The 247,749-nt window shown below is 38.1% G+C and overlaps 1 protein-coding gene, 1 non-coding gene and 2 pseudogenes across 2 annotated transcripts; 1 reads left to right on the top strand and 3 right to left on the bottom strand.

Annotated features, from left to right (window-relative positions):
- The first annotated feature begins 7,896 nt into the window (after positions 1-7,896).
- LOC143398246 (disintegrin and metalloproteinase domain-containing protein 32-like) lies at positions 7,897-142,244 on the top strand. The gene is made up of 24 exons (XM_076855276.1): positions 7,897-7,932; positions 10,747-10,926; positions 14,157-14,180; positions 14,365-14,426; positions 16,649-16,724; positions 18,089-18,165; positions 20,340-20,520; positions 41,432-41,500; positions 45,136-45,207; positions 45,552-45,718; positions 74,415-74,496; positions 85,117-85,253; positions 88,792-88,969; positions 91,222-91,314; positions 92,863-93,061; positions 114,850-114,955; positions 115,918-116,095; positions 117,584-117,667; positions 124,156-124,252; positions 125,409-125,565; positions 133,577-133,615; positions 136,613-136,651; positions 140,189-140,227; positions 142,138-142,244. The coding sequence occupies exons 1-24, from the start codon at positions 7,897-7,899 to the stop codon at positions 142,145-142,147; spliced, it is 2,382 nt and encodes a 793-aa protein (XP_076711391.1). The 3' UTR covers positions 142,148-142,244.
- On the bottom strand, positions 26,403-26,480 carry Trnap-ugg (transfer RNA proline (anticodon UGG)). Its single transcript has one exon. It is a non-coding gene; the product is annotated as a tRNA-Pro (tRNA).
- Positions 99,421-105,195, bottom strand: LOC143397297 (histone-arginine methyltransferase CARM1 pseudogene; annotated as a pseudogene).
- A 20,504-nt stretch (positions 142,245-162,748) lies between the features above and the next one.
- LOC143398245 (transcription factor GATA-6 pseudogene) lies at positions 162,749-163,604 on the bottom strand (annotated as a pseudogene).
- Between the last annotated feature and the right edge of the window lie 84,145 nt (positions 163,605-247,749).

Below are 247,749 nucleotides of genomic sequence, written 5' to 3'. Positions count from 1 at the left end.
GCGAGCGCACTACCACTTGAGCCACATCCCCAGCCCCCAATAAATCTTAAATTTGATCTTTTGATGGTATCTCATAATTCTTGGATATTCTGTTTATGGTTTCTTACTGTCTTCACTGTGAAGTCAACTTTATTTTCAAGATTGTATATTTTGTCTTCATTGTCTGAGGTCCTATCTTCCAAGTGATCTAGTCTATTGGTGATGCTATCTATTGATTTTTTAAAATTGGCTTATTGTTTCTTTCATTTCAAGGATTTGTTTGTTTTTTCCCCCTAGTATCTCTATCTCTTTCTTGAAGTAATCTGTTTTTAAAAATTATCTATTTATTTTTTTAAAAAAAATTGTAACACATTAATTTTATTTACTTATTTATTTTCTTTTGAGAGAGAGAGAGAGAGAATTTTTTAGTATTTATTTTTTAGTTTTTGGCGGACACAACATCTTTATTTGTATGTGGTGCTGAGGATCGAACCTAGTGCTGCACGCATGCCAGGCGAGCGCGCTACTGCTTGAGCCATGTCCCCAGCCCTTATTTACTTATTTTTATGTGGTGCTGAGGATCAAACCCAGGGCCTCGCATTTGCTAGGCAAGCACTCTACCGTTGAGCCACAACCCCAGCCCTTGAAGTAATCTCTTGCAACCTGAATTTGTTCTCTTATCTCTTTGTTGATGTGATTGATGGTCGCCTGAATTTGTTCTCTTATCTTTTTGTTGGAATGGTCAATTTTTGCCTGTATCTGCTTACTTAGGTCATTCTTTAATTCCCAAATCATTTTAGGTATGTATATTCTGAACTTCTTCTCTGAAATTTCACCTACTGTGCTATCTGTGGATTCTGTTGTTGTAGTATCTTGGTTTGTTTGGGGCACTTTTCCTCCCTTGCTTTTTCATGATATCTATGTGTCTTCCTTTGTTGCAGTGTATATCTGAGGTATTACAGCTTCTGCCCTATTGTCTTATAGTGTCCCTACAGGTTCCTAATACCTCACTTTTAAGGGAGAGATGAATATTACAGCACTCAATGTACCCAGTTAGCTTCTATTTTTACATTTACAGTTTTGTCATTATAATCAAAAATGATGAGTTCAGTTATCTTCTACCATATAGTCAACAGATTTGCATAATGGTTTACAGTTTCTGATGGTGGAAGGAGTGATGGGGGGTTGACTGAGATGTTTATGATGTAGGATGTGAGAGGTATTATATGGAGGTATTAGATTTTATGACTAATGAGAGGGTAATCAGAAGTTGGCTGTTGGTCAGAGAAACAAGAGATAGGAAACCCCATGCAAGACTCTGTTACCTCAGCAACAGGATTTCTGTTAGCACCCCTAGTTGGAAAACTTCTGGTGCATTCAGGCCCACAGGGACCTTGATGATGTCTTACCAGGTCCTTATTATTGTTCCTTGCTAGAAGTTATGCTATTCCAGTTTTGTGGTGGTGGCAGCCTCAAGCCTATATGTACCTTGATGTTGGGCTGTGGAGCCATGCTTTAGAATAAGGAACCCCAGTGTGGAGTGCCGCAGTCTCTCCGCTGGGCACAAATCACGAGTCTCCACACAGCTTGTAGATTCAAACAGCAATTCTTTATTCCCGAACTCACACCGGCCGTCTACAAACACGTTCTGGGGGAATCCACGTTCTTTTTCCAAATCCACACTCTGCCCTAATTCACTCTCTCCCAAATCCACTCCACATGGGCTTCTGTCTCCCAAAATATACTGTCTGACCCTAAGCACTCAAGAGGAACTCAGCAGCAGGATACGCCCTATTCCAAAAGAGGAACACCCTAATCTCCTATTATACTAAACCGCCCTATTCTAAAGGGGAAACACCCTACTCTCCTATTATGCTAAACTGCCCTATTCTAAAGGGGGAACACCCTAAACACGGATCCTGCCCTGGTCCTTGAGCAAGGTCACCTTTCAGAAGTCCTTCCACTAGACAGCATGGGAGTAAGCTGGCAAGGAATTTGTCATACCTACTTGGCTGATGGCTCCCAGCATCTCCCCCCTTCTGATTTACATAGTCCAGGCAAGTTCTGCAAGCGGTTCAAAGTGGAGGAATCTATCAATCTGTCCGTCTCCTCCCAAAGTCCGTTGCCTCCCAAAGTAAGTTGGCTCCTTGATTGAGCATACTTGTTGAGTTATATTCATTGGGATGAAGATAGGAATTCTGGCAATGATGCTAAAAAGACATTATCCTGAAAAGAATTATTAAATATAATGAAAAGGAAAGGTGAAAGTAAACAAACAGATCTGTTAACCTACTTAAAAAACAATCCTTAACAGCTGTTTACCTGATTTAAATTAGTAAACAAGCAGATCTGTTAACCACCTTTAAAAAGAATCCTTAACAACTGTTTACTTAATTTAAATTAAGCCATTTAAATCACGTGAATAAAAAAAAATAATTCGGATCCATTTTCTCATGAGCGCTTCTCATATATGAAATATGGACATACGCACACACAGACATATAACACAAAACACAAATGTGCAAACATACGTACAACACATAAGATAATAATAAAGGCCTTGTAGCTTTACCTAGGTGAAATCTCCATTGCAATGTTTAAAAACTCTATAGTCAAAAAATAAAACTGATCAGAAAAACATTAACCTAGGTTTGTATGAGCTCAAAAAATAAAAATAGAGCCTTATGATGTGGAAAAATGCAATAATAAAATAGATATTGAAAAAAGCATCCTGGTTAATCACAGTCGCAGATATAAGAATGGCCAAGCTGGAGTTCTGGATATCAGCTGTTATGGATTTGAGTCAAATCATCTTCTTTTCGATCTGTAGAAATCGTTTTAGTTAGTCTTTCTGGAATCCAAATCGGCTGCTGTTCTCCCTGTGGAAACACACAGACAGAGCCCCGACTCCAGACGATTACTGGGTCAGGACCTTTCCATTGTCCTGTTAGAATATCTTTCCAAAGAACTTTAGGCTTATGCACATTTTTTGGATACATATGCCTTTCCGCAGCACTAAGTACTGATGAATCCAAATTTAAAAAGTTTAGAGTAAAAAGGGTTATTTTAAGTTTATCTTTGGGGGATATATGCCCCTTATCAATTCCCTCCTTTTGCTTTAATAAGTACATTCACCCTTAGTTGCTTTTTTTTTTTTCTTCCTAGTTTTCTTTTGTTCCCTATTTTGTGGGTTTAAAATTCTTGTCTTCTTATCTTTTTTATCTTCCTACATCTTCTCTCTTTTTTCTTACCTTTCTGTACTTCTGTCTTAAAGTTTTCCACTTAAAATTTTTAATCTTCTTTATCTAAATCTTTTATCCTATTATCTTCCCATTATCCTGGGTTTTTTTTTTTTTTCCTCTGTCATGAAGGCATCTTAACCACCTTCAATTTAACCTTTTAAAGCCTTTTAAATATCATCTATACTGTACTTTTAAATGTACTTTTTCACTACCTACCTACAGCTTCACTATTTTAAACGAGGCTTAGATTCTGTTTAAATCGCTTTCATGTTAGTTTACATGGCTGCCCTTCAACCAAAGGCCTTTTTACTCCATTAAGAAGCTTTGTCTCAATCTGCCATGTACAAATACCTTTTTTTTCTTTCTTTTTTTCTTTCTCAAGCTTTTAAAGTAAATCTAGTTTCCTCAAAATCTTTTTAAATGGCATTTCACAACTTTTTACTTTACCACACAGATTATCTCATCTAGAAACATTTCTTTTTCTTTTAACCTTTTATATTAAAATATATTTTCACATCTTCAATCTTTTAATATTTCTTTTCTAGCCATTAACCCTTTTTATAAATTCACATTCTGAAAAAAACCCTTATAAAATTTCTGATTTAGACAAATTACTCCACTTTAATAAGATGAAAGACTTTCATGTTTTTTTTTTATGGTACTATAATAATATAATTGAAACCCAACTGAAAATTCTTATACTCTTTGTATATAAATTACACCTGATAGAATCTTAACTCTTAGTAACCTTGTTTTAGCAAAGACATAGACCAAAGCAATATTAAACTTTTTTTTCATTTACCAATTTATGAAAACACACATAATGATTAAATACATTACCTTATGGAACTTAATAAGTAAAGAGTACTTGATTTTATATTTAGTGGTTAACACTTTAGCTTTGTAAATTAATTAGATGTCTGTAAAAACCAAGATCTTAGACAAGCATAGTAAACAGAATTAGCCATCTCTTTCTTGTTGAAGAAAAATCCTTCTACAGGATACCATGATGGTCCCATTGATATATTTAATAACTCGTCTTTAAAAATCCATGGGCTACATTTTTGTATTGTATCAACATATGCCCTAGCTGTTCTTGGTCTTACTGGGGTGCCTTTTTTCTCTAACAATTTCTTTTCCTCGGAGGCGAATAACTTCAAACTTTGAGTCAACCATTTTCCCCAGTTTGCCTGAGAAAGTTCTAGGAACAGGCAACTTGAAATAAAAACAAAATAAATTAGAACAAGAACGCATTGTTTTTTGAAATGCTCACCCATTCTTTCGCTCTCCTTCAGGGGCGAGCAATTTCACTTACCCCCAAGCTTCAGGCGTTCCGCGTACGAGCCACCAGATGCCGCAGTCTCTGGCTGGGCACAAATCACGAGTCTCCACACAGCTTGTAGATTCAAACAGCAATTCTTTATTCCCGAACTCACACCGGCCGTCTACAAACACGTTCTGGGGGGAATCCACGTTCTTTTTCCAAATCCACACTCTGCCCTAATTCACTCTCTCCCAAATCCACTCCACATGGGCTTCTGTCTCCCAAAATATACTGTCTGACCCTAAGCACTCAAGAGGAACTCAGCAGCAGGATACGCCCTATTCCAAAAGAGGAACACCCTAATCTCCTATTATACTAAACCGCCCTATTCTAAAGGGGAAACACCCTACTCTCCTATTATGCTAAACTGCCCTATTCTAAAGGGGGAACACCCTAAACACGGATCCTGCCCTGGTCCTTGAGCAAGGTCACCTTTCAGAAGTCCTTCCACTAGACAGCATGGGAGTAAGCTGGCAAGGAATTTGTCATACCTACTTGGCTGATGGCTCCCAGCAGTGGAGTGGCTCTGTTCCAGACTTCGAGACACAGTGGCATGGGGCGGGCAGGCTCTCCCTCCAGAACTTCCTTCTACTGCTTTTGATGTTGATTTGTTCTTCATTTTCTTGGGCTCTGAGATGTAATGTTAGGTTATTTTTTGGTGACTTTTTATTGTTTCAGTGAATGAGCTCAATGCAACGAACTTTCCTGTTATACCTGTCTTCATAGTGTCTCAGAGATTTTGATATGTTGTATTACTGTTCTCATTTACCTCTAAGTATTTTAGTTACTTCATTCCTGGTTTCTTCTGCTATCCACTCATCATTCAATAGCATATTATTTAGTCTCAAGGTGTTAGAATAGCTTATATTTTTTATTTTATCATTGATTTCTAATTTCATTCCATTATGATCTGAAAGAATTCAAGTTATTATCTCTATTTTCTTATATTTGCTAAGATTTTCTTTGTGGCCTAATATATGGTCTATTTTAGAGAAGGATCCATGTGTTGCTGAGAAGAAAGTGTATTCAGTCATTTATGGGTGAATTATTCTATATATGTCTGTTAAGTTCAAATTATCAATTGTATTTTTTAGTTCAATAGCATTTTTATTTAGTTTTTGATTGATTGGAGAATCTATACAGTGGTGATAGAGGTGTGTTAAAGTCACCCACTATTATTGAGTTGTGGTCTATTTGATTCTTGAAATTGAGGATTTGTTTGATGTATGTAGATGCTCCATTGTTTAGAGCATAAATATTTATTATTGTTATGTATTATTGATATATAATTCCCTTAAGCAGTATGAATGTCCTTCTTTGTCCCTTATGATTATCTTTGATTTGAAGTCCACTTTATCTGATATGAAGATAAAAACCTCTGCTTGTTTACAAAATCCGTATTAATGATGTATGTTTTCTTTTCCCCATCCTTTTACCTTCAGCCTGTGAATGTGTTTGCCTAAGAGGTGAGTCTCTTGAAGACAGCATATTGTTGGGCTGTTCTTAATCCAATCTGCTATTCTATGTCTTTTGATTGATGAGTTTAGGCCATTTATATTCAATGTTATTATTGAGAAATTATTTTTATTCCCTGTCATTTTGATTTATTTATGGTTTTAATTTGAATTAAAACTGATTGGCTATTCTTCTAGTATAGTTTCTCCCTTTGCTGTTTTTCACTTTTATTTATCATTCCTTCTTTATGAAATATTTCATTGAGTATGTTTTGTAGTACAGGCTTTCTAGTTGTGATTTTTTTTTAAACTTTTGTTTATCATGAAAGTTTTTTTTTTCATCATCAGTTCTGTAGCTTAAATTTGCTGGGCACAGTATTCCTGGCTGGCATCCATTTTATTTCAGAGCCTGGTATATGTTATCCCAAGACCTCCTAGCTTTGAGGGTGTGGTTTGAGAAATCAGCTCAGATCCAGATTGACTTCCCTATGACTATTATCTGTAATTATTTTCTGGTAACCTTTAAAATTCGATCCTTTTTCTCTATGGTAGGCATTTTCAAAATAATGTGCCTTGATGTGTGTCGTAATATTGTGGTTTTGGGGTCATGTAAGCCTTCTGTATTTGATTTTCCATTTTATTCTTCAGGTTTGTGAAATTTTCTGATATTATTTCATTGAAAAAATTATGTATTTATTTGGTTTATATCTCTGCAACTTCACTTATCCCAATAAATCTTGAATTTGTTTTTTCATGTTGTCCCATATTTCTTACAAGTTCTGTTCATGGTCTCTTAGCATCTTTTTTCCATGGTCAACTTTGTTTTCAAGATTATATATTTTGTCTTCATTGCCTAAAACTGTCTTGCAAGTGACCTAGTCTGTTGTTGATGCTTTTAATTGAATTTTTAATTTTGTTTATTGATTCCTATATTTTGAGGATTCCTGCCTGATTTCTTTTCAGAATCTCTGTCTCTTGAAGTGATCTTTCACTTACTCTATATTTCTGTCTGATTTTACTCTTTATATTGTTCTTTTCCTTGAAGATCAGTTTAAATATGTACATTTTGAACTTCTTCTCTGACATTTCTTCCACTGTGGTGTTGATGGATTCTGTTATTAGAGTATCTTGTTTTGTTTGGGGCAATTTGTTACCTTGGTTTTTCATGTTGTTAGTGTGTCTACCTTCTACCAGTATGGATCTAAGGCAGAAGAGCTTCTACCATCTAGATTTATAGTTTCCCTGTTTTCAGTATCTCACCATTTGGGGGGAGACAAATAATAACAACAATCATTACAAACAATATACAGCATTAAACCAAATAGTTCCTGCTGTGACATCTACAATGTTAATTGTCACAATAAACAGAATTGAAATAAGTTATTGCCTACAATAAAAATGGTAAGTTGACAAAAGAGTTTACAATTTTGGATGGTGAACAGGGAGAGAATAGAAGTGCTGCTTATGAGAGAGGATAAGAGCATATAGAAGTAAAAAATTGAAGAATGAAAAAACAATAGAGATTGGCTCTTATTTGAAGAAAAGAGAGAAATAGAATTAAGCAATACAGAAGGGTGAGAGGAAAAATATAAATATGAAGTAAAAATTTTAAAAAAATATTAAAAATAAAAGAACACAAAACAAAACTGAAAGATACTAATCAAACATCAAAAAGTAATCCATGAAAAATAACTGGCTTCAAAAATGCTAGAAATGAGGGGGAAAACCCCCCAAATATGAGTGTGTATAAATGTCCATGAATCATTAAGGTCACAATTAAACAGAGAAAAGAAAAAAAAGTGAGAAAAAAAGTTTTATGAAAAGTTAAAAAATTGTTTTCATTGGATTTCAAAAGATTTACATCTTCTCATCATAGTTAGGTAGAGTCATCAGGAGCATGATGCTCCACCCTCCAGATGCTGGAGTGAGTGAGGTAATCTCTTAGGCAGAATTCCTGAAGTGGAGTTTAGGCTTTGATGGGCCCCAGGCTCTTTGCTGAATGTTGTTCTGGAGATTTTAAATCAGCGCTCCTCCATGGCCCAGCAGTTGCCGGGGTCCGTGATGGAAGACTGTACACCAGGGACTTCCCCTGGGTTCTACTCATAGGTTGGAGGAGTCAATTCATAGTCCACTACATCACCTGTGGACTCTACCTTTCCTGGTCTCTGGTTCAGTCTCCAAACTCAATGTTGCCTGCCCCCCACCCTTTTGAATTCCTCTCTCAGCTGGTCCTGCAAGCTTTGGAGGGGAAGGGTGAGAGCCAAGTGGGTTTCCATGACCAGTGTAAGCCTCTGTGTTAACCCTGTGTAATCCTCTCTCCAGGTTTGTTTTTCTCCTGGTCACTTAAGAACATTCTATATTGTGCTGTGTGGGTTCGCCACGTCTGTATTTCAGGCCAAACTTGGGTTTGTTAGGGATCTGCTCCCTAGTTGCCTGTCCCCATACCACAGCTACAATATAGTTCTTTCTTCTGTCCTCTCCTCATCTTCCCTGCAAAAGAATATTTTGCAGCATGCCTTTCAGTTTAGAAGGGCAGTGTCTTTGATCTCTAACTCTCCATACCCAGACACACCTCAGGCCTTCTTGACGAGAAGCTGCCTGTCTGCTTTCTTGGCTTCATTCCACAGAGCAGCTAGGAAAGCAACCTTCTCTACTCTGGCATCACAACCCCCTCCAACCTATATCTTTTGATTGAAGAGTTGAGACCATTTACATTCAATGTTATTATAGAGTGATGTACTTTATTTCAGTGCCATTTTGATGTATTTTTAATGTTTAAATTGGACTTGATGCTCCTTTAATGGACTCTCCTTCTACTGTAATGCATCCCTCTGCTGGTTTTCATTTTTATTTTTCATTTCTTCTTCATGAAATATTTCATTGAGTATGTTTTGTAATATAGGTTTTGTGATTATGAATTCTTTTAGCTTCTGTTTGTCATGGAAGGTTTTTATTTCATCTTCAATTCTGAAACTTGATTTTTCTGGGTATAGTAATCCTGGTTAAAACTGATTTTCTTTCAGAGCTTGGTATATATCATTGCATGCCCTCTGCCTTTTAGTTTCTGGGTGGAGAAATCAGTTGAAATTTGAATTGGTTTTCCTGTAAATGTGACAATCTATTTATCTCTTGAAAATTTTAAAATGCTATCCTTATTCTCTATGTTAGACATTTGCATAATAATGTGTTGGAGTGGATCTATTGTGATTTTGTATATTTGGTGTCCTATATGCCTCTTATATTTGAATGTCCTTCTTATTCTTAATGTTTGGAAAATTTTCTAATATTTCATTGAAAAGATTGTGCATACTTTTAGTTTGTATTTCAGAACTGTCATCTACCCCAGTGTTTCGTAAATTTAATATCTTGATGTTTTCCCAGTATATTCTGGTTATGGTCTCTTAACATTTCTTCCTTATGGTCAGTTTTATTTTTGAGGTTATGTTCTTTGTCTTCAAGGACTGAAAATCTATTTTCAAAATGGCCTAATCTATTGGTGGCTCTTTTTTCCACTGAATTTTTAATTGGATTTAGTAGATTTTTATTTCCAGGATTTCCATTTGGTTCTTTTACAGAATCTTCATTTCTTTATTGAAATGATCTTTACTTCCTATTTATTTTCTCTTTCACTCTTTTATCTCATGAACATTTTAACTATGAACTTTTTAAATTCTTTTTTGACATATCTTCCTCTGTGGTGTTAATGGGGTCAGTTGTTGAAGTATTCTGAGTTGTGAGGTGGTTTGTTCTCTTGCTTTTTCATATTGCTTGTATATCTCCCCATCTAATAGGATGGTTATTGCTTCTTCTTTTAAGCAGATGCCTACTTTGTTAGCTTTATTGTTTTATAAGCCCTGGTGTTGGAAGAATATCCAGGTATTAATAGTTTAGCTCAATGTGTGGCCTCTATTGACTCCAGGATCAGATCCACTTTGAGATATGTCACTGAAGCCTATTTTCTATAATGATTTCAGAGTCAAACCACATATACAACCTTATGAAAAGTGAAAAATTTGTTGATATTGTTCTACACAATTGCTCTAATTTACTATAAACTTTTCATAAGTTTATAACTGGAACAGGCTGAAGAATTAGTTACTGAATAGAGTAAAACTACCATAACATTATATTAAGGCTGAAAAGGGGAAGAAGATTGGTCAGAAGAGTGAGAAAAAGATAGAATAGAATGCTAAGACTGAATTATAAAGGTGAAAAGTGTGGATCCTAGTTGAGGTAGTGGTAGACAGTGTGAAAGGAAGAATAGGGGATAAGAGGAACAAGTATAAACTAGGGATAGGAAGAATGATTCCAAATGATGTTTTAAACTGTTAGGAAAAAATGTATTTATGTGGGTTGAAGGTACGATGTTGGCTATTAGGGTAAAAACTTACAATCAAGATAGAGTTTTATATATTATTAAGGTTGACACTAAAGTTACTTATAGAAAACCATGCCAAGATGAGTTTCATTAGGATTTGGGGCATTTTGAAGGTGTCTGTCATTCTTTGCACTTGAATCTTTCCAGAGATGCTGGGACACAGGAGCCACTCTCCTAGTTGCAATGGACCTCCCATCAACTGGTTGGTTCTGGTTTGTCAGCTCAGGGGCCTGAGGCTAAGTGCTTGGAGGGTGTGGTATTGTGTCTGTTGTGTGTTTCTATTGTGTGAAGAAGTTCTGGATGAAGGCTCTGGGCTGTGGCCGAGATTGTGGAGAGTCCCTCTACAGTGTCCTTTTCTTGGTGGTATAGATTCTGGTGGCTTCAATAAGCACAAGTCCTGTGGTTGCAGATTCTCTGCACGTGATCGTTGTTGCACACATGTTCCCCTGGCCTGTGCAGCTCATTGAGGTTACTGTCAGTACTCCTGGAGAATGGAACTCAGCCAGTTCATACTGTTCTAGTTCCACTGCCCCAGATTTTGAATGGCAGGTGCTGATTCCCTCTGCTGACTGTGAGTGAGGCAGAGTCCAGCCAGTATCTAAACCATGTCCTATCACACTCCATATTTGTGGTCAAGGTTCAAGCTGGGAGATGAATTGGGCTAGGAGAGAATTCAGACTGGGAGCTCTGGTTGCCTTGGGCCCAGACATATTGTTGCTTTGAATGACCTCCTGCTGGCTGTGGTGAAGATCTGAGCACTTCCTCTTTAAGTGTCCCAAGGACTTAGGCACCCTCTTGTTGTGGCTTTCTGCCAGCTTTAGCCACCATCTGGGGTTCCCTGCCTCTATGATGCTGGAGATTTGGAGATTATGGGCAGCTTCTCTCTGGCTTGGCCCCTCAAAGGACAGTGAACTGGAGGAAAGCCTCGCTAGTTTTCTTAGGACTCGGTAACTTACCACTAGGTGTCCCTTGCCCCCTCCAGTGTCTGTGGGCATAGGCAGAAATTCCAAGGGCTCTCCCTCCCCTGTGAACAAGGGGAACCAGGTAGATCAGCCTCTCTTGGGAAGTACTTGCCCAACTCAGCACTCAGCTGCCACCAAGGCCAGGCAGAGACTGAGCTGAGACCAGAGATTTGGGTAGGTGGAAGTCAGATCTCAAATCTGAGCAGAAGAAAGGAGAACAGGAAGCCCAACCCATTTACACTTAAGATAGTTATCAATAGGTAAGGTCTTACTAGCGTATTCTGTTATTTCATACTTTTACCATAGTTCCTTTCTTACTTTCTCCCTCTCTTAAGTCTTCCTTTGTGGCCAAGTGATTTCTCTAGTAGTGTGTTTTAATTGTTTGCTCATTATTTTTGGTATATATTACAGAATTTGCTCTAGGTTAACCACGAAGCTGACAAAAAATTATTTTGATTTTAACAGGCTGTTTCAAATGTAAACATATTAATTGGTCATAAAGATAGGAACAGAAACAAAAATGGAGGGAAAAAAACTAATAAAAATCTCTACACTTGCTTCTCATTTCTTCTCACAAGTTGAATTTTTGATGTCCTATTCTACAACAAACTATATTGTCTTTTTCATATTAATGTCATTATTTTTTGTTTTGAATTTTAGTCTTTATAGTAAAGATATAAATGGTTTATACACCAAGTTTTTGGTTTTACAGCATTCCAATTTTGTATAGTTACTTTAAAAAATTGTATAGTTACTCTTATCAGTAATTTTTATACCTTCTTATGTGTCTCTTACTCAATAATTTTTCAGTTTGATGAACCTCTTTTAGCATTTCTAGTAGGGAAGACCTGCTGTTAATTTCTAAAGACTAGCTTTTCTGGGTATAGTATTTTGGTTGGCAGTTTTAATTAAAAAAATTATTTAGCAATGTGAAAATCTCATTTTCTTCATTCTTGGTTTATAATCTTTCTGCTGAGAAGTTTGTATCAGGTGAATTGGAACACCTTTATATGTTATTTGGCCATTTCTTTCTCTTCTCTTGCTGCTTGAGAATCCTTTGTCTTTATCATTTAGCATCTAATTGATTTGTGTTTAGTTTTAAAGGATTACTTCAATCTCTCTGTTAAGTTTCTCTGACAGTGTAATGAGTTGTTTCTCTGTGTTTTCTTAAAATTTATTGAGTTCCCCTAAAATAGCCATTTTGAATTCTATGTAAGAGTTTTCACTTATCATTTGATTTATGTCAGTTTCTGACACCTTTTTTGTCATTAGGTGAGGTGATTATTCCCTGGTAGTTCTTGAGGCTTGCTGAAATATGACAACAGCAGTATATTGAAAGATTAGTTGCTTATTCCCACCTTCATAATCTGACTTTGTTTGTGCCTGTCCTTTCAGAAATTCTAAACAGATGACCTGTTTTCTCTAATCCTGTGATCTCTTCTGCTGTTTCATCCCTAGATCATGCCCTAAGTCCTGGTGTGCTGAGAGTCTCCAGTTATTCAGTATGAATGGGGGAGGGGGGTGCCTAAATAGGATAGGCTTTTCTCACAAACCTTTCTTGGGGAAGAATTGAGCTCAGATACTTTGTTAAAATGGTCAATGGCCTATGATCAGATGCTGTGGAATTCTGACTGACTCTGGGCCTTACAGTGGGTGGACCATCTCTTGGCTTCTGTACAATGACTTGGTGCCTACTTAACCTTTTCTGCTTCCAAGTGGGCACTCTCTCTTTGTGGTCCTGCTTGGTTTGGAAGAGTGTTGAGGTAGGCAGTCCTGTGTCTTGCAGACTTGTTGAGTCTTACCCAGAGTCCATAGCCCATTGAGATCAGCATAGCACAAGGGCAAGACCAGGCCTACAGTGCCATATGCTGCCTGCTGCTATGGTGTGAACATGGCCTGAGAATATTGTAATCAGCCACAGTTGATACTGTCCAGCATAGAAGTCCTACCCACAAGGGTCATGGGCCTCTGCCTGGTACTGGGTTTGGCCTGAAGACTTTGTGGACAGTCACCTGGAGGTAGGAGGTAGGAGGCATTGGCATCTCCCCAGTGTTGGGTGTCACTGACCTGGCACTGAGTTCTAAGATAAAATCCTGTGCTTACTTCCCTATCCTAACCTTTAGTAAATGGAAGCTTGCTCTTTGCTGTGCCACAGCTGGCAGTAATGCAGGCTGAATCTTGAGTCCATCTTCCTGGGCTGCAGTTTCTGCCTAATTGTTGGCATGCTTAGAGGCTCTGTTTGTAAGTACTGATCTGGGTATGGGAGCCTTTGGATTCTGCCTGATGATGAATCTCACTGTAGTGGGTCTGGCACTGAGTTTCAAGGCAAATTTCTATGCTCACTTTCCTGCTATACTAGTAAGTGGAGACCTTTTTTTTTTTCCTGTGAGTGCTTCCTGAGGTTGGTGAAACAGTCTTATGGCCACCTGGCTCATGTGAGGTCCTCAGGCTCAGTCTGAGGGTGCTGACCTGGGACCATGGGTAGCAGGGCTCTGGTTGGTTCTGGGTTTCATTGTGTTGGGCCTGATTCCCTTTCCCTCTTCCAAGCAGGAGGCATTTCCTTCCACACTGTGTTGCTTGGGGTTGGGTAAGGTATGACATAGGAAACTCCATCCTGTCTTCCTCAATGTGTCTTTTGTTTTTATTATGCTAAAATCAGGTATTTTTTTTGTAAGGGGATTAAACTCAGGGGCATTCCACCACTGAGGCACATCCCCAGGCTCTTTTGTATTTTATTTAGAGACAGGGTCTCACTGAGTTTCTTAGCACCTCACTTTCACTGAGGCTGGCTTTGAAGTCGCAATCCTTTTGCCTCAGTCTCAGGAGCTGCTGGGATTACAGGTGTGCACCATTGTACCTGGTTAAATACAAATTTTTGATGTTTTGTTACAGATTTTAAATCATATATACTCAGATATTTAATAAGTACATTTAAAGCATTGTTTGGAGGGGTTAATTGATATATAATTGTGTTTTGTTTCTTATGTTAAATTTATCTTCACTTCAGTTGTTCTGGATTTTCTAGGAACAGGTATCTTACATCATTCCAATAGATGAGAAACCGTATACTGTGCACCTTAAAAAAAGGTAATTTTTTTTTTATTCTTTAGGTTTCATTTAATCTCTATGAAACTGTTCACTTGTGTTAAAATTGAGTATGAAAAATAAATATAGTTGTTATTAAAAGTTTTAGTTGTCTTGGATGAGCAAATGCTTGCATGTGACATTTACATTTTTGATCCTAATATTTAAAGTAGTCTTTTGTGAATGGGGATTGGGAACTGAAACAAGCAGGGATTCATTTCCTGAAGACTGCTTTTTTTAGTAAGTTGGCAGAACCAGCAGCACCTGCATAATCAGAGCAGAGGGAGAAAAGGAACAGATCTGAGTCAGGGAAAATATGTGCTCACTATTGGAGAATCTGGACTTGAATTGCTAGTGGGACACCCCAGGGAAAGTGTTCAGTTGATGGTTAATTTGGTTTAGAACTTGGGAGAGAAGCATGGGATTCAAAATCCTTTCATGATTAAAAGGATTCAACAAGTTAGGTATAGAGGGAATGTATCTCCATATACAATAAAAGCAAAATTTGAAAAACCAACTGCTAATAATCATGGTCGATGGTAAATAGTTGAAGGATTTCCCTCTAAGATTAAGACAAGGATGCTCACTCTCACCAGTTCTGTTTAACATAGCACTAGAAATTCTTGTTAGAGCAATTAGGAAAAAGAAAGAGAAAGTATCCAAACTGGAGAGCAAGAGTTAAATTATTCTTGTTTGAAGGCAACATGATTTTATATATAGAAAATCCTAAGATTCCACCAAAACAAAACAATCCTATAAAACTGATACACAAATTCAGTAAGTTACAGGTTATAAAATGAACTTTCAAAAATAGGTTACATTTCTGTACAGTAATAATAAACTAGGAAAGGAAAGGAAATTGAGAAATCAGTTCTGTTTATAATAGCAAAATTCCGATGGTATTTTTTTTACAGAAATAGAAAAAAATCCTAAGATTTATGTGGAGCCACAAAAACTCCAAATAACCAAAGCAATCATGATCAAAAATGAACAAAGCTGAAGACACCACACTACACACTTAGAGAAGCTATGATAATCAAAGTCATCTTTTTAATACAAGTAGTAAACACAGTCACAGAAATGAACAAGATATACCTATAGAAGTAGAGGATGAAGTTTAAAGGTGAGAATGTCAAAAAAAAATGTAGAATTGAATGCCATGGAAATATTTAAGGGACAAAGGAAGGATCTAGATGACGTGATTTATAAGGAGATATAGACATGAGAGAAAGCATCATTAAAACCTAACAAAACTTCTGTAATCCCAGCAGCTTGGGAGGCTGAGACAGTAGGAACTCAAGTTCAAAGCCAGCCTCAGCAAAAGTGAGGCGCTAAGCAACTCAGTGAGACCCTGTCTCTAAATAAAATACAAAATAGGGCTGAGTTCAATCCCTGATACCCCAACCTAAAAAAAATGAAAACAAATCTAACAGGAGATGGTGTTAAGGGAATGTAGCCAAGCATGAGATGCTTCAGAGTTGTTTTACTTGCCTTTAGACTGCCTTTTGATTTGACAACTAGATAGTCATTAAAAAGTTTTCTCAACTAATTTATGTAGTTGAGTTACATTGGGCTGGATCGAACATGAGTTGGGGAAGAAACTAAAATGGTATAATAAGTACTGGAAATGATAATCAGAAATGATTGAATTTAGATTTGAAATTTCTAATTCTTTCTTAGTATTATTCCAAATACTAAGAATAATAAGACTTTTATGCAATACTCTTTCACTTCATTATCAAAGTAGTATATATGCATAGTGCTAAGACCTAGAGTAAAGGAACTGAAAACTCTCATAGTCCTACATCCAATACAATCTTAAAAAATTCCCCTCCTCTTCTTGCACATGTTTTTTATTTTTTAAAAAAGACTCCATTAAGGTGGAAGTAAATATATTACTTTGAATAAAATTTAAGTATTTCAACAGTAGTATTATTTCATACTACCTTTATGTTAACAGTTGACAAAGTTTTTCTCTAAAAATCCAGAAAGCAACTATTCTGAATTTTGAGAACCATATGGTCGCTGCCTAAGCTACTTAACTCTGCTGTTGCAGCATGAAAACAGCCTCAGACAGTATGTAAATGAATGGGTGTGGCTATGTTCCAATAAAACTGTAGTGAAGAGTGGGCGGGATTAGACCTGAGGATTTGTTTACAGACTGTTGCTTTGTATGTTTCACAAGGAATAACTTCTTGCATTCTTGCACTCTTTTTTATATTCAGATATTTTTTGGCAGATAATTTTATGGTCTATTTGCATAATAAAGGATCTGTGAGTTCTCATTCTTCAGATATTTTGGTAAGATTTATTTATTTATTTATTTATTTATTTTTGCTTGACTCACAGACTTTATTTACGTTTGTCTACAGCATCATTTCCTTATGAGATAAACTAGTACAGCTCAGTTAAACCAAGAAATCATAATCATCTGAATTGTCTGTAAACTCCTATTAGCTAAATTTATAACCTTGCATTTGCTTAGTACAGCCAAAGTTTTAAATACAAGAGAGCACAAGAATAAACCAATGTAACATGTGGATTCTAGATCATTATCTGGGCAATTTAGAAGGTGGACTTTCAAAAAGTCTGAGGCACAATTACAAGAGAGTAAAATTCTTATGGAACCTACAGTAAACGTAGCAAGGAAAATTAAGACATAAAAAACACGGGAAAGCTTGTAGTAAAAATATTATGAAAATATTTCTACATAAGGTATTTTGTTTTTAGATTGGTTGAAGAGAAAAACATTCACTTTAAAATAAAAAATGTAATTTTGTTTGGTCTGTCTACTAAATACCTTAAAATGTTTAAAATTTTATTTAAATTGCAGCAGATAATGTTAAGGAAAAAGAAAAAAAAAAAAAACAGAAACAAAAACAAAAGCAGTATCCCATAACAAAAAGCCCCCAGCACAATTTTTGATTTCTTCTAATACTTACCTTGCATTGTCACTGAAGACACTGTGAAGAGAAACCTTTTTATTTTTAAACCAGAAAACCAAATAGAGATCAAGTGACCAGATTTTAATTCTGAGAAATAAAACTCTAAGAGCATTTTAAGCCATAAGTTATTTCAAGTGAATAGGAAAAAAATAAATTTTTGCTTATATCATGCAGAAATAAGCATTCATTTGTTATCCAAAAGAAAATTTTATGTAATGTGCTTAAACATCAAGGAGATTTATGTTTTATAATTAAAAAAAATTTTTTTTACATTGAATAAGTGCTTTCCTAATATAGAAAGCTCTCAAGATTCACAGGAGATATATTTAAAGTGTTTACTGATTAATTGTTAATTAATTCTTTAGGTCTTGGTAAACTAAAAGCAAACTAGATTGAGTTACTACCTTTCACATTGCCTAGAACATGGACTGTATTTGCTTATTTATTCATTTATATTTTGTTTAATAAATGAATATAAAGTAAGATAAACAGGCACAAATGTTATTGGACACAGATCACAGATGAACAACTTTTTTTCGTCTGCCCATTGTATCTATCAGTAAATTCTCTTGACTCTGCCCTTGAAACAACATACCCAGAGTTCACCCTCTTCCTTGTCTCCATCCAGTAATAGGACATATAAAGTATAGAGGTAGGAAATCATTAGAAAGTTATGTTAATTCCTAAATAACCAGTTTTCTTTTTTTTTTTCTTTCCTAGACTCAATGCTACTATCAAGGATATATTGAAGGATATCCAAATTCTGTTGTCACACTCAACACATGCTTTGGACTGAGGTTATTTATTTATTTTCTGTTGTTGATTACAGAAAGTCTAGATATGATATTTGGCTGTAGTGAATTCATTCTCCTTATTTTAAATTTATAACTAGAGGAGGATTCCTGTGTTGTGGTTATTCAGTAATAGTCTATGAACACACGCTCTCTGCTTTTATTCATACTGAAAGTTCAGTCCTTGTCTCCACTGCTGATCTGATAACGAGGAAGACAGTTTAAAAGAAAAAAGGAAAAAGAAATTTTATTGGTTTACTAGCAACCGAGAAACACAGGAGACTCCTGACCTAGAGTCTGTGATTCTCTCTGCCCCAGGGGAATGCAGGACTTTTAAAAGAGGAACACAGAGCTGGGACCCAAATGTTATCAAATAAGATTATCAGATAAAATTAAGTAGTGTTCAATAAATGTCATCAAGAGAGCTGTTGCTCATGTTCTCAGGTTTGGAGTTTCTTTATTCCTCTTGGCAGTGACATTCTTCTGGGTAGTGAAGAACACTATAGCTTAGTCTAGGGTGGGAGAAATGTCCATCTATCCCCTCATCCCTTGACACCTTTAGGGAGGGGGAGAAGGAAAGGAGGAAAGGAACAAAAACAAAAAACTCAGTTTTTTTAATGTTTTATACTTTTAATTAATTTTTTATTTCTTTTGTTATACATGACAGTAGAATGCACTTATACACTTTGATATGTCATACATAGATGGAATATAATTTCTCATTTTCTGAGTATTGTAGAATCACATTGGTCATACCCTCACATACACACATACGATAATAATGTCTGTTTCATTCTACTATCTTTCTTATCCCCACATCCCCTGCCTTCCCTTCCTTTCACTTCCCTCTACCTAATCTAAGGTAACACTATTCTTTTTTTTTTTTTCTGCCTTTAAACATGTACTTTTTTTTTCCCATTACAATTCTTAATACACGTATATACCACAGTTTTATAAGCTACTTACAGCCAAGCGGCAAGGTTTGGACTCAGAGCATTAAGTAGACCTCTGTTAACATCATTTTTTTGTCATGTTCCTCAGTGACCAGAGATATTTCTAACTTCCTTGTAGGTTTGGATTCCCTAGACTCCTCACTCTCTTTTTCTTTTTTAATTTGTATTTTATTGGTGCATTGTAATTATACATTATATTGGGATTGGGTATGCCATATTTGTACATGCACATAACATAATTTGATTAATCTCATCCTCCAGCACCTTCCCTTTTCTTATTTTGTTCTTAACTAGAGAAATGACAACTCAATGTACTTGTGTATAGTAAGTTGGAGAACCAAGTTTAGGATGGCTAATTTTTTGAGAAAAGAGAATATTTATGATGCCTACTGTGTATCCTAGTGTTTGGAGTTATAAAGACAAATAAAGTTAAACAAGGATTACTTTTTCTCAAGGAAATCATCTTGAGTGTTTATATAAATAATTAATATAATGTTCATAGTCTTTTCCCTCCTAATAATACCATTCTCTCAGAATCATTTTGTTTCTTCTTTCAAGCTTAGAGAGATTTTCACTGTGTCAGGAAATTATCCACCTTCCTTTTATAGTATAGGATCCTTGTTTTCACAAATGTTTTTCAGTGCTTCTTATATGGAACATAAAATTTAAACCTAAATTTTTTCTTTTAATGGAGTAGTGATGTGAACTGTTACCTGTATTCAGGGAAGGATAGTTACACAAATTGTTTACTCTTTAGAATTTCATTTTTGATTTCTTATTCAGATTTTTATTATATAAAATTATATTATGTAAATTATGTTATTTCATAAGTATTTATTTTTTAAGAAAATTGATCATCATATAATTGTTATTAAAGTTGTATAATTATGTTTTTCAAAAGCCTTGCTAAATGAGAAATTCATCAAGATTTCTATTTATTATTGATTTAATTAGTCAGTGACATGGAAAACAGGGTTGATCACTGTAATATTGTAATTCTAGCAACTAATTAGGTAAATTCTGCTGACTTTATAACTATAAAAATAAAATGGGAATTGATTTTGTGGATTAGGGAAATCACTGTCTCTTCAGAATTATATCAAGAGTTTGGAAGAAAACACTGGACTCAAAACATTCTATATCTTTGTTATTTTTCCTTTGGGATTTTGTCGTTTCATAATACACATTTGATTAAAAACACTTAAAATCTTATCCTTGATTTTACAGAGGAATTCTGCAATTTGAAAATGTTTCCTTTGCAATTGAGCCTTTGGAATCTTCCATGGACTTTCAGCATGTTCTTTATAAATTAGGGGATGGAAACAATGAACTTCGAGTTTTTAACAAAAATGATAGAAGCACAGAAAAACAGCCAGTGGTTTATAACATTGTTACAGGTGAAAAAGAAGTGAGTTATGTATTTTTATTAGAATTTTCAAGACAGTTATTACTTCTATTTAATTTATTTTTAAAAATTAATGTTATTAACTTATTGTACAGTTGTAGCCAATATGCTTTCCTTGTGAATATCCTAATATTTAATTAAACTAAAATTTCTCTGAAATCATATCTTTTTGTATCTTCCAACTTTTTTTTCATTTAATTCATATAACCCACTTTATTTAGCTCTTCTTCTCTCTCTTTTCTTTTTAGTTGTAGACGGACACAGAACCTTTATTTATTTATTTTTTAATGTGGTGCTGGGGATTGAACCCAGTGCTTCAAGCATGCTAGGCAGGCGCTCTACCACTGAGCCACAACTTCAACCCTTTATTTAGTTTTTATATTGTTACATTATAGAAATTCCTCTTAAGTCTTCTTGGTTACTGTGTATCACTGTCATTTATGATAAATTGTGGCCTAGGTGGATGCATGGAGCAAGGTAGCTCTAATGGTACTAACCAAGGCCATGGAAACTCCACTTTTATATGGCAATAGCATAACATGGAGGGAGGCTAAATAGAGTTTGAAGCTTTCTGAACTGGGACATAAGAAGAGTGAGTAGGTAGATTTCTTTCTGAAGTGGCAGAGTGTTCCTTAATGTGCAGACCCGAGAGGACAAGGATTCATTCAAAGAACTGTGTGCGACCCAGGAAAAGAGGAGGCTAAGCCCTTTAGAGGGCCAGTTGTGGAAATGGGTGCTATTGCTTACAAAGTAGCAGAATTCTTTCTTAGTGAGGAGTACATCTAAACTTTCAAATTGAGATCTAAAAAGAAACCAAGCAAAATAAGTTAATGAAAGAAGAATCCTTTCATTCACCCTCTTTTGAATACACTAGAAGTCTTGAAAATAATTCTGTCCAAAGATAAATATATTAAAATTTAAGTTTAAATTTACTTTTTAAGCTGATGCATATAAGTAAAAATTCTACATGTTTATGGGAAACCATGTGATATTCTGATACATGCTTGTATTGTTTAATGTTCATGTCAATGCAAAGAAATCAGTCTCCTCAAACATTTATCATTCTTTATAGCAAAAATTCAAATCCTGTCTTCTAGTTTTTTGAAATATAAAGCACATTATTTTTATCTATAGTCATACTACTGCCAAGCATACCAGAACTTCTTGCTCCTATTTGTGACTCAGTACCCACTGATAACCTTTCCCCACCCCTCCCTTCTTACCACTCTCCCTAGTTTCTGCTGACCAACACTCTATTCTTAATTTCTATGACATCAACATTTTAATTCCACAGAGATAGATCAGGTTGTACTTGCTTTTCCATGCCTGACTTGTTTCTCTTAACAGTGATCTTCAGTACCATCCATGTCCCAAATGGCAGGATTTCATTCTTTTTAATGATTGAATTATAATCCATTCTGTATGTGGACCACTTTTTAAAAATCTACCCATAAGTGCATGGACACTTAAGTCATTTCCTTTTCTTGGCTTAAGGAATGTAGCCCTCAAAATGAAAGAAACATACTTTTGAAAAATACTCAATGCAGTAGGCAAGTACATTTTAGATAGTGCTGAATTCTTTATTCAATAAAATGTAAAAAACATGGATACTAGGAAATGATAAGACAATATCCTGAATTGAAAAAGAAATTAAGAAGCCCACAGAAATTAAAGGAAGCTAGATGATCTAAGGAAATTGTTAGGAAACAAAACAGAATAGCCTTTTTTGCTAGTATTCTTCCTTTTTCTGTTGGTACGAGTCTCCATACTGCTTACAGCCTTTGGACGCCAGGCCAATGAGAGTCAGCCCTAGCACTTGTGCTATAATTATTGGAAAAATTCCCCTGTTTCCCTTGGGATTGTTAAGTGTGAGAATGAAGCCTGAGGATGATTATGGTCAGATCTGAACCACACTGAGAGAATCTGCCTGATACTAAAAACAACACAGGGGACTGAGAGATGGATATATATAGTATCATTAGTGTGTGTGTGTGTGTGTGTGTGTGTGTGTGTGTGTGTGTGTTTGTATTTGCTGAAACAGGTTTAAGTTGTTTTGAGACCTTAAACTCTAGTCATGATTAATACAATTCTTTGATATATGTTTCAAAAATGCACAACAAAGTAGTGAGTAGAGTTTTCAGTTCAGTTTATATAACAAAAATGAAGGATTTTTTATATTCTCAGAGGCAATACTTGATAAGAATTTGGCTGGAAATTTTCCAAAACTGAGGAAAGACAATTTGCAGATTCAAGAAAGTGATGAATTCCAAGCAAGACTAATTTAAAGAATCATACTTCTTGATATTAAATAGTGAAACTGTAAAATATCAAGACAATGAAAAATGCTGAAAACCAACGAAGGAAAACATTAGATTGTCTTCATAAGAATGACAGAGAAAAACAGCTGACTTTAAAACAAAAGCAAAAAATTCAAGGTGGCATAACTGTGTCTTCAATAGGCTGAAAAAAATAACTGCCAACTTGGATTTTAATATATGGTCAAGGTATACTTCATGAATAAAAGCAAAATAAAGATATTCTCAACAAATAAAAAAATTGTTTTGCCACTAGCACAACTTCACTAAAAAATTCTTGAAAGATATTCAAGAATATCTTTCAGATAATTTCCATTCTGGTTGGAGTGAGATGGAATCTCAGTGTAGTTTTTTTTTTTTAAATATTTTTTTAGTTGTAGATGGACACAATACTTTTATTTTTTAAATTTATTTTTATGTGGTGCTGAGGATCAAACCCAGTGCCTCATACGTGTGAGGCAAGCACTCTGCTACTAAAGGCAGAGGAAAATAATTCTTGATGAATGGTCAGAAATTTTGGAAGGAATAAATAGCAAGATGAGTAATGTATATATATGAATTATAAATTAACACCTACTACACAGAAAAACAATGATGCTTTTTATGGTTAAAGAATTAAAATACCTGATAGCAAATTCACATAAATGATAAGGATGTAAGTGGAGTTACAGTGATCTATGTTTTCTTGAATTATCCAGGATAGAAGTAAAGATATTAACAAAATGCCTGGCTTTTCCTGGAAGCAGTATGAAGGTATTACACAATATTAGATTTATGTAAGTTAATGGTAAATGCTTTTTATCTCTAAGGAAAGAGAGTTTTTAAGTTCCAAACTACTAGAGAAAAAAGTAGAGTCACAAAAAATCAATATAAAGTAATGAAACAAGGAGAGAAAAACATTAAATAGGAAGGATAAATTAAAGATACAAACTTAATGGGAAGCTTAAACTCAAATATATTGGAGGACATATGCAAGTGGTTTAATAATTAAAAGAAAAAATAACAAAATAATGCAACTATTATTTTTTTTCAAAGAGAGACATATAAAATGAAGTTGAAAGGATGGAAAATGCAAACATTATCCCAAAGAGGTCATGCAGTTATATGAATATTGGATGATATTTTTTGCTAGGGTACAAAGCTCTACCAGAGGTAAAGAGGGCTATTTAATAATGATAAAAAGTTCATTATACCAAGATAATGGGTACTCATGTATCATATAAAAAAGATAGAACTGTAAGGAAAACCAGTTCAAAACCACAATGGGAAATTTTACCTTAGAATAACTCCTGTCATAGTATAGTTAATAAAGCAATCAGTTAAAGTCTGATTGTAAGGATGGGAAAATTATTTCTTTTATAAGTGCATTATAGTTATACATAATGATGAGGCTCATTGTGACATGTTCATAAATGCGTATAATATAGTTTTCTTTATTATAATCCCAAATACTTTCTCTTTCCCTCCTCTGCACCCTCCTCTGGATCTTTGTCTCTACTCAACCAGCTTTCCTTCTATTTATTTGTTTAAAATTATATTTATATATAAAATTTGAATGAATTGCTGTATATTCATACATGCACATAGCACAATTCCCCTTCATCCCTTTTCTCTCCTCTCCTCCCTCCCCCTTGGGCTCTGCTTTTACTCGATAGATCTCCCTTCTATTTTTCATGGGGTCCCCCCCACCCTGGCTTTTGTTTGGTACTGTGGATTGAACCCAGGGTGCTTAACCACTGAGATACATCCCCAGCCCCCTTTTTAAAAAATATTTTCTTGGAGATAAGGTCTCACTGAGTTGCTTAGGGATTTTCTAAGTTGCTGAGACTGGCTTTGAACTCGTGATCCTCCTGCCTCAGCCTCTCAAGCTGATGGGATTATAGGTGTGCACCACCATGCCTGGCCATGGGGTTTATTTTTTTTTACTCTCTAATTTTGTTATATGACAGAAAAATATTCAATCCTGACTATCTAAGTCTGGCTTATTACACTGAGCATGAAATCCTCCAGTTCTGTTTACCAGAAAATGACATAATTTCATTCTTCTTTATGACTGAGTAGAAATCCATTGTGTGTGTATGTATGTATGTATGTATGTATGTGTATATATTACCTTTTCTTTATCCATTCATCTGTTAATGAGCATCTATGCTAGTTCAATAACTTGAATATTGTGAATTGTGCTGCTATAAGCATTGTAATTCATGTATCACTAGAGTATGCTGATTTTAGTTTTTTTGGATAAATACCAAGGAGTGGGATAGCTGGGTGATATCCCACTATAGGATATGGTGGCTCTATTTCTAGTCTTTTGAGAATATTTGTACTGCTTTCCAAAGAGGTTGTACTAATTTGCAACCTCCAACAATGTCTAAGTTTATTTTTCTACCAACATCCTAAAAGCACTTATCTTTATTTGTATTCTTTTTAATTTTTAATTGTTCTTTTTATATATACAGGACAGTAGAGTCTATTTTGACATTTTTATACAAACATGTTGTATATCTTATTCTAATTATGATAATGGATATGGATGTACATGCTGTTGAGATTCACTATGGTTATTCATATATGTACATGGGAAAGTTATGTTAGATTTATTCCATTGCCTTTCCTGTTCCTTTTCCTCCTCCTTTCCCTTTATTCCCCATTTGTCTAATCCATTGAACTTCTATTCCCTACTCCTTTGTTGTGGATAAGCATCTACATATCAGAGAGAACATTCAACCTTTGTTTTTTGGGGGGATTGGCTTATTGTCACTCAGCATCGACACTCTCCCATTCTGTCCATTTACCAGTATATGCCATAATTTCATTCTTATTTTTAGCCTAGTAATATTGCATTATGTATATTTACCACATTGAGAAATGGGAATCTCAAATCTCTAAAAAGTATAATTTCAGACCCCCAGATCAAAATTCTACAGATTCTTAAACACTGGATCTACCAAAGAATTTTAGCTGGGTCATATGATGGTTCCATTCCAAGTTTTCTGAGAAATCTCCACACTGTTTTCCAGAGTGGTTATACCAATTTTCAGTCTCACCAGCAATGTATGAGTGTTCCCCTTTTCCCACATTCTCATCAAAATTTATTGTTACTTGTATTCTTGATAATTGACATTCTGGTTGGAGTGAGATGGAATCTCAGTGTAGTTGTTTTTTAAAATTTTTTTTAGTTATAGATGGAACACATACCTTCATTTTATTTATTTATTTATTTTTATGTGATGCTGAGGATCAAACCTAGTGCCTACCTCATATGTGTGAGGCAAGCACTCTGCTACTGAGCCACAATCCCAGCTCTCAGTGTAGTTTTAATTTGCATTTCTCTAATTGCTACAGATGTTGAATATTTTTTCATGTATTTGTTGACCATTTGCATTTCTTTTGAGAAGTGTCTGTTTTGTTTCTTTGCCCATTCATTTATTGGGTCATTTGGGATTTGGGGTGTTAAGCGTTTTAAGTTCTTTGTATATCCTGTAAATTAATGTCATATCCAAATTGTGGTTGGTAACAATTTTCTCCCATTCTGTAGGCTCTCTCTTTACACTCTTGCCCCCCCCCCCCCGCTTTTGTGGTGCTGGGGATTGAACCCAGGGCCTTGTGCATCCAAGGCAAACACTCTACCAACTGAGCTATATTAGCCCTGACTTTTTGCTTTGAAGAAACTTTATGGTATCAAACTAAAAAGTTTGATATTTATTGATTCTTGATCTTATTTCTTGCACTTTAAGAGTCTTGTTGAGCAAGTCAGTTACTGAGCTGATCAGCAAGCCGTTTTTATTAAGCAGCAGTGGAATGGCACATTTTCAGAGGAAAAAATGGGGACTGCTTACAAGAGAGGTCTTTTTTAAAAAAAAAATAGGTTTTAATGAGATTAAATCATAGAATATTTAGTGCGACTTACTCATTAGAGACTTGGGACTTGCCACTGAGCATTCAGGAAACCAGTTGTGCAGTTAAAACTCTAACTCAGGAAAACAGCTGTAAAACTTGAAACTCGTCCTAACTCATGCAAACAGTTGGAAAAGCTTGGAGAAAAATCCAGAGCCCAGGGCCCATTGTTTGTCTCCCCCTTCTCCCCTCTCGGATCACCCTGTCTTCCTTTTCTCCTGAGGACTGTCATTTTCCTTTTCTTGGGGGAATGTTATTTTCCATTTTCATCACCCACTTTATCAATCCCAGAATATTCTTTATTTCTGATTTTTCCATATTGGGTCACACCATGGTGCCACCTGAAATGCAGGTTCTCCTAATTTCTCTCCCTCCTTTGCCTATAGCACCTCCATTCTAGCAGTTGTGGCAGTGGGCTTTCTTCTTTTATTATTCCCAATCTTATGAGTCTGTAAGCTGTTCTGAGAGTCCAGTATTAATTTCCAGTAAAAATCCCCCTTCACCCACCTTATTGAGAAGCTGATCATTCACTTTCCTATGCTCACACCACAGAGGAGCTTGGAAAGCAGCCTGTCTTCTCAAGATTCTATTAGACTTTCAACTGAACATTTTACTTGATTTGTTGTGTCTTTCATTTCCAAGATTTCTATTTGGTTCTTCTTCAGCATTTCTATTTCTTTATTGAATTTCTCATTCATATTCTATACTGACTTCCTTAATTTATTCAGTTGTTTTTCTATGTTCTCTTGGAATTCATTGGTCGTTTTTTATAATGATTCTTTCACATTCCTTATCTGATATTTCATCCAGTTCAATGTTTTTGGTGTTCGCTGCTGGTGAATTATGAACTTCAGGTAGTGTTGTGTTGGCTTGTCTTTTCATACTTCTTGTATTTATACGTTGGATTTTATGCATCTGTTGGAAGAGATTTCTCTTCCACTTCTACATGTGGACTTTATAGGGCACAATCTTCAATTCAAATGTCCTAGAGCGATCTGGATTGAGACCCTCATTTAGATGTGGTGTCCAGAGCTTTTGTGTAATTTCTCTGCTTTTGCTGTAGTAATGGCTGTCCATAGGTAGGACCTGGAGACATATTTCTAGCTGTTTTTACTTCAGTCCTGATCATTAGTTTGGGTTTTTGTTTCTTTTATTCTTTGTATTAAAATATAACTGAAGATCAACTGTCATTCATTTGTATGTGGAGCCAGATTTACTGTCTTTTGATTGAGTTTAGTTTAGCAGCAGATTTTCTGCCTGCAAATTTGTGTCCCTGTAGGTTCCCAGAACTCAAGGACTAGGAGGAAACAAACAATAGCAATAACCAATGCAAAGATATACAACATTAAACTAAATACTTGGTTTCTACTTTGACATCCACAATATTAATTGCCACAAAAATCAGAAATGGTAGGGTCAACAACTGCCAACAGCAAAAACAATAAGTGACCATGAACTATATCTGACATTAAAGCAAGTAACAGGTGTCAACTATGTCATCCACAGCAGTAATAACTGAAACAGTATTAATGGTGGTGGCAGGAGTTACATAAACCAATTAGTGCTAAAAGATGGTAGGAATAAAGTTAATTAAGAGAAAAAGAAAATGTGATAGGAAGGTAGAAAAGAGTTTCAAATAGTGAACATAGAGAATGCAGAAGAGATGCAGCATGTGATGGTTATGAGGTAGGAGGAGAAATTGAAGTAACAAAGTAAAGGGAGAGTGAAAGAACAATAGAATTTGGATGTTAGCAAAAGAAAAAATAGCAAAAGAAATAAGAGAAATAGGCAAGTGAAAGACAATGCAAAACAAAACCAAAACGTACTAATAAAAAACCCTAATCCTCAAAAGATAGGGCAAGGAAAAATATCTACATTTAAAAAGCTAGAAATGAGAAAAAGAAAAAAAAAATGTGTAGATGTCTGTATGTCCATGAACCAAGCAGCACAGCAAAACACACACACACACACACACACACACACAAATGAAAAGAAAAACAGATCATGAAAAATTAAGGAATCCTTTGTAAGAGGAGTTCAAATAGCCAATGAGAATAGATGGACACTGTCTATGCCCAACTGTCTTTCTTTCCATTTTTTTTCTTGGGCTGAGAGTGAGATCAAGGACTGGGTGTGGTTAACCTTTTGCTGTTTTTGTGTTGGTCACAAAGTTGCCAGTTGGAGTGACCTGGGACTGAAGCTGATTCAAATTATTCTCAGTTTCTCTTCTCCCAAGTATGAGATAGGATGGGATGCGAAGTACTGCCATTGGAGTTTGCACAGACCAGATGGATGCACTCCCAGGGTCACTGCAGAATTTTATGAGTGGAGTTGAATCAGGTGGGGCTTAGGTCCAATCAGGCCTTGGGCTGTGCTAGATGGTGACTACTCTGGAGAGATTAGATCAAAACACCCCTAGGGCCTGGCAGTTGTTGATCTCTGCTAGATCTCTCAAGATCTCAGGATCTCAGGATCTCAGGAGCCTCTCAAGGATTCTGTTTATAGGGCAAGAGAGACAATCCTTCACCCTGTCTGCTCCCCATGAACACACTCTTTCCAGGATTTTCAGGCTTAGTCCCTGAGCATATTCACACTCACCTGCTCAGATTCCAGACCTGCTTTAGCTGGTCATGTGAGCCACCAGACTCAAAGGTAGAAGTGAGTTGGGATCTTGTTTACTTTTACAACTTGAATTTGCCTGGATAAAATATTCTCTCTGCCTGTTTTCACCCCATTTTGCTTGGTACATGTGGGCTATATTGAAGGTGCTTGCTAGGTCAGTGTAGCAGTGTTTGCTCAGATCTTCCAGCTCCTGCAGCAGCAGATGCAGCATGACTACCCCAAGATGGCTTCCACTTTAGCTTTCCATGGCCATTTGGGAAACACACACTTTTCAAGCACCAGTGCACAGTGCAGATGGTGGATCAGCTAAGGGGAGGTTTCTGAGTTTGGGTTTTTCTATACTCAATCTGTCCTGAACCAGCTCTGCTGCTGCTGCAGCTGCAGCTACCACAACCAGCTGCTCCAATGTAGTCTTTCTTCTTTATTTAATGTACGCAAATATTTGAGTCTCTTAAGACTTTGACTATTATTTTCTAGTCAGTTTTAGTGAAACTCCTCTCTCATCTACCTCGTGGAGAAGCAGTACTATTGCTACTTAAATCCTGAGCCACAAAGCAACTAGGAATATAGCCTTGTCATGATCTTTTAACACATTTTCTTTATTGTTGACTTTATTTTCAAGATTATATACTTTGTCTTCAAAGCCTGAGAATCTCCTCTATGTTGTCTAATATTGGTGATGCTTTCAACTGATTTTTTTTTTTGCGGGGGGTGGGGGGGATGGGGGGGTGGGGGGGTGGGTAGCGGGGATTGAATTCAGGGGCACTGAACCACTGAGCCACATCCCCAGCCCCATTTTTAATTTTATTTAGAGACAGGGTCTCACTGAGTTGCTATGCACCTTGCCGTTGCTGAGGCTGGCTTTGAACTTGCGATCCTCCTGACTCTGCCCGGCCCCCAATCAACTGATTTTTAAATTCAATCCATTGAGCTTTTTATTTTCAGAATTTCTTTTTTTATAATCTTTCTCTATTGAAATTATCTTTTACTTCCTGTATTTTCTTCGTTTATTTCTTATGTCTTCTTTTAGTTCATTGAATACTTTTTAAACTATGGACTTTCTAAATTTTCTATCTGATATTTCTTCCACTCTGATATCAATGAGATTAGTTGTTGAATTATTGTGGGCTATTTGGAGTGACTTGTTCCCTGGCTTTTTCATATTGTTTTTTATTTTTTTTATTTTTTTTATACAGGTTTCATTTCTGGCAAGTTTATTTATTTATTTATTTATTTATTTTTTATTTTTTTATTTTTTTTATTTTTTTTTAATTAATTTTTATTGTAGGTTGTTCAAAACATTACATAGTTCTTGATATATATTTCACACTTTGATTCAAGTGGGATATGAGCTCCCATTTTTACCCCATATTCATATTGTTTTTATGTCTACCCATCTATTGAGATGATTATCTCTTCTGCTTTTATATGAGCTTCTTTCTCTTAACTGCCCCAGGCTGGGTGAATATCCAAGTATCAGTACTCCCACTCAATGTGTATTCTTTACTATGTCCAATATCCAGCACTACTTTTAAAGATGTTGCTAAACCCTTTTAACTGCAATCACTTCAGAGCAAAGCTATGTAACCATAAAATTTAGGGGAAAAAACTTATTAAAAATGTTCTCTACATTTTCTCTAATCCAAGTATAAATTTATAATAACATTCTTAAGTAGGTTGAGAAATTATTATTGAGCATAATGAAATTTTATGGGGTTAAAAAGGGGATAAGAGAAAAAATAGATAAAGAAAAAAGAGAAAAGTGAAAGTAAAATAATACAAAGTAAGACAAAATGGAAAAATGTTAGGGATTTGAGGCAGAAACCAGTAGTGCAAAAGGGAGAAGTATAAACTTGAATTAGGAAAGTAAAGATAGAGTGATTACAGTTTAAAACAGAAGAAATATAATCAATAATCAAAAAATAATCAATTGGCTTGAGGGCTGCAATATCAAATAATAAGGGAATAAGTATCAGTTCAATATGAAAAGTAAGATCAAAATTGACAGAGCTATTTATGATATTCTGTGCAGAGGTGGGGAAGTGTCTCATTGCATCTTCCTGATTTGGATTTCATCAGGATTTTGGATCTTTAGAAGATGCACACCTTTTACCTCTGAGTTTCTCTGGGGATGAAGATGGTGATCACATTATTTTTCCTCTGATACAATTCCTGGAGAGCCCCTTTGACCTTTGGTGGGTTCAGGTACCTACCAGCTTTCTGTTGGGTCAGAGGAGATGGTTCCTATTTGTGATTTAGGACCTCCCTGTTGGGGGTGCAGTCTTGAACAAAAGCTCTGTGTATTCAACACTGTCAGTTCCCATGTGGGCTACACATGTATATTGCATAGAGGGTGTAGTGATCCAAAGTAGAAGTATTGTAATCTCCTTGATATGGCAATGGGTGACCTGTTGTGGGGATGGGTGCTGCTGCACCCTCTGAGGGGCACAGGTTGCAGATTCGGGGCTTGTATCTGGACACACTAAGTGGTGTATGTGGGACATTGCTCTGGAAGCCCTTTAGTGGGGGCAACTGCCACTGTGCGTGAACTGAGGTTCTCTGCTGGCTGCTTAGGGTTATTTTTAGGAAATGTTTTCCATGGTTCCATGCATCTGGATGAGAACTGAGTTAACTGGCAACATCTGTGGACTCTCCTAGAAGGGCTAGGGCACAGGAGCTACTTCCCTGGTTGCTTTGATTTTCTTGCTGATTGGTGCTTGCTAGTCAGTCCAGAGGCCCATGTCTGCATGATTTAAAGCTGCTGCATGTATTGGTGTAGTGGAATAGGACTTATGGATAGATCTTGGTGACTATCTGCAACCAGGGAGTCTGTGACTGCAGGCTCTCTGTGGATGGACTTTGGCACATAAGTCTACGCCCTTGCTGATATGGATCATGGGGTACCAACCCCACGACTTGTGTCTGTTGGCCCACTTTTGTCTCAGCTCCTATGACCAGCTGCCAGTTTTGAATATCTGAGTACCCACTTCCCTCCATGGGGGCTTCTTTGTAGCAGCACTAGTTGGTGCAGCTCACCAGTGTTTGACCTGTCACAGTGGTTGGAGGGTAGAGTGTCCGTTTGGCCCACCCTTGCCTGAGTTACTGCAGTGACTGAGGGTAGCTCTGGGTTGGGGTGAGCACACTCCAGGAATAATTTCCTTTCAGATCAGCTCCACCCCACTCCGCTTGTCCTCTGTGAAGGGGAGGGAGTTTCAGCTTGCAGTGATCCCTCTATAAGTTCCTTTTCGGTGAATTAATGAGACAACCCATTGCAAAGGCATTCTGTGTAGTTTTATTGGTTACTATCTTTAGATGGGGAGAAGCTGTACTGATTTAATTCCATCTAGGGAGGCTGGCTAACTGCAGACTCTATAAAATGGTTGTACTGCCAAGAATTTTTTTCTTCTTACACTTTGGACTGAATTGTATGATCTCATTCACTGTCTTTTCTGTTCCTGTCCCATTTTCATTTGGTTTGTTTTTCTTTCCACATGTTAAGGAAATATGCTTGTGGGCTTTCCTTCTCCTTCTTTCTCTCATTTTTACCCTTCCCTCCAACCCTACTCTGGTCAGTGTTTATAGTCAAGGACTTCTTTGCTTATTTTCTTCTCTGGTAACCAATTTCTAGGTCATTGCAAGTCTCTTTCTTTTTAATATTGAATGTTAGAGTGTTTATTCTGTCACCTGCATCACTGGTGAGCTGTGCTTTCACGGCTTTATTTCTAGATTGTGGAGGAATTGAGGATTGCTGCCTAGATCCACGCTGCCATGTTCTGAGTCTTCCCAAACTACATAACATTGGTTATTCTTTAAATGTTTAGTAGAATTCAGCAGTGAAGCTATTCAGTCCTGGGATTTTCTTTGATAAGAGATTTTTATACTGATTCAATTTCCTTTGTCATTGTTTCTTAAGAATTTTGGTTTCTTTGTGATTCAGTCTTTTTTTTAAAGAGAGAGAGAATTTTTAATATTTATTTTTTTTAGTTATTGGTGGACACAACATCTTTGTTTGTATGTGGTGCTTAGGATCGAACCCAGGCCGCACGCATGCCAAGAGAGCGCGCTACCGCTTGAACCACATCCCCAGCCCTGTGATTCAGTCTTTTTAGGTTATATGTTTCTAGGATTTTATCCAAATTTTAGGTAGGTTGCACAAATCGTTGATGTTCATATGAAGGTCTCTTATTAACTTTTATATTTCTGTGTTATCAGTTATAATGTTTCTCCTCATTCCTTTCTAATTTGGTTAGAATACTTTCCCTTTCTCCTTCATTATTCTAGCTAACAGTTTGTCAATTTTGTTTAGCCTTTCAAAAAAGCAACTTTGGTTTGTTGATATTTTATATTATCTTTCTAGTTCCTATTTCATTTTTCTGCTCTGATCTTTATTATCTTCTTTCTTCTACTAACTTTGAATTTAGTTTGTTTTCCTGTTTCTCATTCTTTTAGGAATGAGGATGTATGTTTGAGATTGATTTCTTTCTTTCTTTTTCAGGTAGATATTTAGTGCCATAAACTTCCCTCTTAGAACTGCTTTTGCTGTGTCTTTTAATTATAAAATAGTAAGTCTAAACTAAAAATAAAGGATGCTTAATTTCTTTAATATCCAGAATTGTGCAAAATAAACCAACATGGTATCCATCCTTATATTCATCATACTGGTAAAAGATGTACAGAGAAGTGAAGCAAGAGAAATTATTTTTTGGTACTTGTGGTTGTTCATATTGATAAAAATTATATGAATAGCTTGTTATTCTTTAGCAAAGCATGAGAAATGCATTCTTTATGACCCTGAAATTTCAGCATATAGAAATGTGCTCTAAATCCATTAAGATACACTAATAAGTTTGTCATAGCTTTGTAGTACCAAACACAGTGGGGGAAATCCCGATGTGCAATAGTAAAATTGGTAAATGAATTGTAGTATACTCATGTAGTAGACCATCATCAAGTTAAAAAAAATACCAAATGAGTTATAGCAACACAGATCAACATGAATGAATGTTTAAAACATGATGATGAATAACAGAAGTGAGATATAAAAGAATGTGAGCTGTATGGTTCATTTATCCAAAAATATAGAAAAAAGGAAAGGATATGGATTTGAAATGAAATCTTGTGATTTGTAATGGATTTGTCATCAATATCAGAATTCTGCTTACCTCTAGAAGTTGTGATCAGGTGAAAAGGCCTAATTGGATTCTGGGAGGAAGGATGGAAATGTTTCATTTCTTAACCTAAGTGGCTGTTGCAGAATTTTTATTTTATAAATTATTAAATTGTGCATTATATTTTACTTACTTCAATAATTAAAAAGTAAAATTTTTTTCTCTCCTTTATTTCATGTGTAAACCTCAATTCCAATATTTAGATAATACACTGTCTTCTGTTTCTTCTTTTAGTTTTTTTTATTAACCAAGTTCAGTTTATCTCTTTTTTCTCTGAAATGAAAGATAATTATAATTTACTTAAACTGTACTCTTTCTTTCCTCTTCCAACTAATTTAAAATGTTAAATTATTTTTAGTTTTATTGGTTAAATTTGTAATTTAATGTAATAGCCAGAATGGTGGGGTGCACCTGTAGCCCTGGATATTTGGGGGACTGGGGCAGGGGAGGAAATCACTTGACCTCACAAGTTTGTGACCAATTTGGCTAAAAAAGTATGACCCCACTTCAAAAAATATAATTGAGACTAAATTTCTTGATCCATTAAGTTTTGGCAATTTCAGTTTTGCACTTTGTAAGATTTACTTATCCAATTAAAATATATTTTGGGAGGGAGGTGGTAGATGGCAGAGTAAAGTAAAGCAGCATTCCAAGCTGTGCTGTTGCACAGGACCAAAACAGCAGGTGTACAGCTTCTCACCAAGGTGGCTAAGGAAGGATTTCACTAATATTTAATATTGGACATCAAAAGGAGCTTAGGGACTCAGAAATTTGGATATAATAAACAAAGAAGAAAGAAAACATCAGAACTGACATGATGGCTCTGATCTTTGGGATAGAAGAGAACATGGAGATACAAACTAAAGGCATAAAGAACATTTTCAATGAAAGAGTTACAGAAAAATTTTCCACATCAAAATGAGACAGATATCCACATATAGGAGGATTACAGGACCCCAAATAGACCTAGTCAAATAAGAAGCTCACTGGGACATATCATAATCAAAATGCCTAATATAGAAAATAGGAAAGAATATTAAAAGCTGCAAGACAGAAATATCAGATCAAAAACCTGAGGCAAACCAATAAGGTTCATTTTGGATTTCTCAGCTTGGACCCTAAAATTAAGGAGGATCTGCAATGAGATATTCCAAGCCCTAAAATAAAAAAAAAAAAACTGCCAGCCAGATTTCTACATCCAACAAAACCTAGTTTCAAATTTGAGGGGAAAATAAAAACTTTCCATGAAAAGAATAAATGAATTCACGAGAACCAAGCCAGAATTACAAAGAATACTCAAAGATAAACCGCACAAGAAGAACTAAAAAATAATTCCCAGAACTCACAGAGGAAGTTCAATAGAAGAATAATCTATTAAGTAAGAATCAAGACAGGGCAAAATATAGCAAAATGTCAGGAAACCATAAATAGTTATCCTTACTCACACTAAATGTTAATGATCTCAACTCCCCAGTTAAAAGGTACAGATTAGTCAAATGGATCAAAAACCAAGAATCATTATATACTGTTTACAAAAGACTCATCTTATAGGCAAAGACATCCACAGTCTGAAGGTAAAAGGATGGCAAAAATATTCCAGAAATATGGTCCAAGAAAATAAGCAGGAATAGCTATTCTCATATCTGACAAAGTAGATTTTAAGCAAATATAAATCAGAAGGACAAAGAAGATCACTACATCTTGTTAAGGGAATGATCCACTAAGAAGATATAATGATAGTAAATATTTATGCCCCAAATGTCAATGTGCCCAATTACATGGAAAAAGGACTCCATGACATTAAATCCTGCATAGACCTCAATACAATAATACTGGGTAATTTCCATACACTCTTATCACCAATAGACAGCCCATCAAAACATAAAATCAATAAAGATATGTCTAATCTAAATAACACTATATAAATCATGTGCCACATTTTTTTAATCCATTCATCCATGGAAAGACATCTAGGTTGGCTCCACAGTCTAGCTATTATGAATTGTGCTGCTATAAACATTGATGTGGCTGTGTCCCTGTAGTATGCTGTTTTTAAGTCTTTGGGTATAGACTGAGGAGAGGGATAGCTGGGTCAAATGGTGGTTCCATTCCCAGCTTTCCAAGGAATCTCATACTGCTTTCCAAATTGGCTGCACCAATTTGCAGTCCCACCAGCAATGTATGAGTGTACCATTTTCCCTGCATCCTCGCCAGCACTTGTTGTTTGTCTTCATCATGGCTGCCATTCTGACTGGAGTGAGATGGTATCTTAAGACTAGTTTTAATTTGCATTTCTCTGATTGCTAGAGATGATGAGCATTTTTTTGTGTGTGTATTTGTTGATTGATTGTATATCTTCTTCTGAGAAGTGTCTGATCAGGTCCTTGGCCCATTTGTTGATTGGGTTATTTGTTTTTTTGGTGTTTAGCTTTTTGAGTTCTTTGTGTACTCTAGAGGTTAGAGCTCTATTTCATGTGTGAGGGGTAGAAATTTGTTCCCAGTATGTAGGCTTCCTATTCACCTCACATATTATTTCTCTTGCTGAGAAAAAACTTTTTAGTTTGAATTCATCCCATTTGTTGATTCTTGGTTTTAATTCTTGTGCTATAAGTGTCTTATTAAGGAAATTGGGGCCTATCCCCACATGATGGAGATTAGGGCCTACTTTTTCTTCTATTAGATGCAGAATCTCTGGTTTAATTCTTAGATCCTTGATCCATTCTGAGTTAACTTTTGTGCATGGTGACAGATAGGGATTCAATTTCATTTTGTTGCCTATATACACAATGGAATATTACTTAGCACTAAAAAATAATAAGATCATGGCATTTGCAGAGAAATGGATGGCATTAGAGCAGATTATGCTAAGTTAGGCAATCTCTAAAAAACAAATGCTGAATGTCTTCCCTGTTATAAGGGGTGTGGGTGACTCATAATGAGGAAGAGAGGAAGAGCATGGGAAGAAGATTACCTCTACATAGGAAGAGAGGTGGGAGGGAAAGGGAAGGAGAAATGGAATTGCATGGATGGTGGAAGGAGACCCTCGTTGTTATACAAAATACATGAATGAAGATGTGAGAAAAAAAGGAAAAAAAGAATAGCGCTACCCTAGATTAGGTAGAGAGAAGTGATGGAAGGGGAAGGGAGGGATTGGGGAGATAGTAAGGATAGTAGAATGAAACAGACATTATTATTATTGTGTGTATATATGTGAATGCATGACCAATGTGATTCTGCAACCTGTACAATCAGAAAAATGAGATACTATATCCCATCTGATTCAAATGTATGATATGTCAAGGTCATTATACTTTCATGTGTAACTAAGTAAAACAAATAAAAATAAATAAATAACACTATATAAATAAAATGGACCTAATGGATATCTATGGAATATTCCACCCACAGTCAGCTAAATTTACCTTCTTCCTGGCTGTGCATGGAACTTTTTCCAAAGCAGATCATAATCTAGGCCACAAAGAAAATCTTAGCAAATACCAGAAATTCAGTGCAATCCCATGTATTCTATCAGATCACAATGGAATGAAGTACAAATCAACAGAAAAAAGAAAATAAACCACATAAACGTGGAAATTGAACAATAGTCTCTTAAATGAAGAATGGACTAAAAAAGAGATAAGACTAGAAAGCAAGAAATTTTTAGAAATGAACAATAATAGAGATATAGCATATCAAAATCTCTGGGACATTTGAAAGCAGTTCTAGTGGATAATTTCTAGCACTGAGTGCCTACATTAAAAATTAGAGATATCTCAAATAAATAAGCTTATGCTCCACCTCAAAGGCTTAGAAAAGAAGACAGGAAATAATTAAGATCAGCATCAAAATCAATGCAGTTGAGAAGAAGAGAAGGCCCGTGATTAAATCCAATATCCATTCATGTTAAAAATGCTGGAGAAGCTAGGGATCAAAGAACTTACCTTACCATTGTAAAGGCCATTCATGACAAACCCAAAGCCAACATAATACTAAATGGAGAAAAACTAAAAGAATCTCTTCCAAATTCAGGAACAAGATAAGGCTGTCACTCTTACCAGTCCTATTCAATATAGTCATTGAAACATTAGCTAGAGCAATCAGGCAAGAAAAGGAAATCAAATGGCTACAAATAGAAAAAGAAGTCAAAATATCTCTGTTGGCTGACAATATGATCCTATATCTGGAAGACCCAAAAACTCTACTGGAAGACTTCTAGAGCTCATAAATGAGTTTAACAACGTAGCAGGATACAAGATCAACACCCATAAATCAATAGCTTTCCTATACTCTAACAGTGATTCAGCAGAGGAAGAAATCTGGAAAATCATACCATTCACAATAACCTCAAAACAAAAATTTAATACTTGGGAATTATTCTTAACAAAAGAGGTAAAATAACTCTAAAGTGAAAATTATACAACACTGAAGAAAAATTGAGGAAGATCTTAGAAAATGAAAAGACATCACATGTTCTTTGATAGGCAGAATTAATATTGTCAAAATGGCTATACTACCAAAAGCCATTACAGAGTCAATGCAATCCACATTGAAATACTAATGACATTCTTCACAGAATTAGAAAAAAAAATTCTTAAATTCATTTGGAATAGTAAGAGACCCAGAATAATCAATGAAAGAGTAAGCAAGGAAAGTGAAGCAGGAGGCATCACAATGCCTGATCTGAAGTTATACTATAGAGCTGTAGTAACAAAAACAGCATGGTATTGACAACAAACCAGACACAAAGACCAATGGAATAGAAGATACATACCTAAAGTTGTCTAATATTTGACAAAGGTGCCAAAAATATATCATGGAGAAAAAACAGCCCTTTATATAAAAGGTACTGGGAAAACTGGATAGCTATGTGTAGAAAAATGAAATTAGACCCCTATCTCACCTGCACAAAACTCAAATCAAAATGGATCAAAGACTTAAGAATTATATCAGAAACTTTACAATGGCTACAAGAAATACAGCATCAACACTCCATCATATAGGTGCTGGCACTGACTTACTTAACATGATCCCTAAAGCACAAGCAATAAAATCAAGAGTTAATAAGGGGGATGCTATTAAACTAAAAAGCTTCTGCACAACAAAGGAAATGATTAAGAGCATGAAGAGATAGCCTACAGAATAGGAGAAAATTTTGGCCAGCTACTCCTGTTATAAGGAATTAATACCCAGAATATATAAAGAACTCAAAAAATGTAACACCCCTCCTCAATAACCCAATCAATAACTGGTCAAAAGAACTAAACAGAAATTTCTCAGAAGAAGAAACACAATGGCCAAAAATATATGAAAAAATGTTCAACATCTGTAGTAACCAGGGAAATGCAAATCACAAACTACCCTAAGATTTCATCTCACTACAATTAGAATGGAAATGATCAAGAATATGAACAACAGTAAATGCTAATGAGGCTGTAGGGGAAAAGTTCCACTTGTACATTGTTAGTAGATTGCAGAATAGTAAAACCACTCTGGAAAGCAGTATGAATATTCTTTGAGAAACTAGTGATGGAACCTCCATATGACCCAGCTCTCACTCCTTGGTATTTTCTCAAAAGATCTAAAATCAGCATACTACTGATACACAGCCATATCAAGGTTTATAGCACATCACAGCCACATCACAATAGATAAATTATGCAGTCAATCCAGATGCCCATCAATAGATAAATGGATTACAAAATTGTGACACACACACACACACACACACACACACACACACACACACGGAGTTCTAGCCATAAGAAAGAATGCAATTATGGCATTTGCCAGATGGAAATGAAGAATCATGCTAAGTGAAATGAGCCAAACTCAGAAATTTAAAGGCCAAATGTTTCCCCTCATATGTGGAAGCTAGAGTGAAATACAGGAAATGGGGAGGAAATGATAGTATAACATAAAGAATCAAATACAAATTATTAAAAGATGAGTGAAAGGCGATCTAGTAGTTAGGAGAATGAGATAGGAGAGGGAGGGCAGGATGGAAAATGGGGAGAGAAAAGGGGAGGAAGTCATGGATTGAAATAGATTTCCATGAATGTGTGTTTATTGGAATGAACCTGAGTACTATGTATAAAGCTCTAATAAAAAATAAAAAAATGTTGAGTCTTTTATATATGTCACTCACTTTTCTATATATTGCAGTGAACAAAATAAAACAACTTACTTTCCATTGTGGGAAGAGATAAGAATATTTATTCTTCCCCTTTCATGTTTTAGCTTTATTCAGCTACATTTTTTATTGTGGTAAATATATGTAAAAATTCGCCATTTTAATTATTTAGGTATATAATTCAGTAACAGTTAGTACATTTACTATGTTGTTGCTATTTAATTTTGGAACATTGTTCATCACACCAAAAGGAAACCTTTACCTATTAAACCTTTACCTATTAAACAGATGAGAACATGTCATCTCATCCTCTGGCAACCACTAATCTGCTTTCAATCTCTATGGATTTACATATTTTGGGTAAACTCAATCATACAATATGTGACTCTTTTGTCCAGCATCTTCCATTTAGCATAATGACAGCTGAGAGCATGAAAAGTATATTCCAAAGACACAAAGAGACATAGAGATTTTGTTCTGGAATTATGAATTTTATAATAATAATATTATTTTGTTATTTACTGCCCAGGGCAGTTTACCCTTAACAATCTCTTGATTCCTCAGATTTAGAAAAATCTTGGAAGACTGCTAGGTAGAAAACTAAGATGAAAGGAACACTGTCCTCTCCTTTTTAAAAGTAAAATCCCAAATATAATGTCCACCTATTGTGATAAGCAAATACCCTGCTGTGTCTTATAATTGCTGTGGTAATGTTTAATAAATAGTTCTGAATAAACAGATTGTAAAATAATTTTATATGTTGTTTTTCTTTTTTTTTCTAGTCAGAATTACTTCTTCTGGACTTACCGTCTCTTTATCTAGAGATTCATATTGTACTGGATAAAGCTTTGGTATGTGTTCTGCTTTTTCTTTGCTTTTAAATATTTGATGTGAAGGTATGATTAGCCTTAGCTAAAGGGTAATTTAAATATTCCCAGTCCTACTTGTCTGTCATAGATAGAATAGTGTAAAAATGTGCAGACTGAAAAATCATATTGTCAACATCACTCTAGTTTTATCAGCAATGCTTTATTTTAAATCTTTAAATAACAATATTGCAAAGTCAGTTTTTCCACAATTTTTAGGGCCTCCTTTAAAACACACTATTTTTTTTAATGGTGACATTTGGTCAAGGTGGGTTGAGGTCCTATTTGAGGGAAGTCTTTAAGAGCAGTATTAAGTGCAGGGAATGGTTTCGCTCTATAAAATATTTACTGAGACAAGAGTGAGGATAATCTAACTATTGATCCTTGATTACCATAAACAATTTGAGGACCTTCAAAACCAGGGAGTGTAACTTAGTTTGCAGTCAAGTAAATATGGTTTTCTTTCTTCTAATCTTTAAAGAGTTCAGAAAATAGGAATAAAAATGGGCTTTCCTGTTTTTAATTCAATGATAGCTTTTGGTTACCATGCTTGGAAGCAACATGAGTGCCAATTCCATGCTGAGGGCTGCAGGGTTTGTCAGGAAGCACTGAGGTCATGACAGGGGGTATTTGGAGAAGGATATGACAATATTTGATTTATTAGTGCTGGTAAAAGGAAAAGGAAACATTTAGAATCAAGTTATTGTGATACTTATCAGAAAATAAGATAGTTCTAATAAACATGACAAGTTTCTAGGAAATATTGTGCATTCTGGAAATTGTTTTGTTTCAGGCTTATAAAATTTTGAGAGTTACTTTAAAAGCTTCTTGATCAAATTACTAGTTTTTCAACCATACTATGCTGACTAAACATTCCCTTTTCTATGTTCTTAGGCATATTTTTAAATTCTTTAATAAAAAAAGCATTGAGTCAGCTATGAAATCTGTGTTACCAGATGTTGGCATACAGAGAATAATACTGATAATTTCTTCAGTGACTTCATAAATTGTAAATCTACAATTTTAGCATAGAGAATTCCATTTTATAACTGAGGGAAGCATATGGTGTCATAAAAACACAGGTTGGTTAATGGGAACAGATACGAAAATATACAACTTTAACTTGGGATACTGTAAGAAAGTGGGTGTTTTAAAATGTGGGATTTATTATTATGCAGTTGTGTTGAGGCCAACAGATCAGAAAATGATTGCTGTTGAAAGAAAGTTTATCAATCATAGTTCCCAAGAGAAGGGAACACTCTTTGTAATGCAAGGGCCACACCCACCAAGATCTGTCAGGAGACTGGGATCAAGGGGGGCATCTGGACAAAACCCTTTATTGTGGATTCTGCAAGAACAGACAAGGCATCCCATGCAAAGTTGATTGGCTAATTTGAATAATTTCAGTAGGCTCTGGAGTATAGTGGCTGTCCATAGTTGTCTACCTTGCCCTGGGCAGGAGAATAGTGTCTCAGAGTGTGAGGTTCTGTTAGAGAAGATGATTGGACTCTGGACTGACTATTTTGCATTCAAAAGGTGTACTGTTTGAGTCAGGTTTTTCGTTGCTGTGTCTAAAGGATCCAACCATAACAATTGTAAGGGAGGAAATGTTTATTTAAAGGCTCACAGTTTCAGAAATCTTAGTCCATAGAAGGCCGGCTTCATTCCTCAGGGGTCAAGGTGAGGCAGGACATCATGGTGGAGCGTGTGGCAGAGGGAAGCAGCTCATGTGGTGATCAGGAAGCAGAAGGGTATCCAAATACAAATATATACCCCAAAGCCACACCCACAATGACCCACTTCTTCCAGCATACCCATCTGTCTCCCTTTCCCACTCAGTTAATCCCATCAGGGATTAATTCACTGATGTGGTTTAGGCTATACCCCAATTATTTCTCCTCTGAACCTTCTTGCATTGTCTCACATGTGAACGTCTGGGGACACCTCACATCTAAACCATAACATATACTCTGAGGCAAGTCATTTGCTAGCTCGGGGAATCGGTCAGCTCAGGATCAGCAAGTCCCCAAGATGTCAAAGTGTAATAAATATGTCATCTTAGTATAGTTATATTAATACATTAATACTGTCATATTAATATAGGGGGACACATAATGAATACCACAAATAGGTAATAGGTGGAGGGTGGGGTCATGGTGGACATTGTGCTAAACCTTCCCATGCAAGTGTTAGAAAAGTTTCTATCATTAAAACACAAAATTAAGAGGCATGTGGAAATGGGTGAATTAAACAATTGATACAATATTTGGATTATATCTGAAAGGCAATGGAGAATCATTCACAATCTTTAAGCAGGGGAGTGAAAGATTCATTTTCATCTTAGAATCTTCATTTGGCATTAGCATAGAGGTAGATTGCTGGTTGGAAAATTGGAGGGGTAATCATCTAACAGATTATTCCAGTAATCAAGTTAAAAATTTATACATTGATATTAATAGGAATAGAAATAAAGGGAGACCTTTAAAATTTAAGAAGTTGAATTAGAAAAAAAAGAAGTTGAATTAGAAAGCCATGTAAGTTTTTGATGTATTAATTTATTTAACAAATTTACTGAATATCATCTAGATACCAGTTCCTTTTCTAGCTATTAAGGATACAGAAGTGAACACATCAGAAATATTTGTTCTCGTGGAGCATGTCCATAATAAATGTGAGATGTAATAGATGATAATACCACTAAAGAGGTGCAAATATAAGGTAGGAACAGATTTTTGAAGGAAGATGATGAGTTGAGTTGAGTTTTGAATTTGATGGTTTTGTAACATTCAAGGCATGGTATAGATGTACAGATGAGGTATTGATATATGGAGTTTGACATAGTCACAATCCAGAGTCAACACATATATACACACTCATTTATGTATTCATGTATATATGTGTGTGTGTGTATGGTTTTATGCAAAAGTGTCATATTGGTAGTCTTATGCAAACCACTACCACACTCAAGATACTCACAATAATATCATCATAAGACTCTTTACAGACACACTCATACCTTCTGTCTCTCCTTAACCCTTGGCAAACACTAAGCTGTGTTCTTTACAATTTCACAAATTGCATAAAGTTATCATACAGTTTGTTTTTTATTGAGATTTAATTCAGCATAATTTTCTTTAGGTTTATCTAAGTTGTCTTATATATCAACAGTTCAGTTTTCTTTTTATTGCTGAGTAATAGTTAATGGAATGAAAGTACTACTTTGTTTATACTACTTTGTTTAGCCATTTGAGCAGTGAAGAACATACTCATTATTTTCAGTTTTTGGCTATTATGAATAAAGCAGTTAGGGACATTCACATATAGGTATAAATGTGAGCATTGGGTTTCTTTTCTTTGGGATGAATGCCCAGGAATGTAATTGATGAGTTATATAGTAAGTCCATTATTTGTTTTGAAAGAACTTGGCAAACTATGTTTCAGAATGGCTGTACCATTTTACATTCCTATCAACAATATGATTGATCCCGTTTATGTTTATGTCTTATTTTGAAATTGGAGCCCCAAATCTGCCTCAGCTTTCTGTTAGTAGGAGGAGAATAAATCTCAAAAACATTATATAACGAATTGTGTTTAAATATAAAATTAATTCTATCTTTCAGTATGATTACTTGGGCTCTGATAGCACAATAGTAACAAATAAAATCTTTGAAATTATCAGCCTTGTAAATTCGGTAAGTATTTTTATTTTCATATCAAAGAATTTTTTTGTCTTGAAATTTTCATTCATGGGGGCTGGGGTTGTGGCTCAGTCAGTGGTAGAGTACTTGCCTAGCATGTGTGAGGCACTGGGTTCAATCCTCAGAACCACATAAAAATAATTAAAATAAAAGTATTGTGTTCATTTATAACTAAAAAAAATTAAAAATTTTTTTTTCATTCATGTTAACTTGATGTATTTCTGGGTAATTAAATCATCCATTTAAATTGAGTATGGATTTGTAAAAATATTGAAATAATTTCTTGTTATAAATTAACATAAAGATTAATTTTCATATATTTATTTCTTCTGCTTTAGGCATTTACTCAATTGAAAGTTACTATTGTGCTGACATCATTGGAGTTGTGGTCAGATAAAAATAAGATTTCTACAGTTGGCAAAGCAGATGAATTATTGCGTAGATTTTTAGAATGGATGCGGTCTTATCTTACCTTAAGGCCTCATGATGCTGCATATCTATTCATGTAAGGATGATGTTTCAGTATTCCTAGCAAGAAAAGGAATATCTGTGATTGTGATGTAGCTTAACTGAGGGACTTGGTATTCATTTCTGACTACTCAGACTTTCATTATTCATTATGTTATTTCTTTCTGTTTGTCAAGCAGCAAAAAAGATTACTAGCATTTATTTCTGAGCATATCAAATTAAGATAAGATTTAAAGAGGTTAAGCTATCTCAGGACTCTCACCCAGTGGGTATATCTAGGTTTTGAACTTAGTTGTAACTCCAGTGCCCAAACAGCCACTACATTAAGAGATGGGAGTTGTAAGTTTATATCTTGATATAAACTTGATCAAAACTTGGAAAAATAGGTTACAAATATTTTTTTCTAATAAATTTTTTGCATTATTTTAAAATTATTTTAAAGTTGGCACTTTAACATTTCCTTTTGCATGCATAAAATTCATCTTTCCCTCATGTATCAGTCGGCAATAAATGTTGTTACTCCTTTAATTTTTGGTCATCTGAAGAACATAAAGTAATGCCATTACATAACATCTTAGTTTCCTTTTTTTCTGATGACTAGTGGATTTCAACATCTTTCATGTGCTTCTTGATCACTTGCCTCTGTTCTTTTGTAATTGCCTTTTCATGCCATTTGAGTGTTTCTTTATAACTTGTGAGGATGTTTTGAATGTTTAGATATCAAACTTTTGTTTATGAGCATGACAGATAATTTTGTATATCTATAATAATTTTGCTCCAGTTTTACTTTTACATTTAATATGGTTAACATTGCTAATATTTTATTTTTTAAATTTGGGTTTTCTGTATGATGGAAAAGCTCTCTCCATGTTCTAGATTTTAGTCTGCTATTTTTTTTAGAATTAATAATATTGAAGTTTATAATTTAAGTCTTTAATCCAAATTCAGCTATTTTTTGAAAGTACAAAATAGAGGTGCACTTTTGTTTTCTGTCATATGACAGAAGGCATTGCCTGTGTGTGTCTATGTGTTGGAGTGTTGATCCTATGTTTTCTTCTAGCAGTTGTAAAATTTTGGGTTTGATTCCTAGGTCTTTGATCTATTTTGATGTTACTCATATTTGAATGAGTTGATTGTTCTGTGCCCATGCCAACTCTCCACAAAATGATCGTGTCAAGGGGTGAGTGTAGAGGGAACAGGGTAACTTCCCAGGTTTGTCTGTTTTAAGGCTTTGTCTTTTGTTGTTTCTGTGTTGAATGTTCTTCAACGTATGCTTCCATTGCTTGCTAGTATTTTTTTAAACTCTCTATGCCTGTACTAATATTTTCACTCATTCTCCCAGCCCATGACTAACTTCTTTCAAGTACATACCTCTTGCCTTCCAATGTGATCTTCTTCTTCTTGGAAATTTTATTTTTGTTGGAGTTGTCTGATATTTGCAATAATTGAAACTTTCTGTCTACTTTCCATGTCTTCTTTTTTTCTACTTCCTTTTTGTTGATTTGAATACTTTTATAGTTTAAGCATAATATTTGTAACATTGAAATACCATTTAATTAATCTCGTTATTAATTTAAAATTTAATTAAATTATTAATTTTAAAGTTGTGCTTTAAAAAATATTTTATGGGGCTGAGGTAAAGTTATATATTACTTGACTATGTGTGTTTTTGATTCTCAAAATTGCTAAAACTTTCTTGGTAATATTTCTCTATGTCACTTATACATAAATACCTCTTTTTATCTTTGAAGATAAATACAGATATTTATCTTTATTTTATTCTTTATTTATCTTTGAAGATAAGTAAAGAATATTTCCAAGTAAATTTAGTATGCATTTATGGGATGGTATCAAACTAAAAAGCTTCTTCACAGCAAAGGAAATAATCAAGAACGTGAACAGAGTGCCTACAGAATGGGGGAAAAATCTTTCCCAACCGCATATTAGAACATTAATCTCTAGGATATACAAAGAACTCAAAAAACTCAACACCAAAGTAAATAAATAAATAAATAAATAAATAAATAACCCAATCAACAAATGGGCTAAGGAACTGAACAGGCACTTCATAGAAGAAATACAAATGGTCAAAAAATATAGGAAAAAATGTTCAACATCTTTAGCAATTAGAGAAATGCAAATCAAAACTACATGGAGGGGTTGGGGATGTGGCTCAAGCAGTGGCGCGCTCGCCTGGCATGCGTGCGGCCCGGGTTCGATCCTCAGCACCACATACAAACAAAGATGTTGTGTCCGCCGAAAACTAAAAAATAAATATTAAAAAAAAAACTACATGGAGATTCCATCTCACCCCAGTCAGAAGGGCAACTATCAAGAATACAAGCAAGAATAAATGTTGGTGAAGATGTGGGAGGAAAAGTTTCACTCATGCATTGCTGGTGGGACTGCAAATTGGTGCAGTGACTCTGGAAAGCTGTATGGAGATTCCTCAGAAAGCTTGGAATGGAACCACCATTTGATCCAGTTATCCCACTTCTTGGAATATACCCAAAAGATTTAAAATCAGCATACTACAGTGACACAGCCATTTCAATGTTTATAGCAGTATAGTCCACATTAGCTAAGCTGTGGAACCAGCCTGGGTTCCTTGAACAGATGGATAGATAAAGAAAATGTGGTATATGTACCCAATGGAATATTACTCATCCATAGAGAAGAATGAATTTAAGGCATTTGCTAGTAAATGGCTGGAACTGGAGAATATCATGCTAAGTGAAATAAACAAGTACTAAGAAACCAAAGGTAGACTGTTCTCTCTGATATGTGGATGCTAGTCCACAAGGGAGGCGAAGATTAGAAGTTCGTTGGACTAGACAAAGGGAATGAGGTAAGGGAGTGGAGAGGGCAAAGGAAAGACAGTAGAATAAATAGCACCTATCCTTCCTATCCTTATATATGAATCCATGACCAATGTCACTCCACATCGTGTGCAAGCACAACAATGAGATCCTAACTGGAACAAGTCATACTTATTCTATGTATGTATAATATGTCAGAGTAAAATCTACTGTCATGCTTCCTTTCTTATCCCTTCAGTCTTATTCATTATAATCACATTTAGGTCTTCTAAAGTTTAATATTCTATGGTGATTTCTGAGTTCTGAAATCTTATGGTCTAACCTGTTTGCTACATTCTTTTCAGTTACATTGTCAATTATGACTTTCTCGTTGTAGCTGAGATTTTGTTAATTGTTCTTAGTTTTTTAAAAAATAAACTTGATTTCATGTAATTTGTATGATTTTTATCTCTATTTCTGTTCTGCTCTTTATTTTTCTTCTACTAAATTTGCGGTTGGTTTATTCTTGTATTTCTACTTCTGAACAGAGAACATCTTGCTATTCTCATTTGTTACTTGTTTTTCTAATGTTTTAATTTTCTAATGTTTTCTAATGTTGTAGTTCCTTTCTTCCACTTTTATTGTGTTCCTTCATGGTTAAGTGATTTTTCTCTCACAGTATGTTTTGATTCCTTGCTTGAGGCACAATGATAGGTTGTTTAATTTGAGAGCTTTCTATTTTTTTTGATATTGGCATTGATTGATGTAATCTGTTTTTGATTGATTTTATTATTTTTTAAAGTACACAACAATAGTGGAATGCATTACAATCCTTATTACACATATAGAGTACAATTCTTCGTATCTCTGTATATAAAGTATGTTCACGTCAATTTATGCCTTTAAACATGTACTTTTTTACATTACAGTTCTTAATACACATATATACCACAATTTTTCATATCTCTGTTTGTATATAAGGTATGTTGACACCCAATTCAAGCCTTCACACATGTACTTTGTATAATGATGACCATTACATTCCACCATCCTTGCTAATCCCCTTCCCCCTCCCTTTACCTCCCACTCCTCTTCCTTATCTAGAATTAATCTAATCTTCTCATGCTCTCCCTCTTTACCCCACTATGAGTAACCCCCCTTATATCAGAGAAAACATTTGGCATTTGTTTTTTTGGGATTGGTTGACTTCACTTAGCATAATCTTCTCCTATGCCATCCATTTACCTGCAAATGCCATGTCTTTCTTCTTTTTTAATGCTGAGTAATATTCCATTGTGTATAAATGCCACATTTTTAAAATCCATTCATCCACTGAAGGACATATAGGTTGGCTCCACAGTCTAGCTATTGTGAATTGTGCTGCTATAAACACTGATGTGGCTGTGTCCCCATAGTATGCTGTTTTTAGGTCCTTTGGGTATAGTCCGAGAAGAGGAATAGCTGGGTCAAATGGTAGTTCCATTCCCAGATTTCCAAGGACTCTCCGTACTGCTTTCCAAATTGGCTGCATCAATTTGCAGTCCTACCAGCAATGTATGAGTGTACCTTTTCCCCCACATCCTTGCTAACACTTGTTGTTGTTTTGTCTTTATAATAGCTGCCATTCTGACTGGAGTGAGATGGTATCTTATAGTAGTTTTGATTTGCAGTCCTCTGATTGCCGGAGATAATGGTTTTTTCGTACATTTGTTGATTGATTTTATATCCTCTTCTGAGAAGTGTCTGTTCAGATCCTGGCCCATTTGTTGATTGGGTTATTTGTTTTTTTGGTGCTTAGCTTCTTGAGTTTATATACCCTAGAGATTAGTGCTCTATCTGATGTATAAGGGGTAAAAATTTGCTCCCAGGATGTAGGCTTTCTGTTCATCTCACAGATTGTTTATTCTGCTGAGAAGAAACTTTTTAGTTTGAGTCTATGCCATTTATTGATTCTTGATTTTAATTTTTACCCCAGGGAGTCTTATTAAGGAAGTTGAGGCCTAATCCCACATGATGGATATTAGGGCCTACTTTTTTCTATTAGATGCAGGGTCTCTGGTTATATTCGTAAGTCCTTGATCCATTTTGAGTTGAGTTTTGTGCTTGGGGAGAGATAGGGTTTCAATTTCATTTTGTTGCATATGGATTTCCAGTTTTCCCAGCACCATTTGTTGAAGAAGCTATCCTTTCTCTAGTGCATGTTTTTTGGCACCTTTGTCTAATATAAGATAATTGTAATTTTGTGGGTTAATCTCTGTGTCCTCTATTCTGTCCCATTCTACCAGCCTTTTTGGTGCCAATACCATTCTGTTTTTGTTACTATTGCTCTATAGTATAGTTTAAGGTCTGGTATGGTGATACCACCTATTTTACTCTTCCTGCTTAGAATTGCTTTAGCTATTCTGGGTCTCTTATTTTTCCCAGATGAATTTCATAATTGTTTTTTCTATTTCTATGAGGAATACCATTGAGATTTTGATCAGCAGTTTATTAAATCTGTATAGTGCTTTTGGTAGTATGGTCATTTTGATAATATTAATTCTGCCTATCCAAGAGCAAGGTAGATCTTTCCATCTTCTAAGGTCTTCTTTGATTTCTCTCTTTAGGGTTCTATAGTTTTTATTCAATAGATCTTTTACCTCTTTTGTTAAGTTGATTCCCAAGTATCTTATTTTTTTTTTTTTGAGAATATTGTGAATGGGGTAGTTTTCCTCATTTCCTTCTCAGAGGTTTTGTCACGGATATACAGAAATGCCTTTGATTTATGGGTGATGATTTTATATCCTGCTACTTTGCTGAATTCACTTACTAGTTCTAGAAGTTTTCTGGAGAATTTTTTTGGGTCTTCTAGGTATAGAATCATATCATCAGCAAATAGTGCTATTTTAAGTTCTTCTTTTCCTATACTTATTTCTTTAATTTCTTTCGTCTAATTGCTCTGACCAGTATTTAAAGAACTATGTTGAATAGAAGTGGTGAGAGAGGGCATCCCTGTCTTGTTCCAGATTTTAGAGGGAATGCCTTCAATTTTTCTCCATTTAGAATGATGTTGGCCTGAGGCTTAGCATAGATAGCCTGTACAGTGTTGAGATATGTTCCTGTTTTCCCTAGTTTTTCTAGTGTTTTGAACTAAAGGGGTGCTGTATTTTGTCAAATGCTTTTTCTGCATTTATTGAGATGATCATATGATTTTTATCTTTAAGTCTATTGATGTGACGAATTACATTTATTGATTTCCATATGTTGAACCAACCTTGCATCCCTGGGATGAATCCCACTTGATCATGGTGCACAATCTTTTTGATATGTTTTTGTATTCGGTTTGCCAGAATTTTTTTTTTTTTATCTCATTAGAGATATTGGTCTAAAGTTTTCTTTCTTTGAAATGACTTTGTCTGGTTTTGGAATCAGGGTGATATTGGCCTCATAGAATGAGTTTGGAAGTACTTCCTCTTTTTCTATTTCCTGAAATAAATTGAAGAATATTGGCATTACTTCTTCTTTAAAGGTCTTGTAGAATGCAGCTGTGTATCCACCAAGTCCTGGGCTTTTCTTTGTTGGTAAGCTTTTGATGGCTTCTTCTATTTCCTCACTTGATATTGGTCTGTTTAAATTGTGTATATCTTCCTGACTCAATCTCGGCAGATCATATGACTTAAGGAATTTATCGATGCCTTCACTGTCTTTTATTTTATTAGAGTATAAGGTTTCAAAATAATTTCTAATTATCTTCTGCATTTTTGTAATGTCTGTTGTGATATTGCCTTTTTCATCCCGTATGCTAGTAATTTGGGTTCTCTCTCTTCTTCTCTTAATTAGCATGGCTAAGGGTCTGTCATTTTTATATATTTTTCAAAGAACCAACTTTCAGTTTTGTCTATTTTTTCACTTGTTCCTTTTGTTGCGATTTCATTGATTTCAGCTCTTATATTAATTATTTCTTGCCTTCTACTGCATTTGCTGCTGATTTGTTCTTCTTTTTCTAGGGTTTTGAGATGTAGTGTGAGGTCATTTATTTGTTGACTTCTTCTTCTTTTAAGGAATGAACTCCATGAAATGAATTTTCCTCTTAGTACTGCTTTAGTACTGCTTTCATAGTGCCCCAGAGATTTTGATATGTTGTGTCTGTGTTCTCATTTACCTCTAAGAATTTTTATCTCCTCCTTGATGTCTTCTGTAACCCATTGTTCATTCTCTAGTATACTGTTCAGTCTCCATTTGATGCAGAATTTTTTATCCTATTTTGTTGTTGATTTCCAATTTCATTCCATTATGATCTGATAAAATGCATGGTAGTATCTATACTCCTTTGTATTTGCTAAGAGTTGCCCTGTGGCATAGTATATGGTCTATTTTTGAGAAGGATCCATGTAATGCTGAGAAGAAAGTGTATCTGCTTGATGTTGATTGATATATTCTATATAAGACAGTTAAGTCTAAGTTATTGTGTTATTGAGTTCTATAGTTTCTTTATTCAACTTTTCTTTGGAAGATCTTTCCAGTGGTGAGAGAGGAGTGGTAAAGTCACCCAAGATTATTGTGTTGTGTTCAATTTGACTCTTGAATTTGAGAAGAGTTTGTTTGATGAACATAGCTGCACCATTGTTTGGGGAATATATATTTATGATTGTTATGTCTTATTGGAATAACATTACATACTGTTCCTTTGAGCAGTATGTAATGTCCATCTTTATCCCTTTTGATTAACTTTGGCTTGAGGTCTACTTTATTTGATATGAATATGGAGACCCCTCCTTGTTTCTGCCGTCCATGTGAGTGGTATGATTTTTCCCAACCTTTCACCTTTAGACTGTGTATGTCTTTTCCTATCAAATGAGTCTTCTGTAGGCAGCAAATTGTTGGTTTTTTTTAATCCAATATGCTAGCCTATGTCTTTTGATTGGTGAGTTTAAGCCATTAACATTTAGGGCTACTATTGAGACATGGTTTGTATTTCCAGTCATATTTGTTTATTTTTGTCATTTAACTTGACTTGGTTTTTCTCTTTGATTAGTTTTTCTTTTAGTGCACTACCTCCCTCTGCTGGTTTTTATTATTTTTCGTTTCCTCTTCATGAAATATTTTGCCAAGGATGTTTTTTAGTGCTGGTTTTCTAGCTCTAAATTGTTTAACTTTTTTTTTTATTGTGGAAAGTTTTTATTTTATCTACAAATCTGAAGCTTAGTTTTGCTGGATACAAGATTCTTGATTGGAACCCATTATCTTTCAGAGTTTGAAATATGTTGTTCCAGGATCTTCTAGCTTTCAGGGTCTGTGTTGAAAAATCTGCCATTATCCTAATTGGTTTACCCTTATGTGTAATCTGGATCCTTTCTCTTGTGGCTTTTAAAATTCTCTCCTTATTCTGTATGTCAGACATTTTCATTATAATTTGTCTTAGTGTGCATCTGTTTTGATTTTGCACATTTTGCATCCTGTAGGCTTCTTGTATTTGGATTTCCATTTCATTCTTCATGTCTGGAAAGTTTTCTGATATTATTTCATTGAACAGATTGCTCATTCCTTTGGTTTGGACCTCTATGCCTTCCTCTATCCCCATAACTCTTAAATTTGGTATTTTTATGCTATCCCATATTTTTTAGATGTTCTGCTTGTGGTTTCTTATCATTTTTGCTATGCTGTCTACATTCTTTTCAAGATGATATACTTTGTCTTCATTGTCTGATGTCCTATCTTATAAGTTGTCTACTCTGCTGGTGAAGCTCTCATTTTTGTTTTTAATTTGGCTTATTATTTCTTTCATTTCAAGGATTTCTGCTTTTTTTTTTAACCTCTGTCTCCCTGTAGAGGTGATCTTTTGGTTTTGGATTTGATTATGTAGCTTATCTTCAAAGTGATCTTTTACTGTCTGTATTTGTTGTCTAATGTCTTCTTTGAGATTCCAAAACATCTGAATCATGTGAATCCTGAAATCTTTCTCTGTCATTTTTTTCTGCTGTTTCTGTTAATTCTTCTAATGATGTGTTGTCTTGAATTATTTGTGGTACTTTCTTCCCTTCTCTTTTCATGTTGCTCACATTTCTTTCCCACTCTGTGGGACTGATGTGTTGTTGTGTTTACCCTATAGATTTGTAGTGCTCTTGTGTAGTTCCAAGATCCCTCCTTTGTGGGGAAGGACAATGTTGACATTTCCCAATATCAACAATACACCACCTATGAGTAAATTATTGTTATTAAGACATTTATAGTTAGTCTCATTGTCTAGAAATGTTGGATTCAATTATTATTTAAAATATAATAAGTTGCTTCATAAAAGGTGTACCATTTCTGGCAGCGGACAGGGGATCAGGTGTATGACATTATGTTAAGGGGGAAAGATGTGAGGGTATGGGGTTAATAAAACTTAGAAAATTTGGAGGAGAACTCTAATGAAGAGGGTTATTAGCAGGGGAATAGACAGGAAGCAATTTAGGGTAGACAAGTATGTGGGAGGACAGTAGAAGGCATTAAAACAAACACAAATGTATTTAGAAAATTACAAGAAGTAAAAATATTAGGAGATTGAAAGAGCAAGAGAGGGAGGAAGAAAAATAAAAAGGAAAGAAAGAAAGAGAAAAGAGAGAGAGAAAGAAAAAAGCGGGGCTTATGCAAGTCCTCTATATTATATTATTCTGGTGTCTCAGTTCTTAAAGTTCTATTTCATGCAAAGTTCTTGGTTTCACATATGTTGGGGTTAAGACCAGAGGAGGAAGGGTAAATGAGAAAGGAATAGGATAAAATGGAAGAGAAGGGAAAAAAAAAACCCCAAAACCAAAAAACCATAAAACAAAAAACAAAAAAACAACAACAAAAAACAAAAAACAAACAACAACAATGACAACAACAAAATACTCTTAGAGTTCTTTTCCTCTCTTTCAGTAGGTGGAGTTGTCTATTCCAAGTTTGAGTCTCTGCCCTCAGGGTGGTGTAGGTAACCAGTGTAAGAAGATGTGAGCTCTCCCTCTCTTGCCTGGAGCTTCCCTAATCTTGGCCTCTCTGTGTTGCTCCTGATTTTTAGACCCCTCCCATCTCTTGCTTATCAGGTCTCAGCCTCAGAACCTCTCTGCCCTTGGATCACACCAGGTGGGCAGTACCCTGGTTGCACTGCGTTCCTGTTCAACTGAGAGCTGTTTTTGTGCTGATGGTCACTGTGCTGAGTTATCACAGCTGGGGGGAGGGGGCGTTGGAAACCAGGTACCTATTCAGTCGCAGATCCAGATCTGCGCTGGTAGCCATGCCCACCAAAAGATGGTGAGAAAGGTTTTCCAAGATGGAGTCCGTCTGTTTCCCACCTTGGGGTGTCTGGTGAGGTGGGGTGTCTGGTCAGGTGGGACAGCTGGGATGTCCTCGTGCTGTGGCTAGAACGCAGTTTGGTGACCTGCGTGGGAGCGGAGCGTAGTCTGGAGTTCTGCTGCTCTGCCGAGGTGCTGATTTGGTGTTTCTGCTCTGGCACTTGAGAGCTGCTGTGCCTGTGCTCAAACTGAGGCCTTTGGGACCCGAGTCTGGAGTCTCATTGGAACACAGAGGCTCTGAGTTCTGCTCGGTGCTCGCAGCTCTGGTGGATTCTGCGAAAATCTGCTGTGTGGGGTCCTGTCACATGCTGTGAGATGCTGTATTCCATCAAGGCAAGACCCTGTGGAGAAGCTTTCTTGGAATCATGCACAGAGCAGCCAGAAAAGGTATCTCCTCTACTCCGCCATCTTGGATCTCTCTGATTGTTGTAATCTTATTTCTGCTTTTGCAGTACACACAGGTTTTGGTATGTCATTTCAAAATTTTCATTTACTTCAAGGAATGTTTAAATTTGCTTTTTAATTACTTCCTCATTTCACTGGTTGTTCAGGAGTATATTGTTTAAATTTTCTTGTATTTGTTTTTTTCAAAACTTGTTATTGATTTCTAGTTTTATACTATTCTATCAGAAAAGAAACTCAAAAAAACTCAAAAAATTTCAGTTTTTAAAAATTTACTAGGACTTATTTTGTTTCCCTCTGTTCTGGAGAATGTTCCATACACTAGAGAGAAGAATGTGCATTCTATAATTGTTAGATTAATTATTCTGTAGGTGTCTTTTAGGTCCTTGTTATGGTTTGCTTGTGGGGTGTACCCCAAAAGTTCATGTGTGAGACAATACAAGAAGGTTCAGAGGAGAAATGATTAGGTTATAGCCTTTATCCCAATCAGTGAATCAATCCCTGATGGAATTAACTGGGTGATGACTGGAGGCAGGGGTGTGGCTGGAGGAAGTGGCTCATTAGGGGTGTGGCTGTGGGGTGTATATTGTCTCTCTCTCTGCTTCCTGGTCATCACATGAGCTGCTTCCCTCTGCCACACTCTTGTGCCAGAGCCTTGAGGAATGGTGCTAGCCTTCTATGGACTAAGACATCTGAAACCTTGAGCCCTCAAACAAACTTTTCCTCCTTTAAAATTGTTCTGTTCAGATCTTATAGTTCTAGCAGCGAAAAAGCTGACTAAAACAGTCCATTAACTCTGTTTCTTTGTTGCTTTTCTTTCTGTTCATTACTAAGTGTGGGATGTTGAAGTCCCTTAATTTGATTGTGTTGAAAAGTATTTTTCCCTTTAAGACTATTACTAGTTTATTTATATAGTTGGGTGTTCCAATATTTAGTGCATATGTATTTAGGTTGCTATTTCCTCTTGGTGAATTACCTCTTTTATTATCATAAAATGACCTTCCTGGTCTCGTCTGACTGCTTTTGATTTGTTCCTGTCACATATCTTTCAAAAAGATGCCTTTTGATATAACTACTAATTTCTTATGGATTCACTTTGCATGGGATATCTTATTCCATCCCTTCACTTTCGGTCTGTGTCCTTAAAGATGAAGTGAGTGTCTTGTAAGCATTGTATAGATTTTGTGATATGATACAGTCACTCTATACCTTTTAACCAGGAGAATTTATTCATACTTAAGGTAATTATCTACAGAAAACACATTACTTCTCTGGTTTGTTACTTGTTTTGTAATGTTTTCAAAGTTTTTTTCTTTCTCCCTCTGTTATAGTCTTCCTATAGTGGTTAAGTAATACTCTGTAGTAGTGTGTTTTGATTCCTTGCTAATTATTTTTGGTTTATCTATTATAGATTTTTGCCTTTTGGTTACTATGAAGCTTTCAAAAGATGCCTTTTGATATAACAAGCTATTTTAAAATAATAGCTATTTAACATTAAAAATAATGATAATAAGTGAAAAAGAGAAAAAAATACTAATAGAAAATTCTACACTAAAGGATCTCCTGGGTACAGCACATTTGGTTAGAGGATAATCATACTATTTCTTGAGTTGAATCTGACAACCTTTGACAATTCTTATACCTGGGTATTTATAGTCTTCCTTAAGTTTAAGACAATTTCTGTTATTATTATTTTGAAAAAGCTTTCTATCCCTTTGGTATTCTCAAGTCTGTCTTGAAGCCCATTAACCTTAATATTTTATGTTTTAATATTGTCCCCAAATTTCCATAAGCTTTCTTTATTCCTTTCCTTTTTTTCTTGATTCTCTTTAAAGTAGCCTGTTTTGAGCTTACTGTTTGATTCTGTAATATATATATATATATATATATATATATATATATATATATATATATATATATTTTTTTTTTTTTTTTTCTGTTGTGTTTTTATTTGATTTATTGCACATTGAAATTTAAAGATTTATGTTTTATTTTTAAAAATTACTCAATTGTTAAGCTTCTCTGATAAAGTACAGAGATTTTTTTTAATGTGTATTTTCTAAGTTTGTTGTTTCCGTAGAACAGCTATTTTAAATTATTTTTTTGAGAAACCCCACATATTTGTTGCTATGTTTCTGGCTTATTACTTTGTTCCCTAGGGGACACAATAAGTATGTGCATCTTATTTTGTCTATTAGTTGAAGTTGTGGTTCCCTGAAAGTTCTCGATGTTTGTTGGAATATGATGATGTGCTTTGAAGGATTAGGTGTTTATTACAGTCCTATATTTTTGCTTTGTTTGTGCCTGTCCTTCTAGAAATTCTAAGCAGTTTTTTTCCCTGAACCTTGGTTACGGTTGGTATTTTATGATTAGGTGGTGCCCTAAGTTTGGGTTTGGTAGAAGTTTGCAATTGGTGTGTTGGCCTTTATTGGGTGGATAGTGCCTTATTACTGCCTGGTGGGTGTTGGAGTTCCTGCCCTCCACTAGGTCTCCATCAATACTATCATACCTGCAGCAGCAGGATGTCTAGTTATTGCTTCCCATTCGTCCTCCCTCCCCTTCTCCAATGTGGGATGGCCTTGTTACTGCTGGATAATGTTGAAAGTCATGACATTCCACTAGTGCTTCTCCTGCTTGTAATGAAACATATTTATTCTACCCAGTGAAACTTAAAAAACCAGATCTTTTACTGACATGAGGAGGGAAGGATAGTGGGGCTTCCATACATATTTTACTATGATACTGCCTCGGCAAGGGCAAGTTCAAATATTTTGAAGTACCTAAAGAAGATAGAAACAAAGGCCTACACTTGGACTTTTCTGCTATCAACAGAACTAGGAATTATTTTTCTGTGATGATTTTCTGGAGTACATACATTATTATCTGAAAATTTTGTCCCATTGTTTCCACTTTCCTGATTCTTAAAGTATGGATTTTATTAAGACTTTTGTTTCTGTGCTTGATGATTTTCCAGTTTTTTCAATTTTGGATCTGGGATATGTGAGTCAAAACAAAACTTTTGAAAGTCTTTATTAAAATTTCATTCCCTATCACTTTAGAGTCTTATTGCAGGAGTATGAAAAAAACTACATGGAACTTGGGGAAGAATGATTCAAGAAGAATAAGCAGAAGAATATCTTATATTCACACACAGGGTCAAGAATAATTTGAACAATTTGTTTCCTTATACCATACAAAAGTTAAAAAAAACCCCTTTAAAACAGAGCATGAATGGAAAAATACTTAGACAATTTTTTTTTTTTTTAAAATTCACCAACGTGGAATACTGGCTGTAGACTAAAGGTTGCTCTAGGCTTATATAATGAACCTTAATATAAATTATTAACGAGTCAAAACATTTTCAGATACTTTAACTGGGTCCTAAAACAAAGTTAAAAATATTTAAATAAACAATCATGTACAGTGGTCACCCCACAATATGATCCATAATCTCTTTTGTCTACTGAAAACTTACCAGACATATAAACAAGTAAAAATACCACTTATAATGAGAAGAAAAATCAATAAATTTCTAATGATAATGATAATAGGATTCTCACCGAAAACAAGGCAAGCCAGTAAACAGTAGAAGAACATCATTATCATACTCAAAAGTCTAATGACACAACATATCAATATCACTAGGACACTATGAAGGCAGGCCTAAGACAAAAGTTCATTGCATTGAGCTTATTCACTAAAAGAATAGAAATTAATCAAATAAACAAACTAACATTACATCTCAAAGCCCTATAAAAATGAAGAACAAATCAACACAAAAGCAGTACAAGACAGGAAATAATCAAAATCAGAGCTGATATCAATGAAATGAAACAAAAAAATTCCAAAATATCAATAAAACAAAAGTTTATTCTTTGAAAAAATAAGTAAATTAACAAAGCTAATGAAGAGAAAGAGAAAACTCAAAATTACTAAGATTCATGATAAGAAAGGAAATATCACAATGGACAGTACTGAAATACAGATGATATCAGAAACTATTTTGAAAATCTATACTCCAGTAAAATAGAAAATCATAAAGACATTAACAAATTTCTAGACACATATGACCTACTCAAATTGAATCAGCAAAACATAGAAAATTTAAACAGATAAATTTCAAGTATTGAAATTGATGATTACATCAAAAATCTACCAACAAAAACAATTCCAGGACCAGATGGATTTTCTGCTGATTTCAAAGAAGAAATTACACCGATACTCTTCAAATTATTCTATGAAATAGAAAAGGAGGGAACTCTTTTAAACTGATTGTATGAAACTAGTATTACCCTGACACCAAAACCAGAAAAAGACACATCAAGGAAAGAAAACTTCAGGCTAATATCCTTGATGAACATAGATGCAAAAGTTCTTAATAAAATACCAGCAAATCACATACAGAACCATATTTAAAAGATAGTGTGCCATGATCAAGTGGGGTTCATCCCAGGGATCCAAGGTTGGTTTAACATGTAGAAATTAATAAATGTAATTCACTTCATCAATAGACTTAAAGACAAGAATCACATGATAATCTCAATAGATGTTGAAAAAGCATTTGATAAAACTTAGCATCCATTCATGCTCAAAACACAAGAAAAACTAGGGATGGTAGGAATATACCTGAACATTGTAAAAGTTATATATGGTAAACCCAAAACAAACATCATTCTAAATGGAGACAAATTGAAAACATTCTCTCTAAAAACTGGAACAAGACAAGGATGCCCCCTTTCACCACTTCTATTCAACAAAGTACTTAAAACTCTAGCCAGAGGAATTGTTCAAAAGAAAGATATTAAAGGAATACAAACAGGAAAAGAAGAACTCAAACTATTCCTATTTGCTTATGGCATGATTCTATATTTAGAAGACCTTCCCCCCCAAAAAAAACCCATCAGAAAACATCTAGAATTCAGCAGATTAACAGGATATAAAATTAACACCTATATCAATAATTCAATGGCATTCCTGTACACCACAGATGAATCGGCTGAAAGAGAAATTAGGAAAACAATTCTATTCACAATAGCCTCAAAACAAACAAACAAATAAACAAACAAACAACCCCCCCCAACTTAGGAATCAGTCTAACAAAAGAGGTTGAAAAACTACAGAACATTAAGGAATGAAATAGAAGGTGACCTTAGAATATGGAAAGATCTCTCATGTTCTTGGATAGGCAGAATTAATATTGTCAAAATGACCATCCTATCAAAAGCTCTATCTATACAGATTTAATGCAATTACTATAAAATTCTAATGACTTTCTTCATAGAAGGAGAAAAGCAGTCATGAAATTCATTTGGAAAAATTAGAGGCTCAGCTTAGCCAAAGCAATACTTAGCAAGAAAGCAAAGCAGGAGGCATCACAATGCCAGACTTTAAATTATACTACAGAGGTAGAGTAACAAAAACAACATGGTATGAGCATAAAATAAGACATGCAGACCAATGGAACAGAATAGAAGACACAGAGACAAAACCACATATATACAGTTCCCTCATACTAGATAAAGGCGCCATAAACCTATATTGGAGAAAAGATAGTCTCTTCAACAAATGGTGCTGGGAAAAATGGAAATTAATACATGGCAAAATTAAATTGAACCCCTATCTCTCACCCTGTATAAAACTCAACTCAAAGTGGTTGAAGAGCTTAGGCATTAGAACAGAGACACTGTACCTACTGGAAGCAAATGTAGGCCAACTCTCCATCATGTCAGTTTAGAACTTATTTCCTCAACAAGACTCCTAAAGCACAAGAAGTAAAATCAGGAAACAATAAATGGGATGGTATCAAACTGAAAGAGGATAAAATGAAGAATGTGAAGAGAGAGCATACAGAATGGGGGAAAATCTTTGTCATCTGCACCTCAGATAGGCCATTAATCTCCAGGATATATAAAGAACTCAAAAAACTTAACATCAAAAAAACCCCCAGATAATCCAATCAATAAATGGGCAAAGGAACTGAACAGTTACTTCACAGAAGAAATATAAATGGTCAACAAATATATGAGAAATGTTCAACATCTCTAGCAATTGGAGAAATGCAAATTAGAACTACACTGAGATTCCATCTTACTCCAGTCCAAATGTTAATTATCAAGAATACAAGCAAGTGTTGGCAAGGATGTGGGGGAAAAGGTTCACTCGTGTGTTGCTGGTGGGACTGCAAATTGATGCAAAGACTCTGGAAAGCAGTATGGAGATTCCTCAGAAAATTTGGAATGGGACCACCATTTGACCCAGTTATCGCACTCCTTGTATATACCCAAAGGATTTAAAATCAGCATACTACAGTGATGCAGTCACATCAATGTTTATAACAGCTCAATTCACAATAGCTAAGCTATGGAACTAACCTAGGTGCCCTTCAACAGATGAACGAATAAACAAAATAGTATATATACCCGATGGAATATTACTCAGCTATAAAGAAAAATGGAATTATGGCATTTGCCAGTAAATGTATGGAACTGGATGCTATCATGCTAAGTGAAATAAGCCAATACCAAGAAACCAAAGGCTAAATATTTTTTCTGATATGTGGATGCTAATATACATTAATAGTGGGATGATGGAAGAATAGAAGTTCATTGCACTAGACAAAGGGGAACAGAGGGAAAGGAGTGGGAATGGGAATAGGAAAGACAGTAGAATGAATCAGACATAACTTTCCTATGTTCTTACATGAATACCTGACCAGTGAAACTCCACATCATATACAAACACAAGAATGGGACCCTAAATAGAAGAAGTTATACTCCATGTATGTATAATATGTCAAAGTACACTCTACTATCATGTATCTAAAAAGAACAAATAAAAAGGAAGGTATACTAAAAGAGAAAAAACAAAATTGTGGACTCTTAAAAAATGTCTACATGGAATTCTATATTCTACAAAACCAAATTATTCAAAAAATGCCTGGGAAAATATAGACTGCTTCATATAAGAATCTGAAAGAATTCATCATAGCTGACTTATAGTTTAAGAAACTTGTTAAAGAAATCCCCCAGGGAGAAGTAAATGTATATGAAGGAAAGAAGAACACCACAAAGAGTAAATTTTTTGATATTCGTAAAACATGTTTTATTATTTAGCATGATTTTCAAGGAGAATTTTCTTCTCAAGGCAAAAGTAATAATGATATGTTTTGGGGTTTATAACAAATATAGAAGTAAAATTTAACACAACAATATCATAAGGACTGAGAGCACGGAAACAGAAAGGTATTATCAATGTTTTTTATTCAAAATAGTAACTTGAAGTTATGTTAAAGATAAATAGTGTTAAATCTAAATCCACCATGAAAAAGTAGATATAAATAGTAAACAAATAAATCAACGAGAGTCATAAAAAGGTACTTAATCAGAAAGAGTATAAAAGAGGAGCAAAAAGAAGGAATAAATTGAAAAAATTGCAATAATCCCATCTTTTATGTGTGGCCTAAACACAATACTGAATTTAAAAAGTGAGACTTCACTATATTCTGCTGATATAAACCCCATTTTAAAAAACAAAATGATGACAAAATGTATACCATGCAAATAAAAGTAAAGTTGGAGTAATTTATTATTATCAGGTGAAGATGTCAAAGATAAGAATTTATTAAGGATACTGATGTTTATTTAGTAATAATGTTAATTCATCAAAAGGATATAAACATTGTGAAAATTTAAGGAGCTATTGTGAACAATCTAATGACAAACAATTTGGCTACTTAGTTGAAATGAACAACTTTCTTCAAAGACACATACTCTGCTCATTGAAGAAGAAATAGCTTACCCTTTTATCCATATACTTAGTAGAAAATCTTGAATTAAAAACCTTTTAAGAAGAAAATTACAGGTACAGAAAGCTAAGCATTTGAGGAGGAAATAATATCATGTTTATATAAAAAACTCTTCCAGAAAATTGAAAAGGGGAAAAACACTTCCTAATGATTGATTTTATGTTGCCAGAATTACCTTGATATGAACACTAGGCAACACTGGAAAAAAAAGAGACAAATTTTCTTTCATATACATGCAAAATAATAGATAAAACAGTAGCAAAACAAATAATATATAAAAAACATTCTATATCTTGACTGAGTGATTTATCCCAGGAATATGATTAATTAAAAATTAAAAATCAATGAATATAAGCCAACCTACTAGCACACTACAAAATACAAACCATATGATCATCTCAATATATACACTGATAATGCATTTGACACATCCTAACATTCATGTCATGTAAAAACTTTCAACAAATTAGGAATAGAGGGGCTAGGGATGTGGCTCAAGTGATAGTACCCTCACCTAGCATGCATGAGGCACTGGGTTCAATTCTCAGCACCACATAAAAATAAAATAAAGATATTGTGTCTACCTAAAACTAAAAAAATAAATATTTTTTAAAAATTAGGAATAGAGCAGAGTTTGTTTAGTCTGAGAAAGGTCATATACAAATACCCTACTATTACAACATGGTTAAATGGTAAAAAAAAAAAATCGAATGTTATGACTCAGAACAAGACAAGGATATTTGCTTTTACCATTTGTATTCAGAATTTTACTAGAGATTTTAGCCTGTTCAATAAGACAAGAAAATAAAAAGAATTAGGATTGGAAATTAAAGAACAAAAATTTCTCTTTATGTAGATTGTGATTTTCTATCTAAAAAACTCAGTCTATAAAAATCTACTATAACTAATAGGTGAGTTTAGCAAGTTTGCCTATTTTAAAGTTAACATACAAAAATTCTTGTTTTTGTATTCTAGCACTAAAACATTTCTGAATTAAAACAAACTGTATGTATTAGCACTAAAGACATGATAGAAAGCTGAAGCAAAATGGGAATGATTTGTATACAAAAACATATAAAATACTGCTGAAAGAAATCAAAGAAGACCTAAGTAAATGGAGAGATATATTGTGTTTTTCTTTTGAATTGAAGATTTTAGCAATATTAAGGGGAATGCATTCTGATGAGTTCCAATAAACAGCCCAGCAATATATTTTGTAAAGTGCCGAGAAGCTGATTCTATAATTTATTCAAAAAGTCAAAATGGATATAGTTAAAGCATATACATGCAAAATAATAGATAAAACAATAGCAAAACAAATAATATATAAAAGAACAAATCTTGGGATTGCAACACTATTTGATTTAAATAGTTTAAAAAATATTTATTTTTTAGTCGTAGTTGGACACAATACCTTTATTTCACTTATTTATTTTATGTGGTGCTGAGGATTGAACCCAGGATCTCGCAGGTGCAAGGCAAGTGCTCTACTCCTGAGCTACAACCCCATCCCATAGTTTTTATGAAGCTATAATAATTAAGGTACTGTGGTATAGGGAAGAGGACAGACTATATTTATCTATATAAGGTCAAACGATCTTTGACACAAGTTAAAAAGAAAACAATGAGATGGAGAAAGCATACTCTTTCCAATAATTGTTACTGAATAATTCATAATTTATCTGAAAAAATAAATGAACCTCCTTCATATCTCATGGCATATACAGTAATTAACTCCAAATGAATGATAGACACAAACACAATTTAAACTATGAGTCTTTTATAAAAAAGAACATGCGGGAATGTTTAAACTTTTTTTTCATGTCATGTAAAAAACTTTCAACAAATTAGGAATAGACCAAATATGTCATTCACAAAATAAGAAAAATCCTAAGTTTATCTTCATCAAGTTTTTACTTTTTGAATAATATTGCTAAGGTGTGAAATGCCAGAGTAATATTAGCCAGATGACAGAATATGTGGTTCTTCAGCTTCACCCATCTACACACAAACCCATCTAGCAACTGTTCGTATGAAGTATTACCCTGAATACCCCAAGATGTGTGTCTGAAGCTAATATACCAACTTGGGATCACAGAGCTGAGAAAAGTCACAATTAAATAGTAAGAGAAAGAGTTCTGTTGGACTTGCCACCCTTTTTCAAGATGGCAAAGCATCACTCACAGAGAATTCTCTTAGACTCACAATTCTGTAGTTGGGATAGTAAATTTTAGAGGTAAAGATTCAGTTTCTCCACCATTCCTGGGCTCACCTCAGGAAATCTTGGGGCACCTGAGAGGACTAGGTGCCAGAGGTCAGTTAGAAACAACAAGGATGGGGCTCACAATAAATAGCTTGCAAATCTTGATACTCTGCATTCTGGCCAACAGAGATGGTAGCCAACAATACCATGCTTCAGTAAATAGTTGCCTGTGGAGCCAAAGCAATGGTGGGGTCTGTGATCACTGGTGCTTTTGATCCTGCGGGAAGGATTTCAAGTGAGTCTCACATATTTTCAGGCAGGAGTATTTATTAGAAAAATGGAGAATAAAGATGTTCAGGAGAGACCAAACAGGTCATGTCAGGGGGTGGTGACATGGGCCTTACAGAGTCATGGTTTTTAAAAGACTGAACTTGGGGGCTGGGGTGGTGGCTCAGCAGTGGAGCGCTTGCCTAGCATGTGTGAGGCACTGCACCACGTATAAATAAATAAAATAAAGATTCATTGACAACTAAAAAATATTTAAGAAAAAAAAATACTGACCTTGGAAGCTCTCCCTCCTCTGAAATTGGAAGATGCAGATGATGGATGCAAATGATGGCTCCAGAACGTCCTGATCCCTTTGACTTGATAAGAAAGGCTCCCTGGACTTGGAAGAAGTTAAAACCTTTGAAATTCCTGGAAGTGAAAACAGCGTGAAACCTGTTAACTTTTGTCTTTTGTTCTAATGCATCCCTTCCCCTTTCTAAAAACTTTCTTCCTCCCAGAGGGTTTAGGGATGGCACTTTTGAAACAATGACTATATTTTTTTCATCTTTCTTCAAAGTTAATTTTGAATAAAATCCCTTTCCTACCAATTCGACTTTGAATATGTTTGGAGCAGAGAGTGTTGTGGCTTATCTTCCTTACTCCTCAGGCCCATATTTGAACTGTCTGGTAACAGTTTCTTTTGTTTCTGCCTGCTTTGATAAAATTCTCTGTTATGAACTATGAATTGTCTTTGATGCACATGTCTGACTTCCTCCCTGTAAGTTATTACCCTTTACTGTCCTTCCCCCTGCCCTCCTACTTGTGACTGACTTGCCTAACAGAAAATCCTAAAGATTTCAGAAGAAAACTATTCAATCTAATAAATGAACTCAGTAAACTTGCAAGATACAAAATCAATATAGAAAACTTAGTATCATTTTTATACACTAATAGTGAATTAGCTTAATAGGAAATTTGGAAAGCTATTCAATTTACAATAGCTTCAAGAAAAAAAATGCTTAGGAGTAAATTTAACAAGATGGTGGAAGATACCTATTCTAAAACTATAAAGCATTGTTAAAAGAAATTAAAGAAGACAAAAATAAACAGAAATTTACCCCTGTTAATTAATTAAAAGAATTACTGTTGTTAAAGTGTCATACTATCTAAAGTGATCTGCATATTCTGTGGAATCCTTAACAAAATGCCAATGACATTCTTCACAGACAAGAACAAACAGTCCTATTATTCCCACAAAATGACAAAAGACCCCAAATATCAAATATTGATCCAAAAGAACAAAACTGGAGGCATCACAAGTCAGAGGCATCACAAGTCAATATTGACCCAAAAGAACAAAGTTGGAGCCACCAGTAACCCATTTGAAAATATAATGCAAAGCTGTATAATCAAAACAGCACGCATGGCTCTATGATGATGGAATGGAGGAAACAGGTCTCTAAGAGTAAATTAAATTAGCAGTTTTGAAGTATGGAAAAAGAAAAAAAAGCAGGTAGGCAATTCAGTGTGCTAGTATCCAAAAGAAAGCAAAAAAAAAAAAAATGGTTTTTAGAATAGGAAAAAAAAAAATAAGCAACAGATGGTGACAGTGCCAGTCATGCTATGGCTCAGTAAGGGAAGGGAAGTACTGCTCACTCAAGAAGACACTTTCCCACTGGGCTTAACAATAGGACCAAATAATAAACTCAGAAAAATTAGGCTGTACTTATTGGGTAGAAAGCCTGGGAGTCCCTGGCTGGAGAGGGAACTAGTGATCCCTAACAAAGTTAGGTAAGTAGCCCTAGCACAGCTGGTTGAAACTGGCAAAACACGGTCATCTTGAAAGGACTCATTGATCAGACCTCAAATTCTTTCAGCTGGTCACTCATTATTTTTCAGAAATTACTATTTTTTCCATTGATTTTATTTGCACCTGTTTTTTTTTTTTTTTCGGTCCTGTACTTAGCATACTTGACTTGCTGAATCCCAAGGCCAACTTAGGCTATACTTTTCTATGTATCAATGAGTAACCAAACCTACCCCCAATCTGAGAATTGAAGAGAGACTGAGAGCCTGTTGTGGCTCTGCAGAGAGGAGAAGAAAGGGTGCTTTCATCTAAAATTGGTAGATGGGTCTGTGGAATAAAGAGCGGTTGACAGGACTGGGGATGTGCCTCAAGTAGTAGCGTGCTCGCCAGGCATGTGTGCGGCCGGGGTTCGATCCTCAGCACCACATACAAAGATGTTGTGTCCACCGAAAACTAAAAAATAAATATTAAAAATTCTCTCTCTCTCTTAAAAAAAAGAAGTAGTTGACAGGTGTCAGGGATTTGGGTCTGGAGAGATCAGACTGAAAGTACCAACTCCCCAGCACCCAAGCATAGCACATGGACAGGGACTCCAGGAATGAGAAGTGCAGTTCAAGACAGGTCAGTCTAAAGATAAAGCAGACAAAGGAGCTGGCTAATTTTCCCAACAAGATGCACTCTCACCTCAAAACACAACAACAAGGCCATTGTGAAAGAGGAAAGCAGTTTACCCCAACCCTCTCAAGGAGGAGCATAGGCAAGAAGAGGTTAAACTCTGCATATACACACACACTTAACAAATTCATCAGGGTGAATGGGAGCTGGAATTAAAAGACATTTACATTTTAACATCTTCCTTACATCTGTCAAACAACAGAAAAGACTGTTTTTCAAATGCTTAAGCAAAAATAAAAGTGAATCTTTGAATTATTAGTGCATGAACTGACTTATATTAACTTAGTCTTTCTTCTATACTATTATACTCCATCAATCTCATCTTCTGAAGCCAATCCAATCTAATCTTCCCATTTTACCTCTGCCTCCCTTCCTTCCCCACCCTTTTCCTTTCAAATGTCTAATTTCTTTCCTTTTCTCTATTTTCTTATATTATTAGTATATGATTACTAATAATTTCAGCCTATATTATATTACTCCTCATCCATGTTCCTCCTGGGTTAATACAATTATAGAGATCATTAGTAATTACATACATAATATGTGTTGATAATATGATTAATTTTAAATTACTACTGCTAATTTCAGCACTCTCTTCATTCAAAGAGGTATTGGGGGTTGGAAGTGACACTTGGATTATGTTGAGCCTACATGTTGAAGCAAGGTATACTGAAAGCATAGGACTTATTATGAAAAAGTTAAAAACTTACCAAAGACTTACTCATAAAAGAGGAAGAAGAGGCAAACAAGGCTCCCTCTACAATTTACAATCCTCAACCTAGGGAGTTCACATATAAGGAAAGAGATGAATTAAGAGGGAAAATACACGTACTTAACCACTGAGCCACATCCCCAGTCTATTTTTATTTTGAGATAGGTTCTTGCTAAGTTGCTGAGAGACACATTAGTTGCTGGGGCTGGCTTTGAACTAAGGAGCCTCCTGCCTAAGAGCAACTCTGATTATAGGTGTGCGCCACTGTATCCAGCTGTAAGCCTATTTCAATGAAGAGATAAGAGATCCTGAGAAGAAGTCAACCCAGAACTCTTGGAAATGAAAGATACAATAAATAAAAAAAAATTCAGTTGAAAGTATCATTGACATTAGTTTATGTAGAATACAGAACTTCAGACCTCAAAGACAGTGTATATAAACTTGAACTCATAAACTCTGTGTGTGTGTGTGTGTGTGTGTATGTGTGTGTGTGTGTGTGTGTGTGTGAGAGAGAGAGAGAGAGAGAGAGAGAGAGAGAGAGAGAGACAGTGAGAGATACCATGATTGACTATACGAGAACACTAGGACATAACAAAACAAAAAGTTATTGGAATTTAAGAGGACATGGAGATACAGGCTAATGGCATTGATTACATTTTTAATGAAATAATGAAAAATTTTAAAATTTTATTTACTTTTTAAATAAGAAAAATTTTCAAACCTTAGGAAAGAGACATCTACACACATGTGGCATATAAGAACCCAAATGGAAAAATAAAAGACAGAACCTTTTCAAGACATGTCAATAATCAAAATACCTAATAGAGAATAAGGATAGAATTTTAAAATCTACAAGAGAAAAATGTCAGGTCTGTTAGAAGTAAACCAATAAGACTCACTTCTGACTTCTCAGCTCAGAGTCTAAAATCCAGCAGGGCTTAGCATGGAATAATTCAAGCTCTGAAAGAAAACAATTGCCATCCAAGATTGTTAGATCCAGCAAAGCTATCAATCAGAATTGAAGAAGAAGTAAAAATCTTGCACAATAACTGTAAAGTAAAGGAATTCATGATCATCAGGCCAGCACTACAGAAGAACTCAAAAAGCTAACCCAAGTTCCTGAATACACAAAGCTCATTTGAAGAACCCAAACAGAGAAAGGTCACTAGAAAAACAATAAGGCAAGTGAAAATTAAGACCAAATTAAATCTGTGAAACTAACCAAATGACAGAAAGTAATAAATTCTTATCCATAATAATTCTCAACCCCCCAATTAAAAGTCATAGCCTTGCAGATTGAATTAAAAATAAGATCCAACTATGTGCTGTTTACAAGAGGTTCATCCACAAGTTGAAAATAAAAGAATGGAAGAAGATATTCCATGCAAATGAATCAAGCAGGAGTAGATAAACAATTTAATGTTATATCTCAGGCCCCTGGAAAAGTAGGAACAAACTAGTTCCAAAACTAGTAGAAGACAGAAAATAACACTAGAGCTCTCTTTATGGAGAAGATAAACAAGATCAATAAACACTTAGCCAAACTTAACAGAGAGAAGACCCCAATCAACAAAGTAAGTAGATGAAAATGGAGATATATGAAAAAGCAGATTTCAAGCAAAAATTAATCATTAGAGTCAAGAAGTTCTCTACATACTGATAAAGAGAACAATCCCAAAAAAATATGATAGTAAAGATATATACCCCAAATGTCAGAGCAGCTAATTTCATAAAACAAACACTTCATCACATAAACTCTCAGGTGGACTCCAGTAAAATAATATTGGGTGATTTCAACTTACCTATCACCAAGAGACAAGTCATCCAGACATAAAGTCAGTAAAGAATTCAGACCTAAGCATTACTATATATCAAATGGACTTAATTAAGCACAGGAACCTTCTCCAAAATAGACGATATTTTAGTTCACAAAGCAAATCTTAGCAAATACAAGGAAATCAGTATAATCCCTTTCATCTTACCAGTTCACAATGGAATGGTGTTAGAAATAGACAGCAAGAAAAAAATAATTGAGACCAAATACATAAGGAGATTGAACAATACTATTCTGGATGAGAAATGGATCATGGAAGAAATGAGAGGAGAAATCAGAATCAAAGAAGAATAGTGATACAACATACCAAAATCTCTGGGTCACTCTGAAGGCAGTTCTCAGAGGAAAGTTGATAACTTTAAGTTCCTACAATTTTTTTTTAAAAGATCCCAAATAAACAATTGGATGTTATATCACTGGCTCCTAGAAAAGCAGGATCAAACCAGTAGAAGACAGAAAATAGCACTAGAGCTGTCCTTAATGAGAAGATAAACAAGATCAATAAACATTTAGCCAAAGTTAACAAAGAGAAGACCCAGATCAACAAAATAAGAGATGAAAAGGAGAAATCACCACAGACATTTCTGAAAACCAGAGGATCATTAGAGATTATTTTGGAAAATTTATATTCTAATAAACTTGAAAATTTAAATGATATTGACAAATTTCTAGACACAAGACTCATCTAAATTAAATCAAAAGACATAGAAAACCTAAACAGATCAATATTAATTAATGGGTGCCTTGGAAAGCTGGTTCCCAGGGGTAAATGTGGGTTGATGAGGCCACATAGCTGGTTTGCAAGCCAGGCCATCTGAACTGTTGGGGGTTTCCATCCTGCTGTTTCACAGCTTCCCCCCCACCCCCCGCCCACAGGTGTGTGATGATACTGTGCAGCAGGAACCTCAGTGGGGGAGAGCACAATGTAGATAGACTGCTACATTCTTTCTGTGGTACAATGCGGGTATAGGGATTCCCCAGAAATACCCTAAAGTTGACTTGGAGACTTTGAAAGCTGTAGGTTTCTCCAGTATCAAATACTTCAGGTGTCCTTAGCATGACTGGGGACTCTTGGGGGACTTTAATTGTACTTTTTCCTGCTGAGAGTAATATCTCTTGACTCAGAATTGCCCTTGACTGGAGAGATGGAATGATAGATATTTTGCACTTAGCCACTTTTTAATGAGTCCATTGTGGGTCTCTGCTTGGCAACATCTCTGCCACATTCCCACTGTACTCTGCCAGAATATATTTGTGTTTTCTTTGTTTTGGGCTTTTTATTGTGGAGTGAAATATACCAGGTACCTGAACTTGGCCATCTGACTGACATCCTATATGCATTAATTTTTGTGAGATTTGCACAAAAGGAATTTATTCCATTAGAAATATACAAGTATAGTACAATCATTCTGTTTGAACTTAGTACCACTTTTGAGATCTCAATATTATTTTACTGTAGAAGCATTTCACAGATCTACAATTAGTATGGTCCTAGAATAGATGATATGCAAGGAGAATGATTAGCAATAGTTTATTATGATCTCTGTTCTGTAAAAGCTTACAATCTGATTTGAGTAAATCCTGCAGTAGGCATAATGGATATAGTAAAATTAATGTTGGAAGATATAATTATCTTCCTGTTTACAATTTATAGGAGAGACGGGGAGGATTATAGAAAGATCAAATTTAATGCTAAGTGAAAGTTTGAAGGCAGAGTTGGGCCTATTTAATTCAGTAGGTAGAGAAAGAAGGTGGAAAAGCATTCCAGGTTTTAAAAACAATGTGATTAGTGTCATGAAAAAAAATAATGTAGTTCTTTCAGAGTATGCAATTTATAGTTAGATATGGGGCTGAACCTCAGAAGGAGTGAAAGGAAACAAGAAACATTGAATAAGTAAAATAGTAGATCTTGATAACAGATTTGATATGGAGTGGGCACATCAAGGGATGGCAGTATGAAGTAAAAATAAATATTACTGATCTCATAATAAGTGTGTATAGTTTTAGTGGAAATCTTAAGAAGAGATGGATTTGTTAAAGTATCTTTTGGAGGAACTACTTTGGATAAGAAAATGTAATAATTATACACTAAAATGCAAAACTAATGTTGGGTCTTAGGAGTTAATACTTAGAAACAGTGTTGGGGGTGGGTGGGTAGGTATAAACAATATCAGAGAGATGGAATAGAGGTTGTAATGGGATGATAAGGCAATTGAGAAGAGAAGAATTGAGTACCAAGCTTCTTTACACACATCCTGTCATATTTAAGTGGGTGGAAACTCTAAAGATGGCAGAATATATGTGGAACATCTACATCTTAGTGGCTGAGAGAATGCCTCTGGAATTTTTAAGTTCAAATCTTTCAGTAGCACTTATTAATCATGCCACCTGTAGAGAGTTACTTTTTCCATCAGATGTTTAATGCAGATACAGATATTATCAATTTCAGTGGTTTGTTTTGAATGTTAAATGGAATAATTCATGTAAAGCACGTAGACTAATATTATGTGATCATTACATGGATTTGTCCCCAAAACTGAAAAATTATGTTTAGCTGAGAAATAATATGGTCATTCCTGTGAGAAACTGTTGAACTTTTGTACAAGAGAGTGACACATTTTTATCCATACATTAAAACTTTTTGTCATTATCATTCAAGAAATTTTTAAAATACTATTTGAACCAGAGATTTAGTAATCTTAACCAGATGTGATGAGTATAGTAAAGATCTAAAAACCTATTATCTGTTACATATGTTTTTGAAATTAAGAGTATTTAGTCCAGTATATATTCAAATTTTGAACCAGTTAAGGACATATTGAAGGACTGTACTTCACTTCACTTTAGACTAGGATTTTATAAACTACAGAGTTAAGTAAGCAGGAAGATTCACATTTAACTCACTCATTAAAATTATAAATGTATATTTATTTATTTAGCTATAGAGATTATTCAAGTTATGTGGGAGCAACATTTCCCGGAAAGATGTGTGTTACTCCTTATTCTGCGGGAATTATACTGGTATGTAATAATTTAATCTTTTAAAAAATTAACACATTAAAAATTATCCAGAATAATAGCATATTTTATATAGTTTACATTTAGAAACTGCATTTCTTTTCTATCACTATTAAAACTTTGAAGTGTGTGGAGGGAAGAATATTTTGTAGAACAAGGATCATGTTGCAATTAGCTATATTTGGAATTCAAAGTGAGAATAAAAATATCATAAATACACATGCATTCCTCAACATATAGGCAAGTGCATCATGAAAAAATATCCATCCATAAGGAGCTTTTTATAGCCCAAATAAATTTTTGCTTATAAACATAAAATTGGATAAACATTGCCATAGATAAAATAGTTTAAAAATCAAATGCAACAAATAAAAACTGAAATATAAATCATTTAAAATGTTTCAGACAGTATTTAAAAGAAACTTCTATATGTATTTTAAATATTTATAGTATATTTAAATGTGTCTTATATACAAATCACTGGTGAAATCAAATGCATTATTGAAGGTCATCTAGCTCTCTTAGCCATTTTCTTATATCACAAATTCTTTGGAAAACAAACAAATTTAAGTCCTACATATTTTTAAAAATTATACACAGTTTTTATTAGCCATGCCACATATGTTAAGTATATTTGGGAATGTATAACAAAATTTCTATAATCTGGCATTTTACTATCCTGGCAGAGGTAACCTCTATTAATATTTGAATGATATATATACCTTATTGTGTTTTCCTCTCTATATATTCTCTTTTAAAAAGGGAATTGCAGCACAAATTTCTATTTCTGATGTTTATTTTTATGGATGTAATGCATGCACATGGTAATTAAAAGCAAAAACTAAGTATAAAGAGCAAGAACTGGTAGCGAAGCTCTGTCCTTTATACCTTCCATGTAGTCCTATTTAAGAATTAAGAGGCTCCTGAAGATGGCAGATTAGAGGCACTTAGCAATGCTCCATGAGATTGAACCCCCCCCCCCAACAGGTGTGCAGCTGCATGTTGAGGTAGGGGGGCTATAGGAAGGTGCTTGAGTGCAACTATATAGAGTGTCAGTGACCAGATGAAACCCAGAAATATGAGGTTTTAGGGTGAAGAGAGAGAGAGAGAGAGAGAGAGAGAGAGAGAGAGAGAGAGAGAGAGAGATATCTATCTCACCTGGAGAGAGAGATCTCACTTGGTAGGGGAGGGAAAGATATAGAAGTCAAAGAGATGTGCATAATTGCATTTTGGTACTGATCCTGGGAGGACCACATTCATGGGCAGTGGATTATGCAAGACCTGTAGAGGGTTGGTTGCATCATTCTATGAGTGAAGTTCTCAGGGGAGCCCTGGATCCAGATGCACAGCAGAGATCTCTCTTGAGCAGATATAACTCAACAAATTCCAAAGATCTGATTGGAACTAAACCCCAGTCACTAGAACTTCCATTTAGAATTCTGTATCAGCTCCGCCGTGGTTTTTCCAGACAAAGCTTGACTGTACTTCCCATTTGATCATCCCACCTTATACTAGTGAAAAGGGAAGCTGAGAGCTATTATAACCAGCTTTGGTTCTAGGCCACTCCAGCTGGCAGCTTGGTGAACAACAAAAAAAAGAGGAAGGGTTTAACAACCCCCAGCCCTCCCTCAATCTTAGGGGTACATGGTCCAAAACCAAGCAAAAGGGCCTGAACATTTATTCTTATTAACAGTTTTGACCACCTCAGCAGATATCATTCCTTCATTATTTCTGTGTTCTTGATGTGCTGATTGGTTTGTCACACAGACATACACACACACACACACACACACACAGAAACAGAAACACACACACAGAAAACAAAAAAATTACAAATAGGTGATAAAAGTGATAAAAATGAAATGTATATGCTGATAAATACATATCATATGCATTTTCACACACACATATATGTGTATATATGCTGAAATGCTGATATTTTTTATCATTTTTCACCCATTTGTAATTTTAACTTTTTTTGTATTTGGGGGCTTAAGGCTTTTTGTTTGGTTTGGGTTTTTTTTTGTATGTCTTAATTTTCATTTATCTTCTTTCTTCTCCCTCTAATTGCCGAATTCTCTTGTTCTCCATTTTTCTCTTTATTTTGCTTCTTTTATGTTTCTCTTCTTTCTTCATAGCCATCACTTACTACCTCTCTTCTGTTTTCCCTCTGTTCACTTATTGCGTATTTTAAACTTTTTTTTGCCTAACTAATCCATTTTCTTTTTAATGAACTGTAGTTGTACCATCTTTTAGAACTATTTAGCTTATATAATTTCTGCCCCCACCATTCATGTCATTGTGACTTTTAGTATATAAATGGCATAGTTGTCATCTGATGTTTACCTTGATGCTAGATCTAATTGTTGTTGTTAACTGTAGTAGGCACTAGGCATTTATTTTAATACTGTGTATTGTTTATTGCTATTGTTGCTATTGTTTGTTTTCCCTTTTCTGGAAAATGACTGTGATACTCTGAGTTCACAAGGTAGAGACTCTGCTGTTGAGCTATACCTGAAGTCCAGCCAAGAGAGATCACACCTTTATACACACACACACACAAAACCCCACTTAAGCTTCAACAATACTTTTTTTTTAAATCAATACTTTAACATATAGAATAAGGTAGATAAAAACTTCAAAATGATAACCAGGCCCAAAGTTGGAATGGACATCTTCTCTTACAGCAAAAAGGTTTTAAAATACTTCAGAGGAACCCATAGTGTTGAAGCAATTCTCAAAAGACTGAATTAAATCAGTAAATCTACAGTGGCAATCTGAGAGACATTGGAGATTGAAATTAACACTTAAATTATGCTGAGTCTATGCATTAAAGCTAAGATAAATTGAAAACACAGGAATTATTACAAAAAAAATGACTACTTACTGAAGGACACTCTCATAAAAGAGGAACAGGAATCCAGCTCAACAGATGCACAAGTGTAAGACCCTAGAAAACATGAAGAAACAGGCAAATAACCCTTTCCTCCAAACTTACAATCCCACAACAAAATAGCCAACAGATATGAAACAGGATAATTCAAGAAGAAAACTATAAAAATTGATTATTAGAATGATTAACGAACTAAAAGAAGATCTAAAAAAATGAAAGAGAAAATACAGGGGTGAGAGACCATTTTAATACAGAGAGATTCTGAAAAGAAGCCAATCAATGAAAACTCCTGGGAATGAAAGACATAATAAATCAAATAAATATTCAGTTGAAAGTATCATCAATAGATTAGATTATGTAGAAAACAGAACTTTAGGCCTTGAAGACAACGTATGTTCTTTTATGATTAGAACATAAAAGAACACTGGGACAAAATTCAGAGTTTTTGGAATTCAAGTGGGAATGTAGACATGGGCTAATGGCATTAGGAATGTTTTCAGTGAAATAATAGCAGAAAAAAGTTCAAACTTTAGGAATAAGATGGATATCCATGCACAGGAGGCATACAGAACTTCAAAGACAAAAACTGAAAAAAACAAAGAACTCTTTAAGACACATCATGTTCAAAAGGCCCAATATAAAAGAGTATTATAAAGTATCAAGAGAAAAATGTCAGATTACATTTAGAGGTAAACCAATTAAGCCCAGTACTGACTTCTCAGACACTAAAATCCAGCCAAGCAAGATTACTATAACCAGCAAAGCTAAGAATTTCCTGGATAAGGATAAATTTAAAGAATTTATGCCCACTAAGCCAACATGATAGTAAATACTTAAAAAATAATACACACAGGCCAGGCATGGTGGTACAAACCTGTAATCTCAGCAGTTTAGGAGACTGAGGCAGGAGGATCGTGATTTCACAGCCAGCCTCAGCAAAAGCGAGGCACTGAGCAACTCAGTGAGGCCCTGTCTCTAAATAAAATAAAAAAGGGCTGAAGATGTGGCTCAGTGGTTGAGTGCCACTGAGTTCAATCCCGGGTACCTCTCCACTCTCCCCCGACCAAAAAAAAAAAAAAAAAAAAAGATAAAAAAAGACACAAACCCCAGAGCTCCTGAATGGATGAAACTCAACAGAAGAGTGTTAAGCAAATGGCAATTAAGACTGAATTAAATATATAAAACTAATCAAAAGGACACAAAATAACAAATGTCTTTCCATAATTGCTTTCATTGTAAATGGTCTTAACTGTTCAATTAAAAGATATAAACTTGGCAAAATGGATTAAAAAACAAGACCCAAGTATGTGCTGTTTATAAGAGACTCATCTTATAGGCAAAGACAACTACAGCCTGAAAGTAAAAGAATGTAAAAAAATTTTCCTTGCAAATGGAGTCTGAAAGCAAACAGAAGTAGTTAAAGAAGACCTCAAGGAAAAATAAATCAGAAGACATATGGAAGGTCATGACATATTGATAAAGGGAAAAATTCCCAAGAAAAATAGAATATTTTTGCCCAAATATTGGTTCACCTAATTGCATAAAACAAATACTTTTTGATATTAAGTCTCAGGCAGTCAATACAACAATATTGGGTGATTTCTATATAATTTTCTCACTAAGAGACAGGTCATCCAGATGTAAAATCAATAAAGACACTTATGACCTAAGTATAACTATAATTCAAAAGAACCATAATCAATAGCTAAAGAATATTTCATCTAATGACAGCTGAATTCACTTTCTCTTCAGCATTTCATGGAAATGCTGAATATGGCCTTTTCTCCAAAATAGGCCGTATTTTAGGTCATAAAGCAAGTTTCAGCAAATAAAACAATCCATATAATCCTTTGAATTTTATCAGATCACAAGGGAATGAAAACAACAGTAAGAAAACAGTTAACAACAGTTAGAAAACAACAGTAAGAAAAATGATAAAACTACATAAACATGATACCCTTTTGAATGGATTAGAGAATAAATGAGAGATAAAACTTTTTAGAATCAAATGAGATATTGATACCACTTACCACAATCTCTGAGACACTATGAAGTCAGTTCTAAAAGTTAATACCATCAAATAACTACATTTTAGAAATATCACAAACATTTTAAAGTTATATCTCAAGTCCCTAAGAAGGCAGGAACAAACTAATTCCAAAAACCAGAAGAAGACAAGAAATTATTAAGATCAGACCCAAAATTAATGAAATAAAGAGTTAAAAAAATAAAAAGGATCAATATAGTCAAGTGTTGGTTCTTTGAAAAGATAAGATAAATAAACCCGTAGCCAAACCAAATCAATAAAATTAGAAATGAAAAAAGAATATACCAACACAGGCATTTCTGAAATCCAGAGAATCATTAGGGACTTTTTTGAAAACTCATATTCCAATGAACTAGAAAATCTAGAATATATTGACAAATTTCTAGACATATATGACCTACCTGAATTGAACCAAGAGAATATAGAATACTAAACATACCATTATCATGTGTGTGTAATTCATCATATGAAGCAGTAATAAAAAGCATTCCAACTTATCTAACACAGAAGGCCTGGGATGGATTCTCAGCTGAATTCTTCTAGATCTAAAGAATAACTTATGCTAGTCCAGTCCTCCTTAAATTATTTCATGGAATAGACAGGAACACTGCCAAATTATTATAATGAAGCAGTATCACCCTGATATCAAAACCAGATAAAGATACATTGAGGAAAGAAAACCATAAGCCAATATCCCTGATGAACACAGATGCAAAAATCCTTAATAAACTATTAATAATACACATTCAAAACACACTAAAGTGATTGCACACCATGATCAAGTAGGATTCATCCTAGGGATGCAAAGTTGGTTCAGCATACATTAATCAATAAATGTGATTCATAACATGTAGAATTAAGGACAAAAATCATAGGATTATCTCAATAGATGCCGTAAAGCCTTTGAAAAAATCCATCATCTATTTATATTAAAAATACTGAAGAAACTAGAGGTAAAAGTAACTTATTTGACCATCATAAAGGTAATATATGTCAAAACCAAAGCCAGCATCATATTGAATGGAGAAAAACTGAAAGCATTTCCTCTAAAATTGGAAACAGGACAAGGATGTCCCCTCTCACCTCTCACAATTCCTACTGAAGTTTTTGAAACTCTAGCCAGGGTAATCAGGAGAGGGAAGTAAATTAAATGAATAAAAATTGAGAAAGTGCCAAATTATCTGTTTGCCGAGGAGCTGAACCTATACTGGGAAGACCCAAATATTTCTACCTGATTGACTGTAGAGCTGATAAAGAATTTCACCAAAGTAGCAGGTTACAAGATCAACATACAAAAATCAATAGTTTCCCTATACTTTAATACTGAATCTGTTGAGAAAGAAATCAGGAAAACAATTCTATTCACAATAGCTTTACACACACACACACAGACATAATTGAGAATATATCTAATTAAGGTAATGAAAAACCTCTTTAGTTAAAATTATAGAACACTGAAGGAAGAAATTAGAGAAGAACTTAGAAGATGAAAAGATTTCCTGTGTTCTTAGATAGGAAGAATTAATATTGCCAAAATGATCAAATTCCTAAAAGCAATCCACAGATTCAATGCAATCCCCATCAAAATGTCAGTGACACTCTTCACACAATTAATAAAACAGTCCTAAAATTTACATGGAAGAATAAAAGACTCATAATAGTCAAGCAATCAATCCTGAGTAACAAGAATTATGAATTAGACCCAAAATGCTGCAATTGTCAGAAGAAAGTATAAAATCAACAGTCCAACATAGTGGTTCAGGCACTGACTTTCCCAAAAAGACTCCTACAACTTAAGATCTAAAATCAAGAATCAATAAGTGGGGTGGCATCAAATAAAAAATCTCTGCACGGCAAAGAAAACAATTAGGAAGCTTTGTAGAGAGATCTGCTTGATAGGAGCCAGTCTTCAGTTGAGGGATGCAGCCATTTCACATGTAACCAAATACCCTGAACTCACTGTTCTCCTTCCTCCTTATTGCTCCTTATTGAGCGGAAACTAAAAGATAAGGAAGCCCATTGATGTAGTTCACTCAATTCAGTGCTCCACGGCACAAGCAGGGTGGAGAATGGTGGAAGCTGAACCTAGAAGGGTGAAAAGAATATCTTCAGCACAGTCCACTCATGTTGGCTTTCATCTGTTCTTTGCTTAGTTGAAAAATGATCAACCTGAACATAGTCCCATTAACTAACATTATTAATTTAGTCCTATTCCTAATGGAAACCAGAAAGTTAGCTCTATCCCCCAGTGTTGTTTATATGTGTTACTAGGAGGTAAAAAGGAAACAAACTATTGCTGTGCTGTTCCCACTTGGTCCCTGGTTGTGAATAATCAGAAGAGCTTCTTCCTTTGCCCCACATTCCACACTCCTCTTACCTGCTCCAGGACCCTTAGCTTGATTGGGTTATTTGTTCTGTGGGATATATGAATCCTGTGGTATTTGTCATGTGGGATATGAGTCCTTGCTAGTTTTTTCTTTGTTATTTTGACAACAACTATTTGGTGGCATTATATAGCACCAACAAAATTTCCTTTTAGATCTATCCTATTCAGTGATTCCTTTCTCTCTGTCTATTCAGTGTCATTAAAGAACCTAAAACGTCCATTATACTCTCTTAAGTATCTAATTCAATGGTGTCATGAGTATGTTCACCTAGTGAAAGAATTCTTCCCACAGGTACTAATACACAAATATATAGAGTTAAAGGTCCCCAAAACAGAAAATATGAATTGCTTAGTATTTTTTTGTTTGTTTTTTGGTTTTATAGTTAAAGGGGCACCCTCACCATTGCCTCCCATGTTCTCAGTCTCATGCCTATTGCTACAGGGCAGATGGCACCAAATTTTGGCTGCTGATTTAGGATAATTTTAGTAACATCTTTTCCAGCTCTCAGGATATGGTCTCTTAGCTGGTTCCACAAGTGAGTCCTGAACCAGCCATAATGCCATTCTAGTAAGGCAAGTGCTTCTGGGTTATGAGACATGTGACAAGCAAATCCTGTAGTAGTGAATCCACTTCCATAAATACCGTGTCACAAAATGTGACCCTGATCTGAACTGAGAATCAGAAGTGCTAGACATTCTGTCAATATAGGTAAATATTGGTAGAAACAGTGCAGACAGGCAATTTGTGAAAACAAATCTTTCTCTCTGGTGAAAGAATGATTCAATGTAATGAATCTATCTACAGTTGACTGGCTAATCCAACATAGTGCTATAGTGGGGGCTCATCACTGGCAGGTAGGGTGCTTCATTCTGTAGGAAGCCATGTAAAGCCAACCATCTCTCTTTTTAAGTAACATGAACAGTTACTGCTTGAACTTAGGCCTACTTGAACATTTTTTGTTTGTTTTGTTTTGTTTTGAGTCAGTGTCTTACTATTTTGCTCAAGCTAGCTTCAAACTTGAAATCCTTCTGCATCAGCCTCCCAGGCAGCTGTTATTGCAGGAATTAGCTATCATGTTCAAGTTCCACTTGGTCTTTTGAATAAGGCTTTAAATTCTACTTCTGGCTGTTGGTAGTGTATCTTGCTGACCTAGTTATAGATTAAGCCCATGATTTTGCCTTCTCTTTTAATGATGGGCATCTGCTCATTGTCATAAAGAGTTGTGAGAGAGGCAGCAAAAGAAGCACAATACATTGGCATTCTGAAACACCTGCTTGTGCAGTTTACTTGTTCTTTCTAAACCTATTCAATGAAGTATTGCTGTGAATATCCTACTTGATGGTTTGTGGATCAGATAATATCTATTTCATGATGAGACATTCAGGTCAAGGTTGCTTAATGTTTCACGGTCAAGTTTACCTTTACTAGGACAAGTTTTGAGCCAGAAGCTGTAATGGAATACCTGGCACATTGTTCAGAGAAACTTGGCATATGTTGCCTTTAATATCCAAATAAGGCCTTCAAACATATAATTCCATTTTATTATACTGGTATACATGAAATACAGAAATATGTGTCTACTTTTATAAGAGTACCTTGCTAGGATGCCAACCACTACACCCAAATGAACTTAACTGCTGTGGTAGATTACTAAGTGTAATGGATTTTGCTTCCTACTCTCCATAATGCATATATTTTACTAAAACATTTGCACATCAATTTACTGTATATCAATACAATGGAGCCATATATGCTGTGTGGGCTATAAAGACAATCTCTCTGGTATAGTATAGCAAGCAGATGGGGAGAGTTGACATAGGCATAAGGATGAGTATAGCACTTACTGATCCCCTATGATTTTCCCTTTACTGAAGGCAAACTACTTTTGGTTGTTTTTATTGCTGATGGATTAAAAAAAGGAAATTACTAGGTCAGTTTCTGCATACCAGTTTCAGAGACCATGTTGATTTTTCCCAGTAAAGATACTGTATTGCAAATATCCACCAAATTAGTTTTGCATTTATTCTCCATCTTTCACTTGGCTTTTGTATACAAGCAAGTTAAATGATGATATTATATGTATCAGTAATCCTATAATTTCAAACTTTGATGATAATACTAGTTTATATAATATTCCTAGGAAAATCATATTACTTTTGATTTATCATCTTGGGAGCATTTTGGGTCTTCCTATTGCTCTCCTCATCATAATAGTTCTCAGTTCCATTTGTTAGGGACCAATATGGGAATTGTTTCATATTTTTATTCTAGCCATAATTCTGGAATTTATGAAATAATAATAGGCTATATATTCAGCTCTTTTATAAAATATTTATTTATTTATTTATTTAGTTTTAGGGGTACACATATCTTTATTTTTATGTGGTGCTAAGGATAGAACCCAGTGCCTCATGCATGCTAGGCAAGCACACTACCACTGAGCCACAATCCCATCCCCATCTTCTTTTGTATCCACTCTTAGGTAGATTTGAAACCAGGTCCTTTGAACACCTGATCTCCATAAGCCAGTATTTTTGCAAGTTGACTTAAAAACTTTATTATCACTATTGACACATTAGCAATTAAATGCCTTTACTTACCTGACAAATTTGCTCCCACCTATATCTTATTCTATACCAACTTTGGTCTTAATTTGAGAAATCCTGATGTATTGCATACCATGTAAATTTACCAATATTCCCAGTATCTTATTTCTCCTGGGTAAGAAAATTATCTGTCCACTGATTTGATGTGATCAGCCTAATTTAGGAATGCTGTCTAGAGGGTCTATATCTATTTTATGTGGCTTCTTCTGCTAACAATCACTGTGTCAATGTGGGTCCTAGAAGGAAGCAGAAAACACACTCACATTGAGTAATTTTGTTATTTGGCCACTTCATGGGCTAGTAGGAGATCATGTAGATATCTAATCCTACATAAATATCAGAGTTGTTGTATGAAATTGAATGAATTAAAGACTATGGTTCATATAGCCAAAAGTCTAATGAAAAATTTTTCATTAAAAAAGTCCTTTTATATAGTTATGGTAGCTACTTAAGAATTTTGTTAGGTGTTCAAATGTTACATTATAGTAAAGATTAGCATTGACTCAATGTTCCTGTATCTCAGTGAAATTTCATAAGAGTTTTAGCATCTCTTCTCTCCAAGGAAACAAATCTCTCTGTCCTTAAGTATTGTATACGAAAAACAAATGTTTAGAATTATAAAAGTTTTATATTTTTCTAACCACTATTCAAAGAAATACTTTTCATTTAAATTTTTTGTTGTTACTGTAGTATCCCAAGGGCATAACTTTGGATGCGTTTTCAGTTATTTTTGCCCAAATGCTGGGACTCAGTCTGGGAATATCATATGATGATCCAAAGAAATGTCAGTGTTCAGAAGCCATCTGTGCAATGAATTTAGAAGCTATGTAAGTTTTTAAAATAGATTTATTTATTGGTTATGTTTATTCTGTTTTAAATATAGTACTTAGAGCTCAAATTAGCTATAAAGGGATAAAGTTCACTATAAAACATGAACATGTAAGAGTAGTATGGAGTAAAGTATACCATTAAAGACAATCAAGGATAGCAAATTAAGTCAAGGATAGCAATTAAAATATGTATCAGCAAGGGTATTTTTTGTAGGATATGTATTGTATGAAAGCAATGAGTAAGGATCTTTAAAAATATGTTAGAAGGCTACAACAATTTTTTTTTCCTTTTAGGTAGAACTTTTAGAATTTCAGAATTTTTAGAATTAGAAGTCTTAGTACGAGACCACTATCAAATATATGATGTTTGTGTAACTTTAAACAAATTCTTTAACCTTGTTTAGACTTACTTTTCTCATCTTTGAGAATAATTATTCCTATTCTCTTATTTTTAAGGGTGATATAAGAACAAATGAGAAAAAATTGTAGAACCTATAAGTATGTGATGGTAATTTCTAAATTTACCAGTATTCCCAAAATAATTCATTAGACAAGAGCACATGTTCTTAGTGTATTACAGTTTTTGTTTGTAAAAATGGCCTATGATAAGTTTGACCTAGTCATTACTAAAGAACTACTAAAAAATTGAAAGTTAGACTAGGTGTTAATTTTTGAACACATATTCTTTATTAAAGTTACTTCTAAGTACCATCTAAGGGTTAACTCATATGTTCTATAAATAGAACAATTAAAAACATATACTTGTATATACACATATAATTATATTACAGATTATCTCCAAAAAGTATACTAACACATACACATACAACATGTCCTTATATGGATATATTACTTATAGTATATATGTCATCCATCTGGATGGATAAATGAACTGTACATGTATATCAAAAAATATGAGAATTACTCTTCATGCTTAAATATGCTATGAATAAATGTTTTCTGTAGATCACCCAGAGTTAATGATAATAATGTTAATGATATTAAAGATAATATATATTTACATTGTACTTAATATGTGCTAGAGACCATTCCAAGAACTTTACACTTATTAATTTATTTGATTCTTACTATAACCCTATAGTTCAGGTTCTGCTATTTCTATTCTTATATTTAAGAAACTTGAGTTATAAAAAGGATAATTACATATGGTCAGATAGCTAGTTTGTGGCCAACCTGAGTTTTGAATCTATATTAATAAACCTTTATATTTGTATGGTACTTTGTGATGTTTAAAATACTTTCATATATAATCATCAATTTCTCACAAATATCTTGTGTTTATCTTGCTTTTTACGAAACCTAAAAATACTCTCTCTCTCTCTCTCTCTCTCTCTATATATATATATATATATATATATATATATATATATATATATATAGACACTTTTGTATTTCTCATACATTATTATATGTTAGCTCTTAAAAAAGGCATGGAGGTAAGACAAATATTTCCATCTAATTTGCTTTTTAAAAAAGTCCCTGGGATACAAAAAGAGTAAGTGAGAGTGCATTGGATGCATGGTTAATTAGCTGCCAAATCTCGATGTATTTTATGCAAGAAGTTAGTAAGGATCTTTAAAACTATGTTGGCAGGATATAACAATTTTTAAAAATATTTTAGGCAGAATTTTAGTTATTTTTTTAGGTTAGTTTTAGGTAGAAACTATTATGCAAAGAATGAGACATCAATATCAATAGCACCGATAATCTTCAATATGTTAATAAAACCAGAGAGTTGAATTAGGTACTTCACTTATTTGATAATATTCAATTCTCACAACAACCTTCTGAGGTAAATGACATTATTTTCCCTAATTTTTAGGTAATAAAATGAAATAGTTTTGAATTAAAATTTTTCTTAAAATTTCAATTTTGAAGATACAATCAACAAAATTTAAAGTTCATAGTAAAATAATATGTAACATTAGTATTTCAGGAAATATTTTATTGAATTATGTAATGTTAAAAAAATGAATTGTTGGGTAAAAATACCTGAACTTGAAGTCATAAATAATGGTGTGATCAATGTCTCCTCATTCCCCTCCCCAGTTCTCAGCCCTTGGTAACCACCATTCTACTTTGCTTTTTTGTATGTAGATCTGGGTCCCATGTGCAAATGTTCTAAAATCTGAAAAAATCCAAAATCTGAAATACTTCTCTAGCTTCATGGATAAGGGATACTCAACTTTTATTTGCATATAACTTATACACATCCTTCTATAAACTTCAAATCATCTCTAGATTAGTTAAAATACTGAACACAAAGTAAATGCTGCATAAAAAATTTTCATATTGTATTGTGTAGGGAATAAATACAAAACAAATTCTGTGCATGTTCAATACACACAAGCTTTTAAAAATATTTTCTACCTGAGCTTGGTTGGCTCTGAGGATGTGGAACCTACAGTTCCATATATACAGTTGGAAGGCCAACTGTATATACCACACTTGCTTTATCCATTCATCCATTGCTGGACATTCAGTCTGACTTCATTCATACCTTGGTTATTGTAAATTTGTACAGAATGGAGACAATAGTTAATAAAGTGCCAATACTTGAAAATTGCCAAGAGCGTAGATTTGAAGTGTTCTTGCTATAGCAGAATACAAGTAGGTGAAGTGAGGATCATGTTAGTTTTATTTAAGCATTCCACAATTAATGTATGTGACAAAATACCATATTTTACCACACAATTATATGTACAATTTAAAAAATTGTGAATACTTATTCTTTGATTTAAAAACTCTATGACTTTTGAAGTTTTTAGCATCTCACCTACTTCAATTTCTTGAAAATGTCGATAACACCAGCCTCCTTCGTTAGTGGTGTAGATTAAATAATCACATGTATTAAGTATGTGGCTCATAGTAGGTGTTCAATAAATGGTAGTTTCCTCCTTGTTTTATAGAATTGTACTGTGCCCATATTGATTCATCCTTTGGAAGCATTCTCTAAAGTATCCTTATTAGTGTTATATAGATAAAAGTACATAAAATTTTGATAAATGCACATTTTCTTTGAGGTCTTTGAGGAATTTCTGTACTTAGCACAGTAATAACTTGTTTAATAAAGTTTGTCATTAATTTGGTATAACTTTTTATTTGGATCAATTTCTACTCAAGTCCTCTTTTTTTTAATTGGTAGGTTAAATTTATTATTATTTTTGCTAATTGTTTGTACTTAATTTTAATAAAAATATATATTCCAGTGGAGTCACATGACCTCCTAACAAATAATTTTGAACATTTCTTTTTTTAAAAAATATTATTTTTAAGTTTTAGGTGGACACAATATCTTTATTTTACATTTGTGTGGTGCTGAGGATCAAACCCAGTGCTTCGTGCATACTAGGCGAGCACTCTACCACTGAGCCACAACTTCAGCCCAATTATGAACATTTCTTATGAACATTTGTTGTTTCCTATTAAATTTAACATTTTGAATGTAACTTATATGATATAGAATATGTTTTCTGAAGTGTACCGACCATGACATTATATGAATCACCTTTAGGCAAACCACTGGTGTGAAGAGTTTTAGCAATTGCAGTATAAGGGCTTTCAAAAATTTCATTGAAAGTGTGGGTGCCAAATGTCTTCAGAATAAACCTCTAATGCAAGTAAATCCAAGACCAGTTTGTGGCGATGGCAAAGTGGAGGGAAATGAAGCCTGCGATTGTGGTACTGAAGAAGTAAGTCTGATAACTAAAAATATTGATGAATAAATTTTTTATTTTAGTTAATATCTTGTTTTGTAAATGTTATATTTCTTAAATATGTCTGAGTATCATGTAGAACACTGATAGTAAGTGAATCGTGTTGAAGTACATAAAAGAAAATACTGTCTAGGTTTTACAGGTTGAAAATTCTTGAACAAATTTAAAATGTAATGCAAAATCTATTGCTGATGGGTAAAGAGGAATTTAGAATAAGCATTTTTATTCCAACCAAATATGTGTTTCCAAATCTTTGCTTTTCCTTCAGCTATTTTATATACATTTATTGAAGATTAATCTCTCAGCAGTATGCCATGTGTCCCTGATTACAAGGCAGAAATGACATTAGGGCTTGGCACATACATGGGTCTGAATTACTTGTATGCACCATTGTATTCTTTTAATTACTATGTTTTACCCTGTGGTAGAATGAGTCCTTCCTCTTTACTCTTATTTCTATTAAAAAGTTTTATTAAGGTACAGTCTACAAGTATTAATATGCACCCATTTTAAGTGGACAGGTTGAACTTCAACAAATGTATATAACTACTGTACAACTAAGACAGATTATTTTCTTCATTCCCAAAGTTTGCTTATGCTTCTCTAGTATTTCCCGGTTCTGCTTCTGATTTTTTCGGTTTTCTTTGATTCTGGAAATCATTAAAATTGAATGATATAGCATGTATTATAAAGCATTTTTGAGATTCATTCATGTTGTTGCATGTCACCATAGTTTTGTTTTATTTTGAGTGATATGTCATTTTATGGATATACCACAATATTTTTCCATTCACCTGCTAATGGACTTTTGAGTTGTTAAAAATATTGGTCCATTATCCTTGATTCCTAAGAGTAGAATTGCTGTGTCCTATAGTAAGTGTTTATAAGAAATTGCAAAATATTTTACAAAATTGTTATGTCATTTTATACTCCTGTCAGCAACATAAAACTGTTAGTTCTTTTATATCTCATCACCACTTGATGTTGTCAATCTTTTCAGCAGTTTTGTCATGTTTTTATTTGTATTTTCTTGATGACATTAATGAAGAAAAGCATATTCTTTTGTCGTTATTGGTTATTTATTTCTTAATTTTATTTTTAATTGAAAAATAATCTATTTATGGGATACAATGTGATGTTTTGGTATATGCTTAAATTTGGGAATTTTAATCAAACTAGTTAGCAAATCTGTCACTTCACATACTTATGTTTTTGTGGTAAGAACATTTAGAATATACTCTTTCATGTAATTTTTACAGGGCAGAATAATTAGCAAGAAATGTTCTGTTTATTTGCCTGAAAATATTTTTACTTAATATTCATATTTAAAAGGCATGTTCATTATTTGTAGAATTATGAACTAATAATTTTTTCTTTTGTTTCCTTAAAGAGGAGATTTTATATTCTTCATGCTTATTTTAGTTCTGATCAAAAGTCAGTAGTAATAATCACTATTATTTTCTTGTGCATGAATTTTTTTTCTGGCTGTTTTCAAAATATTCTTTTTAGCTTTGGTTTTAGCAGCTGAACAAGATGTACATGTGTATAGTTCTATTGATGTTTATCCTGCTTGGACTTAGATGAGTTTCCTGGATGTGTAAGATTTTAGTGTATTCGGTAACATTTGGTAAAATTTCAACAAAAACTAACTTTACCCTCTCACCTTTTCCTAGTTTTTAACTCCAATCACACACATATTAGAGTGTTGATATTGTCTTACGATTAGTGGGGATTCTGATTTTTTCCTTTTCTTTTATTTCTGTTTGAGTATTTTTATTACTGCTTCTTCAAGTTCACCTGTTTATCTGCAGTGTCTAGTATATTTTAAACCTGTGCAAAAATGTCTTCTATGTAGAAATCTAGAGCTCTTTTCTTAGGTGTCTCACTGTTAACAATAATCTGTTCCACTAATTCAGTGACTTCAGCCATCTTTGTATTTTTAAGTCACTGAGATCATCATGGTCTGATACTATTGGAAAATGCCTCCATTTATTTTCCTGGTTTTCTATTTGGATAGGAAGATAAGTGGAATATCAGATACTCTGTTATAATCTAAAGTAAAAGTAGTCTTACACTAATGTTTAAAAAATGTTTAGGAATGCTAAAATTAATAAATGTTGGTAACATTCATTTCCTTCCTCAAAATTAAGAACAAGCTCAGAGAATGTAGCTTCTATCAAAATTTTTATTATCATGTATTTTTACTTGTGAATTCCATTCATTTATAGCAATGTGGTCCTGCTAGCTGCTGCGATCCTGCAAACTGTATTCTGAAACAAGGATCGCAATGTGACACAGGACCGTGCTGCAGTAACTGTCAAGTAAGATTTAAGTTGACAAAAATTTTACAAGCACATTAAATCATGTATAGGATACATTAGGACATGTAGAGGTATAGTTAAGTCAGGATAAGTGACCTTAATAAATAAAGAGATAATAAATTCAGAATTATATTTCTGATCTCTAGTACATTTTTGTTAGGTGTTTCGATCGCTTTCTAATGCTAATTTCCCCACTAACCTGATGCAGTTGTTTTTAAGCCTTGATTTACAGTTATTATAAAATTCTTCAATATAGAAGATCTTCACTGAAAGGAACAATTATTCTTTCACTCTATCCAATATTTAGGGTTTTTTTTTAAAGAGAGAGTGAGAGAGGGAGAGAGAGAGAGAGAGAATTTTAATATTTATTTTTTAGTTATTGGCGGACACAACATCTGAGTTTGTATATGGTGCTGAGAATCGAACCCAGGCCGCACACATGCCAGGCGAGCGCACTACCGCTTGAGCCACATCCCCAGCCCCAATATTTAGGGTTTTATAAATAAAAAAATGTTACTGGTTGTGATAAGTATCTGTACATATACAGTTGAAAATTACATTAATTTTCCATACATGTTTAAGAAATAGAAGTCACTAAATGGTACAGTTTACAAATAGTGCCTAAAGAAAAAAAATTTAAACTGTGAATTTTTTATTCAAAGATCATTTGACTAAAAAAAGTCACATTTTAGCTTATGTGGTAAAGATGTTGACTGCTGTTCCATTTTGTTCTTTTCAGTTCTTCGAATACATTTGTAACAAGATTCCCATAAGAGAATGTCTCTGTTGAACTATCTACCATGGGTCCTGTCTTATTGACTGTCTTTAATTGACTGTGCTTAATTTATGTTTTTCCTAGAATGTTTTCATTCTAGGTTACATTCTTAGTCTGTAATATTCTTAGTGTTGACTTGAAATAATCAAGTATGATAGGTGCTCACTTGACTCTTTACATATGTTTTCAGAATTTTATATATGCAACAATTAATATAATTATAATAATATTATATAATTCAGGAGAAATATAATTCAGGAGAAAGACTGTAGTGCTGCTTCTTCATTAATATCCCCCAAGGTTGAAATGCTTCCATAAATCATTCTTCTGTTTCCCTTCCTTCATTCTCAGTTATTTATGTTTCATGTTTATCAAAGAATGTTTGTAAGTATTGTGGTATGTTTGTAAGTATGGAATACTTACAAATAGTGATTTCAATACATATATATAATATTTGGAAATTGACTTTTAATTAAAATATTTTTTTGCAAAAGAAATCATTTTCCAAGGCTAAATGTGATTTTTTTTGTTCCTTGTACTGAAAGCACAAATAAAATTTTGGTTTTCATTATATCCACTTTTTCTTATATGTCTCATCTCCTGTTTTAATTGATAGCATTCAATTACTTTTTAATGTTGGAATAATGATTTATACTAAAAAATGTCTTGGACAATGAATAAAAATTATAAATAATTGACACACTTTTGAAATATTGACAAATACAACAATGTTACATGAAATACTTTTCTTTTTATATTTTAATTTCTATTAGTTGTCAGCAGCAGGTACTACATGCAGACCTGTAGTACACCCTGAATGTGATATAGCTGAGGTTTGCAATGGAAGTTCACCAAGTTGTCCACAAGACATATTTGTACAAAATGGACATACTTGCAAACAAAATAAGTTTTTTTGTTATGAAGGAGACTGTCATGATCTGGATGCAAAGTGTGAAGTCTGGTTTGGAAAAGGTAATTTTTTGGTTACATCTAAATAGTTGGCCTTCACAATTGCTATTAATATTACCAAGGCTATATATACTGCATGTATATGTATATATATAAGCATATATATTTTATATATATATGTAAAATATTATCAACATATATATTAATTTTTCATCTTTATTGAAATACAGTTACAAAATTGTATATCTTTAGGTATATATGACTTGATGTTTTCATGTATGTATACATTGTGAGATATTTACCACAATCAAGTTAATTAGAATAGTCATCATTTCACAGTTACCATTTTTTATTTAAAAAACTTAAGTATACTTAGTGAATTTAAATATTGAATTACAGTATTGTTTACTGTAGTTACATGTCTGTACTTCTGATCTCTTGAACTTATCTCTTATAACTGAAACTTTGTAACTTTTTAAAATTTTTTATTTAAGAAATTATTTTTTATTAGAGCATTATATTTATACGTAATAGTTGTGTTCATCCTGGCAAAAATGTACATGCATGGAATTTAGTTTCAATACATGTTCCCCCGCTTTTTTTCCTCTCTTCTCTCCTCCCATTTTCCTTTTCATACTCTACTAATATTTCTTTGCTAATCTATTTTTTTATTTTTTATTGGCTCTTTCTACTTGTACATAAAGGTGAAATACCCTGTGGTATATTTATATATGCACATAGCATGATTAAAAAAATCATTCCATATTTTATTCCCTTTCCTATTCCTCCTTTCTCCCTCTTGATGTTTTACTGTACTCATCTTTCCCATATCTTCATGATATCTGATTCTCCCCTCCTTCTTTTTTATTATTTTGCTCTAGCTTCCACATATGAGAGAAAATGTTCAACTCTTGATTTTCTGAGACTGACCTATTTTAAATTAGCATAATGTTCTCCATTTCTATCCATTTGCCAGCAAACACCATTATTTCATTCTTCTTTAAGACTGAGTAAAACTCCATTGGGTATATATACCATAATTTCTTACTCCATTTATCTATTGATGCATCTGGGTTGATTTCATAATTGACTCTTGTGAATTGTGCTGCTATAAACATTGAAGTGGCTGTATTGATTAATTTTAGTTCTGTTAGATAAATGCCAAGAAGTGGGCTAGCTGGGTCATACACTGGTTCCATTCCTAGTTTTCTGAGGAATCTCCATACTGCTTTGTAGAGTATTTGCACAATTTGTAGTCCCACCAGGAATGTATGAGTGTACCTTTTCTCTCACATCCTTGCTAGCATTTATTATTATTTGTATTTTTGATAATTACTATTCTGATTGGAGTGAGATGAAATCTTAGTGTAGTTTTGATTTGCATTCCCATGATTGTTATATTATGGCAAAATTGCAATAAATCACCGAGTTTATCTTAAAGCAGGAGATGGAAACCTTTTTCACAAGTTGGTGATCAGAATTCACCACTAGTGGGGCAAGGCGCAGGCTGCAAGTCTGCATCCTTCGACCCCCTTTAGGGGTTTGAGTAAACCTTTTATACCATAAATAAAGCATGTCAGTACATTAATCATAAGTGGCTGTTGCTATGATTCAAGACCATAAACAAACATCAAGCTCTAAAATCATAAGCAGAAGGGGAAGTGAGTCAAAACAACCCTAGTTGAGTACAAGCTAAAGAATGGTTACTAACATCTAGACAATCATTCTCTGACTGGGTACTATGTCCAAGAAAAATGGGAACCAAAAAGAGAATAATTTTACATTGCATAAGAATTACCATTTTGTGTTGCCAAACATGCTATGCTAAGCAACTATTGATGGGTACAGAGGCAGGGTGTTCCCATGGGATAAGCATTTCTTACATGACGTGCAGTATCAAGGTAAAATGGAGTGTGTTTGGTCATTGCCCATATAGCCTGGCACATAACAGTTAAGAGGTGTTGAACATTTTTTTTTTCATATATTTGTTGGCCATTTGTGTTTTTTCTTTTGAGAAATGCCCATTTAGTTTTTTTGTCCATTTATTGATTGGGATTTTTTTTGGTGTTTTTTTTTTCAGTTTTTTATAATAATCCCCTGTCAGAGAAGTAACTGGAAAAGATTTTATCCCGTCCTGTAGACTCTCTCTTTATGCTTTTAATTGTTTCTTTTGCTGTGCAAAAGCTTTTTAATTTGATAGCATCCCGGATGTTTATTTTTGGTTTTATTTCTTGAGCTTTAGGGGTCTTGTTAAGGAAGTCAGTGCTAGCATCAATATGATAGAGTGTTTTCTCTGTTTTCTCCTAGCAATTGTAAGGTTTCTGGTCTAATTCCCAAGTCTTTGATCCATTTTGATTTGACTTTTGTGCAGGATCAGAGATAGGGATCTAGTTTCATTCATATATGATATATAGAGTAGTATTGCCATTTTGACAATGTTAATTATGCCTATCCAAGAATTTGGGAGCTCTTTCCTTTTTCTGAGGTCTTGTTGAATTTCTTTTTTCAGTGATCTATAATTTTCATTGTAGATACCTTTCATTTTCTTGGTTAGAGTAATATCTATTTTTTAAAGATTATTATAAATGAGAGGGGTTTCTTGATTTTTTTCTCAGTAAAATCACTGTTGGAGTATAGGAAAGCTATTTATTTATGGGTGTTGATCTTGTATCTTGCTACTTTGATGAATTTGTAAGCTCTACAAATCTTGTTGTAGAGTATTTTGGGTCTTCTAGATAGAAAATCATGTCATCAGCAAACAGAGATAATTTAATAACTTCTTATTATATTTTTATCCCTTTAATTTTATTCTCTTATCTGATTGCTCTGACTAGAGTTTCAAGAACTATATTGAGTGAAAGTGGTGAGAGTGGACAACCTTATCTTGTTCTTGATTTTAGATAGAATGCTGTCATCTTCTCTCCATTAATTATGATGTTGGCCTTGTCATTTGGGTTTGTCATAGATGGTCTTTATATTGCTGAGATAAGTCACATCTATCTCTGTTATCTCTAGAATTTTTTACAAAAATGGGAGCTGGATTTTATTAGAGGCCTTTTATGAATTTATTGAGATAATCATGTGATTCTTGTTCTTAATTCTATTTAGTGGTAAATTACATTTATTGATTTGCATATGTTGAATCAACTTTATATCCCTGAAATGGAATTCACTTGGTCATGGTTTATTATCCTCTTGATGTATTTTTGAATGTGGTTTGCTAATATTTTATTAAGGATTTTTGCATCTATGTGAATCAGAGATATTGATCTGTAGTTGTGTTTCCTTGATGTATCTTTGTCTAATTTTGTTACCAGGGTCATACTGGCTTTATAGAATGTACTTAGGAGTGTTTCTTTTCAAATTTTATGGAATAATTTAAGAAAGAATGGAGTTTAAAGTTATGATAGAACTTCTTTAAAGGTCTGATAGAACTCAGCTGAGACTCCATCTAGTATTGGAGTTCTCTTTGATGGAAGAGTTTTAATTAATGTTTCAATTTCATTACTTGATATGTTTAGGTTTTACATATCTTTATGGATCAGTTTGGGGAGGTCATATCCGTCTAGAAATTTGTCAGTGTCTTCTAGATTGTCCAGTTTGTTGAAGAATAAATTTTCAAAATAGTTTTAAATGATCCTCTGGATTTGGTAAGTGTCTTATGTCTAATTTTGTCCATTGTGTCTTCTCTCTCTTTATTTTGGATGGTTTGGCTAAAGGTTTATCAGTCTTATTTTTAAAAAACTAACATTTAATTGCATTGTTTTTACATATTTTTTCTCAATTTCATTAATTTTAGCTCTGATATTAATTATTTCCTGTCATCTAATGATTTTGGAATAGCTTGTGTTTCCTTTTCTAAGGACTTGATTTGGAGCATAAGCTTATTTATATGGGATCTCTCTATTTTTTAATGTAGGCATTTAATTCTTTAAGATTTCCTTTTAGAACTGCCTTTATACTGTCCAAGAGAGTTTGATATATCTGTTCTTGTTTGTTCCCAAGAATTTCTTGATTTCTTCTTTGATCTATCCTTCATTTAAAAGAGTAATGTTCAATTCCCATATGTTCATGTTGTTTCTATTATTGTTCTTGCTATTGACTTCTAGTTTTATTTCTTTGTGACCTAATTGAATGAATTGGATCATATTTATGTTTTTGTAGTTTTGGTTTACAGTGTGACCTAGAATATGGTCTATTTTGGAAAAGGTTCCATGAGCTACCGAGAAAAAGGTAAATTCAGCCTTTTTGGGAATGGAATATTCTGTAGATGTCTGTTAGGTTCATTTGATTTATAATATTATTTAGGCTGAAAATATATTTATTGATTTTATGTTTTATTACCTGTCTATTGGTGATAGGATGTGTTGGAATCATCCAGTGTTATTATATTAGGGTTTATTGAGGATTTAATATAAGGAAGTATTTTTTTAAGTAATAGTTACACTGATATTTAGGGCACATATATTTATTCTTGTTTTATCTTCTTATATTATTCTCTTTACTAGGGTGTAGTGAACTTCTTTGTTTCTTCTGATTAATTTTTGTTTGAAATATGCTTTGCTAGATATAAAATTAATAATAGCTATTCCTGCTTTTTTTTTAACTCCATGTACATGAAATATTTTATTTCATCCTTTTAACTTCAGCCTGTCAGTGTCTTTGCCTATGAAAGAAGTCTCTTGCAAACAGCATATAGTCAGCTCTTGTTTTTAGATCCATTCTGCTAATCTGTATCTTTTAATTGAGGAGTTGAGATTATTTGCTTCCAGTGTAGTAAGGATAAGTATTTGTGGTTTCCTGCCATTTTGATTTTTTTGTGATATTTAATTATGTCTTGATTCTCATTTAATATATTACTCTTCTATCAATCTTCCTCTATTTGGGAGATTTGGGATTTGTTTTTGTGTTCCTCTGAGTGCAGTTTTATCTTTGGATATTCTTTGTAGTGCTGGCTTCATGGTCATGAATTCTTTTAGCTTATTCTTGTCATGGGAAGTTTTTATTTCTTATATTTCTTTTTATATTTTTATTGTTTGATTTTTTGTTTAGTTTTGTTTTTTATTGATTTTATTATTATTTTTATTTATTTATTTATTTTTTACAAAGCAAACACTTTTATTTTCTACGCAAAGGTGATCCAGAGAATTCATATAAAGGTGGGGGAGGGGCAGCTGAGCAGGGAGCTTCCAAGGTGGCTCAGGCAACACAGCTACAGGACAGGACTGGACTCTCAAGCCCTCCAGCCTGCCAGTGGGCCTTATGCTTTCCCTGACAGCTCTGCCAAGGACAGAAGGAAGAAGGGCAGCCTGGAGGCACAGAGTGGGTGTGAGGCCTAGCCTGAGCTCCAGCTTCTGAGGTTGGGGGTGCTAGGAACAAGGGGAGCAGAAGTAGAAGAAAATTGCCTATGCTGAAACATACATTTCCTTGTTTATTTTGTTTTCTTTCTTTTTTGGAGGGAGAAGTCCCTTCAAGGTCCTTTACCAGGATGGAGAAGGACCAAAATGCCATCATGGTGGTAGGGACTGGATTATCTATGAGTCTGGAGGGGAAATACACAGGCCTAATGTTAGCTACAAGGGAAAAGGACGCCTTCTCTGACAGATCCTTGAGGTTTCTGTCTGTCCGAATGACCTTCCCTCCAGGCTGCCTATTCCAGCTTTTGGTGGAGGCTGAGGGGGGACCTGCAGGGGCTCAGGGACAGAACAGCAGCAAGAGGCAGGGGCAGAGGACGGAGGGCCTTCAGACAGCTGGGGTGGGTTGTACATTCAAGTGTGAGGTGAACCCTTTGGTGGGGAGGGGCCTGAGGCCTGGCCCAGGGTTGCCCCCACCACTGAACCTCTGAGCCTGGGGAGAGGGGCTGCTGGCTGGGCCCGGCTGGCCGGGTTTCTCAGAGGGTCTGTGGATTGACACTGGTTCTTTTCGTAAAAAAATAAAATTAAAAAAAAGCAGCATGTCACGCCCATGGTGACCATGGTGGCCTGGTAGTTGAAGGAGAGGTCCTGCCCAGCTGGGCTGCCTTCCCACTGGAGACAGGTGATGGGGGCAGGGGCTGGGAGCCTGGTTGGGCAGGGCAGCCTGGGCCATTGTGGCAGCTGATTCCGTCCTCCTGCCCAACCAGGGTGCAGCTGCTGTCCCCAACACCCCTGTTACAGCAGATGTCAAAGCCAGGTCAGAGTGAAGAGGGCTGGAGGGGGACAAAGGCTCCCCTGACATGATCTTGTGTAAAATGTGGCAGCGACACTCGCTCAGGACCAAGGTGTGGGCAGGGTCAGGTAGGGTCAGCGGCAACATCGTGTAAAAAAAGTGTCCAAGTTCCCATAGCAAAGAGGGCTGTGATGGGATGTTTGGGCTTCTCCAGTACAAGGGGACAGTCGCCCGGGCAAAGGTGCTGGGCCGGGGCTTCATTTGGTTTCCTGGTGCTGTCAGTCTGTCCGGGCAGAGTGCCTAGCTCCCGTAGTGCATGGTGTTGGTCGGGATGGACATGGGCGAGGCCATGGAGATGGCAGGACCACCCACGGTGAACTGGCTGTTGACTGCATAGTGGGCACTGGAGCCGCTGCCGCCCGCCGCCCTGGGCACCCGAGGAGCCTTGGACAATCCCCGTGCTCATTATGGAGCCCATCCAGGAGTGGGTGTGATTGACAATCCCTGTGTTGGCTAAAGGAATCAAGTTGTTGTGGCCCACACTAGAGCCGCCAGCAATAACACTGCTCAGGTCGTAGGCAGTTGGCATCCCTGCCACAGCCATCCCGCTGCTAAGGTTGTAGGTGCTGCCCGTGTTCCACATGTTTTCAGAGGGAGAGGTGTAGTGCGAGCCAGGTGGGGGTGAGGGAGTCGTTCCTGTGTATCTGAAGAAGGGGTTCTTTAGATCCAGGAGGTTACTGGATTTGGAGCCTGTCTGGTCCACCTGGGCCACAATACTGATGTCATAGCTCTGTCTTTTGTTGGCAATAAGCAGACATGTCCCTGATAGTGTGTCCCCAGCCTTGGCAAAGAGTGGTGACTGGAATAGGCACCGGACCTGGTACCAGTGGGTCAGGGGTTCCGTTGGGGCAGTGGATAGCCACATGGTCATTATAGAGCCGATGAAAGCAACGTCAAACCAGAAAGCCAGGCTGTGGACCAGCCCTGAATGCAGCATGTGGAATTTGAATGGAATTTCTATCCTGTGCAAATCTCCTTCTTTGGCTTCTAAGAAGTTCACTGTGTACTTGACAGACTTGGCCATCAGGATCCGGATGTCAAATGTGTCCACTACAGCCTGGCGGAAATATTCATCCACAGCAGCGTCTCGGAGGGCCGACAGGTCTACTCCGTGAAATGAAGTATTGTTGAGGCTTGAGAGAGGCTAGTTCATGTGTGGAATGAGGTTTGTTGTTACTTGACTGAGTTGTAAGTGTTGCTCAGCATTATGTTCTCTGCTGTATAAACTTGCAGTATCCCAATATTTTCCCAGTACCTCTTAGAGAAAGCGTGAGCAAGGAATAACAATAATGTTAGTAACTGTTGTACAGCCTTAAGATAGATGTCCAGTGTCCATTTTGACATTTGCAACACTAATTGCTGCTCAGAGAGCAATGGTTAGATCAGAATTTAACATCAGCACCAACAAAAAAGAAACATGAATTAGACATTAAATAATAAACAGGTATCTTTTATGTCATCCCCTGTATTAATAAACACAAGAATATAAATGGCCTAGGAATTACATACTATATATAATTCTATAAGATAGTATATTTATAGTTTATTATGTGAAGAGAAAGTAGAGTAGGGAGGCAAGAGATAGTCTGAAATATTTAAAAAATCAACACAAGAGAATCAAGAGAGAGGTAGCAAATAATGACTGTAAAGAAGGAGAAGTAAAAAATAACTAAGTTAAAATAAACAAGGAGAGGAAGAGGGTACAGGAAAATCTGGATATTAGTAGAGGAAGAGTGTGGGAAAGGGATAATAAAAGGAAAAAACAAGGTATGAAAAAATAAATATAAAATCAAAACAAATCAGACCTATGTAAAATTTTGCTTCACCATAATCAAAACAAGGTTAAATAATAAACAGGTGAAAAAGAAAAAAAATTAACATGAAAGAAAATTGTATGATAAATATCCTTGAACCTATCAGGACACACACACATACACACACAAACACAAAATCATGTAGATTAGAAGAAAGTAAAATAAAATAAAATAAAAATTAAAAGTTAAAATAAAAACAGGAAAAAGGGGAATAGGAAAAAAATTCTTAATGAGAAATAAAGGACTTTTTTTTTCTGCTGAGGTGGTCACAGCTGTGGGCAAGGATGGATGCTCATTCCTTATGCTTTTGTGCCTTTCTTTTTTTGTTTGTACTTTATTTATTTATTTTCTTTATTTTCTGGACTTTCTGGCCTTTGGGTGACTGAGGTTGTTCAATTTCAATTCTTTGTGTTTCTTACCAAGATGTCAATTTTGGCAGGAGCCAAAACTTGTTGTAGCTTTCAAGTTCCTGTTGCATGGTATAGGATGAGATAAACTGGGCAGTGTTGTCAAATGATGTACTCCTGTAGTGGGGCTGGTGCAGAGTTCTAAATTGGAAGTTCCAGTAGATGTGATAACTTGGTTGACCTTTGGCATTCTGTTGGTGTGTATTTGAGATTTGATCCACATGCCCTGTTTCTGGGCTGATCTCTGCTAGATGTCTGGGTTTCAGGGGCCTCCCTAACTTTCTACATAAGAGGTGAGGAGTCTGAACCTCCACAGTCTTCACATATCCACCACAGGAACAGGCCTGAACAGGAATAGAAGCACCTCTCTGGTATCATTTCAGTTTAAATGCCAGTAAAAATGGGGCTTTCTCTCCTCCCTATTCCAAACTGGATCACCATAGGCACAATCCTCTCTGTGCCTATTTCAATAATACTTGTCCAGGCACAGTCTGGACCCTATACTGGGTAGCTTCTAGGTCAGGCTGGAAACTTTCTTTATGAGTTCCCAATCTCCTGCCTCTGCTTACTGCGGTGTGGCCACTTAAAAATGGTTCTTGTCACAGTAATTTGGGTTCCTACCAGAATTTCTGCTCCTCAGCCAAGCCATTTTGGTCACTTTTTACTCAATAACCTCCTTACCATTTCTGGATTAGTTAAGATCAACCTCCCTCCTTTTTCTATAGTTTGCTGCCAATTTTATTTGCTATATTTTCCTCTCTCTCTGCTTATGGTTCCCAGCTCTTCTACAGTGGGCTGTTGGTTGCTAATACAGCCACTGCTGCCATCTAAGCTGGCAGGCCTCCAAAGTACTATTTCTTGCTTTATGTTCAAAGTTTCTGACTTTCTGTGTTTCTATAATTATTTTGCTGTCCAATTTGAATTTGAGTGAATTCCATTAGTCACCCACCTAGGCGAGGTGCAGACTTCCTGCTGTTTAAGTACTGTGCTAGGAAATGCTGCGGAGTGTGCTCTTCCCCTACTCCCAAGATATGGACATTTAATACTGTATTTCAATTGATTTTCTTAATACTATTTTGATTTTAATTGATACAAAATTATACATATTTTTAATTTTATAAAACTTTACACATTTGGAGGATACAGTGTGATATTTCCATGCATGTTTCCAATGTTCAATTATCAAATCAGGGTATTAGCATATCTGTCAAGTCAGAAATTTATAATTTATATATAAGATGCCAGGGATCTTCAAAATGCATTAGTCTTGCTATTTTAAAATATTTTATAAATTTATTTTTAACTATAGTTACTCTTTTGTGCTATAGGACACTATAACTTACTCCTTATAACTATATTTTGTACTCATTAACCAACCTCTTTATAATATCCCCTAATCCTTCCCTGACCCTGGTAACCACTATTCTATTCTTTACTTCTATGAGATAAACGTACATATGAGTAAGAACATGCAGTGTTTGTCTTTCTGTACCTCATCTCTTTCACTTATGATCATGTTATCCAGGCTTATCCATGTTAACATAAATTACAGGACTCCATTCTTTTTATGACTGCATAATATTCTACTGTACATGTACATTATATTTTCTTTATTTTTTAAGTGTACATTTTGATGGCTAAAATTAACACTTTACCTGATTAAAATCTACTTTTAGACTATAGCATACTAATTCATGAACAATATAGCCACATTATAGTAGTATTATAAGAATTATATCAATTCAATTTTCACAATCATCCCTGTTATCTCCACATTTTAATTAACTCTCAATAATTTGTTATTATTATTGCCATGCAGGGTCAATTTTTCCAGAGTATTTACTTATTCAATTTTATTTTAACTGATACATAGCAAAATAAAAAATTGTACATATTAATGGTATCATGTTATATTTTGACATGTATACACTGCATAATGATTAAATCAGGTCAGGTATACATATAGGTTGCTGCCAATTTTATTTGCTGTGCTTTCCTCTCTCTCCTCAAATATTTATAATTTCTGTCTGATTAAAAACCTTTAATTTTTATTTTATTTTTAAATTTTTTTTCTAATTAGTTATACATGACAGTAGAATGCATTTTGACACATTGAACACAAATGAAGCGCAACTTCTTCCTCTGGCTGAACATGGTGTAGAGTCACACTGGTAGGGTAATCATACTGATGAAAACTTTTAAATACCTTCTTCTAGCTTTTTGAAATGTACTCCACATCCTACTGTACAATAGCACACCAGAAATTTTTGCTTCTAACTGCAACTCAATACCCATTGATCAACATTTTCTTATTACCTCCCTCTCTATTCTCTTCTGCTTCTGGTAACCACACTGATGCTTTCAACTTCTATAAGATCAAACTTTAGATTTCACACATGATTGAAATCATGCAGTATTTGTCTTTCTGTGCCTAGCTTATTTAATGATCACCAGTTCCATCCATACTGTAGAAAATGACAATATTTCATTATTTTTTGGTGGCTATTTGGTATTCCATTTTGTCTACGTGCCATGTTTTCCTCATCAGTTTATTAGATTACAAACACTTTGGTAGCTTCTATTTCTTGGCTATTGTGAATAGTGTTACAATGAATATGGGAGTGCAGAAGTTTCTTCAACCTATTGATTTCATTTCCTTTGGATTGATACCCAGTGTGGGTTTGCTGGATCATATGGTAGTTCTAGTTTTAGTTTTCTGGGGAGACTCCATATGGTTTTCCATAGCGGCTGTACTAATTTACATTTTAATCAACAGCATGCAAGGGCTCCCATTCTCTTTATCCTCCTTAGCACTTGTTATTTTTAGTCTCTTTGATAATAGACATTCTTACTGGGTGATGTGATATCTCTTTGTGGTTTGAGTTTAATTTCCCTGGTGATTAGCAGTGTTTAGTGATTTTCATGTATTTGTTGATCATTGTGTGACTTATTTTGAGAGATGTTGAGCTTATAGTTTCTCTGTAGCTTCCTAGGACCTCAAAGAGATAAAATAAATACTTGATGCCTACTATGACATCTATAACACTAATTACCACAAAAACAGGAATGGTGGGGCCAGCAGTTGACAACAGCATGCACAATAACTGTGAACTAGATCTCACAATGAAATAAACAGCAGGAGTCAACTATGTGGTCCTCAGCACTAATAATCACAGCAATATGAATGGTGGGGAAAGAAGTTATGTAAACCAAATAGTTCCAAAATATAGTAGAAATACAGTTCATTAAGAGAAAATAAAATGTAAAAGGAAGGCAGAATAGAATTTATTTTTATTTTTTATTTTTACTTTTTGCAATTTCCTTTGACCAAGGTATTTATTATTTGGTACTATGGACTAAACTATTCTCCAATTTCTTCATACATCTTATAAAATTATGAGAACTCAAACCTAATATTTATGAAGAGAAATTTATTACAAAGTAACTTTTTTGCATTTAATTTTTTTATTTGTTTTAATTAGTTACACATGACAGTACAATGATCTTGACATATCATACATTTGAATCAGATGGGGTATAATTTCTCATTTTTCTGAGTGTACAGGTTGCAGAATCACATTGGTCATACAGTCATGTATATACCCACAGCAATAATAATGTCTATTTTATTCTGCTATCCTTCTATTCCCTCCTTCCTTTCCCCTCCCTCCCATCACTTCTCTCTACCCAATCTAATGTGGCACACTTCTTTTTTTTCTCTCACATCATCATACATGTATTCTGTGTAACAACGAGGGTCTTCTTCCATCTTCTGTGCAATTCCCCTTCTCCCTCCCTTTCCCTCCCACCTCTCTTCCCTATTTAGTGGTAATTTTCTTCTCATGCTCTTCCTCCCTACCCCATTTTGAGTTACCCCCTTATATCAGAGAAGACATTTGGCATTTGTTTTTTTGGGATTGGCTAACTTCACTTAAGTCTTTGGGTATAGTCCGAGAAGAGGAATAGCTGGGTCAAATGGTGGTTCCATTCCCAGCTTTCCAAGGAATCTCCATACTGCTTTCCAAATTGGTGGCACCAATTTTCAGTCCCATTAGCAGTGTAGGAGTGTCCCTGCATCCTCTCCAGCACTTGTTGTTTGACTTTATAATGCCTGCCATTCTTACTGGAGTGAGATGGTATCTTAGAGTAGTTTTAATTTGCATTTCTCTGATTGCTAGAGATGGTGAGCATTTTTTCGTGTATTTGTTGATTAATTGTATATCCTCCTCTGAGAAATGTCTGTTCAGGTCCTTGGCCCATTTGTTGATTGGGTTATTCGATTTTTTTTTTTTAAATTTAACTTTTTGAGTTCTTTGTGTGAGGGGTAAAAATTTGTTCCCAGGATGTAGGCTTCCTATTCACCTCACATATTATTTCTCTTGCTGAGAAAAAACTTTTAGTTTGAATTCATTTGTTGATTTTTGGTTTTAATTCTTGTGCTATAGGTGTCTTATTAAGGAATTTGGGGCCTGACCCCACGTGATGGAGATTAGGGTCAACTTTTTCTTGTATTAGACACAGAGTCTCTGATTTGATTCCTAGATTCTTGATCCATTTTGAGTTAACTTTTGTGCATGGTGAGAGAGAGGGATTCAATTTCATTTTCTTGCATATGGATTTCCAGTTTTCCCAGCACCATTTGTTGAAGATGCTATCCTTTCTCCATTGCATGCTTTTAGCACCTTTGTCTAATATAAGGTAGTTATAATTTTGTAGGTTGGTCTCTGTGTCCTCTATTCTGTACCATTGGTCTGCCAGCCTGTTTTGGTGTCATTACCATGCTGTTTTTGTTACTGTTGCTCTGTAGTATAGTTTAAGATCTGGTATAGCAATATCCTCTGTTTCATTCTTCCTGCTTAAAATTGCTTTAGCTATTCTGGGTCTCTTATTTTGCCAGATGAATTTCCTAAGTGCTTTTTCTATTTCTGTGAGGAATGCCATTGGGATTTTGCATTGAATCTGTAAAGTGCTTTTGGTAAAGTGGCCATTTTAATAATATTAATTCTGCCTATCCATGAGCAAGGTATATCTTTCCATCTTCTAAGGTCTTCTTCTATTTCTTGCTTTAATGTTCTGTAGTTTTCATCATATAGATCTGTCACCTCTTTTGATAAGTTGATTCCCAAGTATTTTATTTTTTTTTGAGGATATTGTGAATGGGGTAGTTTTTCTCATTTCCGTTTCACAGAATTTGTCACTGATATACAGGAATGCCTTTAATTTATGGGTGTTGATTTTATATACTGCCACTTTGCTGAATTCATTTACTAGTTCTAGAAGTTTCTTGGTAGAACCTTTTGGGTCTTCTAGGTATAGGATCATGTCATCCGCAAATAGTGCTAGTTTAAGTTCTTCTTTTCCTATAGTTATACATTTAATTTCTTTCATCTGTCTAATTCCTCTGGCTAGTGCTTCCAGAACTATGTTGAATAGAAGTGGTGAGAGAGGGCATCCCTGTCTTGTTCCAGATTTTAGAGGGAATGCCTTCAATTTTTCTCCATTTAGAATGATGCTTGCCTGAGGCTTAGCATAGATATCTTTTACAATGTTGAGGTCAGTTCCTGTTATCCCTAGTTTTTCTAGTGTTTTGAACAGAAAGGGATGCTACATTTTGTTGAATGCTTTTTCTGTATCTATCGAGATGATCATATGGTTCTTATCTTTAAGTCTATTGATGTGGTGAATTATATTTATTGATTTTCGTATATTGAACCAGCCTTGCATCCCGGGGATGAATCTCACTTGATCATGGTGCACAATCTTTTTGATAGGTTTTTGTATCCGACTTGCCAGAATTTTATTGAGGATTTTTCAATCTATATTCATTAGAGATATTGGTCTGAAGTTTTCTTTCTTTGAAGTGTGTTTGTCTGGTTTTGGGATCCGGGTGATGTTGGCCTCATGGAATGAATTTGGAAGTACTCCCTCTTTTTCTATTTCCTAAAAGAGATTGAAGAATATTGGTATTAGGTGTTCTTTAAAGGTCTTGTAGAACGCAGCTGTGTATCCATCTGGTCTTGGGCTTTTCTTTGTTGGTAAGCTTTTGATGGCTTCTTCTATTTCCTCACTTGATATTGGTCTGTTTAAGTTATGTATATCTTCCTGACTCAATCTGGGCAAACCATATGACTTAAGGAATTTATCGATGCCTTCACTGTCTTCTATTTTATTAGAGTTTAAGTTTTCAAAATAATTTCTAATTATCTTCTGTATTTCTGTAGTATCTGTTGTGAAATTGCCTTTTTTCATCCCGTATGCTAGTAATTTGGTTTCTCTCTCTTCTTCTCTTCATTAGCATGGCTAAGGGTCTGTCAATCTTATTTATTTTTTCAAAGAACCAACTTTTAGTTTTGTCTATTTTTTCAATTGTTTTTGTTTCGATTTCATTGATTTCAGCTCTGATTTTAATTATTTCTTGCCTTCTACTGCATTGCTGCTGATTTGTTCTTCTTTTTCTAGGGCTTTGAGATATAGTGTGAGGTCATTTATTTGTTGGCTTTTTCTTCCTTTAAGAAATGAATTCCATGAATTGAATTTTCCTCTTAGTACTGCTTTAGTACTGCTTTCATAGTGTCCCAGAAATTTCAATATCTTGTGTCTGAGTTTTCATTTACATCCAAGAATTTTTTAATTTCCTCTTTGATGTCTTCTGTAACCCATTGTTCATTCAGGAGCGAGCATATTGTTCATTCCCCATGTGATGTAGGAATTTTTCTTCCTTATTTTATCATTGATTTCCAATTTAATTCCATTATGATCAGATAAAATGCATGGTAGTATCTCTACTCCTTTGTATTTGCTAAGATTTTCCATAATATATGTGACATAATATATGGTCTATTTTTGAGAAGGATCCATGTGCTGCTGAGAAAAAAGTGTATCCACCTATGTTGGGTGGTATATTCTATTTACATCAATTAAGTGTAAGTTATTAATTGTGTTATTGAGTTCTATAATTTCTTTATTCAACTTTTGTTTGGAAGATCTGTACAGTGGTGAGAGAGGTGTGTTAAAATCACTCATGATTATGGTGTTGTGCTATATTTGACTCTTGAACTGGAGAAGATTTTTTTTTGATGAACATAGCTGCACCATTGTTTGAGGCATATATATTAATGATTGTTATGTCTTGTTGGTGTATGGTTCCTTTGAGCAGTATGTAGTGTCCTTCTTTATCCCTTTTGATTAACTTTGGCTTGAAGTCTATTTTATTTGATATGAGAATGGACATTCCTGCTTGCTTCTGAGGTCCATATGAGTGGTATGATTTTTCCCAACCTTTCACCTTCAGTCTGTGTATGTCTTTTCCTATCAGATGAGTCTCTTGTAGGCAGCATATTGTTGGATCTTTTTTTAAAATCCAGTCTACTAGCCTATGTCTTTTGATTGATGAGTTTAAGCCATTAACATTTAGGGTTACTATTGAGATATAGTTTGTACTTCCAGCCATATTTGTTTATTTTTGTTATTTAACATGATTTGTTTTTCCCCTTTGATTAGTTTTTCCTTTACTGTACTATCTCCCACTATTGGTTTTCATTGTTATTTTTAATTTCCTCTTCATGTAATGTTTTGCCAAGGATGTTTTGCAGTGCTGGTTTTCTAGCTGCAAATTCTTTTAACTTTTGTTTATTGTGGAAGGTTTTTATTTTATCTTCAATCCCGAAGCTTAATTTTGCTGGATACAAGATTCTTGGTTGGAACCCATTATCTTTCAGCATTTGAAATATGTTGTTCCAGGATCTTCTAGCTTTCAGGGTCTGTGTTGAAAGATCAGCCATTAACCTGATTGGTTTACCCCTGAATGTAATCTGCTTTCTTTCTCTTGGTGCTTTTAAAATTCTCTCCTTATTCTATATGTTGGTCATCTTCATTATAATGTGTCTTGGTGTAGATCTCTTGTGATTTTGCACATTTGGCATACTGTAGGTTTCTAGGATTTGGATTTCTGTTTCATTTTTTAAGTCTTAGAAGTTTTCTAATATTATTTCATTGAACAGATTGCTCATTCCTTTGGTTTTGACCTCTATGCCTTCCTGTATCCCAATAACTTTTAAATTTGGTCTCTTTATGCTATCCCATATTTCTTGGATGTTCTGTTGTGTTTTTTTATCAGTCTCACTGAGCCATCTACATTCTTTTCGAGATAATATACTTTGTCTTCGTTGTCTGATGTTCTATTTTCTAAGTGTTCTACTCTGCTGGTGATACTCTCATTTGAGTTTTTAATTTGGTTTATTATTTCCTTCATTTCTAGGATTTCTGTTTGTTTTTTTGTATAATCTCTATCTCCTTGTAGAGTTGATCTTTTGCTTCTTGGGTTTGTTTATGTAATTCATTATCAAAGTGATCTTTCATTGTCTGAATTTGCTGTATAATGTCTTCCTTGAGATTCCAGATCATCTGAAGCATGTATATCCTGAAATCTTTATCTGACATTCCTTCTGCTACAGATGTTACCTCTTCTAATGTTGACTTGTCCAGCATTGTTTTGGTCCTTTCTTTCCTTGTCTTTTCATACTGCTCACGTTCCTTTCCAGCTTTGTGTAACTGTTGGTTAATGATTTTTCCCCTATATATTTATATTGCTCTTGTATAGTTCCAAAATCTCTCTTTTGTGAAGAAAGACAATGTTAACAGTTTCCAATATCAATAGGACATCCTCTATGCGCAAGTTTTCATTATTAATACACTTATAGTTAGGCTCTATGTCTACAGATGTTGGCTTCAATTATTATTTAAAATATAGTCATTAGTTTCATATAAGGCATTCCATTTCTGGTGGCGTATAGAGTACTGAGGGTCAGGCATAGGATGTTATGTTCAGGGGGAAAGGAGTAAGGGTATGAGGTTAATCTAACTTAGCAACTTTGGAGGAGAGCTCTAATGAATAGACAGGGGTAATTTACAGAAGAATGTATAAATTCAAACTCCTATCTGTATTTAGAAAATTACCCTATGTATAAATAGCAAAAGTTAGGGGGTTTAAAGTGGAATATAGGGAGGAAGAAGGAAAAAAATAACAAGGAAAGAAACAAAAAAGAGAGAAGGAGAAAGAAAATAAGAAGAAAAAAAGGGGGGAGGTGGGGCATATGCAATTCTTCTATATTATTTATTCTGGTGATTCAGTTGTTAAAGTCCTATTTCATGCAAAGTTCTTGGTTTCACATATGTTAATGTTTTGAGGACCAGAGGGAGAAGGGTAAAGGAAAATGGGTAAGAAGAGAGAGAGAAGAAAAGAAAGCAAAAAAAAAAAAAAAAAGTCTCTCAGAACTCTGTTTTCTTTTCTTCCCATAGGTGGAGTTGTCTATTCCTGGCTTGAGTCTCTGTGCTCAGGGTGGAGGAGATAGCCAGTGTGAGAGGACTTAAGCTTCCACCTGGAACCTCCCTACTCTTAGTGTCTGAGATAGAAACCAGGTGCCTGTACAGTTGCTGTTCTTCGTTGATAGCTACACCCCCCAAAGGCTTGTGAGAAAAATTTTGAGTTATCACATCTGGGGGTGGGGAAGTTGGAAACCAGGTATCTAATCAGCCACAGAACTGCCCTGGTAGCCACACCCACCAATTGATGGCGAGTAAGGTTTTCCAAGATGGATTCCATCTGTTTCCCCTAGTAGGGTGTTTGGTAAGGTGGGGGGTGCTGGGGTGACCTTGTGCTTTGTCCAGAGCTCGGTCTGGTGACTCGCAAACAAATCTTCTGTGTTCTGCGTCAAGCACCGTGCAGCTCCAACTCCCATCTGTGCCCAATAATAGAATTTAGAATTTCAAAATGTGAATATAGTGAGGATGCAGAAGAGATATGGTAAGTCATGATTAGAAAGGAAGAGGAGAAAAGATAGGTAAAACAAAGTAAAGGGAGAGAGAAAGATAGAAGAGGAGAATTTGGTGTTAAGTGGACAAAGGAGAGAAAGAAAAACACAGCAAACAAACAAAAATAGAACAAAACCAAAATAAACCAACCCAAACCTGCAAACTTCAAAAATAAGGCAAGGAAAAATAACTGTCATTTAAAAAAATGCTATGAAGGAGAAAATAAAAATGTATGTAAATATATAAATATCCAGAACCAAACAACACAGGAAGAACAAACACACACACACACACACACACACACACACACACACACATGAAAAAGGGAAAGAAAAAAAATGAAAGAAAAAAGGGAAAAATTATTCCATTTTATTTTACTTTTTAGCTCATTTTAGTTATACATAATCTTAGGGGTTCATTGTGACATAATTATATAAGAATGGAATATAATTAACTCTAGTATAGTCCCCAGTACTTCTCCTTTTCCTCCCCTTTTGTCTTCTCTGTTCCCTTTCCTTTATTGATTTTTCTTGTATTTATTTATTATTATTATTATTTTAAAATTGGTGCCTTGTGGATATACATGAAGGTGAGAGTCACTGTGGTATATTCATATGTGTATATAGGAAAGTTTGGTGAAACTTATTACACTGTTCTTCCCCATTTCCATCCCACCTCTCTCTCCCTTAATCCCCTTCCTCTATTTCCTGATCTCTGTTCAGGTCTATGGTAAAAAGATTCTTAATGAAACATTGAAGAATTGTCTCCACTGAAATGTTCAAAACAGTTGATGAGAATGGAAAGTCACTGTCTATGCCCAACTGTCCTTCTTTCTATTTCTTCTTGGGCTATGGAGAGAGAGAGAGAGAGAGAGAGAGAGAGAGAGAGAGAGAGAGAGAGAGAATGATAGAGGTGGAGGGCCTGGAAGAGGGGGACAGTTTGTCTTCCAGGACTGGGGATTGTTGACTCCTTCTTCTTTTGTGTTGCTCCCTGAGCTGCCAGTTGGAGTGGTCTAAAACTGAAGCTGATTGAAATAGCTCTCAGGTTTCCTTCTCACCAGTAAAAGGTAGGATGGAATAAGAAGTACTGTCAGTTGGAGTTTTGTCTTCACAGAACAGATTGATGCACTCCTGGGTGGAACTGTTTCAGAGTTCTATGAGGGAAATTCTGTCATCTGGGTTTTAGGTAGGTATAATCAGGCCTTAGTAGATCTTTTGGGTGTTATCAACACTTTCCTAGTGCCAGGTAGATGCTGATCTCTGCTAAGAGTCTTGATCTCTGGAGCCTCCCAGGAATTTTACTCAAGGGGCAGAGGAGTCAATCTTCCACACATTCTGTTGCCCATGAATACAGCCTTCCTAGGCTTAGTCTCAGAGTGTATTCATACCCACCTGTTCAGTTTCCTGACCATCTTCAGTTGATCATGTGAGATGCCAGACTCGAAGGAGAGTAAGTCAATCTAATTTACAGTTGTTATTATTATTATTATTATTATTATTATTTGCTCCTGGCAATTGCTGACTCCATCATTTCTCATTTTATGATAATTAGTGTTGTAGCTGTCATAGTAGGCACCAGGTATTTATTTTAATGCTATATATTGATGGCATTGGTTGTTGCTATGATTTGTTTCCCCTTCATTGTTTCTGACTTAAATCACCCTTGGTACAATCTTCTTTGTGCATGTTTCACTCACATTCTACTAGGTACACCCTAGGTCACATGTTAGGCACTTGCTTGAACAGTTCATCAATGTTTGCCATGATCTTTTGGGCTCCTAAAGCATCAAGCTGCAGCATGGCCTCCTCCAGATGGCTCCACCTCACCTCTCCACTAGCCAGTTGAGAAATACAGAGCACTTTTCAAATGCCAGTTTGTTGTGCAATCTTTGGACCAGCTAAGTTCAGGCTGCTTTTCTGATCTATAGTTTTTTTTCATGAGCAATCTGTCCATTGTGTTTTTCTTTCTGTGTTATCCCTCCCCTCTGTGGTGAATCAGTGCTACTGTTGCATCCATAACTGACTTGGCTCCAATGTACTACTTGTTCTTTGTTGATTGTAGCCATATTTCTTTGTCTCTGAGACTCTGTCCAATATTGAATTTTAGTGAAATCCCTTTTTACCCACCTTGCTGAACAGCTGTATTCTCACTGCTTGAATCCCAAGCCACAGAACAAATAGAAATCTAAGTGAAAGTATTTTGAAGATGTAATTAATGTCCATAATCAATCAACTTTATACTGTATAGGTCTGGATGTATGATGTGATCCCTTAATAGATGGTAGATGTCAGAGAGATACTCCTGCTTATTTAAGGAAGTAATGACTAGGACGTGAGGGGAGTTTCAAAGAGTCAGAAGCAATCAGTGACAACTAGTAAGAAAATAGGGGCCTTAGACTTGCAACTGCAGGATTCTGAATTCTACCAACAACCAGTAAGCTCATAAGGGAACTTCAAGCTCAGATGACACCGCATTCCAAGCATATACCTTGATTTCAATCTAATGAGAACATGCACAGACCTTATACTTTGTGGATTTTTGACCCACAGAAACTGCCTGATAATAAGTGGGTATTAGACTCAATGGAATATTACTCAGAATTAAAAGAGAATACAATCATGGCATTTGCAGGTAATGGATGGAGTTGTAAAATATAATGCTAAGTGAAGTAAGCCAATCCCAAAAAACCAAATGCTGAATGTCTTCTCTGATATAAGGATGGTAATTCATAATGGGGATATGGGGGTCATGGGAGGAATAGACAAACCTTAGATAGAAGAAGAAGGAGGGTAAGGGAGGGGGCATGGGGGTAAGAAAGATGGTGGAATGAGATGGACATCATTATCCTAGTTACATGTATAAAGACATGAATGGTGTGACTCCACATTGCGTTCAACCAGAGACATGAAAAATTGTGCTCTATTTGTGTAATATGAATTGAAATGCATTCTGCTGTCATATATAACTAATTAGAATGAATAAAATAAATGAGTATTAGAGATGAGGATGTAGCTCATTAGTAAATTGCTTGCCTAACATATACAAGGCCTGGGATTCATTTCCTGGTACCACAATAAGCAAAGTAAATGGATATTTTTTTAAGCTGCTAGGTCTCTGATATTTTTTTTAATGCAGGAATAAAAAAAACCAACAAAATCATGAAGGAAAAATAGGTTAATATATAGGCTGGTATTTTGGTATCTTCAGTTTAGACTACTTGAAAATACAGTAAAGTTATTTCTAATTGAATAAACTTCATTTATTTGTTATGAACCTGACTCTTTATTACTTCTCACTAATAATGCAGAAAAAGTATAGTTTTTTTGGTATTATCTCTCTATTGTCTTTTTTTTTTAAAAAAAAACTCTTGGTAACTCTTTCTTCCCCTGTATAATGTTTTGTGATATAAATGAATAAATGAATCAAAAGGAGTAGTAACCATAAACATTGCTTTTCACTGTACTCCTTTCTCTTTCCCTGAAACCTCACTAGGAAAACTTGTGAACTAGATAATAATGGAGGAAAAAACCCAAAGAAAATATATTCTATATGAGGACATGGAGAAAGTGAAAAACAAATATGTTTCAAACCAAATATATTTCTCACTTGATAGGTTCAAAAAATGCTCCATTTGCGTGTTATGAAGAAATACAAGGTCAAACAGATAGGTTTGGGAACTGTGGTCTTCAAAACCGACAATTTAAGTTCTGTGGATGGAGGTATGCTGTACAAATATTAATGACATTTTATGTTTCCTTTTTTGTTTTTTTTTCTCCTCAACCTCATATCTCCAGGCCTGATATCATTTTTGTTCTACAGGCTAAAATTTCATGTAATTTTTAAACATTATATGTGGATGATCACTAAGCTCCTAAATATAATATAAAATCAAAATTAATTATACTCATTGTACCTTTCCTCTTCAGATTTACTCATCTTTTTTAAATAAAAATAGCATCCCCATTCACTTGTTTGCTTTCCCAAAATGAAGACTGCTAAATTAAGTTCAGTTTCTCCTGATTCTGAAGATCTATCTCTTTGATGTTTTGGTCATGAGTTTATTTTAACAAAATATTTATTAGGTGTATACTATGTGCCAGATACTGCACATAGTTGTAGTAGGTAGCAAAGCATACTCCTACAGACATAGAATTTGTAAATTAGTAAACATTAGTTTTTTGTTTCCTTGATTTGCTTATGCTGTTACTTTTGTTTAGAAATAACTTATTCATCCCAGATGGCATATTTCTTATGAATTTTTCAATAACTGCTAAGTGAGAATGATTCTTATATTAAATTTCTATATACATTTGTTTTATTTGTAGAAGTTTTAATGATATTTGTATCACATTTGATATCAGAATAAGAGGTTCTTAAACGTAGAGGTAACAAAGTTACTCACCACTCTATCCCTCTGCACAGTAATACAAAATGTTGCAGTAAATTGATTGTTTGACAGTAAATGCACATTAGACACAGTGAATTAACTACCATTGGAGCCACTGATAGATAAGTTCGGATCAATGGATTTATACTTTTTTAACTTTTTTAATACCAGCCCATTAGATTTTCTTTAAGCACATTGCCATAGCCATTTTTTTTTGATTAAAGAAAGCCAATCCAAAGAATTTCTAATTAATGGCTAATGCCTAATAAGCATATCATTTTACTATGTTTGCAGGAATCTCATATGTGGAAGATTAATTTGTACTTATCCTTTTCATACTCCTTACCATCGAGACAATGCTTCTGTGATTTATGCTTTTGTACGACAGAGTGTATGTATATCTGTGGACACTGGTGATACAGCAAATGACCCATTTGAAGTCAGAAGTGGTGCTCATTGTGATACTGAGAGGGTAAATGATTTAACATAATTTTTAAAACTACATAGTCTTATTTATTACTTTAATCAATATTTTATTGAGTTTTAAGTTTTAATTTGCTAATTAATGCTAAGTAAACTAATTATTTGGAGAAGAAAAACAAAAAGGAGTTGTTATATATACCTTCATTGCCAAGGACTAGAGAGAAGTCTCAATTAAATGTTTAAAACAAATTTCTGGCTTTGGAAGAGGTTTTGTGAAGGTATTTCTTTGTAGGGAGTTGTACTGTGACTTAATGTTTAAAAGGTAATAATTTTCACAAGTATTATCTCATTTTCACTCTGGAAACAAACTTAAATGCTACTTATGTTTTCTAAAATAACTTTGCTCTTTTTTTTTGTTTTTTTAAGAAAAAAGTATTATGTTTAGGTAAGAAAACTACAACTTAGCGAAGTTGAGATTTCTGCTAATAATTGGGTTTAGAATATATCTTTATTCCTCTGGTTATTATATCCTAAAATAATTAACTATGGATTTTTATTACATTCCATGAGAGTAATATATTTTAATTAAAATATCTATTATGTTATTAAATATTTAGGATTTTCTAATAATAGTTCATATATTATGAAAACTATAGACATGCCATAGTTATATTAAATTTATTTTCTTTTCATGAAAAATTTTGATACATGTAATAAGTACAAGGTTTTTTTTTTTAATTTGTGTACTCATGAAGAGTTTTGTTAGATTTCATGGAATTTTAATGAGATATGTTTTCTCTGATTATGATAATTTTGTTATGACCAATTTTGTTTAATTAAATCCCCTACTTTTATTACCCTGAATCATTTTTAAAATATATATGTAAATTTTATTTGTAAGTGGACACAATACCTTTATTTTATTTATTTATTTTTATGTGGTGCTGAGGATCCAACCCAGTGGCTCACATGGGCTAGGCAAGTGCTCTACCACTAAGCTACAAATCCAGCTCTGCCTTGAATCATTTAAAAAAATTATTTATTTAAAATAATCCATTTTATATTTTAGTGCAGGTTAGATTCACAGCAAAATTTAGTGGAGGCAGAGAGCGTTCCCATATTCTTTTTGTACCCTTTCCTGTCTACCCACTACCACACTAGAGCAATATATTTTTTACACTTGATAAGCCTATATTGTCTCATCATTATCATCCAAAATCCATAGACTGCATTGAAGTTACCTGGAAAATCTTCAAATACTTCAAATACTTGGTGATTAAAAAGTGCAGTTCTAAGTATTATGTAGATCAAAGAAGAATTCTCAAGAGAAATTTTAAAATACTTAAAATACTTAATACTAAATGAAAATGAAAATACAACTTATCAAAATTTGAGGAATGTTGCAAAAATAGTGTTTAGGGGGAAATTTATAGCAAAATTTAGATTTTGTTATGTAATTAATTTTAATGCAATGATGACTGGGCCCCTCCCTCAGAATTGGAAATCTCTTTGTATGTGTGTTTTTTTTTTTTTTTAGATTTGTGTAAACCGTGTATGTGTGGAATCAAGAAAGATTAAGGAAAGTGCAAAGACTTGTGCACAACGGTGCTCTGGACATGGAGTAAGTAATAAGTAAGCCCATGTTTCCTTGAATCACATCTATCTTGGAAGCTTTTCAATGTCAGTCATTAATTTATGTTTATCAGGTTCTGACTATGTGCCAGGCCCATGTGTATCTAGATTCAATTTGGAGCTAAATTGAGTAAACCCAGCAGCTATAATTAGTGTTAAAAAACACTTTGATTTGAATTGAATTGCAGATGACCTAAAAAAGTATATTATTATAGTTGTGTACTTTTCAAAAGATGTTAAATATTTCAGTAAATACACAAACTTGTTCACAAAAGGAAGATAATTCCTGTGTCTTGTGAATATAAGTGGTCATGGGAAATTTGATTTTATCTCCTTTTAAAAATATGCTTGCTTTTGTAGAGCTTTAGTTTCATAGCAAAATTTAGTAAAAATTGCAGAGATTTTTTGCATAGACCCTCTTGACTCCATTTGTATACAACCTATCACAATTTCAACATCACAAACCACTGTGTAACATTTGTACAATTGATTATGTACACTGATACGTAATTATTACCAAGAGTTCATAGCTTACATTAGAGTTGTCTCTCAGTGTTATATTGAGTTTTTGATTAATATATAATTACATGTGTCTACTCGTATGATCAGAGTACTTTTATTCCCCTAAAAGCTTCTGAGCTCCATATATTCAATCTTCTCTTTCCTCTAACCCCAGACAACCACTGATCTTTTTACTCTCTCTGTTATTTTTTTTTTTGAGTATCAAGTTATTGGAATCATAAATTATGTATGCTTTTCAGATTGATTCTTTCACTTAGTGATATGCATTTGATATGCATTCTCTACTTTTTTCTTTTCTGGAGGTCTTTTCTTTTTTTAAGTAACTTAAAAAATGAATTAATTTTAAGAGTAGTTTCAGGTTCACAGCAAAATTGGATTAAGATACATGTAGTTTTCATATAGTTCGTCCCTCAAACATGCGTAGCTCTCTTCATTTTCAGCATGCCTCACCAGAGTTGTAGAATTCTTATAATGAATGAACCTACGTGGATACACCATCATCACCCAAAGTTCGTAGTGTATATTAGGGTTCACTTTTTATTTTGTATGTCTTATGGGTTTTGACAAGTGCATAATGACACTTGTCTCTACCATTATATCATACAGAGTATTTTTACTACCTTAGAAGTCCTCTGAGTTTTCTCTAAATCCTTCCCTCACACTTAGCTCCTGGAACCCAGTGAATTCTTTTCTCCATAGCTTTTCCATAATATCATATTCCTGGAGTCATACATTATGTAGACTTTTTAGATTGACTTATTTAGTAATATGCATTTAAGATTCCTCTATATATTTTCATGCCTTGATAGCTCATTTCTTTTTAATGTGAAATAATGTTATTTAATGTGAAATAATGTTACATTGTCTTGATATACTGCAGTTATTTATTCATTTACCTGCTGAAAAACATTCTGGTTGCTTCTGAGTTTTAGCAATTGTGAATAAAGCTGTTAAAACCATTCTTGGTTTTTGCATGAAGAATATGCATTTTCAACTCCTTTGTATAAAGGATTGCAACCAGAGAATCCTATGGTGGGAAGATGCCTGATATTGGAAGAAGCTCTCAAAAGGTCTTCCAACACAACTGCATAATTTCATGTTGCCCCACAACCTAGCCAGTATTTGATGTCAATGTTTTATAATTGGTCATTCTAGTGGTGTGCAGTGATACCCTATTACTATTTGAATTTACACTTCACTGATGGCATGTGGTGTAGATCATCTTTTCATATAATTATTTGCCATCTGGATATCATTTTTTGTGAGGTATCTGGTACAGTCTTTTGCCCAATTTAAAATCAGGCTGTTTAGTTTCTTTTTATAGAGTGTTAAATGTCTTTTGTTTATTTTGAATACTAGTCCTATATCTGAATATGTCCTTTGTACATGTTTTATCCTCATTAGTGACTTATCTTCTTGTTTCACTGACAGCATTTTTCAAAGAGGAGAAAAAATAATTTTTATTAATATTAATTCTTAGATATTTCTTTCATATATTCCCTAAGATATGGAACAAGACAAAGATGTTCAGTTTTACTATTCTAATTCATTACAGTACTGAAAGTCTTATCCAGAGAAATTGGTCAGGAGAAAAATACATGATACATGAAAAATACTTAAAAGTTAGGAAGGGAGAAAGTCAAATTATCCTTGTTTTCAAATGATATGATTCTCCATATAGAAAAACTGAATATTTTACCAAAAGACTACCAGTATTGATAAATGAATTTTGTAAAGTTTCAGGATAAAGTATTAATATAAAAAAATCAGTAGTATTTTTATATACCAATAATAAACTTGCTGAGAAAGAAATTATGAAAAAAATTCCATTTACAATGGCTACAAAAAATAAAATACCTGGGGATAAATTTAATTAAGGAAGTGAAAGACCTCTACACTGAATTTTATAAAATACTCATGAAAGAAATTGAAGAAGACACACACAAATAAACACAAATGAAAAGACCTTCCATGGAACAATTAATATTGTTAAAATGTCCATATTATTCAAAGCAATTTATACAAAATACCAATAACAAATCATAAAATTTATATGGAAGCTCAAAAGATCCCAAATAGCAAAAGCAATCTTGAGCAAAAGGAGCAAAGCTGCAGGGCATTCTGATGTCTGTATTCCAGATAGACTACAGCGCTTTAGTAATCCAAAACAAAAGGGTACTGGGGTAAAAATATTCACATAGACCATTGCAACTAAATAGGATTCCCATGCAGTTATAGTCAACTGATTCTTGACAAAGGTGTGAAGAAATACACTGAAGAAAACACAACCTCTTCAATCAATGGTGGTGGGAGAACTGGATATACATAAAGCAGAAGTTTGAAACTTGGTCCCTGTCTCTCAGCCCATATGAAAGTAAACTCAAAATGGATCATAGACCTAAATGTAAGACTGCTATTTTTGTTTTGTTTTTGTTGTTGTTTTTGCCTCCATTCTCTTCTCCATAATTGCTGTACTAATTTACAATCTTATCAACAACACACAAGAGTTCCTTTTTTTCTACACTGTTGCCAGTGTGTGTGTGTGTGTGTGTGTGTGTGTGTGTGTGTGTGTGTGTCTTTTCAATAATAACCATTCTGCTTGGGATGAGATATTATGGTTCCAATTTGCATTTCTAAGATAATTAATGATATTGAGCATTTTCTTATATATTAGTTAGTTATTTGTATTTCTTCTCTTGAGAAGTATATATTAAGATCATGCAACCATTTAAAAGTTAAGTTGTTTTATATTTTGTAGTTGAATTTTTTAAGTTTCCTATATATTCTGAATATCAATCCTTTGTCAGATGAGTAGTTAACAAATATTTTCTCCATTTTTTCACTTCATTTATTAATACCTTTGTTTTAAAGATGCTACTTAGTTTTAAATAATCTCACTGGATGGTTTTTGGCTTTCCTTGCCTGTGCTTTTGGATATTGTGAAAAAATCCTTACCTACATGGATGTTATTAAATGTTTACCCTATGTTTTCTTCTAGTAGTTTCATGATTTTAGGTCTTACATTTAGGTCTATTTATAACCTATGCAATTTTTGGCATGGTGGGCTCACCATGGCTGAGGCTCGCATTCCAGACCACCTGGGGCCACCACTCTGCCTCCCTGGGACAAGGATTTAGCTTTAGAATCAACCTAAGTGCCCCTGATTAGATGAATAAAGAAAGTGTGGTATATACACACAATGGAGTATTATTTAGCCATACAAAGAATGAAATTCTGTACTTTGCAGCAAAATGGATGGAACTTTAGGACATGCTGAGAGAAATAAGGTAGGCACTAAAAGACATATAACCCATGTTCTCTCTCATGTAGCTCTTTCAAAAAGTTGATCTGAATGTAGAATATGGATTAATAGTGACGGAGCGGAGTAGGGGGAAGGGAGAAGGGAGCGGGGGAAGGGAGTAGGGTAGGGAGAATCGGATAATGGGAACAAAATCAAAATTGCATAGGTTATAAATTTTAGTGTTCCAAAGCACAGTAGGGTGAATATAATCCACAATCACCTATTATATATTTTATGAAGAACTAGAAGAAAGGAACTTGAAGTCTCCAAGCATAAAGAAGTGATAAGGATATGGAAATTCTAATTTTCTTTATTCAATCTGTAAAAACTATAAGCATTATTGAAATATCACCTCTACTCTATGAATATATATAATTGTTACATGTAAAAAGAAAAAAATTATAAAAGGGCTTCCACTGACAAAATATGAGGCAATTTGGGCATTGTTATAAATAATGATATTAATAGATTTTTGCTCCTTGAATAAAGTAAAATAAATATGATTTTGTTTTAATAAATAAGTAAAAATTTAATAAGTAAAATGTATTATGTGGTATTTACAGGAATATCAATTACTATTATTGATTATTGTTAATGACTGCATAAATGAATGGGGAGGAAGGAAAAATTTTCCTTATAGTATAAGCAAATTAGAAAGAATGAGGGGGTTAAAGAATTATCAGTGGATTCTAAAACTAGTGGGTGGAAATTTTATAAGGAGTGATGTATTTCCATAATCTTAAATTATTTCCTCATGTGTTAGTCAGCTTTTCATTGCTGTGACCAAAGTACCTGACAACAACAACTTAGAGAAGGAAAAGTTGGGCTTCATAACTTCAAAGATTCAGTCCAAGGTCATCCAACTCCATTCTTCTGGACCTGACCTAAGGCAGAACATCTTGATGGAAGGGTGGTGGAGGAGAAAAGTTGCTCAGCTTATGACAGCCAGAAAGCAGAGAGGGAGAAAAGGGGCGGGGCGAGGGGAATGAATGTGTGTGCATGAGAGAGTCAGAGAAAGAGAGAAAGTTCATGCATGAAGATATAACCCCAAGGGCAAAATAACCTCATAATTTGAAGAAACTCTTGTGTGGAAATTGTAGGCAGCCATGCCCCATCAGCCTATAGTTACTACACAATAGTTTATTCAAATGATAAATCTGACAAATGAATTAATCTCCTGATGACATTTTATTATTATTGCCCCAAAGCCCCACCTCTGAATCTTCCAATACATGAGCCTTTTAAGGTTAACTAAGTGACATGAGTGATGGTGCAATACTGGAACAAACTGACATTAGAGGAACATCAGTTTTGTAAAGAGTTTCAGGGGAAAAGATTCATGTTCTTAGCTGTAATATTTAGATTCAATGTAAGACACCCCAAATTGAGAGATGTTTTATATTATTTTGAGAGGTAGCATAGTATAATGCTCAAGACTTTCTTAGTTTAAATTCTGGCTTTCTCCATTAGTAGCAGTTTGACTTTTGGAAAGCTAAATATGTATGTCTCAGTTTCTTCATTTGTAAAGTGGGAATGATAATGTTCTTTTATGCTTTTAGGTTTGAAATGTGTCCCCAGAAACTCATGTATTAGGAAATGTAGCAAAGTTCAGAGGTGAAAGATGGAATCATGAGGGCTCTGACTTCCTAAGTGCACTAATTCTTTTGATGGATTAATAATTGGATTGCACTTAGTGGAAGGTAGTGAAAATGATAAGCCGGTGGAGCATAGTTGAAGGAAGTAGGTCACTGGGGACTTGGCCTTGGCACTGTATCTGTCCCTGACTCTTTTCTATTTCTCTCTGCTACCTTACAGGGCTATTATGAGTATTTAATGAGTAAATCTATATAAAGTGCTCAGAATAGAGACTCACAGCTAGTAAGCACAATAAATGTGTTTGCTGTTGTCATTAATTAATTAATTAATTGCATTTATTAATTACATTAATTAAATACATTTAATTATATTTCTCAGTTACAGAAAAAAAAATCACTTCCTAAAGTTATACTATTATCTAAGCATCTAGAGGCTCAGATTACAAAATGCTTTTAATTAAAAATCCAACAAATGCAGATAAAACAAAATCCTGTCCTGGTTAAGGGTAGTTTTAGACCAGTAAATATTTAGCATCCAGTCTGGGGAACAGTAAAGTACTTTATGTAGAGGCAAATACCTCAAACTGTTAACATAAATCACTGAATGTAGACATGGGAATTGAGGCATACAATCAGGTTGGAGCTGATTTTAGCTTTCTCAAGTATATCACTGTAAAGGTAGCATTTCAATTAGAATTTAAGTAGTATGTGTTTTTGAAATTGCACACTAAATTTGCAGATAAATATTTGAAGGTGCTGTATGTTCTTAGTCACTTTATAGTTCTTTTTTGTTTTTTCATTCTCCTTCTCCTCCTGCTCTTCCTCCTCTTGCTCCTCTTCCTCTTTCCTCCTCCTCTTCTTCTTCTTTGGTGTGTATGTTTGAGTGTTTAAGAAACCAAACATTTATTTTGTACAATTATCTCTCTAAATAAATCACTGTAGAAATCAAATTATGTTAGGTAAAGATGCAAAACTAAACATGATGATCTATCTCATAATTTCACTTTCAATGCAAAAATATTTTTTAAAAAACATCCAAATTTTAAATAATGATCCTAGGTGTGCAATTCCCAAGGTGTGTGCAACTGTTCTGATGGTTACCTGCCTCCAGATTGTCAAACAAGTGCCAGAAGTGCTTTTGTGACTGTAAAATCGGGCAAGTACTAGTCTCTTTAGATAAGTTATTTAATAAAAATTTTCAAATTTCTTATCCTCACTAAACTAACATTAGATTTTTATCACTTGAAGCAATACTAACATATTTAAGGTAATCTGAGTTTTCTCAAAGAATGTGATCCAAATATGCCTTCTTATTCTTTCTCTTTCTTATAATATTAAAATATCATAATTGAATCTGAATATCTTTGAAACTTTTTCCTTACTGATACCATTGACTTTCTCCTTTAGAATATTTTTCAGCTGGCCTCTGTATGATTGAGATTTCAACTGTAAACAAATAGTATTTACTATATCTGGTACTATTACTATGTTTATGTTATAGAAGAAATGAAATAGAAGACAAAATTTTATTCCAAAGGACTTTGTAGTTTAAATGAGAACAATCTGTAAATAGCAGCTTAAGAGTTTACAGAAGGGACACCAGCACAAATTTCAGTTTATTCTTTCTTTTAGTTCCTATCATTCATGCGTCCACTGAGTTAGCAAATACTTATCAAACTCTTAATATATACCAGATGTTGATCTAGGCACTGGGGATGTATAGCCAGCAAAGGAAATCCCTCACGTGGTTCTGAGACTATGCTCAGTGCTTACAAGTGTCAGAATTAGGGTTATGAATTGAAGTCCCCTAATTTTTATGCTAGCACCCTTTATTAGCACCACAATGACTTTACATATAAAATTACAGCCCTAAAATCAAAAGCCAACAATCTACTAAATAAAAATGAAATATATACAAATACAGTGAGATCGTTTGATAATCCTGTCCTTAGAAAATATTGAAATGATGCAAATTTGGATAACATTGTGATTACACCATCTCATTTATTATTGCATCCTTTGACCCACAATTAAATTTTGTTGTAGCTTCTGTACCATGTTGAAAACTCTAGAACCTTTTGGGAGTTTAGTTTACATTTTTAGAAAAACAGATTTTATATATATATATAAAAATTATGTATATATTTGTAAGATACTATGTATATATATATATGTATATCTTTAAATACTATGATTCTATAATTGTTTTTTCATGCTCCTTGAGTAACAAAAATTCAGAATATTTTAATAAATTTGTTGCAACCTGAAAGTAAAATTGGATAGCCTAATTTTTAATGTACTTTTGTTTTTAGGTTCAGTCATGGAGAAAGCTTCTGGGAATTCTATGAAGAACTGGCTTCTAGGTTTCTACATTAGTTCACCTATTCTCATCATAATAAGCATAATAGTTGTGGTGTGGAAGAGAGTGAAAAAGTGGTTTTCCAAAGAAGAGGAATTCCTAAGTAGCGAGTAAGTTGAATTTGTGTTCTGAAGTTAACCTTTAGTAGCATTTGAATCTAATAATATGTAAGGTAATATGAGCAGCAACAACAATTTGCATTTTATCAGGATTTTGAGTCAATATCTCATTTAGTTGTGTGAGGTGTTTGTGAATTTTTCTTTTTAAAGATGCAGAGATTTGGGAGTATAGTTAAATAACTTGCCAAAGTCATTGTTCTGCCCTTAACTCCCACCCAGTTAATCCCATCAGGAGATTAATCCACTGATTGAGTTAAGACTCTCATAACCCAATCAATCCAGGTTTTCTACAGGAGCATGACAAGTGTTTCTTAAAAATGTACATTTCTCATGTATCCTTCATCTATTTTTTTCCAATGACAATATCTTATATTAACATATTGCCTTTTCACAGCCAGAAAATTGGTATTGGTACAATAGTATTAATAAAACTAAATACCTTATTGACTGTTATTTACATGCATTCATTTGTGTCTGCAGAGTGTTATGAAATTTTATCATATGATTTGTTCATCAACACCACAATTATCACCATTCCTTTTTGAAATCCTACTTTTTAAATTCTAGGTTCAGTTTCTTTTCTCCACCTGGCTTTATTGAAATATGATTGACAATAAAATTATTTGTATTTAAGAGTATGACATTATGATTGGATATACATTTGCATTGTAAAATTATTACTACAATCAAGATAATTACACATCCATCACCTCATCTATTTACTCCTTTTTCTGTGTTTATGGGGGGAACACTCAAGATCTACTCTCAGTAAGTTTCAAGTATACTATACACCATAATTGTTTTTAAAAATTAAAAATAGCCACATAACATGACCATAAAATTAAGAAACACAAAAAGAAAGAAAATAAACTAATAAAGTTGTATGCTTCTATTCCATTTCTCCACATATTTGGAATTTCTGATGTCCCAGTTTATAAATTTTGATTTTGCCTATCTCACATATTTGGAATTTCTGATGTCCCAGTTTATAAATTTTGATTTTGCCTAACTCTTAAAATATTAATGTAGTTATTAATTTTAAATTTTTCATAGTTTCCATTCCAAAGTTATAAATAGTTTTATATTTTTCATTTATAATTTCACAGCATTCTGAATTTGTCTGTGTGGTTACTCTTACCAGTGTATTTTATACGTGTATACTTCTTACTCATTAACATCTTTTTCTTAAAGTTTGAAGAACTTCTCTTAGCATTTTTTTTATGGACAGGTTTAATGGAGAAACATTTTCTAAGGTCTGTCTGGGGATGTCTTTACATCTCCTTCATTTCTAAAGGATAGCTTTGATGGGTACAGTTTTAACCCTCTGGTTCTGTGAAATCTCATTCCATTTTTTTTCTGCTGGCTTGTGACATTTCTGCTAAGAAGTCTGCTAGCAGGTGAACTGGGACACCTTTATGTGTTGTGTTCTCTGTCTTGCTGCCTTTGGAATGTTTCCTCCATCTTTAACCTTTGAAAGATTGATTATAGTGTGCCTTGGGGTAGGTTTGGTTGAGAATAAAACTGGTGACTTTTGATTTTTGTATCTTGATATAAAATTTCTTCTGTGTGTGAGTTTTTTCTTATTATTTCTTCAAGTTTTGTTTTATTATTACCTCAACATTCTCAGGTACCCCTGGAATGCCAAATAGTTAAACATTTGCTATTAATGATGTCCCAAAGTTTCTGTAGCTTTCTTTATTCATCTTCTTTCTTTTTTTCTTTTCCTACTAAGTATTTTTCAAAAAGACTGATTTTTGAGCACCCTAATTCTTCCTTCTGTTTGATCTACTCTGATATCATGCTTCTATCATATTTTAAATTTTGCTTAGTTTATGTTTTTAGCTTTGTGTTTGATTTTTAAAATTGCTTCCATCTCTTGTTAAGGTTTCTCTGTTAGAGTATTGCATTGTATTAAAAATCCTTGAGTTTCCTTAAAATAATAACCTTTTTTGGTATGTGTTGTCGTTTGTACATTAAATCATTAGATATTTATTCCAGTTTTTTGTAATGTGGCTTTGTGCCTCACTTCCCCCGAAATTTATTTTCTGAGTTTGCAGATGCCTCTACTATTCATCACTAGATGGCACCATGAATCCACAGTTGCTGTGATTCTGCTATTGTTGCTGTTTCATCACTAGAGGGTGCCCCAAGTTCAGGTGTGTTCCAAATGCACAGTTGATGTGTTTATCATTAACTGGATGAGTAACTAAACAGGGCATCTTGGTTGTGAATAATATTACAGTAAACATGAGAGTATATATATCTCTTTGAGGCCATCATTTCCTTCAGAGGTATGCACAGAAGTGGGATTACCTAGGAGGACATGGTAGTCTTATGTCTAATCTTCTGATCAACCTGTGGTTTTCCATAGCAGCTGCACCAATTTACATTCTCACCAATAGCCCACATGTGTTCCATTTTCTCTATGTTCTTGCCAACAATCATGTTCTCTTTCTGATTTTTTTCTCTCTCCTCTCTTTCTTTGATAGTAGTCATCCTAAAAGATGTGAGGTGGTATCTCATTAAGCTTTGATTTTCATTTCCAAAATTTTTACTGTTATTAAGCACCTTTTAATATATCTGTTGGCCATTTGTATATCTTCTTTAGGGAAGAAGAGTCTATTTAAATACTTTGTTCCTTATATTTTTTGGAATTAACCCCTCTTCCAATATTTGAACCCTTTCCATATATTACATTTTAATTTGTTGTTTTGTTTTCTATGCAGATTTTTTAAAAGTTCCACTTTATTTTTGCCTTATTGCCCAGGCTTTTGGTGTCATATCCAACAAATTATTGTGAAGTCAAATGTCAGATAGCTTTTGGTAGTGTGGTCATTTTAACAATATTAATTATTCTAATCCATGAATACAGACTACCTTCCTGTTTATTTGTCTTTATTTTCTTTCATCAATTGTTTTATTTTTATTGATGTTGTAAATGGAATTGTTAAATTTCTTTTTCAGAGACTTCATTTCATATAGAAATAAAACTGACGTTTGGATTTTATATCCAACTTTAATTTGTTTATTATTTCTAACAGTTTTGGAGTGGAGTTTTAGGAACTTTTATATGTAAGATTATGTCATTTATAAACAGACAATTTTCCTCGTTTCTTTGCAATTGGATGCTCTTTCTTTTTTTTTTTTGCTAATTCATTAGGGTAGTCTTTCTAGTACTATTTTGAATAGCAGTGAAGACAACAATTATTTTTGTTTGCTTCTTGATCATAGAGAAAATTCTGAAAGCTTTGCAATAAGTATGATATAACTGTGGGCTTCTAATATATGGCCATTATGATGTCAAGAACTATCCTCGATGAATATTTCAGTTATTTATAGTTTTAGCTGAAAAAGAAGCCACATAGAACATTCAGGTATCAGTCTGTACGTGGACATGCACTTTCTCTCTGTTGATTGATACCCAGGAGTAGAATGGCTGGGTAATATGGAAGGTGTATGTTTAACTTCTAAAGAAAGAGCCAACAACATCATTCTAAATGGAGAAAAATTGAAGGTATTGCCTCTAAAAACTGGAACAAGACAGGGATGCTGTCACCACTTCTATTCAACGTAGTTCTTGAAACACTGGCCAGAGCAATTAGACAGATGAAAGAAATTAAAGGGATACGTATAGGAAAAGAAGAACTTAAATTAGCACTATTTTCTGACAATGTGATTCTATACCTAGACTACCCAAAAAACTCCACCAGAAAACTTCTAGGACTAGTAAATGAATCCAGCAAAGTAGCAGAATATAAAATCAACACCCGTAAATCAAAGGCATTTCTGTATATCAGTGACAAAGCCTCTGAGAAGGAAATGAGGAAAACTACCCTATTCACAATAACCTCATCTCTTTTGTTAAGCTGATACTTGGGAATCAACTTAACAAAAGAGATGAAAGACCTATACAATGAAAACTACAGAACCCTAAAGAGAGAAATCAAAGAAGACCTTAGAAGTTGGAAAGATCTACCATGCTCTTGGATAGGCAGAATTAATATTATCAAAATGACCATACTACCAGAAGCATTATACAGATTTAATGAAATTCCAATCAAAATCCCAATGGCATTCCTCATAGAATTAGAAAAAGCAATCATGAAATTCATCTGGAAAAATAAGAGACCCAGAATAGCTAAATCAGTTCTTAGCAGGAAGAGTGAAGCAGGTGGCATCACTATACCAGACCTTAAACTATACTACAGAGCAATAGTAACAAAAACAGCATGGTATTGGCACCAAAACAGACTGGTATACCAGTGGTACAAAAGAGAGGACACAGAGATTAACCCACAAATTAAAATTATCTTATATTAGATAAAGGTGCCAAAAACATGCACTGGAGAATAGATTGCATCTTCAACAAATGGTGCTGGGAAAACTGGAAATCCATATGCAACAAAATGAAATTAAACCCCTATCTCTCACCATACACAAAACTCAACTCAAAAAGGACCTAGGAATTAAAACTCTGCGTCTAATAAAAGAAAAAGTAGGCCCTAATCTTCATCATGTGGGATTAGGCCCCTACTTCCTTAATAAGATTCCTGCAGTGCAAAAATTAAAACCAAGAATCAATAAATGGAATGGACTCAAACTAAAAAGTTTCTTCTCAGCAAAAGAAACAATCTGTGAGTTGAACAGGGAGCTCATTTCCTGGGAACAAATTTTTACCCCTCACACATCAGATAGAGCACTAATCTCTAGGATATATAAAGAACTCAAAAAGCTAAGCACTGAAAAATCAAATAACCCAATCAACAAATGGGTGAAGGACCTGAACAGACACTTCTCAGAAGAGGATATACAATCAATCAACAAATATATGAAAAAATGCTTATCATCTGTAGCAATCAGAGAATTGCAAATTAAGACTACTCTAAGATATCATCTCACTCCAGTCAGAATGGCAGCTATTATGAAGAAAAACAACAATAAGTGTTGGAGAGGATGTGGGGAAAAAGGTACACTCATACATTGCTGGTGGGACTGCAAATTGGTACAGCCAATATGGGAAGCAGTGTGAAGATTCCTTGGAAATCTGGGAATGGAGCACCATTTGACCCAGCTATCCCTCTCCTCAGACTATACCCTAAGGACTTAAAAACAGCATACTCCAGGGACACAGCCACATCAATCTTTATAGCAGCACAATTCAAATAGCTAAACTGTGGAGCCAACCTAGATGTCCTTCAATGGATGAAGGATAAAAAAAATGTGGCATTTATACACAATGGGATTTTACTCAGCATTAAAAGAGAATAAAATCATGGTATTTGCGGGTAAATGGATGGCACTGGAGAAAGTAATGCTAAGTGAAGTTAGCCAATCCCCAAAAAACAAATGTTGAATGTTTTCTCTGATATAAGGAGACTGACTCAAAGTGGGGTAGGGAGAGGGAGCATGGGAGGATTAGATAAATTCTAGTTAGGGAAGAGGGGTAGAAGGGAAAGGGAGGGAGCAGAGGATTAGCAAGGGCAGTGGAATGTGATGGACATCATTATCCAAAGTACATCTATGAAAAATCGAATTGGGTGTCAACATACTTTATATATAAACCAGAGATATGAAAAATTGTGGTATATTTGTGTAATAAGAATTGTAATGCAAAAAAACAAAGTACATGTATAAAGGCATGGATTGGCATGAACATACTCTATATACAAAGATATGAAAAATTGTACTCTATATGTGTAATAAGAATTGTAATGCATTCCACTGTCATGTATTTAAAAAATAAAATCAATAAAACTAAAACAATAAATAAAAAGCAAGCCACAAAAGAAGAAAAAAAGAAAGAGCCAAAATATTTTCCAAAGCAGTTGTACCATCTTGCATTCCAACCACTAGGGTGTGAGAGTTCTAGTTCTTCATAACCTTTCAGCAAATGGTATGGTCTGATATTTTACTGGTTTTAGCAATTTTAATAGCATATGTTGTATCTGAATGTAATTTTAATTTACATGTCTAATGACTAATGTTGTTGGCAATGACTTCATGCAGTTATTTGCAATCTATATTCTTTGGAGCATTGTCTATTTAAATTCTTTGCCAATTTTTTAATTGGGCCATTTGTCTTTTTTATTATGATTTGTTTGTATCTTTTGATAATTTTTGAAATAGGTGATATGTTATATTTTGAATATTTCTTCATCTTTGCCATAGATGGAAGTGTATGCCTTTATGGCTTGTAAGTTCACTTTAACAGGTTATTTAAAATCTCTGTCTCATAAAGATTTTCTCAGATCACTTTTATTTTTATTTTTCCAAATCTTCCATCTCTACACTGTGCTAGAGTTAAGGATTCTGTTCCTACAAAGATCTCTATGGAGATTACATATGCATTTGTAGCTCCTAGTATATGAATTCATTGTTTTTCTCTGGTGTTATTAACTCCAAGTGGTATATAAATCATATAGTAGTAGGAAATTATATAGTTGTGTTATAGAAAAATAGATGTAGGTTATTTTATTTTTGCTTAAGGCAAAAATATTTAAAATAATTGCTATGGCCAGGGTTTAAGAATTTGTAAGATTTTGATCTGGGGGCCCGAAATTGTACTTTTTGGAGGTTTGAGATTCCCATTTCTCACTGTGGTATATATACACAGTGTAGTATTACTTAGCCATAAAGAAGAATGACTTTGTGATATTTGCCATCAAATGGAAGGATCCAGAGACTATCATGCTAAGTGAAGTAAGCTGGTACAAAAATACCAAAGGTAAAAGGTTTTTTTCTGATAGATGGAAGCTAACCCACAATAAGGGGGTAGAAAGGGGAGGATGAGAAGAATAGATTAAACAATGGCGAATAGAGGGAAGGGAGGGGGGATAAGCAAAGGAAAGACAGTGGAATGAATCTGACATGGTTTTCCCAATCACGTATATGAAAGCAACACAGTGAATCCCACCACCATGTACATCTATAACAATGGGACTCTAACTAGAATAAGATGTATTCCATGCTTGCATAATTATATCAAAATGGATTCTGCTATCATATATAACAAAACAAGAACCAATAAAAAAGAGCAAATTTAGGAAAAAAAAAGGAAAAAGAGATTCCCATTTCTCTTATTGGTGCATTTTTCCATTGTATGGAAAATTTACATTGTATGCACATTTTCCTGTTACATTCCCAAGGCCACTGGTCAGAATTTTTATTATTTCTATTTCATGGGTGACATGGCCTTTCCTGACTGATAGGAGAAATTAAAGGGTTTAAATAACAGCTTCTCCACCTTATAAAGGCCTGGGACCTCAACTTCTCAACAGAGCTATCAAATCTCTAGTCCTAAAATTTATAACTGGATTAGATATTTCTGCAATCATTCAGCCTTAGCTACTAGTTACTTGTAAGCTCTGTTTTATCATTTTTATTGACACAGGTGAAGTCTTGCTCTGTTGTTAATAACCTCAGTTACGTATTAAATTTGTATGTATGTGTGTGTGCGCTTTCTCAACACTTGTGTATATGAGGAATGGAAAGGGGAAATGGCTTTGCCAACCCACTCTACCAGATTGTCCAGAAATCAGTATAGGTTTTAATTTTAAAAATGTTATCGATTCTTTAAAAATGAATAAAAGGTTAAAGTTGGGACATTAAGGTGAGAATCAGACATTCAGGATCAAATGTATAGAATGTATTTAGAAGTGATAAGAAAAAGGGCCTGGGGTGTGCTTGGTTAGAATCCTCCAGGCCCTGGTTAGATTTCCTGCTCTGCTGAAAACAAAACAAAATATGAGGAAAAGCATACCTTTGGTTTCTTTGTGCATTCCTCATTGCAAGGCTTGAAATTTGCACTCTTTGTGGATGAATATATGCACAAATAAAAATGTTATTTGCATCTTGTTTTCAGTGATCTTTGGACATCATTTTATTTATTGGTAACTAGTCTTGTAAAAGACAAAATACTGATTATAAAATAGTCGGACTTTTATTCACAAAGTTGGTGAGCTTTCTTAGTACTAAGACATTATTTCCATTTTTTTTTTTTTAGATTCAAATCAGGAGGAAGCACTCATACATACCTCAGTAGGTACGTGAGTTAAAAGATACATTTGAAAACCAAGAATGAATTGGTAATTCAAAATTCCTAAATATTTTCTAACCACTTTGGTAAAGTAAGGCACTGAAAACCAGACTACTAATACATAGTAATTTAGTTTCTAATACATTAGTCTCTTAGTTAATAAATGTTCATTGAAAGTCTACTCTGTACAAACAAAGAATAAAATGGCTGATGAGCTGGGTGCAGTGGAACACACCTGTAATCCGAGCAGCTTGGTGGCTGAGGCAGAAGAATCATGAGTTCAAAGCCAGACCCAGCAAAAGAGAGGTGCTAAGCAACTCATTGAGACCCTGTCTCTAAGTAAAATACAAAATAGGGCTGGGGATGTGGTTCAGTGGTCAAGTGCCCCTGAGTTCAATTCCCAGTACAAAAAAAAAAAAAAAAAAGGCTGGTTGAACAGGAGATATGATATGTGCAATGAATAAATAAAAATAATACATAGTGTCCAGAAGTCACCCAATGTGTATGATATTAGTATAATCCTTAGGTAAATAAACCAATGCCTAAAATTCAATAGACCATGAGGGAACTCATGAATCTTGATGTATAAATATCTATGACTAATTATATTGACTTAGCCCTTTTATTCTTTTTTTAAAGTCATCAACAAATAGCATTTTATATGCCTATTGATATTTTTTAACCCTAAATTAATTTCTCATTGTTCTATGATAGCCCATGAACTGGGCTTAGTATTCTCTTTCATTGTGAAGACTCATACATTTCCTCAAATTCAAAAAAGTCTTAGATTTTTATCTCTTCAAATGCTAACTCTTCTTTTTTTCAATATCCTGCGTCTGAATTTCTTTTTCTTTTTAACTGTTTTTGTATGTGTGTGTGTGTGTGTTCGCACGCGCAACGCGTGCTCGGGGGAGGAGGGTGGAGATACTTCCCTAATTAATTTAATAATCAGGTTTTTTTTTTTTAATTTTCATCTCTGTTATTTCTTGTTTAATGGATTTTGGTTTCTTTTAAAATTTATATGGAAACCCCCAATGGGAAGTATTAATTAGTGTCTGGTATCTAAACATGGCAAAGGCCCTGAATGTTCCTTCTTCATCCAGATGTCTAAAGCAATTTCCCTGATGCATCTCAATGTTTAGTGATGACAGCTTTTAATATCCCCATTTCATGAATGATGTGACCTTCTGTGGCGCCCAGGGTTAGAGAAGGAGGTCAGCTCCAGCTTTCCAGGCAGCCTCAACTTCTGATAAGTTGATGTGGTTCACATAGCTTATAAGTGGTTCACATAAATAGTTTACATATTCTGTATAAGCAAAAATAACCAACACAGTTTTGGCACCATTATCAATGCACAAATAACTGGGTTGGATGCAGAACCCAAATGGATCAGCAAGCTTTCCTTTATTCTGCAGAAGAGTCAATCAATCAGGCACTGGAGGGGCTCATTTTCTGATAAGAAAATGGACATCGGTTATAGAGGGGCTCTGAGTTTTATAGTTTACAATGAGGTTGGTTTAATTGTTGGTGACTAAAGCTGACATGTTAGTTTGGACAGTCAGAAAGGAAGTTGTAAAAAGCCCCAAACTCATTGTCACTGGGAAAAGCTCCGAACTCTATGTTCACTGCTTGTCCTCTTTCTCCAGGATTCATTGTTTCCCAGAGCTTCACTGTTTGCTTTTCTCCTTCTAGGACTCATTGGCAATGGAAAGGGTAAAAGTGCAGAGCGCAGCATTTCAGGGTCCACCTCCTCCCTTCAGGACCCTTTGGGGTTGGGAAGGGATGAATATTTGCTTTTGGTGGAGATGTTGGGGGTGAACCTGGGAAGGGATGTGTAAGCAAAAATAACCAACAGTTTCAGCACCATTATGATTGCATAAATAACTGCTCTTTTTCCTTGGGGCCCTTTGTTACTTGGTAAGAATTTACTGACAGAGGATTAATGATTGCAATGATGGCCTTTCTCTTCCCTATTCCTCCAGGTCAGACAGTTTTTGGGGGGTTGTCATTTCTCCGTCCTGGGGGTTGTCATTTTCCATATCCTTCACTCTGAAGGCATTCAGCTTTAGTGTCTATTTGCTTTACATTTTCAATATTCTCCAACAACAACTATCATTAGAGATATCCCTTTTTAAATTTTAGTTAGAACTTTGTATGTTTTTTTAAAACGTCTTTATTTATTTATTTTTACCATTTCTCATTTGTAATATAGGAGGGGGATTTGTCTCTCCTGTGTGCTTGATTGTAAATATAGGATAAAATATTAGGTTGGAACCTGAAGGTTATAACCAGATGTTCAAAATCAAGCATATATGCTGAAAGCCATAGCCCAGTCGGAATGAGGCATGGCATTTTTGCCAGAATGGAGTGGATGAGAGGTGATGCCAGCAAGCCATTGAGATGATAATGGTTATGTTAAGCTGTGTATTCAATTGCATTTTAGACCCCTGCTGTCCTCCTGGGCCTGCTACTTTGGAGGCCTGCTACTTTGGAGTTCTCCTGGGGATTCCCAGAGAGTTCCCATGGGTTGGGGAAGTGCCGGAGGAGGGATTTCCGGAGGAGGGATTTCTGGTTGGTGTGTGTGTCCCAGGAGAAGGCCGAGTGGGTGGCATTGGCGGAAAAGCGCGCTTGCAGTGCTGGTAAGAGTTGAAATAAAGTAGTTGCTGTTTGAATCTACAAGGCTTTGTGGCAGCTCTGTTATTCATGCCCAGCCAAACTGTGGCACATATACCCTATGTTGGAAGTGACAGGATATTGTTTTTCTTGCTCTTCTCCCTAGTTGGGGATTTGAATTTATATTCTTTATGGACATGATATATGGGTAAATAAGAATTTTACTTATTTATATATCCTAATTTAATAACCCTTTAAAATTCTTCATTAATGGTGTTTAGTGGTGTCCTGTAGGTTAATGCAGGTTACAAAATGGTCTGACATTCATTCATTATGGAGGTGTTTTTTTTAAAGCATTAATTTGGAAGCATTGTTTTCTCTCTCATTTAGATCCAGAACAGAAAGCAGCAGCCAAATGGATACTAGCAAGTAAGTAAATTAAGAGATATCTCTTACAATAAGTTTGTGTTAAAAGTCAAGATGGACAAATTGATGATCAACAGTTAATTTATAGGTAATGACAATTAATTGAAGAGGCATGATTAACCAAGTACCACATCCAAAAGCAACCTTCTGGTATTTGCCTATCTGGGAACTAGAAAGTGTTTGTTTAAATAAATAAATCCCTTCTTTCTTCTGGTTTAATGTGTGTTGGAAATTTATTCTTTGGAACTAGGAGAATAAATGATTGGTGAAATGTTTAAGGAACTAACATATAATAAACAGAAATTTAAAAAGTTGTTATCTTGGAGTACAAAAAGGGGAAGATTGCTTCTTTATTTGGAGACTGTACAGCTAGAAACTCTACACGTAGGCTAATGAACAACAGGGGTGATTGCCTGTCCAGGTCATTTGCAATGAATTTGCTGAAGAGAAACATCCTAAAGCAACAAGACAACTGTTACAAAGTAGTATTAACTAGACCCCCACCATTCCCTGAAAGGTAGATTTTTTGTATAATAATGCAATAAGTGTTATGGGTTTTTGAGTCTTTCTTCATGTATAAGATGTTTTGGAATTTTCACTCCTTTCACTTGTTGTCTTTGTTTATACATACAGGATGTTGGTGTTATTCTTTCTAGTTCTTTCAAGCCTAGTACTATTCCAAAACACATCCAAGTCCACAGGGTCAACTTTCTAGGATACACAGAAAGATTGTATGATTTTGTTTATTCCAGAAGAAGTTTCCCTCTTCAATAAGAGGGAAACTTCTGCTTTTCTTATTCTTAATCTTTTGTTATTATGATCTTTTCCTTTGGAGCTATGAATTAGTCTCATCCAAATTAAAAAGTTGATTTTGTGTATGATGTCTTCTTTTGCTATTGTGACCAAGGGAGTTATCATATAGTACTCAAATACAGCAAGTCTTAATTATCTTTTCCTTACCTGAGGATATATGTCTTTTATGTTCTGTAATCTCATACAATAAAGGTCAGATTTATCTTGCTAAGTACTGCATAACCAACCTGTAGCAGAATACTTGACATATAGTAAATTATCAATAAAACAAAAACATAGAAATAAGTTTTATAAACCGATCTGTATACAGATGTGCACATACACCCATCAATATATATGTCTGCAGTGTTGTACCTTTCCCAGTTTCTCTCTTTATATTACTTCTCCTCCTGAAATCTTTTTGGGGACCAGGGATTGAACTCAGGGACATGAGACTAAGGAGCTACATCTCCATCCCTAATCGTGTATTTTATTTTGAGACAGGGTCTCGCTGAGTTGCTTAGTGCCCCTTTTGCTGAGGCTGGCTTTGAACTCGCTATCCCCTTGCCCCAGCCTCCCAAACCTCTGGGATTACAGGCATAAGTCACCACAGCCCAGCTCCTCCTGAAATCTTGTTAACATAATCTTTCTTAGAATCATCATTCATCTGTATTGAATGAGGGATGATTGCATCACCTACAGGAAAATGCATGTTTCAATTCAAATAGCTTAATTTTGTAATGTTAATCCTCTGGTTTACCCTTCTGGCATAATGTGTGCTAGGGTGACACTTTTTGGATGAGTATTCATTGAAATTTTAGGTCATTTATCTTTGGAATAATCTTCTACAGGCAGAAAGTTAGTGGGAAAGGATACTGAAGCCAAAGACAGCAGAGAGATAGGATGAATCTCATTATGAGTACCACTTTAGTATAACTAAGTTTTAAATGCCTACATTCCATCAATATATCCAGTCTTTCCCTAAACAACAGAAGGATCTTAGACTATTTAACAGCAAATTCTAATTATTAACCTTCCCATATTATTGTCATTTAGTTGCTTTCAGATTTTTAACCTATAGAATTCCACACTCCATTAGTCCCTGTTGTCATTATCATTTTTTTTTATGTTAAATGAATGTTTAGAAGAGTTTTAAAACACATTTATCGACTCTTTTGCTCAATATTCATTCTTGAATTTTCTTTCTGGCTTCAATGTCCTTTTTCTTGAAGTACTACTCTTTTAGTTTGAGCTAATCTCTGTTATAAAGCATTTTGTGTTAAATGGCTGAGCATGATTTGTTTTTATATTTATTTTTGAATGATCATTTAAGTGGTTACAGACAGCTAGTTGAGAGTCACTTTCCTGAAACTTGAAAAATATACTCTGTTGTAATATGCCACTTACTGTCATTGATTAATTTTCTGTTGTCAGTCTGATTAACTTACTCATTCCCTTATTCCCCTACTTCCTATTAATGAGTGTTTTTTCTAGGTAGTTTCTAAGGTTTCATCCATGCCTTAAATGTTTTATTTTATTATTATTATTATTATTATATACTTTGATATATTTTTTATCCACCTCTGGATTTAGTGTAGTCTTTATATGTCAGGACCCAGGTCATTAATTCTGGAAAAATTCAGTCATGATCTCCTCAGTGATTGACCTGTCCCCATCTTTCTCTTCTCTTTCTGAAATGTTTATGTTCAGGAGGTCTTCTCAACTTAGCTTCCATGTTTCTTAATTGGACTGTTCGTAACTATGCTCTTATACTTCTGTATCTGACAGTGTTTGTTTCCCACGCAGTTTCCTGATCACCCATTCTTTTAAGAGCTATTATTTTCTTGCCTTTATCTCTGGAGATATTAAACCCCTTTTTAAAAAGGTTTTTATAATATATGTTGATGTTGATATATGAAATTTTTGTTTTATTTATAATTTAGGTTTGTAAGTTCATCCTCAGGGCAATGATTATTCTGGTGGGAATTCTGCTTGCCCTGAGTTGTAGAGACCTACATTGGGAGGAAGAGGGTGGTACAGGGCCGTTTCTCCTGTGATATGACATAAATGTTAAAATATTTTCTATGATTGCAGTTCCAATTTGTGAGTGGTGGCATGGAGCAATCAAGGCCCTACCCTTTGGAGTTCTTGCATCCCTAGCTGATCCTTTCCATCCATATTGCTGAAACAGTTGGCCTGGTTCATTTTCAAGTCCAGTGGTCATAGCTTGTTATTTCCATTTAAGACTCAGGCTTTGACAAATAGCTCATTCCAGCTCTGTAACAAATTAAAAAAAAAAAGCACATATCCTCAACTCCTTCCAAACTAGGTTTATTAAAACCATATACCTTAAGGTATGTGTACTTCAGCATTAGCTCCTGTTTTTCCTATGAGTTTCTAGTTTCTTCATTTTTCACTGAGCGATGGGAAAGCCTTTTATGGCTCTCAGTCTCAGTTGTGGATTAGATTTTTGTGCTATTTTCTTTAGTTTTTTTTTTTTTAAGGTATGGGATAGGAAGGAGAGGCTTTCGTTAGTTCTCTGCTGCCTTGATACTATTCTCTACTGGAGAATTTAAATTTTGTATTATACATTGCAGTTGGTGTTTAGGTAAACAAGAACGCTTTTTATTTGCATGTCCTTTGTTTAAAGAATTAGTATTGGTGTAAAATGGCTTGTTCTTTATTCTAAAAATAGGCAATATTTTTAGTGTTAATTTTTAGACATTATTTTTTTAAATTTATATTTAGGTCCACATCGGAAGAGAGTACTCAAGCATATACCGGCAGGTAAGCAACTTAGGAAGTATTTCTTATAAATAAATATGTTGAAAACTTAAGAATGAGAAAGTTGATAATTCACAAATAATTATTCCATATTTTTTGAGTGATCACAATTGATAAAGTACTTTTCCAAACCCAATATTTGTATTTCCCATTCTACAAACAATTATTTATTATTTAAGAAAGATTACTGATCTTTATTCAGCTGACTAAATTTTTATTGATTGCTCCCTCTTATGATATGTAGGTGAATTACTAATAAAATCTATTAAGAGACAGATATTTATAATTAAATTTGCAAAACTAACATATAAGCTGAACATTTTTTGTTTCCTTTATGCTGGGGTCCACAAAGGAAAATGTCACTTTGTTTGGATTGTATTTATACACACAAACTCAACATAGACAATGCAGTGAATGATTACTCCACTTAGGAGGAGTTAACTTAAGAGACTATAATATAAATTCATTGAAAACTACTTTCGTTTTACACTCTTAACATCCCATAATTGTGTTAACAAGTTCTTTCTGAATTCTTTCTAAGTTTTAGTTTCCCAAGGTCCACAGGCATGATTTGTGATCTTTTGGAAGTTTTCAGATATTTGTATGTCTGTTTATATTCCTTTCTCCCTTGTAGAATTTTCTTTTCTTGTATTGTTTAGTATTTTTCCTTAAAGTGATGTCTTTTAGTTACATTCAGTTTACTGCTCTCCCAGAGCATTCCTTATAACTGCAGGTTAAGTTTTTAGGTTACACCTCAAACTTTACATAGTTTCTATCCTTCCTGATGGAAATCACCCCATTAGTTAGGAAAACCATAGTATTTCTATATCCTTTATTACCTTATTGTCCTCTGATGTCTCCTAACATAACCACACTTTTATATATGAAAATTAGTTACTTCCTCCAAACTAAGACAAAAAAGATCTTTATTGTCTCCAGTCTCTGTCCCTGTCACCAAGGGAATTATGATAGAGTGCTTAAACACTGCAATTCTATCAGACTTTTGTTTCCTAGAAGCATTACCCTCCCATTAGTCTGAAATTACTTGAAATTAATGGCCATATTTATTTTGCTCATCACCAATTTATAGGTAGTACCATGCAGAGAATATACTCAATAAATACTTATAAATGAGTAATTACTCTTGACCTTCACATTTCATATGGAGTTAGTATTGTAACAACTATTCTAGTTGTATCCTCACATTTTATCATAATCATCCTCTTCCAGAAATGATATATTCAAGAAAGACTTTTGGTAATTGTTAATACAAAGCATAAAATAGAATTTGAACAGATAAATTTCTTTTCCCTCACACTTTGAAATGGAAGAGAAAGAAATTACCATAAAAATAAACATAACTTTGACAGATTCTATTATAGCAATCTAAAAATATTATTTCCTTATATATTTAGATCAAAATCATAGGGAAGCACCCAAATATATAGTACTAATTAAGTAAACTAAAATGAAATTCACAATCCACAGTTAAATCCTAAGTATTGATTTGACAGATGAACTGATGAAATCTTATTATTAATCTGTTTTTTATTCAGTTTAGTAGTATTATCTTAAGTTTATTGAGCAGTTATTCTTGTTGTCAGATTGGAATTAAAGAGATGAAGCTAATAAGATGTAAGATCTATGAATTAGTTTATAAAACACACCCATATTTTATTAAAAGTGAAGAATGTTAACTTTTCTCATTTGCAAGTTCTGCTTTAGTTCCCCAGAAATAAAAAAAATCATAAAGTGAATAAGTGACTCATGGCCAAAACATCTAATAAAAATTGTGATCATTCTTTCAAGAATTCTTTCTCCCGACACATGAATTTTTCATGTGGTAGGACTCTTTTTGTGCACTTTACAGTGGAATGGAATTTGAGCATGAGTATTTTTCTTCTATTCCGCAGTGACCAGTAATCTCTTCAGAAGGCAATGAATGATATGGAGGGTCTCACTGAGAAAAGAAAACTACCGTTCCTCCTTTGGTTGAAGCTAATGCAAAGAATAAACAGAGTGTGGACCAGTTCTCATGCCAGTGTGTCTGATTTTCTTTTCCCCTTCCTCCACTTCAGAATTCGGCCCACTGGGCTATGGGTCTGCCCCTTCAGGCTTCTGAACAGAAGACAGCAACACCAACTCAGGCCTCTGGGTTCTCACCTGACTCCTGAGTTCTTCCCACTATCTTCTCTGTAGCTCTCCTACCACCTACTACCTGCCTGGGGCCCTCAGTGTACCCACTGCCCTTGCTTTGACTATCTTTGGATGTTGGACCAGGTTCCTTCTCCTGATCCTTCTCACTGGCTTTGGCTGGATGCTTACGTGTTTAGAAAATCCAGATATTTGCCTTCTCACCTTCCCTACAACCCTAACCCCGCCTTCCAAGGAGGGCTGTGAGCCTTTCATGGACTCTTTCCCTTCTGGGGACTCTCCTGTGCTCCTCCTCATCTCTAATGTGACCTATGGCTACCTGACATGAGAGGGCAGCTTGTGAAGGGCCCACAGAGCTTGAGCTTGGGTCTCAAGGTGAAAGATTAACTTCATGTTCATGTTTGCTATGAGGATTTATAAAATGAATTAAGGAAAGTTTTTTTTCCATTTTTCTGTAAAAATTTGGGTAAAACTGTTCTTCTATTAAATATTAGGCAGAATTTGCCTTTGAAGTTTTATGGGACTGGAATTTTTTTTGGAGGGGGGAGATTTGTAATTATAGATTCAATCTCTTTAACAGAGGACTATTCAAATTTTCTACTAATTTTGTAATAGTATTTTTTTCATAGATTGTGTTTTTAAAGGAGTTTATCTGTTTCACTTAGTGGTTTAATTTTTGGCATGAAATCTATAGTTACATCACCTCTTTGTTTCCTATTAACAGTGATCCTTGGTCTTTTTCTGATGAGTCTTGTTAAGAATTTATCTATTTAAGTAATTTACTATTTTCTGCAGATCTCTGGGTTTTTTCCCTATCTTCTTGAGTTGAATGTTTAGATCATTGTTTTTAAACCTTGCTTTCCAATGCATTTAAAATTATAAATTTGCTCTATGTTCTTCTTTAGCTGCATTCCTAATACATTGTATTTTCACTTTTGTTCAGCTCATGTATTTTATTTTTAATTCTACTCTGAATTATGGATCACTTACAAGCCTGTTATTTAATATCCAAGTATTTGGATATTTTCAACTTATTAAATGTAGCATTTTTGAAATATATATTATCATTATATATAGCCCACCTACTGTGCAATAGAAGACCAGAACTAATTTCTTCTAACTATCCATTGAACAATGTTTCGCTGTCTGTCCCTCTTCTCTACTATCCCATGCTTCTGGTAACCACTATTCATTCTACTATCAGCTTGTATGATATTAACTCTTTTTACATATGAGTGAAATCATGTATTTATCTTAATGTGCCTGGCTCATTTCACATAACATAGTGACATTTTTTTCCACCCATATCATCATAAATGACAGAATATTTTTGGTTTTAGGGCTGAAAAATATTTCATTGTAAATACATTTTACAATAAAATACTACATTTTATTCAACCATCCATCTATTGACACAGGTTAATTCCATAATGTGGCCATTGTAAATACTGTTGAAATAAATAGGGAACACAGGGATCGCTGGATCACATGGTAATGCTATCTTTAGTTTTTGGAGGAAACTGCATAGAGTTTTCCATAATAGCTTTATATGTAGAATATACCTTATCCTAAGTGCTTAGTAACAGAAATTTTTCAGATATATTTATTTATTTATTTATTTTTGGGGGGGATTTGGGGATATTTGCATGTACATAACAAATATCTCCCAGATAGGACCCAAGTCTACAACATGAAATTCTGTTATGCTTCATATATATCTATACACATAGCCTGAAGGCAATTTTATATATTTAAAAAATAATATTGTACTCAAATCAAAGTTAAGAAATATGGAGTTTTCACTCTGTGGTATCATAGCAGTGCTCAAAAAGATTTGGATTTTGGAGCATTTTGTAGTTTTGGATAAGGATGATCAACCTGAGCTAATTTACATTCTTACCAACAGTGTAGTCAAGTTTCCCTTTCTCCACATCCTTGCCAATACTTGTTATCTTTTATTTTTTTGATCATAACCATTCTGAGAGGTATGATATGATATCTCATGGTGGTTTAAGTAGCATTCACCTACTAATCAATGATGCTGAATATTTAAAAAAATTATCCGTTGATCATTTGTATGTCTTCTTTTGAGAAATATTTGTTCAGTTTTCTTGCCTGTTTTTAAATTGTTATTTTTTCTTGGTATTGAGTTTCTTATAATATCTCGAATATTAACTCTTTGTTGAATGTATGGCTTGAAAATTTTTCTTCGATTAATGCTGCAGTCTGGCTGGGCATAATTCAGGAGTCACTTGTCAAAAGAAACGAACTTTATTTTTAGAACACACACACCAAACCACACAGCTCCTCAGGAAAAACCTTCAGAGCCCAACTGCCACCACTGGCTTCCCACAAGCCTCTCAATCTCCCCCACTCCCCCTGCTCTTGAGGCTGATTGGCTGGGTCGCATGGGCAGAGCCAAAAAAAGTCCCCCAATGAGCAGCTCCGTGGCCTGAAAGGGTGGGGAAACAGCCCAATGAGCATCACCGCAGAGGAGCCAATCATTTGGCAGCTAGAAGTTTGCTGGGGCTGCTGTGAGCCAATCATCAGCAGGCAGCTGGAAGTTTGCTGGCAGCTGGAAGTTTGCTGGGGCCTCTTTCGGCTGTGGCTCTCAACACCAATCTGCAGGTTGTCTCTTCACATTGTTAATTGTTTCCATACTGTGCAGATACTTTTTGTTTAGTGTCATTCCATTAGTATAATTTTGTATTTGTTCTTGGCACTTTGGGGTCAAATGCAAAAATTAATTGCCCAGACCAATGTTGTAGAGTTATTTTTCCTGTGAGATTTCTTCTGACTGCCTTATGGTTTCTGATTTTTAAGTCTTTAATTGATTGCTAGTATGTTTATGTGTGTGTGTGTGTGTGTGTGTGTGTGTGTGTGTGTTTGTATTTTTTGGTAACATGGATTGAACTCCTGGCCGCTATTCAACCACTGATCCACATCTCAGACTTTTTATTTTACATTTTCATTAAGTTGCTTGGGGCCTGGATAAGTTGCTGAAGCTGGCTTTGAAGTCTTTGATCTTGAGACCTTACTGCCTCAGCCTCCCAAGCAGCCGGGATTACAGGCATGTGCCAACATGCCCAGATGCGTGTATTCTTGTATACAGTATGATGTAGTGGATTAATTTCATTCTTTTCTATGTGAATATGCATTTCCTCAATACATTTTTTTGAATAAACTACCATTTTCCCATTGTGTATTCTTGGTACCTTTATCAGAACTCCATGTGGATGGATTAATTTGTTACTGTTTTAATCACAGTAGCCTTGTAATATCATTTGAAATCAAGTAATCTGATGTCTTTATCCTTGTTCTTTTTGCTCATGATTATATTTGCTATTTTTTGTTTGTTTCACATGTATTTTATATTTCTGTGAAAATGACATTCGCATTTTGATAGGGAGTGCGTTGAATTTGTATATTGCCTTGAATAGTATGGGAATTTAACAATATTAATTCTTCTAATGAATATAGAATATATTTCCATTTATTTTGTCTTCTTCAATTTCTTTTGTCATCATTTTATAGTTTTAAACATATAGGTGTTTTATCTTCTTGGTTATATTTGTTTCTAAGTGTTTTATTTTTTGTAGCTAGCAAAAATGAGATCATTCTCTTTTTCAGGTATTTCATTTTAGCATAATTGCTCTAAATTTCTCTGCCAATGCTATGTTAAGTAGAAGTGGTGAAACTGAGCATTCTTGTCTTTTTTCAGATATATGAAGAAGTGCTTTCATTTTTTCTGAGTGTGTTAGATATGGGCTTCTCATATATGACCTTTATTGTGATGAGGTACATTCTTCCTGTAACCAGTTCATTGAGTGGTACTTTTTTTAATCATGAAAATTTGTTACATTTTGGCACATGTCTTACCGTTCGTTCTTCATTCTATTAGTGGGATATATCACATTTATTGATTTGCATTTGTTGAACTATCATTACATCTCAGGGATAAATTCTACTAGATCATGGTGGATGATACTTTTAAAGTGCTATTGAATTTGGTTTGCTAGCACTTTGAGGATTTTTGCGTATATGTTCATCAAAAATATTGGTGTGTAATTTCTTTGTCTTATAATTTCCTTATAAAGGAATTGCCTTACAAAATGAATTACATTCTCTTTGATATTTTTTGGAAGAGTTTGAGAAGTATTGGTATTAATTTTCCTGTTAATGATTGGTTGAGTTCAGCAGTGAAGCATCATGTCCTGGGCCTTTCTTTTTGGAAACATCTATTACAGACTCAATTTCCTTGTTCCTGGCCTTTTCACATTTACTATATCTTCATGATTCAATCTTGGCAGGTTGTATATCTTATAATTTACTCACTTCTTCTGGCTTATACAATTAGTTGGGGTATAATTGTTAATAATAGTCTCTTATGATCTTTCGTATTTATGTGGTATCATTTGTAACATGTCCTTTTTCTTTTCTGATTTTATTTGAATTTTCTCAATTTTCCCTACAGTTAGCTAAAGATTTGCCAATTTTGCTTATCTTATAAAAAACCTAACTCCAGTTTAATTGCTCTTTGTGTTGTTTCTCTAGCCCCTATTTCATTTCCTTCTTGCTCTTTATTAAATGTGACTTTGTTCTTTTTTTTTTCTGGTTTCCTGGGGAATAACAATGAATTGTTGAATTGAGATCTTTTTTAATGTATGCATTTATCAGTAGAAACTTTTCTCTTAGAACTTCTTCGGTTATATATCACAAAATTTGTTGTTAGTTCCATTTTCAATTGTGTCAAGATACTTTCTAATTTTCCTTTTAAATTTATTCATTGACCCATTGTTGGTTTGCAAGTGTATTTAATTTTAGAATATTTGTGAATTTTCTGAAATTCTTCCTGTTATTGGTTTCTAGTTTCATACCACTGTGATCTATCCTTGGGAATGTTCCATGTGTACTTAAGAAGAGTGAATTTTGTTTCTATTTGTTGAAAAGATCTGTATATGTCTATAAGGTTCATTTGGTCTAAAGTGTTGTTCAAGACCAATGTTCCTTATTAGTTTTCTGTCTCAATGATCTGTTAATTTTTAAATTGTATTGCAATCTCATTTCATATTATTTAATATTTGCTTTATACAATTAGGGGCTCTCATGCTGGGTGCATAAATATTTATAATTGTTATAATCTCTTAAAAATTTATCATTATTTGATGACCTACTTTGTTTCTTGTTCTCTCTCTCAAAGCTTTTAACTTCAGTTTATTTTTATGGTCTCTATTTGCACGCAATATTTTATGCCATTCATTCATTTTCAGTCTAGGTGTGTGCTTTTACAAGTGAAGTGAAAAACAGTGGAATGAATCTAACCTAACTTTCCCATGTACATAAATGAATACCTACTATGAATCTCACCATTATGTGTATCCACAGGACACTAATTTGGAAAAAATGTAAATAAATAGAAAGATCAATAGAGGAAAGGGAACGGGGGAGAGAGGATTAGGGGAAGGGTAAGAGTAAGTACTGTGAACTTAATTGAAGCAAATTATATTTAATGCATTTGTAATTAGGTTAAAATAAATCTTAATGTTATGTATAACCAATAAAAATTTTAAAAAATTAAATGTGAGTTTTTAAAACAAAAAAAGTGAAATGAGTCTATTGTAGGAAGGATAGAGCTGGATCCTATTTTCTTTTTTAATCAATTCCATTAACTGTGTCTTTTTATTGGGGAATTTAATTAATTTACATTCAAGCTCAATGTTGATAGATAAGAACTTATTACTATTGCTATCTTGTTAATTGTTTTATAGATTCTTTGTTTCATCCTCTCTTACTGTCTTCTTTCATAGTTTGGTGATTCTTTGTTGTGATATTCTTTAAACTCTTTCTATTCATGCTTCTAAAGATTTTTGCTGTCTGGTTACAGCTTATTTCAGGGTGACAATGACTTGACTTTGATTGCATAAATAACTATACTTCTACTTTCTCCTCTACATTTTATGAATATGATGTCAAAAATTACATCATTTTGTAATGCATTTCTAATGGCAATCAATTTGAAGTTTAGTTGCACTCAGTAGCTTTGTCTTTTAACTACTGTACTAGAGATAAAAGAGTTTTACACCCATCATTTAAATCCTAGAGTATGTTGAATATGACCATATTATACCACTGAACTTTCACATGTTTCATGTTACTAACAAACAGGCTTTTTGTTTCAGCTTAAAGAACTTCCCTGTAGAAATTCTTGTAGGGCAGGTCTAATGATGGTGAATTTTAACTTTGTATGAGAGTGTTTATTTCTCCCTTTTTCTGAAAGACAACTTTGTTAGGCAAAATATTCTTGACTTGGCCATATTTTTTTCTTCAGTGCTTTAGATATATCTTCCACTTTCTTCTACCTGTAGGGTTTCTGCTGAGAAATATATGGTTGTATTGCTATTCCTTCCCATGTGATGTGTTTCTTAAATCTCTTGCTGCCCTCAGAATTTGTTTGTTGTCACTGATTTTTGATAGTTTGATTACTACATGTCTTGGTAAACTCCTATTTGAGTTAATTTTATTGGAGAACTTTGCTTCCTGTACTGAAATTTTGGCATCTGTCTTCAAATTAGGGTAGTTTTCAAGTATTATTTCTTTCAATAATCTTTCTGATTCTTTCCCCCTTTTCTTTGTTTGCAATTCCTATTTTTGAAGATTTGTTGGCTTTGTGGCATTCCATTATTTCTATATACTTTCTTCATCCCTTTTTATTCTGTAATCTCTTTGCTCTCCTGTTTTTATAATTTCAAATGTTCTGTTTTTCAGCTTCATTGATTCTTCTGCTTGAATGAGTTTGCTATTAAAACTTTCTATTGAATTTTTAAATTTGGAAATAGTATTCTTCATCTCTAAGATTTCTGTTTATTACTTTTTAATTTTTATTTAAAAAACTTTTCTTTATAGTTGTAGATGGACAACATGCCTTTATTTGCTTATTTCTGTATGCAGTGCTGAGGATAGAACCCATGCCTCACACATGATAGGCAAGTGCTCTGCCACTGAACCACAGCCCCAACCCTTTGTTTGTTTCTTTATGGTCTGCATTTCTTTATCAAACTTCTCATTTTATGCATTATTTTCCAAACTTCATTTAATCTTCTATCCATATATTCCTGTAGTTCATTGGTCTTTAAGAGGATTATTCTGAATTTCTTTATGGGCATTTATAGATCTCCTTTTGTGGGTATCCATTTCTGGAGTATCATTCGTTTAGTTTGGAGCTATAATTATTTCTAGATTCTTCATAATTCTTATTTCCTTTGATTTATGTCTGTGCATTTGAAGAGACAGTCATCTATTTGGACTTTAAAAGTGTTCTTTGGTGGGAAAAGATCTCACAATTTTGTCTAGCTTGTGATTCTATAAAGACAGCTGGTGATGAACCCAAGGAGGCAGAGCTCTGTAGTTGGCTAGGTCACTGCTTTTGCTCTGATTTTGGGTGCGACTGCTGACTGGGCTTCACTCTCTAGTGAGATGACTGGCTGGGCTCTGCTATGGTTTTTCATCAGGCTGGTCTTGGGATATATTCCTGGCTAGGCAATTCTATTTGGGCTCCACAGTTTGGCAAGGCTTCAGGGTGGGCTCTGAGGTTATGGGGACTTGTTTCTCAGGATAGGTGAGAACAGAACCCATGCTCCTTTAAAATGAACCAATGCCTCTGTGTTAGAATATATTCATGGAGTGCACTTCTGGCTGAGTGAAGTTGTTGCTTATATTCCCAAGTCTAGCCCCTATGCTTCTTCAGAATGCATAGAGGTGAGTGATAGGCTCTTTCTTGGTTAGGGTTCTTCATCATCTTTTTGGCCAAGGAATATCACTAATTGACTTCCCAGTTCAAACAAGTCTTCTAAGCCTCTGAATACCTAGGGAGACCTCAGTTCTCTGGAAGCCAGTCTTGTGCTAGGAGAAGGAAACACCAGGCCCTGGACATTCCCAAGATCTTCTGTGTGGGGCACCGGTCATCTGCAGCTCCCACAGACCTGCTGCAGGAGGGCTGCCCATGGCTCAGGCTGATGCAGAGGCAGCAGTGCTGCCAGAGCCAGACCCCAGCTGCTCCTCACTTCCAGACAAGTGGGCCAAAGAGAGGCTGGAGAAACACCATCTGCCCAGCTCTCCAGGCTCCCAAGGCTCAAGCATGGAGAAAAGCATTGCTGTGGTCCATCAGAGAGCTGTTCTCAAGCCAGAACTGCAACCTGGAGGTCCAAAACAGAGAAAGAAGCCTATGCCTATGGCCCTGCCACTGTAGTGGCCATGCCGTCAAGATGGTCTGCCGCCACCTGCTAAGAGGCCCCTCCTGTGTCTGGAGAAGACACAGGCACCCTGCTGACAGAGGTTCCAGGTGCAAAGAAGAAGTTGGAGGATAATATGGAGGCCTTGGAAGCGAGAATAGAAGTTGTGGAGGCCTCTACCACCACACTGCCTGTCTATTCTTGTGCCCCACCTGGGGCCCATAGTGAGACGACTAACACACTGATCCCACACACAGACCTCTCCCACATTCCAGATATCCAGCCAGCAATCAGTGGCAACTGTAGGCTTCTGGACACCTGAACCTCTCTGTCCATCCTCCTTCCCCCCTCACTCAGTAATGATGAGTGAGGAATCCCTTCTTCTCTTCCCCTGCTTCATCCCACTAACCCTGATCTCCCATGAGGCTCAGTACCAAGAAGGGAGTTACCCTACATTGTTTCATGCACCTCCTCACCTGAGAAGAGCTCTGGCACCTCCTATTTTTCACCTTCCCACACCTCATATCCAGGTCACTTTCCCCTCCAAGTCTACCCCCTGCAGAATGGAATCCCCAACCTCCATGTGCCTTGATTCTTCTCCCCCTCTTCCTACTCACTCCCAGTCTTCCTACTCATCCATCTGTTCCACCTCCAAGTGGTCCTCACCCTGCTCCTCCTCCTGGTCCTTCTCTATTTCCTCCTCCTCCTTGTATTCCTCCACTTGCTTCTGATCACTTGCTTCTCATCTTCCTTCTCCTCCTGTTACTCCTCCTCTTCATTCCTTTCCAAGGCCCATTCTAGTCCCTTCCAACTGCATCCCAATAGCCTTGGCCAGAACTTAACTGCTACAAGCATTTCTCCCACCCACACATCCAAGTCCTCTGCTCACCTGACTCACCCTCCACTGTGCTGTCTGAGGACATGGCCATGGACACTACTCCCTCTTCTATGGCAGTAATATTTCTAATTGCACCTGCCTCCAATGACAGCTCCCACCCATGCCTCAGATCCATGGCCCTAGGCAGCACAGGCAGCCCACTGGCTCCCCAACACCTCAGGTCTCCCACCCCAACCCCCATTTGAACCAGTCCTTTGTCCCACTAACCACACCTCAGCCCTCATCTGGGAGCCCTCCTGGGTTCCATGGAGAACCTGCCTTGGCAATGCTGCCCTGCTTATAGCCATCCCAGTTAGGGACCATGCACTGCCTCCCACCTGGCATACAGCGTCTCTGTCATCATCCTCTTAGCCTTCAGCACAGAGGAACCTGTGGATACCACCCCTCCTCCCTAGGCTATCCTAGCACAATTTCTCCTGCCTCCTACTAAAATTTTGGAACATAATATGGGCTGTTTCCTGGTTCAGGGAACCTCCATCAGAGTGGCAGCATTGCCTCACTCCAGTCTCCACTAGCTGGGGTACACAGAAGGTAAAGGGAATAAGTCTCCAGATCCCCAGCATTTCTAGAGCCACTTCTCAGTCCTCATGTAGGAGCCCTGGTGGGCAGTGGTAGCATAACACATTCATTTAGGGTAACCCACCCAGGAAGCTCAGCTCAGGCTGTGGGCACCCTTCCAACAGTGAGTGGCAGAAATGGCCTGCTTGGACTTGTAGGAATGATATCAACCCAGACATCCTTGTGCACATTACTCAACAGCTGGCCAGGCTTTCCTGTAGTGCAGTGCAGGGGTTTAGAGTCTCCAGGACAGGCTTGGAGTTTGTCACAGGTGGGCTGAATATGGGACATCATATCCAGACTTCCCATTTACCACTCCCCTCTCAGGCCTGCAGTGGTCTTCAAACCTGCACTGCTGGGACTAGAGGGGAAGCTGGTTTTGAAGTACCCATTCCAGACCTGGGGTCCAGGCCTGTAGCCCAGTGTTAAACACTGTGGATCTAAAACACTCACTAGGGAGCATAGAGGAGATCTGTATGTATGCCTTACCTGATGCCATCACAAAACCCACACTCTGGTTTGATGGTAACCTGTTTGATCTGAGCTGGGCAATTTTCCTGGCCTTCGACCTGGCTAGGATATTCATTGCTAGCTAAAGGGGCTTCCTAATCCCTCACATGTTTGCCTCCATGGCCTGCTCTTGCCCCCCCCTTGTTTCTACTTTGTCTGACTCTGTTTATGCATCTACCTTGCTTTCTGATTAGGTGTCAGAGAAAGACATGGCATATGTTCATGGTAATGTGTGGAGCCTGACATTATGCAAATTTGGAGTAACAACATGTTTTGTGTGGGCAGAATGTTGATCCAAAGGTGCACTTCCATTGGGCTTTACAGAAGGCTTTTTATTTTTCATTTTAAGACAGGGTCTCACTACTTTGAGACTGAGCTATAACCTCAGGTCCTGATAATGATTTTGTGAGGTAGACAGGTTTTTGTGTCAGTGAGCCATTCCTGTGTTTTGCTGTAGAGTATTCCATTGTATGAAAGTACCTGGGGAAGCTGATCATCCAACCATTGGTGGATACCTACATTGTAGTTTTCAGTTATTAAAGGTAAAGTGAATGTTTCTTGAAAGATCTTATAAAAATATGCAAAGGAAGAGAAGGGCTATGTCATATGCTAGAAGTAGGATTTAATTTTATGTGGCTGGACTTTCTGCTCTTGGAAGTAAGGGTACCTTGCCACTAACAGTGCAGAAGTGTCCTATTCCTTACACTTTCTCACCAACATTTTGCGCAGTCAGACTTTTAAGTTTTAACTCTTTAACTGCTGTTTAGTGTTATCCTATGGTGATCTCAATTTTTATTATGATAATTATTTGATTATGACAAGTACATTTTCATGTGTTTGATGTGTTATGACTTTCTTAATGATCTCTTTTCAAAGCATTTTGCCAGTGCTTTTAATTTCATTTTAATTTTATCATATTATGGCTTGGGTTGTTTCATATGGCATAAAACAATTGTTTTTATATGATTTGCAAACATTTCTATCAATCTCTGTTCTGCTCTTTTCCTCTCACAGAGATATCTTCCAAATAACACTTTGTTATCTCAGATGTCATTTTTGCTTCTTTCTTGTTCTTGTGATGATACTGTCTGTACGTAACATTCATCTCACCCAAGAGCAAAACTTTGTCCCACATTTAATCCTATAGAAATTTCATAGATGTATGTTTTGAATTTGGGCTCTTGACCTATTTTCACATAACCTTTATGTCCTTTTAAATAGGAGACAAATTCCTATATTTTGAGAAGGGTTCTCTACATTCCATCCCCATATACTACATGTGTTCAGAAACACTTCTCAAAAACTCTCCCCTTCCTCCACTGAACTTCCTTTGTACCATTCTTTAACATCAATTGTCCTTCTGTGTTTTACTCTAAAAGTATCTATTCTCATCCACTGATCTATTATGAATGATTCTCAATTACAGTAAATTATCCCCGTGACTGCAGTTCAGTTACTCATGGACATTGGCTTTCAGCATATGGCATAAAAATTTACCACAAATGAGTACAAATATCTAAAAGGTATTCTATAAAACCATGTAGCACAGATCAAACTGGGATTATTTCCAAAAGACATTTTAAATGTTAACGTATAAAACTTGCTTATCATACAGCCTAATAATCTCAAAAATTCATATTAATATATCCTTAAAAAAACCTCTCTGCCATAGAGGGCATGCACAGGGTTGATCAGAACTGACACACACAAATGCATTAGAAATCCCCAACAACAGAGTATATGAAGCAAAACAAAAAATATCAGACCTTGAAGGCAGAGCTCTTAAGATGAAAAAGAGAAACAAAATAGAAAACATGAAGGAAGTATTTGAGCCTCTTAGAACACCATTAAATGCACAGATGTCCACACTTCAGAGCACCTGAATATGAGGAGAGTCAAGTTGAGGACATAGAAAGCCCGTTCATTGAAGTCATAGCAAAAAACTCTCCAAATCATAGGAAGATGTGGGCATCCATGTACAGGAAGCTTATGGAATCCCAAATAGGCATTGCCTGAAGAGATATTCACCATGGTATATGATCCCCAAATTGTCAAAAGTACAAGCCAGAGAAAGAAATCCAAAATCTACAGGACAAAGGCATTGAGTGGAGTTCAAGCCCTTGTCCTGGAGCAGTGGAGCAGTGGCCTGGGTGGTCTTGCAAGTTCCTGAGATGTTCCCAAGCCATATCTTCTAGTGTCTCAGAGTAAACTGTTTAGCATCTCTGTAGTGACTGTAATGCTTTAACAACCACATCTTCCTGAGACCCAGTTTTACTCTGACTTTTATTTCCAAACTTCATTCACCCTCTCATTTCTACTCATTATCACAGTAAATCTGGAGAAAAGCTGCTAGCCATATCCACACCACAGACTGAATGCTGGGCTGCCTTGAAATTTCCTCCAGCAGAGTAATGAGCACATCACCTCTAAATTCAGCCACACAAACAGTGACAGAACATGTGCAAAATGTATATAATCTCTATGCCAGAATGTAGCATGAATGGCCTCTGTTTGCATTTGCATTGGTGTCCTCCTCTGCTGCAATCTCAGGAGCACAGCCTTTCCTATGGACAATACTATCACCATTCTGGTCTTCTGAGCCTCCACCAGAGTCACACAGTAAATTCCACTTGCAATGTTCATTTTTTTTTCCACCTTGCATCTCTAAAAGTTTCAAAATTCTTACCTCAAATAACAACAGTTGCCAGAAATTTATGAACAATATGGTCTGCCTCATCACAACAAGGAATTCATCTCTTTGTACCAATTTCTGTTCTAGTCAGCTTTTTTTTTCCCATTTTTTTTTTAATCATCAAATGACCTGACAAGAACCATTAGAGGAGGAGATGTTTATTTGGCTCAGAGAGTCAGAGGTCAGTTCACAGACAGCTTACTCCATAACTCTGGAACAAAGAAGGGGCATAACATCATAAAAAAGTATGTGGTGGAAGTACCCAGGTCAGAACATGGCCACCAGGAAGCTGAGAGAGTGCAAGCACACCAATCAGAAGATATAAGCAACCAAAGTCATTCGCCAGTTACCTACTTCTTCTAACCACCTGCTACCTGCCTACAGTTACCCCCAGATAATCCATATCTGTGGAATAAGGAACAGATTAAGTTAAAGCTCTCCTACACCAATCCATTTACATAAGAACTTTCTCATATTGTCTCACAAAGGAACTTCTAGGGGACACCTCATTCCAAAATTATAAAACCTGATATTGGACTTATTCAAATGTGGATTGTCCTATGATGAGAAGATTCCATGGAACCCAGCCTGAGAGCAATGAGCATGGTCCTTGGAGTAGAACTATAGGAGGATAACCTAATGGAATGTGATTTGATAAACAGTTTCATTTTGCAGTTGATGATTTGGTGTTTGATATTTGCTGGATTCCGTGGTCCTTCCATAACCAAATACAAAAAGAGGTCAGCCTCCATGTGTTTAATAAAGAAGAAAAACTGGACAAGACACAATTCTGTCTTTGACACTCACATTGGTTACTTCCACTGTGGACCAGTAAAAGGATATGCTCTCCTAGGGGCCATACAGGGCATGGTAGTCTTGTGTCCCTAATGCCTGCTTCATCACTGCCACCACTGCCAGATTGTGACCTCTGTTGGACCCTGTGCTGCAGTGACAAATATGCTCCTTCTTCAGAGGACAAAAGCAAGGAGGCAGGCTAAGGATGGGAGGTAGGGTCACAGTGCCTGAAATACAGGGAAGAAGCCCCTGTCCCTCAGGAAAGATGGGAAAGAAACAGATGGGTATCTGTTTTGGTCACTGCAACAACATGTTCCCAACTGTTCAACAGTCAGATACAGTGGTCCACATGCTCCACTGATAGTCAACAATGACCCTATTGCACAGCCAAGTAGTCAAGTCAGCTGTTGTCACCCCTGTGGATCCCTGGTATGAATGGGTTGTGGCAATTGCTGCCACTCATGCATCCCTGATGAGACCCTTGCTCAAAAGAGACTGTTGGATCTAGGATGTTTATGGAAACCATGTCCCACCACACTGCCAACTGTTGCTTCTACTAGACCATGATTCATTCCCTGCAGGTGTCTTGGTTTACCAGAGGGCTCTGCTTGACCACTGCAATAGTCATGGGCTCTGAGGAGGTTTGCTAGGCCCCAAGTACTCCACCTGTGGCTACCCAGAGTGGAAGTACTTCTGATGTCTCCACTTTTTCTTTCAGGAATACCTGTCCCATACCCAATAGCAAAGATGGGGAACCCAATAATCCCATGCAGACTGCCATGAGAGTGCAAATGTGGTTCAGCAGGCAGGTGATGGCTACATTCAGGCACCCGCTCTTTTGTCTATATGTGAACAATTACTTTCATTCTTATTGGGCCAGTCTGATGTCTCCATCTGTTGTACTGCTCACTTTTGCAGCAGCAGAGGCCCCAATAAAGTCTCTAACAAATGTTTTCATTATCTACTCATTTATGTCTGTCTTGGATAGAGAGGGCTGAGCTACTTGCAAAATGAACTGGCTCTAGCCCTGATCTCAAATTCTGCTCCAGGCCAGCCAGCCAGCCACAGGAAGTCACACTCAGCCTGGGGACTAATTACACACAAATTACACCTTGGGTACCCATGGCAATACCCAGCTTCCCTCTGCTGCCCCTACCACCTCTGGTGATTCAGCCCACATACTTTACAGCCCAAGTTCTAACCACATTAGCCTAGACTTCCTGAAATTCCACACTACCTCCTTATTTCCTGGTTCTTCAGGACCCATGGGCTTCTTTGGACAGAGGCAGAGCCTGATCTGACTCCAGCTTTGGATCCCTGAGCATCACAGCAGACAGAAGAGAGCCCCGGTAAACTACACCTTGCTTTAAGGGATTTGTGGCCCTGAACTCTTGGGAGCCAATCACCAGAGTACCTCCATGGTGCCCAGGGGAACTAACTCTGTAAATAACCTTGTTTCAAGCCATGATCCATCTTACTTTTACCCCATGCCTGGGCCCAAAACACCCAGTCCCACTGCAGCAAGGTTGACTCCAGGGCACATCATCTGAATAAATAGCTTATTAGTAAAAAGATTCCTTGGGATGAGCCAACTGGCCTATTTCAATCTACATCACAGGAATATTATGTATGTACTCTGTTGCACCTGGAATACAAGGCAAGAATGATAAATGTATAGCGGGTCCCCCTTCCCCACAGCTTTGCTTTCCAAGGCTTCAGTTACTGTGATCAGCAGAGCTACAAAAATATTGCTTGTCTTATTCTCAGATAGAAAGTCTATATTCAGATTAATTTTATGATTGTGTATTGTTATTATTGTGTTATTTCACTATAACTTACTGCTGTTAATCTTTTCTAGTGCCTGCTTTAGAAATTGAGCTTTTTCATGTGTATACTTGTCAACATCCATGTCACAGTCACTACGGAAAGGAAATAGAGCTCAGCACACAGGGGAGATAGAAACCTATTCTAAACTTTCACTGCAAAGTCCCAAGTCAGATGATATATTCAAGAAACAAATTTCAGGCCACACTGGTGAGTCTGTAGGTACTGAAAGAGTTTCATATTAGACTCTTGGATGTCTCATCCACAAAGAAGTTCTGATTCAGTGGCTCTGTGTTTTCTTCTCAAGTGTGATCCACAGCTGCAGTATCCTGGATGAACTCAACCACTTTAGACTTTTCTCCCTACCAACCACTCCAGGCAATCTCAGCACACCAAGTGTGGAGAATCCCCTGTGAAAGCCAATACAAAGACATCAGCATTTATGGTCAAGATCACAAAGTGATATTACGTGTTATCAGAACTGAGTTCCATCAATGCCACAGCTACATCAAAATTTCAGGAGCCAGGCTACACCTAGTTTTCATATGGAATACACAGCCAAATGCACAGGTGATTTTCTTGGTCTTGTGGGGACGAGGTGGCAGGGTATACAAATGCTTCACGTTGGAAATTCTGCATTGTTGGGTTCACGTGTAGAACAACATGCACTTGTTGGAAGTTGGGCTTCCATTTCCTCCATCTTGGAAACCAGCTTTTCTAACTGCAGACTCTCAAAGACATCCTTATTCCTAGAGATCACAGGGCACAGAAGGCACCAGAATACCTCCCCACCAAAATCCTTCTGCAGGGAATCCAACAGATAGAGGCAGTAGATGCATCCACACTTCAGGCACATGGGATTTTTAAGATATTCAAGGCAGACAGGACATCTGCATGCTTTTTGGAAGAGTTTACCCAGTACTTGTTTGGGGTCAAATGCATATGGAAAGGAGTTTCCATAAGCTCATTGACCATTAGTTTAAAAAAAATCCAGGCCTTTTTGTGTACAGAGCTATTGTGTTACAATGTTGTTTTTACCAGGAAAACACCAACAGAGCATCTTCCTGTTTTCAGAGATTTAATGTTGTATTTGGAAAAAAGTCACAGATGGTCACTGTGCTTCGAGCTGAAGTGGAGGAAGTCTCCAGTCTGCTCGGGGAGACTCTCAATCTGTGCTAATACATGTGCACAGATATGACCTGGTGACATCCATGTCAGAAGCAATGAAGATATTGTAATCTCACCATGCACAAGGGACCCCTAGCAACCATCATGGATGCAAATAGGAGATAGGGCCCTCTGTAGCTCCTGAACTACATGCCACACTCTCTGCCTACCACCCTAAGTGTGTGATTCAGGATGACATTAGTGAGTAGTCTGACAGTACTTGTTGTATTAGAAACTTACCAACTTTCTGTAAAGTACATACACAGCCCTTTTCTTATTTGAGACAATATCTTGCTGATTGCTAAATTCCCAAGCCTGGCTTCAAACTTGCAAAATCCTCATCCTTGTTTCCCCAGTAGCTGGGATTAAATGCATGTAACAACATGCCCCAAATTATTTTTTACTTTTTCAAAATTGAGGATTGAGCATAGGGACATTTACCAGTATTCTTTATCCCTGGCCCTTTTTATTATTTATTTTGAGACACATTCTTACTAAATTGCCTTCAGTTGGCCTCAGACTTATTCTCCTCCTCCCTCAGCCTCACAAATAGCAGGATAATAGCTATGCACCCCACGCTGCCTGGCTCATGTAACTTATAACTAACAAAAACTTCTAAAGGCACAATTTTGGACTTGGCATGCGTATTGGCTCCTTGGCTGAGGGCCTTCTCTGGGAGGCACTTTCCAGGGTCTGCTTACTGCATGGCAATCTAGCACCCCACTGTGACCTGCATCACTGCTGCCACTGCCCAGTAACAATACAGCCACCCCTGCCTTGCAGCCACCAACACCAACACCACCTGTGTGGTCTCCCCTAGGAACCACTGCATGAGGATGTCACTGTCTTCAAGGGGCAAACCTATTCCTCAGTTCCTCACAGGTTTATGGGTGCCTCAAAGTCAGTGGACATTATTGCCAGGCAAATAATGACATCTATGTAAGTAAATGAACTGTAGAAATTCATCTCTACTCCAACAGGATGACCCATAAAAGTATTCCACCTGGGTGTGGAAGGGTCAAACTGAACCCACAGAGCATGTCACAGGAGTTCTAGCCTGGACAGGGTGAACCTCAGTGCCTGCCCCTTCTTACTATTGCCTCAGTGTCCCTGGACTGCAGAATTGCTGCTTCTTGAGAGGAGCTTCATTTCATGTCCCTTCATGCCCACCTTCGTAAGTAATCACTGAGGATCTCCAGCAGATATCATTTCTTTATTCAGTTATTATAATTTCATTGTTTGCCACTTTTAGTGCTTTTTACCTTATTTACAATGGATCTAAAAAACTGCCTTGTTCCTGTGTCTTATGAAAGAAGGAAAATGCCTTACTACACACAATCTAGCCAATGTGAGCTTGAACCAATTTACAGAGGAAGTTAAGAAGTGTGGAGTTACCCTAAGAGAAAGCACTGAGGACACTCTTCTTGTGGAGAAAGGAGGCACCTATATTCTTGATTGCACTGTTGAGGATGTTGTACCATCCTCCAGCCAGATCATTTTTGACCCATTAAGTTTAGCAATTAACTTCCATGAACCACATGGCGGTTTCATTACTGCTTGTTGCATTTGAACCTTGGGAGAGCTCCAGTGCTGGGTGCTTTAGCATTAATTGATGGTGGAGTGAAGTATGAAGATGCAGCACCATCCCTAAGACAAAGGCAGTGTGGGACTCTGAAGAGCAAGCAACTCTAATATTTGGAGAAGCATGAACTAAAAATGCAGCCATGCTTCAAAGGTTCCAGTGAGCATAGGAACAACTGCTGCATTCAGTTAGTCATGGTGCTTGATGCTACTGCTTTGGGAGTGTAACTTGGGATGAGACCTAATTGTTTTTAAATATTATCCAAAGTGGTGTTGTCCTGGATGTATCTGACAGAGCTTCTAAAGGAGTATTGGAAAGCAGTTTTACCAGGCTAAAATTGGACAGAATTTCTCCCTGTATGTTTTGGTGATGATCAACCTACTTAGATATGGAGCAAATAATTCTTACTGTTTGGCAATTAAATGTGTTATGCTTTAGGTATAAGTTTTCCAAAGCTCATGGGAGACAATGCAGTAATGCTCACAGTGAAGTAATTAGATTATGAGAGCTGTTTCCTAACAGGGCACTAATCCCGATGGCTTAATCATTTGAGATGACTAAGGTACTATGTGGTAACTGCTAGCAGTTGATGTGACTCAGGAAGACAGAGGTCACTGGGGTCATGTCCTTAGTGGCTATATTTCCTCCCTATGAGAGTCTCTCTTTCTCTCTCTCTCTCTCTCTCTCTCTCTCTCTCTCTCTCTCTGTGCTTTCCTGCTGTCATGTACTAGAGAGCTTTCCTTTGATGTATCCTTCCACCATGATCTTCTGCCTCTGCTCAGGCCCAGAGCAATGGCATCAACTGACCATGGACTGAATCTTCTGTAACTATGAAAATGACTTTTTCTGCTCTAAATTGTTCTTGTCAGGTATTTGGGTCACAGTAACAAAAAAGTGACTGCCAAGAAAATTACTCTTCATTTTTTCCAGACAGAAAAAATAATACTCATTTTATTTTAAAAACTCTTGTGAAATTATTTTCCATATGACATCCCATTTTAAAATTTAATGTAAACCAACCTGTGGGTTACTCATGCTATACAGAATTGCACAACATATTTACAGATTCTAGAAGATTTACAAGTATTATTCATCAGGTAGTAATGTTTTGCTGCAATTTTTACAGCACATATTCCACAGTAAAAGAAAGGGCATATCTTGGTGTTCTTCTATAAAAATTCCTAACAAATGGAAAATGGCAATTTTCTAGAGAGAAGATTTGTTCTTGAAATAGTTTTCTTAAACAATTGGGAATATAGAAAAAGGCTGTAGAGATAAAAGAATTATAACAATGTGTAAGTTAGCATTTTTCTTTTACATTATTGTAAGAACCATTAAGGTAAAAGGTTTATATTCACTATAAAACCACTCTTAAATCTTATGCAAATGATATAATATATGCAAAATATTTCTGCAATGAAAATTACCCTTTAAAAATATGTTGTATACATGAAAGAAAAATATCTCGTTTGCTACCTGTGTTCAAATTCCAACTGACCTCAGATCAGTCAGGCAAGATGAACTTTGAGAAACACCAGTCACAGTGTATGTTAGAGTATCTATGCAGTTTTGGAAACAGAAATATTTTTACAAAAGATCCAGGAACTCACTTATTTTCTAAGATGTGTTCCAGGTGGCCTTCAATGATCTTCTCCATGAATGCTTGTGAAATCTGCTTATGGAACAGATATGCAGAAATTCTGGAATAACCAGAATCAATCAGAAGAAACACAAGACTTGAGGTTATAACATGAAACTTGTTTTAAAGGATCTCTCTCCATCTTCCTTAGCAGGCAAGGCCTTGGTCCCAGTCCTAGTTTCTGAAAGCAGTGCAGGAGCCAACCCAGAGGCAGGCTTGCTGGAGGTGGCCCTGGGTGGATGGAGCTCCCCACGTTCCTGCTGCATGGACCCTTCTCCAGAGGAGCCTCATCTTCTTTTACTCATCAGCAAGCCTCCTGGGGAACCATTTCTCTTTCAGACTCAAAGGCACAGAAATCATACGTTTGAGCAATGTTCTGTTGGCATTCACCACTGTCAGGGCTACTGGACAAAATCAGACATAAGAGGTGCAAGGACTTCTTCAGTGGTGTTCTCCCTACCTCCTGGCAGCAGGGGCTCAGGCCAGGGCCAGAGCATACCTGAAATCCTGTTGCTCTGAGGATGTGACACCAGCAAGCAAGGCCAGATTGATGTCTATGTAGAGCCCCCTCATCTTGACTGGAATACCTGAGCTTGCTGTTCTGGGGTTGGTGCCCCTCCTGTACCAGTCATTACTGGGGCATCTGCAACTGAGGCTGTTGGACACGTTGGAGAAGAAATATTTTTTGCTGCAATCCTCTTAGAAGAGGTGGAAGTTGGAGTCACAGAAATGCAATTATTGTTATTACCAGAGCAAGTCTTTGACTTATTTATTTATTTATGTCTTTGTTTTCTGGTTTAAACTTCTTTTTTTCATATCAAGTGGTCAAAGCACCCCATGAGTTTCAAGTAGAGTACAAAAGCATTGCATACAGCTTCACCCTGAAGGTTTCTGCACCATAAGGTGGTTGTGGTGTGCCAGTTGGCACAGACAGTCTAAGCCTTCATGGTGAAGGCACATGCTTCTGGCTGATGAGGGGTCAGCTGAGGCCATTCATCTTGTTGTAAAGGCTTTTAGTATGGGATTAGCTACCACAAACTTTGCACGGGCAATGGCCAGTGTCTTCCAGATATCCACAGAAGCTACAATTCACACACTAGGGTCTCTCTGCCAGGTTCTCAGCAGGTCTGCACTGGGTTACTCAGGTACTGGAGTAGGGCTCCAGGTGGCTAGGCAGGTATCAGTGGTGCACTCATGTAGAGTGATTATGGACTCAGTATTGGTGGTGGTAATTGTGGTATGTCTGGTTCAGGAGCTATACCATAGACACTGAGCTGTACTTGTGCTCCTGGCTGCTCATGGGCGCCAGAGTGCACCTGCCACTGCCTCTCATGCTGCCAGAGCCCCTGCTTCCCACCACAGTTTAGCCTCCAGGATTGTGCCATTGGCCATGGAAGGGCTTGGCCAGTAGGGGAAGAACCAAGGTATGCACCTCGGCCTAGCCAGGGTAGTCAGGCTCTTTGGCCCAACCACTGGCTACATTGATTCTTCTGCCTTATGGGGGACTGTGGGATGAGACTTGGGGCCAATCAGGGTCCCCATTGAAGATAGGCCAGAAAGACAGCAGTGGGTGCTAGGCACATAGACCAGTTACTGGCCGTCTCTGGAGCTGCAGCTACTGTGGCTGCAAATGTAGGAAGAAGCCAGGTGCACCATTGAAAAAGGCAAGTCCCTAACTGGAGAGGGCAACAAGGATCAGGGAAATGTCCTCAGGCTGTTAGGGTACAAAGTGGCTCAGCTTGGCATCCCAACTAGACCATAACAGCTTGCTGGTGGTCTTGTTCTGGTTGAGCTCAGTGAAGAGCAATAGGTTTTCTTAGCTGGACAAGGCACTCTCAGGGAAAAAGACTCTAGCACCAAAGGTCCATGGGGAGCCCAGAAGAAATGCAAGGCTTATGGGTTGAGAAGCAAGGAGTAGGCTAGGAATCCTGCTGCTGCTTTTGTGAGGAGCTATGGTGTCCTGGTCCACTCTGGAAACAAGAGGAACTGGAGGGGGAAGGGATGGGGGAAGGCAATGTGGAGAAATCTCACCATGGAAAAACCCTGAAGTCACCTGCGTCTTCAGCCTTGGCTCTACAATAATTTTGCAAACAGCCACCATAGGCCATGGCCGTCCATGCTCTGGAGCTTCTCCAGAATAATTTCTATCTCCTTGGGCATGCACTGAACAGGGAGAAGGACAGCAGTGAGGGTTGCTCTTGGGCATTGAGAGAAGCCCAGGGCACCTGAAGGAGTATGCAAATTCCCTGAATGATGCTTACCATTTCTACAAATTGATTTTGCTTGAAATTCTACAATATTTACTTATGTTTTTAAGTCTATTTTCATTTTTAGTAGAGAATAGGAAAGGTAGCAGAATACAACAGTTACTAATATGGCATTATGTAAAAATGTGGATGTGTAACCCATGTGATTCTGCAATCTGTATTTGGGGTAAAAATGGGAGTTCATAACCCACTTGAATCTAATGTATGAAATATGATATGCCAAGAGCTTTGTAATGTTTTGAACAACCAATAAAAAAAATAAATGAAATTAAAAAAAAAAAGAAATTTAGAAAGCTCCTGTGCCAGCACAGTACTTTTATTTTTGAGTATAATGCAAAACCAAAGGTCAGGTAGTAACATTCCAGATCTTGTGTAATATATTTCTTCATTCAGGTCGTACAGCCTGTGTTGTTCTCTGCCTACTTACCTTTTGCTCACATCTCCCACATTCATACAAGTACGTCCTCAGCTTTGCTCAGCCATTGATTTTCTAGTTTTGTTGAATTTTATGGAATTTTTGTACAGGTCTCATGGTGACTTTGTCTCTCTATAAGTATTATTCTGTGCTATTATGAGAAAACTCTACTTGGAGCTTTTCCCTTTTTTCCAGCAATGTATTCATTTAATTATATAAGCCTTATTTCCCTAGGTAAAATTTGCTTTTTAAATGCTATTGGAAATGGAAATGCTCTTCTAAGTTTCTTTGTGTATTTGTCATTGCCAATATATAAACTTATTCATAGCAACTATGAAGAAATTAATTATTAATACCCTGGGTTTTCTTGAGAAATCTTGTGGGAATTTAAGTATAGGATCCTGATTTCTGAGAGTAGAGATAAAGCAATTTCTTCCCCTGTCTCTGGTATAGTTCTTGTCTAAATGCTCTACCAAGAATTTCCACATTCAATGATGAGTGGCAGTGAGAAATGTTAATATCATGATCTTGCTCCTGATTATGTCCAAAGATTTGAGGATTTAATGCAACTAACATGTGCATTTACAAATTATTAATGTGGATAACATTATGGCTATTTCAATAAATTTTTTTTTTCTTTTTTTACTGAAACTAATTTACTTTTGCATTTTTACTTTCTCTACAGCATTTAACAATTTTTACAAGTTGTTATAATACATACCCACACTTCTTTCTCATTCTATCTTTTTCTGAGTTACAATATAATCTTTCTGAGTATTCCTGAGAATCATAGAATACTCTGCCACTTCTGAGCAGTTGGGCTCTTGATCTGCGCATGATATATATAGCAACACCGTGTGATGCTTCAAACAATTCCTGCCATAAATACAAGTGCCTTGCAGAAACTCCATGCAGATTTCAATTCCATTCTCTTTATGAGTGTGACACTGTAGCTGACTTACCAGCTCAAACTCAAGGTCAAGGGAAGCCTCCTCACTTTTGTCCTGGAAGAGCTCAGTACTCAATTTATCACTGATGTCCAAATGTACTGGATTATAAATCTGTTGTCTTGGAAAATCCCTGGAATATAATCAATCCATACAATGTTTATGTAGTTGGGGCTAGTAGGAATATCACTTGAAACTGAATGTGAATGTTTTCTCTGATAAGTAGATACTGATCCATAATGGGGGAGGGGGCAAGGGAGGAATGGATGAACTTTGGATAGGGCAAAGGGGAGGGATGTAAAGGGAGGGACATGGGAGTATGAAAGATGGTGGAATGAGATGGACATCATTACCCTAGGTACATATATGAAGACAGGAATGATGTGACTCTACTTTGTGCACAACCAGAGAAATAAAAAGTTGTGCTCCATTTGTGTACTATGAATCAAAATGAATTCTGCTGTCATGTATGACTAATTAGAACAAATAAATAAATTTTTAAAAAAGTTCAGTCTGGAAGTGCCCTGTGGTTGAATGGACCACTGTCTCACTCGTGGTTTCTGGTGGAAAGCTGTCATTTGGATTGGAACTGCTTTTTCTGGAACATCAGTGGAAAGATGGGCTTCTGGTATTTGGTCCCCACAGGAATCAGGACAGACACATCATTTTCTTCTGTTGGACACGATGGATTAATTTCCAAAGGTTTTTTCACATAGATTCATGTAAACTGCTCTCATCTCCACTCTGGTCTTTAGATCTAAAATCCCCATGAAGTTATCCAGATTCTAGCAAAGTGTTTAATATTGGTCTCAAAGACTTTAGGGTTTGAGTCCCCAATCTCTTCTGATCCTGCTTTTTCATATAACAGTCTTCAATGGAGTGATCTTCTCAGAGTCTCATTTGGCATGAAAGGTCATCAGGACCAGAGGGCAGGCTGCACTGCACTGTCTGACTCAGGATCAGTGGTTTCCATTCCCACAATGTGGATTAGCTCCCACATACATAATACACTTAAAATTGTGGCATGGACAGGAAAGTCAATTGTCTCATCAATGTATCGGACAGGAAAACACAGACAAAAAGCACTAAAGTACTTGCACTATTTATTTTTGTGTAATTTTAAAGCAAGACTGGAGTTTTGGCTCAGTGGTGGAGCACTTGCCTGGCACATGTGAGGCCCTGGGTTCGATCCTCAGCACCACATAAAAATAAATGAATAAAAAAAGGTATTGTGTCCAACTACAACTGAAAAATAAAAAAATAAAATTTAAAACAATCAATTGTTCAATTTTCTTTAAAAGTAGTCCATGATTTTATATATCTTAATTTTTCAAAAATTTGTGGCTCAGTATCTTTGGATGTTCCAAGTGGCTAGTGACTTTCTGGCATTCTGCATGAACGCCAAGTTCAAATAACAGTTTTAGATAAATTCAGATACTTACACTCCAAATCTATGCCAACATATGCATTTAAGAGTACATTGAATGGGGCTGGGGTTGTGGCTTAGCCTTCGAGCGCGCACCTAGAAAGTACAAGGTCTTGGGTTCGATCCTCAGCACCACATAAAAATAAATGAAATAAAAGTATTGTGTCCAACTACAACTCAAAAATAAATAGTTTTTTAAAAAGAGTACATTTAATGAATGTTCACAACACAAAAATTGATATACTGAGTACATATATTCAAACATCTCACTATATGTAATAAATACGTAGAATTATTTTGTGTTGATTTTTAAATGTTTCCAAAAAAGAAAATAAAGGGATAAAATTGTAAAAGTACTTTCAGTACTCTCAACAAACCCTGTAAAGCAAAGTGGAAAAAATGAGTTCTCTAGCTGGGGATGCAGCTCAGTAGTAGAGTGCTTGCCTAGCATGCAAAAGCCCCTGGATTTAACACCCAGTACTACAAGGGGGTTGGCATGGCAGGGGGCTCATTGTCTCTAATTTTTTCCTCCTCAAACACAGAGTTCATGACCTTTATTCTATTTAGTAAATTGATATTCTCTTTAATATCACATATTAAGCCAAATTATGATCGTGTCCAATTTTAATTTCAGACTCCAACATCACTTGATTAAAGTTTTCAGAAGCTGTTTTACTGTCTTGCAGAATAGAACTGGGATTTCCAAATGAATGTCTCAGGTGTAAATATAAGACCACAGTAAACCAAACAGGCCAAACTTTTATCCTAGAGCAATTTGGCCATTGTTATATCAACATGACCTTAAGAGAACAGGCCTTGAAGTAATTTGATTTAGTCTTTAGCTTGAGAGCTACCTTCATCCTGTCTTTTAGCTTCTTGACACTTAATATGCCTCTTCACACAAAAAGAAAGGGTCACTCTTCCTGGTTAGCCCATTGCAAATCAGACAGTATAAACACAGACTTTAACTTTCCTTTCCCCACTATTCCTGTTCTTATCTCAGTTTCATTTTGCCCTTATCACTTCACCATTTATGCATAAGTATGTTCTCCATATGCGATATTTATCAAATAGATTATCCCTCAGTCAAACAACCACAGCCATTGCTAAAGATAGAAACCATTAAAAGATATGACCATTGTCTTTAAGAGGTTACTTCCTCATTTGAGTAGTGGTTTGGAGTTTGACTCTCTAAGCCCTGATTAAGGTTTTTGAAGGTGACTACATAGTCACTTTTGCATGGCTATAATGGAATACCTGAGGCAGTCTAACTTCTTTAAAAAAAAAGAGTTTTATTTAGTTCATAGTTTTGGAAGTTCAAAGGCATGGCTTTTGTCAGGGCCCTCTTGGCTCTGCCACAACCTGTGATTTGATGTGAGATGGTGAAGAAAAAAATCACATCATCAGACAGAAACCAGGGTTTTTCTGTGCTCAGAGTGTCCTTCTGAGGTCACTCTCCCAATGACCTTAGGCCTCCCACTTGGCCTCACCTCTTACAGGATCCATCCCTTCTCTATACTGCCCCCCTGAGGATCCCAACACATGGACCTAGGAGGACAACCACATCCCAACCTCAGAAGGGACTGCTGTGGTGGGTCTCAAACATTGACACCACCCCAAATCAGCAGGACAGTCTGTTCTCCTTGTTTGAGTCAGTTTGAGATTGCGAGTGTGACTTAGTTCTGAGGGTTGAGATGAAAGGGAAAATCTGCTGGGGAAATCTCTGGTAAAGATACAGTCAGAGGAGATGGACTAAAAGTGAAATATGGCAGACTGGGAAAATCTCCACATCCAACCAAAACTCCTTTAACATGCTAGGACAAGGAGTTTTTTTTCCTTTCTCTGTTTAAAAATTTTTTAATTTGTTCTTTTTAGCTATACATGGCAGTAGAATCTATTTTGATATATTTATACAAACACGGAGTATATCGTATTTTAATCCCAGTCTTGTGAATGTACATCATGTTGAGTCTCACTGTGATATATTCACACATGTACAAAGGAAAGTTATGTCAGATTCATTCCACTGTCTTTCCAATTCCTATCCCCTCTCCCTGCCTTTCATTCTCCTTTGTCTAATCCACTGAACTTTTACCTACCAGGTCCACCTACCCATTGTGTTAGCATCCACATATTAGAGAGAACATTCAACCTCTATTTTTGGGGGATTGGCTTTTTTCACTTAGTATGATAGTCTCCAGATCCACTCATTTACCAGCATATGTCATAAAGTCATTCTTCTTTGTGGCTGAGTAATATTCCATTGTGTATAGATACCACATTTTCTTTATCCATTCATCTGTTGATGGGTACCTAGGTTGGTTCCATAGCTTAGCTATTGTGAATTGAGCTTCTGTGTCTTCTATTGTGATGTGGCTGTGTCACTGTAGTATACTGATTTTATCTTGTGGATATATAGTAAGGAGTGGGATAACTGGGTCAAAAGGTGTTTCCATTCCTAGTTTTTTAAGGAATCTTCAATTGGTGCAGTGTAGTTGCACCAATTTGCAGTCCCATCAGCAGTGTATGAGTGTACCCTTTCCCCCATTTCCTTACCAACAATTATTGTCACTTTATTCTTTTTTTAAAGCAATTTTTCTTTTCCTAGTCTTTAAAAAAAAACACCTTTATTTTACTTATTTATTGTTTTATGTGGTGCTGAGGACGGAAGCCAGGGTATCGTACATGCTAGGCAAACACTCTACCACTGAGCCCCTACCCCAGCCCCTATATTCTTGATAATTGCCATTCTGACTCCAGTGAGGTGAAATCTCAGTGCAGTTTTAATTTGCATTAGGAAAAGAAATTTGAAGAATTAGAAATTCACGAGGGCATTGATAATAGAAGAGAAGAACACAACTTTCGATGCCAGGAGAGACAGTTGATAACTGACTTCATGAACCCTCAAAAAACTGAAACCTAAGCTGGCAGTAGAGAAAGCCCTAAATGAAGTCAATTGACATTGCACAATATTTTTTTCCTTTGCACAATATTTCTTTTTTTATGTGTGATCTTCCTTATGTGATCATTATTCTTCTTTCAGAGGTTTTTTGTTGTTGTTGTTGCTTTTTTTTTTTTTTTTTAGAAATTATCATAGTGAGGGTCTCTTAGTTAACTCCTGAGTTGTTTTGTCATAAAATGTCTTTATTTCATCCTTTTTGTTTGTTTATTTTCTTGGTACTCGGGATTGAAAGGTGCAGGAATTGAAAATACTTGAGTATTTATAAAAAGCATCCCATGTCAGGATAAAAGCAGGAAATTTTCTGGGTGTCTGCATAACAACAAATGCTAGACTCAGATCTCCTGTCTTCCTCCAAGAAAAAGCCTAGAAGTTAATTATCTCAAAATATTAAGCCAAATTCTGGATAGCTAAGGATGGAGATAGGAGGTGGGGGGACCATATTGAATATAGGGTAATGTGAAATTATTCACATTGAATGGTGAGACACTTCCTCAAGTTATGGTAAAGTGAACATGCCTTGGGTACAAAATTTAAGAAAGCACTAAAAAACCCTCAGTAATCAAGATAAATAATGTTTGTTTTCATCAGTCCATATTTATATCCTTTTTCCTTTGCACACTATTTCTTCTTCCATCTGTGATCTTATGTGATCACTATTCTTTCTGAGATATATTTTTTATATAAGTTATCATACTGAGAGTCACTTAGTTAACTCCTGGGCTCTGTTTTGTCTTTAAAATTTCTTTATTTCTTATGTTTGTTGTTGTTGTTATAGTTTTTTGGTACTGGGGATTGAACCCAGGGGCACATAACTATAAGTACTGAGCTATAACCCCACCCCTTTTTACTTTTGCTTTTGAGAGGGTCTCACTAAGTTGCTTAGGGCCTCAATAAGTTGCTGAGTCTAGCTTTGAACTTGTGATCCTCCTGCCTCAGTCTCCCACATCTCTGGGATTACAGGTATGTATACCACCCTGCCTGGATTATAAAATTTATAACTTATAAAAACTTCCCCAAACACAATTTTGGACTTGGTGTTAATATTGGCTCCTTTGGCTGAGGGTCTTTTCTGGGATGGACTCTCCAGGGAGCTGCTCACTGCATGGAGGTCTATTGCTCCACTATGGCACTGCTGCCTCCACCCAGCAACAAACACTGCAATACCCTGCCTTGTGGCCACCACCATCAATGAAAGGCCTCCCCTAGGAACCACTGCAAGATGACATCACTGTCTTCAAGGGTAAATATATTTCTCAGATCCAGGGTGCCCTTGGCCATGCATTTATGAATATATGAATGGCAGTGGACATTTCTGCAAGAAAAATCATGACAAATGTGCAGATAAGTGAATGGTGGAATTCAATTTGACTCCACCAGGATGCCCCCATAAGAGAATTACACTGGAATGCAGAAGAGCTAATTGAAACCTAGAGGTCTGGGCAGGGTGAAGTCAGTGTACTTCTTTTCTGTAATCTCAGTATTGCTTGATTGAAGAACCACTGCTCCTTGTGAGCAGGTTCCTTTCATGTAGCACACTCTAAACTTCAAACACAAAGCACTGAGAGTATCAAGTGGAGGCATCTGATGGAGCCTAGTATGTGCACTTGTGGCTCTCTGCAAGTCCTCAGGCAGGTCTGTGCTGGGTCCCTAGGCACTGCTAACAGGGCTCAGGCTTGGCTCTGCAAGCTGTGCAGCACCTTCGTCTGGAAGGGCCCCAGTAAGCCAGGCAGGCGTCAGTGGCACCCATGAGGGCAACTAAAGACTCAGGTGGTGATGGTGATGATGGTATTCTGCGCTTGGGGCTACAGACATCTACCTGTATTGGCGCTCTTGGCCGCCAATGGGTGCCAGGCTGCTCCAGCCACCTTTGCTCACTCCGTTGTCGCCCGGATGCCCCCCGTATGGTGTGCCCTCCGGGCATCTGCGCTGCATGATTGGACGTGGGAGGGCTCAGCCAGTAGGGAATGTCAGGTGCTCAGTGAGTAGGCTAAGCCAGGCTCTGGGGCCCTCCTCTGGCAGCACCACCTCAGCTGCCTTGTGGGGGGTCTGTCCTCTGAGGCTTGGGGCAAACCAGTGAGGGTTGATGTGCCGCCTGCGTCGTGGGAGGGCCGCCATCCATCCCTTGCAGGTAAGGGGGGCGAGGCAGCATGGAACCCATGCGGGTGGTGGGCACCTAGAGCAGGGACCTGGGCTCGGTAGTGGCTGCAGCTGCTGTGGCTGCAGGTTGTAAGACGCTGCAGGACGCGGCCATCTTAAGCAGCTGGTTCCTAGCTGGAGAGGGCGGAGTTGGTCTGGTTACCAGATCTTGGCCTGCTGAGGTGCACAGGGGCTCAGCTTGCATCACGCCTGGACCCCAGAGCGTCCTGGTGGAAGTCAGTGAAGAGCTTAGGTCTTCCTAGCTCGATGGGGACAGCGACCGTGGAACTTAAGGTCTATAGGGGGCCCCGAAGGTTGCCAGCCTCAGAAGCTGAGCAGCAAGAAGTGGACCAGGAGACCATCACTGCAGCATGTCCAGCTGTAGCCCCTGCAGTTGATCGCACTACTGGTGCCATGCTCTCTATCCTGAAAGCAGAAGAACAAGGATGAGGAAGAGATGGGGAAGGCCTTGGAGAGTTTCAGCAATGGAAGGGCCCCAGAGACACCCAGCTGCAGCTCTGGGCTCAAAGCACTTGGGCAGACACCAGCCCACCACAGTCAAGGCCATCCATGCTCAGGTGCTGCTCTGAGCTAACTACTGGCTCCTGGGGTGAGAACTGAGCATGGAGACTGGCCAGAGAGGAAGGTGATCCTGGACGCTGAGAGAGGCCAAGGGTGCCTGCAGGAGAGTATAGATCTGCCTCATCATTTTTGTCCAATGACTTTGAATAAAATTATACAATATTTAGCTATGTCTTTAAATCTGATTTCATGCTGAATCCTACCAATACATTAGGAGTTTACAAAGATTGAATGCCAAACAACCCAGCGCAGTACTTGTTTGGTGTGAGTACACAGTACTTTGAGTATGATGCTATAATGCAAAACCTAGAGAACAAGTATAAGAACAATCTAAACCATGTGTGATATACTCCTTTAGTCAGGGAAACACCTGTGTGACTATCTGCCTGCTCACTTTCTGTTCACATCTCTTATATGTCTCAGCATTGCTTAGCCATTGTTTTTCTGGTTTTGCTGAGTTTATTGAATTTTTTCCTAGCCTTATGGTGATTATTTTACATCTATTATGATATGGTTTCCACTGCATCCATTACCCTTTTACAGTTGCCTTCTCTAACTGCAGGCCCACCCCGAGAAAGCAGAGTGGCCACAACAGGTTGGTTCTTAGTGACCAACACCTGGAAACTCTGGCCCTCCTTCCAGTCCATTCTTTCAATGCTGCCAGACTAAATCCTTCACCTTCTGAGATCTTTACATGCTTGATTTGGAAAACAAACATTTCTGGCACTCTGGCAAGTAGCTCAGGTATTGTTGTTCATGTGATTTTAACTGGCAAAGAAGAGCTAAAAAAGAAAAATAGATGTTTTGCAATCCAGTTTGGAGCAAAAATAACATCTGTTCATTTTAAATGGCAAGAGATGACACAGCTTGGTGACTAGGTAGTGCCGTTTATAAAGAAGCTGCCTGGTTTCAGCACATTTTTTGTGGAAATCTGGGCACTTTCTGGATCTGCAGGAGGACATGATGTGTCCTCAGAGCAAATGGTTCAGGGGACCTCATGAATCGCTTCATGTCTCAGTAGCCAATTCACTTGAACATTGCATATGTCACCGAGAGGAAAACAATACTCCATGTGGGGACAAAAAGCAACTCAGATTCTATGTGGGGAGCAGCTCAGAACAGTCTCTTTTCTGTCTGAAAACAAATGAAAAAATAAAGACAATCTTTACAAAAGCATGAGAAATTGGACTTTGTGATCTGTTGGGGAGCACCAATTTTTTTTTCTAAGCCAAATATTAAAAAGAAATGCTGTGATTTTTTTTTGTGATGAAGTAATCTCATTTATTAGTAAATAACAAAATAACCCTCAGTCCCAGACCTCCCACCCATATCAGTCCATCAATGTGACATCTCAAATTGAAACCCAAACCATATTAAACAATTTTCCTTTGGTGCCTGACAGAAATGTTTAAAGTATGGTATTTTTGAAAATGTTGCAATTCTAGGCCATATTGTATTAGCCTCTATTGTTTTTCCATTTTCATAACTTGTAACAATGCCAGCAGGAAATCTATAACCCTGAATGTTACCACCTCTTATTCAGATGCTCTAAGATTGCAAAATCACAGAGAAAACGTACAAATGAGATGAAATAATGCTGCAAGATCTAATGTCTCCTTGTGGTGTATTTCTTCCAAGCTTGGAGCTACTGTGCCAAGACAAAGGCCAATCAAGTCTCTGTGTTTTGTAACAGAACCACATTGAGTTCTATAGCTTAGGAACCATGTTCTTGTTTATGGTCTCCCCAGGCAAGAGGTGGGACTGCAGAATGATCCCATGTCTGCAAAGAGTTGGGAACTGATGTTTCCTTGGAGACTTCAAGAATTATATGCCCAAGTCTACCAAGCCCTCACCTACTGAAACTTAAGTTTTGGTTATTCTTGAAAGACTCCCTGAGCTCATGTGAAGCAAAGAAATGAAATATATTTCCTAGAATTAGGTAGCACAGATGTGGAGAATGCTTGATAATAAAAGTACGTACAGGGCAGGGAATGTAGCTCAGTGACAGAGTGCTTGCCTAGCCTGCACGAGGAATTGGGTTCCATCCCCAGCCCTGGAAAAAAAAAAAGTCTATACACATGACACAGTCCACACTTGAAGAATGGGCACAGTTGAAGAATGAAGTTGGGGTGGGCAGGGGTGAGTGATTGGCCCTGATCAGACTTCAATCTACTCTTTGAAAATCTGTTTTCAAGTTCTTAGTCTACTATAAGCATAACATTCTATTTTATAGGGCTGGGAACTGAAACCTGGGCCTTGTGCAAGGCAGGCAGGTGCTCTACCACTGAGCTGCACCCCAGGGCATTAACAGTCTCATTGTTTCCCTTTCTGCAGCACCAGATATATTGTTCAAGAACAGATATGCCTAAGACACTGCAGGTGAAAGCCACATACTATGCATATGAGGTGTATCATCACAAGGAATATAGGGATAGTAGCAGCTACCAAAGGATTCTTTTCTATATCATTAGTTTCGTGAGATCCTTGATCAAAAGTAAACAAGGTGGTCAGACAATTTGGCAAGGTAATGTATTCATTTAGAGAATGACAATACAAAATGACAATGAGGGTCTCCTTTCATTTCCATGCAATTTCCCTCCTTTCTCCCTTTCCCTCCCCCCCTCATCCCTATTTAATGGTGATCTTCTTCTCATGCTCTTCCTCCCTGTTCTGTTCTTTGTTGCCCTCCTTATATCAAAGAAGACATTTGGCATATATATCTGGCTTGTTTAGTTCTTGATGTCAGATGGAGAGACATTTCTCTTTCACAACAGTCAGCCACTGCAGGACTTGGGTGGTCTCCATATGGAACAAGTCTCCACCTTGAATCCTATGTTCCTTTGGGGAAGTTTGAGTTCCCTGATGGGCCAGTCCAGGTGGTGAGTTCATTCCTGTGGCAAAGGAGGTGGGGCCTGCAAATGAGAAGGAGTAGAAAAATCAGAGTAAGACACTTCCAGGAAAAAGAACATTGGTTCATATTATTCTCTGTTGGGTGCTTCCATCTTGCCTTCTGTCATAGCTAGCTGCTCAGGTATATTTATTCATAGTTCAAAGCTAGTTGAGGGCAAGTATCAACAAAATTCAACAAACCTTTGCCTAATTAAAAATGATTAGCTGAGTTAAGATTCTTCAAGGAAATGATGAGAGGAACAGAAACCAAGGTCGGCATCTCATTAAACTCTTGTTTCTTTCAGACCTTTAAAAAAAATTGAATTTCATAAATTTCAGTAATTTGGGGGGGAATTGAACTTCACTGAATTTCCTTTAAATGAAGGGACAGGGTTAATGCTGAAGATGAAATCAGAAAAGGAAGGCACAGGGTTAGTGTTTAAGAGGAAATCAGGGACCCAACATGGCTGCCGGCAAGGAGGCAGCACTTTCAATGCCTCCGCAGTAATGCGAGCAGAGAGGCCCATTAATTCACCTGCATGCGGCCTGCTGAGGGACTTCTAGCAAAATTCCCCTGAAAAGAGACCTACCGGGAATTAGTAAGTCTATTAGAGGGGTCACTTTGTCCCAGAGGAGTGAATCTCAGCGAGTGAATCTCAGCAGCGAGGATCCCGCCGGCCAAAGCCGAACTCACGGCCAAAGCCGAACTCCCGCTGCCCACACTTTGCAGCGTACTTACAAACGGCCACAGCCTGCTTGGGCCCCAGCCGGACTTGTGCAGAGGCGGTTCATTGGGCGCTGCAAACGACCACCCCCTCCCCTCCCCCGCTGGCTCGGCGCTGTGAACAACGACCCCCACCCCCTGCGCTCGTGTGAACAGCTCCTGCGGGGGCGCAGTCCTGCCGGCCCAGCCAAAAAACTGCTGCTCACACATTGCAGCGAGCATACGGAAGGCGGGGCCCTGCCTTCCCAGCTCTGTGAGCCGCCTTTGGAGGTTTGGCACTGCAAACAACCACCCCAACCCCCAACCCCGCGCTCGTGTGGACAGTCCCCGCCTGCCCGGCGCTGCTAAAGGCCCCGCCCGCCCGGCTCTTGCACGGGGAATCAGGAGTGTCGCGGGACCCGCGGCGCGGAATTCTGGCTACCGCTATCACCAGTGCTGACAACTGAGGTCTCTTGCAGCAGCTTCCAGGGGCGTGGCTACCAGAGGACAAGCAAATTCGCTGGGGGTTCTCAGCCCCAAGCTCTACAAACTTAGGGTCCAAGGGAATGGCAAACAGGGAGAATGTGCCCAGGCGTTCTTGAAAACAGGGCTCACAGGAGCAGCAGACTTGGTGTGTAGCCAATATTGTGGTGAGCATCACCGGTGCACTCAGGATTAGAGACCCGCCCAGTCCAGGAGGAAGAGCTGCTGCACAGTGACTGGCTTCCACCTACTGAGAGGAGAAGCGTGGCCCGGTGGGCACAGCTCCACCTACTGGAAGAATAGTGAATCGAACTCTAAGACTGCATGTATTAAAAATTTTTTTTTTCTTTTTTTATTGGTTTTGTTTTGTTTTTGTTGTTGTTGTTTTCCCCCAGTTTTTTAAAATTCATTTTATTTTATTTTTTAATACTAATTTTCATTTTTATTATTGCAATTATGATTTCTTTTTAATTCTTTTTAATTTTCTGTTTCCTTTCTCTCTCTCTTCTTTTCTTCTGTCTTTGCATTTCTTTTCAATTCTCATATTCCCCCTTCCTTGAATTCTGCCTGCTTACTTTCATTCTCTTTGGTGACTTATTCCCTCCCCCTATAATACCTTTCCTCCCAAGCAGCAAATAAATTTATAGGAGTAATCAGCAACTCAGTAGTCAAACAGAACAAGAAGCAATATGAAAAAGCAAGGAAGGAAAGGAGTACAAACAATGCAGGACAGCCTAAATATCCAAGAGGATATAGATTCATCAGAAAAATGGTCATATAAAGAACTCAAGGAACACCTTAGACAGATGGAATGGAACCTTAAAGAGGATACGAGACAGCAAATTCAAGCAGCGAAAGAACACATTGAGAACAAATTACAAAAACAGATAAAAGAAGAAGTTAAGCATCTCTATCAGGAGATAGAGATTATAAAAAAGAATCAGACAATAATCTTAGAAATGAAGGAACTTATAAGCCAAATTAGAAACTCAAACGAGAGCATCACTAATAGAGTGGAGCAAGTAGAAGCCAGAACGTCAGATAATGAAGACAAAATATATCATCTTGAAAAGAGTCTAGCCAACTCTGATAGGCTGGTTAAAAATCACGAGAGAAGCATCCAAGAGATATGTGATAACATTAAAAAACCAAATTTAAGAGTGATCGGGATAGAGGAAGGCACAGAGATTCAAACCAAGGGAATGTGTAATCTACTACATGAAATAATTACAGAAAACTTTCCATAAATAAAAAAGGAAACAGATATACAAATTGTAGATGCATACAGAACACCGAGCATACAAAATCAAAGTAGACCAACGCCAAGACACATTGTTATGAAGATATCCAATATACAGAACAAAGAGAAAATATTAAAAGCTACAAGAGAAAGGAGGCAGATTACATTCAGGGGTAAACCAATAAGGTTAACAGCGGATTTTTCATCACAGACACTGAAAGCGAGAAGATCCTGGAACAACGTATTTCAAACACTGAAAGACAATGGATGCCAACCAAGAATTCTGTATCCAGCAAAATTAAGCTTCAGGTACGACAACGAAATAAAAATCTTTCATGATAAACAAAAGCTAAAAGAATTTGCAGCCAGAAAACCAGCATTGCAAAGCATCTTGAGTAAAACACTACACGAGGAAGAAATGAGAAACAATAACCAAAGCCAACAATGGGAAGTGCCCCAGTAAAGACTGACGGAGGGGGGAAAGCTAATCGTGGAGAAATAAACTAAATTAAAAAAAAAAAAGAGAGAGAGACAAATAATCAAACATGGCTGGAAGTACAAACCATATAGCAATAGTAACTCTAAACATTAATGGTTTAAACTCTCCAATAAAGCGACATAGACTGGTAACATGGATTAAAAAAACAAATCCAACAATATGCTGCCTCCAGGAGACACATCTGACTGGAAAAGACATACACAGGCTGAAGGTGAAAGGTTGGGAAAAAATATACCACGCACACGGTCCTCGCAAACAAGTAGGTGTGGCCATCCTCATATCGAACAAAATCGACTTCAAGACTAAGTTAATCCAAAGGGATAAGGAAGGGCATTATATACTGTTAAAAGGAACCATTCACCAACAAGACACAACAATAATCAATATTTATGCACCAAATAATGGTGCTGCGACGTTCATAAAACAAATTCTCCTCAAGTTCAAGAATCAAATAGACCACAACACAATAATTATGGGTGACTTCAACACACCTCTCTCACCATTGGACAGATCCTCCAAACAAAAGTTGAATAAAGAAACTATAGATCTAAATAACACAATCAATAACCTAGACTTAACTGACGTATATAGAATATATCAACCATCATCAAGTGGATATACTTTTTTCTCAGCAGCACATGGATCCTTCTCAAAAATAGACCATATATTATGCCATAGGGCAACCCTCAGTAAATATAAAGGGGTGGAGATAATACCATGCATTTTATCTGATCATAATGGAATGAAACTGGAAATCAATGATAAAAGAAGGATGGGAAAATCCTATATCACATGGAAAATGAACAATATGTTACTGAATGATCAAGGGGTCACAGAAGACATAAAGGAGGAAATCAAAAAATTCTTAGAGATAAATGAAAATACAGACACAACTTATCGGAATCTATGGGACACAATGAAAGCAGTTTTAAGAGGGAAATTCATCGCCTGGAGGTCATTCCTCAAAAAAAAGAAAAACCAACAAATAAATGAGCTCACACTTCATCTCAAAGCCCTAGAAAAGGAAGAACAAAACAACAGCAAATGCAGCAGAAGGCAAGAAATAATTAAAATCAGAGCGGAAATCAACGAAATTGAAACAAAAGAAACTATTGAAAAAATCAACAAAACTAAAAGACGGTTCTTCGAAAAAATAAACAAGATTGACAGACCCTTAGCCATGCTAACGAAGAGAAGAAGAGAGAGAACTCAAATTACTAACATACAGGATGAAAAAGGCAATATCACAACAGATGCTACAGAAATACAGAAGACAATTAGAAATTATTTTGAAAACCTATATTCCAATAAAATAGAAGATAGTGAAGACATCGATAAATTTCTTAAGACATATGATTTGCCCAGACTGAGTCAGGAGGATACACACAATTTGAACAGACCAATATCAATGGATGAAATTGAAGAAGCAATCAAGAGACTACCCACCAAGAAAAGCCTGGGACCGGATGGGTATACAGCGGAGTTTTACAAAACTTTTAAAGAAGAATTAATACCAATACTTTTCAAGTTATTTCAGGAAATAGAAAAAGAGGGAGCTCTTCCAAATTCATTCTATGAGGCCAACATCACATTGATTCCGAAACCAGACAAACACACCTCAAAGAAAGAAAACTACAGACCAATATCCCTGATGAACCTAGATGCAAAAATCCTCAATAAAATTCTGGCGAATCGGATACAAAGGCACATCAAAAAAATTGTGCACCATGATCAAGTAGGATTCATCCCTGGGATGCAAGGATGGTTCAATATACGGAAATCAATAAATGTTATTCACCACATCAATAGACTTAAAGATAAGAACCATATGATCATCTCGATAGACGCAGAAAAAGCATTCGACAAAGTACAGCATCCCTTTATGTTCAAAACATTAGAAAAACTAGGGATAACAGGAAATTACCTTGACCTTGTAAAAGCTATCTATGCTAAGCCTCAGGCTAGCATCATTCTGAATGGAGAAAAATTGAAGGCATTCCCTCTAAAATCTGGAACAAGACAGGGATGCCCTCTATCACCACTTCTATTCAATATAGTTCTCGAAACACTGGCCAGAGCAATTAGACAGACGAAAGAAATTAAAGGCATAAAAATTGGAAAAGAAGAACTTAAATTATCATTATTTGCGGATGACATGATTTTATACCTAGAAGACCCAAAAGGGTCTACAAAAAAACTACTAGAACTAATAAATGAATTCAGCAAAGTAGCAGGATATAAAATCAACACGCATAAATCAAAGGCATTCTTGTATATCAGCAACAAAACTTCTGAAATGGAAATGAGGAAAACCACTCCATTCACAATATCCTCAAAAAAAATAAAATACTTGGGAATCAACCTAACAAAAGAAGTGAAAGATTTATACAATGAAAACTACAGAACCCTAAAGAGAGAAGTAGAAGAAGATCTTAGAAGATGGAAAAATATACCCTGTTCATGGATAGGCAGAACTAACATCATCAAAATGGCGATATTACCAAAAGTTCTATATAGGTTTAATGCAATGCCAATCAAAATCCCAAAGGCATTGCTTGTAGAAATAGATAAAGCAATCATGAAATTCATATGGAAAAATAAAAGACCCAGAATAGCAAAAGCAATTCTAAGCAGGAAGTGCGAATCAGGCGGTATAGCAAGACCGGATTTCAAACTATATTACAGAGCAATAGTAACAAAGACAGCATGGTACTGGTACCAAAACAGGTGGGTGGACCAATGGTACAGAATAGAGGACACAGAGACCAATCCACAAAGTTACAACTATCTTATATTTGATAAAGGGGCTAAAAACATGCAATGGAGGAAGGATAGCATCTTCAACAAATGGTGTTGGGAAAACTGGAAATCCATATGCAACAAAATGAAACTGAACCCCCTCCTCTCACCATGCACAAAAGTTAACTCAAAATGGATCAAAGACCTTGATATCAAATCAGAGACTCGGCGTCTGATAGAAGAAAAAGTTGGCTACGATCTACATATAGTGGGGTCGGGCTCCAAATTCCTTAATAGGACACCCATAGCACAAGAGTTAATAGCAAGAATCAACAAATGGGACTTACTTAAACTAAAAAGTTTTTTCACAGCAAGAGAAACAATAAGAGAAGTAAATAGGGAGCCTACATCATGGGAACAAATATTTACTCCTCACACGTCAGATAGAGCCCTAATATCCAGAATATACAAAGAACTCAAAAAATTAGACAATAAGATAACAAATAACCCAATCAACAAATGGGCCAAGGACCTGAACAGAAACTTCTCAGAGGAGGACATACAATCAATCAACAAGTACATGAAAAAATGCTCATCATCTCTAGCAGTCAGAGAAATGCAAATCAAAACCACCCTAAGATACCATCTCACTCCAGTAAGATTGGCAGCCATTAGGAAGTCAAACAACAACAAGTGCTGGCGAGGATGTGGGGAAAAGGGTTCTCTTGTGCATTGCTGGTGGGGCTGCAAATTGGTGCGGCCAATTTGGAAAGCAGTATGGAGATTCCAGGGAAAGCTGGGAATGGAACCACCATTTGACCCAGCTATTGCCCTTCTCGGACTATTCCCTGAAGATCTTAAAAGAGCGTATTACAGGGATACTGCCACATCGATGTTCATAGCAGCACAATTTACAATATCTAGATTGTGGAACCAGCCCAGATGCCCTTCAATGGATGAATGGATTAAAAAAATGTGGCATCTATACACCATGGAGTATTACGCAGCACTAAAAAATGACAAAATCTTGGAATTTGCAGGGAAATGGATGGCACTAGAGCAGATTATGCTTAGTGAAGCTAGCCAATCCCTAAAAAACAAATACCAAATGTCTTCTTTGATATAATGAGAGCAACTTAGAATAAAGCAGGGAGGAAGAGCAGGAAGAAATGATTAACATTAAACAGAGACATGAGGTGGGAGGGAAAGGGAGAGAAAAGGGGAATTGCATGGAAACGGAGGGAGACCCTCATTGTTATACTAAATTACATATAAGAGGTTGTAAGTGGAATGGGAAAACAAACAAGGTGAGAAATGAATTACAGTAGAAGGGGTAGAGAGAGAAGATGGGAGGGGAGGGGAGGGAGGATAGTAGAGGATAGGAAAGGCAGCAGAATACAACAGTTACTAGTATGGTATTATGTAAAAATGTGGATGTGTAACCCATGTGATTCTGCAATCTCTACTTGGGGTAAAAAAGGGAGTTCATAACTCACTTGAAGCTAATGTATGCTAATGTATGAAATATGATATGTCAAGAGCTTTGTAGGGTTTTGAACAACCAATAAAAATAAAAATAAAAAAAAAATAAAAAAGAGGAAATCAGATATTTTGAAATATCCGAGGCCTAATGGAGCTATGGTTTGAATAACATTCACAATAATAAATTTGAATTTATCCTCAGAGAAGTCATAGGATTTGGAAACAAAGTGTTGATATAGTTTTTTGATAAGCACAAATAGGACTCAAATATTGCATTTGGCACACATGGTTACCGAATGGATGGTAGCATATTTTGAATGCCTAATTACAAACTCTTCATGGGGAGCAGTTTATAAGCCTCTTTTCAGCAAGTCCATGTTGTAAAGTTTGTCGAGTATACAGGTTAATCATTATGAATTTGGAATCAGATTTGAAATCACCTCTGCTCTTTCTTACCACTGAGTGTCTTTGGAAGAAAAGTAATGAAGCTTCCCTCCATAAAGCTCATTTTATGAACCTGTAAAATGGGACTCATAATATCTAGTTCAGAGAATTGTGAAATTTACTTGAAATGATGTGATGTTTTGCACAGAGTGTATGACACTATAAAGGCTCAATGTAATAGAAAAATATTTCTAAGCAAAATATTTTATGCTACAATTGGTACGCATTGCTCTTGAGAGAACAAAGAACTGGACATTACCATTGGAAGAACAATCAATCCTACTTAAGTACTCTGATTGAAAATGAAAACTGTTGGAGAGTGGATGTAAAAAATATTCCCTTGGTGCTGCAGTGCTCTACTTTCAACCTGTGATGGGCTGAGTTCTCTGCTGCTTGGTACTGACCCTGAATACTGATTCCCTCCAAGGACAACTGCTATATTTGATAACAAACACCCCACCTGAGGATCAGAAGGCCAAACCCAATGTGACTACTCATGTCCCACATGTTAGAAAGGTCTTCCTCCAATTGAAATTAAATGGAATGTTTTTGAGAAATAGAAAGCTGCTCTACTCCAGGTTCTTCAATCTAGAGAATGTGAAGCAAAGCAAAGCATAGTGTACAGAGTCATGGAAACGGGCACCTCAGCGTTCTCATTAGGGCACGCATCATGGAACAGTTTCATGGTCAAAGTCATGGTGCTATCAAACTCTTGACAACTTACATAACTTCATTGCTGCCCTGTTTCTGGACTGGTCACATTGCCTCCTGTAAAGCCCAAATTCTACTTTCATTCATGCTTACATTAGTTCGAATCCACAGTTATTTACTCTTTATACTAAACTTAGATGTTTCTTATTCTGCAGGATTTTTAAACTTTAGAAATGATATAAGACTGCTAAGAGAATCCCGATATGGCCTTTCTAATTGATCTAACAAATCTTGTTGACCAATCTTGTTGAGCAAACAGCTTTTAAAGATTTTAACGTGTCATTAACGAGGGAGAGAGAGATCTCTACTTTAATAGTTGAAATATTCATATACACGTGTGAAATATTGAAGTCAGTGTATTTGCAAATGAATGCAAAACTTTTCTTCCTAGTGGGGGAGGGAAGACGACTGAAATTGCCTGGACAAACTTTATTTCCTGCCTCTCCATGAGAGTTATGTGGAATGTCTAGGAGGAGTCACAGACTTTTTACATTTTGCCACATGTACTTTATCTTGCCTCTTTCCCTAATTCAATCTTTCTGAACAGTTTGAGAAGAGTATTTGTGTCTCACACCCCTGGACACTTAATGCCTTTACTCTGCTGTGAATTGTCCAGGACAGCACATTCTCTCCCATAACCCTGAAAAATTCCTACATTCAGGAATCTAACATTGACACAATACATTCCTCCAGTCTATAGCCCAATTTGTTAGTTGTCCTGCTGTCATCCTCCATGCTTGATTTAAATCCAGGCTCCCACAGTTCATACACTTATCACTTCTCTTTAGTCTCCTTTATAGTTTTAGAAAATTTTCAAATTTGCCTACTTCTGAAATTTAGAGACAAAGACTATGGCATTTCTGGTGTGTGTGTGTGTGTGTGTGTGTGTGCATATACACACATATGCTGCTTCATTGGTGATTATGTCTTCAGCTATTATGTCAAAAGCCAACATTTGCAAAGCACAGTTTACCTCAAGAGTAACATTGGGAAGAAATAGCAAGCAGAAACCAAACCCCAACTATGTGGCACCAGGCCTACAATATAGAAATAGCTGTCGAGGTGTCTGCCATGCTTACCAAATTGAGTCAGTCTAAGAACTTGGCAGGCAGGAGGTGACTAGAACATGACAGCCTTCGAAGGAGGGGTCGTATCCATGGGCTCCTCACTGGCAGCCTGGGAGGTTGGTGGTGCAGAGGCCTTCTGTGTCAGGGTGGAGGCCGGTGAGTGGACCTTCACTGGCAGCATGGTAACCATGGGGGCATTGGGAAGAGAGGCTCTTTGCTGTCCAGCAGGGTTCCCTGATGCAGGCTGAGGGGTGGCTGGTGGGACAATGGAATGGGAGAGATTGGGGTTGGGTTGGGAGAACTGAAGGGTTGGGGGGCCGGGGAAGACTGGTCCCTTTGCTGGCTGCCTGTGCTGCCTATGGCCATGGACAGTGCGGTGTGGGCCAGAGCTGTCACTGGACGCAGAAGATGGGAAAATGACCGCCATGGAAGGGGGGGTAGTGTCCATGGCCATGTCCTCAGGCAGCACAGCAGGATGCTGGGAAAGGTGAGCCGATGACATGGCTATGAGGGTTGGAGGGCCGGAGTGCTGGCCCTGGGTATTGGGGTTGCAGGTGGAAGGGACAGGAGTTGGTCTTGGGAAAGAATGAGGAGGAGGAGGAAGAGGAGCAGCAGGAGGAGCAGCCAAAGGAGAGGGAACATTAGGAGGAGGAAGTGGAGGAGGAGCAGGAAAAGGAGTTGGAGGAGGAGGAAAAGGAGGAGGAGGAAGAGGAAATGGAGGAGGAAGAGAAGGAGGAGGAAGAGGAAAAGGAGGAGGAAGAGAAGAAGGAGGAAGAGGAAAAGGAGGAGGAAGAAGGGGAGGAGGAGGGGGAGGAGGAAGAGGAGATGGAGGAGGAAGAGGAAATGGAGAAGGATTAGGAGGAAAAGGAGGCTGAGGAAAAGCAGGAGATAGATGAGGAGGAGGAGGAGGAGGAGGAGGAGGAGGAGGAGGAAAAGAAGAAGGAAGGGGAGGAGGTGGTTGTGGTGGAGGAGGAGGAGGAGAAGGAGGAGGGGGAGGTGGAGGAGGAGGAATTGGAGGAGGAGGAAGATAAAAAGGAGGAGGAGGATCAATACACATGGGGGTTGGGGATTCCGTTCTGGAAGAGGTAGGATTGGAGGGGAAAGGGACCTGGGTAAGAGGTGTGGGAAGGTGAAACACATTAGGGGTAACTCCAACATGGGGACTGGGGCTGAAGGGAGAAGGAGGTTTCCTGGGAAGAGGCAGAGGAATGTTAGATGAGGGGGAAGGTGGAGGGATGGATGGGTTCAGGGGCCCAGCAGGCTGGAATTGCAACTGCCTGCTGGCAAGGATGGTTGGGATGGGGGAGGGGTCAGTGGGTGGGGGGAGGGGGCCTGCATTCCAGGGAGGGCCTGCAGGTGGGGAGGATGCATGGACAGTGGTGGTGCAGTCCTCCAGAGCCTCTCTTCCACCCTGGGCGACCTCTGCCTCAGGCTCCACGTTGTTACTTCTGGCACTCTGAACCCTCCTCAGGGTGTCTTTGGTACATAAAAGTGGCCGCTTTGCAGGTGGGGGCAGCCCGTCCTGATGCCAGGAAATCAGTGATGGCAGGGCCACTGGCATGAGCCGCTTTCTTTTATTTGGCCTCCTGGAAGCAGCAGTTAGTGAGGGCCAACTCTGGGATAGAACACAGGTTGGCTTTAGGCCCTGCTCTCCCTGGATGGCATCTTGGGAGGCTGGAGAGACAGGCAGATGCGGTTCACCTACATGCTCCTGGGTCCACTTGTGGAGCATTGAGGGGCCCTCGGATTGAAGCAGGAGGAGCACTCCCTGAGCAGGGCCATGGGAGCTACAGGTGGCGGGGCTCCCATATGACAGCTTCTTGAGAGACACCTGGGCCCTCTCTGGAAGGATTTTTCCCTCTGGGGGCCAAGAACTGGGCTCCAGGGCACTGAGGTCTCCCGGAATTTCCTTCTCCTCCTCCTCCTCCTCCTCCTCCTCCTCTTCCTTCTTGTCCTTCTCCTCCTCCAGCTTTTCTTCTTTCTCACCCTTCAGCTTCTCCCCCTCCGCCTCCTCCTCCTTCTCCTCCTCCTCCTTCTCCTCCTCCTCCTCCTCCTCCTCCTCCTCCTCCTCCTCCTCCTCCTCCTGGTGGATCTTTCTTTTTTCTCGCTGTTCCTGGGCCCTGAGCTCAGCTTCCTTAGGCGCACCAACAGGGCAGCGAGCAGGTGTCATGGGCCCCTCAGCTTGGTGGATGAGCTGAGGAACTGAAGGCAGGAGGCGTGGCCTGCGCCCAGGAGGGGGCACCCTTACTGCTGTCAAGGGCCCCAAGATGCGCGAGTTCTTCAGGGATAGCACTGGCTTTTTGGCGAAGGGCCCCCAGGACAGGGGCAGCAGGATCCCCCGACAGAGGAGCTGGCCTCTGTCCCTGACAGCACCAGGAGGCCCCCGAGGTCGGTGATCCTGGAGGAAAGGCCTGCTGGCAGGGCTGAGGGGAGAGGCAGGTGCAGCGGGGTGGTCCCTGTGAGGAGAGGGAGTCTCCCGGGGGAGGCGGAGGGGAGTCTGACGGTCCAAGAGGGCCCTGCGGGGCGGCCTGCGACCGCACTTGGTCAGAAGACTGCCCATGGAGGGCACCTGGGGCTCGTCACTACGCAGAAGTCCCACACTAGTCCAACGCTAGTCAGCACAGAGCAGCTTGGCTGAGAAGCCAGCTCCTCCTTCGACCAAAGGCTGCACTGGAGTTTAGCCTTTGTGACGTGTGGCTGGAACGCTTGACGCACAAAGGACTTGAGTCAAGACGGTTGGTCAAAGGAAGGCTCCAGGGTGAAGAGACCCCCACCCCCACTTGGTCTGAGCTCAGGCTCCTCCTGACTCTGTGCTGCTTCTTCTCCCACACCCACCACACAGTTATTCTCACCCTCCAGAGGGTCATTCTGAGGCTGCTTTCCTTTGGGTTACTTAGGCAGTCATTCTACTTGGCTCCAAAAATATCTCCATGGTTCTACTGGATATGACTGTAGCCATCCAGAGTCAAACCACCATCCGTTGCCCTCAGATAACTACAGCTATAGTTCCCACCATACTATCAATTTAGAAAACCATTACAGTTGTCCCTGGAACTGTCCCACAGGATCCTTGAGCCAGTAATGGTGCCTGACTCTGATATTACTTCAGGAAAAATATGTATATTTTGTTTGGGAGCAGTTCCCTCTCATCCTGACCAAAGCATAAACACATCCTTTTCTCTCCACCACATTGAAGGTGTGCAGTGTTCTTCCTGTTGCCTACCATTGCATTTTCCAGAGATCTCAGTCCATGTTTGGCTGACTGCATTGCTTTGGGGCTAAGGTGATGCAGAACATTGCATGTCTCAGAGGTGTCAGTCCATGGGCAGCCAGCTCCATTGCCTTGGGCCAGAGGTGGAGCAGAACATTGGGGCACAAGGACATTTTGAAGTACATCTGCTTACCTCATGGCAACCACAAAGCAGAGAGTAAGAAGGAGCCAATGGCAAAATGTTATCTCCAAGGGCCTCCATCTTCCAGCCATGCCCCACCTAACCACAGTTATAACCCAGATCAGCCAAGCCAGCTGCTCAGGAGCCTGGGCAAGGGTAAGCCAAGTTCCATCCGGCCACCTGCAGACCCTTGCGCAAGTCAGGCCCAGGCCTGACCCGCCCAGGTGAACTGCAGGGAGCTCGTTCTCAGGGTAAGCCAGGGTCCATCCCACCACTGGCTGACCTCTTCTCTAGCTCACCACTCTGCCCTGATCAGCCTCTTCCACCTGCGCGGGAGTTCTAGAGGGGCCTTGATCCATGCAGCCACCTGCTGACCCCTGCCAGAGCTGAGACTCCAGCCAGATTCACTTTGCCAGAATTGCAAGGGAGCCTGGGCACAGGGTAGGTCCGAGTTCATCCTGCCCCCGCCAGATTGCCGCTGTAGCTTCCGCTTGGCTCAGGAAGGCCTCACCCACCTGCCTGGCAACTATGCCCAGGGTACACCACCTTCCACCCAGCCACGGGCCGACCCCTGCTGCAACTGAAGCTCTGCCCAAGAGCCGGGCCCCAGGGAAGGCCCAGGTTCTACCTGCCACCTGCTGAAGTCTGTAGGTCCTTAGGCTCGGCCCAGGACTACCTCCACTCATCACCAGACAAACTCAGGAGCTCAGGATCCCTTCCACATCTTCCAGGATGACCTGTGGCCGAAGTCCTGGCACCGCAGGTCCCTACCGCCACCGGCCGACCTCTGCAGGAGGTCAGGCTTGGCCAAGATCGCCTTGCCAACCTGGAATGGAGCCAGGGCCCAGTATAGGCCTGGGTTCATCCTGCCACATTGGAACCCAGCCTGAGTGCATGCTCTGCCCAGGACACTTCAGCCCACAGAGCCTTGGAAAACTCATGGCTTCCATTGCAAATGGATAAGAAGAATCAGAATTCTCACTCTGCCAAAGGGCTCCATGCAAGAGGCAAAACTGTGGCCAGTTGCTAGAAAACAGTATTTTGGTGCTGTTCCTTTGGGTGTCTGCACAGCTCACCAGAGCTTCATCACATGCCTACCTCATACAAGTCAATGAGGAGAAACAAATAACTGAGAAAAATGGGAAAACCCAATATGGACTGGTTTGAAGATGACATACCAAAGATCCAGAGGTCTTTCCACATCACAATCGAGTAATCCAAAGGGAACACAAAGTACATGTGTGTTTTTGCCTGTCAAATACAAAGAAAAAGAGAGGGAGAACATGGAATCTCAACAGTGTTGGAAAATGGATTGTCAAGTTCAGGAACTGAAATGCAGAGTCGCCATAACACTTCTGTAGAGAAGTTTCAGAAAATGTGCCCAAATTGAAAGTGCATGCCTATCTTTAACCCAAGAATTTCAATTTCAATAAGTCATTCAGTGTTACTGTGGCAAAGTTTTTTCTTACACCCTGATGTGGTCCATTGTCATTATTTTATATGATTTTTATATATTTTTAAAGGGTTTTTTTGGGGGGTGGGGGGGCAGTGGGGGATGTATTTGGACCCAATGAGTTTATTTGATTTATTGATTTGATGTGGTGCTGAGGATCAAACCCAGAGCCTCTCCTATGCTTCCAAGCACGCTACCAGTGAGCTACCACCGTATCCGCGCTGAGGTTTTATTTCTTAAAAATACTTTGACACGTTCCGGCGATGTGGCTCAACCGGTAGCACGCTCGCCTGCATGCGTGCGACCCGGGTTCGATCCTCAGCACCATATACAAACTCAGATGTTGTGTCCGCTGGAAACTGAGAAATAAGTTTTAAAATTTTCTCTCTCTCTCTCTCTCTTTAAAAAAATACTTTTACATATCTTTTAACATATTCCTGGTGTGATTATATCTCAGACACTTTTTTTTAGCAACTTACCACTTGGGCTGGGACTGCAGCTCAGCCCAAGCACATTTGCCTCCAAGGTCTTCCTTTCTGGGCACCTTTGAGAAATAAAGAAAATAAAGATCTATCAACAACTAAGAAAAAAAAATCTTTAAAAAAAGAATAGACGTGGTATTTTAAAAACAAAATTAACACAGTTGCACTCGTACATGTTCACGATATGAGACATTTAACGTGTGCACTTTTTATAAAGGAGTAGGGTTCAATGGCACCAAAGAGAATCTCATTCTGATACAGCCATCACTATCATTTGTCCAGCCTCACGACTTTTCTACTCACAGATTCAACCTGTCCTCATTAAATACTCTCTTGCCACTTTTCCCTGTAACTCATCCCAGTAAGCACCGTTCTACTTCCAGTCTGTATGAATTGGATTATTTCAAAGATTTATTTTAACACCACCAAAGTACAAGAGCAATGTGTGCTGGTGTATGTGTGTACATGTCCGCACACACTACACCTCCATATACATACAAAACTCGCATGAGTAACCAACTTTGCCTTCTTGATTTCCACATTCAGGTTTAGAAATCCTCCTCCATTGTATAAACATTCATTTATTTTGTTCCTGGACCTTGATGATTTATACATTGAGTGTATCAGAGCATCTGGAGTTCTTTTCCATGGAAAGATTGAGATAGGGATTGGATTTCATGTTCTTAACTACATCATTAGGCATCTACACAAGGTTCCCACTACCTTTTATGGAACCATATGTCTTTCTCCACATAATGGAAAGGTGACCTTTGTGATGTTATCAAATGTTTTATCTATGCAAGTCTTTCCTGATCTCTCTTTTGAGTTCTGTCACTCTGTTCCCAGTTGCCACCCTTCAGAGTTTACAATTCACTGTTCGAGGAATACTTCTTGTGCTAAATCCCTGACTTCTTTTATTTTTCCAAAATGGTACGTTGGTGTTGGGCACGATGGCCTATGCCTTGGGGGATTGAGGCTGGAGGATTTCAAGCTCAAACCAAGCCTCAGGAACTGTGAGGCACTAATCAACTCAGTGAGAGGAGACCCTGTCTCCAAATAAAATACAAAATAGGGCTTGGGATATGGCTCAGTGGTTCAGTGCCTCTGAATTTCCATCCCTGGTACCAAATAAAAAATTTAAACACACACACACACACACACACACACACATAACTCACACATGTATACTTTTGTGACCTAATTTTGCAACATGACTTTATACCTTGTTTTCTCTCATGATACCTTCGGGAAGTAAGATTTTATAGAAATTGAAATGAGGAAAGTAGATAGCTGGTCAACACTGGCCTCTCTCTGAAAGAATACACTTTACCTATTAGGATGTGATTCTTTATTTTCATAGTTTTATTGACTTAGAACTCAAAGACTTAGGAGAACAATATCTGAATGTTGCATATAGCTATTTGAATGTATTTCAGTGGGATCTTCCTCTCTGGGTTCAACCACATGATTTATTTTTATTTTATTGGGGATGGAGCCCTGGGGTGCTTAACCACCAAGCCCCATCCCTAGCCCTTTTTTTTTTTTTGTATTTAATTTGCAGTCAGAGCCTCACTCAATTGCTAATGGCCTTGCTAAGTTGCTGATGCCGGCTTTGAACTCATAATCTTTCTGCCTCAGCCTCCATGTGACAGGACACCAGGTTCAAGCCGTTTATTCTTAACACACAGGACACATGAATTTGTGCATCCACATGCTCCTGTCATCATTGTCTTCTTTCCAGAATCAACAGCAATCTGGTGGAGCGAGTTTTTCTTAAATAGTCTGCCTTTCGTTAACCACGTAGGGTTCTTTACTGTCCTCCTGTTCACAAGGATTTTTGGCTGGCGGACTGAGCCCGAGCATACCTGTGGGCTTCTGCGTACCATCACAGCATCCCTGGTTTCCCGGAGTGTGTTGATGATCTGCTGATTCTCTGTCCCTACCCCTAGCTGGAATGTCAGGTTTGGTCGTGCTGGTTGCAAGGGCCTTGTCATTCTTCCTGTGCTGAGGAGTCTTCAGGGATAGCCAACAGAGGAAAACTGTCTTCACTCATCAGCAATCGTCCTTGGGAGCTCAAGATTGGCCCAGACCTCCCAGGAAGACAGGAGGTGGCAAATGGTAGTCAAAGGTAGCTCCTGCCTCAGGCTGAGCCCTGCTGGGGCTTAGGCTGGGTCCAGGAATGACTCTGTCCCCTGTCAGTGGCCCACCAGAACTCAGGATCAGCTCTGCACTGACTCCGCCTACTTTCCCTGAGCTCAGGCTCCCACCTGATCAGCCAGGTCCTGCTGCGCAGAAGCCTGGGCAATGGTAAGCACAGTTCCATCCCACCACCAGGGGACACCCCCTGCAGATCAGGCCCAGGCTTGATCTGCCCTGCTTAACTACAGGCCATCTTGGGCATAGGGGAGTCACAGGCCCATCCTGCCTCAGGCTGAGCCCTGCTGGAAGTCTGACTCAGCCCAGGAATGACTCTTCCCACTGTCAGTGGGCATCCAGAGCTCAGGCTCTGCCCTGCACTGACTCTGTCTACTGGAAGACACCTGCTAGGGTTCAGCCCCAGCCCAGGTCAGCCTCTCTGTCAGGCATGTTAATCTGTTAATGGTCAAATTATTGTGCTATAAAACTGCACTTCTAGAGAGCTGGAGTGCTGTCTTCTAACCCACAGATTTCGGGAAAAACTGTCGCGGCTAGTCTAGTCGGCATTACAAGCTTGCTTTAATTTGATTTAAAATTGGAGTCGGTGGTGTTTTCTTTGCATTTTTGTTTAACAGCAGCATGGGGGTAAATGGGATTACTTCTGTAGACATTTTAAATGTTAACATATAAAACTTGCATATTATACAGCCAAATATGCTCAACAAATTTCACATCAATGTATCCTAAAAACAATTGTTGGCATAAAGGGCATGTGCAATGTTGATCTGAACCAACATACAAAAAGGCATTAGAAATCCCAAACAACAGAGTATATCGAGCAAAACAAAGAAATATCAGACCTTGAAGGCGGCTCTTCTGAGACAAAGTAGAAGGGAAACCAAATAGAAACACCAGGGCAGCATCTGTGCTCTTTGGACACCATTAAATGCACAGATGTTCACACTTTCTGGACATCTGAATGTAAGGAGAATCAAGTTGAGGAGATAGAAAGCCCATTCATTGAAGTCATAGCAGAAACTCTCCTCTTCTTGGGAAAGATGTGGACATCCATCTACAGGAAGCTTATGAGACCCCAAATAGACATTGCCTGAAGATATATTCACCAGGGTAATTCACCCAACTGTCAAAAGTATAAGCCAGAGAAAGCAATCCAAAATCGACAAGACAAAGGCCTCCAGAGGAATTCCAGCCCTTGTCCTAGAGCAGTGAAGCAGTGGCCAGGATGGTCTTGCCAATTCCTGGGATGTTCCCAAGCCATATCTCCTATTGTCTCAATTGTTTAGCATCTCTATAGTGACTGTAATGCTTTGACAACCACATCTTACTCAGACCCAATTTTACTTTGACTTTTCTTTTCAAATTCCATTTACCCTCTCATTTCTATTTCACATTATCACAATAAACCTGGAGAAAAGCTGCTAGTCATATTCATACAGCAGCTGAATGCTGGGCTGCCTTGAAATTTCCTTCAGCAGAGTAATGAGTACCTCTAAATTCAGCCACACAGTGGCAGAACTTGTTGAAAATATAGATAATTTCTATGCCATAATGTAACATGAATGGCCTCTATTTGCAATTCCAAAGGTGTACTCCTCTGCTGCAATCTCATGAGCACAGCCTTTTTTTATGTACCATACTACCACCATTCTGGTCTTCTGAGCCTCCATCTTGTATCTCTAAAATTTTGGAAAGGCCTACTTTAATCCCTTTTTAATTTTGAAACAGGGCCTCACTAAGTTACCAAGGCTGGTCTTGAACTCACAATCCTTTTTCCTGAAAGCTAGGATTACAGGCATGTGCCACCATGCCAAGCACTTCATTCATGTAGTATCTTGATAAATTATAAGATTCTTATTTTTTTTATATGAATTTTAAAATTATGGTTTTTCAATGTACATTCTGAAGAATTTTATTTTATTGATATAATGAATCAACATCAGTCATTTGGCAAAGGCGAGATTACAATTAATTTTCATGGTTTAAAATTTTGTTAAGATGGTGATGATTATTATTTTTTTAAATTTTTTTATTAAATTCTTTATTTATTCTAATTTTTCATGCATGATGGCAGCATACAATTCATCTCATATTATACATACAGATGTAACTCAGAAGTAGAGTGTGCTTGTATTCAGTCCTCAGTACAACAAAGAAAAAAATTAATAAAGTGGCATATTTGTATTATTTTATACAAAGGATGATGCCAAAAATGTGTTTCATGATGTGTAAATTTATGTTGTTCTCCTGTGTCTTTATCATTTCTTTTTGGTTTTATAAATAATAAAAATTTTAAAGATTAAAAAAAAGTTCTACTTCTAATACTAAAAATTGCCAGATGTTCCTGAACAATATAGTCAGACTCATCACAAGAAGAACTCGCCTCTTGGTATCAATTTCATCTAACCAGCTTCTTAAAAAATTATCACCAAAAGACCTGACAAGAAGGAGGAGGAAAAGTTTATTTGCTTCACAGTTTCTTATGTCAGTCCTTAGACAGCTGACTCTATAACTCTGGGCCCAAGATGAGGCATAACATCATAGCAGAAGTATGTGGTGGAAGTATCCAGTTAAGAACATGGCCACCGGGTAGGAGAGAGAGCAAGCACCAGTCACAAAGTATAAGCCCCAAAGGCATGCCCTCAGTCACCTACTTCTTCTAACCAACTTCTACCTGTCTAAAGTTACCCCTCAATTTATCCATATTGGTGGATTAAGGAACTGTTTATGTTAAGGTTCTTACATCCCAGTCTGTTTACACCAAAACTTTCTTTCATTGTCTCACATGTGAGCTTCTAGTAGACACCTCATTTTGAAATTATAACACCTGATACTGGACTTATTCAAATATGATTTGTCCTATGATGAGAAGGTTCCATGGAACCCAGACTGAGAGCAATGAGAATGGTCCCAGGAGTGGACCTAGAGGTGACTAATGGAATGTGGTTGGATAAACTGTTTCATTTTTCAACTGATGGTTTGGTGTTTGAGTTTTGCTGAATTCCCTGGTGATTGCATATCCAAACACAATGAGAGTTCAGCATCAATGTGTTTGATAATGAGGAAAAACTGGAAAAGACATAATTCTGACTTTGACACTCACATTGCCTCCTTCTACTGTGGATCAGAACAGGGACATGCTCTCCTAGGGGCCACACAGGGCATGGGAGTCTGGTGTCCTTGCTTCCTGCCACATCACTGCCACCACCACCAGGCTGTGACCTCTGCAGGACCCTTTACTGTAGTAACCTATATGCTCCCCCTTCAGAGGACAAAAGTGAGGAAGTAGAAAAAGGATGAGAGGTGAGGCCACAGGGCCTGAAATACAGGGAATAAATCTCAGCTCCTCAGGAATAATGGGAAAAGGAGGGATGGGTGTCTGTTTAGGTCATTGCCACAACATGTTCCCAACTGTTCAACAGTCAGGTACAGTGGTCCACAGGCTCAACTGACAGTCACCAATCACCCTGTCACACAGCCAGGTAGTCAAGCCAGCTGTTGTCACCCCTCTGGATCCCTGGTATGGATGGGTTATGGCAGTTGCTGCCACTCCTGCATCCCTGATAGGACTCTTGCCCACAACTTTGGGACTATGTCATCTATGAAAAGCTTGTCCCACCACAGTACCAACTGCTGATTCTACTAGACCATGATTCAGTCCCTGCTGGTGTCTTGGTTTCCCTGAGGACTCTGCTTGACCACTGCAACTGTTAAGGGCACTAAGGACGTTTGCTAGACCACAGTGGCATGGTAAGTGTCCAGTGCAGCACCAAGCACAATGAATGCACACAGTAGGTGTTCTATAACTGTTTCCTTAGCTGAATTAAGGAAGAAAATGCATGCGTTAAAGGCTCAGTTCTTGGTTGCTGGTAGGTCAAAAATAAAGACTGAGTTTCGAGAAAAATAAATATTAAAGGCCTCATTGGAGACATTCATAATCTATCTGTAGAAAGCGAATAATCCAACTTAGAAACATAAAACACAGAGTGACAAAGAGTTAGCCTAAGTACAAAATGAAGAGATGGAAAAAGGAGCTTTAGGTGTGAGCTGGCATTGCTTCAGGAAACAAGGACCTAACAGGTGGCCTGAATCAACTGGAAGGCAGCCAAACCAGGGGTTATTATTGATCCTCTGGTGCTTCTGCCTCCAGGCACAACTGTCACAGCTGGAGGGATTCTCCCCCCACCCCTAACTGGAAGCCCATGCGCACTCACCGGCCACTCCCCCTGCCGCCCCATCCCCCGGGTGCCCAGGGACCTGTGGGGCCACACTCACTCACGTGCCCAACCGCCCAACCGCCGCCCCTACCCAGCTTGAGGGCGCCCCCAGGCGGTAGGCCGGCCTGGGTGGGCCGCTGCACCTGGCTCGCAAGCGCCAGCACCACAGGGACCAACTGTCAGATGGTCACAGTCGCAGCGCGCCATCCCCACCATCAGTGGGTCCGAATGACGCCTCCAATAAGCAACTCGCCTACCGCCCTCAGGATGGCCTAGAGCCCGCGCCGCGTCCCAGAAAGCTGGAGGCGACCAAAGTTCTCGGGCGGCAGCCAACTTCCTGCTGCAGCCGGCCGCGAAAAGGGAGGCCTCAGCGCGGCCGCTTTTGCACACCTGCCTGTGACGGGCTGAGCGCACGGTCAGGTCCACGGGCGCCACTAGAGAGCGACCTGAGTGGCGCCGCTATCCCGCCAGGTACTGCCTCAAGCTCTCTCAGCCAGATCAGGCGCTGCGGAGGATCAGGGCGGACAGTATGCGCCCTGCCGGCGGGATCTGCACCTGCATCTGGGGCCTTGGGTCTGTAGGCAATGCAGTGAGGCGCGTGCAGGCCATCCAGCCAAAGAGAGCACAAGACACAGCACCTATTTCAAGAATATTAAAGCTCTCATAGAGAGACGATTTATACAATAGAAACAGATGGAGATACAAGGAAGACAAATGATCATGAAACATTGAAAGAGAACAGTGGGGAGATGACAGGACTCCACAAGGCAGGAGGAGTGGTAAGATGCTGCCATCAAATTGTACAGTGCATTTATTATATTTTAGCCCATTGATAAATTCACCATTCCACATTGATTAGCAGGGCTTTAGCTGGAGAAGCCAAGGCTTCGCTTCTCATGCACTACTGATCCATGCCTTTACCTTTCTTTGTCCACCATAGATCATGTCCCAGCAGCAACTCTATCTCTGGCTGTTTTTCAGCCTCCTCCAACCACTCCAGCCCTGAGTCCATACACAGCTGCCTGAGAAAATCTTCAACCAGACCCATGTACTGACACTTACTCTATGTTTTTTCAGAACATCCTGTGGATTCCGCTGAAGAGCTTCCAAATTAGAGGCATACATTCCTGAAACTCCAAGTGGAAGAGGCTTTGTTCTGATTGCATTGTCTTGTTGGAAGGCCTCCGATTGCACAGAACCCAGTCAGAGCCTGGCAACACAAGTCAGAGCAAGAAGATGCTGTCCACACAGCATGGACTCAGAGGTAGGAGCAATGTCAGAGCCACTCTGTAGCCACCCTGTGTTTAAGTCTCTGTTTTGTATGGTTGGATCCCAAAGAGCATCTTTGTTTTCAGCAGTGAATTGGATGACCCACTAGACAGTCACACTGAAGGTAGGACACTATAGAAGCAGGTCTGTATAACAGCTGGAGGACACTGCTGCTTTTGAACCTGGGGATGGAGTCTGAGTGGAAGATTTTTCATATCTTAATGACCTTGTGTCAAGAGATCTGATGCCATGACTTGGGGTGTGCTGTGTTTGTAACCACATTTTCTAGCCTTACATGGAAAGTTGACCTTTGCCAGGAGAAGAGCTCATTCTCCCCTTATCACCTAAACATCCTGTGACTTGATGTGACATAGTGAGGAAGAAATCTCATCATCAGACAGAAAGCCAGACAAAAACCAGGGTTTTTCTGTGCTCAGAGTGTCCTTCTGAGGTCACTCTCCCAATGACATTAGGCCTCCCTCTTGGTCTCACCTTTTCTAGGATCCACCCCTTCTCAATACTGCCCCCCTGAGGATCCCAACATATGGACCTAGGAGGACAACCACATCCAACCCTCAGAAGGGACTGCTTCATTGTGACAGTGCTGTTCTCCTTGTTTGAGTCAGTTTGAGATTGGGAGTGTGACTTAGTTCTGAGGGTTGAGATGAAAGGGAATGTCTGCTGGGGAAATCTCTGATACAGGTATAGTCACAGGAGCTGAACCAAAAGTGAAATATGGCAGATTGAGAAAATCTTCACATCCAACCACAACTCCATTAACATGCTAGGAAAAGGAATTTCATTTTTCTTTCTCTCTTCTTAAAAAAATTCATTTGTTTTTTTTTTTTAGCTATACATTGCAGTAGAACCTATTTGATGTATTTGTATAAACACAGAATATATTGCATTTGAATCCCAGTCTTGTGGATGTACATGATGCCTAGATTCACTGTGGTGTATTCACATATGTACAAGGAAAGTTATGTCAGATTCATTCCACTGTCTTTCCTATTCCTATCCCCTCTCCCTGCCTTTCATTCTTTTTTGTCTAATCCACTGAACTTTCATGGGCCACCCCCACCTACCCATTGTGTTTTAGCATCCACATGTGAGAATATTCAACCTCTGGTTTTTTGGGGATTGGCTTATTTCAGTTAGTATGATAGTCACCAGATCCATTCATTTAGCAGCAAATGTTATAAAGTCATTCTTCTTTGTGCTGAGCAATATTCCATTGTGTATATATAACACATTTTCTTTATCCATTCATCTGTTGATGGGTACCTAGGTTGGTTCCATAGCTTAGCTATTGTAAATTGAGCTTCTGTGAACATTGATGTGGCTATGTCACTGTAGTAGACTGATTTTATCCTGTGGATATATACTAAGGAGTGGGATAACTGGGTCAAATGGTGTTTCCATTCCTAGTTTTTAAAGGAATCTTCAATTGGTCCAGTGTAGTTGCATCAATTTGCAGTCCCATCAGCAATGTATGAGTGTACCCTTTCCCCCCTTTCCTCGCCAACATTTATTGTCTCTTGTATTCATACAAACACACACACACACACACACACACACACACACACACATCTGGGAATTTATATATATATAAATCAAATCTGTATATAAACAAATATATATATATATATTTGCATAAAACAAATCTGAGAATATTGATACATAAGTTTATCTGCTCCCAAATTTTAAAATGTATTTATCTTGTATAAATAAAACAAATTGTATAAAACAGATCTGAGAATATTGATACATAAGTTTATCTGCTCCCAAATTTTAAAATGTATTTATCTTGTTTGTATCCACTCACTTCTAGAAATGTACCTGGGATGATGGGTGAGCTAAGATTTGTGTGAACCTGTTATGAATTGTGCATCAGAAAGCAAGATGAGGTGGTACTCAGAGGCCTACACAGTTTGCCAAGAAAACGGTAAATATGGTTGACTGATTCACTCTACATTGAGTCATCAAAAGAAGAGTGACATCATATGCAAACATTTATACACTGATGCTCACACATATTTCAACCAAGATCCTTTCATGTCCTAAAACGCTAACCAAGAAAGGTATGGAGGATTGGAATTTTATCCAAATATAATCATTAGGGTGGCAGTAGAGGGTTATTTAAAAGAAGTAAAACAGATTTTGAAATGACATTCAAAGAAAGTAATTAATTTGGGAGAGAATGAACAAGTCAACATTCATCAACTTAAGGAAAAGTTGAGTTTCAAGTTAGTAAACTGTTAGAGAGTTCAGTTAGCTAGAACAATAATATTGGACTAGTCCTATTACAGATTTCATTTTATGAGATAAAATTTTGGTTAGCTTTACTTTAGAGAGAACCTGCTACAGCCTTGAATCTGTGCTAATCTAAGGATGCTTGCAGATAAAATGGCCCCATCCCTCTCAGCCTGGCACCCTGTGACTCAGCACACTACCCAATTCTCATTGCTTAGGACTCAGGGGACAAAGTGAGATTCTGCCACCCACTTAAGTCCCAGGCTGTAACTCCAAAAACTAATCCACAGTTAGGACGTCATTTTAAAAGTGAGCCAAGCTGGGCACATTATGTTTCCTGCAAAACATCAAGAAAATCTCCTCTCTTGCAACCCAAAGAAAGAAAGAAAATACTTGGAACTTAATTGTGCTTACAACACAGCCCAGTAACTGAAGTGGTAATTCAAAGGAGCAGCTTTGCAATGACTATTCATCATCGCTCATCATGAAGTAACATGCTTAGCAAGGTCTATGAACACTGAGTGTGTTTATTAGGTCATTTACTGATGAAATGAGACTGTCATTGCATTAAATTATCTACTAGCATATAAGCCATGCAAAGCTATAAACATGGTACTTGTTGTGGTCATGCCAAAGAATGATTTGGGGGCTACCTGATCATGCCCTAGGTAACATATTTCAAAGGGGCTTAAACCCAGGGGACTACCAAGACACATTCAGCTAATATGGCTACCAGCTCTAACAGGCATTTAAAACTTTCTGAGATAACAACCAGAAAGCATAATCTTAGCCTTGGTCCTTGTGTGCTGTGTAAATCAAATAGACCATAGAGTGGTGGCATTTCTTTCTGACAAAGGGATGATAAACATCATAAAATGACTTTGACAGGATATAATTATATGAAGTATTTAAACAAACTCTGGAAAGTACACAGGCACACACTTACCACCCACCTGTATGTGGCATTACTAAGTGCCCTCCTAAATGGCCAAAGACACCAGTTGTCCTCAGTTCTGTCCTTGTGGGGAGTGATGCCAGATTTTGGATGTATGGTGTTTTATTTCGGGGATGTATTGTACTAAAGATGTGATTGTTTCCATGGGGAAATGTCCCAGAGTGTTTCTTGCCGTGGCACTTGGCTCTCTCAGACACTCCCAGAGAAACCATGAATGAGCTCTGCACTTTGACTTTGATGTTCGACAAAGGGTTGAAGAGGAAGGACTCTGTCATGAGTACCTTGTCCAGCGGGTCCTGTAGCCAGATGGAACCACTGTATGTTCGGCTCACTGTCAGGTCTGGTTGCATGGCAGAATTCAGGAGCAGGAAGTTACCTGGTTAAAAAATATATATACTGATCTGTCACTCAAAAACTACGACACCTCCATTACCCTTTTACAGCTGCCTTCTCTAACTGTAGGCCCACCCTGAGAAAGCAGAGTGGCCACAACAGGTTGATTCTTAGTGACCAACACCTGGAAACTCTGGCCCTCCTTCCAGTCCATTCTTTCAATGCTGCCAGAATAAATCTTTCACCTTCTGAGATCTTTACATGCTTGATTTGGAAAACAAATATTTCTGGCACTCTGGCAAGTAGCTCAGGTATTGCTGTTCATGTGATTTTAACTGGCAAAGAAGAGCTAAAAAAAAATTAGATGTTTGCAATCCAGTTTGGAGCAAAAATAGCATCTGTTCATTTTAAATGGCAAGAGGTGACACAGCTTGGTGACTAGGTAGTGCCGTTTAGAATGAAGGTGCCTCGTTTCAACACATTTTTCGTGGAATTCTGGGCACTTTCTGGATCTGCAGGATGACATGATGTGTCCTCAGAGCAAATGGTTCAGGGGACCTCATGAATCACTTCATGTCTCAGTCCCAATTCACTTGAACATTGCATATGTCACCAAGAGGAAAACAATACTCCATATGGGGACAAAAAGCAACTCAGATTCTGTGTGGGGAGCAGCTCAGAAGAGTCTCCTTTCTGTCTGAAAACAAATGAAAAAATAAAAACAATCTTTACAAAAGCATGAGAAATTGGACTTTGTCATCTGTTGGGGAGCACCAATTTTTTTCTAAGCCAAATATTAAAAAGAAATGCTGTGATTTTTTTTTGTGATGAAGTAATCTCATCTATTAGTAAATAACAAAATAACCCTCATTCCCAAACCTCCCACCCATATCAGTTCATCGATGTGACATCTCAAATTGAAACCCAAACCATATTAAACACTTTTCCATTGGGGCCTGACAGAAATGATTAAAGTATGGTATTTTTGAAAATGTTGCAATTCTAGGCCATATTGGATTAGCCTCTATTGTTTTTTCATTTTCATAATTTGTAAGAAAGCCACCAGGAAATCTATAACCCTGACTTTTATCACCTCTTATTCAGATGCTCTAAGATTGCAGAATCATAGAGAAAACATACAAATGAGATGAAATAATGCTGCAAGATCTAATGTCTCCTTGTGGTGTATTTCTTCCAAGCTTGGAGCTACTGTGCCAAGACAAAGGCCAATCAAGTCTCTGTGTTTTGTAACAGAACCACATTGAGTTCTATAGCTTAGGAACCATGTTCTTGTTTATGGTCTCCCCAGGCAAGAAGTGGGACTGCAGAATGATCCCATGTCTGCAAAGAGTTGGGAATTGACATTTCTGTGGAGACTTCAAGAATTATATGCCCAAGTCTACCAAGCCCTCACCTACTGAAACTTAAGTTTTGGTTACACTTCAAAGACTCTCTGAGATCATGTGAAGCAAAGAAATGAAAAATATTTCCTAGAATTAGGTAGCACAGATGTGGAGAATGCTTGATAATAAAAGTACGTACAGGGCAGGGAATGTAGCTCAGTGACAGAGTGCTTCCCTAACCTGCACGAGGACTTGGGTTCCATCCCCAGCCCTGAAAAAAAAAGAGCATATACAAATGAAAATTCCACAGTTGAAGAATGGGCACAGTTAAAGAATGAAGTTGGGGTGGGCAGGGGTGAGTGATTGACCCTGATCAGACTTCAATCTACTCTTTGAAAATCTGTTTTCAAGTTCTTAGTCTACTATAAGCATAACATTCTATTTTATAGGGCTGGGAACTGAAACCTGGGCCTTGTGCAAGGCAGGCAGGTGCTCTACCACTGAGCTGCACCCCAGGGCATTAACAGTCTCATTGTTTCCCTTTCTGCAGCACTAGATATATTGTTCAAGAAGAGATATGCCTAAGACACTGCAGGTGAAAGCCACATACTATGCATATGAGGTGTATCATCACAAGGAATATAGGGATAGTAGCAGCTACCAAAGGATTCTTTTCTATATCATTAGTTTCGTGAGATCCTTGATCAAAAGTAAACAAGGTGGTCAGACAATTTGCAAGGTAATGTATTCATTTAGAGAATGACAATACAAAATGACAATGAGGGTCTCCTTTCATTTCCATGCAATTTCCCTCCTTTCTCCCTTTCCCTCCCCCCCCAATCCTATTTAATGGTGATCTTCTTCTCATGCTCTTCCTCCCTGTTCTGTTCTTTGTTGCCCTCCTTATATCAAAGAAGACATTTGGCATATATATCTGGCTTGTTTAGTTCTTGATGTCAGATGGAGAGACATTTCTCTTTCACAACAGTCAGCCACTGCAGGACTTGGGTGGTCTCCATATGGAACAAGTCTCCACCTTGAATCCTTTGTTCCTTTGGGGAAGTTTGAGTTTCCTAATGGGCCAGTCCAGGTGGTGAGTTCATTCCTATGGCAAAGGAGGTGGGGCCTGCAAATGAGAAGGTGTAGAAAAATCAGAGTAAGACACTTCCAGGAAAAAGAGCATTGGTTCATATTATTCTCTGTTGGGTGCTTCCATCTTGCCATCTGTCATAGCTAGCTGCTGAGGTATATTTATTCATAGTTCAAAGCTAGTTGAGGGCAAGTATCAACAAAATTCAACAAACCTTTGCCTAATTAAAAATGGTTAGCTGAGTTAAGATCCTTCAAGGAAATGATGAGAGGAACGGAAATCAAGGTCGGCATCTTATTAAACTCTTGTTTCTTTTAGACTTTTAAAAAAATTGAATTTCATATTTTTCTGTAATTTGGGGGAGGGGAAATGAACTTCACTGAACTTCCTTTAAATGAAGGGACAGGGTTAATGCTGAAGATGAAATCAAAAATGGAAGGCACAGGGTTAGTGTTTAAGAGGAAATCAGATATTTTGAAATATCTGAGGCCTAATGGAGCTATGGTTTGAATAACATTCACAATAATAAATTTGAATTTATCCTCAGAGAAGTCATAGGATTTGGAAACAAAGTGTTGATATAGTTTTTTGCAAGCACAAATAGGACTCAAATATTGCATTTGGCACACATGGTTACGAATGGATGGTAGCATATTTTGAATGCCTAATTACAAACTCTTCCTGAAGCACTTTATAAGCCTCTTTTCAGCAAGTCCATGTTGTAAAGTTTGTCGAGTATACAGGTTAATCATTATGGATTTGGAATCAGATTTGAAATCACCTCTGCTCCTTCTTACCACTGAGTGTCTTTGGAAGAAAAGTAATGAAGCTTCCCTCCATAAAGCTCATTTTATGAACCTGTAAAATGGGACTCATAATATCTAGTTCAGAGAATTGTGAAATTTACTTGAAATGATGTGATGTTTTGCACAGAGTGTATGACACTATAAAGGCTCAATGTAATAGAAAAATATTTCTAAGCAAAATATTTTATGCTACAATTGGTACGCATTGCTCTTGAGAGAACAAAGAACTGGACATTACCATTGGAAGAACAATCAATCTTACTTAAGTACTCTGATTGAAAATGAAAACTGTTGGAGAGTAGATGTAAAAAATATTCCCTTGGAGCTGCAGTGCGCTACTTTCAACCTATGATGGGCTGAGTTCTCTGCTGCTTGGTACTGACCCTGAATACTGATCCTCTCCAAGGACAACTGCTATATTTGATAACAAACACCCCACCTGAGGATCAGAAGGCCAAAACCAATGTGACTACTCATGTCCCACATGTTAGAAAGGTCTTCCTCCAATTGAAATTAAATGGAATGTTTTTGAGAAATAGAAAGCTGCTCTACTCCAGGTTCTTCAATCTAGAGAATGTGAAGCAAAGCAAAGCATAGTGTACAGAGTCATGGAAACGGGCACCTCAGCGTTCTCATTAGGGCACGCATCATGGAACAGTTTCATGGTCAAAGTCATGGTGCTATCAAACTCTTGACAACTTACATAACTTCATTGCTGCCCTGTTTCTGGACTGGTCACATTTCGTCCTGTAAAGCCCAATTCTATTTTCATTCATTCTTACATTAGTTCGAATCCACAGTTATTTACTCTTTATACTAAATTTAAAGTTTTCTTATTCTGAAGGATTTTTAAACTTTAGAAATGATATAAGACTGTTAAGAGAATCCTGATATGGCCTTTCTAATTGATCTAACAAATCTTGTTGACCAATCTTGTTGAGCAAACAGCTTTTAAAGATTTTAACATGTCATTAATGAGGGAGAGAGAGATCTCTATTATAATAGTTGAAATATTCATATACACGTGTGAAATATTGAAGTCAGTGTATTTGCAAATGAATGCAAAACTTTTCTTCCTAGTGGAAAAAGGGAGGGAAGACTACTGAAATTGCCTGGACAAACTTTATTTCCTGCCTGTCCATGAGAGTTATTTGGAATGTCTAGGAGGAGTCACAGACTTTTTACATTTTTCCACATGTACTTTATCTTGCCTCTTTCCCTAATTCAACCTTTCTGAACAGTTTGAGAAGAATATTTGTGTCTCACAACCCTGGACACTTAATGCCTTTACTCTGCTGTGAATTGTCCAGGATAGCACATTCTCTCCCATAACCCTGAAAAATTCCTACATTCAGGAAACTAACATTGACACAATACATTCCTCCAGTCTATAGCCCAATTTGTTAGTTGTCCTGTTGTCATCCTCCATGCTTGATTTAAATCCAGGCTCCCACAGTTCATACACTTATCACATCTCTTTAGTCTCCTTTATAGTTTTAGAAAATTTTCAAATTTGCCTACTTCTGAAATTTAGAGACAAAGACTGTGGCATTTCTGGTGTGTGTGTGTGTGTGTGTGTGCATATACACACATATGCTGCTTCATTGGTGATTATGTCTTCAGCTATTATGTCAAAAGCCAACATTTGCAAAGCACATTTTACCTCAAAAGTAACATTGGGAAGAAATAGCAAGCAGAAACCAAACCCCAACTATGTGGCACCAGGCCTACAATATAGAAATAGCTGTCGAGGTGTCTGCCATGCTTACCAAATTGAGTCAGTCTAAGAACTTGGCAGGCAGGAGGTGACTAGAACATGACAGCCTTCGAAGGAGGGGTCGTATCCATGGGCTCCTCACTGGCAGCCTGGGAGGTTGGTGGTGCAGAGGCCTTCTGTGTCAGGGTGGAGGCCGGTGAGTGGACCTTCACTGGCAGCATGGTAACCATGGGGGCATTGGGAAGAGAGGCTCTTTGCTGTCCAGCAGGGTACCCTGATGCAGGCTGAGGGGTGGGTGGTGGGACAATGGAATGGGAGAGATTGGGGTTGGGTTGGGAGAACTGAAGGGTTGGGGGGCCAGGGAAGACTGGTCCCTTTGCTGTCTGCCTGTGCTGCCTATGGCCATGGACAGTGCGGTGTGGGCCAGAGCTGTCACTGGACGCAGAAGATGGGAAAATGACCGCCATGGAAGGGGGGGTAGTGTCCATGGCCGTGTCCTCAGGCAGCACAGCAGGATGCTGGGAAAGGTGAGCCGATGACATGGCTATGAGGGTTGGAGGGCCGGAGTGCTGGCCCTGGGTATTGGGGTTGTGGGTGGAAGGGACAGGAGTGGGTCTTGGGAAAGAATGAGGAGGAGGAGGAAGAGGAGCAGCAGGAGGAGCAGCCAAAGGAGAGGGAACATTAGGAGGAGGAAGAGGAGGAGGAGCAGGAAAAGGAGTTGGAGGAGGAGGAAAGGGAGGAGGAGGAAGAGGAAATGGAGAAGGCGGAGGAGGAAAAGGAGGAGGAAGAGGAGGAGGAGGAAGAGGAAATGGAGAAGGATTAGGAGGAAAAGGAGGCAGAGGAAAATCAGGAGATAGATGAGGAGGAGGAAGAGGAGGAGGAGGAAAAGAAGAAGGAAGGGGAGGAGGTGGTTGTGGTGGAGGAGGAGAGGAGGAGGAGGGGGTGGAGGAGGAGGGAAAAGTGAAGGAAGAGGAGAAGGAAGAGGAGGAGGAAAAGAAGAAGGAAGGGGAGGAGGTGGTTGTGGTGGAGGAGGAGGAGGAGAAGGAGGAGGGGGAGGTGGAGGAGGAGGAAGTGGAGGAGGAGGAAGATAAAAAGGAGGAGGAGGATCAATACACATGGGGGTTGGGGATTCCGTTCTGGAAGAGGTAGGATTGGAGGGGAAAGGGACCTGGGTAAGAGGTGTGGGAAGGTGAAACACATTAGGGGTAACTCCAACATGGGGACTGGGGCTGAAGGGAGAAGGAGGTTTCCTGGGAAGAGGCAGAGGAATGTTAGATGAGGGGGAAGGTGGAGGGATGGATGGGTTCAGGGGCCCAGCAGGCTGGAATTGCAACTGCCTGCTGGCAAGGATGGTTGGGATGGGGGAGGGGTCAGTGGGTGGGGGGAGGGGGCCTGCATTCCAGGTAGGGCCTGCAGGTGGGGAGGATGCATGGACAGTTGTGGTGCAGTCCTCCAGAGCCTCTCTTCCACCCTGGGCGACCTCTGCCTCAGGCTCCACGTTGTTACTTCTGGCACTCTGAACCCTCCTCAGGGTGTCTTTTGTACATAAAAGTGGCCGCTTTGCAGGTGGGGGCAGCCCGTCCTGATGCCAGGAAATCAGTGATGGCAGGGCCACTGGCATGAGCCGTTTCCTTTTATTTGGCCTCCTGGAAGCAGCAGTTAGTGAGGGCCAACTCTGGGATAGAACACAGGTCGGCTTTAGGCCCTGCTCTCCCTGGATGGCATCTTGGGAGGCTGGAGAGACAGGCAGATGCGGTTCACCTACATGCTCCTGGGCGCACTTGTGGAGCATTGAGTGGCCCTCGGATTGAAGCAGGAGGAGCACTCCTTGAGCAGGGCCATGGGAGCTACAGGTGGTGGGGCTCCCATATGCCAGCTTCTTGAGAGCCACCTGGGCCCTCTCCGGAAGGATGAGCCACCTGGGCCCTCTCTGGAAGGATGTTTCCCTCTGGAGGCCAAGAACTGGGCTCCAGGGCACTGAGGTCTCCCGGAGTGTCGTCCTCCTCCTCCTCCTCCTCCTCCTCCTCCTCCCACTCCTCTTCCTTCTCGTCCTTTTCCTCCTCCAGCTTTTCTTCTTTCTCATCCTTCAGCTTCTCCCCCTCCTCCTCCTCCTCCTTCTCCTCCTCCTCCTGTTGGTGATTCTTGCTTTTTTCTCGCTGTTCCTGGGCCCTGAGCTCAGCTTCCTTAGGCGCACCAACAGGGCAGCGAGCAGGTGTCATGGGCCCCTCAGCTTGGTGGATGAGCTGAGGAACTGAAGGCAGGAGGCGTGGCCTACGCCCAGGAGGGGGGACCCTCACTGCTGTCAAGGGCCCCAAGATGCGCGAGTTCTTCCGGGATAGCACTGGCTTTTTGGCGAAGGGCCCCCAGGACAGGGGCAGCAGGATCCCCCGACAGAGGAGCGGGCCTCTGTCCCTGCCAGCAGCAGGAGGCCCCCGAGGTCGGTGATCCTGGAGGAAAGGCCTGCTGGCAGGGCTGAGGGGAGAGGCAGGTGCAGCGGGGTGGTCCCTGTGAGGAGAGGGAGTCTCCCCGGGGAGGCGGAGGGGAGTCTGACGGCCCAAGAGGGCCCTGCGGGGCGGCCTGCGACCGCACTTGGTCAGAAGACTGCCCATGGAGGGCACCTGGGGCTCGTCACTAGGCAGAAGTCCCACACTAGTCCAACGCTAGTCAGCACAGAGCAGCTTGGCTGAGAAGCCAGCTCCTCCTTCGACCAAAGGCTGAACTGGAGTTTAGCCTTTGTGACGTGTGGCTGGAACGCTTGACGCACAAAGGACTTGAGCCAAGACGGTTGGTCAAAGGAAGGCTCCAGGGTGAAGAGACCCCCACCCCCACTTGGTCTGAGCTCAGGCTCCTCCTGACTCTGCGCTGCTTCTTCTCCCACACCCACCACACAGTTATTCTCACCCTCCAGAGGGTCATTCTGAGGCTGCTTTCCTTTGGGTTACTTAGGCAGTCATTCTACTTGGCTCCAAAAATATCTCCACGGTTCTACTGGACATGACTGTAGCCATCCAGAGTCCAACCACCATCCGTTGCCCTCAGATAACTACAGCTATAGTTCCCACCATACTATCAATTTAGAAAACCATTACAGTTTATTTATTTTTAATGTGGTGCTGAGGATTGAACCCAGGGACTCGTCACATGCTAGGCGAGTGCTCTACCACTGAGCCACAACCCTAGCCCATCTTGGTCTTTCTTCTTATCTCCAGTGCTGACATTCCCAAAGTCTCTCCTTCTCCTCCCTGCTCTCCTCTTATCCCTGAAAGTCTTGCCATTATAATAATCTACTTGGCCCCCTGCTCCCACTTTCCTGTGCTTTGCATAATTGAAACTGCTCTGTGCTCTCCTTCCACCTTCAGACTCAATTCTTTCCTGCATTAGAAATGATTTAATTAGTGTGAATCCATAATTTGAGAAATGTGGCATCCAGGCAAACCCCAGCTGTCAACAAACTTTGATGTTTCCTTCATCTGAGATGAGACTGCAATTTGTCCATGTGACCAGCCCTCCACCCTATCCCTCCAGGACCAGTGACAGCAGTAAGGTCTGACCTCATAGAACGTAGTTGCCAGGCCAGTTATTTTATTGCTTCCTTAGGTTGGTCATGTTTGGTAAAAACTATTTCCCCCACATTTTACAAATGAACGAACAATGGTCTAGAAGTGTTTCCAGCCCCCATAGCCTTCTCTTTTTGATCCTTACACCACCTTACTTCTATCCCTCTGCCCCATTTCCAATTCTTCTCCTCAGTTGCATCCTATTTCTTCATTGCCTGGCACACAGATGTGCCATAGGTTTCCAGATAGTTCAAAAATAGGCTCCTGATACGCCTGCTCCAGTGGGCTCAGCCCCGTCTGACCCATCCTCCATGCTGACACTGCAGTCTTTCTTACTGCCCTCTTGTGTCTCTGCACTCTGATGGTGTGGCCAGCTGCCTTCCCAGCAGCCCTGGGCCCAGCCATCTGTCCTCATCGCCCTCCCAGCCCTACTGTCTCTGCTCACTATGTGGTCCCTGCAGAAACCCTGAGTGAGTCAGACACCTCACTCTACCATGAACACATTATGCACTTCTGTGCCTTTGAATTTTTCACAAGCTTTTCTCTCTACAGAAAATGCTCTGCCTCTGCTCACCCCATCCCCCAGATTCCTTTTAACTCCTCAAATTCCAGCATCTTTGCTTCCTCTTTGGATAGTTTTCCTTTGTGCTTCCCTACTTCCACCATGTTCCCCCTTTTCTCCCAGCACTTCTGAATGCATATGTTATTCCTACCCTCTTGCGAGCTTCTTGCAAATGGTGACTCTGCCTTACCCACTGTTTAATCTCCATGCTCAGCAAAATGCCACGGTAATGTTAGAGATGCTTACATAAAATTCATTCAGAGTTTGTTCACAGAGATTATTTTATTTGATCTCAACAATAAGACTGAAGAACGGGAGGGTTCTAAATGATAGAAGGCACATGAACACAGGTAAATAGACAGTGTGCCCCACCAGGAAAAGCTAGGACAATCGTCCTCTATCAGTTTGCTTAGGTAGTTGTAACAAAGCACTATAGTTTGGGCTTAAACAATAGAAATTTATCTTCTCGTGGACCTGGAGGAATTTTTCCTGTGTATGTCTGGGTCCTAATCTTTTAAAAGGAGCCAAGTTGCGTTTGATTAGGTAAACTCATTTTCATTAAAATCACTCTTCTTTAGACTTCATCTCCAGATAAAATTTTGTTCCGAGGTTAGAACTTCAATATATGAATTTTAGAGATACAAGAATCATCCTAAAATGTTCCCATTTGGCAGAAGTGGAAGTAATGGAGGTCCAGTGGGTGACCAGGCCACTTCTGTGTGCTTCCATCTGGGTGGAGCCTTCACCATTCCCACCACTTTGCTTTTATAATAGGCCCAAGGGGACCCAGAAAGGGATGTGGCCTTAGTCATCACCATCCCTCCAGCATCCTCAGAAGGCCCAAGAGTACCCACCCAGTTATGCCCAGGTCCCTCTCTGACTGCCCTTGCTTGGGTGAGTATCCTGCCCTCCTCTAAAGATCTTCCTAAGTGAAACTCCTCCCTCCAGTGTGCTCTTCACCTTGCCAGGGATGCGGCCCTTCCCCTTGCTGACCACCCGGTTGAGCCTCCCTCCTCCATTTGGTTCTTATGAAGTCTCCTCTAGTTCCCTAAAGGTTTGCCATGTGTGGTCTTGTCATTCCAGAGACACTGCTAGCTCCATAAAAGCACTCACGAGATCTCACATTTTTTTATTCCTCACAGACCTTGACTCAGAGCTGGGCCCACTGAGATCCTCAATAAATACAGAAATGAACCGGAAAGCAGAAAGGCCTCTATTCCTAGACTTACTTTACAGAATTAAGGGGGAAAAGCATACTAAACTTGGGGATCTTTTCCTCCTCAATCTTTTTTTCCTCAATCTTCTCCTCCTGCTCTTCTCAGAATTCCTCCCTCTCTCCTGTCCTACAGGACTGAGAGTGTGTGGGGATGGTTTCAGGCACAGCTCAGAAGGGGCTCTCCCCCTCTGCCATTTCTCTGGCTTACCCACCTTCTTTGGCCACCCCTCTTCTCTCTGTATCCACCCCATATACGTAGCTTCATGAGTGGTGTACATCCTGTCTCTCTCCCCTGTTCTTCCTAGTCACATGGTAGCTCTTTCCAGGACAGGGCCATGGTGGCAGGGATTCCATAAAGACCAGGTGTCTTTTTCTTTTTTATTGATTTTTTAAAAAGTAAATGACAGGTATCTTGCCTCTTTGAAAGCAAGATTCTCTGTCCTAAACACGCTGTGGCATTTCCTAACTTTGCCCCAATTCTTTGCCATGTCATATGCCAAGTTTTGTGCTATTGGTGGCCATCTAATGCTTCAGATGCCATTTCATAAAAGAGGTCTCTAAAACCCTTGTCCAGAGGAGTGCATCTCTGGGAAAACAAGTTAGGAGGACATCCTTACTCTGTTCTCCTCTTGAGAAGTCATAATTGAAACACATATATTAAAGACACTGAGAAAGCCCACAACAAAGGAATCTGTTTACTTTCCTTAATTCAGTCTCCTCTGTTTCTGATGGTATTCCATGCTTTCCCTTCGAATCCCTCCTCCTCCACAGCACAAATTTGAGTACCCTGGGGAATCATTTGGGACTTATAGGTGACTAGCAGGGCAACAAGCAGAATGTGACTGAGTGAGGAGAGGGGAAATATCAGAAGGGACTCTGTGACAGCATCCACAGCAACTGTGGCCACAGCACTGCATGGCAGGGCCCAGGCCAGGGTTCCTTGGAGTGTGGAATGCTGAGACTTGGGGAGGAGTGGCACTGGCAGTGCAGCAACAGCTGGGCTGCGGGTGGCATCTGCTGTCCTCCCTGCCCTTGTCCTGTCTCCCCATCTCCCTCACCCCACACACAGCCCTCTCTACCAAGTAGAGGCCTGAAATCTTACAGCTCAGCTCAGAGCTGAGGTCAATGCAATCAAAGAAACAAGAGCCCCCCGAGGGCAGCACTGAGGGTGACAGAGAATGCAGTGGGCCACAGAGAGGAAGCTGGGGCTTTGGTATTCTGTCAGAAGTGCTGTCGGGACCCATATCAATAGATTGATATTCTTCTGATGAAATTTCCTCCCGTGGCCTCAAGGAAGAGCCCAGGAGGTGGAGAAAAGCAAACAGCTTGAGTCCTCAGCTGCTGGCAGACTACCTGTCCGCCCCCCCCGCCCCCGCCCCCCGCCTCATATGCACAGTGTGTTGGCTGTGGCTCTTGGGAGAGAATGGGGGAAGGCCTGGGTTCCACTGGGAGAGGGCACAAGGCTCCTTGCATGCTGCCCTCTTGCCTCCCAGCCCCCATCCTGGTGGACAGCCAGTGGGGACAGTGTGGCCAGCCATTGGGGTGGTCCTGGTGCAGATCTCAATCAGGGAAACCCTGCTGGCTCTCCACCTGCAGCCGCAGCAGCACTGTTGTCAGGGGAGGCCAGGTATCCTTTGCTCCCCCGTGGGACTGCAGTGCTGGCAAAGCAGTGATCGCATTGCTGAGGTGGAAAAGGTCATCAGGAATCCAGCTGAGTTGCAATTAGAGAGATAGATTTCCTGCTCTTTCCTTTATCTCAAAATTAATACAGAAGCCCTGAACAGTGTGCATGGTGAGTAGGTCCAAAGGAGACACAGAGAAGCCACTGTGGGAAGCCCAGGCTCCTTTGAATGCCTTGCTAGTCCTCTCAGGTAGGTGCTTTGGAATTCGTGCCAGCTGCAGACATTTCAGTTGCTTGATTACGAGAGACAGAAGAGGCAGGGTGCATGGCACAAATAAAACCTTAAACAATCAGTGTCTCTCTCCCCTGCCTGTTGCACCTGCTTCTGACTTTTCCCACAGCAGCCCCTGATAGTTGTCTGTTTCCCAAGGGCAGGAGAAGGGAGACCCGTGACAAAGAAATGCCTTATTGCTGTGAACATGAGGCATGTGAAGACCCAGTAGAAGACTGGATCCCAGGGAAAGGACATAGTGGAAACTAATGTTGGCTTCAGAGCCTGATAGGTTAGGTTCAAATCTTAGGTCTACCATGTACCAGTTTTTAGCAGGTTATTAACTACTATGAATTTTTGTTTTTTAAACTGTAAAATTGGATGCTGATACTTGCACTCATTGAACAAATAACATGAATATATTTAAATGCATACCAAGGTGTATTCTACGTGCCAGAATTAAAGCAGTGAACAAGACACAAAATCTCTTCTTAGGATGTTTACATGCTAATGCAGGAGGATGGAAAACTCAACAAATAAATATACTGTTGGTCTTGTGTATCCATGGGTTCTGCAGTATAGCAACTATTTACATATTTGTACTAGGTATTACAAGTACTCCAGAGATAATTTAAAACACATGGGAGGATGTGCATAGGTTATATGCAAATACTATGCCATTCTACATAAGGGACTTGAACAACCATAAATTTTAGTGTCTGTAGGAAGTCCTGGAACAAGTATCTTGCAGATTTGTGGGGAAACTGCACAATATGTCAGGATATAGTAATACTATGAAAAATTAAGCCAGGATAAGTGGATAGGGAGTGGCAGTGCATGAGTGTGCGGGTGAGCCAGGCATAGTGGCACAGGCTTGTAATCCCAGTGGCTGAGGATAATCTGAGAGGCTGAGGCAGGATGGTTGCAAATTTGAGGGCATCTCAACAACTAAGTAAAGCCCTCAGTAACTTGGAGAGACCCTGTCTCAAAAGTAAAAAATTAAAAAGGCTGGAGATGTGACTCAATAGTTAAGTGCACATGGGTTCAATCTTAGTATCCTCCCCACCCCAAAAAATGTGTGTGGGGGTTGATTTTTTTCTTAAAGGATGTTCAAGAATGGAATATTCCATAGGTGATACTTGAACAGAAAACGAGATCTCAAATAGAGACTTGAAAACAGGCAAGAGCAAGTTCAAAGGTATGCGGGGCCAGGGTGGGGGGAGTGCCTAAAAGTTCAGCTAAACACAATGATTCTCTTTGTGATGGGCTGAGGAATTATGTCATCTCAAAAGTTATGCTGAAGTCAAAATTTTCAAGGTGATTGTAAGAGGTGGGACCTTGGGAGGTGATTAGGAATGGGATTAATACCCATATGAAACAGATCCCAGAGAGATCCCTCTCCCCTTCTGCCATTCGAGATTATGGTGAAAAGCTGGCTATGACCTAGGAAGGGGGCCCTCTCAGAGAAGTGAACCATCCTAGGCCTTAATATTGGACTTCCCAGCATCTATAACTACGAGGAATAAATTTATGTTAGTTATAAGCCATCCAGCCTATGAAATTCTGATGCAGCAGCCCAAACAGATTAAGATATTCAGTGTGTCTAGATTGGTGAGAATAAAGGGAAAGTGGAGAAGAAGAAGGTAAAAAGATTATGTGTCTGCATGAGTGTGTGTTTAGGGATGGTCAGATCATGTGGATATCAAAGAGAGGAGGAAAGCCATTGGAGGCTTTGATCAGAGAATGACATGGCCTGACATGCATTTCAGGAGGATTACCTTGACTTCTGGGTAGAAAATAGACTTTAAGATGCTGGAGGAGAAGTATAAAACCTGTTGGGAGGTCTTCTGGTAAGAGATGGTGATAGCTTGGATTAGGGCAGTGGTGTCCGGGTAAGAAGTAGACAGGACCTGTAGCATTTGCTGATGGATGGGTGTGGTCTATGAATACTGAGGCACAGAGAATGCCTATAAAACCTTGTCCTTAGCTGTCGCAACCCCTTGCCCGCAAGGAAGACGCAACTCAGGAATCTTCTTTCAGCAGTTTATTCAGGCCCTTGATATTTCTTCTAATTCCCCGTCGGATGCCCCTCCCAGCCTTAATAAAGCATCCCAAGCCCCAATGCGAAGCTGCCACGTGGAACTTTCTCACAGGGTGCTGAGAAACTATGCACCAACTCTCCCAAACAAGGAGTTGTTTGTTACAGACCACAGTGGAGCCAGCGCCATCTTGCAATGGCGACCATAATCTGCAGAAACGGCTCACCACAGTTCCCCCCTTCTGTTTTCTGAAAACAATACAGGCGAGAGTAGAGGTCCTATCCCACTGTGCAGAAGTGGCTGCATAGTATGGCTCAGTCCTAAGGAGGGCCCTTCCCCAGATCTGAAGCCATATCAGCCGACGCCTTTTTTCGTGGGGCGGGGCGTGGACATCAAACCCGCATGCAATAGGACATGCTCTCCTTGAGGTCCACTTCAAGGATCACTCAAGTGCAGTGCCTTGCCTCGCATCCTGTATCGTGATGAAGGTGGACGAAGGGGGACAGCTAAGGCTGAACTGTGGCTGTACACAACGACAAACGAGTTGACAGCACCCTGAAAGAAAGGCACGGACTTTAAGGCGATAGAGAAGCATTAGTGTGGAAACCCACCTGCGTGCAATGGCAGCAAGACCGGCAGAGTGCAAGGGCTTTCCAACACTAAGAGAATAACGAGGAAAGACATGCCGATCCCAGTGCAATGTTATAATAACTTGGGGTGTAACGACCATGTCAAAGATTTACTGTTTAAGCTGCGCAAACCAAACTTGAGGTGAATTGCCATTTTCTAAAGCTGCAAGAGCTTGGATGATCATAGCCTTATTGTGAGCATTGCGGGCCTTGAGGCGACAGAGAAACCACAAACAGAGAAACATACCGAAGCAACACATTGCACCAAAAATGCCTACCCCCACCCACTCTTTAAAAAAGGAAAAAGCAGAAGATATCCAATTGGTGAATTGACCCAAAGTCACGGGATCAACACGAGTGCTATACAAGACAGCTATCTAGGTTAGTTGAGACTGGATCATGTCTTCCGCTTCCATGGACCAATTTCCAGCCAAATATTCGCCAATGATGCGGGAAGCATTCCTGGAATCATTAAATCTGACAGAGGTTATGCATAAATGTGCACGTTGGTCAACACAACCCAAAAGTACTAAGTCAGCCAATTCTTTTACCTGAGCTTAGAGTAAATCTATTCTTTGGTTGGCAGCTAAAATCCCTGACAAAATATGTTGATTAATTGTATTTTGGGATTCAAGTATGGTGGAAGTTTGTTGGACAACTTGATTAATGGTGGCAGCAGTTTGTACTTGATTGGCCATAGCCACTCCGGCCGTAACCGCTGCAGCAGCAGATACCGCCACGGCTGTCACTATAGCCGCTGTGATTCCAAAATCTCTGCAGACTCTAAGTAGCTCAACAATAGGGAATTTATCAGGATCCGCAGTGACCGGGATTGGGACAAAAGTTGGAATTTTCATAAACACTGCTATAGTCCAGGAACCATTCCAACACTCAGATAAGAGACAGGTAGTATGAGAACAATCCAGCATCCCCAATGAGGTGGCCTTAGCCAAAAGGAATAAGAAGGGGGATTGGACACAGACCATTGCAGGAGGCAATGTGGCATTATACAACAGAGAGTTGAATGAAACAGATGTAAGTCTATTACCTTGTTCACTTTCCCTAACAGTACCAGAAATATTAGCCAGCCAACTTTTGGCTCCTACCAACTGAGCCAGTGCAGAAATATCGGCTGAAGCCCCCTTTTCATTGGAAATCAGCCATTAAAACCAGGACCAACCTACTCCTGTAGAGGAGTTGGCACTATTCTTAAAGTTATAAACATACCTCTCAAGAGAGGGGGAATGGGAGAAACCTTTAGCAACTTGATGTTTCTCCCAAGAATGATCCTGACAAGGCGTAAATGTTGGGGGGAAACCAAGATTAGGGGAACAGTAAGGAGAGGCCTTGAAATGAGTGGCATTATAAATACTACTAGAAAAAGGAGGCACTGGGATTAGTACCTCGGAGATAATAGCCAAGGTAGTTATGTTAAGAGCAGAGCTGCTGTTTGCAGGGGTCTCTGAGCCTGATTGCTTCCCCGAAGCTACCTTGCTCAATACAGCACTGATAATGCTTCCTGAGACCTGATTGGACCACAATGGTTCCTCCCAGTTAGTCAAATTTTTGGTCTTAAGGCTAATGCAATTAGCGTTTCTAAGGCTGAAACAAAAAACTCCTGTGAGATTAACTTGAGATTGATTAAAAATTCTCTCCGTGTCCCCTCTAGGAGAGGCACAGGGAGCAGACATCTCACATGAGGTAGAAAAAAGAGTGGGGAGGACACTAGAATTACTGTGAACCGGCATCGGCATTGGCCATGCCCGTGCCACTGCCCACCACCGCATTGGTGTCGCCTGTGCCATCGGCACCAGCACCAGAGCCAGAGCACTTAGCAGAATGAAGATCCTCATCACAGGATTGTTGTGGTATCTCTTGTTGCTGGTCAGTTGATGTCGAGACTCTTCTTGTCAAGCGTTCAGGGACCCACAATGGTTCCGTACGATCCTGGGGAAAAACACATACAGATCCTCGTGCCCATGTCAGCACGGGGTCAGGGCCGTTCCATTGGCCCGTAAGAACATCCTTCCACTTAACATAGCCAATCACAGAGGGCTGAGGGGACACATGTCTATCGGCCGCAGAGCGACCATGAATATCCAAATTCAAAAAATTAATGGTAAAGAGAGCTAAGGACAGGCGTTCTTTAGGAGTGTGTTCAGCTCCTATTCCCCCTTTTTGTTTTTGTAAAGTTTCCTTTAAGGTGCGATGAGCATGCTCAACAATGCCTTGTCCTTGAGGATTATAAGGCAAACCATGAGTAAGTTGCACTCCCATAGTAGAACAAAAAGCTGTAAATTGTCTGCCAGTATAAGCAGGTCCATTATCAGTCTTAAGGGATGCAGGTGCACCCCATGCTGCCCATGCCTCTAAACAGTGAGTAATGACATTACGTGCCTTTTCTCCCGATAAAGCAGAAGCATGGATAATTCCAGAGCACGTATCAACGGAAACATGCACATACTTAAGGTTACCAAAGTCAGGTATATGTGTCACATCCATTTGCCAAACAATCAATGACTTTAATCCCCGTGGGTTTACTCCATAATTAGGGGGATGAAGAAATGTGACACAGTGGGGACATTGCAATACTATCTGCTGAGCATCCGCTCTTGAAATGGAAAAACGCCTGCGCAGCGTTAATGCATTAACATGGAAGTTTTGGTGAAACAACTTAGCCCTCTCTAAGGAGGAAGCCAAGCATATCAATTGGCCTCTAGTGGCTAAGTCCGCACAGGCATTACCCTGGGATAACGGACCAGGAAGAGAGGTGTGAGCCCTGATGTGCATTGGATAAAAAGAAGCAGTGCGGTTAGAGATAAGCTGTTGAAGCTGAGTAAAGTAAACAGACACATTGTGGGCATCACTAATAGTTCCCACGGCCTCCGGAACTTTTAGTGCTTGTACCACATAGCTGGAGTCCGAAATAAGATTAAAAGGAAAAGAACACTGTTTAAAAACTTCAATAACAATTTGTAGTTCTACCCATTGTGGATTTCCAGGAGCAAATTGATGCTGGATAGGGGGAGAGTCATTAATTACATAAGCTCCCATTCCAGACTTGGAACCATCAGTAAAAATGTTAACAGCCCCCTCTATGTTTGGGCATGGAAAGCTCTCCTCGGAACACCCTCACCGTACGGCGGCGGGTCCGGAGGATCATTTTTCTTGAGCTCCTGTTTATTTTTGTTCCCTTCTCCCATAGTTAAACTCCCTAGCTGCCGAGACAGTCTCCCGAGCTCCTCCTCCTCATCGTCCTCCTCTTCTGACCCACTTTTCATGGGAGTGTGCGCAGTGTACTGAGATCTGGATACAAGCGTTTCCTCCCCCGTTTCTCGCTCTGCACATTCCCTTCCTCCTGAAATATTTCACTCCGTGCCAGAGACAATCGCCTCCTCCCCTGTTTCTCGCTCTGCACATTGCCATCCTCCTGAAATACGTCACTGCCTGCCGGAGATAATTGTTTCCTCCCCTGTTTCTCGCTTCGCACACTCCCACCCTCCTGAAATACCTCACTGCCTGCCATTTCTGATCTTTCTTCATGTAATTGCTCTAAAACTTCTTGTCCTTTAGTAAGTGCTTCCTGACATCTGCCATCTGCGAGGCAACTACGGATCATCTTCCAAAGGGGTATCACCCCACCCTCTAATATGCCCTGCTCAGAAGCAAAGTCAAGATCTGTGCCTAACTTATCCCAGCTAGGCAGAGTAAGGCTGCCCGAGAACGCGAACCACGGGGCAACAATATCTGTCTTCTGTAAAAATCTCTGTAAAGTACTACGTTTCACTTTTAGGCCCTTGGAATGTAACAGGTTATCTAGGGCCAGGAGAAGCGGACTTGAAGATACGGCACCCATGACACAACAAAAGACACACAACAAACAAAAGTGAAAGTAAGAGCGAAAGTACACAGTGCAGCTGCAATAAGATATAATGCTCTCTCTGGCTTTACAGAGGAGCTGCCGCTTTGATAGCGGGTCCCAATTACCTAGGACTAATCTCCGCTTTGACCGCGGGTCCCAATTAATCTGGGACTAATCTCCGCTTTGACGGCGGGTCCCACTTACCTAGGACTGATCTCCGCTTCGATAGCGGGTCCTACTTATCTAGGACTGATCTCCGCTTTGATAGCGGGTCCTACTTACCTGGGACTAATTGGTGCACCACCCCTGACTGCTGAAAGTTCTGGTTCCCGGGTTTTCAGCACCACTTGTCCCGACCCCTTGCCCGCAAGGAAGACACAACTCAGGAATCTTCTTTCAGCAGTTTATTCAGGCCCTTGATATTTCTTCTAATTCCCCGTCGGATGCCCCTCCCAGCCTTAATAAAGCATCCCAAGCCCCAATGCGAAGCTGCCACGTGAAACTTTCTCACAGGGTGCTGAGAAACTATGCACCAACTCTCCCAAACAAGGAGTTGTTTGTTACAGACCACAGTGGAGCCAGCGCCATCTTGCAATGGCGACCATAATCTGCAGAAACAGCTCACCACACTTAGCAACTGGCAAAATGGAGCTGCCAGGGACTAAAATAGAGAACGTGGTGGGAGGAAGGAATTTTGGTTGTGACAGGGGCTGAAATCAATAAAGAGTGTGGCTTCAGACACACTACGTAGCAGCTGTCTACAGGATGCACACACAGAATGGTTAGAAGTCAGTTGGGTGTGAGAGCCTGGGGCCCCCAGGGAGAGGCTGAGGCTAGGAGACAAAGTTAGGACTCATCAGTTAGCAGATAACTTTTTAAATCTTGGGACAGCATGAGATCCTCAAGGAGAGAGTGAGGTTAGAGAAGATAAAAAGTCTGTAGGATAAAATATCTATCTCATGACTCTGTTTAAGAAAAGCCAGTGTCTTTGAGAAGTTGGTAGAGTAATCCCAGAGTAGGATGATAACTGGGAGGGTCAGCAGGGCCGGATGTGGCTTCCACTCCTTACCAATTCCTGGTGTGACCTCAGGCAGGTTATTTAAAGCCTTGAGTAGAACGGACACTGCCATTCAGGTGAGAATACTTACCACAGACCCACGTGACATTTTTGCCATTTGTTTTTCTGGCTTCTAAAACATCTGGAGCCTATCTTCATAATTGGTGTAAGCTAATAATTCTCTTGCTTTTCCTCTGAGTGTCTAGCCTGGTAATGTTGTCCACTTTTGTTACCAAAGTATATTGAGAGAAGTGCCAGTCCCAGGTCCCACACCCTATCTATTCCATAGGCACTGTGAAACCTATGATCTCATCCAACCACCAGAAGAGCAATTTCTTGAACCATATTCATTTATTCCCTTACATAATTACCTTCATTGGATTGCATTTTAAGAATCATGCCCTTGGCTTTAATTAAACATCCTTGAAATAGTCATGGGAAGTTCACTGCTACATTAGCAGAACTATTGTTGTAGGCACCATCCTGTACCAGTCTCAAAAAGCCTTTTTCAAGTGTGTTCTGTGGAGCACAAGTCTGCAGAATATGAGTTAAAATTTCATTATGGTGAAATATTATTAAGTTTGGGAAAAAATGTCTTTCCTGAAGATTGTCTGAGGCTTTACTAACAACAACAACAACAAAAATTATTGCGAATCCCTAGAAAAGGAATAAACTTCGCAGATTTCTCACTCCATTTCATTGGCCAAAAAATTTTACTTGGGTTCCATCTCTTGGGGTTAGTCTTCTATGTACCCAGCAGAAGAGTCATGCTCATGCTTCATGCTCAGTCGGACCAGCACCATGGGTTGGGGAATGGCCAGACACAGAGAGGAGGGGTATGTGGGCCTTAACAGAGCCAGGGCTATGGGGCTCACCAGGGCAAGGTGTTTGTTGAGTACTTGAATTCTTTCTGTATCAGATATTAATTTCAAATACATCATTCAGGACCTTCCATAAAACAACATACAAAGTTAAAATCTTAATAAATAATGTAGTACTAAGAAAAGAAGATGGTAGTAGGTTTGCTAAATTAATGCTTTGTGGTAGCAATGGGAGTGATGCCAATTGTAATGGGAGCTTGTGACCTAGGACAGGTACTGAGTTGCCCTTTCTTCTCCCCCATAGGAAGAATCTCCTCCTTTCACTTCCAAATGCATATGCCCTATCAATCCCCAAATTTCAGTCTCTGAGGCTCTAAGAAAATCCTGTAGAAACAGCTTACTTATCTCTTCACTGGGCCTATTGACCAGTATAGGTGTGTGTGTGCAGACTGCTTGCCTTCTTATTGATGCAAGGTTAATTATTTAGAAGCTAATGGTTTTACCTTAAAGTGGAAATTGAAATATGTTTTGCTAAAGCTTCCAAAGTAGGGAGGAAGAAGGGAAGAAGATGGTAGGTCAATGGGTAAATACGATTGACTGATGATCTGGGTTTCACCTTATTCTTAAAGCTACATCTCTCGCCAGGCAGTCATAGCTCAAGAACACTTAAGAGAACCAAAGGGGCCTGCCTAAGTCAGTCCGAGGGGTTTTTAGATGGGCATATGTTCATGTGGTGAGATAAGGGAATGCTTAACAAGTCTGTAGCTCTAAACATTTACCAGACCATGTATAATTTTACCACTAGAGCTAAACTCTTTTGACCCTTAAAGATTTTTCTGTATTTGGGAGCCTTTGGAAATGAAAATACCGGGGACAGCTCATTCTCTCCTATCAGACGACACTGTAACTTGAGAACAGAAATGAGGGTGATGGGAAAGGGGAAAATGTATTCTGAGGGTTCACAGTAAGTGGCTATTTAAGAAAATCCTCCAGGACCATGTTATCTTTGGGGGTAGGAGATTAAGTATCTTTGGTAAAGTTCGTACATATCTATTTCTCATCTTTGGTGGACTTGAGAAAATAGGTATCATGAGATTAGCTGCTGAATCATGGCCTTAGCCCTACAACCTTAGGGACAGGAAGACATAGAGGAAAGTGCTTGGACCCTGGTAGAGTCCCTCTCTCCAGTTCATGCCCCAGGGGGACAGGAGAGGTAGTTCTCTAGACAGGTGGCTGAAGGCAGGTGAGATAGAAAGATTACTGATTCCCTGCATTGATGGAGCAAGCACTAGAGAGTATAAAACATAGGGGCATCTTCTGCCCTCTTCTCTCCAGAGGCAGAATCCTGTATTAGTGAGAATTATCAATCCATAAGATTATCTATCTATGTATCATCTGTCTGTCCATCTATCTATCTATCTATCTATCTCCTATTTATTATCTGTGTATCATGGGAATTGACTCACATAATTATGGATAAGAAGTCCCACAGTCTGTTCTCTGCAAGCTAGAGAAGCAGGAAAACCAGTGATAGAATTCAACATGAGTCCAATGGCCTGAGAACAGTGAAACCATTGGTATAAGTCCCAGTCTGACTCTGAAGGCCTGAGAACCAGGTGGTGATGGTATACACAGTTGTCACTGGTGTAAGTCTTGGAATCAAAGACCTGAAAACCAGAAATGCCAGTGCTCCAAGAAGATGAGAGATGTCCCAATTCAACAAGAGAGAAAATTTGCCTTTCTTTTACATTTTGTTCAGTGGATCCCTCAAGGAAATGGCTACTTCAGGAGATTAAATTTTCTTGACTGTTTCATATGTAAATATTTTCTGTAAACACTATCCACACATACATCTGGAAACAATGTTTTACCAGCTATCTGGGCATGCCTTAGCTCAGTCAAGTTAGTCTTTGCACTCAGACAAGGAGAACTGCTGGAAATCCTTTTTTTGGGGGGGGTCTTGTTAGCTCCTTGAGTGGGAAGCAGACAAGAGTATTAGGACTCTCTGATGAAGTGGAGCTTACAGCAATGACCTCCTGTCTCTCAAAACACAGGCCTCCTTTGTGAGTGACTGTGTTCACCTTCCATGGCAGTGTTCTCTCGGCACAGGGAGAGTTATGTGGGACACAGTGGGAGAACCCAGAGTGAGAGGCAAGCAGGTGGCCAGGCTGCTAGCCAAACGTTATGGCCCTGGCAAGGGAAGAAGCCACTGTGGGCTGACTTAGAACCTGGGAGAGGATAGTCAGTTGTGGGAGTGGTAACTACACTGGGCTGCTCTGCTGTGGATGAGTAGTAGGCAGGTTCTGCCCTGAAGGTAGCAGGGCAGTAAGGCACAGCCCCTTTCAACAGTTCCTTGGAGGCTCTTTCTGGGGGAAACAAATAAGTGTGTGAAGAGAAATTCTGTAGTTTAGATATGGAAAGTCCCCCTTGTGTTAAGGGTTGGTCCTAAGGCTTGGCACTCTGGGGAGGTTAGAGAACCTTTAAGAGGTGGGGCCAACTGTGACATTCTTAGGACACTGGGAGTGTGCCCTTGAGGTGGATAGCGGGACTCAGCCTTGTTATCTTCCCTTCCTGGCTGCCATGAGGGGAGCCACTTCCTCTGTCACCTGCTCCTCCCATGATGTGCTTCCTTACTACAGGCCTCAAAGCAACCGGGTCAACCAACCACATGCTGGAACTTCCAACATTGTGAGCCAAAATAAACCTTTGCATTTTTAAAGTTGATTATTTGAAGTATTTTCGTACAGTATCACAAAGCTAACAGGGTATGAATGGAGTTAGTGGAAATGCAATGTTTTCAAATATGGTATGCTAGATATTTACAGAGTACTTTCAGAGTCGTACAGAGTTGTCCTACTCTGAGTGCTCTGAGAAAGGCCTAAGTGACAGTCATTGGAGAATAGGTGGCTCTGCAAGACCTCCTGAGGTTGATGAGTCTGTGGAGGAGTCACCATCAAAACACCTGAGGGAAGTAGATGGAGGCGCCTGAGACATGGGGGTTCACCGAGGCTTCTCACCACAGCAGGGATCAACCAGCTACAGGTGGGCCCAGGAGAGAAATCAAGTACCCTGTCTCCTCACACCCTTCTTAACTGTCTCTCTTTTTGGTAAGAACCACAAAACTTCACTCACAGTAGGCACTTAGTAACTTCTCACAAATCAGACAGGTACTGAGTAGAACAGGGACCTGGCCAAGAATATAGAGGAGGAAGGGTGCAAACCTTTACCCTCTGTCCAGGCTGTCCCTAAATCAGCTGACATTGGCTTTACATTGTCCAAAGAGTGAGCTATGTGACCCTATACAACCCAGGAATCTGAAATATTTAGAAGCACTATGTTTGTTTGAGGACAGAGCAGAACCTGTTTTGAATGGGAGTTGAATTATTCAGGAAAGTGAGAGCTCTCTGTTGTCCAGGAAAACACAACATAGGGAGGCCAACTTTTCTTAAGGTAATGAAGCCTCCAGATGATGAGCCCCAGGGAGTCGGCCTGAGGGATTTGCCAACTAAGGTCTGTCATTTGCTCTGTTGGGCAGGTGACTCGAGGTTCTTCCCAGAGCTTTGAGGTGCTTCCCATCCCCAACCCTGAAAATACTTGTAATTAAAATTCAACAACCACAACCAGGTTCTGTGGAGCACACCTGTGATCCCACACCTTGGGAGGTTGAGACAGGAGGATCACAAGTTCAAAGATAGCCTTAGCAATGATGAGGCGCTAAGCAACTCAGTGAGAACCTGTCTCTAAATAAAATACAAAACAGGGCTCGGGTGGCTCAGTGGTCGAGTCTCCTGAGTTCAATCCCTGGTTGCCCACACCCCCTGCCCCCCGCCCTAATACAACAGCCACCTATTTCTTCCTACAGATGTATGTCTGATCAGCCCAGGGTTTAGTTTGAGGAAGGTGCCTAATGCAAACATTCCTTTCAACTGCCTTCAGAGTCTGGTAGTATGAGTTCTGTGAATTTCAGGTGGTTTTTGTTCCAATAGAGCTCATCATTATCTTCACACCTAAACAATGGTGTACACAGGTATATTGGTTGGATCTTTCTCTTTCTCTGGCAAGTGTGGTTTTCGTAGCATCAGGCTGGGGAGACACATTTCATTATTTGGAGAGTCCTGTAGGGACAGCTGTCACACAGCATTACTCCAGCTGCCCAAGGCCAGCACAGAACAATGTGATCTGAACAGTCCATCTAACACGAGTGACAATAGGGATCGGTTGAGAATCCTGCCACATTTTACATGACTCCTAAGGAAAGACCTTCTAAAAAGATGAGCTCAAGTAGGAGTTGGGATATTGTGGTTGAAATGTGGTGTGATTCATTCATTCCTTCAATAGGCATTGATCCTACTATGTGCTGGGCATATAAGGAGGGAGAAAGATATCTTCAGAGGGTCTGCGGTTGTGTGGTTAGAGCAGCTGTATAAATTATTTTAAAATATCATGAAAATGCTAGAAAATAATGACTTTGTTTCTTAATTCAGTCTTTTATTTATTTGTTTGTTGGTTTGTTTATTTATTTTCCTTTTTAAGAAATGGGATCTCACTATGTTGCCCTGGTTGCCTGGACTCCTGGGCTTAAGCCTTCCTCCTGCCTCAGCCTTCTGAGTAGCTGAGACAAGAGATGCATCATCCTGCCTGGCCTCATCCATTTATATTCACTCATTCGTCACCAGAAACAACAACAAAGGATTTAACCTGTCTTAAGTACTAGATGCCTTAAACCTGGTCTGCTGATCATCACGTGGAAAAATTATTTACCAATGGAAATGGACCACAGGGCAAGATTAATGCTAGGGCACCTGAGAAAAGGGGACTCCAACCTCTGAGATCAAGTTCACAACAAGTCGCCATGTACTTTGTGTTTATCCCTGCAGGGACTGCCTCATCTTTTTAGACAGAACTTCTCCCTCTCCAGAAGTGTGAAGATGGCTGCCCTTCCTTCCCTCTCTGTGTCTCAGGGTCACTCAGAGGGTATCTCCGCCATCTGTAGGGCTGTCTGCTGCATGCTGGTCTTTCAGCTTTACTCCTGGGAGGAGAGAGCTGCAGCTGTGCCTCTATAGCAACTTGGCCTGATTCAGTCACTGACTGAAGGTAGGGAGAAGGTCAAGTTCCCGGGAAGTTGCACATTGCAGAGTTCTTTAGTCTTAAAGTTCAGTCCTGGTTCCTAATGAGTTTCTAAATCCAGATACATGATGATACCTATGGAACTATTGTGATTACATCGAGTAGGTATTACCTCCAGTCCCCTGGCCAGATTCTGGTGGGGATGAACATTTGCTAAGTATCAAGAAACAACCATCTTTGGGGTGAAAAGACTCTGCCTCATCACAAGCAGAACTGCACTAAGTGCTGAAACGGTCTGGTGGAACCTCCGTGGGCTTCTGAACAAGCATCCTCAAATGTAATGATAGAGAAATGGGGACCAGATATAGTGGAAACTCATGGTGGAACAGAACCTTATGTCCAATAAATGCAGAAAGATGTTTAACCACTCTGGCCATCAAGGAAATGCAAAATGTAAATCTGTGTTTTGTTTGCTTATCCACTTGATAGAAAGTTAAAAAAATGCCCCTGAGAATATGGAGAAAAGGATGCTCTCATCCATTGTTGCTGGAGAGAATATAAATTGGTGCACACTTTTTGTAGACTAATTTGTCAATTTGTGTAAGAACAATCTTAAAATGTTCATACACTTTGAGTCAGTAATTTTAGTTTTAGGGCTTTATCCTAAGGCAATAATCAAATTTATGTACAAGATTTATGTTTAAGAATATTCATCTCAGCCATTAGTGTAATAGGAAAAATATTAGAAACTACCTAAAAGTCCCATAACAGGAGGCTGGATAAATAATTAATGGTACAAATATAGAATGGAAAACAGTTCATTCATTAAAAATGATTTTTTTCAAAGAATATTTGATGATGGGAAGACATAGTGAAAAAACAGGGCACAAAATGCTAGATGGAGTATTTCAATTTTGTTAAAATTTTTATAATACAAATACAGAAAAAAAGTTATTAAAAAACAGCAGGAATGTGATTATGGGAGCATTTTCCCCCTTATATTTTTATTATTTGGTGTTTACAACAGTGAATCTCTTCTCTCTGAGTTCCAGTTTATTCTTCTGTTAAAGGGGCCTCATGATGCCTACATACATGATGTTGGGCAGAACAATCGCAATATTTGTAAAGTAACTTGTGCAGAGAACAACACATTATAATATTCAATGAATGATTTATAATATCATTACTCACAGTTACCAACGAAGCACAGCTCATCCAGATATTGGCTGATAACAATTATTAAAGTTGTCCCACACCTGTCTTAGTCCATTTTGGTGTTGCTATAACAAAGTTCCTGAGTTAGGTCCTTTATAAAGGAAGGAGGTTTAATGTACCTCACTGTTTTGGAAAGTCTAAGGTTGGGCAGCTCCATCTGGTTGGCCTTTCGTGAGGGCCTTCTGGCTATATCATGTGATGACGCAAGGCACCATGTGGCAGGAGTGCAAGAGAGAGGGGTGGCAAGATGAGAGATGCAGAAAGAGAGTGGGGAGGGCCGCACTCACTCTTTTTTTTTTTTTTTTTTAAAAAAAAACCTCTTCCGTTGACTATTCTTTTTTTTTTTTTTAAAGAGTGAGAGAGGAGAGAGAGAGAATTTTTTTGATATTTATTTTTTAGTTATCGGCGGACACAACATCTTTGTTTGTACGTGGTGCTGAGAATCGAACCCAGGCGGCACGCATGCCAGGCAAGCGCGCTACCACTTGAGCCACATCCCCAGCCCCCGCACTCACTCTTTTATAACAACTTGCTCTTGCAGGACCTACCCTCCTGTAAGACACAATCCACTTCAAGAGACAGCATTAATTTACTCATGACAGTGGAACCTCTATGACCTAACTACCTTGAAGTCAGCCCCACTTTTAAGTTCCACCATTTTGACACCACCACCCTGGGAACTGAGTTTCTAGCACATGAAATTTTGGGGGACAAATTGCATTTTAAACCATAATAAATCCCACCTGGCTTTATTTTAAGATAACAAAAGGAATGACTGAAAAAAGTTCTCTTACTGAAGTTCTAATATTAATTTTATGTTCTTCCTCACAAGGATTGAGAAACAGCTTTCTGTTACTGTGACAGAATACCTGAGGAAAACAACTTAAGAGAGTAAATGTTTATGTTGGCTTATGGTTTCAAAGGTTTCAGTTCATGGTTGCACGGTTCCATTGCTTTTATGCCTCTGGGGAGGCAGAAACATTATAGTGGAAGGGTGTGGTTGAGGAAAGCTGCTTGTCTCATGGCAGCCAGGAAACAGAAGGAAAGTGAAGCAAGTTCCTAAGTGCCTCTAAGAACCCACTCCCTTCAACTAAGTCCCCCTTCCTAAAGTTCCCACTGCCTCCCAGTATTGCCACCAACTGGGAACCAAGCCTTTAACACATGAAACTTTGAGGGACAAAACTATAAAATCCACCTTTTTGTGTGTCTAGAGCAATCATCTCCATTTTTGCTATTTTAGAATTTTTCTCATTCAAAAATCCAGGTTCTGTGTATCTCCAGTACCTTATCACTCTATTTCTTTTGTGTCAGGATGATGAAAGTGTTACAATTACAAATTGCAGAGACTTCTAGTCCCCACAGCTGCAGTAGCTCAAAGTTCTGTGTTAAGTAGAGTCACCTTCAACGATATTGAAACACTGTCTTTCTCTTAATCCTCGCTGCAAAATGCCTGTTGCTTTCCTCTCTAGGAGGAAGTTTTTCAGCTCTCTTCTTTCTCTCTTATGTCTCTCTGTGTCTGCTCTGGTGCCCAAGTTCTCTTGAGGCTGAGATTTATATTCTGAACACTTAGATGGGAAAAAAGGAATTCCAGATGAGGTCAGAGTTAAAAGGATACTCCTCATATAAAAATAAGAAACAAGCAAAATACATGTCCTCTGAGACACTATTAACTACCCTCTCGGGTTAACATAGCCTAGAGATGTGTTAGTTAACTAATTCTCACCTATTAACTATGAAGGCTAAGCTAATGGGATCATTTTAGAGCTCTGAATTTGTGCCCAGAACAGCTGGTAAGGCTGAGAGAAATGGCACTCTGCCTTGTACATGTATGAAGGCATCTTCTTTCCAAAGTGACACATTCCCAGCCCATCCAGCTCATTTAGAGGGGAAAAAAATTATTTTCACCTGCCAAAGTGATTAGAAAAATGTGGAGGCTGCAGAGGAAGAAAACTATAGTGGGAGTCATTTTACTATTTATCGATATGTGAATATGAGCTCCTGATTTTACAAGGCATGCTGTCTTTTAAAAATGTCGTGCCACTAATATAATGAAACAGCTAATGGGCAAGGTGGCTCATTCAGGGCCTCTGGCACTGACCATCCCAAGATGAGATCGCTCTGGTTCTACTAACTACCTTATTTACCCCTCATGGAAAGGAAACAAGAGGAGGCAGAGAGGGGTGTTAATATCCCTCTGTGTCTTTATCACAGTGTCCTAATTTCCCTTTTTTATAAGGATAATAATCATAATGGATAACAGCCTACCTGACCCAAAGATCTATCTCATTTTAATATGATGCTTCTGTTAAGAACTTATCTCCAAATAAGGTCACATTCCAGCATACTTAGGGTTAGGGCTTCAACCTATGAATTCCGAGAGGACACAATTCAATCTACAACAGTCTGTTAGGTAATACTTCTAGCTTTGGGAATGACTTTTCTTAAACCATCCAGATTGCCAGATTAGTAACATTTGTCTTCCTCTCCCCTCACTAAGGAATGAGTTTCCAGGATCCACATTACTGTCCAATTTACTTCTGCTTACCTCACCCCCTCACTGTAGCCAAACACATGCCGTCTTCTATGGACCAAATGGGGAACAGTTAGTCGCCACCCTTGGTCTAGGACTCACAGACACAACCTTCTTTTTTCCTACTCATTTATCTCTGCCTCCCTGTAATAGAGAACTTTCCCCTTTCATCATGACCAGTGGACACCTATAAGGGAAGTCTTGGAGGAGGTCCTGGCCCCTGCCAGGTGGATGCACAGATGGGCACATCACTGGCCTCCCCCACTCCCCTACTGCTTCACTAGCCCAGGTGCTGCGACAGGAGCCTGTGCTGCCTGGGGAGGGGGAGCTCACCCGCTTTCAGCTCCCGGACTGGCCTTGACTGAGCCATCCTCATGACCTCGCTGATGGCCAGGCATCATTCTCCACACAGTCACCATTTCCGGTGTTCTTCCTAAGTTAGAGATCACCTAGGTCATAACTCATATTTTCATTGTGAATATTGTATTGACATCTAGTCTTTTCAGATACATGTTCAGGAACTGCTTCTTTTTCACCCATTCCCTTGTCCTGAAAAATAAGTTTATATACTTCTTAGTGTCCACTCAGTGTGTCAGGATCTTGTACTGACAGTCATCAAACCTGTGAGGATGGTACAGGGCAGAAATAGGAATTAGATCCAGGGACACGTTTGTGTGAGAATACATGCTGGAAAGAGGTTTTATGTGTACTGTAGGAGGTGACACTTGCACAGGGACTCAAGGGATCAGTTATGTTTGCCCAGGGAGAATCTAAAGTGTCCCCTCCCCCAGGAAGATGTAGAACTCTGAAGGCCAGGAACAGAGAGAAGTGAGAATTCAGCTTCATCATTGGCTGCCCTGCTATGCTCCTTGGGCACTTGGGGGTTATACTGGCCATTTCCCAAGTGAGACAGAAACGCAGCATGTGGAAGATTGGCTGGCATATGTGCATTTTCTTGGGCTTCCAATGGCCCTCCCCTGATGTTCCAAGGATCACTGCATGTGAAGATGGGGAATCCAGTAGGAAACCAAGAAGGGAAGCACTTTTTTTTTTTCCCACTGAATTATGGCTACAGCCAATGCCACCTTCTCTGGATTTATTTATTGAAGTAACCTAGATCTGAAACCACAACTACTGTCTTCCAATCAGCTTAGGCCAACAATTATAGTTAGGGAAGGCCTTGACCACCAATCAGAGAAAAACCACTAAGAAATATTGCCAAGAGCCCAAACTACTCATATGCAAAAGTATAACCATCAAAAAAATATGTTTTGAGTGTTGGGACTGTAGCTCAGCAGCAGGGCGCTTGCCTTGCATATGTGAGGCACTGGGTTTGATCCTCAGCAGCATGTAAAAATAAACAAATAAAATAAAGGCATTCTGTCCATCTACAACTACAAAAAAAAATGTGTTTTAAGATAGGCATGCTTAGCTGCTCTGGGAAGGGTACAGAGGAACACAGTCCCAATGTCAAGTGGAACTTTGGCCATTTTCACCTTGGGGTCAGAGGGAGAGAACACATGGGAAAAGGCATGATGTGTAGCTTAGGGGGCCAGTCTCCCCTGAGGTGTCAGCCACTGCTGTGAACTGTGTTGTAAGATTTCACCACGTGGGTGTATCCTTCTAACCGCAAAGTAGGAAACTATTACAGTGAATTCAGATATTCACTCCCACTCTGGGGATCTGCCAAGTATGCATTTTATCCATCAGTTAGCAAACCAATGAAAATATTTTATTCAATATTTACCAAGTACCCACCTCCCCACCTATCTTTAGGTGAGACAAGAATTTAACTCCTGCTCTCCCAGAGGATTTTTTTCTTCAGAAGAATCCCCAGCTGTGGTGGTATCAGCAGCTGGAAGTGCTGGATATGGTCACTTGGGATGCTGCACTGGACTAGCTCAGGTCTACCCCTGGAAGAGCACCTGGGCAAAGACCTTCAAAGGGACACTTTGTGATTCTCAGATTGTGCTGAAGTTACAAAAGAGCTCCATGGTATTGATTGGCTTGGCCCACAAGTAGCATATCATGTGGATAAGGAGGCAGAATGCATGTCAATGACCTGAAAGCAAAGTAGGACTCCATGAGGTGCAGAGGATGCACTGAGTATTCTTTCTTTTAAAAATCTTTTTTGTTTTTGGTATTGAAGAATGAACTCAGGGACACTTAACCATTAAGTGACAATTTCAGCCTTTTTTATTTCCTATTTTGAGACAGTGTCTCCTTAAGTTGCTTAGGTCCTCTCTAAGTTGCTGACGCTGGCTTTGAAATTGCAATCCTCCTGCCTCAGCCTCATGAACCACTGGCATTATAGGTGTGTGTCACCATGCCTTGTGGCAGTGAGCATTCTGAGAAAGGGTGGTCCATGGGTGGATAGGCTGAAGGTTGCAACTGCAAGAAGGATTTGAGCTAAGGTTTCAGTCTTCATCAAGGAATAGATGGGAAGGAGTAAGGGCCCAGGCTGGGAAGAAGATATGAAGATCCAAGGCCTCTAGGGCCCGGGTATGGAAAATGGTCTTAGCCTCTTGGCCAACATTCTAAAAAGGTATAAACACAAACAGTCCCAGTTTGTGTTTTTTTAGAACAGAAGTGCCTGAACAGAAGCCAGTACCTCCAGTACATCATACTGTATCAGCCACTGCCATCCACAGTCCTTTCCTTGTCCCTGAGGCTATAGCTCTAATCTATTTACCTAACCCAGTTCTTCACTACCCACCTGCCTATCATCCACACTGTGCCTAATAGAGCCACCCTACTCTTCTTTGCCACACCTTTATTGTCCCAAGAGACACTGTTACCCTCCTCTTGGATGCCCTTCCCTAATAGTCCATGTTCACACCCTACCCATCCTTCAGGGTTTGGTTCACTTGTTATGTCCTCTGTGCACCCATTGCTGATCTTCTCTTCCTTCCTCTCCCTGACTATAAGAATGTCCCTTGTCATTTATATGAACCTCTATTACTTGTTCTTACTAGTAAAAGGTCAAACGTCTACTATGTACCAGGCACTATTGTCTGTGCTTTTGATAAACCAATAAACAAATCAAAGACTTCTGCTCTCACTGTTTAGCTGGGCAAAACAGATCGTGCATAATAGAAATAACACACCAGTAAATTGCATAAAAAGTTAGAAGGTAAGAACTATTATGGCAGAAAGAAAAAAAAAAAAGAGCCAAAGAATGAGTCTGGGAATGCTGAGATAAGGGAATGGCATTGGATTTTCATTTTAAAAAGGGTGGTCTTTAAACTGGCCTCCTGAAGAGCGTGATGTATATGCAAAGGCCTGAGATGGAAGTGTGGCCCATGTGTTGCAGGAGCAAGGAAGCCAGAATTGTTATGGGAGAGTGAAAAGTGGGCAGGGGGGAGAAGAAGTAGGAAACAGTAAAAGAAGTGATGAGAGGGTATAATCACATAGAGGCTTTAGGCCATCTTTAAGGACCCAGGTAGACACAAGCCATTGTAGGATTTTGAGTGCAAGAGTAACATGTTATGATTTCTTTTAAAAGAATTGCACTGGGTGCTGTGTTTCAAATAGATTGAACAAGGAAGGGAGGAAGCAGGAGACCAGTCAAGAGGCCTCTGCAGTAGTCTAGGTGGGTGAAGTTGGGAGAAGGCAGTCAGATTCTCCATGTATTATGACTTTTACTGTTAATGAATAGATTATGATATATAGAAGAAGGAAGGAATTGAGAATAACTGCGGGGGTTTTGGTCTGAACAACTGGAAAGCTGGAGTTGCCAAACTAGAGATGGTGATGGGCACCTCCGAGCGGGGCAGCTGGCAGATGAAGAGCTTTGAACTGGTGCCCACTGGACTGGAAACTACGTAGGAATAGGTTTGCCCTGTGATTCATCTTTGCTGCCTCCTTAGGGACTCAGGAATTATAACTGATGGATGCACAAGGCTGTTATGGTTACAGAGAATCCCTGCTATGGGAGGATGTCAATTAATTTCCTGATGGTTTAGGTCAAGTCTCTATGTCTTGCTGATTCTCCAGCTGGAGATTTTTGCTTCTTTGACACCATCCAGAGGGTCAGTGACAGGTTGCCAGTGGAGCAGGGTTGATTTGATGAGGATTGAATCTGAAGTGGGATAATCCCATGAGCTTCCAGAATCCTCGATGTGGGCACAGAATATTTTGATGGCAAAATCTTTTTCTGATCTTTTCCTCCCAGTCGTTATCACACCTAACGGAGATGATTAATTGGTGTTAATTGGTATGACAACAGAGGGTGAGTACTGTTAAAAATTAAATCTTCCTTTTGGGATTTGGGGAGAGTGAAGTGGGGGTTAGGAGGAGGAATAGGAGGGTACATCTGGCTTTACATATGACCTCCGATTTCAGAGGTTTCTGGTCATATTGCTGCTTTGGTTGGAAAGATTTGGCTGAAAGCATACCCAGGCTGAGGCGGGGGACACTTAGTTGAAATATTCCCAGTGGGGTTATACCAGTCATGAGAATTGGTTGACATTGTACCTGCTTATGTCTATGTCTATGTCACTCCACAGGAACTTAAGGAATATTTGCTCAGTGCCTGCTATTATGTCAGTCACAGGAGAATTCACCAATGCCGGAAAACCCCATTCCTATCTTTAGCATATTGTCTGTTGGAAGAGGAAGGTGCATGAACAATAATGGGTAGAATTGGGCTCCAGAAAAGGAAGAGGTGAGTTACCCAGCTAGACCTGGAGGAGCTTTCTAGAGGAGATGGTGGTTGAGTTGGGAGGAAGAGGATGTGGGGTGTGGTTCCTGCAGATAAAAGGGGAAGGGGTTCCTGGGAGATGGGAGTACCTAGTGGAAGCTGAATCCTTGCAGACAGGGCCTTGTCATGAAGAACCTGGTAGACCTTAACAAGGAATTTGATCTTCATCCAATATGTACCAGATAGATAGTAAAGCTTTTAAAGAGAAACGATGATATATTGGTCCCTAGGATTTGAAAGGTGGAACTCTGAAGTCATAGACACTAAAGTTTTTTTTTTCTTTTTTTTTTTCTGTAGTCCAGGCAAAGGTGATAATATCCCAGATTAGTATATTAATGTTAGGGGCCAATTAGAGAGGCATGCTGCCTTTTTCCACCTGGCTTCTTTTGATTGTTAAAACTACACTATCATCATAATGATAATTTACTCAGAGCAAGGCAATTTTCTCACTCAATCTTCTCATCCACTCTGTGGGTTGGGACTGTTATGAGCACATTCTATGCATGACGGGTATTAAAGCATAGTTTTGATTAAGCAGCCCAAGATCTCACATAACCAGAGTACTGATTTTGTGGTTCATGCCCTTAACCACACCATACCATGATTATCGCCTCCCAGAGAGGCAAGACCATCCTGATGCTTGGAGAAAAGGACTGAAGGGAGAAAAGTGTCTTTGGGAAGTATGGAAGAGGGCAGGGTCTGGAATGGGGAGTCTCACCTATGGGAAAATGGGAACATGCTGCTGACAGGCCCAAGTCTTCCCTCAGGGGTGGAAGTACCTACCCTGAAGAGTAATTGAGAAGATTAAGTGAAGAAAGTGCCCACTGATAATAGATTCCACCTGGGGTGGAGATGGATGAGTTCCTGAAGGGAACAACCTTCAATTTGAGAAAATACAGGTTAAATCCCATGGGGTCTTTTTCTTCCCCTGATGTGAGAATGGGAATAGTAGGTTGTGGTGATTTCAAAACTCTCTTGCAAGCCTGGCTCACTCTGATACCATCAAGCTTCCTTACTCCTTCTCACTAGCATTGCACAGGGCTATGTTTTAGATAAATGACCACATAAGGTCCATGTATTGAAGGCGTGTTTACCAGATTAAGGCACCATAAGGTGGTGGAGCCTTGAAGAGGTAAAGCCCAGTGGGAGGAAGTTAGGTTCCTATGGGTGTGCCAGCTCAGCCCCTTCTTCTTCTTTTCACTTCCTGATGCCATGAGGTGACAGCTTCCTCTGTCACAGGTTCCCACTGTGATGTGCTGCCTCACCATAGGCCCAAACAACAGGATAGTCAACCTCTCATTCTGTGAGCCAAAATTAACCTTTTGTATTTTTAGGTTGATTTATCTTAGGTGCTTTGTCATAGTGATGGACAACTGACTAATACAGAGGTGAAAGTTGGGTTGTCAGAGTGGAATTTATATCACCCCAAACAACAAAAGTTGAAAACAGTAAGGAGGACTGATGGTCTCTTAAAGACCACATTCCCTAATTCCTAATAAAGTAGAACTGTTTTGAGACTTTCTAGGATTTGTCATTGGAGCAACCTTGTCTGCCTGGGTGCTGTATATCTGTCTCTTTCAAAGGCTGCAGGGCAGGGGCAGGCTCTCTCTATGTGGGTCTTCCTCTGTGGCTAGACCACCAGGCTTTCTCATTAGATGCTGGGAGTCTGCAGAGACAATTTTGGAGGGAGATAACATTTGTCTAGGAAGGCTACAAGGATTTCTCTATAAAAAGAGAGTGGCCCTTTAGGGACCTTTGTACCATTCTGGGATCTGTCACTCCCCAGAGCAAAGGTGAGGGGTGGACATTTCTCTACTAAGTCAGGGGATCCATGCTCTGAGGTAGGCCATTGGGAAAGTCTGGTGTTGATTTGGAAACATTTCCACAGCAACGGGGAAAGGTCATAGCAACAGCTTTCAGTGATTCATTTGCATCTTGGATAATGTTTTAAAATAGCTTTATTTCAGAGATCCATTAAATCCTGATAAGTGGGCATTTTTGCAGACAGAAAAACAAATAAGGAGCGACATTAACATTATCTTTTCTGAGCACATGTGTTGGTGCATCCAAGGAAGGCTGATTTGGGGCTTGGATTGCCAGTCAGGTGACGCTGGGGGTTTCTCAGATGGGCCGAAGGCAACCCATCTCTCAAAGCTGCAGATGCCCCCTTTGTTCCTCTGAAGGATTCTCCATCTAAATCTCTTTGTCACCTTGCATGAAGAATTTTTTTTTAACCTCTTGGGGCTTCAGAGACAGAGGCTTATTGGTACTGACAAGCCCTGATTATTTAAAATCCTGGAGGCCACGATTTCTACTGTGCCGGTCCACAGAGAGTCCAGCTGGCTGGCCCCTGCTGATTGCTCTAGTGGTCTGTGCTTTGTTAAGAGCTGCAAGCCCCCTTTTAATCCTCAGACAGCTACCCCCAACTAAAAACTCATGAAATCCCCTTAATTCCTCCCCTAACCTTCACTCCAAGTAGCACCAACCCTCTCCCCAAATTTAAATCTGACAATTGTCTTATAATTTTAAGCACCCCAAATGTTACAGACATCAGGTGTTATCCAAGGGAACATGGAGTGAGGGATTGCAGGAGGTGCTACATGGCCACAACCATTCCTGACCCACCTTGCTGCCCTCTGCACCTCCAGCCCTATGACCACTCCTCACACAGCTCACTATGGCAGAGGGACAGATGCCCACCTTCCCGGGAGCAGAGCTTTGAAGGTATGTTGGAGGCAGATACCAGGTTGTTTACTCTTGTCTCCAGGGTGGGGGGACCTGGGGACTGAGAGGCAAGAAGGGAGGGGGAATCACTGTTACCTAGCAACAGCCACATTCTGTGACACGACTTGTGTCTGAAGGAAAGATGTTTCCACTGGCACCTGGAGAGCCTCTCTGTGCCTCTTCCCCAGCTGCTGAGCTTTTGGTGGCTCTTTGGGTTGCCCCGTTGAGATTCCCCCTGTGGGATGCCTCTGCTGCATTGCATAGAGGTTTCCCTGCTGAATGTGCATGTGCACATACGTGTGTGACTGTGCAAGCGTGAGGGTGAGGGAGGTGAGAGGGAGCGGAGACGCGGCAGAAGCAGCTTCACCATCCATATGTGATTTAAGAGGTCTTGGAAGTTGCCTGCTACATTCAAGTAGAAACTTCTCCCCTGAGGCTGGTGGCTTGCAACAACCGGAACTCCTGAACTTGGCAAAGTTGGCCTCGATTTCAAATATTCTATTCTGTTTTGAAATCATGTCACACATATATTATTTTTTCCCCCTGAAAGTCCAGAATTTGAGATGAATTTCTTTTACATTAGGCTTTCATCTGAACTGAAAATCCAATATATTTAGGAGGGGTAACTCAAAAGTCCTTATTATCATTTTAGAGTCATCAGGAGGTAGTTTATCAAATTTTGTCCAGAGAAGACATTTTTATGGAGGCAGAAAGAGCACAAGACAATGGTGTCCTGCAATGGAAGGGGCAGCCCTGCATTGCAGAACAAGATAATTGCTAAGAGCAAGACAGTGCTGTTGCTGAGGATGGTTTAGTCCATACATTAGCAATGCCACTGGCTGCTCGGGGTGTTCTGATTTATCCGTGGGCAGACTGAATACCCTATTGCTGATGGTATCCTTCATTGCCCTGCATCCTGCCTGGGAATGTTTTCCCCATCCTCATTCCATCATTTTCTTGCCTCCACTCCTCTTCAACTTCTCTGCAGCTCAGTGGAGGTTTTGAGAATGCCCTGCATACTGTGACTTAATGCTTATGACAATTCTGGAGAAATATGGGGTCTTCTAGCTCCCCATAATTGAGTCAATTTTCTCCTCAGCCCATGGGAAATGAGAGTAGGTAGGAAGAAAAGAGACAAGGGGCACTTTGGTTCTCCATGAAGAGAAGGGGGAAGTGGAATAATAAAAAGTGAGAGGGACTTTTTGGAAGTTTGGACCCTCAGAGAAGAGGGTGGAGTATTTCAAAAGTTCTTTCTCTCTCTCTCTTTTCTTTTCTTTCTTTCTTTCATTCTTTTTTTTATTATTTTTTTTGGTACTGGGGATTGAACCTAGGGTTGCTTAACCACTGAGCCACATTCCAGCCCTTTTTTTTACTTTTTATTTTGTGACAGAGACTAAGTTGCTTAGGACCTCACTAAGTTGCTGAGGCTGACCTTGAATTTTCAATGCTTCTGCCTCTTAAGCTGCTGGGATTACAGGTGTGCAACATGGCAGCACCTGGCTCAAGTTATTTCTCTTTTTCATCCTCTTTATCTTCAATGTAATACCTTGAATCAAATGTTATAGCTACTAGTGTGAAATAGGAATATTTGCCTGGTGTCTCCTTGGTACAGGAAGACACACATTCCATTTTTAAAGCTTTTTCCAATTAGTTAAACATAACAGTAGAACACATTTACATATCAGTAGAACACATTGTGAAATATCATACATAAATGGAGTATAAATTCTCATTATTCTGTTTGTACATGATGTAGACTCACACTGGTCATGTAGTCATATATGCATATAGGGTAATAATGTCCAACTCATTCTACTGTCCTTCCCACTCCCACACTCTGCCTCCTTTCACTCTCCTCTCCCTAGACCAAAGTACCTCCTCGCTTATTGTGAATTAGCATCCACATATCAGAGAAAACATTTGACCTTTGGTTTTTTGGTATTGGCTTATTTCACTTAGCATGATATTCTCCAGTTCTATCCATTTGCTGACAAATGCCTTAATTTCATTCTTCTTAAAGGATGATTAATATTCCACTGTGTATTCATACCACATTTTCTTTATCCATTTCATCTGTTGAAGGCCCTTGGGTCTGGTTCTATAGTTGAGCTAGTGTGAGTTGAGGTGCTATAAACATTGATGAGGATGTGTCACTATATTATGCTGACTTTAATTGTGTCCTTTGGGTATAAACTGTGGAGTGGAATAGCTGGGTCAAATGGCATTTCCACTCCATGTTTTTTTTTATTATTAGTTTTTAGTTGTAGGTGGACACAATACCTTTATTTTATTCATTATTTTATGTGGTGCTGAGGATGGAACCCAGGGCCTTGCATGTGCTGGGCGAGTGCTCTACCACTGAGCCACAACCCCAGCACCCCCACTCCATGTTTTTTGAGGAATCTCCATGCTGCTTTTCATATGGTTGCACCAATTTGCAGCTCCACCAGCAAACATACAAATGTACCTTTTCCCCCATCCATGACAACATTTATGGTTGCTTGTATTCTTAATAACTCCCATTCTGAGTGGAATGAGATGAAATCTAAGAGTAGTTTTAATTTGCATTTCTCTAATCATTAGAGATTTTGAACATTTTTTTTCATATATTTGTTGATTGAAAGTAATCACATAAGTTCCATTTTTTTCCCTTTATGAATGGATAGTGGTGTCATAATCACTTCCTTTTAGTAACCCTTTTCCCTTGGGAGTGGAGAATATCTCCTGGGAACTCTCGAATTCATCAGCCAATCTCCTCGAGTGGTCAATGGAAAAGTCAAGGGTCTTGCTTATAATAGGGTGAGGGAAAGGTGACATACATGCCTTTGGACCATTATACAAAATGGCAGGTAGCTTTGGAAATGGCAGGTCCTTCCCGAAGAGAAGAGGTTCTTAAGACTGTGACTGGTCTCAGCCTGCTTTCCTTAGCCTGGGAAGAAAATCTTTTAATTTGCTAGACTACAATCCAGGCCTATTTATGTCACAAAGTTCTAAGATCCACAGTTGTAAAAGCAGTGTTCTGTAATCAGCCCTTTCATTCATTACTCATCAATTCTTTTATTTATTTTTTTCCCCTAGCATCCATTTTCTACCAGGTGTCTGAGGCATAAATAAATGCAGAAATTTTCTGTGGCCCTATGAATCCAGTCTCAGTTTGGAGGACACATGACATATAATGTAAGAAGAGTACAGAGGACTTTAGTACCATCATAGAGATATAAATGAAATAAAATACTATCTAAGGAAGAATGATCTTCCCTTTCAGAATTAACCAGACTTCTCAGTTATGTTGTGTGTGAAGGGAGGGAAACATGGCTTCCCTCCACCCACTGAGGTTCTTTGGTGGGTTATGAATTAAATTGACCTATGACAGATGAACAGGAGATAAGCCATGTTAATTATGTACATATGCACAGGAGTCTTACAAATGAGACTTGAAGAAGGGACAGATGATCGAAGCTTATATAAGTGTCCACAGCTACAGAAAGGAATGAGGACCTAGGGCTTCCTGGGGTGGGGTGGTGGCCACAAAAGTTAGAAAAGGTGAGGGGAAGAAGTAGCTGCTGAGTGGAGATTGATTAAAAAGTCTCTCAGGTAATAAGAGATGTCTGGAGTAGCCCTCTTCCTAATCCAGATATTTTAGTAAGGTAGCTTTCCTTTGGAGATGTAAATCTCTTTTACAAAAGCATAGCTCTTCAGAGCTACTCTAGGGCCTGCAGTTTTTCAGAAAAAAAAGTGTGCCAGAGAAGTACATTTTGAGGTGGCACATTCTGTCTCTTATTGTCATATTTCAGTGTGGCATGTATTGAGCCCCAACATGTGGCACTTTGAAAAATCTTCAAGGAGGCCTACGAGAAGGTTAGCGAATAGGCTTGAGAAAGGGCTGAAGGGCCTGCTGGGAGCAGAGCAGGTGGAGGGCACCCTGCCAATGCCAAGCGTGTGCAGCAGAGTGGTTGTGCATTAATCTTCAGTTTGCCTAAGACAAGACTGTCAGTAGTAGTTGAATTTTTGATGATTGGCCACATGTTGGGCATTGTACAAGGAATTTTCTGCACATAACTTACTCATCTTTCTTATTTTTGATGGTGATGTGTCTGTTATTGTCCCAGGCACCAAGGTGAGACTGACAAAGGCTGAGTTGTTTAGTCAGATTCAGATATAGTAAGTGGCAAGTTGGAGCCTTAAATCCAGGTATGTCTGGTAATCAAAGCCCAACACTGTTTCTTTTTTATAGGCAAAATAAAAACAAAACCCAAACAAAATAACCTCCCCGCAAACATATCAGTATAAGGGAAGTAGACACCTGTCAAATAGTATCACTGGAGAGCTTCCATATGGACGCTCAGTAACATATGAGTCCAGTGCTGTTATACAGACTGAAGGTATTGAAAATTTTCATAAGAGGACTTGGATTTCTCAGCGGAGATGAAAGTTGGGCTGCATCTTATAGAAGCATGGCTGGTGTTTGAGAGGTCAGAGGTTGGGCTTCCTGTTAAAGGGAATGACAGGAACATAAAAGATGAGAGATGAGAAAAAGCATACTCACGTTGTCACAGGTGAGGTATGATGAGTACTGCAAAAGAGGTAGCCAGGCAGAGCCCAGCCCATCTCTGCAGGACTGGAGATCAGGAAGCACTGCTTCAGTTTGGTGAATGGCTAATTCTGCAGGTTTTCTAAGTGTGATGGAGTCTAAAGACCAAGGCCTGGCAATGGTGTGCAATATGGATTGACAAACAGAGCCTGAAGTCTGCTTTTAGTGGCAGCAGAGGCAATGGAGAGGAGTGGACAGGTATTTCCCAAAAGCTTGTGAAGAATTCAGTCTTAGATCTCATGGGCAAGTTTTAGGAACCAGAGGGGTTTGTGATGAACTTCTGGTGATTTGGACAAGGAGGCAAAGAGGGTGGAGGGGTACAAATCATGCAGGAAGAATCTGGAAGTCACTGGAAAGACTTGGCTTTAAATTAGATAAAAATGAGAAGTCACCTGTATTCCCAGCCACCTGGGAGGCTGAGGCAGGAGGATCAAGAGTTTAAAGCCAGCCTCCCCAAAAGTGAGGTGCAAAGCAACTCAGTGAGAGTCTGTCTCTAAATAAAAGTACAAATTAGGGATGAGGATGTGGCTCAGTGCTTGAGTGGCCCTGAGTTCAATCGCTGGTATCCACCCACTGCCAAAAAAAAAAAAAAAAAAAAAATGATGTCAGTGGGAAGGCCTGAGCACAGAAGTCACATGATCTAATTTGTAAACACAACAGCATCCCTTTAGATGCTCATTTGAGAACAAACTGAAGGGGGTCAGAAGAGGACATGATGTCATAATAATATGGGTAGAGGCAATGGTGTCTTCTAACAGTGGTGGCTGTAGTGTTTTTGAAGTGATTGTAGAAGAAGAGAAGAGTTAGGCCGATTTGCTAGAACATCTAATCTGAAAGCACAAATACAGATTCTGTGAGTAGTCATTAAATTTACTGTGCCCTGAGGGTGCTGCCTAAATGCAGCACAGGTGGACAAAATATAATGTTATTTTTCCATTATGTGCCATATGGAGGTATATAAATAGGTTCATATGTGACTCATGTGTGTATGTGTGCGTGCATGAGTATGCATGCGCATCTGTGTTTTTGTATGCTAATACATATAGTGTCTTTCCAGTCAGATTCCCACAACCACAACATCAAATCCAATAATTGAGTTCATTATCTCTGGACTCTCCATGCACTTGCCAGCAACTTATACACCAGAGAGAAGCAAAAAAAAAAAAAAAAAAATCCTTTGCATTTTGGTTGCACATTTGCAGGTGTTGCCCTCTTCTTAATTATTCATCAACTTCCTTTCCTAACCCCCTTCTTTCTGGAACTCATGAAAGAGAGAGAGAGAGAGAGAGAGAGAGAGAGAGAGAGAGAGAGAGAGAACAGCCAGATGTGAGCCCAGTCTCATCAGTAATCTATAAAACACCAAGCACACCCCACTCATCTCTCATGCTTTATGAAAAGTTAAAATTAAATCAGGGCAGCGTTATTAAGCTAAGTGATTTTTGCTGGGTTCGGATGAATTCCTGTGTGTGCCACATTGTTGGGTGGAAATGTGTCTGGGGTGCCAGCGGGCTCAGAATGCACATCCACCAGCTATTAGTGGAAATGGATTTGCTCAGAATGGGGCACTTGAGGTTTCTAGTCCTGGGACTGTGCTTGGTAGGCAGAACCCTTGTACCCATAGCTCTGGATTCTCTGATGCCCACCAACCATTAAAAAGCAGGAAGGCTAGACTAAAGCTAAGCAGCTACAGACAAAATCCTGGTGTAGTAATAGACTAAAATTCAAGAGGGAGAACTATAAAGGATCACCTCCTTTGGGGCATCCCTGAAAAGTCAGGGCTAACAGTACTATATTTTGGGGCATGCTGAGAATCAGAATTGTTGATCCATGCTTTCGTCCATGAGACTCTGAGAAGCAGGGATCTGGTTAGAAGCTGAGATTTTCTTGTACCCATTTGCTTGCTTCACAGCTCTCCTGTTTTCTGAGCAGCTGGAAAGTGTGTTGGTTTAACATTGTAGGGTTTAAAAAGTTATAGGGACAATCAGAAACATGTTTAGCAAATGGGTAGAAATAAGGGATGTCTCGTAGGGCCCAGGTGTTCCCTCACTCTACCTGATAGGGGCCGTGAAAAAATAGGATGGAGTCAAAAGACAGGTGCATCCTAGCTCTGTAAACCGAGGCTGGAGGTGACAAACTTTCTGAGTTCCAGTTTCCTCCTGAGTCCCAGGAAAATAATAAAGGAAAGGTACAATCCCTCCTAGAACTGTCCTTGGGGAGAGTATTTAAACATGTATTTAAATCACCCCACTGGGTGTTCAGCATGGAAAAGATGCTGGACCAATGTTCACTGTTCATTCTCATAGGCCTGGAAGGGGAGAGGCCTGCGGTCACTACCAGGGTTACTCTGGGGGGCTGAATTTGTGTCCTGCCTGGAGGTCTTTCTGCCACCAATCATTCCCTGTCACTCAACACTTGCCCCCTCCTAACCCCCTAGTTCTCCATGTACTGCAGTAGGGATGAAGATGAAATCATTGGAAAAATGATTATTTTTTTGAAGGGGATATTTTCTAAGGAATATCAGACTTGGCTTGTATATGCACATTGGAGCCTGCATTCATGACTTCTTTTTGCCATGGACTTTGTACCTCAAAACATTGTGTAAAGCTTAGAAGTGGGAGAAAATGGCATTTGTCATTCTTGCTACCACTCGTTGAGAATGTGTGATCTCAGCAAAAGGTTGATTTTTCTTTTCAGCCCTTGCTTTTGCTGAGCGCTATCTATGCAAAAAAAAAAAAAAAAAAAAGAGAGAGAGAGAGAGAGAGAGAGAGAGAGAGAAAGCGAGAGAGAGATATATTTTAAAAGGGAACCTTGAATGAAAATTTGCCAATATGATTTAATTTCATATTTTCCCCTGACCCTGTTCAGAATTCATTCAGTAAAATTCTGTCCTTTGCACAATGTCACTCTTTTATTTAAAGAACCAACTTCCTAAATAGAGAAAGAATTTCAATAAGCATTTCAATAAAAGTGTTCAAGATTTTATATTTTTAGGAGCCCCATATCTCATAAATGTTGGAATTTCATATCCAAATCAGCTTCAGTGCATTTTCAATTTTTGATATGTTGTGACACAAAGTTCAGTTTTTGAGAAATATAATTTGCTAGACTTTTTTACAGTCATCTCCTAACATGCTGGATAGAGGCTCCGTCTTTATAATTTTTTTTTTCTCAAATTCAAGCTATACCACAACAGTGCATAAAAATTTCAGTCCTTTGGGTAAGTCATGACCACAACTATAATCACAGAGACAAAGAATTTAAAATTGAGACATTCTACCACCTGTATTACCTGGGGTCATGATGACATCACCAGCACACAGCTGCCATAAACTGAGGTGGGTCCCCAGGAAAGCGTGACTCTTGACCTCTTTTGTCTTTGCCAGCATGGTGCCTTAACCATCAGAATCACCCTTGCCCACCTATATGGAGAGGATCTTGGATGCTCTAGCCTGGTCATCCATCCCAGGACTACCTTGTCTGGCACTCTAGCATTAGATGTCCATTTTCTCAATTTCTCTGCAATCTGTTTTGAAATAGAAACACTTTCATTTTTTGCAAAGCTTTTGCAAAGCTCAGAGACAAATTATGGGCATATATCCAGTGTAATAAGGGGAGAAGGGTGAACTTTCAAAGGGAAGAGGAATTCCAACCTGGATCATTCATGCTGACTTTCTCCGCATTGGCAGATGGGCAAATGCTTTTCTTACTGCTTCAGTGTGATATGGCCAGATTTCCCGGGCTTGGGACAATAGAACACTGGTTTATGTTCATCTCAGCAAAAGTCAAATGCATCCATTGTTTTGGAAGGGAATTAAGAAAGTTATTTAATCAAGGAATTCCTTTCCATGCACTGCATGATCATTGACTGAATCATGTTCTATAGATTGGACATCATGCAAGGCACAAGTTACAAAATGAGTGAAATACAAAGATATATTTCTGTTTTCTAGGACTTTATGATCAAATTGACAATGTAATCATATTTTATAATTATTTTATTTAGGTAAGTTTTATAATAAAAATGCAAGTGGAGGGGAATAATCTTTACATGAATACTAGATCATGAGAATTGGTGATGGATATCTTTACTTTGATTTCTGACATGAATTAATGATTTTCACAAGGTCTTCTATAATTGGTGTCTTGGGAAAGTATATTATATTGATTAATTGCCGGGGGGGGGGGAGTTTCATGTATTTCTCTATACCAATGACTGCCATTTTATCATTTTATAAATTTTCCTCAAATCTATATTTTCTGTATAAATCTTGTTCTATACTTTTTTGCTCAGGTAACTGTTAGGTATTTCTATCATTTCTTTTTGGGTTGTTCTCTGCCATAGTGAAAGTAATTGCCAGGGTATGGTTCTTGACTCTTCCTTTAGCAAGGGATGACCAAAGCATGCAGATTCTACTTTGTACTGATTTCTGGGTTTTTTTTTCCACTTTCTCCAAACTCTCTTCCAATTCTAGAAAAAGCCCACCATAATCTTTTTCATGGTTTGATACCTATACTCCTAGTCAACTTTCCAATTTTCAGTCTTTTTCAAATTAACATA

The sequence above is a fragment of the Callospermophilus lateralis genome, chromosome 4 (assembly GCF_048772815.1).
Source record: "Callospermophilus lateralis isolate mCalLat2 chromosome 4, mCalLat2.hap1, whole genome shotgun sequence".
NCBI classification, from domain to species: Eukaryota; Metazoa; Chordata; class Mammalia; order Rodentia; family Sciuridae; genus Callospermophilus; species Callospermophilus lateralis.
This window is presented reverse-complemented; position numbering and strand designations above follow the sequence as displayed.

Coding starts and splice junctions, on each gene's coding strand:
- LOC143398246 (XM_076855276.1), top strand. CDS start 7,897: ATGATGCTCCACCCTCCAGATGCTGGAGTGAGTGAG. Junction 20,521..41,431: donor TTGTTACAGGTGAAAAAGAA/GTGAGTTATGTA, acceptor TTTTTTTTCTAG/TCAGAATTACTTCTTCTGGA. Junction 85,254..88,791: donor GCAATGAATTTAGAAGCTAT/GTAAGTTTTTAA, acceptor AATCACCTTTAG/GCAAACCACTGGTGTGAAGA.